Genomic DNA, 288,358 nt, shown 5'->3' with positions numbered 1-288,358 from the left:
AAATGTTCTTAAAAGAGTGAACAAACACAAGAATGATCTGAAGACAAACTAAGTATCAGAAGTCTCCAACCAAATGGACCAATGTCAGCCCAGTTCTCTGCTTACAAAGGCAAGCAAGTTTCAACAAAGAAGAAAAGACGACTTGCAGAAAGATAAAGGCTTCACTTTCTTAATATAACATCAAAAGGCCAGGGGTGGTGGCATCTGTCTTTCATCCCAGTACGTGGAAGACAAAGGCGGGCAGACCTCTAAGTTTGAGGCTAGCCTGATCTATTAGTAAGTTCCAGCCTAGTAATGGCAACTGAACTAAAGAAGTTTGCCTCCCAAAACTATCTAAACAGATCCACTTCCCCCATATCTTAATAACTTTTCTCTTCCACTACCTCTGCTGGGTGGTGGGCAAGAGGGTTAAAGTGGGTTTAAAGTGGGTTTTTAAATATTTATTCTTAAAGAGGGTGATGGGGACCATGAGAGGAGTTGGAGGGGTGAAGGATAGAAGTTATGTAAACACAGTACTCATGTGAAATCCCCAAAATAAAAAAAAAAGAAATAATTAAACGGACAATAATGTCAAGAATTTTCATAGCGTTCCACTTGGTTATAAGTGACCTTGAATGCAGGCAACCTGGGAAGACACTGTGTTCACACCAACCTTATAAATGCCAGAATAAAGCAGAAGTCACTGCAGCAGTGGTGAAACATATCAATGTAGCTAATTTTCACAAAGGCCTTTTCACTGGGCCCTGTTACCCCATGATTTCAAAGTTCTCAGCATTCACACACCTAAAACCACGGTGTTATTATACAGTATGAGTTCCCCAGAGGAAGGAGACACTCGAAAAGTACTTTCGCACCCCCTAATTAGAAGCATAGTATTTTGAAATACTATGTAGATACAGGTGGAATAATTCAGTAATAATGGTAATGAATTTCCCCAGGCATTCTAGAAAGAAGTCCATACATTGATAAGAAGGAAATTGTATAGCATGGTTGTGTACACCTATCCTACAGGCTACTGGGAGGCTGAACTAAAGGATCAACTTGAGCTCTTGAGTTCAGGATCAACTTGGACAACATACTGAGGCTATGTCAAGAAAATAAATAAATATATATAATAAGTATATTCATTATATATTATATAATATTTCTATTTTGATATTTAATAAATAATATAAAATATTTCTACTGTACATTAAAATATAATATCTATATATCTATAGATATGAGAGGAAAAGTTGTTTGTTTGGCTTTTGGTTTTTGGTTTTTGGTTTTGTTTTTTTTTTTTAAGACAGGATTTCTCTGTGTAGCCCTGGCTGTCCTGGAACTCACTTTGTAGACCAGGCTGGCCTCGAACTCAGAAATCCACCTGCCTCTGCCTCCCAGAGAGGAAAAGTTGTCAGCACATTTTCTTTAAGACATCAAGAAATCCAACAACAAAGTCTGATCATGAGTTTTGTATAGTTGAAGCTCACACTAGCCATGCTGCTAACAAATAGAGAGTAAGCAACACTGAAGGAACGAGGAGCGCTCCAAGAGTGAGCCTCTTACCTAGCGTATGTTCCCAACACAGCAAACCTTGATTGCTCTTCTTGGGATCTGTAGTAGAAAATATTAAAAATCCCGGCACGAGGCTTCTTCCCCACCTTAGACCATTTATGTCCCCGCATGATAGACACACCCAACCTTTGTATTTACAACATGCCTTATGCAGCACAATAGCTGGGCAGCTGCCTACCTCTGTGCGGTTAGAATCTACTTAACAATAACCCCAAGTTATCACTTACTATTTACTGGGTTCCATCTGGGCTGCTCTTAACTCTGGTTGGGCAGTCTTCTGGGCCATATTCTCTTGGCTCTTAGCCCATGGTGTCTCTCCTGCTCATTCTTCTACTCCAAAGCAGCTCTCCCTTCTCCCTCCCCATGGTCCTCTCTAAGCTTGTGCAACCTCAACCCCACCTATGTCTCTTCTGCCTAACTCTTGGCTTTCGGCATCTTCATTTACCAATTAACAATTAACTGGGGGCAGAGTTACTCAGCTCACGTGCAGACTCACCTCTGGGGCACCAATCTTAGGGCGTCCCAAATTAGTATTAGAATACAAGCAACACTATGCTAACCCACTACAGGGATCCTTGCAAAGCCTGGCCATGACAGATAGATAATAAAGGGTGTTGTGTTGAATAGACAAATCTTTATTCTGTAAATAGTGCTCAAGGAATGCTTCACTGGAAGTTATTTTCCCCTTCAAAATTCCATTGCTTTATATCAACCTTGTTTGTCAGAATTCCAAACCTACTGATGAATAAGTATTAATATACTGTACTTGCAGTTAACCCAGGTAAGATAGGATATGCCATTATTTCCAATTAATAATGAAGACCTGGAGGTTCAGAGAGGTAAATTATCTTCCTCAGCAGAACATAGTCTATGGGGAAATTAGGATTTGAATTCATAAATTTTAGATTCTTTTTGGCCCTTTCTTTATACTGTGCTGATCTCACTAATGATAATGGGGGAGAGGGGTGTCCTAGAGGGACAGCTCAACAGTAGAGAGCATGGGCTTGCTCTTCCAGAGGATCCATGTTCAGTTCCCAGCACCCACAAGACAGCTCAGAGTCGTCTGTCATTCTAGTATCAAGAGATTCAATGCCCTCTCCCAGCCTCCATGGGCAGCAGGCACACATGCCATGCATGGGCATACTTGCAGGAAAATCCCCATACGCATAAAATATAGATAATGGGGAAACTTTGAAGATTTGTAAAGGTTTTTTTAAGCAAGCTAAAAGTAGGTGTACAGTATTTTTAAATGCACTGAAATTAAGACCATAACTCAGATAACTCGGCTCGTTCTTTGAGGTGAATTAGTAGTTTCTAGGCTTCTTGCTGGTGTTATGCCCATCGTGTGTTCTCTTCACAAACAGTAGCAATTCCTGGTCTCTACACCTAATGGGAAAAGCTAGATAGAGCTGGCAGGTCTCTGCCTGAGGACAACTTCCAACATGTCAAGTGATTTATTTTTAATTCAACTTCTGCATAGCATTCTTAGTGTGAAAATAAATTTCTACATCTTACACACTGCCACTTTATCTAATAATACTGGAATTGAGCTCAGCCACAAAATTCCAGCTGTCATGAGCAGCTCATGTTTGCTACTCATAAATAACATCTCATCTGGAAAAGAGCTGCGCTCAGATTGACAAAGCAGCTTCTGTGGTTTTCATGGGCGGCAAGAATTTGCAAAATGATCCTAGTATCAAATCCTGACAGTCCTCTCATCAAGCTGTTGGTCCTTTTTTTTTTTTAAACAATAATCCATCTGCATCACTTTGCTGCCTTGTGGACTGCCTAGGAGCCTCACTCAGAGCCTGTGATTTTTCTTTTTCTTTCTTTCTTTCTTTCTTTATTTATTTATTTATTTATTTTCTTTCATACAAACCCAGAATGTCAGAAATACTGGATGTTGACAACCATGTTGTCATAGAAAGCCCAGTCTCTGATGGACAAGTTTATATAAGAGCCCCTTTACAAGCCTATCATGGCTGCTTGTCTCACATCTTAAGCTTACTCTGGTTAGAAGACTCCAATAGAAACAGTGGTAGAGAGACTTAAGTTTTTACGAGGAGGGAACAGTTCTCCTGTCCCTTAAAGGGAAACACATGAAGAACTGCATTGTTATTTCTGGAGACCTGACATTGACTTCTACACATAAAGACTCTAAATCACTAGGACACATGGGGTCCCTCATTGTATTCCATGACATAGTTCCCATAACTTGGCAAAGTACATACATTCAAGAATGTGCTACTGGTTTGAAAAATCCTCCCAGGGGAAGACAATTTATATTGCTAACACTCCTTAAAATAGTTTGAAACTATACTGGCGTAATCTTACCGAATTACAGAGGATGCCGAAGGGTTTTGAAATACACGAGACTTTAGCCGTTTGTTCAACCTCTTTGGGGAGAGAGGATGACATTTTATATGTTTATATGCCTTTATATTTTTATTTTATTATTTTTGTATTTGCTTTTCTTCATGGATAATTTTAAACACATTCAATGATGAAGAAGCGAGCACAGCAACCCTCTGTGTGAGCACCAGTCACACCAACTGAACTATCAATCTTTCAAATTCCCTTATTTTCCATAAGGAATTCACAATCCAGAAGAGTAACCTAGCCATGATTAGTTAGGTTATTTTCTGGCTGATTCATGACTCTGCACCCGCACATTTATTCTTAACTGCCCACTTCTCTCAAATGGTGCTTTCTCTTTTCTGCTCTGTCTTATAGTGTTCAGAAACTTTATTCAATCTGTCACTACTGAACAATCTCATCATCTAAAGAGCTATTATGAATGAATGATGCAAAAGACTGGACACATCTTGAGCAGGACTGGAAAATGTTCTGCCAAGAAAAATCATTCCAAACACTTCTCCATACCCAGCCACAGAAAGCAGCTCTCCAGACCTGTAGAAGGCTCTTAGCTGTCTTCTAAAGATGTGTAACACGGACCAAAATGTATGTTTTGGTTGTGTTTGGATCTTTATTTTGTTTTCAAAAGGAGAACAGGGTGTACAAAAATAAATCAAGGTAGTTTTATATAAGTAATGATTTAGGGTTTGGGTTTGGTTGGTTGGTTTTGTTTTTTTTTTCCATTTTTGTTGTGCAACCCCTTTTCTACACCAAACCATCAAACTTTACAATGCTTGTTTCTTCAGCCAGCAGTCAGAAGCTACTCACAGGCACCCCTCTGTAAAGCTGAAATCCTTTTGTTTTGTTCCAAACTGTACTTTTGTTCCATTCTTAGTTTCAACCTATATCTTACAATCTGTACACTGTGTGGTGGTGGCAGTTTTACCACTTTGATATCTTTATTGGTTAAGGTACTAACTTCTAGAAGCTTCCTTCCTGCTGGCTAGTTTTCATAAGGCCAGAAGTTGCTTTGCAGAAAGCCAGAGGGAAAGGTTAACAGTATATTATAATTATATTATATTATATGATATTTCTTTCTCAGCTTTAGACTTTTCAAGTTATAGTACCAAATTGCCAGACAAGATGAGCCGACTGGTGTAATAGTGGTATGACTGTTACTGGGGTGACCAGCTGATTTCTGATTGGGTCGGAGTGAGGACTTCTCTACAGGAGGGAGCTCATACTCAGAACTGGGGACCTGGTCAAAGTCCCGTGGCTAAGGAGGCACTAGACACCAATGGAAACATGCTACTTTTGTTTTGCTAAATGGAGATGTTGTCAAATAACCTCTCAACATTTATGTCCATAGACTAGTTCTGCCCTCAACCTCGATCAATGAAACTTCTCATAGTAGTAAATGGAAATAAACGAAGAGACTCATGACTTGTCAAAATTGTGAGAACAGATAACTGTTGAGTTTTCATCCTTAAATGGCACATGTATATTACCCACTCCAGCGCTCACAGAATATTTCAGAAAAGGGTGTATGAAGAATTTAAAAGCCACACTAAGAAGAAAGCTGTAAAACACTGTGCTGTGCACAGGACAAGGCTGTGGTGCTCACCAACTCACATCAGGTGTGGTTACCTATGTAAGGTTTGCATAAGACTGAGCTCACAAACTTGCATACATAGAGAAGGGACTCACAGGGTCCAGTCTTCCCTGTGGGTTATTGGCAGTCTCAGCCTGCTGAGGAAATGAGGTCCTTGTCCTCAGTGATGTCATCATTGGCGACTTACTCATGTTCCAGTGGTCCACACCCATGCCCGTCCAGGCAGCACCAGCTAAACACAGTGGGTCACCAATCAGAAACAAAACAAAAAGACATGGAGATGGCATAGACACTGGAGGAAGGAGAGGAGCTGGTGGAGGGAAGAGAGGACAAGAGATGATGGACTGTGTGTACCCTGAATATATTATATACATACATGAAAATAGAAGAATTAAGGAAGTAAAATAGTTACATAGCGTGTTTTTATCTTTAAAACATGAGTAGGTATCTTTTCCTGACCTTCTGTGCCTGACTCATTCATTCACTTGACACTTGTTTGGACCCCAAACCCTTATAGAGAGGGACTTAGGAATACATTATACACAGTCCAGGCTGCAGACAGGCTAGTGAGTGGCAGTGCCAAGTTTATAAGCTGTGAAGTCATTATTCCCTCCCAGGGAAACTTGGCTGCCATTGCTGTTTAATGATGTGTTTACACTTAGGCTAACCAAGAGCTTGCCTGCCCATAAAAAAGAAGGGAACTGTCATTCTTGTCCCATTTTATAATTGCTGCACATAATTAAGATACTGACACTTCCTATATTCAATGATAAACAAGCAACAGCCTTTAAAATGGATGTCAGGATTAATAGAAATTGCTCTTATCATTCACCAAGGAATTAAAATTAATAGTTTTGTTCCTCTTAAATGTACACAATAGTATGTTACTATGCTTTAAGGTCATATATACCATCCAGGGTGATGCCAAACTATCCCCCCACTTTTAACCATTAAGACACATGAACTTAATTCACTTTTAGTCCTCTCTTATCCCTTCTTTGACATCTATTATTAAAGATAGCATTAGTCAAGGAAGAAATCGAAAACGTCCAAAAAAAAAAAAACTATACTAATCTATTATGGTTTGGGGACTGGAGGCATGTGTGTGCACGCTTGTGTGCTCTGGGGGCATGTGTGTGCATCCCTGTGTGCTCTGGGGACATGTGTGTGCATCCTTGTGTGCTCTGGAAGCATGTGTGTGCATGCTTGTGTGTTCTAGTACACACATGTATGTTTCGCATTGATTTTTCTCTTTCTAGTCTCTCAAACTCTCAACCGATACCCCCACCGCCACATTAAAATCATAAGTTGTCGACTGGCAAGTTCTCAATTAGAAGCAAAGTCTTTTGTCAAAGAACAGAGTGGGATAAATAATTCAGAATAAAACTAAAGGAAACAAACTGGTTTTTCTTTTAGTAACAATATGCTAACCAGCTAGCTAACAGGGCTAGAACATAAACAGTTCATTAGTTTTAAATAAATAAAACCTGATTTCCTTTGAAACTAAACCAGTAGCCCATCATTCAGCTCTGACCTCACTTACAAATGTTTCCATCTAGCATCCAAATGCCAAGAAAATAAACTGGGGCAGGAGGCATGGCTCTGGTGTCTACAGTGCCTGCTGCTCGTCCAGCAGATCTTGAAAGAGTGCAGTTCTTAGAACCCAGGCCTTATACCTCACAACCTTCTGTAGCACCAGATCCAGGGATCTGATGCCCCCATCTGGGCTGCCACAGAAGTGTGTGTGTGTGTGTGTGTGTGTGTGTGTGTGTGTGTGTATGTGTGTGTGTGTACAGAGTCATAGATGCATACACACAGAAGAGTGTGTGTGTGTGTGTATGTGTGTATATGTACACAGAGTCATAGACACATACACAAATAAAAAATTGAAGCCATAAATCTTTTTAAAAGAAAATGAAATTAAAATCAAGAAGGGCCCATGAAAAAGGATAAAAGCTCTTCTAAGACGAGACATACAATTCTTTCTCCCATAAATTGATTCCTGATCTGGGCCTGCATTTCTTGCTAAAGATTCTTTTATGCTCTTTTAGTGGCTGTAATTTAAGTTATTTATTTTCCTCTTCACTTAGCTCTGTCTACTTGCCTTCAAATTTTGTCAGCCTTCATCTTATTCCCTAAATGCACTCCTGTCTCTAAAACCTTACACGTCCACATCTTCAGCTCACCATGCCAGAACCATGACAAAGTGAACGAGACTCCTTCGTTTCACTCTTTACCTGTTCCAATACTGTGTGCCACCATACCTGTAAGGAGAAATAGACAGAGAACGCTTCTCCTTAACTATCAGAGGAATCTGAAAGTGCTGTCTTATGAATGTGGAGGGGAGAGAATTTGGAGGTGATGAGGGAGCCCATGGGAGGAGGGGAAAGGAGAGAGGAAAGGAGGTTATCACAGCGAAGTACATGATATGCATCTGAGAATATTCTGTGATGATCTCCTATGCTAATACATTTCTTGAGATAGGGTCTCTCTATGTATCCCTGGCTGACCTTGAACTCACTATGTACACCAGGCTGGCTGGCCTCAAACTCATAGAGATCTGCTTCCTGGTGCCGAGATTAAAGGCCTGTGCCACCATTCCAGGCATGTATGCTAATCTCAAACTTAAATAAGAACTACAATGCTCTATTGCTCCTCTCTGACAGCTATATCTGCTTCTCTGCTACTAAACTTTCCCTTCCACCACTTTCCACCCTGTGAAGTGAACACTTAGTTGCCACAAACAACCCCTCCCCTCTAACTTACCTATAATGCCCACTGTAGTGGCTATTCCTGGTTGTCAACTTGACAATATTTGGAATGAACTACAATCCGGAATTGGAAGGCTCACCAGTGACCCTTATCTGGAGGCTTGGAGATCCTTATCTGGATCTTGGTTTGAAGATCTTGAGCCATAGTGGCTATGGATTCCAGAAGATTGAATCTCCGAGTTAAGGAACACACCTTTAATCTGGGCTATGCCTTTCATCTGGGATTAAAGGTGTGGTGGAACACACCTTTAATCTGGGCTACACCTTTTGCTGGAGACAATATAAGGACATTGGAAGAAGGGAGTCTAGCTCTTGCTCTTGCTCCTTCGCCTGCTTGCCGTGTGAGACTGAGTAACTGCTAGATCCTTGGATTTCCATTCACAGCTGCGACTGAACAATTGTAAGGAATTGGGCTGCCGACTGTAAGTTATCAATAAATTCCTTTACTAACTAGAGACTATCCGTAAGTTCTGTGACTCTAGAGAACCCTGACTAATACAGAAGTTGGTACCAGGAGTGGTTCTAGAGTAACAGAAGTACAAGGATGAATCTTTTAAAATTCTGGAATTGGCTTGTTGATCCACCAGCACTTTCAACTATTGAAAACTCTCCAGATTCTCTCCCTCCTGGGAGCTCAGAGAATTTTGAAGACCCATGGTTGAAACTATATTCCGAACTTAAAGAAGCTAATGCCCTTGATTTTCTTAATGAATTAGGTGATTCAGTGCACAAAGCTTTCTACAAGATGGGGAAAAAATCGAAAAATGATTTTACTGGCTGGCTGCTCTTAGTATCTGTGGAAAAAATGATGAATGAAAGGAAGGAGTTGTGTGATAAAATCGAAAGGCTCCAGACACAAGTAAACGATCTAAAAGTTGCTAAGTGTGTCCTTGAGGAGAATCTTCTCTCTTGTAGCAATAGAGCTCAAGTTGCAGAAAATCAAACAGAAACTCTCATTGTAAGGTTGGCTGAACTACAGAGAAAATTCAAGTCTCAGCCTCAGAGTGTGTCGACAGTTAAAGTAAGGGCTCTAATTGGCAAAGAATGGGATCCTACAACATGGGACGGGGATGTGTGGGAAGACCATGTTGAAGCTGAGAATTTTGAATCCTCAGATTCTCAAGGGTTTGCCCCACCTGAGGAAGTAGTACCCTCAGCCCCACCTCTTGAAATAATGCCTTCCCCACATGAGGAAATTAATTTTGCAGAGTCTGCTCACGGCCCACCAATAGTTTCTTCTAGACCTGTAACCAGACTCAAAGCAAAACAGGCTCCTAGAGGGGAGGTAGAAAGTATAGTCCATGAGGAAATTCGCTACACTACTAAGGAGCTTAATGAGTTTGCTAATTCATTCAAGCAGAAACCTGGTGAATATGTGTGGGAATGGATTTTAAGGGTGTGGGATAAGGGTGGAAGGAACATAAAACTAGAGCAGGCTGAGTTTATTGACATGGGTCCTCTGAGTAGAGATTCTAGGTTTAATACGGAAGCTCGCATAGTTAAAAAAGGTGTCAAAAGTTTGTTTGAATGGTTGGCTGAGGTGTTTATCAAAAGATGGCCTACTGGAAATGACTTGGAGATGCCTGATATTCCGTGGCTTAGTGTTGATGAAGGGATTTTAAGACTTAGGGAAATTGCAATGCTAGAGTGGATATATTGTGTAAAGCATAATTGTCCACAATGGGAAGGTCCAGAAGATATGCCTTTCACCAGCTCTATAAGACGCAAATTGGTGAGAGGGGCACCAGCACATTTGAAGGGTTTTGTTCTTTCCCTTTTCCTTGTGCCAGATCTTAGCATTGGAGATGCTTCTGCTCAATTAGATGAATTAAATTCACTGGGTTTAGTTGGATCCCGAGGTAACAAGGGCCAGGTGGCAGCATTGAATCGCCGGAGACAAGGTGATCCTAGTTATTATAATGGACAGCATAGACAAAAGAATGTTTATAATAACATACCCAGTAATGGTCAGCACAGGAGAGGTGAAATTTATAATGGCATGACTCGCTTGGACCTTTGGTACTGGCTAATCAATCATGGTGTTTCCAGGAATGAAATACATAGGAAGCCTACTGCATATTTGTTTGATCTGTATAAGCAGAAAAATTCTCAAACAAATGAAAGAAAGGCTACATTAGATCGTGGTAAACAGCAATCTCGGCCAGTGAATCAATTTCCAGACTTGAGACAGTTTGCAGATCCGGAACCCCTTGAATGAAGGGGTGGCCAGGTTCCTCTGAGGAAGGATCTTGATAAGACACTCAAAGGTTTTGCTGTTACCCTTTCTCCAGTTCTTCCCCAGAGGGACCTACGGCCTTTTACAAGGGTAACTGTACACTGGGGAAAAGGAAATAATCAGACTTTTCGGGGTCTGCTGGATACTGGTTCTGAGTTGACACTGATCCCAGGGGATCCCAAGAAACATTGTGGCCCTCCAGTTAAAGTAGGGGCTTATGGAGGGCAGGTGATTAATGGAGTTTTGACTGATGTCCGACTCACAGTAGGTCCAGTAGGTCCCCGGACACATCCTGTGGTGATTTCCCCAGTTCCAGAATGTATAATTGGGATAGATATACTCAGAAATTGGCAGAATTCTCATATTGGTTCCCTGAACTGTAGAGTGAGGGCTATTATGGTTGGAAAGGCCAAATGGAAGCCTTTAGAGTTGCCTCTGCCAAAGAAAATAGTGAATCAAAAACAGTATCGTATTCCTGGAGGAATTGCAGAAATTACTGCCACTATCAAGGACTTGAAAGATGCAGGGGTGGTGGTTCCCACCACATCTCCATTTAACTCTCCTATCTGGCCAGTGCAGAAAACAGATGGATCATGGAGAATGACAGTTGATTACCGAAAACTAAATCAGGTAGTAACTCCAATTGCAGCTGCTGTACCAGATGTAGTTTCCTTACTTGAGCAAATTAACACATCTCCTGGCACCTGGTATGCGGCTATTGATCTGGCAAATGCCTTCTTCTCAGTACCTGTCCATAAGGACCACCAGAAGCAATTTGCTTTCAGTTGGCAAGGCCAACAGTATACCTTCACAGTTTTGCCTCAAGGATATATTAACTCTCCTGCCCTGTGTCATAATTTAGTTAGAAGGGATCTTGATCGTTTGGATCTTCCACAAAATATCACATTGGTGCACTATATTGATGACATTATGCTGATTGGACCAAGTGAGCAGGAAGTAGCAACCACTTTGGACTCATTGGTAACACATATGCGTATCAGAGGATGGGAAATAAATCCAACCAAAATTCAAGGACCATCTACCTCAGTGAAATTCTTAGGAGTCCAGTGGTGTGGGGCATGCAGAGATATTCCTTCTAAGGTGAAAGATAAGTTATTGCACCTGGCCCCTCCTACAACCAAGAAAGAAGCACAACGTTTAGTGGGTCTATTTGGATTCTGGAGACAACACATCCCTCACTTGGGTGTGTTACTTAGGCCTATTTACCAAGTGACTCGGAAAGCTGCTAGCTTTGTGTGGGGCCTGGAACAGGAGAAGGCCCTTCAACAGGTCCAGGCTGCTGTGCAGGCTGCTCTACCACTTGGACCATATGACCCAGCAGATCCGATGGTACTTGAGGTGTCTGTGGCTGATAGAGATGCTGTTTGGAGCCTCTGGCAGGCCCCTGTAGGTGAATCACAGAAAAGGCCTTTGGGATTTTGGAGCAAAGCTCTACCATCATCTGCAGACAACTATTCTCCCTTTGAAAAACAGCTCTTGGCCTGCTATTGGGCCTTAGTGGAAACTGAACGTCTGACAATAGGACACCAAGTCACTATGCGACCTGAACTACCCATCATGAGCTGGGTACTATCAGACCCTGCAAGTCATAAAGTGGGACGTGCACAGCAGCAGTCTATTATCAAATGGAAGTGGTATATACGTGATCGGGCCAGAGCAGGTCCTGAAGGCACAAGCAAGTTACATGAAGAAGTTGCTCAAATGCCTATGGTTTCTACTCCTGTTACAATGCCATCTGCTGCCAAGCATGCACCTATAGCCTCATGGGGTGTTCCCTATGATCAACTGACCGAAGAGGAGAAGACTAGAGCCTGGTTTACTGATGGCTCTGCACGTTATGCAGGCACCACCCAGAAGTGGACAGCTGCAGCATTACAACCCCTTTCTGGGACAACCTTGAAAGACACAGGTGAAGGGAAATCTTCACAGTGGGCAGAACTTCGGGCAGTACACATGGTATTACAGTTTGTTTGCAAGAAGAAATGGCCAGATGTACGATTATACACTGACTCATGGGCTGTAGCCAATGGATTGGCTGGATGGTCAGGGACTTGGAAAGATCACAATTGGAAAATTGGTGAGAAAGACATCTGGGGAAGAAGTATGTGGATAGATCTCTCCAAATGGGCAAAGGATGTGAAGATATTTGTGTCCCATGTAAATGCTCACCAAAAGGTGACTTCAGCTGAGGAGGAGTTCAATAATCAAGTGGATAAGATGACCCGTTCTGTGGACAATCAGCCTCTCTCCCCAGCCATCCCTGTCATTGCTCAATGGGCACATGAACAAAGTGGCCATGGTGGTCGAGATGGAGGTTATGCTTGGGCTCAGCAACGTGGGCTTCCACTCACCAAGGCTGACCTGGCTACAGCTGCTGCTGATTGCCAGATCTGCCAACAGCAGAAAACAACACTGAGCCCCAGATATGGCACCATTCCTCGAGGTGACCAGCCAGCAACCTGGTGGCAGGTTGACTACATTGGACCACTTCCTTCGTGGAAAGGACAGCGTTTTGTTCTTACTGGAGTAGATACTTATTCTGGTTATGGATTTGCCTTTCCTGCACGTAATGCCTCTGCTAAAACCACCATTCACGGACTGACAGAATGCCTCATCTATCGTCATGGTATTCCACACAGTATTGCTTCTGACCAAGGAACTCATTTCACAGCCAGAGAAGTACGACAGTGGGCTCACGATCATGGAATTCACTGGTCTTACCACATTCCCCATCATCCTGAAGCAGCTGGGCTGATAGAAAGATGGAATGGCCTTTTGAAGACGCAGTTACAGCGCCAATTAGGTGGTAACAGCTTGGAAGGCTGGGGCAGAGTTCTTCAGAAGGCAGTATATGCTTTGAATCAGCGCTCGATATATGGTACAGTTTCACCCATAGCCAGGATTCATGGGTCCAGGAATCAAGGGGTGGAAAACGGAATAGTTCCACTTACTATCACTCCTAGTGACCCTCTAGGAAAATTTTTGCTTCCTGTCCCCATAACTCTAGGTTCTGCTGGCTTAGAAGTTTTGGCTCCAGAGAGGGGAGTGCTCCTACCAGGAGCTACAACAAACATTTCATTGAACTGGAAGCTCAGACTTCCCCCTGGTCATTTTGGGCTTCTAATGCCCTTAAACCAACAGGCTAAAAAAGGAATAACAGTGTTAGGAGGGGTGATAGATCCAGATTACCATGGGGAAATTGGATTACCTCTTCACAATGGTGGTAAGCAAGATTATGTCTGGAGTGCAGGAGATCCCTTAGGGCGTCTCTTAGTACTACCATGTCCTGTGATTAAAGTCAATGGGAAACTACAACAGCCTAATCCAAGCAGGATGACAAAGGACGCAGACCCATCAGGAATGAAGGTATGGGTCAATCCTCCAGGAAAAGAGCCAAGACCTGCTGAGGTGCTGGCTGAAGGTGAAGGAAATACAGAATGGGTAGTAGAGGAAGGTAGTTATAAATACCAATTAAGGCCACGTAACCAGTTGCAGAAACGAGGATTATAAAGTAATATGAATGCCCATTGTAAATTTACTAATGCGTTTGCGATTGTACGAGGGATAGTTATATCATGTTAGGCGTATTTACAACCTTGTTATTGTTTCATGTGAACATGAGATATTATTTGTGTCAAGTTGACAAGGGGTGGATTGTAGTGGCTATTCCTGGTTGTCAACTTGACAATATTTGGAATGAACTACAATCCGGAATTGGAAGGCTCACCAGTGACCCTTATCTGGAGGCTTGGAGATCCTTATCTGGATCTTGGTTTGAAGATCTTGAGCCATAGTGGCTATGGATTCCAGAAGATTGAATCTCCGAGTTAAGGAACACACCTTTAATCTGGGCTATGCCTTTCATCTGGGATTAAAGGTGTGGTGGAACACACCTTTAATCTGGGCTACACCTTTTGCTGGAGACAATATAAGGACATTGGAAGAAGGGAGTCTAGCTCTTGCTCTTGCTCCTTCGCCTGCTTGCCGTGTGAGACTGAGTAACTGCTAGATCCTTGGATTTCCATTCACAGCTGCGACTGAACAATTGTAAGGAATTGGGCTGCCGACTGTAAGTTATCAATAAATTCCTTTACTAACTAGAGACTATCCGTAAGTTCTGTGACTCTAGAGAACCCTGACTAATACACCCACTAAAGCTAAGTTTAGGCCGGTGTGTAGAACTAGCTCTTTCATTCAATCTGTTGACTCCCCTGTACATGGGAAGTAGTCTATTCCCCTGTTTACTTCTTAATTTTATCCTTGGAATCACTTCACACAATGGACCCACTAATCCCAACTAGATTATATACCCCTATTTTATTGAATTTTTTTAATGCTTGTGCATGAACATAAAATAGAGAAGGCGCGTGCATGCTGCTGCAACACAGGGTGGGCAGAGAACTTTGTGAAGTTGGTTCTCTCTTACACCCCTATGTAGGTCCCAGAGATCAACCTAGGTTACAAGGCTTGCACAACAAGCACTTTGCCCCAGAGCCATCAAACTGTAAACTGTAAGCCCTTAAAGAGCAAGAATTGTGTTCCCTGAGCCACCAACCAGGCAGCATACAGTAGCTGGTATGAGACCCCTGACACATAGACAGTAGAGGACTGCCTGGCCTGGCCTCAGTGAGAGAAACCCTCAAGAGACTTGAAGCCCCAGGAAGTGGGGAGGTCTGGTGGGGTGGAGGGGTGGGAGGGGTGGAAGGGTGGGAAGGTAGAGACATCCTCTTGGAGACAGGAAGGAGGAATGGGATGAGGAACTATTGGAGGGCGGACCAGGAGGGGAATAATGACTGGACTGTAAAAAAAAAAAAAAAAAGATTAAAGATAATTTAAACCAATAACAATAATAGTGTTCCATCCATCTTTGGCTTTTCAAACAAGGTGCTGAATTGGAAAGAGATTCTTTATAAACAACTGCATTTAAAATTATTTTCTCAGAGCAATGATTTGGAAGGAAGTTCTACAGGAACCCAGATGTGAGATACGATCTCCTCAATGGCAGAGGCCTGGGCTGCCCTTCTGTACAAATACATCTATATATTAGGTCGATTTTTCCTTTTCTATAGTATTTAAGATTGTCTTTCAATGGAAGCTTAATTCAAGTTTTAAACGGGGTTTCTGGGTTTTACAATATCCCTATACACTGAAACAAAACCCAAAACCTTAAATAAAAACTAAGACCATTTTAAAATAATTGAACTAATATTCATTTTGAAATAACATTATACACAAGTAAAGAATGAATAAACGTTATAGAACTCATTTGTTGTAACTTTCCTTTGATTTTAAAATAATAAATTAAAGAAGGCTTAAGACCTCTCAAGCCACTGCCAAGAGCCTCGCCGTGCCAGGCCAGCCAGAGGTACCGCCTGCTTGACGCCTTTGCCATGAATCTGAGAGTTGCTTTGCTGACATGAGCAGATTGGCCAGATGGAAAGAACAGTTTGGGGTGATATCCAAAAGTGAGGCAAGGAAAAAACCTAACTACAATAAACCTATTTACAAAACTTTCCTAAGGAAACATTCAGAAGGATTGTGGCATTTCCAACAATATTCACTGACAAATAACAATTGGAAATAATATAATTCATAATAAGGAAATGACAAATATTACCTTTAGTACATCTCACCCATAACTATCAAAAAACTATGCCACCAAAATCAGACCTGTCACCTTGACCCTTAAATGAACTAGGTAACATCAAGTCTGATTTTCACATACCACCAGCTAATTCAAATGCTTTACAACACTTCAAAAGCCCAAGAAAATATGTTCATCATCAGTATTTGGTCAGCTTTCTACCTTGCTCTATATGGTGGAATGTTTTGAAAAATTACATACCAAATAAATATGAAAATGTTCCTTTGTTAATATTAAGATAATATATTCTAATTTCTTAAAGTATCTATGTGCCTTTTAGTTTTTGTTGTGAACCATATTCACATCTCTTTGACATACATTTCACCTGTGACTAGCTAATCTGGTGAAGGAAAACTTAAATCTCTCCAGTTGATGACCACGCCTCTAACTCTTGGTTCTTCGCAACAGAAAGCACACATAATACTAAGGGTAACTCTTTGTGGAAAGATTAAATAGTGGCCAGACATTTTTGCAGAATTTTTATATTCTTTATTTTGCTCTCTTTTGTGCTTCTGGGAATCTAACTTAGGATTGTGTACATGTCAGACAAATGCTCTACCACTGGACTACATCCCCAGCTCCCGACCAGATGGTTGTAAAGTAAATGTTCACCATAGACTGTCTCGTCTCCTCTGTTTTGATCAAAGCCAATTAATTGATTCCAGTCTTTTTTTTTTCTGCATCATTCCAGAACTCTTTGAAGAAAAGATTTCTGGAAAAACATGCTCTAAGCATTAAAGAGATGACCCATTAGATAAACCTGAGATAATCGAGTCATTTTTAAATGAATCAAGCTTACTCATACATATTTTCATGTTTCAATTAGCCAAATAATAAAAATTATTCTATGTTTTTAAAGACTAGACTAAATAATTGTGAGGGGAAATCCCTATGTCTGTTCAAAAAGAAAATACAGAATTAAGTCAGATATGGTGGCAAACACATTTATTCCCATCACTGGAAGGCAGAGACAGATGCAGAGAGTTTAAGGCCAGCCTGGTCTACATAGCGAGCTTTATAACAGCCAGGACTACATAATAGAGAAAGCCTGTCTTAAAACCACCAAGAAGACAACAAACAAAACCCCAAACTATATTGTGGGACAATTACCTACTGACATATTTTTCAATAAGTTCAAAATCGCATACAAGTACCAGATCAAAACCAGATAAAATGGCAAAATCCTTGGGTGAAAAGGAACTTCTTTAAGGATGTGAGAGTAATTACAAGAGTCATTCTTAACCAACTGACTCCTTCAGTCCATCATAACAAGATCATGCAGCTCCTGAACTAGAAAGGAAGACAGGAGGTTATTTACGCTTGGGTTTCTACCCCATTCACATCTCAGCAAACACCTAGTCCAGCTTGTGCTCCAGCCCACCCTGTGCTGTACCTCTATGTGCAGGCCCAGACATGAACTACATTTGTACCCTTTTTTTTGGTTATTACTAAATTGGAATCAAAGTCTTTCCAACCAAAAGTTAGCATTGAACATTCAAAGGACTGACTTACAAACTTCTCTATGAACTCAAATCAACAGAATTTGGGCAACAGCAAAAAGATAGAACTAAATGTACACTCACCAGAGACAGGATAAACTCTCCTATCAGGCACGTTGCCGATTAAATCCACACACCCAAGTCTCACCTCAAAAACGCAAACAACATGAAAAGCCAAGATAATCTGTCTCCCCCAAAGACCTCTAGTTCTATAGAAATATTCTCTGGCAAGAATTTCAGGATGTGGAATTTAAAAAAACATTATATAATCAAAGAATCCAAGAAGTTTCGGTAGAATATGAATAAACACATGAATAATCTTGAGGACAGTAATAAATTCCATATTGAAGTTTAAAGGCACAAATAGCTGAATGAAATCATGGAGACAATGCAAGATTTGGAAAGTGAAACAATGGAAAAAGTATTGCAAGCAAAGTGGACAAGGGAACAAATGATGTCACTGTCCTAAAATATGACAAAATAGAGTTCAAACCAAAATTAACTAGAGGAGACAAAGGAAGGACCTTTCATTCTGACCAAGGAAACATTTGAGCAAAAACACATTAGAATCATAAACATATACTCAAAAGACTCTAGAGCAGTCAATTTCACAAAAGGCATACTTTTGGATTTTAAACCACAGATTAACTTCAATCACTAAGACTAGGGAAAAAGTACCCCACTTTCTCAAATTTGATGGTTTGTCTGAACAAAAAATTTGAGAAGCACAAATATTAAATGATATCGCATATCAAATGGACATAACAGGTATGTATAGACTATTAAACACCAAAGCAAATACATTCTCAGCAACCCAAGAAGGTTTTTCTAAAATAGACCACATATTGAGACATAAAACAAACCTCAACAAATATGTAAATACTAAAATAACTCCATGTGTCTTATCAATAGGAAACCTGTCAGGAGCCATCTAGAATAGGTCAGGGCTAGCAGATGGCCTTCCTGGAGGTGGTCCATCATTTTTGAATGTTCTATGATGTGTGAGCTCTATGAGGCAAAGCGCCAAGGGGAGTTCATCTCAGGATTGCTTCTTGCAGTTGATAGGCCTTTTCTGTCATTATTAAGTTAATACATAAGCCCCAGGCATTAGCCCACTCTATTGATCAAATTTCCTACAGAAAAACATAAAGATGAACTTTCATGAATTAAAGCTGTTTAGGTGAATTGATGATTCCATACAATTCCTGATTTGATTCAAATAATTTTAGGAAGAAAGTTTCAAAAGATGGTTTTAGTTGTTTTGCTAAGGAGATTAATAAAGTCAGAATCAATAATAGAATGTGCCCACTGCTCACAATAGTAAGTAAAGGCTACATAGTAAATATAGAGAGCTTTCATAATTACATTAAAAAAAGATACAGGCTTGGGACAAATCTATGTTCAAGAAAAAGCATTCAGGCCCAAGGATGAAGCTACAGGTATGCACTGTGATAAAACAGGGCCATGAGACCCTGTTGCTTTGAACTTATGAGTATACAGAACAAAACACTGCTTTGAACTTGTTATTGATAGCCTTCTATCACTCCACTTTTATGCAACATTTTATCTATAAGGTAATTCATTCTTACATAAAGAACTTTTTGTATTGAAAATATAAAGAGATGAAAGCAATAACGAAAGACAGTACCGCCATTTTCTGTTTCACCTGCTGTGTATGTGTCTGTGTGAGTGGCATCTTTCCTTTCCTTTTTCTCTCTTGCTCAGAGAGTTAATGAGATCACTGACCAGTGAGGAACTTCTGTCTGCCTGGTCAGAAAAAGCAGCACTAGCAATAAATCCTCTACTGAATTCCCCATGGCTATACAGCCTACGTTAATTGCCAGTGAATCATATAGGAAGTTTATAAAGTAAATAATAGTTAAGTTTTCCAGTGCTTAATGAAACACAGAACAGTTACAGAACTAAAAGGCCAGAGATCATCAGTATTCTGACATGTGTCCATTGCTGTGCTCCACTTCAACCCTTTCCAGACTGGCACAAAACCATGAACATTAAAGAAACATGGACATTAATGATGAGCAGTTCAAAGAATCAATTTTAAAAATCCTGGAAACAGGGGGAGTGGTTGGGTAGGGGATTGGGGGGGTGGGTATGGGGGACTTTTGGAATAGCATTGGAAATGTAAATGAGGAAAATACCTAATTAATAAAAGAGAGGAAAAAAAATCCTGGAAACAAATGAAAATTAAAACAGAACCTGCTTTAAAAACACACACACTGAAATACATCAAAAGTAGTCCTAAGAGGGATATTTATAGCTCTAAATGCCTAAACTTTAAAAAAAAAAATCAGAATGAACGCAAATAAACAACTTAATCATGCACCTTAAAATTAAAAAAAAAAAAAAAAAAAAAAAAAAAAAAGAACAAAGGGGGATGGAGGGGGAGTCTGAAAGTCAGGGAAGTAAGGTGAGATAATTCTAAAGAGCTTTTCCTATGGCATTTTTTAAGGCAAATTATTTTAGAATATTACTTTAAAATTATATGTTCCAGTTATAGCACATGGGCACCAATGCTCCTCCTAGGAGCCATAGACTATCCAACAAAACCCTAGTGGCAGGCAACAGACAACTCCTTTTGTATTGTTGGTCAAGAAGGTCCAAATTGGCCCAAAACATATAGGGTAGTGCCGTTGTCCTTGGGTACCTCCCAGAACTTGAAGGCAAGACTCTATTCCCTACATGTGGCACAATACTTGGATGAGTCAAGCTGGCATTAATCTAGAGGCATCATCCCTGAGGACTAACTCTTATAAAAAAAAAAAAAGAAAAAGAAAAAAGTGCTATAGAATTTGGCAAGGAAGATAAACTCCTAACCGTCCTATCTACTGAGCAACAACGACCACTAGAGTTTCAAGACACGACACTGGTACTTAGATCTTGGGGTAACCAAGAGCTGTTTAATTGGACTTAAGTGCTCAGAGCCTGCCCCGAACACCAGTTCTCTCTGGAAGGCAGCCAGTTGGGTGGAGTGTTAGGGGACAGGGACAGGCTTGGTTTTATGAGGGTAAAGGTTGTTTTGTTTACCTGTCTTGACTTAAATTATTAGCTGCAAGCCTCAGGGAATTAACTCTCAATTGTTAAACAGGAGGGAGAACAGTAAGTAAAGAGATTCTTTGATCACCCCCCCACACACACACACACACACACACACCTGCCTCACATTGAGAAGAAACTCTAATCATTATTGCTAAGAGAAGGAAAAGGAGGAACTTTCTGTTGATATTTTAAAAAACCTGACTCTGTTTTCACTGCTCTCAGTACTTACACTTTTCTCAGGATATATGATCACATGCTATTCCAAGCATCTTTTTTCAAAAGTTCACAACAAGCTCAACATAAATTCAAATCATAAATTGACTAAGTAGTAACAACCAAGATGTTTACATGTGTTTCCATTAAGACTAGTTATCTAACTGAACATTTATTACGTGCCCCTAGCTCCATGGATTCATTAAAAGCATAAAACAATAACTCTTGGGTCTAAGTTAATATGGTATGTCAAGAGGCAAATCATTTGCCTAGTGTCTCATTTGTATTGAAGTTTTGTATAGATAAAACCAGTTAAATTTTATCTTCTGTCCTTGTACCTATAATACACTGTTCACTCCCAGTTTGTGGCCTTTAGTTATCAGATAATGGCTGTACAGCCTAGAGGAATGTTTTCCTTAATCATAATGCCTGCTTTCTCTTATTCCAGTTTTTCTTATAGAGGGTTTCAAAATCACTTGTTTAAGTTTAGGAATTGTATAAGTTTAGGAATTCTATAGAATCACTATTAGAGATAAAGAAATCACCTGTATGTCTACATAGCATTGCTACAAAAGAGTACATGTGTGTTGACCTGAAGAAAATCTTCTCAATAATGCCCAGGGATGATAATTATTATTATTATTATCATTATTATTATTATTAATTTAATGACAGGCATATCATCTGCAAAAATCAATCCAGAAATGAAGTCTCTCAGACCTTGCCTCCCAGAGCTCATCCATCCCAGTCCAGGCAAAAATGGTGGACCACCTTAGGAAAGTCATCTACTAGCCTTAGCCTTTTCTAGATGGCTCCTGGCACTTACGACTGATGCGATAAGAAAGAACTCATATCTGATACTGTAAACCATGGCTGGAGAAATCCTAGGCCCTAAGTCAGAATCTACTACTTCCATTTTGCTGCATAAATACAGTTTCCAGCTGTATTCTAAATAGTTGTTCTTATACCCGTAGATAAACACAGCTCCCACTCCTCATCAAAGAACTCCTTTTTTTCCCAGCAGACAGAGGCTATTACAGAGGTCTACAACTGGTCAAAATGCAGAGAATAAAAATACTGTGTCGGGTGGTCAGCCCTGGCTGGACATCTACAGCAGAACCTCTACACCTAAGATTCATGAAACTTCTCAGAAGATAGGGCAGAAAAACTGTAAGAGCCAAGGCAACAGGATGACTGCTGCAAGACAGTGTCTTCTAGGCTTGATGGAATACTGTGACATGAGCTCTGACAGCAAGGTTACCTAACAAGGCCATACCATTCTCCAGGCCAACACAGATTAGGAAAATTTCAAAAGGATCCACTCCAAAATAAATAGCTACAGTTAATCAATAACTTCTGAGGGAAAGAGAATCCATAATTTCAAGAGATACATCCCCTCTTATGTTCCTTAACCCTAAGTGATCAACACTAAACATGTGTGCACTTGGGTAACACTAATTGGACTCAATAGTGTCTGTGTGTGTGTGTGTGTGTGTGTGTGTGTGTGTGTGTGTGTGTGTGTGTGTGTGTGTGTGTTGTGTGTATGAGAGAGAGAATAATTATAGAAAAGGTCATGATTTGAGAAGGGAGGAACATTAGAGGGGTAGGAGGGGAGGGAATATAAATGATAAAATATAGTATACATGAGTACATGAAATTCTCAAAAAGTTAAAAAATAATTAAACTTTCCAATTCAAATCTCACAACATGGCAATACAGCTGGCTTCCCTGATGACTATTTTTAGGTACGATTTAACCCTCTGTTTTAAATCAGGCAGTATCAGGGGTGTCATAATCAAAGATAATTAGATGGAAGCAGTAAAGCAACCGAGTTTCAAGCCAACATCCTACTTCTCTCTGCAGGTGGATAATGAGGCACAGGTGAGACATCGCACACCGAGTCATTGTCAGGTCCTGACGTAAGTATATCCATGAAGAACGTGTTGTTCAACATATCACAGTCCAGGAAATGATTAAGCGCAAACAGTCACCATGGCTCCTGCCTGGACACTGAGAAAATACTGGCAAAGCTACTGTTGACTGATGCCATAATCTGTGAATATTATTATCAGGCTCTCACTCCCTTTTATAAAAGCCGAGAGATTTGAGCAATCTGAAGAGAGAGTGTAGTGCCCTGCCCTCTCCAGCCCGGCTTAACACGCTGAGAACAATAACCTGGGTTTATATAACTGTTCAAATGATCAACTTGATCTTGATCAAAGACTGTCTTCAAAATCAAATCATGCTTCAGTCTGCTCATTAATGGGAAGTCCATTTAAGCTTACAGCGTTGCTACTCCAAGTTAAATTCTGACTTTGAGATGTCACTGGCAGGATGTAAAAATGAGAAGAGTGAAGCAATGGAAAATTCTCCCCTGGATCATGTTGTTGAGCAGGAGGAATTTGCAACCTGCAACACATGTTTTGGAGCCTTTGCGGGAGGGTGGAGGGGAAGGTCATTCCACTGCTCTGTCATGAAGACTGTTTCACAAGGAAACAGATTTCTCTAGAAGCACATTATCTTAACCTTTACACTTGTAAAAGGCATCAGTAATCTGACCCAGCTGTGAACCCCACAAGTTACAATGTCAACCTGCCAGGTAGGATGTACCCATAACCAATTGCTCCCTGATTGAGCACAAGGCCCACTCTACAGGAGGGTACTTTAAATTTGATCAAAAACACATGGCTGGGGAAGCCATAGGCTCGGGGGAGGAGGGGGTCAGATTTATTACTGTTGTTTTTCTAAATTGTTATAGCATGGAACTATCTCCTAAATATCTATTTGTAACCATTGACAAATGCTACTCTTACCATTAATCAGAGAAGCCATTCTGCGCAGTGAATGGCTATCAGTAGACTCTAGAAGAGGAGGAGGTAGTTTTCAGTTACATGCCCTCTGATAGGTCCACAGCTTCTGATGGATAATTTTAAACCTCTTGGCACACATGGAGCCCTGGTTAAGCTCCATATTACAAGATAAAACATATGAGGATGAAAGAAGAATTTGTAGGGAGACAGGAGATAATGCTGAGGTGAAGGTAATCAAAATGATCTATGTACATGCATGGTCAGTGAACAAATTTAATTAATAAAGTAATGAAAAATATGAAAGTTATACCTTTGATAAAAGAAAAAGAGTAAGGCAGGCTGAGCAATTGAATCAACTGTCACTAAAACCCTGTATTTTCAAATATTTCTAACTTAGCTTTTCTTTAGGCTGTGAAAAAATCCATTCTGTATGTTTGTACCTTTCAGAAAAGAACCATCTATACTCTTAGCCACTCATTATAGAAAACAGTGAACATTTGTTTCATCAACCAAGGCCTGCTACTTACACAGCAGGAGGTTCATCTGTCTTAGTTAGGGTTACTGTTGCTGAGATTGAAACACCATGGCTAAAGCAACATGTGAGGGAAAGGGTTTGTTTGACTTACACTTCCAGTCTCTCACTGAAGAAAGTCAGGACAGGAACTCACACAGGGCAGGAACCTGTAGGCAGGAGCTGATGCAACGACCATGGAGGAGTGCTGCTTACAAGCCATCCCATCTGCCTTCTTATAGAACCCAGGACCAAAACAACCCTGAGATTCCACCTCACACCAGTCAGAATGGCTAAGATCAAAAATTCAGGTGACAGCAGATGCTGGCGAGGATGTGGAGAAAGAGGAACACTCCTCCATTGTTGGTGGGATTGCAAGCTTGTACAACCACTCTGGAAATCAGTCTGGCGGTTCCTTAGAAAAGTGGACATAGTACTACCGGAGTATCCAGCAATACCTCTCCTGGGCATATATCCAGAAGATGTCTCAAATGGTAAGAAAGACACATGCTCCACTATGTTCATAGCAGCCTTATTTATAATAGCCAAAAGCTGGAAAGAACCCAGATGCCCCTCAACAGAGGAATGGATACAGAAAATGTGGTACATTTACACAATGGAGTACTACTCAGCTATTAAAAAGAATGAATTTATGAAATTCCTAGCCAAATGGATGGACCTGGAGGGCATCATCCTGAGTGAGGGCATCATCACAAAGGAACTCACACAATATGTACTCACTGATAAGTGGATATTAGCCCAAAACTTAGGATACCCAAGATATAAGATACAATTTGCTAAACGCATGAAACTCAAGAAGAATGAAGACCAAAGTGTGGACACTGTGCCCCTTCTTAGAATTGGGAACAAAACACCCATGGAAGGAATTACAGAGACAAAGTTTGGAGCTGTGATGAAAGGATGGACCATCTAGAGACTGTCATATCCAGGGATCCACCCCATAATCAGCTTCCAAACGCTGACACCATTGCATACACTAGCAAGATTTTGCTGAAAGGACCCAGATATAGCTGTCTCATGTGAGACTATGCCGGAGCCTAGCAAACACAGAAGTGGATGCTCACAGTCAGCTATTGGATGGATCACAGGGCTCCCAATGGGGGAGCTAGAGAAAGTACCCAAGGAGCTAAAGGGATCTGTAACCCTATAGGTGGAACAACATTATGAACTAACCAGTACCCTGGAGCTCTGGACTCTAGCTGCATATGTATCAAAAGATGGCCTAGTCAGCCATCACTGGAAAGAGAGGCCCATTGGACACACAAACTTTATATGCCCCAATACAGGGGAACGCCAGGGCCAAAAAAATGGGAATGGGTGGGTAGGGAAGTGGGGGAGGGGAGGGTATGGGGGACTTTTGGGATAGCATTGGAAATGTAATTGAGGAAAATACATAGTAAAAAAATATCAAAAAAAAAAAAAAAAAAAAAGAACCCAGGACCACCATCCCAGGAATGGCACCACCCACAATGGGCTGGTTCCTCCCACATCAATCACTAAGTAATAAGATGCCCTACAGGCCAGCTGGATCTTATGGAGAAATTTTCCCAATTGAGGCTCCCTCCTCTCTGATGACTCTAGCTTGTGTCACACTGACACAAAACTATCAAGAAAAATCTTTGTTGAGTTTTCCAAGCATCTAACACTGGGCAAAGCCAACACTTGTTTTCTAGGAACTCAGAATAAAACAGATGTTTCCAAATACATTTGTGGTATCAGGAGCAGTGAGTCCTGGGAGAACCCAGCATGAAGGGTTCTCTCATTAGAGTCTTCCCCTTGATATACCAGGATGTATCTGCACACCTTAAATTAGAGAACTAAGTTTCTCCTCATGGAAACCTATGGACCCAAACCAGCCACTGGTATGTGCAGAACAATAAACCCTAGGTCATATTTTCACCTATGTCCTTTCAGTGGTGCCTGTATTTTATTCTCCAAAACACAACATAGACATTAACAAAAAAAAATATATATATAGTCACATTTTATAAAAACATTTCAAAGATAAAACAAATGCCTTCTATATGCATCATAATTACAATCACCACCTGCCCCAGAAGCATCCAAATTTTTTCCCGTCCTGTCAAAAACATATTTTCAGGATCTTAGCCCTACTGCCTGCATAGCCAGCTCTCCGTCCCTATTTCATTCTTCAGTCTACGGTGAAGAAACCCTGGAGCTTACTTCATCTGGGCGTTGTGGTCCAGGGCACTCTGTTAGATCTTCCTAAAATACTATGTTACGACAGCAAATTGTTTAATAAAACAAAATCTTAGATCTTAAAACCTTTTTAAATCTCTGCAAATATTTTCTTAAAGGTGTTTTATAAACTAGATCATTTAACAATGATCTAGTTTATAAAACCCATCTCACTAGCGAGTTCCTTGAATACAAACTAGGTATTTGCTTGCTAGTCATAAAATGGTTATCTACATACAACAAACAGACTATCTCAAGATCATTGAAGTGATGATTATTGTAGGCTAGTTCTTTATGGAGTGCTCTCAAGTCTTCAAAAATAAATAGTAAAACATAACCCCAATATCAAAGTATTCTGGTTAGTGGGAAGCCAGTGGTGAAAGTTAAAAAGTCACAAACTACTCTTAGTGAGTATTAAAACATAAAGTATATACTAGCGCAGAAAGGTTGAAGAAGAATTTGGGGGCTTGTTGGTGCCTCACTGAAAGGTTCATGTGCTAAAATTACATGTTCTTCCCTAGATCTGCCAGGATGAAATACCATATTAACCAGGAACTACTCTTTCAGAATAATAAAAACTTTCCCAGAAGCCCACATGCAATTTTGTGTTACTTGTAAAAGATTGATTCCTTAACATCTGTTTTTTGTTTTTTGTTTTTTACAATAATGTGGATTCACTCATTCTAATAAGAAGGAGTTAGACATTGTTGGGAAAATCTCTTGTGTAGTGTATACATGCAACACCTGTTAATTAAAGCTGATTGGCCTGCAGCTGAGCCAGGAAATCAAAGTAGGAACATCCGACAGGGAGAAAAGATTTGGTATAGAGGGAGGCACAGGGAGGATTAGGAGTCCACAAACAAGAAAGAGGACATGCATGAAACCCAAGCAGAGGTAACCAGTCACATGGCAGAACTTAGATCAGAATAAGTGGAATATTAATTGATGAGATGGTTGGGGAACATCCAAAGCTTATGGTCAAGGTATTTGTAATATGTAATTTGAGTCTCAAGGTTGTTATTCAGGGAGCCTGGGACCAGATTGAAAAACTTGGATCTTACAGGACATGGTATATGACGCGTGAGGTTTAGTGACAAGATAAGTTCAATATTATTCAATAGGCCCAGTCCATTGAGGACTAGCATATAGGATATGACTGCATCAAGCCCAGAAAGCAGGCCAGCTTGGTAAGGTCTAAGCTAAGAGTATGGGCTTTTCCAGGCCTTAGTCAGGGTTTCAGGTCAGGCTATTACTCACTATTTCTCCTAAAACTGGGTCACAACTTAATCAATCAACAGATGTTGATTGGGCCTATTTCTCTCATCTTGTGTTTTGTTCAACATGGTTCTTTTAACTGTAATCACAATCACCTTCCTTCCCTTTTTCTAGCATTTATTTAAAATATTCTCATGTCCTCAGACCAGCAAGGCACTATGATGCAAAGACAAAGGAGGAAAAGCCTGCTCACTGAGGCTACTGAATGCCAACACATAGCACACTGTTTTAACTGTTGATTTCCCCCTGCCTCTCCCATGTGGCCATATTCGCATCTCCTGTTCTCTTTAAACAGGTCACCAACTGCTCCTCTCCTTGAAAGACTGGCATCTAGCCAGCCCACCTAATCTCTCCTTAGCCACTCACCACTCTTCATTCTGTTGATGTGTTAAGGATAGGAGGGCAAACTGAAAGTGTTTAATAAAACTCAACAGAAGTCAAATCACCACCCATCTCAGTGTCATTAACTATCAACACAACTCAGACAGCAACTGGGCTCCATCTTCACCCATGTCTGATTCTCCTAAATCCTCACTCCACTAAGATCAAAGAATCATTTTCATCTCCACACAACGTTCACACACAGGTATCTTTGAATGGTGCTTGTGATTCAACTGTTGCTAAGAGATGGGATTGTTTTTCTAACTGACAAGCAAAAGGCAAGTTCTTGAAAGACATGTTTATTACTAATGGATACATCACAGTATGCATGTGAATCGAAGGATCCTTATACATACATAAAGACTTAAATTTGTATTTCTAATCAACTAATATTATGACTAGAAATGTTCAAGAGAGTAGTATAGTAAATTGACTTTGTTTGACCCCACATTGGATAAACTGCCATAAATTAAATAAAAAAGAATAGCATGCCATTAACCATACTCCATATTAAGTATATATTAGGATATATACATTACTGCTTAGGAATCATCAAGTAGTCCAGACATATATTTATACATGTAGTCTCTTTTTTTTTACATGTAGTCTCTTATACCATGATTTTTCCCCCAATTAAGCCCTTAATTAATTAAATACAAGAGAAAAAATCAGGATTACTAATCATTTGGCCTGAGCTGTAATAGTAACTATGTAGTTGAGAGACGTGTTTTAGTCAGTGGCTTAGTATCCAGTGGGGAGTGGCTTCACTTGTCTCTTGTTGACTTATTAGAACAGTCTACACATTACAAAATGCATGAATCAAAGAAATTTCCAGGTAATTTTTTTTTTACATCACCAACTATGTTATAATATCCTCCCATCTCCCCACCTCTGGGCAGGGTACTTTGCGTACACAATGCTCTCAGTTTAAGGACTGTAACCTTTACATCATTTTTCTTCATTGATCACACACTAGGGAATAGAATGATCGAGAATCCTGATTCACTGCAGCTGGGTTACTAATGAAGGCTGGCCCCACCTATCTTTACTTGGAATCATTGGAAACATTTGAGAGGGTGGGGGGAAACTGACCCACATTTTTCTTGGCTAAAACTTCCCAATTTAATAAATGTAAGTTAGTCTCCTAAATCACTGTTTTCTTCTAAGTAAGTTGTCTATTCTTCCAACTCCAGTTTTTGCTGACCTCATAACTATGAAACTTACAGTCCCTGATTTAAGAAAAATAAATGAACCAGGTATTTTATCCTGCTGCCATTTTATACTTGGTCTGAAATAACTAATGAACTTCAAGAGATTTGTTGCAAACATGAAGGTGTCCTCAGAAATAGCTTGAATTAACAATCATCTAGTGCCTATGTATCTTTAAACTATTCATCATGATTAATTCGCCTTTACAGCCTATCACCCAAATTATCCATTCAAAATAACCATAGGTAAAAAGAGAAAAACTTCCATTTTTAACTTCTATTTATAAAGTATAGATTCACAATTTTAAAAATGTCCTGTTATGGTAGGTGGGATTTCACCTAGACAACAAGCTTTAGACAAAGAAGCAACAAATGATATCACTGACATTATGTGAGGTAGGTATGTGCTGTTTTCAAAATTCCTACACCAGGAACTACAGTAGGTCCTAGAATTGTCCACTACACTGTCCTACCTCAGAAGCAGTCAGGGAACATATCTAAGTAATAACTTTGCCTGTCAGCCCATCTAAAAACCAGAGGGTCTGTCCTGGTATTTACCTAACACTCAGACCCTTACAGCCCCATAATTACTTTTGCATAAGAAAAATAGAAACCATGAAAACTTCACGCATGGGTACTATTCCTGAAAGCTTAAAGAATAGGGTATTATAATCATTTGCTTTCTCTGTTATCACTAAGCAAAAGCACCTTTGAGAAGGTATGGTGGTGTAAATATGTTTGGCCCAGGGAGTGGCACTATTTGAAAGTATGGCCTTGTTGGAGTAGGTGTGGCCTTGTTAGAGTAGGTGTGTCACTGTGGGCATGTGTTTTAAGACCCTCATCCTAGCTGCCTGAAAGCTAGTCTGCTCCTGGCTTCCTTTAGATGAAGATGAAGAACTCTCAGCTCCTCCAGTGCCTTGACTGCCTGGATGCTGCCATGCTTCCAGCTTTGATGATAATGGACTGAACCTCAATCTACAAGCCAGCCTCGATTAAATGTTGTCCTTAAAAGAGTTGCCTTGGTCACAACAATGGAAACCCTAACTAGGACAGAAAGAAAGAGTTTATTTGGCTTATAGGTTATAGTCTACCATAGAGAGAAGCCAAGACAGGAGTTTGAAGAAGAAACCACAAAGGAAAGTGCTTATTGGCTGGCTTCTTGTAGCTGGCTTTACCTTTCTTTTGCAACTTAACTCCCCAAACCCCTGCCTAAGGATAGTACCACCCATAGTGAGCTGGGCCTTTCTACATCAATTAATAATCAAGAAAAAGGCCCACTGGTATGTCCACAAGCCAAGCTGATGAAAATAATTCCTCAATTTGCTTCCTCTTAAGGGTGCCTAATTGAGGACCAAACTGTGGCAAATATTGACATAACTAATTTAAGAGCATTGTAGTCTTGATCTATGGGCTCAAGAAGCTCAAGAACAGATAGAAGCAAGCATCAAACATAAACAAAATATACTGCACCTAAAGATTGCCTGACTCAGCAATCTGTTCCAAAAGCCTAATTTTTATTTAGATGAGTGTTTGAGTTTAAACTATATTAAAATTACTTCAAAGCTTCCTCTATCTCATTCGACTTTAACAAGTATGTCACAAAACAGTCGCATTCTAAGCTTTACTCATTAGTCTCACTTTATGTTCTTACTAGAAAGCCTGGGCCATAGTTCTTAGAGATGCTCTCAAAAAGTCAGAGTCAGAGGCACTGCAGCCCCAACTCCAAGGTCTGGCTTTAAGCTTTTGGTTTGGTTCTGTTTTATTTGTTTGCTTTTAGAATATGTTACAAAATCAGAGTTCACACCACTTTAATTTTCTTTTGACACATCTCTTAATGTAGAAATAAAATACATCACTTATTTTTTTTTTGCTCCATTCCAAAAAATTAAGCTGCAGTGTTGGAATGAGAAGTGCGTCCCATGTTTCCTTATTTATTCTTCAATACAAACTCTTCTTCTGGATTAGTTAAACAGCAGAGAGAACAAGCCTTCTCCATCTCCTCCAAGCTTCTGATTGGTGTCAAGAATCAGGCATTTAAGTTAAAGCTCCTCCCTACCATGAGAAAATAAAGGGCAATTAGCTGGGAAAGCAATGATGTAGTCAAATACATTTGTAGCATAGTGCATAACCAAGCTGCATGCCAAAGTCACCCACATGTAAGTTTTCTTTAGTTTTCTTTACAGATTCTTTATACTCTTTTAAAATTTTTTAATCCCCTACAAATGCCACATGTTTTTACTGAATCCTAAATTAAACCCATTAACATATTGTGGAGCTTTTTAGTAGCTAGAAACTCCTAAGTGGAGACTGCAACCCCTGTTTTGATCATGTGCCTGAATGTTTTCAAGGCTGCCTGCTCCCAGTGACCTACACTGAGTTTCCTTTTTTTTAATCTTTAACAATTTCATTCACTGTGTAATGTGTTTTAATCATTCTCTCTCTCTCTCTCTCTCTCTCTCTCTCTCTCTCTCTCTCTCACACACACACACACACACACACACACACACCCCTCTTATCCCCTTCTACCCCCACCAAACCCCTTCTTCACAGCAGCCCCAAAACCCAGCATCTTCATGCTTTTTTCTGTTTCTGTACCACTGAGCTGAGCTACAGTTGCCTGTAAGAGCGTGAGTGGAAGGTTCTTTACTGGAATATGAGCAGTGATTAGATCACTGAAGTGAATGTCACTCTCCATGGCAACCCTTAACTGCCCATAATCCCTCAGAGGCAGGTGGGACCTCGTGAGACCTTCCTCCTGTGTGGAGCCTCCCTCTGAAGACTGTAGGGTCTGGATCCATTGGCCTTTGTTTCAGCAAATATTCATAGTTAAATCTTTGTTTCAGAGAAGTTTTTTTTTTTTCAAAATATACTTGAATGCTATGCAGTCCATCAGAGTCAGTGGAAGCGTGCAGTCATAAACCTTGATTAGAATGACTTCTTTCTTGCCTTATCTTGATCCAAATCTGAAACATTTTCTTTCCTTATTTATGTTCTTGATAGGATCACATTATGTAGCCCAGGCTGGCCTCAAACAGCTTGTGTCAGCCTTCCAAGTCCTGGCACTACAGGCATGTATTTTCACAGCTTGATCCAATACAATTTTAATCCAGGAAACACACTCAGGCCAATATTTCTGAAGGACTTACAAAGGATCTTGGGAAATAATGCAACATTCATATTCTTTCTATTGGCTACTACTCTTAACAGATCAATGAGCCTTGTTTTGGCTGGAGCTGCAGAGATGAGTGGATGTCCTGATTTAAAAGACAACTACTGGTGTGACATCATTCAACAAGGTTGTCAGCACCTTTTCAGAGAGAGTTTTAGAAGCACTGCTACCATGAAAATGAAATTTAAAAATCATCTTACTCAATCTCTTTGGTGGCAATTTTTTTCTATCAGAGAGAAGCTTTGAGTGTAGGAGTTGTGTATCGAGTTCTGCTCAAGTCCTTGGTTGTTATCTTGACCCTAATTTTTTACAAGGATATATGAATTCCTCTGGCTTCGAACCCACCCATGAGGATCAAGAATGACCAAATACTAATATCAAATTGCAGTGTCTTATCGAGCCATTTGAAGACATTAGTGGAATAATCTCTGGACAAGCATAAACTCTGAAGAATGTAATTAAGGTTAGTCATTCACAAGACCCCTGACACTGGGCAGTCGTCACTTGCTTATGCTGGCAGCATTACCTTTAAGGCAGGCAACAGAAGCTCAGCACTGGGGGCTGTTACAATACTTACATTTGATGCTCTCTCACAAAAGCTGCAAACTCAGGATCATTAGCATAGAGTTCCAAAATCCTCATTCTCTCTTGAATTTCCTTAAATGAAGAAGAAAAAGAGGAGATGTGTTGCCCTAGAAAAACCTCAGCAACCTTTTAAAGTGAATGTAATTATTATAAAGAGTTGTGAGCCTACAAGCTACCCAAGAAAAAGCTGTAAGAAAGAAACCACCCTTTAGCAAAACAGAAGGCTCTACATATACTGTTCTAGGTACCACATATATATTCTAGATACCGTACTGGCGTACTGGTAAGGTAGTTCAGTAGTAGGGCACTTAGCATGCACAAAGCCTTGGGTTCAAGTCATAGCACCACCAAAAAGAAAAGAGACTATTTTTGCATATTTACTATGTAAACTGTTCTAACTCTAACATATATGTTCCTAAGGAAAAAATAAAGAATAACAGAGAATTTTCTAATTGTGGAAAAAGAAGCCCCTGTGTAGGGATTAAGGATTGGCTTGAAGCTCAAATTTTAATGCCCCCTGCACATTCTGTAAGATATCACCAGATAATAATTAATCTAAATATTTTCCATCATCTCTCTAGAAACTCCTTCATATGCACACATACATGTTTACATGGATGAGCAATGCAGCAATGACAATGGACGTCTCCTACCTCTTTGGAAAGGTCGCTACTTTCATACATCTGTCTGATTTCTTCTCTGCTCAGACCACCAATCACCTCTTCACTAGCAGAGCTATAGAAGGGATGTTGGCTATAGGATTTCTCATACAGTTCACATCCAGCCAAGTGGCTCTCATATGCAGGGTTATACTTCATAGCATTCTCAACAGATGACAGACTGTCAGGGTGCCTGCTGGAGCTGCAAAAAAAAAAATGCATAATTGATTAAGGCTCTCCTCTGGATGCTCAAATATGTGAAAGGGTATTTTTCTGGGACAGAGTTTCTGTTGGGGAAAAAGAAGTAGACACCAATGTGGGAACAGGGGAACTATGAGAAATGTCTAGATTAGTCTCAGGTGTCATCACTGCCCCCTGCTTCATTCATCATAGTTCCCCAGCACCTCACAATCAATAAATGCTGGTTAGGAATTATGTCTGTCAGTGGGTAGTATTTAAAACAAAAACAAAAACAAAACCACAGCTCCATCATTTCCAGAGCAACACCTATGAAATAATCATGCATAACTACATAGAAAATGTGAAAGAAATTCACATACTAGAGCATACATAAGCCCTGGGCCTCAACTGAATTGAACTCAAGTCCATTATCTGAACAGTGATTTTATGCCATGACTTCTCTTAATGCTGATGATACAAAGAATTTGTTGGCCTCTGCCCTAGATAAGATTACATACAGTCTATTGAAAACTCAGTTGGTGCAGATCTTAAGGATAGTAGAAATGTGTCTTGATGCTCTCAGAAAGACCCCATAAGGGATGTCTCCTAAGCCAAGTCAGAAGTGGGAGAGATTCTAACACTGTGCCAAGATAAATCACATAGACCTCCTTGACCCAGATCATGTTTAGTTCCTGATTACAAAGAGACCCACCATCCCCTACAAATGGACATTCGTCACTCCCACTCTATGATAATCACTAAATTTTCAAGGCTCCCTGCCCCTGCCAAACCTAGTTCAATATTCATCCAAGCTTCTCAGCATCTCATTTGTAGACTACTTAGATTCCTTCAAATGTAGCATCAGTCTGAAGATGCTTTCATTCAACTCCATAACTCTTGGCTTTCACCCAGCTCTTTGCCCAGTATTTGGCTTACAGTAAGTCATGAGTAAACAGGCATTCAGTTCCATTAGGAAGCTCTTCCTTACCTGGTGGGCCTCTGCCTTTCTCTCCTGACATTCTGAGCTTGAAGCATCTTCACAAGGAAGAAGACGACAGCAGAAGCAACAAGGAGAAAGCTAACCACAGAGGCTATAGTGATGCCTATGACAAAGGGCTCAGACACAAACTCCTCACAGTGTTGGCCTCGATACCACCAGTTTGAACCAACCCGGCATCTGTAAAAATAGGCATCACATTGCTCAAAATAGTAATAAGCGGAATCTTCAGTGAAATGGGAAAGGTAGATATATAAATTGAGGTCGTGTAAATCTTCATTAAGGTCTTGAAGGGAGTACTAGGGCTGTAGCCCATTAGTGGTGTGCTTGCCTAGTACACATAAAACCCTAGGTTCCATTCCCAGCATAACAGGAAAAGGAAAAAATGCTTTGACATACAAGTTAAATGAGCATATAACAAAAGCCTGTGCCCAGCACCCAACGTTAACCAGTAGATCTTGAATGACTGTTGTTAAAAGACTGGTTAAAGTGTTAAAGGCTTTAAAAAGTATTATATTCAGCCTTTTCATCGATAGGTAACAAAAATGCATGCCCAGGAAGGAAAGCGACTCTCACCCAGTCAGTTACTAACAGCTTCAAGAATGCAGCTTTTGACACCTTGCATGTCATTTCACAACCCTACAGAGATCCTCCAAGTTCTGAGGCCACAGATTTATACAATAAAAAGTCTTCAGTCACCAGAATAGTGAGCAAACCACTGCTTTGCAAAATAATGTTAATTTCCCTGGACATCAAGAAACTGTAATTGCCATTAGTATTCTAGTTAAACCTTTGTATATTAAATATATTTTATTTATATGTATATAAATATTTATATATTAAAGTTTTATTACATAAAAGCAGTTGGACCACCTCCTGCTAGTTTCTGTTTGGGGAATCGATGGCAATGCTTACATTCACATATGAATGTCTTATTTACATTCCTCCTGCTTATTCCCAGCATTCCCTCCTCTTTCCATCATGTATTCATGCTTATGTAACTAAAGGTCATTATGTTTGAGGGGTGTTTTGTTTGTTTTTGTTCTTTTGAGGGCAGTGGTGAGAAAAGGGTGGTGGTCAGTCTAACTGGTTCTGTGCATCTGCAGTTACTGCAATGGATCTTACAACTATAGCTTAGACTTAGAGGAACATCTATTTGCCATCACTTAGAAAAACGTCATATTTCTGTCACTTTCGTTTTGAATACTTACTCAATATGATACAAGAAACACAGAGTCATTACGAGTAAAGTCCAGGGACTAGAAAGATGGCTTTTGAACAGATGATAACTCTTGGTGCTCTTATGGAAAACCAGGATTTGGGTCCTAGAACACACATGACAACCATCTGTAACTCCAGTCCCAGGGAATCTAACACCTTCTGACTTCTGTGGGCACCAGGCACATACAAGATGTATATAGTTAAATGTGGGCAAACATTCAAACACATAAAATAAATCTTAAAAGAATAAAATCTGCCAGGCAGTAGTGGCCCACACCTTTAATCCTAGCACTTGAGAAGCAGAGACAGAGGCAGGTGGCTCTTGGTAAGTGTGAGGACAGCCTGGTCTACAGAGCAAGTTCCAGGATAGACAGATATCCAAGACTACAGAAACCCTGTCTCAAAAATGAGAGAGAGAGAGAGAGAGAGAGAGAGAGAGAGACAGAGACAGAGACAGAGACAGAGACAGAGACAGAGAGAATAAGAAGAGTACAGCCCCCTTTCTTTGAACTTTTACATGTGAAGTGCTGATCTTACATATAAATCTTATGTGATGGCGATGATCTCACCACCACTGGAGACAACACACAGAGATCTCCAGCTAATCTAAGTGTTCTCAGTAGGACACATTCATAGCTTCCTAACAGCATAAAATAGCCCTAATGATTATGTGATTCCAGCCTATCAAATGACCCAGTCTTCTCATGAGAATTAGACAGCATCCATCTAATTGCTGCTGTAACATGCGAAACATTATTGTGATTGCCTTACAATTATGCTGTCAACCCATTTTCCTCAGACAAAGTATATATAACCTTCAATGTCAAAATCTCTAGCTGTAACATACCTACAAATGGCTCCATGCCCAGGCATAATGTCACACTTTCCATCGTTCAAGCAGAAGTCAGGCTGTAGATCACAGAGACTTTGACAAGGCAGTTCATCCACACTCAGGTACCCAGGGTAGCATTTGCACTTTGCTTCTCCACTCCATGGATTTACCAAACACTCAGAAAATTCATTACAGGCCTGAAACTTGCAAGGGTTGGCCTCATCACCTAAAGCATCAAACAAACCAGAGAATGATTCAAAGAACGTCAAAGCACAGGAACTGAGATACACGGAGAAAGCTCTCCCTCAAAGCACCATGGGAAAATCCCCATCCTGAATCATAAAGATGCACCGAGACCTGACTAGCACCACCAAAAGTTTTGACTCCTCATAAATTAGTCTGTTTGTGTCAGATTTCTCTAAAACCTGGAGCCAAATTATAAAAGGTTATGGCCTGGGCAAGCCTATACATGTAGAAACCTTAAAGTCATTATCAGGTAACCAGAGATCCAAATTCCACAAAATTTTTAAGAGTTCTTTACTTCTACCAAGCCATTCAGCTAGAGGCTACCTCTACTCTACATACAATACTGTGTTACTGTCCCATGCTATTAACATGGGATGAGAGCCTGGGGGGGGGGGATGGTGATATCCTCATGGCTGGGGGTATCCCAGAGGATCCTTGATTTGTGTTAACTACTGATAGAAAACCATCCATGTGCTTTCTCAGGCCATTCTGGACAATACTCTGTCTTCAGTAACTTACTGCTTCACTGGTAGGAGAAGAGAAAAAGACAAAAGTAATAACAAGTAGGACAATAGCTGATCAAAAGTGATGTGAGCTATTAACTATGGTTGGGTCTACCACAATCCCAACGTGTGTTCTTCCACGGTGAATAGCCGTGGGTGGACAGCAAAATTGGAAAATGGTAGCAGGGATGTTGAAAATAGAGCTTAATGGTTGGGAATAATCACAGGTGTCTAGATGAGAAAGTATGAAGCTTAGCTAGAGAGGATCAAAAATTAGCAGTCTCTTCATTTCCGGAGAAACTGTCTTTTAAATCAGTAAATGATTTTCATTGTTCTGGAGCTTAAAGATGATATACACAAGACCACGCTCTTGGGGTTCAAGGGACCTGGATCTCTCTCAGCCATATCTGGGGAGTGACAGAACATACTAAGTTAAATTGGGTCCTCTCAATATTTAAACCCACTCTGAGCCTCAAAGTGTGACCTTTTATGGAAATAGAGACTTTTCAGAGTTGATCATGTCAAAAAGAAATCATAACTGGGTTGGGCTGGGCCATTCATGACTGCTACCTTTCTTAGAGGAGGGAGGGCTAGACTCGAAGGCACAGTCAGGGAAGAACGCCACGTTTAGTCAGAGGCAAATGCTGAACTAACAAGCCAAGGGATGCAGGAGATTTTCAGCAAATATAAAAAAATATGAAAAAGTAAGAAAGCATTTTTCCTGAAGCTTTCAAAGGAAGCAAGCACCCACCAATGAGGGCAAGATTCTTGGAAACATTGAAGGGGAATAAAGTCGGGTAAAATACAAGCTGTGCTTACCATAGCCAATGTTGACATAAAGCAACAGTAATAATTTAAAATTAAACTTTGTGCCTACTCTATGGGAGTGTGGTATTTTCAAACCAGTTAGAGAATAAAAGAACGACACAAGTATGACCATAGACATTCTACCTGATTCCTACTCAAAGCCACCAGACCCTAGTATATGGAAGGGAAAAGATAATATAAAATGCCAGGCCCCTGCCATATTCTCCCCCATCAAGTTCTTCCAAACAAAGTCAGTGGTTCCTTTTGTACATGTACTATATTTCCAAATACCTTCTCGGGTACTTTGAGCACCGTACTAAGGTCTGACTAAGTGCTTACTACAACAGACATACTCTCAGTTCTTATGGAAAGTGCAACTTTCATAAACGGTTACTAAATACTGCTCACACAATGTAACAACACAAGATAAACTCTACAGGGGAAATAAACATAATGTTAGAGAAAAACAAACAGGACAGGTCCAGCGTACAGTATAAGGATTGCTAAAAGCAACATCTGCACCCAAGGCCTAAACTAAATGGTAAGGGGAAAGATTTTGTCAAAGAGGGTAGAAATTCCCAAAGGTTTTAAGGCCACAGAAAGATTTGGGTGTCTGAGGAACTAAAACACACAATTTGACTGGAATATGGTGAGCCAAAAGGTTAGCTTCACTGGGTAATATTGGGAAAGAAGTTGGGGTTCGGGCCTTGTAACTACTGAACCAGCCACCATTGATATACAGACAGCAGCCAGGTAAAATCATTTAAAAACTGATTTACAAAGAGTGATAGGGCTGCTGTCTGGAGAACAGGCAGGTGGAAGTGCCAGAGCAGTAGGAAAAGCAATCCATATGAGACATGATGTTCATTTGTATACACCAGTAACCACGGCAATAGAGATAAGAGCCTAAGATTGGGATAGTTTAGAATTCAGTATTAATATAAGTTTGGTGACTAGTTGAAAGTTAGGGTGATGGAAACTATGGAATTAAGAGTGACTTTCCAGTTTCTCTAGGTGTTGGTCCTAAGCAGCTGGAGAGATAAATAGTCCATTGTTTGAGAAGGAGAAGCACAGGTTAAATAGAGAGAGAAGATGCACAAAAGAAGAGTTCACTCTTAAATATGTTCAATGCAATACACACGGAATACATCAAATTCAGTCAAGCAGGGATTGTCAGGCAATTAAATAATACATCTGGTACTTAAAAGGAAGCTTCCTCAGTGTAGAAAAATACTGAAAGTGAAACATGCCCTCATGGTATGACGCTCGGGTCTGTAATCCCAGCTACTTCAAAAGATGAGACAGGGGATTGAAACTTAAGACCTGCTTGTACTGCAGACAGAGTTCAAAGACAGCCTGGACAATTTCAGTGGTCCTGTCTCAACAGTAAAACTGTTGGCTAAGGATGTAGCTCAGTGTTGGTTTGTCTGGCACGTGGAAGGCCCCACGTTCACCAACCAGTAGCACACAGCAGAATGCAGAGTGATCTTTTCATAAAACTTAAAGGGAATCAATTTAGGAATGTAAGTGGTTGTGTGTGTGTGTGTGTGTGTGTGTGTGTGTGTGTGTGTGTGTGTGTGTGTTTGTGTGTGTAAAATCTATTGAAAGAAGAAAGAACAATAAACCAAGTGCAGGTCCCATGGATAAGTGACAGAGCAGGAAAGAATGTGTTCAAAGGGAATGGAGGGTGAAGAACAATGGTACCACTGTCTACTCGACCTTTTGAAATGTCCCTGAAATGTTGTTTGCTAATTTTCAAGGTGTGGGACTTTGTATGACACAATACTTTTTCTTCATACAAGTGTCTGATTTACTTTGACTCGAGGAAAAAGAAAACACACAGAGTACTACCTAGATTCTATGAAAAAGCCCTCAGTGGCATGCACTCTCCTTACCTGATTCCACGTCCAGGGAGTACTTATCGATATCCAAGTTCATGGTTTGGTAGGCAGTGGTACAAAAGTCTTCCAGAATCCTATACATGGCCTTGTTGACATTAGGAGGGGCAGACTCGGCGAACCTCACTCGGCTGTTCACCACAATGCTGCCGTTTCTGAAACTCAGGATTTCTAGGTTCTGGAACCCTGACAGATTTGACTGGAGATAGGGAACCAGCTGCAAGTGACAGAATGGTCACATTTACTGCCAAGGCTTACCATTTTGTTGAATACATCCCAGAAAGACAATCAAACATACAAAGGGAAACAAAAAGATGCTCATGGGAGTTTTTCCTTTTCAGCATGTATTCAGCAAAATGCAAAACCTTCTGTCCCTGAAGGACAACAGGTAAAAGAAATAAAGTATCAAATTGTTTTCATATGCATAACTAGATTTAACGCTGATATTGTTATATACATACATATCATGGATGGCTCTTCCCCCATAATATACATATATACAGATAAGACATAAAATTTGGGAAGATGGAATGGACTATTGGATGGGTGATGATAAACAGGGGCTTGGATGTGGTGCTTAGTGGAGCAAAGGACAATGGTATGTATGTATACAGTGCCATAATGAGAACCTTCATTTCACATACTGACTAGAAAATAAATGGTTTAATTGCATAAATTAAGAATATTAGGAGATTTTCATAGCGATATTTAGAAACCTTATGGAACTCATAAAGCCTTTTGGATGCTTAGAGCTTATTTATTCAGTTTCACTGATGGGCTCCCACAAAAGATGGGACACACAATGAATTTCAGGTTTCCTTTCAGACCTAATTTCACTCTCAGAATTCCTGGCATACAATCTTCAGCATCTAACCTGTCACATCACCCTGACGTCATGTTTCTGTCTCCAATTCTGGCATTCACCTGTCTTACTCTTCTCCTATCACCCCACAGTCATGATGCTACCTAGGGATGACAGGAAATTTGTGCCCATGGAAAACCCCTTCTCAGGGCTCAGACATGGTGTGCTGAGGGTGGGAGGGAGTTATATATAGTCACTAATGTTCACATTTGTCATTCTGTGCTTACCAGTTCTAAGAATCTTTGTTCCAGGGCTTTATATTCCAAAGAGTTTTTGTTAAACAAGTCTTCTGAAAACAACATGTTTGTCACGCGGAGGCTGAAGAAAACCACCAATGCTCCTGCAGTCTGGGTGTGACTCAAGACACCTCCTTTTGTGGGCAGAGCCACAATAGGCATCTCTGTGTAGTGAACACTGGTAGACATTTCCACATAGCTGTCAGCCTTGCCATGTTGTTCTTCAGTTAGCTCGGACTGATAATAATCTGTGCCTACCTGATCTAGTTCTAATGAAATATCCTGGACCGCCATTATTACTTCCTCCTCTAGCTGGGTGGAGTGGGTGGTTGAAGGCAATTCAGTGGACTGTGTCATGGAAGCTTTCAACCAGAGTCTGTCAGTGCTCTCTGGTGTACTTGCCAATGTGTCTCTGGACAATTTCCCTAAGGAAGAAGTTCTTGTCCAAACTGTATCTGATTCTGGCAACATGGTCCACACAGGCTGCATATCTGGCCTTGACACTGGAACCTCACTGTCAAGTTCTTTGTGACTGGATGATTCTGTATGTACCATATCTTCCTTGAGTACCTCATCTGTTTTCTTAGTGGAAGCAGGGATTGCTATAGTTACCGGTAAGAAGGGTGGTTTGGTAAGTGAGTAAGAATCAATGTCTGGTACATCTGAAGTGTGTTTTGAAAAGATTGGAGATGTAGGTGGAGTTGCGGACTCTACAAAGATGGGTATAGTAGATCTAACATGGGATTCTTCCTCTATAAAATGTATGGGCCTATCTCCATATCTATGTTCTGATGATTCAATAATTTGTTCTGTGGAATCTACTCTGCCATCTATATGTAATTTTTCTCTACCCTCAGTTGGTAATAGTGCATCCTGTTCTTCAGACCATGACTTTGACAGTGGTTTAGTGGTCTTCTCTAATGAAGTCTCACTCCATGGCCAATCAATCACATCTACATCTTTCCCAGACCCAGAACCCAAGCCACTTTCAAAAATGAAGTCTTTTTCCACAGAGGTGTCTGGAAACCATGGGATCACTTCCAACTGGTCTGAGATGTTGGAAGCCAAGGACTCCAAGCCAGAAGGTGTCCCTATGTCTTTAGTAAGGTCTTCTATAGCAGAAGAGGTCAGATGTGGTGTGGACAAGAGAGCCGTGTCAGAGTCTTCCATAGGTGGTACTGTTTCTTTTGGCACAGGTTGAATTAATGGGCTTGAAGGCAATCCATCAATAGAAGTATCTTCTAATTCTTCAGTGCTGGCTAACCCTAAAATAACAGTTCCCCATTAGTTAATCTACAAATGAAAACCTAGCTCTCCAGTAAAACTAGCTATCTATTTTCTCCAGTTACCAGGAACAATGGCTGACCTTAACATCTATACTACAGAAAAATATGATTAGAAATTCATTGTATGGAATAAGCATTATTGAATATAATCCCCATCTCTGAGATGAAGTCTTGATGATTGAAATAATCCTCAAGCATTTGACTTTTTTTTTTTCAATGAAAATGAAGAATCAGTCATATTAAAAAACACAGATTGAACTAGAAGACTAGAAATTTAGGGAGTTTTTTTCTGGAAATTGTATTTCTCCCTCTTCTATGGTTATTGTCTATCATCCTTCAGATTTCCTCCATGTTCAAAATTCTAGACCCACTATTTTTATCTTTATTCACCTTCTCTTTCACACATACAGTTCATCCCACAACATAATTCTCAACCTTCCTAATACTGCAACCCGTTAAGACATTTCCCCATGTTGTGGCAACTCCCAACAATAAAATTATTTTCATGGCTACTTCATAACTGTAATTTTATTACTGTTATGAATCATAATGTAAATGGCTGTGTTTTCCAGTGGTTTTAGGTGACCCCTGTAAAAGGGTTGTTCAACCCCTAAAGGGATTATACCCCACAAGTTGGGAACCACTGACCTAGAGGATTAACTATTTCATTTCCATCACTCTCTGTGGTTTTCCTAGCTCCTATTCTCCTCATCTCTCTGTGGTTTTCCTAGCTCCTATTCTCCTCTTCTCAATATTACTAGAGGCTAAATCCTCAGAGTTGCCTCATAATTAATCTTAAGATTTATCGAAATAATCTTCTTTGATACAGTTCATGACATTAAACCAGGCAAAGTATTTTGTTAGTAGTGGTCACAGTAATTTTATATTCTTCAATATGATCTTCAAAATATCTTTTAATTGATTTCCACTTCACTTCCCCAAGTCCATTTGTTAAGATACAATGATTTTTATTTTCCATTCTGACTGATTAAATGTGTTTTTCTTCTCAAACTCAGGTTTTCCGAGCCATTTTCTCCCTAGTGAGTGCTATCATGTTTTCCTCTTCACTATAATCTCTTCAAAGTCCCTGTCCCCTGATTCAGTAAAGGATTATGAAGAGTGATTAAAGTTTCTCACCATCTTCTAATATGAACGATCCAGAAGTCCTTCCCTCAGGAGCCACAGGCAGGTCAGGCTGAAGCACTGCTGGGGTAACAGAATGAAGAGTCAAGCTGCTACCCCCTAAAATCTCTGGGAGAGAACTGAGGACCACCTTCGTGGGAGAAGCTAACTTGGAGGTAGACACTACGTCACGCAAAGCACTTTGTGACTGGAGTTCCCTGCCAGTGGCTGAGGGAGAACTGGAGCTGAAACCAAATGGTGAAATGGTGGTGGTGGTGGTGGTGGTGGTATCTGCTGAGAGCCATTCAGCTTGAAGGGTATTATCCTGGGGAGGGAGAGAAAGGCTAAATCATATCATAGAGAAAAGAGAGACAGAAATGGGTGCTCAATGCCCCAGTGTAGGGGGAGGGCAGGGCAGGGCAGGAGGATCAGAGTAGGTGGGTGGGGCAGCACCCTCATAGAGGCGGGGGGGGGGGGGGGAGGGGATAGGGCATTTCTGAAGGGGAGACCTGGAAAGGGGATAACATTTGAAATGTAAATAAAGAAAGTATTCGATCAAAAATTTTGTAATAAATAAATAAAGAAATAATGAAATGTCATATTGGATGGGAAAAACACAAGTTCTCTTGAAGCAAGAGTTCTGGAATCAGACCCCACTTCAGCTAGTTACTAGTCTGAAAATCGACTGAAAACCTGTGTGGTCACTCAAAGTTCACCTGTTAAAAGGGTGGGTGAAATATCATATTTAGAAGACACTAAACAAAGTGAATCCGTGAGACCGAATACTTATTCTTTGGCTTTGGATGTTTTGTTTTCTTCTATCATTTTAGTTTAAATGACTTTAAGTACACAGAAGTTATCTATACGTGCAACTTTCTGACAAAGACCTAAACACACTACACATAGTAGGAAGGGATAATTAACAGTTTTATCCATCGTTTCAAAAGATTTTTAATTAGGGGCCTTTAATATCATATCACAATTTTGTGTGGTTGTCTCAAATAAGAAGCCACACCCATGAAATTGTTACATGCCTCAAAGTACACTTTTCTCTTTCTCCCAACTTTGTATTAATATAGTGATAATCTTACTTCAACAGTAGGTTTCAGAAATAGAAAACATACAGAAACACAACACTTGGACATTCTATTGTTAAATCTTATTTTAAGAAATACTATGTAAAGAAAATTAAACAATGATTAAAGCATCCAATTTTAAACCTCAGAAGACTGTAGAGAATCATGTAATCCAATCACGACATGCATATTACAGGTACAGAAAAGATATCCATAAAAGCAAAACAGCCACAACAACAACCACGCCAGGGCTCTGGTTTTCTCGATACTGTTGTCCTCCCCTAGAGCTGAGATGGGTGGTTTCCCTATTTCTGTATCAATACCTGTTTCTAGTAACAAATTCATGTCATAAATTCTTTTTAATTTGATGTTTAATGGTATATTGGCCAATTTCACCAGTGCTAATTTCCATGTGAAGAACTCTACCTTAGTTTTTGAGACAGGGTTTCTTATTGAACCGATTGGCTAGACTAGCTCATCAGCAAACTCTGGGGCCCCTGTTGCACCCCTGTTCCAGCACTAGGATCATGGGTGAGCACTGCCACAATCTACTTTTTTATGTGGATGCCAAGAATATGGACAGAGTTCTTCAAGTTTGAGTTGCAGGCACTTTATGGACTGGCCTTTATGGTCATCTCCAGACCTTTACACTGTGCCTTTAAAATGCCATCACAAATACCTAGAGTTAGGAAAGCCCCCAGGATGGTTGAATAAGGAGAAGCAGAGCTGAGGATAACCTTGCCTTTCTATACCTCTATACTATGGATGGACTTCCAGGAGAGGAAGTATTGTGATGGGACAAGATAGGGCAGGGTTTCCTCCATCTTGTATTTCAGGACCATTTCCAAGTTTAACTAGAATCTGATCTCCTTGAGGGAGAATCTTATGGAAAACTACCCAACTATATTTTAAGAATCAAAGGTCAGGATGTATCCTAGTCTTTGTTAAAACTGTTTGTTTGTGTAGAACTTCTTCCAGTTAACCGGTCATCTTAACTGCCTGTTTGTGCAGAACTACCACCCTCCTCCCAGCTGGCTAACCTTAGCTTCTGTTAAAACTGCTTGCTTCCAACTGTTTACTCTGTGAAGCCCTCAGCAGTTGCCAAACAGGATGCCGGGATAGGGTCTCTGCCTTTAAAATCACCATGTCCTGGACTGTTCTGGACACTCAGGGCCACACCTGGGTCCCTGAACACTTGGGTGCGGTCCCAGCTGGCGGAAATAAAGACTTAATTGGCTATACAGTGTCTGAGTGGTCATCTCTGGTGAGCTCCCCGTAACACTGTGTCATCTTATTTGTTTAGAAATCTGTCTACTACCAGACTGGAAACGTCTCATAGAAAGGACCACACCTAATTCATTTTCGTTTCCCTGGTACTTGGCACATGACAAGCACAAAATAAATGTATTTCAATGGAGAGGTAAGCAAATTCATTAATGTACCATCTACCCCAAACCATCCTTTCTCTAAAACGGCTCTCAGTGAAAAGGTCATTTCCTATGATTCCACATCTCAAAGCTAGGGTGCTCAGTAAAACAGATGGCTATATAGATCAGGGGTCAAATAAGTCTGCTTTCTAAATTTCCATTGTTGTCCTGAAAATGTAGACAGCCTGAGCAAGTTGTATCTGTGCATTTAGATGTGTGTGTGTGTGTGTGTGTGTGTGTGTGTGTGTGCATGCGGGTAGCAATAATTAAAGAAAAAGATAAATTGCAAAGAGACTAAGACTATTACATGGGAGAGTTTTGAGGGGAGGCAGGAAAGAGGGAAGTTATATAATATTAATCTCAAAAAATAATTTTAAAACATTTCCCATTGCAATACTGATGCTAAGAAACAAGTATTTCAAACAGTTGGTATGACACACAAAAAAAGGACATTTTAAGAAAGCAAGAATGTGATCTGTGGATGCTGGTTAGGAAGAGAGTCCCCTCCTATGTCCCTGTGTCCAGGAGATCACTGAGCTATCTGAACATAAGGGGTCCTATGTTGGCATTGGGGATACCATCCTTGCCGCCTCAACCGCACTTGAGGAAGTGTTTTCTTCTCTCCTCGATATCTCCCTATAAGTAAGATACAGAGGGGAAAGAGGACAGTAAGAGCAAAAGGGAGAAAAGGGAGTTTATGTGCAAATGGAAATGCTTCACTCCAATTTGAAAGGAGAGCTGTGAGCAGGTAAGATGCCTCTTTAAGCAAAGATGCTCGCCAGTGACCTGAGCTCAATGGCCCTAAACCCACAAGAAAAGTAGAAGGAGAGAGCCATCTTCCCACCGTTGTCGTCTGACTGCCACACCTGTGTCACGATGTGTGCCCACTTGTGTGCATCCCCCACTTACATTATAGATACACGCACATACAATAACAATAAACAGTGAAATTTACTTAAGGGGGGTCTAATTTTAGAGTTCCTCTTGTTTTTCAGCTAGTCAATTTCTTTACTCTTTTCCCCCCTCCATACCCTATTATACTGCCATATCTCAACTTCCTTTAATATCTATAATCCTTGACATAAAATTTCTACTCTGAACTTAGGAACATCAATGTGTAGTCTTTCTACCAAAAAAAAAAAAATTTTTTTAATGGTTTCTAGGAAACTTAAAAAATAACTCAGTGGGTACTCACAGCTTCCATTAGCCCCAAACATGTATGCGCAACAAACAACTCTTCCCCAACACATGGAGCTTGGCAATGCAGACTTTATTTAACCACTGTGGAAGGGTTAAGTTTTCTGAGCCAATGCTTGGTCCCCTTGAGCTTACCACTGTGAGCAGTGATCCAGAGGACATGCAAATGGATGCTTGAAATGGGAGTAGCTTGGAAGACTTATAATACCAAAGTAAGCAGGAGGGATTGCAAAGGAGAGAGCTCTCAGGGCTGGGACTGGGATAAGGCACCACGGCTTACCAAAATAGAGGATGTTGTCACCTGAAGACTTGAACTTTGGGTGTTCCAAACTATGTCTTCTGTTTGGGGGAGCAAAACTCCTCTCACTGAGAAAAGACAATGTGTAAACAATGAATTCTGAGGCACTGCTGTATTTGTGATCCACACACTTGGCAGCACTTGTACACACACTCAACTGCAGGAAGAGACTGTTCCAAAGGTGTTACGGCAAATTAACATGGCCAAAGTAAACTGCTGTGCTCACAAAACTCAGTCCTTCCAACCCTGAGCCATAGCCTGATTGAATTAGTGTACAAACAAATTGCAAACCAAACTTAGAAATCTGTACCACAGGACAGACTGTCGGCCAATCAAAAAGCTGAACTTCCATGAGACCATGTTCAAATAAGGGAATGGTTCCCAATCTTCCTAATGCTGTGACCCTTTAATGTGGTTTCTCATGTTCTAGTGACACACACACCCCCAACACCACTATAAAATTTTTTGTTGCTACTTCCTAACTATAATTTGTTGCTGTCATGAATTGTAATATAAATATCTGCATTATTTGACCATCTTAGGTGACCCCTGTGAAGGGGTATTCGACCACCAGAGGGGTCACAGCCTACCAGTTGAGAACCACTGAAGTAAGGCAAAAGCTAGATTTTAAATAACCATGCTCCCTCTGTACTTTGCTCCTGTTTCTTTTTTGTTACTTCCAGTTTTCTATCCACACACATTATCTAGCCATACAGCAATTCTGGAGTATTGCAGAACACGTCTTGGGTCTCAGGACTGCATAACTCACAAATCATTCTTAGATCAATTACAGTGTGACATTTAACTTATCCTAACCTCTTCCTCTAAAAATTAATCACTAAGGCCAGCAAGATGGCTTAGTGGGAAAGCAAGACAACCTGAGTTCAACCTCCAGGTTCCAAATGGTACAAGGAATGAATAGACTCCCACAGATTGTCCTCTGACCTCCACACATACACTGTAGACTGAACATGCCCAAAGAGAGAAAAAAAGAGGAGAGGAGGGTGAGGGAGACAAGGGGGAGGAAGGAGAGAGGAAGAGAAAGAGAGGAAGGAAAGGACACAGAGAGAGAGGGAAAGAAAGAGGGGGAGGGAAAGGAGGAGAGGGGCGAGAGAGAGAGAGAGAGAGAGAGAGAGAGAGACATATTTTTCCACTTTAGCAACTGGTATCTTTCCTATTTTCTCCCTTCAGTAAAGTACATTGTGATGGATGTTTTCAAGGTTAAAGGATCCATAAAGTGAAGACATCATGGCAAAGCAAACAGAAACTGAGCAATGACAACAAATATGTTAGAACTTATTAGAAACTAGGCAATGACAACAAATAAGTTAGTTGTCTCTGATGAATTAAGATGATACAGTCGCTTGCCCATAAGCAAGCTTTGTCCTGGGATGACTGAGCGGAAGACCATTCTATCCTCCAAACCCACAGGGTCCCTCTCTCCTTTATGATCGTGATGACCCCTAATGGGATGTCCATAGCCATCACACCCAGCTCTCTCAGCCCACTTCCATTCGTTCTCCTCCTCTGTTCCAGCTCCTCAGTTCTTCTGCTGACTCATAAGCCTTAACCAAGTGGCCTTTTTCAACAGCTCACACTACAGTACCACAGCCTGTTGTAATTCACGTTTTCAAGCTCTCCTTTCCTTTATATCACACTTGGTTCCCATCCCTTTAAACTATTTCTAACTGCCGATCTGTTCTCCACTTTGCCCTGCTCTGTGACCTTCTATGGAGAATACTGCAAGAAGCCCATGACTAATCTATCCCAAATGAGTATAGGGCGGAAGCTCCATTTATCAGGATGGGTCCTGTCTTGTGCATCTTCACCACACTCTATTGAAAAAGGAAAAAAAAACATCACGAGTGATTTTTTTAACTCACCATTGATGAGCTGGAGAGACTTGGGATCTGGATTCAAAGAGGAATTTCCCATCAAAAAGTTCTGGTGCAGCGTCTCAGCGATATAATCTCTGAAGTTACTAATTGTATAGACAGCAGTGGGTTTATCATCCATCTCTACAAGGCCATGGTTTTCTACCTTGTTGGAGTGAAGGCTTATGAGGTCCCAGGTGGTATTGCTGATGGCTTCGCCATTGAAGGTAACTGCATAGTGAACATCTATCCCACTACAGGAACAGGAGGATAAATTAAGTTCCACTAAGAAAGCACAGAGAACTAGGAGTGGGTGGGTGGGGGAGTGGGTGGGAGACTTTTGGGATAGCATTGGATGAAATAAATACCCAAATAAATAAATAAATAAATAAATAAAAAGAAAGCACAGAGAAAGGCACTTTGGGTATATAAAGAACATTAGGCCAAGAGGGGGAGCATGTTAATAAAGCATGGATCCCATCAACATTCTCTGCAGACTCTGAGGAGCCCCTGACACTTCTTCCCCCTCACCAGAGTGGAAGGTTGTAGCTTTAATAGGACAAGAATTCTAAGGAAGCCAGAGTCAACCCTGCCATATTATCAGAAAGTTCTCTGTGTCCCACATTATCAACGGCTTCCTCTCTTTCAAAGCCAACTCCTTTCTTTTCACTAATTCCTGTCTTCCTTCTTTCCCTGTGTGAATAAATGTTCTTGGGGCAAACACATAAGTAGAGAGGCTGGTAGGCTAATTAGAACTTTAATAACATGGAGAGACTTGAATTGTACAAGTCCAGAGCCAAATTAATAGCATTTACTGCCCACCTTTGTGTGTGACCTGACACCTCTGTTACTATTAGATAAGTCCTTTGGAATGTACAAACAGACCCCTTAGTGCCTACCAACCCCAAAGCTAAGATTTCTCCCACTTTATCATACCCCACCTACTGATATTTCCACCACTGTATTTAATATATATGGTGATTTATGGCTTTCTTTGTTCTGATAATATGAAATTTTCATGAAACTACTGTCGTTGGAACATGGAATTTGCTGTAACCCAGATCTATGTTCCCAGGCCAGGGTCACTTATATTTGGCCTTAAAATGAGCTATTTCTTATCCTCTTTGAAAGATATTTCTTGCATCAAGACCTGTTACAATCTATACTTCCTGTTTAAAAAAGATATGCTAGTTCACTGAGATAGCTTAGATAATGAAGAAGCTTGCCGCAAAGCCTTAGGACCCGAGTGTAATTTCTGGACCCATGTAATGTGAAGGAAAGCACCAACTCCCACAAGTTGACTCTAACCTCTATATACATTCTATGCTATACACACATACACACATACATATCCATAACACACACATACACACCTTCTAACTCCTCCCCAAAGAACACAACATTTTTCTCATATCTCCTTATTATTGCTATCAAAAAAGTAATGTAATAAGCCAGAGCTACTTGTTGAGGAAGAAAATTTTTCAAACTTCAGGCAAGAAGTTAAATGTAGAAATAAAGCAACATATTTTTCTAATACAGAGAGATATGTATGTAGATGGATGGATGGATGGATGGATGGATGGATGGATGGATGGATGGATGGATAAATGAATGGATGGATAGATAGATAGATAGATAGATAGATAGATAGATAGATAGATAGATAGATAGATAGATAGATAGATAGATAAGCACTCTAGAATATGTTCTAAAATGACAGCTATGTGAATGTTCCAGGGGACCTACTTCTGAGTGACAACCCAGAGAATTTACAAGTCAGTAAATTTTAGGGCAAAACCTTAAAGGATGTTATCACATGATTTTTCTTTTGACCTGCTTACAACACTCTTATTTATTCAATGTATGTAACTTAAAAATCTTTATGGGCATTTTTTTTTGTTCTTTTGCTCTATTTTTTCTTCTAACTTTTTTTTCTGATTTCCTCATTAATAAACTAAGTGAAATAATAGTACATGCTAAAAGATAACTATCTACAAAGCTAGCTTTTTTTCCCCCACTATCCCTTCATACAAGCAAATGAAGAAAAGGTTTGATGGAATTGAGGAGGAAGAACAAATCAGCAACTGGTGGTGTGTTGTTTGCCATTTTCTTGGCCATTTGAAGAAATAATATGAGAAGATAAAGTTGAGAAACAGCTGGCAATGTGTCTTCTGGTCACTCCCTCACCCAGGCGTCTCTGACAACTGAACACAACAGTTTGTAAGTGTTCTCAATACTCTAGGCACCCACTGTGCCTTCATCTCACTTGGCCTTCACAATAAGCTTAGGAAAAGGTTTATCATCTTCAGAATATTGCTAAGGAAACAATATTAGGGTTTTTAAAAAGTTAAAGGGCTTCTTAAAATGTCACAACGAAGATGTGCTGGAGCTGCCCTCTCACCTCAGCACCGCATTGTGAACTGCTCAGCCTGCTCAAACTGTTACTGGGCTGTGTCATTTCGGGGGCATCTCTGTGCCAGTCACCATGCTGGCCTCCAGCCTGACTCTTCAAACAGCCTTCACATCTGGTATACAGGGGAAAAGAACTACCTTCCAAAAGCACACCACTTAAGCCAGATGGAGAATGGAAGACATCTATTTCAGACAATTCTGTGGCAGTGAACGACTCCCAACTCAAACCATAAAAACAGGCAGCGTCTTCCCATGAAGTTCCTTAAATATTCATGTGTATCTATGTAGATATGTATATGAGCATTCACATATGTGTGTGAGAATACACATACATGATGGAGTGTGTGCTTATGCAATCACAGTTGTCATCTCCTTGTAAAAGGATTTTGTTATTGTAACTGTCCTCTCTTAAGTGTCTACAATATCCAGCTTGGCACCTCATACTGAGACTTATCCAGTGTCTATTATATGAGCAGAAATGTAAATAGACAACAGGTTTGTCTTTATTTGACTCCAGAATAAGCTCTCTCATCCTTCTGGAGATGAGAGCTGTACTTTTGCATTAGCTTTGCTCTCTGGGGCTTCTTTGAAGGTATCCCCATACACTAAAGGCAAGTATCACAGACTACCCTGGTTTCATGATCATGGCCATCCAGATCACCCAACCTCCTCTGAGGCCAAGCATGCAAAAGAAACTTTTGATTATAACTCCTCACAGAGTTTCCTACGGGAAAAGAAAACTTGAGCCAGCCAACAGGAAGGCCACATTCTTGGTAGGTGCGGTTTCCATGTTAAAAAGATCAATCTGAAATTATCCTCTTTTGTGGTTTAAGAAGGGGAGAGTGGCCTTAAAAACTCCTTCCTTCCCATAAGTGCTGGCAAGTTGGCTAGTTTGGACCTGTCCTGATCAGCACAGTGCAGATGACACTCTATCTGTATGGAATGCCTGCAAGCAAGCAGACCTCTCCAGCCTTCCTTCCCCCATGACCATAGGTAAGCTCTAATTGATAACCTTGAGGAAAAGAAATCCTGGATTATTTCATTACTGTTTTCCTCACAGATCTGATAAACTGCCGCTCTAAGGGTGATTTAGAGCTCTTAAAAAATGATTAATAGATATTCCTGCAAGCAGACCTGCAGCCACACTCCAATTTAAAAAGATATCAAGGTAGAAGGGGAGAAAGGGGACTAGTGGGAATAAGGGGGGGTGGGGGGAATAAGGGCGTAAATACAATTGAAAGCCATTACGACATGTGTAAATCCTTCAAGCAACTGAAGCCTTTTAAGTTTTTACACTAAAATGTTCATCTGTGAATAGGTGTTCATCTTTCTTTTTAAGGAAAGAATTAGTGATGATCCCAAGGCATAAAACAGGAAGAGGGATGACTTCTGGTCAGAACTTAGCACATCACATGCCCCACTGCCGCTTGGGAAGCTCTGGTTGAGCAGAGCACAGGCACCACGTACTCTGCATGCTCACTTAATGACATGCCTATTTGCCCTAATCCACACATCCCGGCACACTCATGAACACACGTGCACACATCTTCTTCACCTACCTATTTCTTTTTGGCTTCAGCTTACTGCCCCCCTTCTCAGGGAGACTCTTTCTCACTGACAGCATGGACCATGCTCTATCTCCCTGGCCATCTGGACAGACACATTATTCCAAACGTGGGAATAATACATTCCAAGCATCCAGAACAATGCCTACCTCACAGTACCTCAATAAACACTTTGGAAAGAAATGATAAAGTGATTAATAATATAAACAGATATATTAGTGTCACTAATATAAACAGATAAGACATTTGGAATTCTTGCCATTTAGATGGCATTTCGTCTCTTAATCTGAAGTATTTTCTGACCCTAAATATAAAAGGAACAACTTTTCCCCTGCAGAGCATGTCTGTTTTCACCGTACATTTGTATCTTAGTACTCATTTAAGACAGTTTTCAGGCCATCCACTACTTGATAAAGATGCCATGCCTTCTACAAGCCTGGTGAACCACATCTGCATATCCAAAAAGGTGGGCTCCTTCTCACAGTATTTGTATAACCTATTAAACTTTCCTGTCGTGTTAGCATGAGTCTAAGGGAGGCGACAATGGTCACAATGAAAGAGAATGGGAAAAAGGAAGAAGAAAAGAAGCAGGGGAGAAATCAGTCTGGCGGTTCCTCAGAAAACTGGATATAGTACTACCGGAGGATCCAGCAATACCTCTCCTGGGCATATATCCAGAAGATGCCCCAACTGGTAAGAAGGACACATGCTCCACTATGTTCATAGCAGCCTTATTTATAATAGCCAGAAGCTGGAAGGAACCCAGATGCCCCTCAACAGAGGAATGGATACAGAAAATGTGGTACATCTACACAATGGAGTACTACTCAGCTATTAAAAAGAATGAATTTATGAAATTCCTAGCCAAATGGATGGACCTGGAGGGCATCATCCTGAGTGAGGTAACACATTCACAAAGGAACTCACACAATATGTACTCACTGATAAGTGGATATTAGCCCAAAACCTAAGATACCCAAGATATAAGATACAATTTCCTAAACACATGAAACTCAAGAAAAATGAAGACTGAAGTGTGAACACTATGCCCCTCCTTAGAAGTGGGAACAAAACACCCTTGGAAGGAGTTACAGAGACAAAGTTTGGAGCTGAGATAAAAGGATGGACCATGTAGACACTAGCATATCCGGGGATCCATCCCATAATCAGCTTCCAAATGCTGACACCATTGCATACACTAGCAAGATTATGCTGAAAGGACCATGATATAGCTGTCTCTTGTCAGAGTATGCCTGGGCCTAGCAAACATAGAAGTGGATGCTCACAGTCGGCTATTGGATGGATCACATGGCCCCCAATGAAGGAGCTAGAGAAAGTACCAAAGAAGCTAAAGGGATCTGCAACCCTATAGGTGGAACAACATTATGAACTAACCAGTACCCCGGAGCTCTTGACTCTAGCTGCATATGCATCAAAAGATGGCCTAGTCGGCCATCACTGGAAAGAGAGGCCCATTGGACACGCAAACTTTATATGCCCCAGTACAGGGGAACGCCAGGGCCATAAAAGGGGAGTGGGTGGGTAGGGGAGAGGGGGTGGGTGGCTATGGGGGACTTTTGGTATAGCATTGCAAATGTAAATGAGCGAAATACCTAATAAAAAATGAAAAAAAAAAAAAGAAGCAGGGGAGAGAGAAGAAGAGGAGGCAGCTATGCCAAACAGAACTGTAATGGCTGCCTCATTGGATGAAAACTTGGGCAAGGACAGTCAAGCATTTACTGGAAGCCTAGCATGTGCTTGCATGGCTTTTAAATGTTGAGGAGAAAAGATCATGAGAAATGTTCCTGGATGAGAAATTTATGCAAATCAGGAAGTCTGTGTTCGATTACCAACCTTGTCCTTTGCTGACAAAATATCATTTTGCCTCCCAGCATTTGCCTTGGTCATCTAAAGATACCATGTTTACCATAACATACATCTCTAGTAAGGATAAATTCATTAAGAAAGATAAAATGATTCTGAAAGATGCTGTAATTTATTAACATATTTTTGTCTTGAAACAAGAACTCAAGGAAATAGTTGTAATACCAAGAAACCGTGCATTCTTAAAGCCAAGAGCTTCACTGTGACCCAGGAAAGCTGCATTCTGGCAAGCAATGAAACACAGAGACTGCTCAGCATGGGGGATAATTTTTTTTAAAAATTCAAGAGGCCAAGAAAGTCCATGAAGGGGTAGACAGACATTTTTGATTGAAGAAAGCTGTGCTGGCCCAAGGAAAGTGAGTCAACCAAGGCCGCAGCAGTGCGTTTCAGTCTGAATCACCCAGGAGACCATCAGTTAGGGATCAGTCATATGGACAAGAAGTTCAACCTTTCTTCTTCACCCTGGCTGCCCCAATTGGCGAGTTGGATGTGTGTATTTTTAAAATGGAGAGTAGTGGTACTCCACATCATCACGCAAGCTAAGTAAGAGTATTTCAGAGGGCTAGAGAAATAGCTCAGGGTTAACTGTTCTGCCAGAGATCCTGAGTTCAATTCCCAGCAGCCACATGATGGCTCACAACCATCTGTAGTGGGATCTGATGTCCTCTTCTTGTGTGTCTGAAGACAGCTATAGGTTCTTGTATACACAAAATAAATACATCTTTATTAAAAAAAAAGTATTTCTCCAGTGTTGTTTCTTCTGGGGAGCTAACATTAAGACATGGGTAGGTTAGACTGATATTTTATCCGTTCTTTTCAAATTGATTCTACTAAGTTTGCATAATAAGTAGGAATTGCACACGTTAAAAAGCAAGTCAAAAATTTCACATGTATCTAAATGCTGATGGCAAAGGAGGACAGAGTATGTATTCTTTATTTCTGTTCCATAGTCGTTCATGCATAACGTGGTATATCAGTGTATCAAATTTACAAATATATTCAATCAATTAATTGATACTACCTGATAACACTGAAAAATTTTGGAAACTGTGCCTAAGCTTGCATTTTATCAAAAAATAATGACTTTATATTTAATTGTTTTCTGTGTTTTTGTATGTGTTAGCAGAACTGTTAGATCTCAGTAAATGGCTACCATCCTTTCAGTACTAGGGGTAGTCTCAAGAGAAGAAGAAGAAGAAGAAGAAGAAGAAGAAGAAGAAGAAGAAGAAGAAGAAGAAGAAGAAGAAGAAGAAGAAGAAGAAGAAGAAGAAGAAGAAGAAGAAGAAGAAAAGGAGGAGGAGGAGGAGGAGGAGGGAGGGGAGGAGGAAGAGGAGAGGAGAGGAGAGGAGAGGAGAGAAGAGAGGACTTCCACCCTATGCATTTCTAAAAGACAAAACCCAGAACTTAGTCATTTTTCTATGCGTGGAGTCTGCCCAGTAACAACGCATTTCACAAATACTTGTCAAAATAATGTGAAGAAGATCAGAAAGTCCTTTTCAAGCCAAGATATTCTTGTCATCCTTAGGTGTTTATTGGGTATTGGTTCCAGTGACCTCCCTCATCTCATGTGTGTCAAATTCCATGGTGTCCAAGCTCCTTGTTTACAGTGGAATAGCCACTACACACATCCTCCAACTTACTTTAAATCAGTAGATCTCAACCTTCCTAATGCTGCAACCCTTTAGTATAGTTCCTCATGTTGTGATTACCCACACACACCTTAAAATAATTTTATTGCTACTGTAATTTTGCTAGTTATGAATCATCATGTAAATATATGATATGTAGGATATCTGATAAGTGACACCCCAAAGGGGTCACATACCATAGATTGAGAATCACTGCTTTAAATCATCTATAGAATGCTACTCAATCTAATTACTGTATATAAATACTTTTTATTATCTGAAGCATAATGGTTATCAAAAAAGCCTATATATATATTCAGTATAGATAAAAAGGTCTTTATCATCTTTGTTTTTGTTTTGTTTTGTTTTATAATGTTTTCATTATCAGTTGGCTAAATCCGAAAATACAGAAATCAAAGATGCCAAGATGACTGTACAATGAGGAAATGATAATGTAATCTCTAAACACTTCTACAGTCAGCCTATGAATTTGCTTCATAGACTCCATTTGTGTCTACCAGGCTTCTAAGAGAGGCAAATTATAAGTAAATTATGAATCCATAGAGAAAACCAACCCCTTTCATAAAAGGGGTATTGGTTGTGTCTTTACAGTGTGCTTCCTAAAAGTTCAAGAACAGTTAAGTTTTACAAATGAACTGCATTAACTCTCAGTGCTATCACCTTCATTAAGTGCACCTTAAAGTGCATCTAATTTTATTATTTAATGGCACAGGGGACTTGAAAGTATGTTTGCTAATGGGCTTTACTCCTACTTTAACTCATTGTTTAAATTACCAGTCAGCTAGGAGAGAACTTCAGCCTAATGTCTATGGAATTCCTATTTCAGTGTTCATAAAATGGTTTTTGTCTTGGCAAGTTTGTGTATTTTGTTTGTCTGAACAGAGAAATTCACTCTGAGACCTAGGCTGGCTTTGAACTTGCAATCGTACTACTACCTTGGCCTCACAAGGACTCAGGCTACAGGTATGTACCAGCACACCCAGTGAATAAATAAAGCTTCACTGGAGAGCTATGCTCTCTAGTGTACAGTGCATCACCTGTGTCTACTCTCGCCCAGTAGCATTGAGAAGTTACAATAGGGAAGCTATGGTCTTCAAAAGCTACAACTTCTGTCATGGCATTTTGTATGATACAGGGAGAGACTGGAGAACTGAGCCTGTACCCTAACACTAGATGCTGACAATGGACAACATAGAAAGTAGCACAAGGGACTTTACCTGTCATTTTCCTCCGGGGCCCTGAAAAATAACAAAAATATCAATTAGAGCTCAATTGCCTTTCTAATTGTCACATAATTCATCACTGTGCAGATTTCATCACCGTTCAAGTCACACGGCTCAAAATGCCTTCTCAAGTGAAATACACCAAATTAGGTCTACTGTGTTAGAAGTCAAAAGAAAGAGAGAGAGAGAGAGAGAGAGAGAGAGAGAGAGAGAAGAAGGAAGGAAGGAAGGAAGGAAGGAAGGAAGGAAGGAAGGAAGGAAGGAAGGAAGGAAGGAAGGAAGATAGGAAGAGAGAGAGATGAAAGGGAAGGGAAGGGAAGGGAAGGGAAGGGAAGGGAAGGGAAGGGAAGGGAAGGGAAGGGAAGGGAAGGGAGGGAGAGGGGGAGGAAGGGAGGGAGGGAGGTAAAAGAAAGAAAGAGAGAGAAAAGAAAGTGAATTTGAGTCCAGGCTGTAGTTCCAGGACAGGCAGACCTACATAGAAAGACCCTGTCTAGAAATTTTTTAAAAATTTAAAAAGATTTAAAAAGTAATGAAGGTTAAAAAAAAAAGGAAGCCATTTAAAGGCAATGATTTTTAGACTTGTTTCAATTACCCTAAAAGTACTTCACAAATATGTAATTTATCTCTTTGTTAAATAACCACTTTGGTAGATCATTAGAAGACTTTGGTTGTTGGCATTAAAATTAGAAAATTGGACATAGTACTACCAGAGGATCCAGCAATACCTCTTCTGGGCATATATCCAGAAGATGTCCCAACCAGTATGAAGGACACATGCTCCACTATGTTCATAGCAGCCTTATTTATAATAGCCAGAAGCTGGAAAGAACCCAGATGCCCCTCAACAGAGGAATGGATACAGAAAATGTGGTACATTTACACAATGGAGTACTACTCAGCTATTAAAAAGAATGAATTCATGAAATTCCTAGGCAAATGGATGGACCTGGAGGGCATCGTCCTGAGCGAGGTAACCCAATCACACAATATGTACTCACTGATAAGTGGATACTAGCCCAAAACTTAGTATACCCAAGATATAAGATACAATTTGCCAAATGCATGAAACTCTAGAAGAATGAAGACCAAAGTGTGGACACTGTGCCCCTTCTTAGAATTGGGAACAAAACACCCATGGAAGGAGTTACAGAGACAAAGTTTGGAGCTGCGACAAAAGGATGGACCATCTAGAGACTGCCTTATCTAGGGATCCACCCCATAATCAGCTTCCAAACGCTGACACCACTGTATACACTAGCAAGATTTTGCTGAAAGGACCCAGATATAGCTGTCTCTTGTGAGACTAGGCAGGGGCCTAGCAAACACATAAGTGGATGCTCACAGCTATTGGATGGAGCACAGGGCCCCCAATGGAGGAGCTAGAGAAAGTATCCAAGGAGCTAAAGAGATCTGCAACCCTGTAGGTGCAACAACATTATGAACTAACCAGTACCCAGGAGCTCTTGACTCTAGGTACGTATGTATCAAAAGATGGCCTAGTCGGCCATCACTGGAAAGAGAGGCCCATCGGACACACAAACTTTATATGCCCCAGTACAGGGGAACGCCAGGGCCAAAAAAAATGAGAATGGGTGGGTAGGGAAGTGGGGGGGGGAGGGTATGGGGGACTTTTGGGATAGCATTGGAAATGTCATTGAGGAAAATAAGTAATAAATAAAAAATAAAAATAAAAAAAAATTTAAAAAAAGAAATGTCAGGCTGGAGAGATGGCTCAGTAGTTAAGAGCCAGAGGACCTGAGGTCAGGTCTTAACACCCATATCAGGCAGCTCATAACCTAGTTTCTAAGGAGCCAATGTCTCTGGCTTCTACAGGTATTAGTTAATTCATGTGTTCATAGCCAAATGCAGCTGCACATGTATATATGAATAAAAATAAATCTTTGAGAAAAGTACACAACACCAATATTTTTCAAAAAATGTCCTTTGGGCAATGCAATGTAGAATCGAAGAAAAACAGACATATAGATCTGTTTCAGAACTTAATTTTTAAAATAGAAAGATTAATCCTATAGTTCCTTACGGAGTAAAAGACAAATGAAAAATGAACTTTTTTTTCTAGAATAACAAACAAAATAGAACAATAATCTTGAAACATTAAAGGAAGTTATTTTCCAAGCATAACCCCACTCCTAATCAAACTATTATTGACCTGGGACTGACCTAAGGAGACAGTTTTCAAGCACACACACAAATGTCAAGGAATTCTCTCCCACATTGTGCTGTGCTCCACAAAACTAAAGAAGCCAATGAAGAAAAGAGCTCACCTACACAGGTTGGCTAGAGGCCCCTCACATATACATCACAGAGGATTGCCTTGTCTGGCCTCAGTGGGAGAGGATGTGCCTAATCCTATAGAGACTTGATGCCCCAGTGAGGTGGAATGCCGGGGGGGGGGGGGGGGGGGGGGGGGGTGCTCTCAGAAGTGAAGGGAAGGGGAGATGAGGGGGAGAACTATGAATGGGGACAGGAGGGAGGGCAACATTTGGAATGCAAATAAATAAAATAATTAATAAAAAATAAATTAGAGCTTACGTCAGCCAAGAGAGAGCGCAACAGTGTCTCAGAGATTGTCTCATGAGTCCCACGAATAAGGGCAAGTTGATTGTTTGACAAACTGGTCTCTCAAGAGAAGCAACTCAAAGAAAGCAGAAACCTAACTGGCTGTCATCAAAGTCCCATGTTCAGAGAACCATTCAAGGGCTGGAGTTCCTTTTGTCTTAGTCACTCATCCAGATTATTGTATTTCCCTGTGTGTTCCAAGCCCAAGGACATATCTGCAGTCTAGCTTGTGGAAAATGGCCTGCAGGAATTCAGAGAAAACAAGAGAGTACTGCCTCTACTCTTTCACCCTCAGTGGATAAGCCGCTAAGAAGAGAGGTGATGAAGCCGTCTCCAGCTACACAATCGTGGGACTAACATGAATCATCTTACTGCAAAGGCGGACCCTGCAATACCACGTCTGTGTAGAGAGCAGTCAGTTCAGATTGAACTGTTTTGAAAACTTGTGAATGAGAACATGTCAGTTCGTACATCCAAGAGCGTTCTTCCTTCAGAAGGATCCATAGGCATAGTGGAAATCAACAGAAATACATTTTCAGTGGCATCCACTATGAGTTTACATGATGCTGAATGAAACAATATAAAATGTGTACCTCACATAAATAGATATGACAGCCTGAGTAGTTCTCCCTCAAGCAACATCCTGGCAGGAGCCGTGACTTTCATGAGCTCAATTCAAAAAAAAAAAAAAAAAAACCTATGTGTATATTCCCAAACAGGAGAATTGTTACTCTATAAAAAACATTAGTGTTGGGCTGGAGAGATTAAGAGCACTGACTGCTCTTCCAGAGATCTTGAGTTCAATTCCCAGCAACCACATGGTGGCTCACAACCATCTGTAATGGGATCCGATGCCCTCTTCTATTGTGTCTGTAAACATCTAAAGTGTAATATATATATATATATATATATACATATATATATATATATATATTCACATGTTAGTGTTTTCATAGACTATCTTTGTAAAAATATGGTGCTACATGCACTCCAGTAGTGACTCACGTGACAGGCCTAGAAACCTGGACACAGTCCCGAGGCTAAAAGTTCATGGAAACTTAGTCTCCTGGAACCTTGGCATTCCCATATCCAATAATTTACCATGGTCTAGGAAAAAGGAGGGTTGTGGCTTAAGGAGGAACTATAGTAGTGCATTATTCATGAAAAGGTCTGCTAGAGCAGAACCCCCTGGTGCAAGCTTTCACAAGGCTCAAAAGAATAGCATTGTGACTAGGTTGCGAAATCCTCTCCTAGCCCCTGTCATTAGCTGACTCTAGGCAGGGCTGCTTTTATCTTAACTGTAAACATTGCCTGGTTCCTGCCAGTCCTTTCAAGGCATTCCTCTGTTTTGTGTCACATAACTTCAATGTACCTTGCCTGCTGTGGCACCCTACTTCTTTGTTTTCTTCTATATTATAAATATCTGATGCTAACTTTGACAAAATTACATTCAGACACACACTCTCTGTGTGTCCATGTCTGTTTGTCATCCGAGCCAACTCCTTGCTCGCCTGTAACCCGAACCCTGAGTTTTCCTGCGGATTGAGGACCCGACTGAGGTCCATCTGCAGCATATGAGAGGCTGCTAACAGGTTGCTTATCAAAAGGAGAAGTGGTTCTGTTTTTCCTATCCACCACTCTGTTTTCCTTTTGATCTGTATATGGTATGTATTTAATTCCATTCATGGAAATAATAAAATTCATTCCTAATTTTAAAAAAGTAAGTACATACAAATCCTGCCAGCAATTCTAATTCTAGCAATGTATTATACAGATTTACCACAGTGATTTTTTTTTTTTTTGGTTAAAAAAAAGGAAAAAACAACCCAAATATTTAATTGTAAGAGAATGATGAGATTAACCACGAACATATACACCATATATTCCTCCTCAAAGAACAATATACAAAGGAAGCCAAGTGAGGTGGGAGGGAAGGGGGAGATCTGGGAGGAGTTGGGGGGGGGGGCAAATATGCTCAAAATGCCTGAAATTCTCAAAGGATAACAATCATAATACATGTATAAAAATGGACGAAAACCAAAAATTCTGATTAGCAATATGTCTAAGTGATTAACTGCAATCTTTGGCTCTTAGCCTTGCAGCTTGGTTTCAAAAGAAAATTAAAATATTTTTCGAGGAAGAAAAAAAAAAAGAAAAGAAGTCCAAATGGCATGACATTAAAATTAAATGGCTTAAATGTGGAAAAAGAAAAGAGAGTAAAAAGGGGGTGGGGTCTGGGGAAGTGGGTGGGGTCTGGAGAAGTGGGTGGGGTCTGAGGAAGGGGGTGGGGTCTGGGGAAGTGGCTCATTGGTTAAGAGCACTGGATGCTTTTCCAGAGTACCCAGGTTCAATTCTCAGCACCCACATGGCAGCTCTCAACTGTCTTTAACCCCAGTTCCAGGGGATCCCACACCCTCACTTAGGCATGCATGCAGGTCAAACACCAATGACCATGTAATAAAAAAGTAAATATTAAAAAGAAAGCCAAAAAAAGATGACTTTCAACTATGTAATGTATAATAATGTAATTGTAATGACTTATAATTACAAGTATTAGGCAGTCAGTAAGGGTCATACCAGCTAGCCTACAGGACATGGCACAGCTTCCGATGTTTGCTTACTTAACAGGAATCAAACAGAACTTCTTAGTCTAGAGACGTTCTCAGCAGTTAGGAGCACTAGCTGCTTTTCCAGAGGACGCTGATTGGATGTCCAGCACCCACATCTTGGCTTATAACTGCCTGTAACTCTAGTCCCCAGAGATCTGACATCCTCTTTTAGTGTCTAGGGGGACTGCACACATGTAGTGCACAGACACATAGGTAAAACATCCATATTCACAAAATAATAAATTTTTTGTTAAAAATAGTTCTCCTACTCCTGAAACTGTGCTAAGTATTTCACGAACTTAATTCACTTACTCCTCACTAGATTCATTAAGGACTGCCAATATCCACACTGCATGTAAAGAGACTACGGAAGAAAGACACTATTGATTTACCCAAAGTACCAAGAAAGCATTTTTAATAAAGCAGGACTCACAGGTAAATTCATTCTATACAGAGCAAAAGTTGAGATCGAGTAATACACTAAGAACCATACAATCCAAGGTGCACAGGCTGTATTCCAAGCCAGACAAGCTGGACAAGATGGATCAACAGCCATGTTGTGTCACATGCTACCAAATGAGTGAGATCTTCAAAGGCCCTCCTTCTGGTAATCATGAAGAAACATTATGTGAACATGGTCGCGGGTCAACTAGAAGGGCTGTTGTGGCATGAGGTCAGGTAGATAGTTACCCTCTCTGCCCTAAGTAGCTGTGTGCCCTCGGGTCAATAATTTCTATTTTCTCTGCCACATGAACACACACATACACACAGTGAAACACATCTATATACATATATATGTATGTATATATATATATATATATATATATATATATATATATATATATACATACTCATGTGCAAACACATACACACACATGCATACACACACATATACACAGTCACACACACACATATGCATACTCACAAACATTCGAACACACACATGCTCACACACATTCATACACATGCATCACACATGTACACACACGAGTGAGCACACACACACACACAGAAGCACACTACAAGTGCTACATAGACACTCGCTGTTATTGTTGCCACTGTGTGTCCTGCTGAGAATGTTCAGGCCAGCCCCAACCCACCTCCTTATATCCAACAACTGGGCAAGGGCTATGGCCAGTTCCCTTGGTGGGAGACTCATGCAAGGAGCTTAAGAACGAGCACTAAGATACAAACTATTTTGTTTCAAAACCTCTCTTCCACCCTCAGGTGAGAACTGCTTGTCCACAGTAGGCAAGTTCAATCCTTCAAACCTGTTCCTTCCTCTGGAAAGGGAGGGCTGGAAGTGTCTGCTCTGAGGATTGACAGTCACCTCACTACAACCTTGAGAAGCGCCAGAAAAGGCCTGAAGTCATTTTTAGTCTGGCTCCAACCAGGGTCCAGAGGCAAAGGAGAGCTCTGTAACTTGTAACACAAAGCCTCGATTCTTACTGTGGTCTACCCTACAGGCCAAGCTACAACTCCATGATACATCGCTTTGCTCTCATTAGCTCAGTTGCATCTGTATCAGGCTAGTGTTGGGATACTAATTTACCACAAGGAACGCTATTATAGCACTCCAATCACATGCTGCTAGAATACGAGATGGACACCAGGCTTTTCCATTCAAAGAGCAGCACTGTGCACATGCATTTTCAGAGCGTATCTCTTTACCTGAATTCCAGAACACGGATGCCCTTGTAGCCAGGTAACCCTGTGAATGCTTTTTCAACCTGTTAAGAAAACGAAAATAAAGATGGCAACTATGTAGAATATGCAAATATATATTTCAGATGCTTTACAGAGCAGAATAAAAAACAGACTCTTATCTTAAAATTATCAGAGCTAAAGATATCTTACAATTATCAGAGCTTGTACACATAGATTAAAAAGTGACCATGATTACAATCGTGATAGAAAATAGTGTCTGCCACAAGACTGTCATAATTGCTTTGCCATTTTGTCTTTTATGATTTTAATGTGCTTTAATTTTATTTTTTAATTTATGAAAAGCATACTTTAATACACTCTAATAGTACTTGTATAACAGCATTTTTAAATGTCCCTGTCCCAGTTGGGAAGCTGGGTTCAGCTAGCACCCTGGCAGAGTTGAGTGTCTGTTTTCTGTAAGTGTGAACATGTCTGAGAGTGTCTGCTTCCTGTCTCCACATCACAAGAGAACTAGGAACACATTCAGCATTCAAAAAAAAAAAAAAAAAGTCTACAAGGCCCAAAATTAAGAAGCAGTGGCCAGATAACTCCATTGGTTAAAATATCAATTTATAAGCGTCACATCTATGAAAGCTGGGTTTAATACCAAGCCTTTAAAAAGCCACCACATCTTTCCATCAGAGCTCAGTGACTAGAGAGAGAGACAGAATGCCAGACTGGGAATCTAAAAATAATCTAATTATATTAAAATATGTGTTTAAACAAAAGTTAATATTTAATCCATAATAATCCCAAGGGTGGCTTACCAGGTGGATGAGTTTGGGGCTGACACAAGAACATAGAAATATTAGGGGCCATAGAGACTTCTCCTTTAACTGCATTTCACAAAATCAGGGGAGTAGTGCTTTTTAAAATCTTGGTTCACTGCAGATCTTCTTAGTTCAAAAACAAAGAATTCAAGGGGCTATTAAAACGGCTCAGTCAATAATGCCCCTACCATGCAAGCATGAGTGCCTGAGTTTGAGTCCCAACACCCACATGGAAAAGCCTGGAATTCCAGGGCCGGGAAGGGAGAGACAGGAGGATCTCTGAGGCTTGCTGGCCATCCTAAATGGGCAAGCTCCTGGTTCAAAAATACATCCTGTCTCAAAAATTAGGAAGCTTCTAACCAATTCCTCATAATGTCAGGGAGTACAATTTTTAAAATCTTGGTTCACAGAAGGTCCTGTTTAAAGAATTCAAGAACAGCTGGCTCAGAAGCTTCTCAAAAGTCAGTTATCTAACACTGCCATCCATATTCTGCCCATTGAGCTACATTATCCTTTCCTGTTACTCCTGTCCCATGATACATTTGAAACTGAGACACTCATTATAGTCTCTGAAGGAGCCTCTGTAAGGGACAAAGGAAGGACCACTTTGAAAGGCAAGTGGATAGACGAGACAGAGATGGCTCACTGGGTAAAATGTTTGTTATGCAAGTGTGACGACCTGGATTCTGATGCCCAGAAACTGACATAAAGCCAGATGCCCTAAAGAGCATCTGTAATCCCAGTGGTCCGGGTAGGAGGCCAAGGCAGGAGAATGCCTGGGAGCCAGCAGGTCAGACAGCCTGAGACACACATCAGCAAACAACAGAAACTCTGTCTCAACCAAGGTATAAAGCAAGAACCAAAATGGAAGTTGTCCTCTGACCTCCACATCCAGGTTGAATCACACATATACACCACATACACAGAGAAAGAGAGAGAGAGAGACCTGATTTTTTTCATTCTGCTCATTTAGAGGCTGAAATAACCATGAACAGGTTCCTGCCTCCGAAGCCCCACCTAAAAGGTAAAGATACTAAAAGGTAAAGATACGTATCTGCATCCCCACACGCAAACAGTTGACCTCAGCCTGTAGAAGCACAGTAGAGTAGCTGCCTTTCCTATACTGTGCCTGCCTTCCTCAGATCCCCCCACATTTATACTATCTTGAGCCCTTTCTGTCAAACTCGATATGGCCTCAGGTTTGCCATGCTCTCTCTAGTAACCTCATAAAAAAATTATGGTAGAAAATATCATGAGTGGGGTAACCCAGAAGGACATGCATGGTTTGTACTCACTGTGGATATAAGCCGCAATAAAGTACAGGAGAACCATGCTACAATCCACAGACCCAAAGAAGCCAAGTAACAAGGAAGGTCCAAAGGAGGCTGGTTAAATCTTTCTCAGAAGGGGAAATAAAATAGATTTCAAGGTGGATGGAAGGAGGGAACTGGGTAGTAGAGGGAATGAGGAGAGGGGATTGGATATAGGGAGAACAGAGGAGAGAACAGCAGTCAGCAGGGGCTAGGGGCATCTCTAGGACGCTCCAGAAACCTAAGATGGGGAGGGGCAGGGTGCTAAGTGGGGATATGGATCCTGAAGTGGCCACTGCCTGAAGTCAGCCAGGACTCCCAGTGGAAGGATAAGGACAGCAACCACCCACAAAACCTTTGAGCTAAAATGTGCCCTGCCTACAAGATGTGCAAGGACAAACACAGAGCAGAGATGAAGGAAATGGCCAACTAATAACTGCCCCAAATTGAGACCCATCCCATGGGCAAGAACCAATCCCTGATGCTATTAATGATACTGTTATGGTTACAGACAGGAGTCTCGCATAACTGTCCTCTGAGAGGCTCCACCTAGCAGCCAATGTAAACAGATGCAGAGACCCACAGCCAAACATAAGATGGAGCTCGGGGAGTCTGGTGGAAAAGTTGGAGAAACATTGAGGAACCCAAAGAGAAGAGGGACTCCACAGGAAGACCAACAGAATCAATGAAACTGGACCCTTGGGGGCTCTCGGAGACTGAACAAAAGAGTGAGCACAAACTGGCCCTGGGCCCCCTGCACGTATGTAGCAGATGTACAACTTGGTCTTCATACGGGTCCCCCAACAACTGGAGCAGATGGGAGTGCTGTGCCTGAACTTGTTGCCTGCCTGTGGATTCCCGTCCCCTAACTGCTCAACCTTATCTGGCCTCAGTGAGAGAAGTGCAGTGACTGATGGGTTCCTCCTTCTCAGAGAAGAAGGGGAGGAGGGAATGGGGGAGGAGCTGCAAGAGGGAGAAACTAGGACCAGAGTAGGGCTGATATTGGGATGTAAAATGAATAAATAAATTAATAATAAATAATAATTTTAAAAGAGTTACGGTGTCTGAACCTCCTCTCGTTCAAGCAGGCTCACTTCCCTGATTCCCAGTATTATTTAGGAGGTAACACAAGGGAGCAACCTCTGTACCTATGCCATTGAAGGAGAGCATTGAAAGGGCCGGTGTTGTCTGCAGAAGGTAGAATGGCAATTTCCTTCAGGACATTCTGAACACACACACACAAGCACATACACACAAGCACATGTTCCTGCCTGCACGCACACACACACACACACACACACACACACACATACACACACACAGGGGGAAGGGGAGAGAGGGAGGGGAAAGAGAGGGGGAAGAGGGGAGCCTTCCACGTAAAGAAATAGTTATTAGGTCACATGTCACTCTGGGTCAGAAGGTGATGATGGTACAGGCAATAGCCAGGAAAGGAGAAAGGGTGACTCATAGTTGCCCCGACCATTCCTCACCCTCAGATCACCTCTTGGTGGCCACGGATCACTGACGGGACCCCTTTCAGAGTATTTATCAGATTTCCTCTAAATCTCCAGTCACTCCTGCAGCTGTTTACTGAAATGATGAAGCTTATTAAAAGTTCCTTAATCCAGTCAGGAAAGCCAGACGGCCAATTCAAGACAGTCTCTGATGCCAGGTGGCCACCGGCCTGGCTGACATTTCTTCCACATACCACACAGCCCTGCAACTTGGCCGCACAGTTAGGAAAACGAATTGTCTGGCCTACACTGCCCCCATGTCTGATGGTCGTGATGATGCTATTTGGCTGACAGACGCATATTTTTCGTTTCCCATCTGGACACAATGACGGGGAAGGAAATTAAGCCAAGGTAATGGAATTAACAAACTTGGTCAAGGAGAAGTCAATCAAGTAGGGATTGAAAAGAAATTAAACAGGAAGAAACGGTGTGCCCAGTTACCACGTACAAGAGCTGATGGCACTCAGCACCATACTACAGAAGAACAAAGGCTCACAAGAAGGGAACCAGGTCTGGATGATGTATAGTGGAAGAATTCAGCAGCAAACTCGATCCAGAATACTTACGGATTTTTAAAGATTTGTTTGTTTGTTTGTTTGTTTGTTTGTTTAATGTATCTAAGTACACTATGGCTGTCTTCAGACACCAGAAGAGAGCATCAGATCCCATTACAGGTGGTTGTGAGCCACCATGTGGTTGCTGGGAATTGAACTCAGGACCTCTGGAAGAGCAGTCAGTGTTCTTAACCACTGAGCCATCTCTCCATCCCCTAGGGGAAAAAAACTCTTTTTAAAAAACCTCTCACCAGAGGACAGAGACAAAGGGGATTCATTTCCACATTCCTCTAGTGTTTCTTAACTTTGCATACGCATTACCTGTGAGTGACCTACTTAAAAGTGTCCAAACTAAGAAAATAAAGCTGAGCCAGGAGGCAGTGGCGCTCGCCTTTAATCTCAGCAGTCAGGAGACAGAGGCAGGCAGATCTCTGCATTCAAAGCCAGCCTCTGTCGCGGAATTTTCCCCTAAGGAGGGGAGACCACGTTGTTGTCGGCTTTAGCGTGGTTTGTTTTTTAAATAATTACATCCTATAAGCCTCTTCTACGGTGAGTTCTAGGATAGGCCAGGGCTACACTGAAAAACTTTGCCTCAAAAAAAAAAAAAAAAGGCAGTCTATAGCTGTTCAGAGACATTTATTAGTTCTAACATCGTCAAGCTGAAATTAAGCATAGAATTCACTATTTTTTGACTGTGGTGAGTTGCAAAGAACATTTATTTGTTAATGGGTAGAAAAATTTTGTTTCTAAAAGAGAGTTTGTGTCTCTGAACTTTTCACAAAATTTTCGGATGAAATAAATGGTTAAGCTTCAACCGTAGGAAGCTGGTAAGTAGACGGGCCGCTTGAATCCTTAACTTACCCATAACCACTGTTGTTGTTATGAGAGAGTTAGTGCCCCAAAACAACCATATCATCCAATCAACTGAACCACTCACGGGTGATTTTGGTTTCCTATAATGCACATGTCAGAAAGAAATTAAAGCTCCGTCTAAAAGCTTTAAAAATAGTAATAATAAACCACGCACCTCTGAAATAAACTCTTCCACGAGGAGCCGGTAGAGGGCGCTGGAGGGATCCCGCAGTTCTTCACTGTATCGCTTCCCCAGAAGTTGGATGCTGAATTCCGCAATCTGTTCAGCAGCTGGTTGTGTGGGCTCCTCTGTCACATTCTCAATTTCATTGCTGATCTGAATTGAGAAAGAATAATAAATACCAGTATTTATTCGTTCAGTCAATAAATATTTACTGACTCCCCTCAGAGTTTCACATCTAAGGATGACTTTTTATGTGGTATTCAATTATACAATAAACTGAATGACCTTATTCCTTCAGTGCACATTGACAAGGAAGAGCAAAAACCTTTGCTAGAAAACTGTCAAGGTGAGAAAAAAAGAGTTGAATATTCTATAATCAAAACATGGCTTAGAGAGATGGTTCTCAAACATTTTGGTCCAAGAATCCCTTTAGACTCTTGAAAATAATTCAGCAACTCAAAAAAGTGTTTTCAAAGTATACTACAACTATAAACATTTACCAACAAAATTTTCAAATGATTAATTTGAAAAACATATACTAATCCATTTAAAAATAACAGAGTAGTGTGGTGTAGTGATGTATGCCTTTAGTTCCAGCACTAAAAGGCAGAGGTAAGCAGATCTCTGTGAGATCGAGGACAGCCTGTATGGTAATTTAAATGAAAATGACCCCCCCCCCCCCAAATAGGCTCATAGGGTATGACCTTGGAGTAGATATAGCCTTGTTAGGGGAAGTGTGTCACTGAGGGTGGACTTTCAGATTTCAGAAGCCCGAGCCAGGCCCTGTCTGTGTCTGTGTCTGTGTCTGTGTCTGTGTCTGTGTCTGTGTCTGTGTCTGTGTCTGTGTGTGTCTGTGTCTGTGTCTGTGTCTGTGTCTGTGTCTGTCTGTGTCTGTGTCTGTGTCTGTGTGTCTGTGTCGTCTGTGTCTGTGTCTGTGTGTGTCTGTGTCTGTGTCTGTGTCTGTGTCTGTGTGTGTCTGTGTCTGTGTCTGTGTCTGTGTGTGTCTGTGTCTGTGTCTGTGTCTGTGTCTGTGTCTGTCTGTCTCTCTCTCTCTCTCTCTCCCTCTCTCCTACTTGTGGATCCATATACAGAACTCTTAGCCACCTTTCCAGCACCATGTCTGCCTGCATGCCATCATGTTTCACTCCATGATGATAACGGACTAGACCTCTGAACTTTAAAGACAGCCCCAATTAAATTGTTTCTTTTATAAAAGTTGTCATGGTCATGATGTCTATTCACAGCCAATGAAAGCCTAACTGAACCTGGTCTACATAGTGAGCTTCAAGCGAGCCAAAGCTACATGGTGATACCCTGTCTCAAAAATAAAAAGAAAATATAACGGACTAAGCGCATTTTACATAAAAGTCAACAACAGATGCTGTGAAGCTAAAATAGTGTGAAGAGTGATGTTGTTTATATTTTTACAAATTCTTGAACAGACTGTCTGGCTTCATACAAGACGGATGAATTATGTTTATTTCTGTATTCAGTTTATCACAATATGTTATTTTAATGGACACAACATGAAAAAAATCTGCCCACACAAATACATACTCAGGAAGAAGGAATAAAGAGATAATCCTTTCTGATAACTTGGACTATTCTGTAATGACCAGCTACACCAGCTTTAACAGTGCCATTCCTTAAACAGTAGCTGTCATTGGTCAAAACCACAACAAATTTTTTTTGTTGTTGTACCCTGTAACATTAAAACCTAAGTCTAGGCTGCAGAGCACTTGACTAGTATGTTCAAGGCCCTGCATTCAATCCCAGAAGCTACACACACACACACAAATACACACACTCCACACATACACTCACACCACACACACACACACACACACACACACACACACACACACACACACAGCTGGAGTCGTTGGAGAATAACCAAGAGTTCAAGAGTTCAGCCTGAGCTACATAGTGAATTCCAAGACTGTATGATCTATAGAGTGAAAGCCCAAGATGCTGTCTAAAAAGATTTAAAACGAAAAAAATATATTCCAGGTCTTCCAGTGGCCAAATCTGACATAACTTGGACAACAAAATTAATATTAGGTTATAATCCAAATAACAAAATGTCCATAAATCCACTCATATGAATAAAAGACTGAATAAATAAGAGTGTAATAATAGTTTCTTTCAGAAGTTCACTTAGTAAATCTAGAAGGAGAGAAGGAATTCTACCATTACTGCTAGAACACTACAGCTGTGCATCACATGTAAATGAGCACACGAGCCAAGTGCCTCCACTGTACACATAGAAACATGGGAAGGAGGCATGAACAACCTGAAGGTGCTGAGAGGGCCAACAGCAGAATTGAGAATAGAACATGGGTACCTTTTCTTCTCTTAGTATCAGCTTGTGGCTCAGACAACAGAAACCTACAAAGCTTCAGAACAGGAAATAACCCTGAAGACCACCCCTCCCTGTCCCTTCCGGTGCTAAAATTGTCTCCAATATCCCTGGCAGAAGGCTGCCCACCTCAAATGAAAGAGCTGTCATAAGACACAGACATGCTCTTCAGCGCAGGCCCCTATGCTTCCAAAACGCCGTCACAGTTGGGAAAGTCATATCATAAAACCCAAACTGCCCCAGCCATGTGCTCTGGCTCACAAGTGTGACTTTTCACAGGTGCCAGGAAGCTACCAGGTTCCCTCTGACCTTTCGCTGGCTCCTCTCCTCCTGACACTTACAATGATCTAAATTTTTATCTTAGAGCATGGTCCCCATACATGAGTTCTAATTAAGATATGATAGGACCATCCCCTACTTAAAGTAGATTCTACATTTTTATTATTGCAATCTTATATTAAATCATCATTTATTAAATTGGGTATTTTCCAGTAAGAGCATTACGCTGATTGGTAATGATAATACTTCTACCAACAAAAACATGTTAGTTACATGGGATTTTATGCAAGACTGTCTTTTTGTTTATTATACTTCATCTTGGGGCTGGAGAGATGGATCAGCAATTAAGAGCATTTCTCTTGCAGAGACTGGTTCCCAGCACCCATGGTGAACAGTTTACAACCATTTCTAAGTCCACTCCCAGTGACCCGATGCCTTGTCTGGCTCCACAGGCACCTTCACATTCATGAACATAAAACACACACATATAAATACACATGCACACATTACCATTCTTATTAAGTGACTGGGAAGGGAGGGAGAAAAAATGGAATTCTGCCCCCTGATTTCATATTAGTCATTGCCAAGGGCCAGCCTCAGCTTGGAGAGGGGTTTTGAGAGAAGGGGTGTTTGAGAATGGCAAAACAAATGACTCGAAGCCAAATTGTGGGTCCAAGCTGATGGCTTATGTTCGGCTCAAGACAGTTTCCAGATTGTACTCTCTCTGTCTCTCTCTGTCTCTGTCTCTGTCTCTGTCTCTGTCTCTGTCTCTGTGCGTGTGTGTGTGTGTGTGTGTGTGTGTGTGTGTGTGTGTGTGTATGTGTGTTGTGCTCCAGATAGCTTTCTTTTGCTATTCTAAAAACTCTCTTGATAGCTCAACTCTTGCAGATCAAAGCCCAGTCTTTTATTTCCATATCAATTCAGGCATTGCCCAGGTTTCCTTTTGATTATCCTATGAATCAGAATCCCATTACCCCAGCAGCTTGATTCTTAGAAAGAGACAGCTAGCACAAACACAGACAATAAGACAGCTGGGTGGGACCCAGGACCCCACCCTGAAATTACCATCCCTACCATACCTGGGCCTAGACATATACTCTCTGACCTTGAACTCAGGAATCTTTCTGCCTTTGTAAGCATAAGCAAACAAACAAACAAAAATTAGCTAGGTGGGATCTTGCCCTGCAATCACCACTCCCTAAATCTCTTTATTTCCTTCCCTAGTATCTGTCAGGCTGGCTTATAGTGCAGCTCCTCTGTCCTTTAGATCTTTGAAGCTCTATACAATTCATATTGCATCCTTATATTTTGTAAAGTTGAGAAATTATATATTTTTGAACTCATGCTTTCAGCACTCTTTCCTACAGCCTTAGAACTGTCCTAAAGACCACAGTGTTCTACCATTTTGCTGAGACATTAGACACACCCTCGCCTCCCAGACTCCTACTGATCATCATGGGGCCATTAACCTTGGCAGAGAGGATATTCCTCAAAAGTTATACACACACACACACACACACACACACACACACACACACACCCTTTATGCCCATCGCAGTCATCGACACTCCTGGAGGCCCAAGTTATAATGTCCACACTAACAAACAAGAATGCAAAGGGACCAAACCTCACCTTTTAAAGAATGTCTTCATAGTTCACTTCTTAATAAATAAATTATGATTCAATGCATCCTTAATTATTTTAAGTTCAGAACTTAGAAAAAAGTTGTGTGCATATGTGTATGCATATGTGTGTGCAGAGTGCTTGTGTGTATGTGTGCTTGTATGTGTGCTTGTATGTGTGGGGTTCATTTGTGTACGTATACAGGTTTCTAAGTACATGTGTAGGGAGACCAGAGATTGAAGGTGGGTGTGCCTTTCTCAACTGCTTTCCACCTTTCTTACTGAAGCAGGTTTTTTGACTAAAACCACAAAGAAGGCCAGGCAGGCATAGCAGCCTGCATTTATTACCCCCATAGAAAGCCAGGCAGGCACAGCAGCCTCCATGTATCACCATCACAGAAAAACAGGCAGCTAGGCAGCCTAGCTGTATCTCACAGCCCACCTGGCTCCTAAGCGCAAGCTACTCTAGCTCATCAGCTTGTGCTTAGGAGCCAGGTGGGTCATAGTGAGAGACCAAACCAACTCCATCTTAGAAAGCCTGACCTAAGGTTAACCAACAAGCCTGCACCTAGCACCAGTATCCAGGTCACTCCCTAACCAACACCAATTGGGAGGAAAGCAGAGATTACAGTTGTACCTAAAGAAATTGACTTACAGAAGTTTATGGTTTGGCTCCCAGCACCAGCCAATCATTTTAAAGGACAACAAATTCCATAATAGCCCCTCCCCATCAGATGTGTGCCTAGCTAGGAAATACGCCTGCTGCATCAGTGATAATGGTGTGATCCGGGCTTGAGCTTGAGCAAAGACCCTAGTGTGATTGCATGGGAATTAGTTCCTTGGTGGTCTTTTGGGGTTCTCAAAACAGGCACAACAATAGAGACAGGCTTGCAAAGATTAGAGTGAGTGATTCATGTGGTCTGCCTTGCTTATCTGGCTATGTGGGTCCTGTGATTTGAACCCCATTTCTTGCTTCTGTAGCTCTAGTGTTCCCTTCACTGTCCCACTTCCCAGCCCATAATTTAACATCACATTTCAGGAAATGCTTCCATCTGCCTGGGCAAAGTACAAGTCTGTACTTCCCTGGAGATTTTTTGTAGTGGAGCCTCATCTGTAGAATCTACGTCATTTAGATGATACGTTCCTGTTAATAACTGTGTGCTTAAACGGTATGATGGCTTTTTAAATTTTAAACTGCACAGAATCCATTTCCTTTCTCTCTAAAGAAGTCAAGGCCCAATGTACTATGGGCTAGAAGGTCACAAATTTATCAGCATGAGAATTTTCTAGAAATCCTCTACCAAAAAATTGACCAATATGACAGACCCACTTAGCTCTTCCAAAGGATATCAGATTTCTGAAGGCACTGGATTTAGAATTCATAGTCTTTTCAGAGCAGTGTGCCGCGTGAAGTCCCGTGCAGTCTAGAAATGGGATGTCTAACTCCCATGCTCCATGTTAGGAAGCGAGAGAACAGGACTTAACTTACACTCTCCTGCGGTGACGCTGCGCTGCTCTCCGAAGCCAACCCTGGATAGGAAGCACTGGAGACAGCACCTAAGCAGGATACAAAACGCATGTGACATTAGTCCTTGAGTAAGTCAGAATTCATTTCAGGATCTAAATAAAGACTTACTTCAAAAGCCATCCTTACAAGTCCTTTGCGTTTTTTTTATTTTGAATGCTTTTTTTAGTTATAAACTCCAGAGACATTTGTAGAGGCTTTCTAGAGTCTCAATAACTGAACAAGCTACTTTTGTTGTTGTTGTTTGTTTTTTGTTTTTGTTTTTGTTTTTTGTTTTTTGGTTTTTTTTTTGTTTTTTGTTTTTTTTTTTTTGGAGTGTGCCTGGCTCTAATGTAGATGCTAGGATACAAAAAGGAAGTTTATATTCCTAGGGAGATATCAAATAAAGTGAACAGACACAGAAGTGCATAACTATACTAGACCTGGCCATTATTTAACAATCATTGAAATGAGTCCACTCCATGCTTTTCTATTTTGTATATGCTCAAAATTTCTAACATAAAGAAGTTTAGACTTTTTATTAAATATATTAAGGACTTGGGTGTAACCCTTGGTAGAGAACATCCCTAAGCATAAAAGATGCTTTTGGGTTCAATCTTTAGCAGAAGGAAAGAAGAGAGAAACGGAAAAAGATAGGGATAAGAGAAGAGACAGGAAGATGATGAGATTGACTAATTTACATGAAATACAGAACTTGGGGCTGTAGAAATGGAACAATAGTTAGAATACTTCCTGCTCTTCCAGAGGAGCATAGTTAGGTTCCTCGCACCCATGCCAGACAGCCTATAACTCCTACTCCAGGGGACCTGACACTGTCTTTGGTGTGATGCCCTCTTCTGGCCTCCCCAAGCACACACATACACATGGCATATAGACATGCACACATGCACACACACACACAGAGAGAGAGAGAGAGAGAGAGAGAGAGAGAGAGAGAGAGACACACAGAGAGAGAGAGAGAGAGAGAGAGAGAGGCAATATATTAAATTTTTAAAAATTAAAATCTTTTAAACTTAAAACCAATACGGAGCTCAGAGGAACACTTTCTCCACCCCATGACATGTCAGAGAATCCTTATCCTGGGAAAGCCCAGCTTGCAAGCAACAAAGTGACAAGCCAAAGGTTCTACCTCAGCTTAAGTGTCTGTCTTAAAGTAATTCATTTTGTCACACTTAGGTTTTAAGCTGTGTTCTTAATTTTAAAGTACTCACAACACAATATCATAAACAAGTAAAAAAATAATTGTTCTGTTTCTTAAACAATATATAAATAGAAAAAATGATATTTTAAAAATATGAGCTGAAAATTTATACTTGCTTGGAAATCTTCAGTGACTAAGGAAAAAAAAGTGGATAAAGAAAAAAAGCTTACCTGTCAGTGTTGAGGTCTCACCAATAGGAACTGGAAAGGACAACTCAGGCCTAGGAGCGGGAAAAACAAAAAATGCAGCTATTAAAAAATCCAGGGGACCGGAGAGATGGCTCAGTGGTTAAAAGCACAGACCACTCTTCCAGAGGTCCTGAGTTCAAGTCCCACCAACCACATGGCGGCTCACAGCCAACTGTAATGGGATCTGATGCCCTCTTCTGGTGTGTCAGAAAACAGCGACAGTGTATTCACATACCATAAAATAAATAAAATCTTTTTTAAAAATCCAGAAACCTGGGCAAATTAAGTATTATAAACTTTAGAACCTAGCTTCCCAAAGGAACTCCTTGGACCACCAAATAAAGGTTTCCAGGCCAAAAATGCCAAGTCATAAAGTCAAAAAACTTATAACTTCATAATTTACTTATTTTGTATTTATTGATGGCTCATCGACATATCCACCCTATATGAAGAATCTTCCTACTTATGGCTCATTGGCTCATTGCCCATTTTTGTCTCCAGTTCAAATCATTATGTGAAACGACTTTATCTGCCTACTTTACCTCTGTCACCCCCTTAGTCCTCTAGAAAGCATTGTCAATACAGAAGCATTGAACAGTTCAAAAATATTTAAATTTATTTAAATTAAACAGCTGGGGATTCATTTTCTTATTCACAGCAGCCGTATTCCAGGTATTCTGTGCGCACATATGGCTAATGGCCATCTCAAGCTGGACAAGACAATTAAGAGCGTTTGTAACCTCACAGAAGGGTCTATTTGTCCATCAACAGAATCACATTAAGAGTCTAACCTCCAGGCTGAGCACACAGTTCATTAGAACAGCATGTACCCAGTGTGTGTACAGGCCCAGGCCTTGATACTAATTTCTACAACTAGAGGGAAAGATAATAATCATGAACTCCATGAGATTAAGGATTTTCTTGACATATCCCTCACTATCTCCAATGTCTAAGAACTTTAAAAAGACATTTGGGGTGTAATTCAATTGGCAGAGTCCTTGCCTAGCATGTATGGAGCCCTGAGCTCAGTGTCCAGCATGACATAAACTAGCTATCGCGGTTCCTGTCTACAATCACAGCACTCAACGTAAGACTTAAAGGAATGTTAGGATTTACAATGATAAGTGAGACATTTGTGATTGAAACTATTCTAGAAGGGGAAACAGAGGCATGTTCTCTACACACCCACGGCCCACCTGGTGGATAACTGTGAGTTCGAGGCCAGCCTGGTCTACAGAGTGAGTTCCAGGACAGCCAAAGCTACACAGAAAAAAAACTTGTCTCAAAAAAACAATAAATAAATAAATAAACAAACAATGTGCTACTTGAAAATTAAATATAAAAGGACTAAAGAGATGGTTCAGTGGTTAAGAACTGGCTGCTCTTCCAAGGTCCTGAGTTCAATTCCTGGCACCCACATGACAGCTCATAACTGTCTATAACTGCAGTCCCTGGGACCCAATCACCTCTTCTGATATGCAGATACACATACAGACCTATATCATATACATAAATAAATCTTTTTAGAAATTTAAATTGAGAGAGAGAGAGAGAATTTGCGCAATTAAATGAAGAAGCGAAGCTGAGGCTGAGTGTGATGGTTTGTATATCCTTGGACCAGGGAGTGGCACCATCTGGAGGTGTGGCCTTGTTGGAATAGGTGTGACCTGGTTGGAATGGGTGTGTCACTGTGGGTGTGGGTATAAGATCCTCAGCCTAGTTGCCTGGAAGTCAGTCTTCCACTAGCAGCCTTTGGATGAAGACATAGAACTCTCAGCTCTACCTGCGCCATGCCTGGATACTGCCATGCTCCCACCTTGATGATAATGGACTGAACCTCTGAATCTGTAAGGCAGCCCCAATTAAATGTTGTTTTGTTAAGACTTGCCTTGGTCATGGTGTCTGTTCACAGCAGTAGAACCCTAACTGAGACACTGAGTAAGGCACTCTGGGCCCAGCACACTGTGGGTGGATGTGGAGGAGATAGTTTCCCCAGCTCTCTCATTAGGACCAAAGTTTCACAAACAGAGAACATTGCTAAGGAGTTACTCAATAGAAAGACTGTAAGGTAAAAACATATATTGTGATACAGTGTGTTATCAGAAGGATGGGAGGAGAGAGAAGATGTACTATTCTTGTTTTAAGACCATAATCATAAAGTCAAGAAAGTAATCCAAACAGCCAGCTACTCAAATCTGTGTCCGTGGCATCATGAGACATATGATGACCAAACCCATGGAGTTCCACTGTCTTTTTATCCACTCACACACTATTCAAAAGTTCCTGTGTGTACACTCCAACTACATCTTCACTTTGTCATGGAAGGTGGATGTCTGGATACTGGCTTGCTTAGTTAATTTTTGAATCTACTTGTGATATCTTATGTAACCCACTAGATCCTATGTAGAATACCCTACTGATATTCTGAGGATGGATAAAATTCAAACTCTAGTCACTATTCCTCATGCAATCTGCTTTATGTCACTACTGATTAGAAGCCAGAAACCATCCTGTGCCTAATGGGTGGCCAAGAGGCATACTGACAGTTAGCTACTCTTGTTTTAGGAGCATAATCATAAAGTTTAAAAAAAGGAATCCAAACAATGACCCCCTCATTTAACAAACTGACTCCCCTCTAAGAGAAAGCTTCTCAGTTTGTCATTAGCCTTTAACCTCAGTAACAGTAGAGCGTTCTCAATAAGGCAGACATCCTTTGAATTATTCAAGAGAGGAGCGAGCGAGACAGTCTCCTGGTAAGGTCAGACAGTGACTAAGCACAGTGGCCCCGGTGGTTCTGGGGACAGAGATGGCCTCAAGGGAACTGGCATTTTGAACTTACCCACAGGACTGATCCTTGCAGGAGCTGAAAGGAAATAGAAAAGGGATACCAGGGTAAGTGCTGGAAGTCTGCATGGCATGTCTAATGCTGCTATATTGAATTTGGAGGAAAGACATACCTGCTCTCAGCTTCCCTTGTGTAAGCCAGTTTCTAGAGAGAGCAAAGACATGATACCTGAGTTAATAACAGTGATCACACAGTGAATACACTTACTACACAGGGGTCACTGATGCCCTAACATGATAGGAACTATGCCACTCTTCTCTAAGGATGAGCAATTAATGAAAGCAATAGTAGCAATGCCAAGTTTGTTCTACAACTGTTCAAGCACAGAAGTATCCTGTGTCTGCTTATGTGCCCTGATGTTGCTATGTGCTCTTATTTCAAATAACAAAGAGATACACAAACACTAAGGTCGACTCAGAAGGTCTTGTTTCAAGTCCCCATTTCTCTTCCCTAGTTATAAGCACAAAGTCTACATTCTTTCTGGTGCCAGGGATCAGTTTTCTCATCTGCTGAGTGGAAAGAAAATTATCTAAATCACTCTGCGATATCATTAATTTATTGTTAAATAATTTGCTACTCTTGTAATTCTACTGTCTCTCCCAAAATAATCTGACACCTTAATACTTTCTGTTACCAATGCAAAGCTGGTGAATGTTTCTATAATTAAACACAGTCCACCCTCCTTCAATTCATACCAAAATATTGAACAATTGACATTTCCCATAAGCAGTTTAAAATTCAAAAGTGAGTTCACCCTACTCTCCCCTCCACAAAAGTGCCACCACGTCTCCTCTCTCTCTCTCTCTCTCACTCTTGTTCTCACCCTCACAATAAATAAATAATAAGTGTGAAATTTTAAGCCAGCTCCTTTGTCTTATCCCCTTATAACACTGAAACACTTCCCGTCATCCACAGAGCCAAATCCAAGCTTCTTTAACACTTTCCTCTTCTTCTGTCCCTCTAGGACACTGGCTCAAACCATTCTCCCCAAACACAGCTCATGTCGCTCCCTCCATCAGACTGTGTACCCTCTCCTTCTCACCCAAATCACATTTCGCACTTCAGACTCAAGCCAGACAACGCACCACTGGTTTAGTTATAAATGAGCACTAAAGCTTACTTCCTAGACCTTCAAGTTGAAACTAAAGTCCCACTTGTAAGAAACGTATTAAATGTAACATCACAAGACTATTAATAACTCCCGCATATATGCTTTTCTTTCATAGTTGATCCAATATTCTGAACACAACTTGAAATACACAATGCTGATATAAATGTGTATATGTGATTCTTTTCTTCATTGAAATTTTTAAAATCAATGGATATGGAAATGGACTGGAAATGGAAGCCCCAAACACAGGAGGAAAACATGCTTCCAGAGTTTTGTTTTTGCAGGGTTGCTGATCAAACAGAGGGCCTTGAACGTGCTACTAAGCTCTGTATTGCTGAGCAATATCTGTAGCCAAAAATAAATTTTGGAAAAATAGAACTGGTTATGGAATTTTTTAAGATCCACCACAATTGATTTTAGAATAAGCAATTTTTTTTTCTTGGATTTTGGAGACAGGGTTTCTCTGTATAGCCCTGGCTGTCCTGGAACTCACTCTGTAGACCAGGCTGGCCTCGAACTCAGAAATCCGCCTGCCTCTGCCTCCCGAGTGCTGGAATTAAAGGCGTGTGCCACCACTGCCCAGCAGGATAAGCAATTTATTGTCTTTATTTTCAAAATAGAGAACGCCTTGTAAGGTTGCTATTTATTAGATACAAGATATGGTGAGCATGGATTATATAGTGCTTATTATCGTAGTTGCTAAAATGGAGCAGGGAAACGTGTGACAGAGAAAGGCTGAAGCAGTGTCTTGACTCGAGCTCAAGTGACTTCAACTGTGACATCCCATGGTAATGACGCAAGTTCATGTTAAACACATAGGAAGTCAGTGAAGGCTGATCCTGGCTGTCATCTCGGCTATGTCCGGAGTTAACTAAAACCAAAGCAGCCGGGCACACCTGCCTGTGGCTTTTCTTGATTAGAAAACTTCAGGTGGGAAGATCAACCTTAAATCCAGATCATTTGAGGTCAGAAAATCCACTCGAAATCTAGGCCACGCCCACTGGTTGCAGCCCACATAAAAGGACACGGAAGAAAGAAGCTCCTGTCTTTGCTTGTTTGCCCTCACTCTTGCTGGCAAATGCATCTATCTTGCTGCTGAAGCCTTTTTTTTTCACTGCATTTAGAAACCACTTCTCTGGGATTCCAACACAGAGATGAGCTGAGACATCCAGCTTCGTGCACTGAACAACGATGACATTCTTAGGCTTTCTGATGAGAGACAACCACTGTGGGACTAGCCAGGCCACAGTCTCTAAGCCACTCTGATAAATCCTCTTTTAATATGGTCCATTCTAGCAGTTCTGTTCCTCTAGAGAACCCTGGCTAATACAGAACTCAGATTTAAAAGGCCACATACAGTGGTATGCATCTCTAACCCCCACACTCCTACGGCAGGATGGGAGGAGACAGAAACAGGAGAATCATCCAGAAGTTCGCACGTTTTTTGCAAAAGCAAAAATTAAAAGAGACTTGCCTCAAAAACAGGTGAAAGGAGAAAACTGACTCCCAAGAAGTTGTACTCTGCCAACCACATGTATGCTGTGGCACACATGTGCACACACACACACACACAAACAGATAAATAAAAACAGATCTTTAATTAAAAACACATTTACACTTCACCAAATGTGCTATATGGACTATATCCTCAACCTTCATTAGAATGTCTGAGATCCATTCTGAAATGAATTTATGAATGAATTTGGCAAGAATATTCAACTCACACAGAATCCTTGTCTTTACATTTCTGCATGTACATCACCATGTATAAACAGGGCTGACACTGTTTTGGATTAGCGGTGTTCATTATCAAAGGCCAGAGCTAGGGATAGAAAACTAAGCTATTCCCCAGGGCAGCCCACTCAGATCCTAACCTTCGCCTCCTTTAGCCGTGCACAATCACACCTACTTCAAGGCTCCCTGTAACACTTACCTTCATGATTAGGTTTCTATGTTCCACAGACTGACTAAAATGGGCGCCCATTTCAAATACACTTGTGACTCCATCCTCACATAAATTCATCCAGTGACGATATTCATCACGCCCAGGAAGTCGATCCCAAAACGTCCTGAAGGCTTCCCAGATGGCTTCCTGGCACACTGGCAAGTAAAGAGAGGTGTTTAGGCAACGAGAAGATGCTCTTTACCTACCGTGTTCCCATGGTGATCATGGGGCAACTCACTCCCACTCTCCTGAGACACTTTGATCACACTATCCTTTCTGCAGGGTCATGAGAATGATAGTCAGCTAGAAAACTCCCTGTTCAAACTTTTCCATTCCGAAAAGGACATTGCACTCTCCAACGCTTCTTTTATACAGGGGATAACTCACCTCTTAATGATTTCTTTCCCTGCTGACTTAAAAAAAAAAATGGGTTCTTACCTCATGCAAATGTAACTTCCATTGAGTATATTGTGTTGGTCTGCTTTTAACAGGCACTGTCATTTTAGGTTTCTTTGATGTTTTTTACTTAAGTTATAACTTTGATGTTTTTTACTTAAGTTATGGCTAAGATCAAAAATTCAGGTGACAGCAGATGCTGGCGTGGATGTGGAGAAAGAGGAACACTCCTCCATTGTTGGTGGGATTGCAGGCTTGTACAACCACTATGGAAATCAGTCTGGCGGTTCCTCAGAAAATTGGACATAGTACTACCGGAGGATCCAGCAATACCTCTCCTGGGCATATATCCAGAAGATGCCCCAACTGGTAAGAAGGACACATGCTCCACTATGTTCATAGCAGCCTTATTTATAATAGCCAGAAGCTGGAAAAAACCCAGATGCCCCTCAACAGAGGAATGGATACAGAAAATGTGGTACATCTACACAATGGAGTACTACTCAGCTATTAAAAAGAATGAATTTATGAAATTCCTAGCCAAATGGATGGACCTGGAGGGCATCATCCTGAGTGAGGTAACACATTCACAAAGGAACTCACACAATATGTACTCACTGATAAGTGGATATTAGCCCCAAACCTAGGATACCCAAGATATAAGATACAATTTGCTAAACACATGAAACTCAAGAAGAATGAAGACTGAAGTGTGGACACTATGCCCCTCCTTAGAATTGGGAACAAAACACCCATGGAAGGAGTTACAAAGACAAAGTTTGGAGCTGAGATGAAAGGATGGACCATGTAGAGACTGCCATATCCAGGGACCCACCCCATAATCAGCATCCAAACGCTGACACCATTGCATATACTAGCAAGATTTTATCAAAAGGACCCAGATGTAGCTGTCTCTTGTGAGACTATGCCGGGGCCTAGCAAACACAGAAGTGGATGCTCACAGTCAGCTAATGGATGGATCACAGGACTCCCAATGGAGGAGCTAGAGAAAGTACCCAAGGAGCTAAAGGGATCTGCAACCCTATAGGAGGAACAACAATATGAACTAACCAGTACCCCGGAGCTCTTGACTCTAGCTGCATATGTATCAAAAGATGGCCTAGTCGGCCATCACTGGAAAGAGAGGCCCATTGGACACGCAAACTTTATATGCCCCCGTACAGGGGAACGCCAGGGCCAAAAAGGGGGAGCGGGTGGGTAGGGGAGTGGGGTTCGGTGGGTATGGGGGACTTTTGGTATAGCATTGGAAATGTAAATGAGCTAAATACCTAATAAAAAAATGGAAAAAAAGTTTCTTTGATGTTTTTTACTTAAGTTATAACTTCAAAAGAACTTTTCAGCTTTTCAAAAGATAATGACACTTTTGGACCCAGTAGTGAAATAATTCCTAATGACTTATGACTCAATGCTATACGTATAGTTAGGCCCTCATCAGAGGACCTGCTGCCGATTCTCCTCCTCCTCCTCCTCCTCCTCCTCCTCCTCTTCCTTCTCCCCCTCATCCTCCTCCTCTTCTTCCTCCTCTCCCTCCTCCTCCTCTTCTTCTTCCTCCTTCTCCTTCTTCTTACAATAGATAGTAATTAATACAGAGACCCACAACTGGTCAACATGCAGAGAATAAGGGACATCAGAACACTCAACTCTAAATGCAATGTCTACATCACATTCCTCCTCTCAAGGCATTAAGGATCTGTGCAGACGAGGGGATAGAAAGAACCTAAGAGCCAGGAGAGGTGGATGACTTCACGGAAACTGTTTTCCAGACACAACAGAACAGATGAGCATGTGAAAAGACAGACTGTAACAGCATGCATAAGACCTGCACAAGCTGGAGCCAGACAAAACCCCAGCATTGGGTGGGGGGGTGGGGGCACAAACCCTCACATCTAGCTGCAGAGTCATTGGCAGCTATGAGAGAGGGGCTGCTGTGAGAGGGGACTCGGTTTTCTTCAATAGAGTGACATCTGGTATCTCGACCACATTCCAGAACAGACCTCACGCCCAGGTGTAGTGAGATTTTTTATTTATTTATTTATTTATTTATTTATTATCATTAAGACAGAGAGAATTTGAATTTGGTACATAGGAAAAAGGGAGAGGATCTGGGAATAGTTGATGAGGAATAATAATGTGCTCAAAGTATATTTAATGAAACTTTCAAAGAACAAATAAAAGCTTTTTTTAAAAAAAAGATTAAAAAAGAGCCAGGCAGCGCTGGCTCAGGCTGGTGGATCTCTGAGTTTGCAGTCAGCCTGCTCTACAGAGTTTCAAGATGGCCACAGAAACCCTGTCCCTACAAAAAGAAAAAAGAAAAAAAGAAAAGAGAAAAAAAGAAAGAAAGAAAGAAAGAAAGAAAGAAAGAAAGAAAGAAAGAAAGAAAGAAAGAAAGAAAGAAAGAAAGAAAGAGAGAGAATGACATTTTAAAAGAGCCTAGAGTGAAATGCAGGAATGCAAAGGAATGGGATCTACTCTTGGGCAAACTTATCAGACATTGAATTTAAAAAGGAGCATTTGGAACCCCTCAAGGCTTCTAAGTTGAGGGCACTTCGTAAACCAGGGAGAGTTTGGTTGTCGCTCTCCATCAACTACAGCTTATGCCTGAAACAGGAGATAATGTCATTCATTTTTAAAATGAAACAAAAATTTTTAAAAATTTTTAAAAAGAAAAAGAAAACAAATTCCGTCCAGTCGTGCTTCATGGCATCTACACAAACAAAGCAAACAATTATGATTACATAAGAACTTGCACAAAAGTGTTTGAAGTGGTTTACACTTGCCAAAGCCTGGAGGTATTAAAGATGACCATCAATAAATTAACTCTGGTAAATCTGGGAAATAAACTCTGGTAAATCCACACATTGGGATATCATTCAATTATTATCTCAAAATGAGCTTTCAAAGCATTAAAATTGTGTATTTCTAATAAAGTTTACAATCTAAAATCTTTAAACCAGTACCACATGATACAATGGGAGCAATATATATCAAATTACTTTGTTGAATAAAAAGGTGTTTATTTTATATTGTAAAAATAGCATTCTTAAAGCTTATTGTAAATGTAAAATTCAAGAAATTCTCATATAAATAGAGAATACTTGGAATTCACTTAAACTGAAATAAGAAATGAAAAATACTTTCTACAACAACAACAACAACAAAAACAAAAAACAAAAAAACTGTGTACTTCTAACTTATAAGCCTATTGCCAAATCACCCAAACCAATCTGTATGATTCTGATACAAATCTGGAAAAGAGAAAGTATGGGGGCTCCAAAGTGATGACCTCCAAAGGGTTTTGGGAAGGAGGGGGATAAATAGGTTGTTCTGAATGATGCTATAGTCATTGGTAAATGTCAGAATACATTCACCAAAGCACAATGCACAATGAATACATAGGGAACTCCAATGCAAACCATGAGCTTGTTAATTATACACCAATGTAGGTGTATCAATTGTAGCCAATGCGCTGTGTTACTATGACGTTAACGCTAGGGAGTTTAAGGAGCTTGGTGCTAACCTCATGAACATCCTGCTTAGCTTTTCTCTGAACCTAAAACTGCTCTAAAAATAAATTCTACTGATTTTAGAAACACATTTAAATCTATACATAAAAAATATATTCTGTAAGCTGGAGACAGCTCCACAGTTAAGAGCACTCAGTGAACTTGCAGAGAAATGTAGTTAAGTTCCCAGCACCCACATGGTGCCCACAGTTCCAGGGGACTCAATGACTTCTTCTGCTCTCCAGGGGTAGTAGGCACACGAGGTCTTTGTGCATAGAGGCATAACAACACTAATACATAGAGAATTAAAAGAAATAAACCTTTTCTTAAACGATCACTTGCTACTCTTGCAGAAGATCTGAATAGTATTCCCAGAACCCACATCTGGTAGCTCACAACTACCTGAAACTCCAGCTCTATAGGATCAAACACCCTCTTCTGGCCACTGCATGGACCCACACCCATGACACACACACACAAACATATACATTTTTAAAACTTTTAATGATATTTGTAAGACTTTGCTGTGTGAAAATAAAAATTAATCAAACGTATCTGCCAACCATCACAAGAAAGGTTGCTAAGCATGATCTTTCTGTTGCTTTTGCACCACTGGGAGCCCAGTGCCCTTAAGGGAGGAAAGATCGACACAGGGTCATGATTCCAGAGAGTTTCATCACATCAGGGATGGAAGCATGGCGGTATGAACATAGTCTTATGCTCAATGCCTGACAATCCAAGTACTCACTGTCATAAAATGAAGGGGGGGGGGGGGATGGTCATACACTTAAGTCAAAGGGAGTTCTGTTCCTATCAGCTAATATCTTATGTCTATCTAAATCTATTTAATCTATTTAAATCAATACCCAGAATTTTGTGTCTAGTATCAGAAACCATAAAACTACTCAAATCCACTCTCAATTCAAACGGGCTGAAGCCACTTTAAAGACAACTGTTTACAACCTCTAGGAACAGTCCTGGAACCACACAACAAATGAAGACACATTCGCTTCAGAAAATCCAATGAAAGTTTATGAGAAAATCGAGTCAGCTGCTGTGGACAACAACAACAACAACAACAACAACAAGGAGACAGCATCCTTCAGCAGAGCTTCTTTCATCCACAGGCTAGAGCTGTGTACAAAAGTCCTATAAAAGCCAGTTTAAGACAGTCTGAACTGATAAGCAATTACAATTAGGCTTCCGAATACAAGACACATATATGAAATCAGTTGTATGTCTGTCTCTGTATTGAACATAGAATACGTAATAACAATAAAAAAAAAGAACAACTAAAACTACACATAAAACAATCCCATTCACCAAAAAAACCAAAAGTATAAAAAAGTCAAATAAGGAGGAATAAATACAAGTGTCCTAGCATGGTCTCTATTGCTGTTGTAAACACCATGACCAGAAGCAACTTGGGGACAAGAGGGATTATTTGGCTTGCTGTCCCTACCACAACTCACCTCGAGGGAAGTCAGGGCAGGAACACAGGCAGGAACCATGGAAGAATGAGTCTGTCTGGCTTGTTTGCTTTCATGATTTAGCTTGTGTTCTTACACAACCCATAACCACCTGCCTAGGGGTGACTCTACCCACAGAGGCCTGGCCCTTCCTCTTGATTAATCAATCATTAATCAAGAAAACATGTCACAGGCCAATTAAATGGAGGCGATTCCTCAACTGAGGTCCTTTCTTCTCAAATGACTCTAGTTTGGGCACAGTCGATAAAAATTAACCAGAGCAGGAAGTATACATGGTTTTCTTTGAAAACCAAAACAAACAAATTGAACAACATTTGTAAACAAAAATAGAACAACTTCCGATTTGTGGATTGGAATATTTAACACTGTTAAGACAATGTCTCCAAACTGACTGCATATTTAGTATAATCCTAACAAAATAATTATTTATATCTTTATATTAACAAGCTGATTGTAAATTTCATTTTTATTATGAGGAACTTAGGATTGCCAAAACACTGTATACTAAGAAAAAAACCTCGAGGACTCAGGTTTCTCCATTTCACATGAAAATTGTATCATTATCTGAGTTTATTACAAAGGATATGTACAAGATCTATACACTAAACAAAATATTAGCAATATGCTTCTCTTATCCAGTCAACAATGCTGTCATATTCTTAGGATTGTCAACAGCCCTACAAGTCTTAGTGTTTACTAAGACCCTTAAAGATACTGTTTTTACTAAAATCAATCCCATTTCAATGATAATAAAATGGAAGTTTGCTGTGCTTAATGGGTTATGTCAGTAATCTAAGCACCTGGGATAGGAACGCAGGATTGTCACAAGTTCAAGGCCATCCTTAGGTACAGGGTGATTTCAGGTCAGCCTGCGATTAAAAAGATATCTTTTTAAAAATAAAATAGCATAATTTTCTGGGGGCTGGAGAAATGGGTCAGTGATTAAGAGTATTTACTGGACAAAGACCCAGTTTTAGTTTTTAGCACTTATACAGTGGCTCGCAACTATTTGCAATTCCAGTGCCAGGGTTCTGATGTCTTCCTTTGACCTCCATAGACGTTAGTCACACGTATGGTATATATAATTGCATGGAAGCAAAACACTCAAACCCTTTGTGTGTGAGTGTGTTTGTGTGTGTGTGTGTCCGCACAAAAAAAGGTCTGAATAACTTTCCTGGAGACATGGATGCAGCAACTGTACAGATCAAATATTATATGGGTCCTACTGACACTAAAAAAATAATCATCTGTTATTTAACTGAAGTTCAAGTTTTAACTGGCTACCCTACATTTTTACTTACTAACTCTAACAGCCGTATTTATTACTCGTGACAGAGTTCTAGATGGCCTCATCCTATCCCACATTCCTCCTGAACATGAGCTGTAAACAGATAGAACTACACTCAGCTTTTGAGTTTCCATACCCTCTGGGATCACCGGAAAATGTCACCTTGTTTTTCACACTAGGCAGGGATGGCTTGTCTGCGTACTTCCTACATATGTATCTCTCCACTTAGAACCACTTTCACTGTATCCCGGTGGTTCTGGAAAGTTGTGCTTCGTTTCGTTTCGTTTCGTTTCGTTTCCTGTACAGAGATTTCCTTGCCTCTGCTTCCCAACTGCTGGGATTAAAGGCGTGCACTACTGAGCCTCGATGAGTTATTTCATCTCTTTTTTTAATGTTTTTGTATATTTGAGCTCTTCATCCTTTGTTATATATGTAACTAGCAAAGATTTTCTCCCATTCTGAAGAGTCTTTACTTGATTAAAATTTTCCTTGGCATTCTGTAGTCTCTGTTTATTCTCTGTTTCTTGTCAGTTGTGGGTCTCTCTGTGTTAATAAAATAAATACGTGTAAATAGAAGCTTTCCAGATGGAGGGTGGGAGATGCACTAATCTATGAATATAGAGATAAGTCATCAGGAGTTGGTTTAACACTATGCCTACTGACTAGCGTATCAGTAGTAGGTTCTCCCTGGGGGCTTATGACCTGTCTGGTCATAGGTTCTTGGCTTGATGATGTGCCAGATATGGGTTTCATCTTGTGCAGCAGGATTTAAATTTCTTTAGAAAGTAGGTTGGTTATTCTCATGACATTCATGCCACTATTGAGCCAGTAGCCATGTATTGACAGGCCGATATTTGTAGTTTTTAGCATTCACAGCTATGTAAGATTTATCAAAACTGGCCAGTGACCACTACCAAGGAATTAAAGTCAAATTACAGATTCAGTGGAACCAGAGGACTCCAGGTGATGCTGGTCCAAAGTGCCTGCACTAGCATTCTATGCAGCTGTTATTCCACATGGCTCAAAGTTCAAAGCAGGAACAGAGAAACAGTGAAAACATACAGACTGGTTCTCATCACTGTCGCCAGATGTGCTCAGACACAGAAGGTATCATGTCTGAATAGGGCATGTTTGCATGATGTCCCTGAACATGCTAAACTGCATTGATGAGGAGGGGACAGGAAACCTCTTGCCTGTGCCTCTTCCTTGGACAAGCAGAGGCTTTCCTCCAAGGGTGTTAAACAAAGAAAGTTCTCTGGGTACAGAGTTCACACAACAGGGTAGTGTAGGAAAGCCTGTCATACGGAGGCTGCTAAGAATGAAGATTCCTATTTATTTCTTCTGATAGTGCACATAGCACCATCCAGCACTGTGAAATCTGGCCAGTAAGGGATGAAGCTTCCAGGTCAGTAACAGGTATTACCATCAAGTACTAGAGAGTAACCGAGAGCTACAGCAATGCCTATAATGATTGCTTAGTTTGAAGGAAATGTGGGTATTGTATTCCCCCAAAGGCTTAGGGATTGTTATAGAAGAGAGGACAGAAAGCCAGAGGTGATAAAATGACAACAAGGAGACTATCTTTTAGGTACAGCAGGGAATCTGCATGTACAAACTCACAGTGGTTATAGCAACACGCATAAAACCTGTGCAGGCCCAAGCAGGATCAAATCCCATTGTGCACACAACCCCACCCCTTTTAGGCACAGCAGGGAATCTACACATACACACTCACAGTGGTTATAACAACACACATAAAACTTGTGCAGGTCCAAACCAGATCAAATCCTAGCATGGATGTTTGTGCATCTCATGTGTGCCTGGTGCTCATGGAGACCAGAAAAGGGGATCTCCTGGGAATGGAGTTACAGATGGTTGTGAGCCACTACGTGAGTGCTAGAAATCAAAACCCGGTCCTTTGGAAAAGCAGTCTGTGCTCTTAACCACAAAGCCATTTTGCTCAACCTTTCCCCAATTTTCAAAAGCATATCAATTGAAGTATTATTTCCTACCAGGGTCATAATAACAACCATATTATAATGAGTGTGTTAACCATTTACTTTTCTGAGGTTTCCGCTCCTGCTAATTTTTTTAATTATTTTTTATTTTTTGAAATTACATTATAACTACATCATTTTCCCCTTCTTCCCTTTCCTCCCTCCAAACCCTAGTGCCTACCCTTCCTTGCTCTTCCTTGCCCTTCCTTGCCCTTCCTTGCTCTTCCTTGCCCTTCCTTGCCCTTCCTTGCCCTTCCTTGCCCTTCCTTGCCCTTCCTTGCCCTTCCTTGCCCTTCCTTGCCCTTCCTTGCCCTTCCTTGCCCTTCCTTGCCCTTCCTTGCCCTTCCTTGCCCTTCCTTGCCCTTCCTTGCCCTTCCTTGCCCTTCCTTGCCCTTCCTTGCCCTTCCTTGCCCTTCCTTGCCCTTCCTTGCCCTTCCTTGCCCTTCCTTGCCCTTCCTTGCCCTTCCTTGCCCTTCCTTGCCCTTCCTTGCCCTTCCTTGCCCTTCCTTGCCCTTCCTTGCCCTTCCTTGCCCTTCCTTGCCCTTCCTTGCCCTTCCTTGCCCTTCCTTGCCCTTCCTTGCTCTTCCTTGCTCTTCCTTGCTCTCTTTCAAGACCACAGCCTCTTTTTTCATTTTACACACACACATATACTCATATATATGTGTATATATATGTGTGTGTATATATTACCAAATACATAAGTACAGTCTGTTTAGCATGTACACCATTACTTGTATCCATATTTTACAGCTCCTTTTCAATAACCCACTCCCAGCACCTGTCATTCTTTAATTATATCAAAAATGTTTCCTCTTCCTTTTCTTGGCTTCTTTTTGAGCAGTATCTCTCGAATTTATAAAGAAAAAGAGCACAAAGCAACTCAAAGTAGAAGCAGATTCCTTAATGGTTGGCCCTTTCCTCTTCCCTGTGGAGTGGACCATGGAGGCAGCCGGACATCCTGAGCCAGTTAAAGTTAAAATCCAAGCATTGTAAATCATCTTGTTAGATTGCCCACTATCACTGTCCATCACCAGTCTTTCATGTCCTCAGTCACTTTGCAATTTCACTTGCAACCTAAAGTCCTACGCACCAATTCTAGATCTGTGGTTTCCCTCTTCTAAAAGTAAAAGAAGAAGCTATTCCTGTGCACCGTCTGATAAAATACAATCCTGGCTGTCACATCCGTAAGAAAACTACTAATACACTCTGCCATGTTAGAGAAAGATAGAACATTATATATATGAAGTGTGTTTGTTACCTGACAGTAAGTCCTTATTTTAAAAACTTTAGTGTAGAAGACAATAGAAAAGAACAGAACAATCAGATAATGATGGAGCAGCGGGGGGGGGGGGGGGGGGGGTGAGGCAGCAATACAACCAAGTGCCAGGGAAAATAGTAAGTGCTCAATGAGCCTCTGTTGACCAAATGGAAGGCTGTGTAATAGGACCACCCTGATCAGTTCATCACCAGTCTCCACACTAAGCTTACTTGACATCATACGCATATCACGGCACTTTTCATTGGCTGTTGAACATACAAAAGGGCCAAATGTGAAAAACCTACAAATGTCCAATAAAATGTATATATAATGTTCAATTAAGCAATGTAAGAGACATAGTGTATAGTTACGTAGCAGAAGACATGAACCCAAGGATAAAATTGCTTAATCGAAAACAAGACAAAAGCCACGTGAGGTCACTGAGAGAAAGCATTAAAAACTGTGTGCCCTAATCAGACAACCATTGGCATGAATCTATGGTGTCCAAAGTACACAATAAAGAAAGTCGTTATGTTTTCATCTGTAAAATAAGGAGGAAAGCACATAAGTCTATTTGTAAATATGTGTTGTGTGAATAGGTAAGCAATTTACTAAGAACTTCAAGTCTCTGAAGAAAGAAATTAAAGAAGATCTCAGAAGATGGAAAGATCTCCCATGCTCATGGATTGGCAGGATCAACATTGTACAAATGGCTATCTTGCCAAAAGCAATCTACAGATTCAATGCAATCCCCATCAAAATTCCAACTCAATTCTTCAACGAATTAGAAAGAGCAATATGCAAATTCATCTGGAATAACAAAAAACCTAGGATAGCAAAAACTCTTCTCAAGGATAAAAGAACCTCTGGTGGAATCACCATGCCTGACCTAAAGCTTTACTACAGAGCAATTGTGATAAAAACTGCATGGTGCTGGTATAGTGACAGACAAGTAGACCAATGGAATAGAATTGAAGACCCAGAAATGAATCCACACACCTATGGTCATTTGATCTGCGACAAGGGAGCTAAAACCATCCAGTGGAAAAAAGACAGCATTTTCAACAAATGGTGCTGGCACAACTGTTGGTTATCATGTAGAAGAATGCGAATTGATCCATTCCTATCTCCTTATACTAAGGTCAAATCTAAGTGGATCAAGGAACTCCACATAAAACCAGAGACATTGAAACTTATAGAGGAGAAAGTGGGGAAAAGCCTCAAAGATATGGGCACAGGGGAAAAATTCCTGAATAGAACAGCAATGGCTTGTGCTGTAAGATCGAGAATTGACAAATGGGACCTCATGAAACTGCAAAGCTTCTGCAAGGCAAAAGACACCGTCAATAAGACAAAAAGGCCACCAACAGATTGGGAAAGGATCTTTACCTATCCTAAATCAGATAGGGGACTAATATCCAATATATATAAAGAACTCAAGAAGGTGGACTCCAGAAAATCAAATAACCCCATTTAAAAATGGGGCTCAGAGCTAAACAAAGAATTCTCACCTGAGGAATACCTAATGGCTGAGAAGCACCTGAAAAAATGCTCAGCATCCTTAATCATCAGAGAAATGCAAATCAAAACAACCCTGAGATTCCATCTCACACCAGTCAGAATGGCTAAGATCAAAAATTCAGGTGACAGCAGATGCTGGCAAGGATGTGAAGAAAGAGGAACACTCTTCCATTGTTGGTGGGATTGCAAGCTTGTACAACCACTCTGGAAATCAGTCTGGCGGTTCCTCCGAAAATTGGACATAGTACTACCAGAGGATCCCGCAATACCTCTCCTGGGCATATATCCAGAAGATGTTCTAACCGGTAAGAAGGACACATGCTCCACTATGTTCATAGCAGCCTAATTTATAATAGACAGAAGCTGGAAAGAACCCAGATGCCCCTCAACAGAGGAATGGATATAAAAAAATGTGGTACATTTACACAATGGAGTACTACTCAGCTATTAAAAAGAATGAATTTATGAGGGGCTGGTGAGATGGCTCAGTGGGTAAGAGCACCCGACTGCTCTTCCGAAGGTCCAGAGTTCAAATCCCAGCAACCACATGGTGGCTCACAACCATCCGTAAGGAGATCTGACTCCCTCTTCTGGTGTGTCTGAAGACAGCTACAGTGTACTTACATATAATAATAAATAAATCTTTAAAAAAAAAAAGAATGAATTTATGAAATTCCTAGGCAAATGTCTGGACCTGGAGGGCATCATCCTGAGTGATGTAACACAATCACAAAAGAACTCAAATGATATGTACTCACTGATAAGTGCATATTAGCCCAGAAACTTAGTATAACCTGAGATATAAGAGACAATTTGTAAAATGCATGAGACTGAAGAAGAACGAAGACCAAAGTGTGGACACTTTGCCCCTTCTTAGAATTAAAAACAATCACCCATGGAAGGAGTTACAGAGACAAAGTTTGGAGCTGAGACAAAAGGATGGACCATCTAGAGACTGCCATATCCAGGGATCCATCCCATAATTAGCCTCCAAACGATGACACCATTGCATACACCAGCAAGCCTTTGTTGCAAGGACAGTGATATTGCTGTCTCTTGTGAGACTAGGCCGGGGCCTAGCAAACACAGAAGTGGATGCTCACAGTCAACTATTGGATGGATCTCAGGGCCCTCAATGGAGCAGCTAGAGAAAGTATCCAAGGAGCTAAAGAGATCTGCAACTCTGTAGGTGAAACAACATTATGAACTAACCAGTACCCCGGAGCTCTTGACTCTAGCTGCATATGTATCAAAAGATGGCCTAGTAGGCCATCACTGGAAAGAGGGGCCCATTGGACAGGCAAACTTTATGTGCCCCAGTACAGGGGAATGCCAGGGCCAAAAAGTGGGAATGGGTGGGTAGGGGAGTGGGGGGGGAGGGTATTGGGGTACTTTTGGGATAGCATTGGAAATGTAACTGAGGAAAATACATAATAAAAAAAAAAAGTAAAAATTATACTTGAATATATCCAGTCACAAAATAGTGGTTTCAAGTACTTCAAAAAAAAATCAAAATATTTTCTCTTACAATAATGTATACTTTTATCTTAATTTATATTAATATGACGAAGCCCCTTTCTCACTTTTATTTGGTTCATTTCGATCTAAAGCGTCACATCTTTAATATAAAAGTGCACACAAATGTGATGGGTTGAATACCATAATGCCTGCTTACCTCGGGCTTTAAAATACTTCACATGGTTTGCCACAGCCTCTGCAACGGTTTCACTGGAGCAAATTTTTACTCCATTTGGGAACAGAATAGATCGCCGCCTTCTAAGCAGCCACCTCCTCCCAGTCTCCGTGGCATCCAAAAGCTGCCTCTTCCTGGTAGGCAGGGAAAGGTCTGTTGACTTCTCAGGTGAGAGGACAGAGACGGCATGCATGGGTTCTTGTCTCTCTTCTGCAGAAAAGATGCTCTGTTAGTACAGAAAACAGACTGGGAGCATAGCCAGGCCTTCCAGGGAGGTGGAGACACCATACAAGTGACAGCAAAAAGAGAAAAGCTCTTGTTGGCACCACACTGAAAATGTAAAGACAAGGCTTAAAACTCATGTGTGCGTGCATATCAAAGGACGAAGTATTCCAGCTTTTCCCCATTTGGCTAGTAATCCTTTAATTCAAGATTGCTTTTAAAATCAAACAGATGCCAAATTTCAACACAAGGATGTAAGGTTTGAACCAGAAATTATGAGCAAGGAAGGGAAACCTAAATCATGGGAGATATTCTAAGGCTGCTCAATAAAGCAATTGTGAAGATTAATAGCCATATAGTATATACGTATATAGTATATAACAGCAACCACATCAAAGGTGGCTATTTTAATCTATACTAAACGTCCCTGCAAATCTGAGAACAAAGATCAGTTTTCAATTACCTGAGGCTGATACAAGGTTTCCTCCTGTCAGGAAAAGTATCAAAATGCCCAGAGACATCCTCCCCACAGGGAGAAACATAATCATCTGGGCCAAAACCAAAGAAAACAGATGACAAAATCCTCAAGGGAGCATTCGGAGTTCTAAAATGCTCCCTAACAAACTTTTCCCAAAAAAAGTCCCTGCAGATAAAAGTTTATGCCTGGGAGTGGGAAGCCACTCTAAAACCATTGTCAGTTAGCGTAAATAAAATGTCATCCTTTCCGAGAAGCTCTGGTTTCTTTTCTGACTTAATAGGGACACTATGGAAGCAGGGAGGTAAGCTAATTAGGACAGATGGGCAGAGAGAATTCTATTCTAATCTAGCTAGCTAAGCGCCTTACTAACCGTCGCCTCTCTTTAACCAGCAGTTTATTTACAAGCAGTGTGCCTCACATGTGGTTTTCCTCCAGATGTTCTGACTCAGTGGGTCAAATGTGGTAGATTTACATGTCCTCTGTGTTCTCCTAGGACTAAGAGGCAGAGCCTAAAGTGCCCGGTTCCCTGGGTAGAAGAAAATCCTTCCTTTTTAACTACTCACTCTTCATCCTGTGCGCAGTGAAGGAATAATAAAGCAAGCATGGTGGCACTATTGTGAGAATTTACAACAGATCAACTCATTTCATCCACACCGCATGGCTTAAAACAGTACCTGACCAATATTAAGCGCATAATAGAAATCACATTTGTCAAGTTTTCTTTTTTTTTTTTTTTCCATTTTTTATTAGGTATTTCGCTCATTTACATTTCCAATGCTATACCAAAAGTCCCCCATAGCCACCCACCCCCTCTCCCCTACCCACCCACTCCCCTTTTATGGCCCTGGCGTTCCCCTGTACTGGGGCATATAAAGTTTGCGTGTCCAATGGGCCTCTCTTTCGAGTGATGGCCGACTAGGCCATCTTTTGATGCATATGCAGCTAGAGTCAAGAGCTCCGGGGTACTGGTTAGTTCATAATGTTGTTCCACCTATAGGGTTGCAGATCCCTTTAGCTTCTTTGGTACTTTCTCTAGCTCCTTCATTGGGGGCCATGTGATCCATCCAATAGCCGACTGTGAGCATCCACTTCTATGTTTGCTAGGCCCAGGCATACTCTGACAAGAGACAGCTATATCAGGGTCCTTTCAGCATAATCTTGCTAGTGTATGCAATGGTGTCAGCATTTGGAAGCTGATTATGGGATGGATCCCCGGATATGCTAGTGTCTACATGGTCCATCCTTTTATCTCAGCTCCAAACTTTGTCTCTGTAACTCCTTCCAAGGGTGTTTTGTTCCCACTTCTAAGGAGGGGCATAGTGTTCACACTTCAGTCTTCATTTTTCTTGAGTTTCATGTGTTTAGGAAATTGTATCTTATATCTTGGGTATCTTAGGTTTTGGGCTAATATCCACTTATCAGTGAGTACATATTGTGTGAGTTCCTTTGTGAATGTGTTACCTCACTCAGGATGATGCCCTCCAGGTCCATCCATTTGGCTAGGAATTTCATAAATTCATTCTTTTTAATAGCTGAGTAGTACTCCATTGTGTAGATGTACCACATTTTCTGTATCCATTCCTCTGTTGAGGGGCATCTGGGTTCCTTCCAGCTTCTGGCTATTATAAATAAGGCTGCTATGAACATAGTGGAGCATGTGTCCTTCTTACCAGTTGGGGCATCTTCTGGATATATACCCAGGAGAGGTATTGCTGGATCCTCCGGTAGTACTATATCCAGTTTTCTGAGGAACCGCCAGACTGATTTCCATAGTGGTTGTACAAGCCTGCAATCCCACCAACAATGGAGGAGTGTTCCTCTTTCTCCACATCCACGCCAGCATCTGCTGTCACCTGAATTTTTGATCTTAGCCATTCTGACTGGTGTGAGGTGGAATCTCAGGGTTGTTTTGATTTGCATTTCCCTGATGATTAAGGATGTTGAGCATTTTTTCAGGTGCTTCTCTGCCATTCGGTATTCCTCAGGTGAGAATTCTTTGTTCAGTTCTGAGCCCCTTGTCAAGTTTTCTATATAATTTGGAGATCATAACATCTGAGATGGGAGTGATACGTAGAAGCAGTATGGAAAAGTCACTCAAAATAGCCAAGAGTAAATATCTACCAAGAAACATTCTGAGGGCTGTTTCAGTGGGGCTCTGTGAACAGCAGAATAGTGTCTAACATCATGGTGCCCTGGATTGAAGTCAAGTCCTTTACAGCTGACTCCTGCTGACTGAACAGTTCTTCTCAGTGACCTTGCTCTGAACCCATCCTGCCCTAAAGTATTAGCAGCATATTCTTGGGATAAAATGGTGCAGTATAGCCCAGAATGGCATTCACAGGATATTTGTCTATTTGAACGAGAGGAACTCTTTATCTAAAAGTGGCATCCTACACCAAATGCGATCAGATAAAATTCTAGATCCGTAAAGGTTTTTATCCACCTAACCAAGTAGAAAGCAACAAAATTAGCCCCAAAAAAGAAAAACAACAACAGCAACAACACCCAGTGCAAACTAGAAAATACTATCAAGTAATTTATAATTTTGCTCTATATATTATGGTGAATTTTTTTAATTTCTTAAGAGCTACAGCACATATTCCTTAGAATTCTTAACCAATTTTGTTATTGTCAATGTTTTTTATGGTGTGGGAAGAGCTTATCAGTTACATCTATGACAGCTGCACATAAACATTTGCAGCCCTTCTAAAAGCTATGTGTGCATAGTAGTATCTTTAAAATATTCGTAACATGATAAGAAACTTGAAAACTTTATCATGAGTAAGAGTGGAGAAAATGAAAAAAAGTTAGCCTTATATACTTGTTGACGAATGCAAACACAGAGAATGTTTAATTAACGAACTCTGGTGGAAACTATTCTTTTTATTGGCCTACAGCACAGAATGAAAAGCTTCTGAGAATCAAGGCAGTCTGGAAACATTGCTGTACAGTCAGACGCCAAGAAAACCTTTTTTTTTTTTTATATGTAAGTACATTGTAGCTGTCTTCCGACACTCCAGAAGAGAGAGTCAGATCTCATTACAGGTGGTTGTGAGCCACCATGTGGTTGCTGGGATTTGAACTCCGGACCTTCGGAAGGGACCTTCGGAAGAGCAGTCGGGTGCTCTTACCCACTGAGCCATCTCACCAGCCCCGAAAACCTTTTTAAATGCAAATATTTCCTGTATTTTATGGCCTTGGAGCCCACAGATCAAAGCATGTGTATATGAAGTTAAAAAAAATGTTAAACTTTTATACAAATTTCTATGAAGGAACAGAAGAATGAATTATTCTGTATCATTATTCTTTAAACAAAGGGCATTTTAGAAAAAACGAACAGCAATGTACAGTGTTATCTGGAAATGAATATTCACCAAAATACTATCATGAATGTGGAAGAGCCCCTGAGATCACACCTTTGGTGAAAGAGGGTTCGCAGTTGAGGCTGCTGGGGGAGAGTCTTCTCCTTCGGGGATATGCCCCAATGGATGGCCCCCACATCGGTGCTCATATGGGCAGCACTAGTTATACTAGGAACTCATTAATAAACAACAACATAAAAAGAGGACACAAAGATGGCTGACAGGGGGCTCAGAGGAACCCGTCCAGAGCCCTCAGGACACAGGAACAGAGGGGCAGCCTGGAACAGAAGCCTTCCGGTTTCCGTCTGCTCCTGGAGCAGATCTTCTGCAACAGGGCTCCATACCCAAATAGCGGCAGAAGAGAGTGAGCCTCCCAAGAGTGCAGACAGGCCTGTTAGTACAGGTGGCATTACCACTGCTTCTCAGAGGAACCTGCCCAGAACCCTCAGGACACAGGAACAGAGAAGCTGCCTAGGACAGGAGTCTTCTGGTTTCTCTGCGCCCAGAGCTGATCCTGTACCACAGAGCTACATACACAAATACTGCCAGGAGACAGCTGGTCTCCCAGGAGTGCCTACACATCTGTGAGCACAGGTAATACCAACACTTTTCTTCAAATTCCTGGCCCAAGAGGGACCCTCCCAGAGCAGTCAGAACACAGGAACCAAGGATCAGCTGGGGACGTGATCCTTCTGGTCTCTGCACCCGAGAGCTGACCCTGTACCACAGCTCTCCATACCTAAATAGCTGGGGGGGGGGGGGGGAGAACTGGTTTCCCAGAAGTACTGACACACAGTCTTGCAAGACTGACAAGCCACAGTGAGAGACAGCAAGACCAGCTAAACCAGATGGCAAAAGGCAAGCACAAGAATATAAGCAACAGAAACCAAGGCTACTTGTCATCATCAGAACCCAGTTCTCCCAGCACAGTGAGTCCTGGTTACCACAAAACACCAGAAAAGCAAGACTCTGATTCAAAATCACATCTCATGATGATGATAGAGGACTTTAAGAAGGATATAAATAACTCCGTTAAAGAAATACAAGAGAACACAGGTAAACAGGTAGAAGACCTTAAAGACAAAACACAAAAATCACTTAAAGAATTATAGGAAAACACAACCAAATGGTGAAGAAACTGAACAAAACCATCCAGGATCTAAAAATGGAAATAGAAACAATAAAGAAATCAAAAAGGGAGACAACTCAGGAGTCATAGATGCAAGCATCACCAACAGAATACAAGAGATAGACAAGAGAATCTCAGATGCAGAAGATACCATAGAAAACATTGACACATCAATCAAAGAAAATGCAAAATGCAAAAAGATCCTAACCCAAAACATCCAGGAAACCTAGTACACTGAGAAGACCAAACCTAAGAATAATAGATATAGAAGAGAGTCAAAATTCCCAACTTAAAGGGCTAGTAAATATCTTTAACAAAATTATAGAAGAAAACGTCCCTAACCTAAAGAAATAGATGCCCATGAACATACAAGAAGCCTATAGAACTCCAAATAGATGGGACCAGAAAAGAAATCCCTCCCATCACATAATAATCAAAACATCAAATGCACTAAACAAAGAAAGAATATTAAAAGCCGTAAGGGAAAAAGGTCAAGTAACATGTAAAGGCAGACTTATCAGATTTACACCACACTTCTCACCAGAGACTATGACAGCTAGAAAATCCTGGGCAGATGTCATACAGACCCTAAGAGAACATAAATGCCAGCCCAGACTGCTATACCCAGCAAAATTCTCAATTACCTTAAATGGAGGAACCAAGATATTCCATGACAAAACCAAATTTACACAATGTCTTTCCACAAATCCAGCCCTACAGAGAATGATAGATGGAAAATGCCAACACAGGAGGGAAACTACACCCTAGAAAAAGCAAGAAAGTAATCTTTCAACAAACCCAAAAGAAGATAACCACACAAACATAAATATTGCATCAAAAATAACAGGAAGCAACAATCACTATTCCTTAATATCTCTTAACATCAATGGACTCAATTCCCCAATAAAAGGATATAGGCTAAGAGACTGGCTATGTGAACAGGACCCAGCACTTCGCTGCATACAGGAAATGCACCTCGGTGTCAAAAACAAACACGACCTCAGAATAAAGGGCTGGAAAATAATTTTCCAAGCAAATGGTCCCTAGAAACAAGATGGAGTAGCCATTCTAATATCAGATAAAAATCAACTTTCAACCAAAAGTCATCAAAAAAGGTAAGGAGGGACACTTCATACTCAACAAGGAAAAATCTACCAAGAAGAACTCTCAATTCTGAATATCTAGGTTCCAAATGCAAGGGTACCCACATTCATAAAAGAAATGTTACTAAAGCTCAAAGCACACATTGTACCTCACACAATAATTGTAGGGGACTTCAACACCCCACTCTCATCAATGGACAGATCAGGGAAACACAACTCAACAGAGACACAGTGAAACTAACAGAAGTTACAGACCAAATGGATTTAACAGATATCTATAGAACACTTATCCTAAATCAAAAGAATATACCTTCTTCTCAGAACATCATGGTACCTTCTCCAAAGTTGACCACATAATTGGTCACAAAAAAGACTTCAACAGATATAAGAAGATTGAAATAATCCCATGCCTCCTATCAGATCACTACAGATTAAAGCTGGTCTTCAATAGCAACAAAAACAACAGAAAGCCCTCATATACATGGAAGCTGAACAATGCTCTACTCAATGATAACTTGGTCAAGGAAGAAATAAATAAAGAAATTAAAGACTTTTTAGAATTTAATGAAAATGAGGGTACAACATACCCAAACTTATGGGACACAATGAAAGCGGTACTAAGAGGAAAATCAGTTCTGAGTGCCTCCAAAAAGAAACTGGAAAGAGCATACACTAGCAGTTTAATAGCACACCTGAAAGCTCTAGAACAAAAAGAAGGAAATACACCCAAGAGTAGACAGCAGGAAATAATCAAACTCTGGGCAACCAAGTAGAAACAAAAAGAACTATACAAAGAATCAACAAAACCAGGAGCTGGTTATTTGAAAAAATCAACAAGATAGATAAACCCTTAGCCAGACTAACCAGAGGGCACAGAGACAATATGCAAATTAACAAAATCAGAAATGAAAAGGGAGATATAAAAACAGAAACTGAGGAAATTAAAAAAAAAATCAGATCCTACTACAAAAGCCTATAATCAACAAAATTGGAAAATCTAAATGAAATGGACAAATTTCTGGACAGATACCAGGTACCAAAACTAAATCAGGATCAGATAAAACATCCAAACAGTCCTATAACCCCTAAAGAAATAGAAATAGTAGTTAAAAACCTCCCAACCAAAAAAAGCCCAGGGCCAGATGATTTTAGTGCAAAATTATATCAGACCTTCAAAGAAGACCTAATACCAATACCTCTCAAATTATTCCACAAATTAGAAACAGAAGGAATACCACCTAATTCAGTCTATGAAACCACAGTTACTCTGATAACTAAACCACACAAAGACTTGACAAAGAAAGAGAACTTTGGGACAATTTCACGTATGAATATCAATGCAAAAATACTCAATAAACTCTCACAAACTGAAACCAAGAACACATCAAAACCATCATTCACCATGATCGAGTAGGCTTCATCCCAGGAACACGGGGATGGTTTAATATATGAAAATTCATCAACCTAATATACTATATAAACAAACTCAAGGGAAAAAGTCACATGATTGTCTCATTAGATGCTGAAAAAGACTTCAACAAAATACAACACCCTTTCATGTTAAAAGTCTTGGAGAGATCAGGAATTCATGGCCCATACCTAATACATACACAATAAAAGCAATACACAGCATACCAACATCCAACATCAAATTAAATGGAGAGGAATTAGAAGGAATGTCATGAAAATCAGGGACAAGACAAGGCTGCCCACACTCTCACTATCTAGTCAATATAGTACTTGAAGTACTAGCTAGAACAATTAGACAACAAAAGGTGATCAAGGGGATACAAATTGGAAAGGAAGAAGTCAAAGTACCACTATTTGCAGATGATATGATAGTATACATAAGTGATGCCCAAAATTCCACCAGAGAACTTCTACAGCTAATAAACAACTTCAGCAAAGTGGCAGGATATAAAATTAACTCAAACAAATCAACAGCCTTTCTTTATACCTTAAATGAGTAAACCAGCTGAGAAAGACAGGGCAAGAACCCTCTTTACAACAGCCACAAATAATATAAAATATCTTGGTGTAACTCTAACCAAGCAAGTGAAAGATCTGTATGATACGACCTTCAAATACCTGAAAAAAGAAATTAAAGAAGACGTCAGAAGATGGAAAGATCTCCCATGCTTATAGATTGGTAGGATTAACATATGGCCATCTTATCAAAAGCAATCTACAGATTTAATGTGCCGCAGACCCTCTGGGTCCCTATGTCTGTGTGGAACGGGTCTCTAGTCGCAGGTGGGCAAAGCTTTGGATGAGATGACAGACAGATGCACACAGGAGAGGTTGTGTAGAATCTGAATGTGTTTGTCAGGTCAAGCATCAAGCTTTTTATGGTACAGAGAATACAAGGGGTTGGAAGTCACATCAGGCAAGGTACACAGAAGTTACCAGGTACAAAACAAAGGAATGACTTCAACAGGAATTACAGGAACCAGGTAAATGTTAACAATAAAGATAAAGCAGTCCTGCCTAGGATCAGCTTAATGACAGGCAAGATTTTCACACTTTAGTGTTAACTTATCTGGAGAATCTCCATTTGTCAGGAGAGTATACCAACTTGCTTTTGGTATGCAATGTAGCCTGTACTAAAGATTTCTATCTCAGTGAGATTCCCTGGATCTTTCTGCAGACCAGTTGAGCCACTGGCTCCGTCTATTTTAATGCTTAATTAGTTACTTAATAGGTTAACTTTCTTGCTGCCTTCTCACAGGATTCTAAGCTTGGAGGCTTCTGGGATCTTGGAACACTGGGGAAACTGACTATAACAGAATTAATCTTAAGAGGCATTTATAATAAAATATTAAAAGAGAGCTCGTAGATTCATGCACCAGACTAACTCGGGAATAGAGTATGAGAATGAGAACACCAAAACTTCAGGAGGAGAGCTTCCTTGAAACTCTTTGCCTCGTGAGTGGCTTTTAGGCTTCACAGCCTGTCAAGCTGACTGGACCAGAGTGCCATGGCATTAATGAAATCCCCAAAGTCCAACACAATTCTTCACAGACATGGAAAGAGCAATTCTCAACTTTATATGGGAAAGCAAAAAGCCCAGGATAGTCAAAACAATTCTCAACAATAAAAGATCTTCTGGGGGAATCACCATCCCTGACCTCAAGCTGTACTACAAAGCAATAGTGATAAAGTCAGCATGGTATTGGTACAGAAACGGACAGGTATATCAATGAAATAGAATTGAAGACCCACACACATATGGACATTTGATCTTTGACAAAGAAGCCAAAAACATACTGTGGAAAAAAGAAAGCATCTTCAATAAATGGTGATGGCCTAATTGGCTGTATGTAGGAAAATGAAAGTAAATCCATATTTGTCATCTTGCACAAAGCTCAAGTGCAAAAGGATCAAGGACTTCAATGTGAAATCAGATACACTGAATCTAATAGAAGAGAAAGTAGGAAAGAGCCTCGAACTCATTGGCACAGCGAGGGATTTCCTGAATAGAACAGCAATGGTCCAGCCTCTAAGATCAACAATTGATAAATGGGACCTCATGAAACTGAAAAGCTTCTGTAAAGCAAAAGATACTGTCATTAGGACAAATAGGCAACCTACAGATTGGGAAAAAATCTTTACTAACCCTACATCCAATAAAGGGCTAATATCCAAAATACATAAAGAACTCAGGAAGTTAAACTCCAAAACACCAAGTAATCCAATTTTAAAATGGGGTACAGCACTAAACAGAAGAAGCTCAAATGGCTAAGAAGCACTTAAAGAATTGTTCAAAGTCCTTAGTTGTCAAAGAAATGCAAATCAAAATGACCCTGAGATTCCACCTTACACCAATCATAATGGGTAAGATCAAAAACTCAAGTGACAGATGCCGGTGAGGATGTGGAGAAAGAGGAACATTCCTCCATTGCTAGTGGGATTGCAAACTAGTGCAACTTACTCTGTAAATCAATCTGGCAGTTACTCAGAAAACTGGAAATAGTTCTTCCTGAAGACCCAGCTATACCACTCTTGGGCATATACCCAAAAGATGCCCTACCATGCCACAGGGGCACGTGTTCTGCTATGTTCATAGCAGCCTTATTTGTTATAGCCAGAAGCTGGAAAGAACCCAGATATCCCACAACAGAAGAATGAATACAGAAAATGTGATCCAATTACACAATGGAATACTATTCAGCTATTAAAAAACAACTTCATGAATTTTGCAGGCAAATGGATGGAACTAGAAAATACCATCCTGAGTGAGCTTACCCAGACCCAAAAGAACATGCATTGTGTGTACTCACTGAAAAGTGGGTATTATCCAAAAATTACAGAATACCTAGGATATAGCCCACAGACTATAAGAAATGTAACAAACAGAAAGGCCCAAGTGAAGATCACACTTAAAAGGGGGAAGAAAATGATCATGGGAGGCAGAGGGAAAAGGGACCTGGGTGGAGGAGGGAAGGAAGAGGGGAAAGAAGAACAGGATCAGGTATGGGGGGTGGGGGCAGGAGAGAAGCCCAGGCCAGGAGAATGAGTGGAAACATGAAACCTGGGGGCTGGAGGAACCCTCCAGAAAGTACCAGAGACCTGGGAAGTGGGGGACTCTCAGGAATCAATGGGGGTGACCTTAGCCAAAATGCCCATCAACTGGGAGAGGGAATTCAAGGAGTCCACCACCAGCAGATAGACAGAGCCTCAAGTGGAGGGACAGAGTTACTAACCCAAAGTCAAAATTCCTGAACCAGAATTGTTCCTGTCTAAAAGAACTGCAGGGACAAAAATGAAGAAGAGACTGAAGGAAAGAAAGGCAGTCCAAGAACCAGCCTAACTTTGGATCCATTTTATGGGAGGGACACCAAAACCTGACATTACTACGGGTGTGCTTACAGACAGGAGCCTGGCATGGCTCTCCTCTGAGTAGCCCTACCAGCAACTGACTGAGATAGACACAGATACCTATACCCAACCATTGGCTGAAGCCAGGGACCCCTATGGCTGAATTAGGGGAAGGATTGAAGAAGCTGAAGGGGAGGGCAACCCCAAGGAAGACCAGCAGTCTCAACTAACCCAGATCCCAGAGCCTGAGCTATCAACCAGGCAATATAGAAGAGCTGGACCGAGGCCCCATATACAGCAGAGGACTGTGGGAGAAGATGTGCTTAATCCTCAAGAGATCTGAGGTTCCAGGGAAGAGGGAGGCCTGGGGGGGGAGGTGGCAGGGAGGAGCATCTTCTTGGAGGCAAGGGGGAGAAGGAATGGGATGAGGAACGAACGGGGGACTGGGAAGGGGGAGCAATGGCTAAAATAAATCAATAAAAATTTGAAAGAAATATTCTACAAATATGTCAGCTTCCCTACAGTGACAGATTATAGAAGTGACATTCAAGAAAATGAAAAAAAGGGAGATGCAACACAAAAGTAAAAAAAAAAAAAAAAAAAAAAAAAAAACCTACTATATTGTAATCACAAAATACTATATGAAAAAGTTCGTTAAACATTTTTCAAGTACACGAACCCGCAAATATACCAATAACCCTCCCAATCTACATCCTTTCTCTATGAATTTGCCTAAATGGCCATTTCCTACAAATGGAATTATATATTAGGTGACCTTGTGTGTCTGGTTTCTTTTCCTTAGCATATATTTTCATGGTTTTTCTTTCTTTTTTTTTGAATTTGAAATTTCTTTATATTTTTATTAGGTATTTTCCTCATTTACATTTCCAATGCTATCCCAAAAGTCCCCCATACCCTCCCCCCATGGTTTTTCATATTATACTGTGTATAGCTTCATCTCTTTCTAGCTAGATAAATGGGCACTGCTTTTGCAAGTCACAAATTTATCTGTCCATCCATGGATGTATATTTGATCCCACTTTCTACCTGTTACAAAATACACTGTTCGAAACACTTGCATGCAGTGTATGAATTTCCAACTTTACAAAATTCTGTGTTTGGAATGTGCAATTTATTGCACGTTGATTGTGTCTCAACAAGCTTCAAAAACTGATCTACATTGTGAGAAGTGTTACACATTATTTATAACAGTCTCTTAATCACTCACTAAAATCTAGTGTTATAAAAGCGGAACATTTTAACTGAAATGATATCAAGAATAATAGAAATCCTAAGAATGAAACAACGAAGAGATCATACTCAGAATCCATACTATGTAGGGAATAGACACAAATCCAAAGTATTTGTTGAAGATATCAATCATCTTGCAGAAACTGGGCTTCTATCCTTGCCAGCATCACAGTCTTTGTTTGGAACAAGAAGCAAATATGTTGGTTCCTTGTCATCAATGTTTATACCTGACGAGGAGCCATTGTGTTCAACTGTGCTTGACATTACACAGAAGGGGCAGGGAAACCAAGAAACAGACCCAGTGACAACCACCACTGAAGCTGTTCTGATTCTCAGCTACAAAAGGTATTTGAGGTTTGATTTTGTATATCTTCGTCAATATCTTTTCTTTTGTACATTCACATTACAAGTATTCATAAATAAAAGTAAAACCATCCCCAAAAAGTCATTAAGTTCAGAAATTAATGTAAAATATTTTAACAACAAAAAGATAAGAAAAACAAGGATTCATTCACTGTGAAATTAATTATAAAAATAAGAAATACATAGGTTCCTATATATGCTTGTACTATGTGGCTTTTTTTCTTCTTTTTATCTTAGTCAATTGAAAATTTACAATGCACAAAATAAAAATTCATGTATAATTATGTAAAATTTCACTTGCCAGTTAAGATATAATTACAAAATACTTTATATTTTATTTTTAAAAAGAGAGCAGAATAAAAGTGTTAGTGATTCTGTACAGCTAAGAAGGAAGGAGAACGCAAGGATGAGGGCAAACAGGCTGGAACAAGATAGGATGGCTCTATGACAAGTTGAGACATTTCATTTCATTTTTAAAGAAGTTTAAAACTTTTATAGGCACTACCTGACTAAAAAACTCTTTAAAGCAAAATAACAACAACAAAAATTTGCTTTTTAAAATTGGGTCTTCTGGGGCTAGAGAGATGGCTCAGAGATTAAGAACACTGGCTGTTCTTCCGGAGGTCCTGAGTTCATTTCTCAGCAACCACATGGTGGCTCACACCCATCTGTAACGGAATCTGACGCCCTCTTCTGGTGTGTCTGAAGACAGCTACAGTGTACTCACATACATAAAATAAGTAAGTAATTTTTTTTTTTTAAATTGTGTCTTCTCTACAAATAATCTCTGGCCACTAGCAAGCTTTTCACTGTCTGTTGTTTTTCACTATCCTGTTTTAACAAGCCTGGACCCTTTAGGCTGAGCTTAAAGAAACACTTCCAGAGAAACTCTGCAGTTGTGTACAGTACCACCACCAGGGAAGTGGGACCAGGCTGTAATAATAAGCTAAACAGGAGGTCCATGCTCCAGTGAATGCCCTCTCTCCACCCCTGCATCCATATTTACATGGGAAGCACTAATTAGATCATGGGTGAAGTGGAAACTTCTCATTTCTCTGGAAAGTCAGTTATGTCAAATTATGGTTGGCTGGGGCACACAAGTGGAAGGATGTTTTGCTAAAGCAGACACTTGAAAGAATGTTTTCCTGAAGCAGACACAGGTAAAAGGATGTTTTGCTATAGCAACCACATGAAAAGATGATGTTCAGGAGGAATATAAATGACCTCATAGACAATGGGAGCTCAAGCATTAGTCTGCTTTGCTCTTCCTTGCTATTCTTTGCTACAACAGCCATGTATTGGTTCACCTTGCACTGCATTGCTGAGCTCCGCTTGTGGTGACTCCATAGAGAGAACTTCTCCACCAAAGAACTTCTCAGGAGGTTACTGCGGATTCTTGCCACTTCCAAGGCCTCGGGCCAGTTGGCAAGCTTTGCAGTTTCTTCTGGATTGACCTGCTCTTGCTGGTTTGTGTGTGGTGTCTGCCGAGAGGACTGGACTGCAACTGCTGATTTGTATTTGGTGTTTGCTACCGGACAGAACTGCTGATATCCTGACAACAAAAATTGAATTTGCTCCCAAAGAACTATTTCTAAACAGGTCTACTTAATAAATACAAGTATTATAAAAAGTAATTATTTGCAAGTTGGGTGGTGGTGGTGGTACACATAATTCTAGTATTTGGAAGGCAAAGGCAGGCTGATCTCTGTGAGTTTGAGGCCAGTCTAGTCTACAGATTGAGTTTTGGGACAGTCAAGGCTACACAGAGAAACCCTGTCTCAGGGGTAGAATTTGCTTTCAAAAAAGAAAAAACTTAATTTTTTTGTGTGCCTAGCAAAATGCTGTCACTGGGATAAAATCAGTAAGCAGTTTTCTTCCATAGTTTCTGCTTCAAGCTCCTACCCTGACCCCCTTCCATGAAGGATTGTGGCCTGGACCGATAAGATGAAATAACCTCTTTCATCCAAACTGGTTTGGTCATAATGTTTATCGCAGCAGCAGAAAGCAGACCAGGACTCTGTGCCTACACAGCAAATGCTCTTTTGATGACCATGGAGTTCGTTTTCTTGTGTTGTACTGCGAGCTAAGAGAAGACTGGAGACGGGTATCACTTCCATGAAGCACCTGGAAGCACGAGAGCTTTATGTTTTGGACCTTAGAGTATTTTGCAAATCCATGAGTATATTTTGGGGAAGGGCCTGAATGATGATATTCACTTATGTTTCCCATATACAGTTCATACATAGTCTGAGGTAATTTACATAATACTTTCAGTGTTTTGACTGTCAGTCATCACGTGAGGTCAGGTATGGAATTTTCTACCTGTGGTAAAATGCTGGTGCTCAGAACATTTCATACTTAGCAGCGTTTTGGATTATGGATTTGGAGAACTCTTGTCTTATCTAGTTAAGCTGCTCAACTTGAAGTAACAATATTTCCCTTTTAACGAAAAGATAAGCAAATTAACTGCATATGTGTTAAAATGTGAAGAAAAATGAATTTGAACAACCAATTACGTGGTATATGTAAGACACAATTAAAAATACATTGCTAGCAGTCCTTCATATTTAAGAAAAAAATTACAATTTAATGAATTGAAAACATGTTTAATACAAAATGTTGATATCCTCAAATCATTTCTACATGAATTTAGGAAAACAAATTTTAAACAGTCTCCAAAACATGATGAATGATCATGGTATCTTTGAAAAACACACAAACAAAACAGTTCAGAAATTACAAGATGTCTCACATACCTGCTTTGCAAAATTAGATATACAACACAATTAACAGCCACTTTAAAAAAATTCTCCCCAACACACATAAATTGGGAATGAATTATGCAATTAATAACAATTTTCATGTGAGATCTCCAAAAGCCACGTACCTCAAACAACGCAGAGAGTCAAGATCTGCAGAAGCCGAGGACGCGGAGGCTGACTGACAACCAAGTCACTTGACTGGAAATGAAACTTTCAGACTTCTTGGTTTTATCTTAAATTACATTTGCTTCAAGTGCTTTACATACAGTTATAACTGTAAATCCAAGAGATGATTAAAATAATATTCTAAAACCCATTATTTGAGAAAACAGTATGATTATGTCTCCTTCAGAACATTTCTAAGAGCATAAGGCTCTAAACTGTTTGTTAGGTGACGCTATCATCGACACACAAGTTCAGTACAATTGTTACCTGAACATTTAATCAAATGTTAAGTGCTGAGTATGTGAGATCCACAGAGGATCATATAGCTTTAAAAACAATAACTTAAAAATATAAAAGCAATGAAAAATCTGGCTTTGCACATGAGCAGTGGGTAAACCAAACGATAAAAATCACATATTTGGTTCTAAATAATAAATACAAGTTTAAAGGTATTCTTTGCTAAAATGATGAGGGTATCAATTTTACCTTTTATAGAAACTGTATACACACATTTTGGGGTAACGTAGGAATGAATATTTATATAGCTATGCATCAAATAAACAAAGCTTAGCTACACAGTATTTTAAAACTTATTTGGTATTAAAATTTGTTTCACATTTTATATGAACAGATGAGCTCATTTCTCAGATCCCTATATATATGACATTGAAACAAGTGGAGAAGGAAATTAGAGCAAAGTAGTTGCATTTAGTAATGGAGAATAAGCTGCACTTTGAAAGGGTAATTTTTTAATATTTCTTTTTTTTTTCCCACACTATACAGAAGAGATGCCGTGAATGGCATTTTCTGAAGCCTTGATACTAAGTTATTTTTAAAAAAAAATACACAGTATTCATACTGCATGCTTGAGCTGCAAAGATTAGAATTACAATATGATGTGACTTGTCAACACACCTGACAAGCCCTGGGCTGGCACCAGGGAGGGCCGACCTCCCATCAACACCCAGTCATGTGGAAGTACAGATCACATAGGCTTATTATTTAGGAAAACATTCCCACATTACATATGCTATTGCATAATCCAAGCATATTTAGTCATAAAAATATCATATTTTTGAGATTTTAATTTCTATCTTATAAGTACTTTGTTCATCACCTTCGGCTGGGAGAGCCCAAGGACTCAAACAAGATCGCATGTACATTTCAACAATCTGTGATGTACTGGGAGTTGCTTTCTTCTTTGTAAGCTGACACAGATGCTGGTAAGCGGCTTTCTAGGAAACTTAGGGAGCGGGTGCGTGTGTGCACAGATTAACTAGCAGCTGCCGCCCTTCTGTTGCTGTAAGTGAAGTTTCAAAATGAGCTCTCGAATATCTTCCCGTTTGGTCTTTATTACATGGCGAGGAAACCATTTCTCCAAGTGAATTGGAAGTTCAAAGTTAACAATGGGATCCTAGTAAGAGATAAGGAAAGAATGCAATCAATGTGACATCATGATTGCAAATTTTTAAAATATCCCTTTTATAGGAAACAACAAAAATGCTATCTTTCAAAAAGTAACAGTTTACTGCATACCACAGCAAACCACACCCCGCCACTCACCCCAAGAACACAGTAAGCCTTCAGTTTCGACTAGGTGGCCATGGCTGCCATCTATTTTAGAACAATTTCATTCGATTGCTAACTTTCAAACATTAAAATTAAATAGTCTACTTTGTTACAATGCATGTTTGAGTGATGGTAATTGGTAAAAAATGATTCAGAAAAACCCAGAATTCAGACTAGGTGGAACACATGTTACTATTGCTACACTGTTATGGAGAAAGGCCGGGTAATAAAGAATTCCAGAGTTGGAAGCATGAAAAGTCCCACTAAAGGCTGTCCTTTAGGGGAGAACACAGCTTCCAGAACAACTACGTTTCCATAAGGTTAATTTAGTGGCAAAGTTGAGCTACAACTACAATGTCATTTCTCCTGTTTAACTTGTGTTTAACTGCTCTGGTTGCCATAGAAGGCTACCTTAGACTGTGCTGTGTAAAAGGCTAGCACAATGCCTTGCATCTCAAAGCAGGATAGAAGAACAAACGGGCTGCCGTGGAACATCAGGGTGGACTTACTGACTGACGGTGACCCTAGGGGCCAGTGCCTGAGTGATGGACTGATATTTTTGTTAGAATTTGTATTGCTTTCATTATGGAAATCCAGTAGTTCTTCAAGCCTATAGTGCACAAATGTACAAGATACGGGTTTAGAACTTTTAGCCACCTTCTCCTAGGAATTTTATATTGTGATCCTGTACTTAAAATGTATTCTATTGACTGAGACGACCTTAAATGGAATTAAATAACAAAGTCAGAATATGTCACTAACAAGGCCCACTGCATACTATAAACTTCAAATCAAAATCAACTAGAAAACAATACTAGAGGGTCAAAACTGTCACAATTAATGAAGTTCCAGTGTGGAAGAAAAAGGAGTCTAAGCACAATGTAACAATTACACGATGGTTTCTCTAACCATCTTTTACTATGCAGTGTCATCCCACACCCACACCATTACCCCAACATTAAAAGTCCCAAGTGCAGACAAGAATTCTGTAAATAGACTTCTGGTCAAAGGCCTGTCTTCATAAGAGACGGTGCTAGTGACAGCACTAAGCCTTGGCTCCCTGCCATTTAAAGATCTGTCTTTAATGTTGCTACACGCCAATACAGTGTCTATGGATTAGAAAATAACGGCCATGCTTCTAGTTGTGCTTCTAGTTGTGTTTCCTCAGCTATGGTGCTCTGAGAGACTTAAGTAAATGGGTCTTTTGCATAAGGAATTTTTTTTCTTTTTGTATTTTATCTGCACCACTTCACTAAGCCTCTAGGACTCCAATTATGTAAAAATGAGACCTTAGTCCTATCAAACTTGTTGCTACTATTTCCTTCAAATTATTTAATTCTATATTCTGCTGTATGTAATATGCTACCAGGTGTGTCTAACCTGCAGCCCTGAGGCCACATGAATCCCAGGATACCTATGAATATGACTGTATCTATGTCAAATGGCTGGACATCCCCACAATCCACCTAGTGATGGTTTTATCCTTTTGAGTGAGAGCTTTTCTATGTTTTCTCATCATCTTGCTTCAGCTGCCTAATCACACAGGCATACATGCATGCATTACTACATTAAAAACTCCAAGTAAGTTCTTCATAGATTGTGTATGTTTTCACCTTTAAAATGTTCCTTTGATATCTTCTGTATTTCATGTCTTCACCCATTTTGTTCATCTATGGCTTTCTTGGATTTAACAGAATAATCAAATCATTTTAACCTTTCCAGATTCCCCTATCTAGGTCACTGTGGTCTCCATGTCTTCTCTCCATCTCGCCATGTCCGTGCCTACTTACATTTCCCTGCCTGTCTGTCTGGCAGAGATCTGCAACTGCACATCAGTAACTGTGAATGAAAACTCTGTGTCAGCACACACCTGGAAAAAGCTCTCCACATACTGCAACAAATAGACTCCACAGTCACTGCTGTTATCCTGCTTAGGGACTTTGGGGCACAGGTCGACCATATTGGTTTTACTGAATTCACGGTGCGTTTTTCGTTTCACCTCCCACTCTACCTCCAAATACCTGAAATAATCAATGAGGAAAATGGCTTGAGCAGAAACCTTCATCAGTCAGCAACACTTTCTACAAAGGAAGAAAAATCTCCTTTACAGTATCTACTGCTTTAAATTCAATTTCCAAAGACAGATTTTTCACAATACAACCATAATTTATGAGCCTTCATAAATGCCACTGTGAAGAAAGTGATTTTCAAATAAAAGGTAGAGTTCTCAACAACATCATGTTCACAGTTCAGGAAACAACGTTATTTATATTATGAAGTAAGCCAACACATGGCTTTTAATTTTAATTGTGTTTCTTTCTAGCACGGATATTAAATTACAGAATTCTTCTCTAGTGCCAAACTGGTAAAGCACTTTCTAGCAAAGGTTCTGGCTGTGATTCCTCACGACCTAGATTAGACCCCCAGAACCCACATAGTGGAAAGAGACAACCAACTGTCACAAGTTGTCATCTAACCTCCACACCTAGGTCCAGACCCAAACATCTCTCTCTCTCTCCTCTCTCCTCTCTCTCTCTCTCTCTCTCTCTCTCACACACACACACACACACACACACACACACACACACACACACTAATAGAAATTTACAAGTTTCTACTTTCTTTTCAGGTTTTATTTTGGATACTCACCAATATCTGCAATACTGTTGTATAAAATTATGGTTTTATTCAATTATAAATACAAATTTTGAATTTACCTTTGACAAATCTAAATCCTTCACTATTAACACATAATAAAGGATGTTGTTAGCAATCAGATATCCAGGTTCATGTTATATGTTAAAAATATAATTATTATGCTAGGTAGTGATGGCATACACCTTTAATCCTAATACTCAGGAGGCAGAAACAAGCAGATCTCTGACCTCAAGGCTAGCCTGTTCTACAGAGAAAGTTCCAGGACAGTCTGGACAGGCTACAAAGAAAAACCCTGTCTTGAAAAATGATATGCATATGTAAAAAGGAGATTGACAGTATCATGAGTATACATATATATGTAACCAGAATCTATTATAGTCCAATGCCCTTCAAGGCTGACCTTGAATTCATAGTCCTGTCAGGCTGCAACACTGCCTCTGAGTGTTGGACTGTAGGACAATTTTGCTACCCACCCCCCATCTGCAGGACTTATTAATACTGAAGGTATTTAGTTTTGAGTAATACAGAAGGTAGTTTCAAAAATGCTGAGGTTTTACATAACAGACTGAATGTAAAAGGTGTCATTACTTACTCTCGTAAGTTCTGAACTGTGTTTTGTATAGAAGCAGCTTTCAGGGAGTCTAGTATGAGAATACATGGCCTTTAAAACACAAAGGAAGAAATCAAGATATAGAGATTCATAAAGACGAATACCAAAGTACAAACAAACAAAGAAAACATCCAGGACTGGTGAGATAGTTTAACAGGTAATTGCCTCTAAGTCTCATGGCCTGACTTCAATATTGGGTAGAAGGAAAGAACCGATTCCCAAAAGCTGTCCTAAAACCTTCATATATGTGGATGTGCCATGGAATCTGAAACCCCTCAACAAACACACATTTCTTAAAATGGATGGATGGATGGATGGATGGATGGATGGACGGACGGACGGACAGACAGACAGATAGAAAGACAGATATTGTAGCTTTGGTTCAGAGCACTTGTCCTTGCAGAAGATATGGGCTTGGTACCCAGTATCCACACTGTAGCTCACAATTATCTGTAATTCCAGTTCCAAGGGATCCAAAACCCTCTTCTGACCTCTGCAGTGATGCCTAGCACACATATGGTACTCATATGCACATGTAGGCAAAACACTCATACACACAAAATAAATCTTTAAAACTATATAATTTTCAAAGTTTGTATTATCATTGGAATATGTACTTACCGCTTACACATTTTCTTTGGTACTGACATATTCACCTCGGTACTCTGAAATAACATGAATTTTGTCTTACAATTTAAGCTAGTTTAAATACATTGATAGCCACTCATTCTTTAAAGTGTTTCGAATACTGAAATTAACTTTACAAATCAGAATTCTTTCCTCCACATTTCACTTCAAAACAAAGCAAGTTCACTCCACTTCCCAAAGCTCACTGCTGGAACACTTTCTTCCTGACCCTGGGCATGCTCCAACCTGGCCTAAGCAAGAATATAACATTTTCTTTTTATTTATTATTGTAAAGACAAATAAGATAACTTGTCTTACACACATTCTGTTACTTAGCTGTCTTAGTTAGGGTTTCCATTGCTGTGAAGAGATACCTGACCAAGGCAACTCTTATAAAGGACAACATTTAATTAGGGCTGGCTTACAGGTTCAGAGGTTCAGTCCATTATCATCAAGACAGGAAGCATGGCAGTGTGCATGCAAGCATGGCACTGGAGAAAGCTGAGAGTTCTACACCTTGTCCACAGACAGACAGAAAAAGACTGGCTTCCAGGAAGCTAGGAGAAAGGTTTCTCAAATCCCACCCCCACAGTGACACACTTCTTTCAACAAGGCCACACCTACTTCAACAAGGCCACACCTCCTAATAGTGCCACTACCTGAGCCAAGCATATTCAAACTACCACATTCCACTCCCTGGCCCCCATAGGCTAGTTCAAACACATGGTATCGAACACATGAGTCTTTTGGGGGGGCCATACTTAGCCATAGCATAATGCAAAATACATTTTGTCCATCTTCAAAAGTCCCATAGTCTGTAACAGTCTCTACAATGTTAGAAGTCCAAAGTTCAAAGTCTCTTCTGAGATTCATCTATAAACGGTAAGCTATTAAGAAATCAAAATCAAAAAGCAGATCACATACCTCCAACATCGTACAGAATATACATAACCATTCCAAAATGTCATGGTAAGGAAATATTGGACCAAAGCAAGCCAGCTGGGCATACTCCAAACTCAGCATCTCCATGTCTAATTTCAAAGCACTCTTCAGATCTCCAACTCCTTTATCTTTGTTGACTGAAACAAGCTTCCTTCTCTTGGGCTGGTTCTACTCCTCGTTAGCAGATTTCCTTGGCAGGTATCCCACAGCTCTGACATCTCTAACTTCTTGGGGTATCCAACGTTACTTCAATTTCATAGCTTCTTGTTCCAATGTCTGGGATCCACACATGAACTTCTGGGCTTCTCAAAAGGGCTTGGGTCTTTCCTCCAGCTCTGCCCTCTGTAGCACTATAGGCGCTGGTTGACTCCATAGCTGCTGCTGCTCTTAGTGATGATCCCATGATACTGGCACCTCCAATGCATTGGGGTCTTCCATTGCAACTAGACTTCACCAATAGCCTCTTATAGGCTCTCTTCACAGTGTCAAGCCTCAACTTCATGACCCCTTCAGTCCTGGGCCTTCAACTGCAACTGAGGCTGCACCTTCACCAATGGCCTTCCATGACCTCTCACAGTACCAACCTCAGCAACTCTCCATGACTCCTTCATGATGTCAAAACCAGTACCACCTGGGTGACTCCTACACATTAACAAGTCCAGTGCAGCATGAAGTACCACCTTGGCTACCTCTATCTAGAACATAGGTTCTTTGTTCTCTCAGAAAAATACTTACCAGAAGACTTTGCCTCAGTAGTGCTGATCTCTTCTTAACCACCACAAATTTCGTAGCTCGAGCTAACCAGAATCAATTGTCCCAGTAGTCTCCTCTCCTCTTGACTCAAAAGCCAGAGCTATATGGCCAAAGCTGCTAAGTTCTGCTGCTTGCTGGGGCTGGAACACGGCCCCCTTGTTCTATTACATTATTACCAGCTTTCTGTTTTCCAATTCCATCACTGTGTAAGCTTGGCTGTCCTAAAACTTGCTCTGTAGATTGACCATGAACTCAGAGATCTGCATGCTTCTGTCTCCTGAGTTCTGGGATTGAAGGTGTGAACTACCACACCTGGACCTAAGCCTTTCTCTATTTTGAACTTGCTCTGTCCCAGACTGGCCTTGAACTCAAATATCTGTTTGTCTCCTGAGATTAAAGGTATGTGCCACCATGTTGAGCCTAAGCTTTTTATGGCCACTATTCCTCAATATCTAGATCAAAAGCCAGTGTCTTCCAACCTCAAGATCTGAATCACACTTGTGCTCTCCATTTCTGGATTGTAGTTCATTTCAGATTAAAAGTCCAAATAAAAACAATAATCAAGTCCCTTGTTCAACTGCAAAAGCATAAGCTTAGCTGGGTGGGGTCTTGTTCACTCCATATTCCATTTAATATCCTTGAGCACAGGATTTACCTTCATTCCACTTCCTGGTGCTCCTTTCCTCTTTCATCCATACATTTTATATTTTTTTCTTTCTATGCTTGCTACTTTTCATTAAAATGCTCTTCATAAGAGTGAACTTTAATAACCACACAATAGAAATTATACCAGGCTCTTTTGAGACTTCCTTTGTCAAAGCAATTAATCTTGATCTCTTCATCTTTTAGTCCCAGGCAGACTCTTTGGACAATGGCAAAAAGCAGCCACATTCTTTACCAAAATACTACAAGAAGAGTCTCTAGGCCACATATTAAAATTCTTCTCCTCTGAAACATCCAGAGCCAGGACCCTACAGTTCAAATCACCCACAGCACTAATGTCTTCCATACTCCTTCTAGGATATCCCATTAAGTCCCAATTAAAACATTCCATTGCTTTCTAAATCCAAAGTCCTCAAATCCACATTCCTCCAAACAAAAACATGGTCAGGCCTATCATAGCAATACCCAAGTCCTTGGTACGAACTTCTGTCTTAAGGTTTCCATTGCTGTGAAGAGACACCATGACCAAGGCAATTCTTAAAAGGGACAATGTTTAACTGGGGCTAGCTTACAGGTTCAGAGGTTCTGTTCATTATCATCACGGTGGGAAGCATGGCAGTGTGCATGCAAGCCTGGTGCCAGAGAAAGAGCTGAGAGATCTGCATCTTGTTCCAAAGGCAGACAGAAAAAAGACTGCTTTCCAGGCAGGTTGGAAGAAGCTCTCTCAAATACCAGCTCCCACAGTGACACACTTCCTCCAAGAAGGCCACACCTCCTAACAGTGCCACTCCCTGGGCCAAGCATATTCAAACCACCACATCAACTAAGGCTGTACAGTCATATTTCTTCCCTTCGGAGCACACACACACAAAGAGTTTTAATTTGCCTTTGATCTAAACCAAAGGCTGAGAAGGAATCAGGGTATATTTATCTATGATAAGAGTAAACATATTAGCAATTGTGGGCTTCGCTGACAATGATTTTGCTTATAAGTTCCTGAATGATCATCTTAGTGCCTTTATTTTTCTAAAGGAAAAAATGAATTTCCAAGGGAGGAAGTAAACACAAACTACTAAAGAACTTCATTTTCTTTCCCAAAAATTGTAGAGATAATCAAAAAAGGACCACAATTTAATTATGAGCCACTAATAATCATTTCAATACAGTTAGGTAGGACCCCATTTTATAATGAGCTTTTAATGTTTATAAGTGTTTTCCTTTCTTCACATCTGGGTAGAACATACTTACTTGGGAATCCTCTGCACTCGTGGACACAGTTGAAGTGGTATGTGGATCATTATCTAGTAATAAATAAGTCACTATGAGTCTTTATTCTGTGTTAACACAGATAATATAGATAATCTAAACTTTAAGATGCAGTCAAAGTACTAATTAAAGAAACACTATTTTTTTATAGTCAGTATTATGGGAAAACTTAGTCAAGTGAATAAAACTGGTAAGAGCAGGTTGTTATCACACAATACAGAAACCTCAGAGCGAAAACCTGAAATACAAAATGGCTGGGTCCATTTCCTCTGAAAAGACTACTTCAAATACAGCCCACTAATAACACTGTGTGCTGTGATGTGGAGGGTCATTGACTAGTCATGTTATTCTACCTTTCAAAACTCAAAAGGACAAGAAAAGATGGAAAATAAACAGGTGTCAGGTGCCCCACAGTGTATCTCCTTCCCCTCTACAGGTTATGGATAATATTAGTAAAAACAAAACAAAACAAAAAAAAACTGCTACCAATTTTGCTTGTTATTTAGGTTACAGCTACAAAACAACACCTGATTCTTAAAAATTTTTTTTCAAAGAAATTAGGCTCATTCACTTATTTAAAATTAGATGTCACAAGAAAATTATAGAAGAAATATGGGTGTCTATGCTGACTCTGAATTATTAGTACATGAGAAATATAATAAACGAGTGATTTAAGCTATGTCTCAAGAGTCATTCCGTGAATTCAGAGTCACGTTAGAAAGCTATTTTCTTAAAATGCTGTAATAGAACTTAGCATCAACACTATGATTTTAGAGTTACATTATGTATAATCCTGGATATTCTAAATATTTCAAACATTTTTACTCTTCTAATATGTTTAATAATAAATGGGTAGACTGTTAGCTTCATATTGTTTCACTTAATCTGCTTATTACCAGGATTATTATTTAAAATGGTGCATTAACACTGAATGCCACCTGTCATTTTGTGGTCATGCTGAGACTGCTGACCCTGGAACTGTTGGGACACAGTTTGTGGACAATCTTCATACACAGCCTCTTCTAGCCATGGGAAACAAATGACTGCAAGATACCAGTGAGACCTGTTGAAAAGAACTGTAATCTTAATAACATGCCAATCAGAACAACGTAGAAGAATCTTCTAGAACTACATCTGTGACAGAAGATATGATAACCTTTTTACTTATTGTGAAAACATCTACTACAGTAACTCATATAAGATCCACATGAACAGCCACAATTACCAAGGCCGTAAATAAAACTTCAAACTTTATCTACCTTCATATATTCAGTATTTTCTTTTCAAAATCTCTTTTAGTAAAAAAGACCCATAACATCACTTATTGCATTAGAATTTAATTCTAATACAATTAACTCAATTGCCTTAGTTATTATAACATTTGAGACATTTGTTATTTTTTTCTACTAAAAACTTAAGTGACTTCTGCATTGTGTAGCCTTTTTATTGATTATACCTCAAATAACTTTTCTTAACCCTTAACTGGCTTTCAAATACTCAAAAATACTTACGATTCATTAACAGGTACAAAGATGTAGTCTTTATTAAAAATGTTTATATGACGAGTCCATGTTCTCACTCTTCGGTGTCTCCTCTGAGCCACTCTAAGAAAATGAAAGACATAGATTTAATTTTTAAATTGTAATTTAAGCCATAGAACTGAAAGGTAAAAGTTTTTTATTTAAGTTATGCAATTAAAAGCTACCTTTTACACTTTAAATGCTAGGTTTATTAAGCCACCATCTTAAAATACGTACTTTATCATATCAGAACTATATTTCATTGTTCTTATGTCTATTCCCATAAACAGTAATGGAGGAAACAGAGTAGAGGCAGTACACTGCGGCAGGCTTTGTAGACTCCGAAGTGTGCTCAGCAGTGAGCACAAACACCTTCAAACCTAACTCTGTCTGCTTTGCTCCACTTAGAGATAACGCAGAGGATCACCAGACCTTTACAAAAGTATCCAGCTGCTCTGCGGTACATGTTAAAGTCTAGTGGAGGAGGTGAAATGAGGGTTCTGTCTTTAATTTTAAACATAAGCTTCATCTATCTCCCTTCAATCACACATAAGGAAAGGACAGGACAAAGTTAAGAGCACGGCTGAGCCTCATCCACTCTCTTCCAGTTCTTCCGCGGGTTTCTTATTACTTCCCTGAGAACAAGTAACAAAAAGGACCTAGAGAAGCACCTGAAAAAATGTTCAACATCCTTAATCATCAGGGAAATGCAAATCAAAACAACCCTGAGATTCCACCTCACACCAGTCAGAATGGCTAAGATCAAAAATTCAGGTGACAGCAGATGCTGGCGTGGATGTGGAGAAAGAGGAACACTCCTCCATTGTTGGTGGGAGTGCAGGCTTGTACAACCACTCTGGAAATCAGTCTGGCGGTTCCTCAGAAAATTGGACATAGTACTACCGGAGGATCCAGCGATACCTCTCCTGGGCATATATCCAGAAGATGCCCCAACTGGTAAGAAGGACACATGCTCCACTATGTTCATAGCAGCCTTATTTATAATAGCCAGAAGCTGGAAAGAACCTAGATGCCCCTCAACAGAGGAATGGATACAGAAAATGTGGTACATCTACACAATGGAGTACTACTCAGCTATTAAAAAGAATGAATTTATGAAATTCCTAGCCAAATGGATGGACCTGGAGGGCATCATCCTGAGTGAGGTAACACATTCACAAAGAAACTCACACAATATGTACTCACTGATAAGTGGATATTAGCCCCAAACCTAGGATACCCAAGATATAAGATATAATTTGCTAAACACATGAAACTCAAGAAGAATGAAGACTGAAGTGTGGGCACTATGCCCCTCCTTAGATTTGGGAACAAAACACCCATGGAAGGAGTTACAGAGACAAAGTTTGGAGCTGAGATGAAAGGATGGACCATGTAGAGACTGCCATATCCAGGGATCCACCCCATAATCAGCATCCAAACGCTGACACCATTGCATACACTAGCAAGATTTTATTGAAAGGACCCAGATGTAGCTGTCTCTTGTGAGACTATGCTGGGGCCTAGCAAACACAGAAGTGGATGCTCACAGTCAGCTAATGGATGGATCATAGGGCTCCCAATGGAGGAGCTAGAGAAAGTAGCCAAGGAGCTAAAGGGATCTGCAACCCTATAGGTGGAACAACATTATGAACTAACCAGTACCCCGGAGCTCTTGACTCTAGCTGCATATGTATCAAAAGATGGCCTAGTCGGCCATCACTGGAAAGAGAGGCCCATTGGACTTGCAAATTTTATATGCCCCAGTACAGGGGAACACCAGGGCCAAAAAGGGGGAGTGGGTGGGCAGGGGAGTGGGGGTGGGTGGATATGGGGGACTTTTGGTATAGCATTGGAAATGTAAATGAGCTAAATACCTAATAAAAAATGGAAAAAAAAAAAAGGACCTGAACTGTCCAAAATGAATTTAAGGAAGGTGAAAGAAAGCACACAAGAAATGATTAAAGGTGTGCGCCACCACTGCCCAGTTTTTTACTCAGTTCCTAATTGTAAAATATCCCTAATTAAATATCTAACAGTTCTCCCTATTTAGTAAGAGGCATTATTATTATCTTCTGTTTTTACTTCCTATTATTTTCAGTTACTGAGCAAGGCACTGGATAGAGTGTGGAAACTAGAAAGACTCTGACCTCACAGAAAGCTAGGATTACCAACAAATAGGAAACAACACGATTACAGATCTCTCACTGTGAAATACAAGTGCTAAAAAAGATTTCAACAGCCCGCAAGATCTAGTCATTGAGTTAATACTAATTGCTGTACATGGAGCAAGGGTCCGTAAAGAAGTCTATGCTATCATACCTACCTGAGTTCCTATTATCTAATAAATAATAACTATTTCTTCATTTTTTTCTAGTCCTATCTACTGCTCAAGTGTTAATAATTTTAAAAACTAAATAGAGAAATTTAGCAAAATTATGCAAATAAGAATGGTATTTCAATAGTTATCATAACTTAATGTAATAGCATGTCAGCAAGACATATTAATCAGAGGGAAAAAACAGCTCTACACTTTTATAACAGGAAGTACGCGTTTTAAAAGGCCAGTGAGGTACTGAAGAAGAGCCTAGTGGGAACTGCTCTAGCCCTGGGGAGCAGAGAAAGGAGAGCAGCAGCGCCTCCAAGTGGAAGGTAAAGGTCTGGTAGCCACGTCCAGCTCCACAGGGGAAACACAACCTCTGATAAAATCACAGTCCAAAGCAAGAAGGGTAGGGGAGACAGTCTGACTTTTCACTCCTTGTGGCCTATGAAAACCAACCTCCCTCTTACACAGTGAACAGCAAAAGGTAAGAAATGGTTCTCAAAGCAGAGGAACCTGTGACCTGCAGAATGCTTCCTCTTGGTAGTATTACAACGATGCTACTTCACCAGGAGCATGAATAGTCTTCTTTATTTAGTTAGAGTTAGAGAGCTGGCTCAGCTGGTTAGGCCAGCTGCTGTCAGTCTGGTGAGTTGGCTCAGTCTCCAGGACCCACATGGTAGGAGAGTGGACTCCCTCAGCTACACCCTGGCCTTCACATGCATGCTGTGCCCCCCCGCCCCCCCCCCCCACACACACACACGGTCCTCTTACAACCTCAGTTACATTACACTGACTTACGATAGATCTGGATTATCTTCTGTTAAATTATTTTCCTTTCTTGTCAAGCATTTATAGAAAAAGCTACTAAAAATGTGACTTCGTTCAACAAGTTCATCTGATGCCTTCTCCAATAGAAGATACCTGTAAAATAGCAAACCCACAAAGAAAACTGTGTTTAGAATTTATATGGTTTTCTTCAATTACCTTTTATTAACTGGGAATTACTCTTACATCCAGTTAAATTCAAAGACATTTAGCATTTTTTCTACGATTTGGGCTTTCACCTTCTTCTTTAGTTATCATTTGCCTTTCAAAATAATCACTTAAAGTAGAAATTGCCCACTTATTTAATAAATATTTATCAAATTGCTAACATGTTATTAAGCACCACATTTACACTGAAGTCAAAAAAAATATGGGCTAGGATGGCAGTAAAAGAAACATAAATCACAATCTAAACAAGTGAAATTTCAAGAGAATGTAGACCAAGTATCACATGATAAATATAAGACTGCGGCGAGTATAATCTAGAAAACACACATACTAAGTGGGTATTTCCAGCTTAAATTGTTAATCTACTTCCATATTAAAGTACTTCTTCCATGTCACTTTATTACCTGCTTAGTGATTATAGCCTTCATAATCAAAAAGCTGCTGTTGCTGATAGCCTACTCTGCTTTAATAGTTTAATAACTTTAGATAGCTAAGTAGCTGAAGTATACAGATCAGAGTGCTGAAAAGGAAAGCGTACAGAGACAGAGAACTCAGGACAGCTTGCAGCTCCTCACATCTTCCATATTACTCTGATCTGTGTGTCTGCGTGTGTGGGAGGATGAGGGAAGTATCACGTTAGAGAAAAATCACCCATTATGATAACAGGGAATGGCAGACAGAATTCACCCAGACCAATAGAACAGTATCTATTCCTACCAGTGAAACTGGGCAACCTTGTAATTCATGAGACAGCAGAGACAGTACCTGATAGAGTCCTTCCTTGGTAATAGCAATCAGTTTGTTACTCTCACTTTAACAAACAATAAACATACCCATATCTTTAAAAACAAAACTCTTGAAACTACCACACAACTTTCAGATAATGTAATCATGTCTCAGAAAGCTGAAACGCTTCAAGAAACTAAACAATATTCAATCTTCCTTAAAAAATGTCAAACATGCAAAGCTACAAAGCATGATTCATAAAAAAGAAAAAAACAGCACCTAATGCCAATCCATAATTTACACAGGCAGATAGATAGATAGATAGATAGATAGACAGACAGACAAATAGATGTCATTAGAATTGTATTCCCATGTGAAAGATAAAATAAACTAAACTGAATTTCTAGAGACTTTAAGGTGTATGTCTATAAATTTGTGATAATGTGAGATCCTGAGCCTTTGGGACTAGAATAAAATAAAATTATGAATAAAAATGGCAATCTAAATGATAGTAATTTTATTTGAGAAGGCGCTCTTAAGGTCTAAACCACCAACCAAGGAGTACACATGGAGGGACCCATGACTCCAGCCGCATATGTAGCAGAAGATAGCTTTGTTGGGTATCAATGGGAGGAGAAACTCTTGGTCCCATGAAGGCTCAATGAATGCCCCAGTGAAGGGGGGAATTCAAGGGCGGGAAGGCAAGAGTGGATGGGTAGGCGTACAACCTCATAGAAGCAAGAGGAGGGAGAGTGGGATAGAGGGTTTCTGGGGAAGGGGGATCTGGAAAGGGGATAACATTTGAAATGTAAATAAATAAAATGTCCAATAAAAAAAAGAAAAAAAATTAGATCTTTCAATCAGGAGTTAGAATTTTTTAGTCTAGAGATATAGTATAAAGTAAAAAATAAAAACAAATTTTCTTTGCATGAAAAGCTGGTTGGTTGGCTGGTTGGTTGGTTGGCTGGCTGGTTGGTTGGTTGGTTGTTTGGTTGGCTGGTTGTTTGGTTGGCTGGTTGGCTGGTTGTTTGGCTGGCTGGTTGGTTGGTTGGTTGGTTGGTTGGTTGGTTGGTTGGTTAGCTGGTTGGCTGGTTGGTTGGCTGGTTGGTTGGTTGATTTTTGTATAAGCTGAAACCCATGAGAGCTCCTTTACTCTTGCCCTGTCTTACCCCTCAGAGTATATAAACTGCCTTTCAGTCTGAATAAAGCTGGTCATTGCAGGAGACTGTGGTCTGCCTCTTCTATCAGCTCCTCTGTCTCAGGTCCCCAGGCTCTTGAGCACTGACAACAGTTACTAAATGGTTGTTTCTTTTCCATTCCCAAAGTGTACTGAATTTTGTAAATATGTCCTTCACCATGATACACAATATTCAAGAAGTACATCAAAAATCCAACACATAACTAAGTGAGAACAGCAGTGCTAACTCCCCACCATGTGTAGTGCCTGTAGCTGGTGAGTCCATACAACTGAACTGTCAGCTTCGGCAGGATTCCGGCAGGCAAACACTGTCTGAATCTGAAATTTTGCCAGCTTACTTCTGACTAAAATTGAAAATAATTCAGATAAAGACACTTATTTTCAAGAGGAGATGCAGCTAAAAGGCTGAGTGCTTTCCTAGTATGCACAAAGCCCTAGGTTCAATCCCAAGCACAACTGAAAAAAAAACTTAATCAGTTTCACAATGAAGCTTATAAACAAATGAGAGAGATCATTAGTATACTTACTTAAGGTAAAAGTCAATGATTACATCGTTAAGAAATTCTCCTTCTTCTAAACACTCTAGATCTTCATTAGTTACTCCCAAGCCTCCCTTAGTAGGTGGTGGAGGATAAACAATCAACCTTTAAAAAATAAAAATAAAGTTAAAATATAAATTATTACATTATATATAAACATTTATTTATATGGAATATGCAAAGTTTTATATAAGTTATATTAATATATTATTAATTAGATTTCTCATATAAAATAGCTAGTAGGTGGTAATATTCTATAGCTAAACTCTATACAGTAAAGTATCTGCTAAGACATAACAGATTATACTTTCCTATGTTTTAATAAATCTCTACAATTCAAAATTTCCTACATTATACAAATCTTTTGTGTAATTTTTAACTTTCAGTAAGTGCTATCATAAAGCAAAGATTTCCTGATGCTCCAATTTACACTTCTAAATTTGAATCTCAAATGAATTCTTTAGCATTCAGAAAGGCCAGCACTCAAGTCTTTCTGGAGGCCAGGAGCTGGACAATAAACAAGTAACAAGGCAGCTTTCCCCTAAATACATGCTTTCAGTGTATGTGACAGAACATACGTGACAGAAAACCATCAGATCCACAACCAAAGAGTGGTGGTGACAAATGACAGCTCATAAGCACTTTCCTGGCACATCCTCTTAGAGGTTAGAGACACAACCATGAGTGGACTACAGGCTACAATCTCACAATCAGCAGGGCATCGTTTGAGGGGCAAGTGCAGTAATTTAATAAAGCTATAACTGTACCAGAAAAATGTCACAAAGCCCAGTGTCATCCACAATTGATGTCATCTCGGCACCAAAGCACTTAGACAAGAAAACTGAACCTTTAAATGTAATTTGACAGTTTCTATGTAACTAGTTATTGCTTTTTCCTGGGCTTTCCACTGCTTAAAAAGGGAGAAAAAAATTACTCAAAGCAATAAAAGTAATCTCCAATATTCTGCCTTACCAACCGAAAACATATGAAAGATGATCTACCAAGAAGCACCTTTAAAAAGAGAACTTAAACACCGAAGTACCTAAACTGAAAAATACTTTAATAAGCAAATTTATTTCCTTATTATATTTTCACACATAAGATGTACAATTTCTAAAAACATACATTGCTACTCCAGGATTTTCAATAAGCTCTTGAATGTTTCCAAATTGTGGTGAGTCATTTTTTTTCATGCAGACACAAAATTAAATGAAATGACACCTATTATTTTCATGATAATTTGCATGTCACTCATCGACAATACTACTTCCACTACTCGCCAGGAACATAATAGTAAAACTCAAAACTTCCCACCAGGGAAGCTACTTGAAAGCAGCAGCAGCACTAGTAAAGCTACTAATATGGACACAGCTCATACTTCTGAACGGGTCCCGTGTTCCTGACTTCCTGCCATTCCTCCTCTGGACTTGAAGTAATAGAGAGCGAGTAGCAACCACTACTTTGTTTATGTAGGAAGGTGTAAGTAGGCTTGATGGTGTCTGAATTTGAGGGCTGGGGAAAAAAAAGACTCTTGTAAGTACATGAAAACAAATATCAATTTTGAAAAACACATGAGGTAAAATCTACATTTGTAACTGAAAAACTGCAACTAAAATAAATGTATATCAAAAAGTAACAACTACACTTTTAAATTTCCTATGCATATATAATCAAACAAAAATACTTTTGATCAAAAGATTTCACATATGATATAATGGCTAAAGTTTAACCTATAGTCCTACTTCCAGACATGAGTTCCAAAATTAAAGAAATCAACTTTGTGTCTCAAAATAATTAAAACAGGTAATAATAATCCTATGACAAACTAAATTTTATGTTAAAAGAGACTGAGTTCATATCATAAATTGGCATCCCATTATGAAATGGTGATATATGAAGTTGTATGCATATAGTAATATCTTCTGATTCATCTAACACTATGTATAGGCCTTACTGTCACAGAGCCTCAGAGTATATGTCTGTACATATGTACTACATGTGTACCACAGCCACTCAGGAAGAAACACTTTTCCTTCTAGACATGAATGACAACTATAGAAGCTATAGGTATATTATCAATCTACAAATAGGCAAAATTTATTTTATTTGATCTACCATTAACATTGTACATATATAGGCATTTATGATGCGTATGTATGGGCATGCATGTGCCACACATGTGCATGGATGTTGATTCTCTCCTTCCAGCTTTCTGTGGGTTCCAGAAACTTGCACAACAAGCATGTTACCCAGTAAGCCCTCTAAAAGTCTCCTAGATATAACACTTTTTTTTTTTTTTTGGTTTTTTTCGAGACAGGGTTTCTCTGTATAGCCCTGGCTGTCCTGGAACTCACTCTGTAGACCAGGCTGGCCTCGAACTCAGAAATCCACCTGCCTCTACCTCCCAAGTGCTAGGATTAAAGGCGTGCACCACCACACCTGGCTAGATATAACACTTCTAATTACTATTCCTTGACATAATGTTAGACTTACAGAATGTTGAAAAAAGAAAATCCTGTCTATATTCTCTTAATCTTCATAGCAGAAATCAGTAAAATCTGACTATTAGCATATTAGCTGAGGACTTCAGTCTGCTCTCACTACCTTTCCCACCAAAACCCTTTGCTAGCCTTGTCTTGTCCTTCAGAACCTTAGTAGTAAGATAATAATGGCCACTTCTTTTAGCTATTAGTCCCCAGTGGGTCTGCCTCCTCCTTCTCTTGACATAAGAGCTGGATTACACATTATTGAGAAGATTACAGCATGTTTGCCCTGCTCAGTGTGAAGGGGTGTGCCTTACTGCAGATGGTGCTAACAGCTATGCTCACTTGTTTATGGTGCCATCTGCCAGGACTCTTCACTACAGAGTACTACTGTCATTTTCTAATTTAATGAATGTTTGGGGTAGGGGACTTGAGGTTATACACATATGGTAGCTCTCCAGAGTTTTCAACCATTAAATTCAGAATGCATTCAAGACTTTGGCCAGCAACAATCTTAAGTACAGTATTTCAGTTGTAACTTTGTATTTTATTTCTTTTTTACAGTTACTGAATTCTACTCTAAGAACTGTCCCCCACTTATTACTTCATTCAAGTTGTCACCCCCATCTGCATCAGTACAGACCCAAGACGTTTATGATGTCCTTTGGTTACAATTTCATCCCACCACTATTGATTTTGTTGAGGAAACTTTCCAGCTGCTTTATGTTGGTTCTTGTATGCGTTTAACCAACAGCAGTTTAAACAGCAAAGCAGCTTTTACCTCTCTACCATTATGCTAATTATGTTAATAATATACTAACCTGAGACACTGACTTCTTCTTCATGTCTGCCCCAGCAGCAGTGGGGAGAGCAGAAGCTGAAGCATAGTAATAGTGAAGAAAAGAGATTTCTTGTGGAGAGAGATCCTGAAACAAAGGAAGTGCCTGGACCCAGGGCAATGGACAAGACAGGTGTAAATTTCCATTTTTTGTACTGATTTCCATCATAATATCTTTCAATTTCAATTCTTCTCTTTGTGAAATGGAACTGTTTAACTCAAGGAAAATAAATTCATTGGCTTTTGCTATAAAAGAAAAAAGAAACCAATTTTTATTTTAAAGGCAATTATAATTAATCTAACAGTGAATAACAGTAAGAGTTTTATGTAAAACCCAACCAAGTATTTTGTATGTTAGGTAATAACAGACAAGTTTAAATTCCAAAATTTAACAACTAGTAATCAAAAACCCAAAATCACAATTTTTAGGCTCCTATTCTACCTCACTGGAATGAAATTTTCAAACAGTACCTACGTCTATCTGCTGTACCTAGCAGCTAAAAAGTGCTAGTATTTGCTAATGAATGTATAAACGAATGAATGATACTTATGTCATTATCTATGCTACTCTAGCCTCCATGATGGATCCACCTACAAATTTAAAAAGCACTCTGATTAAACATCCCTTTCCTTTTTTAACCAATAATAGTCACAAGAACAAACAAACAAAAAAAAATCAACCTATCCATGTGATTATGAATGGCTCTTTATAATTTTATAATTTCTTGTTATCTAATTATGAATTTCCCTATTGTATATAATTAGTACAGAAAATAGTTAATTTAGGGGTATAACTCACTACAACATGTAGCATACATTTAAAAAGTAGAGGATAGGAAGAGATCAAAAACGTTAGAACAAATATTACTAATTGTATTTACCTAATCCTAAACCAGATGCCAGTGGGAGATGAAAAATAAACAAAGTTGGATTTTTCAAGATACATATATGTAGCCATTTGTGTGTTATCAGACCTCACAGAAAAGCACTGAACTCAAGTCTTAGAAGTCTGATTTGTACATAAGCTAAATTTATTTATCAGAAACTAAGAAAACATAGAATATAAAGATATCTATATTTTACTTAACCTGACTATTGTGTCACAGTTTATAATGAAATAACGAGCAGGAAAAAAATCTTTAAAAAAGTAACCCAGGATAATATAACTTTCTCTAAAGTCACACATTAGCCTATGAAGTAAGATGTAACAAATACAAAAGAAACAAAACAATTTTTGCATCAATTCAGATCATAAGATGAATATAATCAAGAGCAAGAAAGAAACTAAAATACTTGAAGACTAAACACTCTTGAGAGACCAACCACTGGGTCATTGAAGAAATCAGGCAGGAATGAAAATCTAAAATTCCTAGAATCAAATGAAATGAAAACACAACTCATCAGAATCACTGGGATAGAGCAAAGGCTGTTCAAGGGAAGAGTTTATAGCAAATGAGTTCTTACATCAAATTAAAAAATCAGAGGCCGGGCGTGGTGGCTCACGCCTTTAATCCCAGCACTCGGGAGGCAGAGGCAGGCGGATTTCTGAGTTCGAGGCCAGCCTGGTCTACAAAGTGAGCTCCAGGACAGCCAGGGCTATACAGAGAAGCCCTGTCTCGGAAAAAAAAAAAAAAAAATCAAAGAACTCTCCAGTAAGTCAATGGTGCACTTCAAAGTCTTGGGAAACAAGAACAAGCCAAACCAAAACTCAGTAGAAAAAAAGAAAGAAGATCAGGACAACCTTGATTAAATATACAGTAAATGTACAATACAAAGAATCAAGGAAGACTTGGTGCTTAGACAGAGTAAAGACTAATACTAGTGGGATGCTACCATGGGTCAAAAAAGAAGGCAGCCACCAAAACTGGGGACCTAAGTTTTATATCCCAGGACCCACAGGGTAGAAGAGAACTGACTCTCATAAAATGTCCTGTACCTCTACACTGGGGTGTGTGTGTGTGTGTGTGTGTGTGTGTGTGTGTGTGTAATTCAAGAAGATATAATATATATAATATTATATATGTAATGTATACATATATAGATCTAACACAAGCAACAAGGTTGAAGAAATATCCCAACAAAGAAAAGCCCAGGGCCATCAGATTCACTGTTCTAGTCTTCTAGACCATTAAAAAATAATTAACAGAGCTAGAGACATAGCTCATCAGTTAACACTTTCTGTCCAGTAGCTCACAACCGCCTGACACACCCTGCTGGCTTCCATGGACACCTGCACAAACAGGCATATAGACACACAGGTGAAGGCACACGTGCATGCACACACGGCACTCTCATCAAATGAGCAGCATAAAGACTCCAACATATGAAAATCAGTAACTTTCCTACATCAATTATGTGCTTGCCATGTAGACATGACATGAAAGCAGAACTGGACAATCTGAAGGGGTGGGGCCCAGAGGAGAGGAAAGGAAAAATGGGAAATGAAGTACAAGTGCAAACAGTATATTAAAAATGAAAATGTTGTTCCACCTATAGGTGGAACAACATTATGAACTAACTAGTTCCCCGGAGCTCTTGACTCTAGCTGCATATGTATCAAAAGATATCAAAAAAAAAAGATATCAAAAGATGGCCTAGTCAGCCATCACTGGAAAGAGAAGCCCATTGGACACGCAAACTGTATATGCCCCAGTACAGGGGAACGCCAGGGCCAAAAAAAATGGGAATGAGTGGGTAGGGAAGTGGGGGGGAAGGTATTGGGGACTTTTGGGATAGCATTGGAAATGTAATTGAGGAAAATATGTAAAAAAAAAAAAAAAGAAAAGAAAGAAAAAGAGAATCAATTCCAAACCAAAAAAAAAAAAATGAAAATGTCATAACAAAACAATTGTTTCACATATTTGTTACAGGATATTTGAACCTGTTTCTAGTTACCATGTCAGCCCTTAGCACACACCTTTAATCCCAAAGAATGAATGTAAAGTTAGTTTGTAGAAGGAAGCACCCATATTTGAAAGGGATGTCTAATTGAGTGGCACAATAAGCTATGTATCAGAGAAAGACGTGACAGAATGGGATATGCCCAACTCTCAGAAAAAGAGGAGGAGAGGGAAGCTACTTAAGGGAGAGACATACAGTACAGGAGGAAGAGAGTTCAGTGCAGGATATAGGAGATTTCGTGGAGAGCAGCAGTGCAAGAGAGTTGAGAGGGAGAGTAGAGCAGCATGGAGAGGGAGGAGGAGGCAGCTTTGCTGGGAGAGTTTTATAGAGACATATTGAAGAGAACAAGCTAGACACAAGTAAAGACTGAACAAAGCAGAGAATGAAAAGGAGTCACATTAGAAAAGATTGCGGAGTTAGTTTGAGGCCAAGCAGAGCAACTCAGAGGCTGAGAGAAAAAGCCAGATTGAATAGATCAGCCGGGAGACGAGTTTGAGCCAGAACAGCTGAGTTGAACCAGAGTTCAGATAGAACTAGAAAGGGTGAGCTTATCCAGTAGAAAGCCTCCCAGGCTGGAACATTCTAGGCCTGCATTAGATTGTATGCAGACTGGGAGCTTCCAGGACTAGGCCTAGGTTAGCTGACAGAGATAGTAAGTCCTGGAGATGACAATTAACTCAGGACAATAAAAAATACTTTCCACATTAAAAAAAAAAATCAAAAAAAGGAATATTACCAGACATAACTGACTAAAATATAGTTTTTAAGTGTACATAAATATTTAAGACTTTTAGGGTATCTTTTCATTTTAGGTGATAATTTTCCATAACTGGATAAAATTACCAGGCAAAATCACATGAATATTTAAAATGATTTACCTAATGTTACTGGAAAACATTATTTTAATGCAATACAATTAATTTCAATCCAATGAAATAAAGATAGCCTATTAAACTATTTTATAAAAATTACTTCACATCTAACTTTGGGGATTCTCCTGAAATTTCGGAATGATCTTTATACTCACATTGCTGGCTTAGCATGGGGTTTTCTAGCTGGGTCTGAATGTCTTGAAGGTAGTCTGAGGAAAGCCAGAGGAAAAGGATAGCGTGGCTCCTCTTGCTGTGGTCCTCATCCTTGCTTTCCCATAACCCGAACCTCTTTAAACGTGCGGTGTCCACTGTCAGGGAAATCTCATTTGTGGACACTGAAATAAATAAAGCAAACAATGTAATCTGTTTAGGAATACACCATCTCTGATACCTTCTTGATACACTGTATGTCTTAGTAAGGAAACACCATGCCCAAAGCAGTGTGGGGAAGAAGATGTGTGAAGCTGTCAAAGAGCAAACCTAATTAAACTGTCACCTAAGGAATGATGAGAGTGGGAGCAATAGTCTTCCCCGGGGAAGAACACACCGACTGGACATTCAATACCAAATGGCCAGCCCTGAAGACACACAAACACAAGTAACATTACAGGGACCGTTTAGTTGTATTGATATATATAAAGGAAAAGGCCATGTTAAAAAACAGGCAAGCGGAGCCGGGAGGTGGTGGCGCACGCCTTTAATCCCAGCACTCGGGAGGCAGATATCTTAGTTTAAGGCCAGCCTGGTCTACAGAGTGAGTTCCAGGACAGTCCGGGCTACACAGAAAAACCCTGTTTCAAAAAACCAAAAAAAAAAAAAAAAAAGGCAAGCAGGGTCATGTAAGGAAGGGAAGGGAAGGGAAAGGGGAAGGGGAAGAAGGGGAAAGGGAAGAAGGGGAAGGGAAAGAAGGGGAAGAAGGGGAAGGGGAAGGAGGGGAAGAAGAAGGAGGGGAAGGGGAAGGAGGGGAAGGGGAAGGAGGGGAAGGGGAAGGGGAAGGAAGGGAAGGGGAAGGAGGGGAAGAAGGGGAAGAAGGGGAAGAAGGGGAAGAAGGGGAAGATGGGGAAGAAGGGGAAGAAGGGGAAGGAGGAGAAGGAGAAGGAGGGGAAGGAGGGGAAGGAGGAGAAGAAGGGGAAGGAGGAGAAGGAGGGGAAGGAGGGGAAGGAGAGGAAGGAGGGGAAGGAGGAGAAGGGGAAGGAGGGGAAGAAGGGGAAGAAGGGGAAGGAGGGGAAGGGGAAGGGGAAGGAGGGGAAGAAGGAGGGGAGGGGAAGGAGGGGAAGAAGGGGAAGGAGGGGAAGGGGAAGGAGGGGAAGGAGGGGAAGGAGGAGAAGAAGGGGAAGGAGGGGAAGGAGGGGAAGGAGGGGAAGGAGAGGAAGGAGGGGAAGGAGGGGAAGGGGAAGGAGGGGAAGAAGGGGAAGAAGGGGAAGGAGGGGAAGGGGAAGGGGAAGGAGGGGAAGAAGGGGAAGGAGGGGAAAAAGGGGAAGGGAAGGAAAGGGAAATGTTCACATGGTCAAAGGACTTGACATCCTCCACAGACACTTGCCCAGTCATGTTCTCTGCTGCTCTGTTCAGAACTGCTAGGGAATAAAAACAGCATAAACGTCCTACAGCCAACAAATGAATAATGAAAGTGTGGTACATATACTCTACAGAATATAGTAGAGTATCACTATATTCTGAATAGTATCTAGCTGTTAAAAATAAATAAAAGTATAAGCTTTGCAGGTAAATGGATGGAGTTAGGAAAGATCGCTATTGAGTGAGGTAACCCAGACTCAAACTTTGTCAGAAAGATAAAGGCTATACATTGTCTCTCACTGGCTGCTCCAAGCCTCAAATCTTTTGATGTGAGTAGATTAGCCTTGAGTGACTGTAGAAGCAGGAAAGTAAAAAAGGGACCACTGTAGAGGGACCCAGGGAGGAGTATGAGTAAAAGGGAAAATGGGGGAGGGTTTCTAGTGAGGGAGGAGAGGGAGATAAACATGGGAGGGAAAGGATAAAGTAAGAGGACAGCTGAAAAAGTCATATTATTAACCACCAACCTAAACTATCTATAATACACAGTAAGTCTATGTATAATTATACATATAGAGTTTAAGGAAATTTTCCCATCTGAGCTGACAATACTCCTCAAAGAACCAAAGACCATCTAGCAAAAACTCCAATGGCAGAGATGAGAAACATTCTTTAGAGCTCTTGATCAGGGTCATCCAAAGGGCTCCTTAAACATTACAGGCTAGTGCCCTTGGCTGCCCCTGAGAGGTGGAAGGTTAAGTCTATACTGCTGAAGACACCATACACTTCAGACACAGCACCCAAATGCCCCAGACCTGAACTGACCCGAAGGCCTCTACCCTGAGCCTTAGCTTTCATGGTACCAAAAAAGCACTGTGCCGGCTTCCAAAGGAGGGAAGCAACCGACAGTCCAACCCACAATACCCGCAGCATGACACAATGATCCAAAGGGTGAAGGAATGGTGTTTTCCTTGGCAGTAACGAACAGCTCTCATGGGACTTAAGACCCGCCCACCACCAAGCGGGAAATCATGCTTAGCTCTAGAAACCTAGCCAACTACCCAGAGCCAGGGAAGTCATGGGTCTTGGAGGAGAACCTATAACCACCACATTACTAAACCAGCATAATCCCCAACTACATTTGAAATATTTGCCTTTATACTCACAGATAAGTATATTTCCTACCCTCACCAAGGAAACTCCTCTTTGCAACAGACAAAAGCCATTACAGAAAACCCACAATTGATCAAAACACAGACATGTGGATCCCAGTCCCAACAGATAACATCTACAACACAAAACCTGACGTAAGGCTCAGGGACCATTGTGGAAGAGGGAACAGAAAAATTGAAAGAGCCAGAGGTCAGGGAGTTTGCTGTGACACTGTGTCTCCTAAGGACATCAGAAACTACACTTGTGAAGTCTCACCAATATGACTACCTAAACATGAGCTGAACAAGGACAGCACTACATTAATGATAAGGTCATAAACATATGAGTGTTCTCTAGCAAGGACTATTAAATTGTTGTATTCTCAATACTTAAATGGTGATCCAGCTGTTACACTTGCTACCACATCAGGGTTATCAATTCTGCACGTGCAGTAGCTAAGGAACTGAAGCTGCTTCAATTACACATGTCATTGCTGTAACGATGCTTCCTTTACCCGAGTTCATATCTGATGTTATGCGCCCACATATTTCTTCCTTGTTCTTCTTATAATTCACTCTCTAAAGAGATTATTCTCTGCCATTTATTTTCCATCACTAATTATTCTGAAATTTTTTGTTTGGAAAGAACGAGAAACAGTCTGCGTCTCTTTAAGCTGAGGATAGATTTCCATTCTACTATACAGTAGAGGATAAAAACTCTGTCTTTGTAGATATATACTACATGTTTTTGTACTGTTCTCTTTAGTTCTTACCCTAATCATATTCATGTGTAACAAAATATTTGTCTGTCGAGCTTTGATTTTTGTTAATTCTAAGAGTCATTAAGAGTACTTTATACTTGGTTTATAGTCATTAAAGCAATAATATATTCTTTCGGTACTATAAAACATTTTGAGGTTTTTTTTGGAACTGCTAAAATTGTTAACATGAAACGTTATTAAATGGTCTACACTTTACTTATTTTCTATAGTAAAAATGGATGGAAAATTTGTGACATAATTTCAGAACTTTTCTAATCCATTACTTTATCCTCAAAGTTACAGTGAAGAAAGATTATTAGTAGAAGGTAGCTTACCTTGAAACGGGATTTTAATATACTTCTTTGTGAACTAAAGAAAAATATGAAACAAAATATGAGTTACTATTCCAAATGCATTTCTATATTTCTATTCAGTTTTCTTAGTATTCAAGTATTTAGTATTGATCAATTTTTTTGTTTTGTTTTGTTGTTTTGTTTTGTTTTTCGAGACAGGGTTTCTCTGTATAGCCCTGGCTGTCCTGGAACTCACTCTGTAGACCAGGCTGGCCTCGAACTCAGAAATCCACCTGCCTCTGCCTCCCAAGTGCTGGGATTAAAGGTGTATGCCACCACCACCGGGCTAGTATTACTCAATTTTTAGTACTTAGTAAAAATACTAAAAAGAAAAAAGCAAAGAACTATCTCAATGTAAAGACTTCGTCTTACGGTTGTTTACGAGTCCTTAACAGTACAAGTAACTATCAAAATACTCATTTATAAAAATTATTAAAACCGCTGGGGAGTGGTGGCACACCTCTTTAATCCCAGCACTCGGGGGAAGAGGGGGCAGAGGCAGGCAGATCTCTATGAGTTTGAGGCCAGCCTGGTCTACATATTTGAGTTCCAGGACAGCCAAAACTACAGAGAAACCCTATCTTGAAAAGCAAAACAACAACAACAAAAGGGTAAAACCTTACTTCTCAAAAGTGTGTTCTGAATTTTTAAGGAAAAAGACAATGTCCAAAAGAAATGCCAGGAGACCGCCCAAGGCAACTGTCTCCAAAAAAAAAAAAAAAAAAAGGTGATTATTCTCTTATGGATTACCCAAACTCACAAGTGACTACTGATCAAAGCAAAGCACTAATGTACTAGTTCTTTGTAATAAAACATTGAAATTGTCATCACCCACTGTGAACCTTCAGCCTTTGGAGACTAGCCAGAACTGCGCTCAGAGGATTGTCTTTTCTACGGAGTAACAACAACAAAACTCAGCTGCTTAATCAAGGATGGCTACAAAGGTCTCATAAACCAGTCCTTTGCACCTGCCAAAGGACCCAAGCAGAAGCCCAGCCTCTTTTATCTTGACCAGTCACTTCTCAGAACTCTCTTGTGACTGAGATCCTTGCTCTTTCTGATCCCTCTACATTGTTAAACTACTTCCTCTGCCTGTCTTCTGTGTGTCTATCCAGCCTAAGTGTCACACTTATAACTCTGAAGACAAAAACCGCACATGTTTTTTGACAACTGCTTTTCCTTTACTATGGAACAAAGCTGCCTACAGTTGATTGGGTAAGTTTCTCTGTGATCAGGACATTCATGAAGCTGTTGACTACATCAGAGATAGAACTTGCAAACACAAGATAAAATTGAAATAGACAGCAAATGAGTTCTGGGCAAGTCACAGTATCCAATGTCAACACAGGTGTAATTGTAAGTCAATGATTTTCTTAATTTAAAAATGACTTCATATTATAATTTTGAAAATACAAAACTCATGTTCCGCAGGGTAAGTTGGCCAGTGAAGCCTAATGTGAGGCAATGGGGTAAATTAACCAGGAGCTGAATTTACAGTTCAAATGCTGCTTGTGCTGTCTGTACTACTGCAGTGATGGAGGTGACTGTCAGTCACTGCCCTGTCACAGAAGCACTGAATAACCCCACTCAAAGGGCTCTTGTCACAAAAGTCCGTATCTAATTAAGACAATCTAATTTAATGTAGTCAAATATACATTGTTTGTTTTATATAACTATTTTACATATATACATACTATGGTATGCATCTTCCCTTCCTAAATTCTGACATGTTTTACTGAGTACTTAATATCTCAGAAAATAATCTCAGAAATATAAAGTACTACCTCTAGAAAATGAATATAAAGTTAGTTTCTTTTCCAGAACTTATACAGACATTACTTCAAAATTCCTGAGAACTACTGTGCAGTGATGTCTCTAGTGCTTACACTTACACTTGCTTACACTTGCTTACACTTGCACTCTCTCTTCCTTTCCACACCATCACGTATTCTTGGTCTACTACGCCTTCTACTGCACAAGAATCTGAATTTTTACTATAACAGCGTGTGTAGGGTCTACTCCCAGCTATGTCGGGATAAGAACGTGATACTGAAGCAAAGCCTGTCCTGGAAACTTTCCATCTCTTTGCAGAAGACTAGCGCTGGCTACAGTGCTGATACCGAATATCCTTCAGCAGCCAGAGCAGTTCTCTGAACAACGCATGTGCCTAGAAGTCTTTTCTTACTACCACAAGTGTTAATCTGAATTTTAAAAGAAAGTGTATGTACTGCTACACTCAATAACAAAACAACTCAAGAAAGCTGCTCTAATTTACATAACTTTCCATTAGTTTCCTAATCCAGCTAAACTGTAACTATCAATCATAATAGTGAAAATTTTACCTTAATCACAATAATGTCTAATATAGTAGGAACTCTGATGTTTGAAGGACTAAATTTAATTATCTAATATATTTACCCACCAAAAAAAAAAAACTAAGCTCTTTTATTTCTGTTACAAAGAATCATGAACTCTGTCTGAAAAAGAGTACATATAAAACATCTTTGGAAGACCCAGAAATTTTTAAGACTTTTACCCTTTTTATATGATTATAATTTTCAGAACTCCCTACGTGCCCTTCCATCATAATTCTAAATATTATAGAATTTCTCTCAGCCTTTCTTCAAGTACATAAATTTACTTTGATTTATTAAACTGCTTTCCTGAAATCAGGGATAAATTCGTCTGGTTTGAGGCAGGGTTTCAAGCTCCCGAGCTCCGGGATCCTCTGTCCTCAGCTCGCAAGTGAGACCACAAAAGGACACTACTGCAGGCAACTTAAGTATCATTTATTGAAGCATCATTTGTTGAAATGATGAAACTGTATACTGAAGTGATATTTACAGCAAAACACTAGGACAACTGAAATGAAGGACACTTGGAAACCGTAAAAGATACCCACCTCGAAATGGAAAGAGAAGTGAATTAACATAGCTGTAGTAAGTTGCAAAACAATGCATAATACTGTTTTAGGTACCTCTGTACCCTCTCTCTGTGTGTGTGTGTGTGTGTGTGTGTGTGTGTGTGTGTGTGTGTGTGCGTGCGTGTGTGTGTGTGTGTGTGTGTGTGTGTGTGTGTGTGTGTGTGTGTGTATGTACGCATGAGGTATATAAAATTATATATATTCCAAATTAGCAGCAGCTGTCTTGGCATGAAAAATTGTTATTTTTACATTCTTCCTTTAACTTGTTTGTAGATCTTTTGGGGAGGGGTGTGTGTGTGTGTGTGTGTGTGTGTGTGTGTGTGTGTGTTGGTTGGTTCTAGTTTTTAACTAAAACAAACTTTACACTGTTCTTAAAGTGAAAAAAATGGTAACTAATATTTTTTAAAGTTTTTCTTTTATATTGAGAGCAGACTATAATTACATCATTCCCTCCTTCCTTTCCTCCCTCCAAGGCCTCCCACCTACCCTTCCCTGTTCTCTTTCAAATCCATAGCCTCTCTGTTCACTGCTCTCTACATGCGTTATCTGTATACATAGATACACATATGCTTCTAAATATAACCTGCTCAGTCTGTGCAAGGTTACATGTATGTACACTTTCTGGGCTGACCACTTGGTATTAGATAACTAAATGGTGGGCTCTTCCTGAGAAGACTCCATCTCCTGCTTGCAGCATTTCAAGCTGTCTGTAGCTCTCTGTGTACTGCTGAGGCCTTGTGGGCCTGCCTTGTCCACTTGGCATGTCTATGTTATCCCTTTCAGCTCATCTCTGGCAATCATGTGGTGAAATATTACGGAGATTTTTACATAAAATGTTATAGGATTTACTTACCGTGACACAACCTTTTGGAGTTCCTTTTATTTTACCAATATACACACATGTAAATATGAAATCCAATTTCAGATCCATTTCACTATTAGATTTAATACAGGAAATGTTTTCTACATCAGGATTGTATGGAAATAATTCAGATGTTACCTAAAAAGTATAAATTATAAGTGCAACATTTTAAAGAATTATAGAAAAGCTGAAAATTAGGTTCAAAGATAAAATTCTTCTTTAAATGACTAAAGAATTTTATACTCTTCTTAATAAGAAGAAAAACAGTCAATAAGATTTTTTTAATAAAATGTAGATTTTACATTTATTGTTCAACTATGAATCTTGGACATTTTTAGGTTTTTTTCTTTGTGCATATGTACAAATGAAACCAACATTGAGATTAATTTTTATGGGCTATTTTATATGTGTTTACAGACATGATACCTATTTTGAACTGTATCCTTAATTTCCTACTTTAAGGCCACTCTCTCACCTTACTATTACCCAAACAAGTTTGTTTACTTACCATTTGGGGTTTAGGGAATGGGGAAGAGAAGAGCCAGTGACTAGGGTAAAGAAAAACACAAAGAGGACTGCTGCCAGATTTATTCTGTTTTACATTTATTTATATTCTTGAATAAACTCCCTAATTAACCTTTGAGTTTGTTAGGATGAAGAGTTATGCTTTCTTTCTCTCTCTCTTTTAAACCTGTAAACAGTGGAAATTCAAGTGGACACATAGGTATTTGTTGAATTAAATTGACTATGTTAGATTTAATTCAAGTAAAATATCTTTCTAAAATTTTTATTAATTTTCACTGTATCAGAAATATCACAGAGAATAAAAATGTTGGAATATGTTTTCATTTTCAAGGATTTGTAAGTCTCATGGAAGAAAGAGATAAATGTGTAAGTAATTATTTATATTATGGTAAACTGCATACTGAAAATTTTCACCAGATAGCTTTGTAATAGAAACCTAGAATCGCCTGGAGAAATCAGCGAGGCTTCCCACAGAAGACAGCACATGATTTACAACATGAAGTGATGCTTGCTAGGGCCATGGAAGAGCTGACCCTACTACAGTAAGCACTATGTTCAAGTCTGAAAATTCTAGAAACTACAAGGTATAGTAACGTGTGGTACAATCAACTTGTTTAGATTGAAAGCTACTTAGTAGACTACAGAGACGGGGCAGCACGTAAGATTCAGGCTTCTTTTCCAGAAGATCAAGGTTTGATTCCCATAGCCCACAATCACCTGCAGCTCTGAGTTCCAGAAATCAGGCACCCTATTCTGTTGGCCACAGGCACTAGACACACATGGGGTGCTAGGAGATACAGGCAGGTAAAATACTCATATACATAAAATAAAAATAGGATTATTAGGCTTAAAACTATTCTTTGGCCACAGATTTTGAGTACCTACTAATATTTTGAATATTTATTAATGGCTGGCATGAAGTGCTTTGATTTTCTAGATCAAAATTTAGGTTTAATCAGTCATTTCTATGGAATTCTTTTTAACAGCCAAAAAAAAAAGATAACCAAAATAACTGATTAGTCAGGGAGAAAAGCCAACAGAAATGTTGATACTGAGTTTGGATTTACTATAATAAAATAAAAAACAAAAAAAAAAATACCAAGACTAATCTCATAATTATATTCTTTTCTGCCACTGTTTTCAATTCACTATTCCCTAGCTGGCTCTATTTGGCTTTTAAATCAATAGAAACAACTTTAGATTTAGTGCTTTAGTTTACAATAAGTTTTTAAATATTTCAGATCTTTTCATCTCTGTGACTACTGACCAAATAGGCTGTCCTGCCCCTTTCATAAATAAAGTTAACAGAAGTTTGGAGTGGTTAGGTTAACTTGCTTGTGGTCCTGTACTCAGCAAGATGCAAAACTAAGACCCAAACTCAGGTCTATCTATTTAGATCAAATATTTACAAAACAAAATTGCTTCTATTAACCAAGATAATAATCTTACTACTGTGTTTTAATATACTTTTCAATGGCAAAAAAAAAAAAAAGAAAGAGACTTTAATCAGCTTTAAATTAAAGGGTTGTTAGCAAAGAGCAACAGATGACATCTGGCTGGCATGAGCCACTTTCTTGGATGAGTATTTGTTGTGCATCCGCAGGACACTGCATTTATACAGAGAGCCACTGATGTACGTACGACAAGAGCACCTGTCTGTTTTCAGTGCTTGTTCTATATAAAGCCAGATTAAACTTTTGACCTAGAAGATTATACCTCTGCAAAAGCTACAGTAAAAGCCCTCAGTTTAGTCACCAGTTCCAACCCTTCCATCTGCATATATGACACAGTAACAGTCCTCATACAGAATTATAATACTATATATTGTTTGACAATTTCATAAACATACACAATGTATTTCGGTCATAATCACCCACAACTCCTCCCCCTAACTCCTCTCGGATCTAACTCTGCTCTCCTTGCTACTGCGTTTTTAATTAGCAATTAAGAGCTATACATGGATGGCCAGACAAGATAACTCAGCAAATGACTCAGCCTTCAAACTTGATAACCTAAGTTATACTTGGTCCCTGGAATCTACACTGTGAAAAGAAAGAACAATTCCCAGAAGTTTCAGGTCTCCACATACGTGCCATTCACACACAAAATAAACAGTTTTTAAAGAGAGAGCTAAGTGCTTAAGAACCCTCTGTTACATCAGGTCTATATACTTTATTATAAATTCTATATTTGAAGATAGGTCATTATGTGAGGACAAGACATAATCTAAAGTAGACATGTTACTCCAAGAATAGACAAATAGCAAAGTTATAGTTCAATGAGAACCATGGAAAAGAAAATATTCACTAAAAAAAAAAAAAAAAAAAAGATGTCACTAAAATGAATAGGAAAGTTGTTATAAAGCCCATACTCAGGGACTGCAGAATTTTTATCATCATATTCTGCTTACTAAAGCAACAGCTATTAGCCAATAAGACTATTCTCCCGGGGGCTGGAATCCTGGCTCAGCAGGTAAGGGTGCCCTCCACTGAGACCAAGCACATGAGCTCAATCCCTGGAACCTACATAATGGAGACACGAAACTAGGGCACAACTGTGCCATGGCTTTCACATCCCAACGCAGTACACACAGATAAGCAAATACATGTAATAATAGTTGTTTTACCCTTTGATAATGAGACAAAACAAACGCTTTTAGACTATTTCCCTGCTACCCTATGAAGAGGCAGAGATAAATTACCCACCTGTACAGATTCACATGCACCGAGTGTCAGCTCTGACAACTGTGGGTCAGAAGTGCCCTGATTTTCACTCATAATCTCATGAGGAGGCTGTAATTTTAGAATTACTGAATTCTTATGTTCAACCGGTCCTTCTTCATCACTGGAAACTACAACTAAAAAGGAAAACGTATTTTAAATGTGTCACAATAATGACTTAAAAAGAAAAGAACTTTCTAACTAATTATCTTTAATAATCACATTAAATTTATATATATACATTTATATCAACTTAAGTCTAGCCTATTTTTCATGATGTTTAGTAGCAGTTACATACAAATTCCATATGAGCATTATTATACAGCAGCTTCCTATGGTCTTACATTCTAAAGAATAAAGGTATGTAAAGACGACTAAAGCTGTATGTAAGCAGTACACTCTGGGTATTGAGTGTCCTCAGAGATGTGCTTGGTCCTGTAGGTGTTACTGCTGAAAGGAAGTGGAGCTTTCGGGGTGGGGCCTAGCAGTGGACAATCCTCAGGTCACTAAACATCCTTCAGTCACCGAGGCTTTCAGAAAGGGACATGGAGTTGTCTGCCCAGCCCATTCCCTCTGCTCCCTGAGAATGAAATGCATGGTTTCACTCTAGTGTGTGCTTCCTGACATTGCCTGCTATCCAGAGCATCCAATAGAGGCCCAAAGCACGGGGTCCACCCGATCCTGGACTGAAGCCTACATAACTTTAAGCCAAAATTAATCTTTTCCTCACCTCTCTCTTTCAACTATGAACCAAAATCAACATTTTATATGTTCTCTCCTTTTCCTTTCTCTTTCTTTTGTGCAGAAGATTGAATTGGGAGTCATATAAATGCTAACCAAGCACTCTGCCACTGAGCTATATTCCCAGCCCAGGCAGTTTTTAAGTAATTATAGCAGGTTTTTTGTTTCAGTGTTAGAATTAACAGATGAATTTAGAAATTCTAGTTCTAACTAAGTATTTCGAGATCACTCTGAATTGTGCCCTAAGTCACATTTGTTCCTTGAAGAAGGGGGAATAAATGGCTAGAAGATAAAGATACAATCATTGTGTTCCCTGTAGATTTCTGGGTTTTTGCAGCAAATGACTATGATTAGAATTAAGTACATCAAAATTAATGACAATAACCAAACTGCATTAAAACTCCACTTCAACGACATCACAATAATAACTGTCTTCCGAGAAGCATTTTTGTAATTACTGGGTTACTCCATTGTAAACACTTTTCTTACTCTTTTCTTTTACTCTGAGGACTGGAGAGATAGTGCACTGATTACGGCCACTTGCTATTCTTGCAAAGGCCCTGAGTTCTGTTCCCAGCAACAACATGGTGGCTCAGAACCATCTGGAACTCCAGTTCCAGGGAATCTGATGCCTTCATTTGGTGTCTAAGGTCATACATGTGGAAAACATACATGCATGCAAGCAAAACACTCATACACTTAAAATAAGAGGACTTCCTGTTTCCAGACTCTATCTACCTATCCAAATCAGTATTATGAGGTTTATAAGGGAACCACTGAGGATGTTTGTCCTAAGTTAATACTACATTTCCCAGAGGTCCAAGCATCCTACTGCCTGAGCAAAATCCGAGAGAAACCAAGCTTTGAGTACAGCTTTGAGAAGAAGAGTCTTTACAGTTTCTTTTACTTACTTGGCTCAGCTGAGATCAACAACTGGCTCTCTTCACTGCTTCCACCCGGAGGGGATGCTTCTTTTAGAGTCAACGCCTCACCCTTCACAGCCACGGAAGAATTCTCCGACACTTCACTAGAAGCAGAGCTCTCCAAGCTTTTGTTGGGTGAAGAGGCCCTTCCAGAGGCAGCGCTAGCATCTGGCTCCTGACCAGCAGCGAATGAGCGCAGGTTAGTGGCCTCGCTCTCTAAAGATTCTGGCGCGAGTCCTTCGGGTGGTGCTGGGTCCTGGTGAGAGTCTTCACCGGACTCTTCAAGCTTACGGGAGACTGAAGAGTCATTTTCTTCTTCTTTCTGAACGATGTTTTAAAAGTAAAGAAATTACATTTTTTCCATTTGGTTTTCCTATGGCTTAGACTCAAAAGGAATAACACAAAAATGTATTGTTTTTATAAGTATATAGACAGATAGCTACAAGCTATACTAAATGTGCTTGGCAGTGCACCCAAGTATGATGATACCGAACTTGATCTATTCAATATGGTGCCTAAATAATTGTTAAAGAGCCAAGAAAGAAAATTTCCATAGAGAATGGTGGTACACAACACACAGGAGGCAGAGACAAAAGTAGCTCTTGAGTTCAAGGCCAGCTAGGACTACAAGAAAGAAAGAAAGAAAGAAAGAAAGAAAGAAAGAAGGGAGGGAGGGAGGGAGGGAGGGAGGGAGGGACCCTCATATATCACAGCTAAGTAAATTTAGAATGAGAAGGGGTTTTTAAATATTTTTATTTCCAAAAGTAGTAACAAAACATTGCTTTTAGAAAAAAAAAAAAAAAAAAAAACCTAAGAATTAACATAAAAAATTATGAAAAGCATTGCTTTCAACATCATTATTACTTCCTTATAACTCTAAATAACCCAGAGACACTATAGGATCCTGAATGACTTATGATTCAATGGAATCAGAAAGCTGCCTCTTCTCTTTCCTAAAAGAATGTAACACATTTTTCTTGCAAGCATCTACTCTGAATAAGCCTCAATTTTCTTCATTTGACAAAAAACCTCATGATCTAGAATCTAATTACTAGACTGTAGGAAAAAAAAATCTGAAGTGGTGACTGTATGAGTTCAGAAAACACAGCTACAAGTATGTGACAGGTCAGGGAGAGTCACTGGGTCCTTCCACCAGAAGAGGATGCATATAAGACAGCCATACACAGAAAATAAAAATAAACAAATCACTTATAATTTTTCTTTTATAATCTTTTATAATTATAGGTATAATAATATTCTACAAGTAGATCTTTAGAAATAGGTGGTGTGTAGCCTTTAACTTTAACTTATGCCTTTAATTCTAGCACTTGGGAGGCAGAGGCAGACTGAGCTCTGTGAATTTGAGATCAGGGTAGTCTATAGAACAAGTTCCAGGACAGCCAGGGCTACACAGAGAAACCCTATCTCAAATAACCAAAATCAAAGAAGAAAAACGGGAATGAAGGGAGGAAAGAAGGAAGGACGGAAGGAAATGAGGGAGAGAGAAGGAGGGAGAAAGGAAGGAAGAGAGAGAAGTATCATACCAAAAATTATTACTTTTAATAAGTTCTCTTTAAACATGTCAAAAATGGTAAATATGTGCTAATGATAAAAAGTCTGAAAGTAATTTCACAGAGCAAGTGAATTTGGTTCAGCTAAAATGGGGAAAAACAGTATTTGATAAAAGCAGCTGCGCTTTTTAAATAATATACAATATTTTGGATTTGCTCCAATAATTATGCATTCTGAAAATAGGTTTTAGTATTTTTTAATAAAATGTGATAGGCTGACAAGATAGCTAAGCAGGTATAGGTGAATGCCACCAAGCTTGACAACCTGATCTGGTACACACAGAGTAAAAGGAAGAAACCAAGTCCCAAAGACAGTGAGCACACACACACACACACACACACACACACACACACACACACACACACACAGAAAGAGAGAGAGAAAAGAAAGAGACAGAAACACTCACTGTGCTGGAGCCCACATGTACAGAGAAAGACAAAGACACATATGAGAGAGAGAGAGAGACAGAGAGAGACAGAGACAGAGAGAGACAGAAAGAAGACAGAGACAGAATAAAATAAATGTAATACAATTTAAAATGTTAAAAATAAAGTCTGCACAGAACTAGAAAAAAATGAAAGAAATCCAGTAAATCAGAGACACAGTTAACTCATTTTTATCACAACACAAGATCATTTCCTACGACATTTAAATGCGTCTACTTACTGTATGTTCTGTTGGCTTATCCAAAGAAGTCTTAGAATTATGAGAATCATGAAAATTACTTCTACCCCTTTTCTTTCTCTTCCTGGAAACTGGAGTATGGTCCATTTCCGAATAAGAATATGAAGTATTCTTGTTGCTGGTCCCCTCTTCAAGATAATCACAACCTTTATTTCCAGTATTAAAGTCTTTAAAAAAAAAAACATAAAAAGCACAGTTATACCCAAAAAGCACACAACATCCCCTCTTACATGAGTCTCCAGTAGCACCGAAGTTACTGACTATACTGCTCATTAACCAAAGCTCTATAGTGACACTGAGTGAAAATAGAAAAGGTACATCGCTATAAACTGGCTCTGTTCTTTAGACAAGAGATGTGAAAGACATGTTACAAATTTGATGGGAAGAAAATATCCTTTCATTGAGTAATGAAAATAAAACAACTAACCATGTTTTTTGTTTTCTTTTGTCTTGTTTTTTTCTATTTGGTACAGATACATTTTTGTTGTTTTTTGAGACAGGGTTTTTCTATGTAGGCCAGGTTATTCTGAAACTCTCTCTGTAGTCCAGGCTGGCCTCAAACAGATCTACCTGCCTCCTGAGTGCTGGGATTAAAGAGTCTTACTAAAATATGGAAAATCTGTCTTATGCCTGTCTCCTGAGAGGCTCTGCCAGAGCCTGACAAATACAGAGGTGGGTGCTCGCAGCCAACCATTGGACTGACCACAGAGTCTCCAATGGAGGAGTTAGAGAAAGGACTGAAGGAGCTGAAGGGGTTTGCAACTCCATAGATCGAACAATATCAACCAACCAGGCCCCTGAGGGCTCCCAAGGACTAAACCACCAATCAAGTAGTACACTTGGAGGGACCCATGGCTCCAGCCATATTTGTAGCAAAGGATGGCCTTGTCGGGCATTAATGGGAGGAGAGCCTCTTGGTCCCTTGAGGAAAGTGAGGACAGGGAGGCAGGAATGGGGGCATACCCTCATAGAAGCAGGAGGAGGGGAGATGGGAAAGGGGGTTTCGTGGGGGGGGGGGGGGATCAGGAAAGGGGATAATACTTGAAATGTAAATAAATAAAATTTATTTTGTGGTCTATAATGTGGTCTATTTCAGAGATATTCCAGGGGCTGAATAAAATAAAAAATAAAAAATAAAATGTCTGTGTAGGGTATTTACAGCCTTCACCACGCTGCTGCCATTCCCTCAGCGCCTGCCTCTCGATCGCAGAGCTCCAGCAGGAGGAGAAGGGGGATTAAGGAAGGAGATGCCCACGTGGATACTTCATTCCTCCCTAGAATAGGGAATAAAATATCCATGGAAGGAGTTGCAGAGACAAAGTTTGGAGCTAAGATGAAAGGATAGACCATCCAGAGACTGCCCTACCCAGGGGTCCATCCCATAATCAGCCACCAAACGCAGACACTATTGCATACGCCAGCAAGATTTTGCTGAAGGGAACCTGATAAGCTGTCTCCTGTGAGGCTATGCCAGTGCCTGGCAAATACTGAAGTGGATGCTCACAGTCATCTATAGGATGGAACACAGGGCCCCCAATGGAGGAGCTAGAGAAAGTACCCAAGAGCTGAAGGGGTCTGCAACCCTAGAGGTGAAACAACAATATGAATTAACCAGTACCCCCAGAGCTCGTGTCTCTAGCTGCATATGTAGCAGAAGATGGCCTATCGGCCATCACTGGGAAGAGAGGATCCTTGGTCTAGCAAATTTTATATGCCCCAGTACAGGGGAACGCCAGGGCCAATAAGTGGGAGTGGGTGGGTAGGGGAGCAGGGCGGGGGGAGGGTATACGGGACTTTTGGGATAGAATTTGAAATGTAAATGAAGAAAATATCTAATAAAAATTAAAAAAAAAAAAGGAAAGAGATGCCCAGACCACGGCTCATACAAAGCACACTGCCCGCAAATCCACGGTAAAGCACCCAGAAAACAACTAGGTACAAAAGCCACTTGCAAGAGTGCATCCTCTAGTGGATGGGTGAAGAAACCTCATTGCTACAGGCCTTGTACTGTGGCACTCCGTGAAATTAGACGCTATCATCCACTGAACTTCTGATTCGGGAGGTCCCCTTTCAGTGTGTGGTGCGAGAAATTGCTCAAGACTTCAAAACAGATCTGCGTTTCCAGAGTGCAGCTACTGGTGTTTTGCAGGAGGCAAGTGAGGCCTATCTGGTTGGCCTTTTTGAAGATATCAACCTGTGTGCTATCCATGCCAAACGTGTAACCATTATGCCAAAAGATATCCAGCTAGCACGCCGCGTATGAGGAGAACGTGCTTAAGAGCCCACTGAGGGGAAACATTTCATTCTCAAAAGAATTTTTCTTCCGGTTATCAGTTCTGAATGTTAGAAATTTTTCCATGGGGGTCAAAGGTACCTACATATATGATTGCGAGTGGAAACATAGGGGGCAGAATCAGGTATTGGCAGTTTCTCCACGTACATTTGTGTGTGAATTTTTAATATAAATGCAAGATGTAAAGCATTAATGCAAGCAAAATGTTTCCGTGAACATATTTCACAGTTCAACTTTATAACAATTATAAATAAACCTGTTAGAATTTCCTGGACAATGCCAGCATTTGAATTCTTTTTTAAATAAGTAAATCTCTTATTGACGGCAACTAAATGGTCTGTATCATTTTTATCATCCAATACTTTCCATCCTCTCACCATACTTTTCTAACTGAGTTGTCCTGCATGCAAGTATGTGCTTTTAATGTTGTCTGTCTTCTGTGCTGTTCCTGTAAGTTTGCTATTAAAATACATTAAACTAAAAAACAAAAGTCTGTGTGATTCACCACTATTTTTAAAACTGGTCACAATATTTTTAACTTAAAAGTAAAGGCATTAAAATTAAGAGTAAAATTATGATTGCTGTTCTTTGAAAAGAAGCCAAACTGTCTTTCCTCAACAACTCTCTCTGGAATGTGGTCATTTACAAGAATATAAATATGCTTGATGGTTTGTTTCTTCTTTTAATCAAAACTCTCCCAATCTAAGCACCCAGTAAACCCACCATTCTGCAGTGAAGAACTTCCTTTTTAAGTAAAAAGCATCATTTTGGAAGCCTATGCCAATCACCACTAAAATGTTTTGAATTTCAGTTTAACAATATACGCTGCACAAAAATATCTTCCAATATGTTTTAATGAAGGGTTTAAATTATTTTATTTTCTAAATCATCATCATGAGAACCAACTCTAATTTTACATAACCAAATCACAAAGCAAGCAACATTTAGTCACAACTTATATTCATTAAAAAATTACTGGCTTCAACTTTCCAATTTAAAAGAATAAAAAAATGAAAACTATTCTATTCCTCCTCCCAAGAAAATCAGCCAATTATCAACACAATACATTTTAAAACATAAAGAATGTTAATTATTACAAATCATTAAGAAGTCAGGTATATGAGTTTGTGGGCAGTAAAACTTGAAGTCAGTGCACAGTTTTTAAAATGAAACATGAGGGTTGAAGAAATAGCTCAGAGGTAAAGCAGTATGTTCAGTTCCTGAGTTCAATTCCCAGCAACCACCCAGTGCCTCATGACCAAATGAGATCTGACGCCCTCTTCTGGCCTGCAAGCATATATGCAGGCAGAACACTGTATACATAGAAAGTAAATTAATCTATTTTAAATGAGGCATGGAGAACAGGGACATTCAGAAGAGGTAGATCTAGGAGAGGAGGAGGAATGGGATTGCACGTTCAAAATACATTGTATGACATTCTAAAAGATTGATTATATTAAAAGATCAACAACCTCTTAGCGTAAATGCTATATCGAATTATTAATTTCTAAACAAAAGTTTTATAGTAAAAGACTTAGAAGAGCCAGGTGTAAGTGGGCACAGCTGTAATCTTAGCACTCAGGAGGCAGGGGCAGACTGACTGCTGTGAGCTCGAGGCCAGCCTGGTCAACACTGTGAGACCCTGTCTCAAAAACAAACAAATAAAAAGGACTAATGAAGGAAAGGAAAAGCTAAAAACTGTATTTTATAGACTCCTACATTCAAATAATTTACTACTTATACAGGAGTCAAGCCAAAACAGGAATAAACTTTTTATATAGAGCTGGGCACTATAAAACCTAGGTTCTACTAATATATTATACACAATTTAAAGTGGAAAATATTTCTAGCAAATGAAATTCAAAAAGTGACAAAACTCCTGAGGATAAAAGATATTAAGCATTTCCAATATATTCTTACAGTAAAAGAGAAAACCCACAAGGCAGACATTTCTCTACAAAAGGAATACTATACTTGTAGTCTACTTTAAAATGGCTTTGTGGAAAAGCTTTAAAAACTGGTATCAGAAAAAATATATCTATTTCTTTAACTATCTTTTTATTATTATTTTGTATTTGTTTTATTTAGGATATATAGTAATGTATTTTATAATGAAAGTTTTAATCACAATTAGAACCCAAGAGACTTTTATACCTCATTTAAAATAATATCCATAGCCAACCATTTTCTGGAAAATTTTATGATTTTTCTTTACAGCTACATGGGTTTATTTCTGGGTCTTTGATTATGTTTCATTGGTCTACGCATCTGTTTTGTGGGAGCATCATGTTGCACCACAGTGTTTATCATATGACTGTTGTATAATCTGAAGTCAGAAATTATGATACCTCCTGGCAGTGTTCTGCCTACTGAGATTGGTTTAGCCATCTTTTGTGTTTCCATATTAACACTTTCGAGTTACTTTCTGATACTGTGAAGGTTACTGAATTTCAGTGGTGATTATACTGAATCTGTGTACTGCTTCTGGCAATTTGGTCATCTTATAGTATGGTGTTAATTGCACTGATCCAGAATCTGGTGGTTCCAGCGCGTATGACTCCATAGACTCATCTGTTTGAATGCTTGGTCCGTAGGGAATGGCACTATTTGGAGGTGTGGTCTTATTGGAGGAGGTGTGGCCTTGTTAGAGTAAGTTTGTCACTTTGGAAACAGGGCACTGAAGTCTTAAATACCCAGTGTGAAATCAAATCCGGTTTCCTCCTGGCTTCCTGAGGATCAAGATGCAGAACTCCTTTAGCACCATGCCTGCCTGGGCACTGCCATGTTTCCCACCATGATGATACTGGATGAACCTCTGAAACAATAACCCAGCCCTAATTAAATGCCCTTTATAAGAGTTGCCTTGGTCATGGAGTCTCCTTAGAGCAATGAAATACTAAAACACAAAAGAAAATTTAAAGAATCCTAAAATAAAGTTAAAAAATGGTAGAAACTCTAGCCTACTAGAGTTTCTAAGATAGAGTGGACGAAGTTGAAACAAAATATAAACAAGAGAAAGAGCTCCAGAAAACAGAAATATCTGGAACTAGAGAGAATCCCATACCACACCAAATTACTCACAAAATCTTAAATATGTAAAATGATACTCAGCCAGTTTCAAATATTTTTGACTAAAGTCAATACATTTTATTCAGTCTTCAAGCCTCAACAATCAACTTTAAAGCTGAGCATGTAAATAATACTATACTGGCTTTTGGAGGGGGACAGAGAGAAGACAAAACGCAGCCACTAGTGTCTCCCAGTTTAGATGGCCAGGATTCACCACCAGACGATTTAGATTTGATCTGGTTTATAAGATTAGGATTCTAGCTGTAGCGCCCAGCGACTGAGTCGCCCTTGTTTCTGAACTAAGTTTGTGTGGTGTTTTCCTTCATGCGGCTGCTCGCCTGGGTTCTAGAGAGAAAGGTATGGCCGCAAAGCATGGATTTGCCTGATGTGCACCCCAAAAGAATGTACGAGTTCTGAAGCATCGGGATGGCATGGTAATGACCCGCCAGTGGGTACTTAGAGAACTGGGTGGAGAGATTTCAGAGCTCTGAGGCAGAGTCTCCATTGCCCATCGGTGCCTTACCGGCAATAGTATGGATTCGTTTTTTTATTATTTCGCGCACGAGGTGGCGAACCAACATGTTGGGCAAGAATCCACTAGAAATGTAAGATTATTAGCCTGAGAGTTAGAGTTTTATTTTCTAAGTGAGAGCAAGGTAGTGCTGGGATGAGTCACATGGACTCAAGCGCGGGAACCTTGAAACAAAGAAAAAGGGCTCTGAGGTCCCCAGCTGCGGGAAGGGGCAAGATGGCGGCTCTGAGTCGGCGAGCCAGAGAATGGAAACGCCTATATCTTGGGGCAGATATTGATTTAACTGTGAATTTATAATATTGGTATTATTGGCTTTTAGGATAGATTTATATACAGATTTTGTCCAAATCATGTGGGGAATTTCACCCGCGGTTTGGAACTAGGACAGGGCAAATTAGTCACTGACTCCAAGTAGCGAGCACAGTGTTAATTACATGCGCTCTCTACTAAATGTCTTTGGCTCCAGACAGAGAGCTCAACAGATGGATTGGTATAACAGGATGACTGCTCTAGGCAGGCAGCTTAAAAACTATCTGCTTCCTAAAGGCAGATATTAGTAAAAGTTTGAATTAATTGCTTTAAAGATGGTATAAAGATATATTGCTCTAATAAGTCTTACTGGACATTCAAATCCTGTCTAATGTGGGCTCCAAGGGAATTTTGGGTTTAAATCCTGGTTTGACAAGCTACCTAGCCGGGTGTGGTGGCGCACGCCTTTAATCCCAGCACTCGGGAGGCAGAGGCAGGCGGATTTCTGAGTTTGAGGCCAGCATGGTCTACAAAGTGAGCTCCAGGACAGTCAGGGCTATACAGAGAAACCCTGTCTCGAAAAATCAAAACAAAAACAAAAAACAACAACAACAACAAAAAGACAAGCTACCTGCTTATAAGCAGGTATAGATAGAACTGTGAATAAATTGTTTTAAAGATGGTATAACAGATTTGCAAGATAACTCATATTCTCTGATATGGGCTCCATGGGAATTTTGGGTTATTATCCTGCACAGCAAAATAGAAAAAGCTTAAGAATAGGCACATACAGTATTTTAGTTTACTTCATTTGTTTTGGATTGTTTTAATTTTCAAAATGAGTATGATTTTGAGTTTTGTGCTTATAGTACTTCTCTGGGAGAGAGAGCAAAATAAAGGTTTTTCTTGTTACTGGCTCAAGGATATACTGATTTGGGAAAAAGATTTTGTCTTTATGTTTTTAGAAAAGGCAATTAGTGTCTATACAAATTCCAGAGTTATATGGATCAGATATGATAAAGGGAGACTCCCTGAAGAACTAGTTTCCAGAGAACCAAACAAAAAAAGTTACCTTGATGGTACTAAAATTTTGTTCTGAGATTTGTGTATTACAGAATCTCCAACCTTGGTGAGTCTCATCGTCAGATGTGCTGAACTGACCTGCTTGACCTCCTGATCTCTTGGGCTTCCAGCCAGATCCAGTCAGGACACAGACAGACATCAGAGACTAACACAATCGTTGGTGTGGCCTTCTTAAGGCCAACCAACTCCCCTATTTTCCCTACTCTTCCACCCCATTTCAAGATATCTCAACGCTCATGTTCAGCTTAAAGAAGTTACAAAGACTCACTGTCCCAGTTCCCTGGGCTTTGGGGCTGGAGGTGGTTACTCTAAGGTTGCCTTTCTAGGGAATTTAGAAATGGACATAATTGGAACAGGGAGGAATTTGCTAGAATTATGTAGCCATAACCTCATATGGTAGAAATCCTTATAATTGTTACTAAGTTAAAGTCGTAATTTCTTATTTTGGTATAGAATGTATTTTGATGCAGAATCAAGGTTTTCATTGATAAATTTCTTCTATTGATTCAATAATTTTTAAAAGTACGAGGCTTAGACCCAGTCATTCTTTAACTGTTATTATAAACTGATCTGAGATGTTTAAGCCTATGAGTTAAGGACCAGATAGAAAATTCATGGCTCTGATTTTATTGATAGGGTGTTTTCAGATATTTTATTTATAAATAGCTGAGGGTAGTTAACAGACAAAAGTCCAGATTACTTTACATAAATAGTTGGTTTTCAAAAACATCAGGAATCCACAGATGTGACATTTAATGTTATTTATTCACTTGTTGTTGAGATTTATCTGCTTCTAACAGCTTCCCATTCATGGAATCAAAGAAGCAGCTGAGCATCTCTACCTCCAGGTGAGGTAGTACTTTGTGGCTAGGTGGCCACTGGGCAGAAATTGCCTATCTCTCCTGCAGACCTGTACCATCCTTGAAAGGACACAAGTTACAGGTTAGGACAGCTTAGTTCTGCTGAGATAGAATAAGCTAGTCCTTAGTAATTCCTGTTTTTCAAGGTCTGTCAGAATATCCTGGGCCAGAAGGCTGAAGACTGATGCTCCAGCTTCCTGACTTACTTTGGGGAGGCAGCTGTCTCTGAAATTTGTCTCAGTTCTGGAAGCTGTGTTAGGCTTCCTATATTTCTAGATAGCATTGGTCACTCTTGGATTTCTGACAGGGTTGAAAGACTACTTACAGTTTCATAGCCAAACCAGGCTATTTAACATTGAGAGAACATATTTGAGAAGATAGTTTTCAGATAGTATATAAGTTAAACCAGGACATACATCAGGTGTAGAATTGTAAGTCTTTTAAGTTAGGATAGATGACAGAGTGTTCTATTTAAATGACAAAAATGATGGACTGGTTGTTAGGTCTATCTTGTACTTTATAAATTACAAAATGGTAGTAATTATTTATATCTGAAATAAAAGAGTGGACCGAATGGGGGAAGTGCTGTGGATGGCCCTGGTGCTGTTTGTATTTTGATGTTAATTCTGATTTCTTGGGAAGGGCTCTCTGGACTCAGGAATGAGTCGTGTACTCAGGTGACTTCTTGTGAACCTTCCCCTAAGGAATAAAGAGACCAATCACTGGGCATTTGGGGGGTGGGGGGGACTGCCAGGTTGGAGAGAGGAAGAGAGTAGGCAGGAGAGAGATAGGGGCTTTTAGCAGGGACAGAAAGAGAACAAGATATAGCCACTAGTGTCTCCCAGTTTAGATGGCGAATCTGCCAGGATTCAGTAGCAGAGGATTTAGAGTTAATATGGCTTACAAGATTATGATTCTAGTTGTTGCACCCAGCAGTTGAGTTACCATTGTTTCTGAAATTAAATAAATAAATAAATAAATAACTATGCCAACAAGTTCCATATAGTTCATAAGAAATAAATGATTCCATTATATATTAACATTCTCAGTGGTTGTGTGGAAGCATGCCTCTATAAAACAGAAGACCTTCTCTAGTAAGTGTCCTCAGCTGGCTTCTAGTACACACACAAGTTAAGTCTAGTTTCCTTTGTTTCTATGAGGTCTACTAAGAAAGCATTCTATGGGTTGGAGAGAAAGCTAACTGGCCATGACGACTTGTTGCCCAACTATGAGGACACGAGTTCAATCCCAGAACCCATTTGAAGGTTAGCAATGGTCTTGCATGCTTCCTCAGCTCAAGGCGGGTAGGGGAAGGAGGCTCGCTCAGGCTTACTGACTGCCAGTCCAGGCAAAATATGCCAGCTCTGGGTTTACAGAAAAAAGCCTGTCCCAAAGGAATAAGACAGAAAATAATAAGTGAGATCAGCAAACACACAGAGAGAGATCAGAGACAGATGGACAGACAATCTTTTAATAGTTATATTTGAAATGAAATACATTTTCATGAAGTATGAATAAAGAACAGTTTTCTTGTGGATAGTCTAAAAATTACTTAGAAAACAAAATACTTCAACCTGCTTTAAGCTATCCACAATCCAAGAGACCTCAAAGGTGTTAATTTCACAAGTTAAGATAGTAAACTAGATCATTCCAGTTACCATCTGCACATGGAGCTGACCCTGTACCACAGCTCTCCATACAGAAATTCCGCCTGGAGAGAGCTGGTCTCCCAGGAGTGCTGACACACAGGCTTACAGAAGGAACAAGCCACAGTCAGAGACATTAAGACCAGCTAACACCACAGATAACCAGATGGCAACAGGCAAGTGTAAGAACATAAGCAACAGAAACCAAGGCTACTTGGGCATCATCAGAACCCAGTTCTCCCACCACAGCAAACCCTGGACACCCCATCACACACATGCTCCACTATGTTCATAGCAGCCATGTTTATAATAGCCAGAAGCTAGAAACAACCCAGATGTCCCTCAACAGAGGAATGGATTCAGAAAATGTAGTATATTTATACAATGGAGTACTACTCAGCTATTAAAAACAATGACTTCACAAAATTCACAGGCAAATGGAGGGATCTAGAAAATATCATCCTGAGAGAGGTAACTCTCAAAGAACACACATGGTATGTACTCACTGATAAATGGATATTAGGCAAAGAGTGTGGAATACCCATGATACAACTCATGGACCACATGAAGCTCAGTAGGAAGGAAAACCAAAGTAGTAGATATTTCAGTCCTATTTAGAAGGGGAAACAAAATAATCCACAGAAGTAGAGGGTGGGAGGGACTTGAGAGAAAGAGAAGCGTTTGAGGAGAAAAAGAGGGACAGAATCAGGTATGGAAGGAGATGGAGGAGATGTACAGAGGGTTAAGAAATTGAACAGAGGTGTATAGCAATGGGGAATGGGGAACTGAGGGTAGCAACTAGAAAGTCCCAGTGCCATGAAAGCAAGAGCCTCCTAGGACCTCATGGGAAGGACATTAGCTGAAATAACCCACAAAGGGGAGGGAGAACCTGTGGAGACCATATCCAGAGGTTGGGCATGGTCCCCCAGTTGAAGTATGGGCCACCCACCCATCTCCAAAATTTTAACCCAGAATTGCTCCTGTCTAAAGGAAATACAGGGACAAAGAGCAGAACAGAGACTGAAGGAAAGGCCATCCAGAGACTGCCCCACCTGGGGATCCATCCCACATGCAGTTACTATTGTAGATGTCAAGAAGTGCTTGCTGACAGGAGCCTGATACAGCTGTCTCCTGAGAGTCTCTACCAGAGCCTGACAAATACAGATGCAGAGGCTCACAGCCAACCATCGGACTGAGCACAGGGACCCCAATGGAGGAGTTAGGGGAAGGACTGAAGGAGCTGAAGAGGCTTTATCTGGCATCAATGTGAGGGGAGGCCCTTGGTCCTGTGAAGGGGAATGGTAGGGCAATGAGGCAGGATTGGGGGGGGGGAGCACCCTCATAGAAGCAGTGTAAGGGGCGATGGGAGGGGGGGTTGCAAAGGGGAAACTGGAAAAGGGAATAACATTTGAAATGTAAACAAATATAATATCCAATTAAAAAAAAAAGAAAAGAAAAGAGGCAAGTACAAAAACCAAAAAGATAGTAAACTAGTTTTTTTTTTTTCTTGAGTAGCTGGAATTTATTTATTTTTATTATCTTTCATCTTTTTTTACAGTTGCTGTTTTCCCCCCTCCCATTCTGCCCTCAGACAGTTCCTCATTCCATTCCTCCTCCCCGGTCCCCACCCCACCCCAACAACCCACACACATCCAGCCAGGCCTCCCCACTCCCTGTGGCCTCAAGTCTCTTGAGAGTTAGGTGTATCTTCTCTCTCTGTGGCCAGACCTGGCCGTCCTCTGCTGTATACGTGTTAGGGGCCTCAGACCAGCTAGTATATGCTGCCTGGTTGGTGGCTCAGTACCAGAGAAATCTCAGGGACCAGGTTTAGTAAACTAGTTTTTTTATAAATTTTGTTTAAAAACTTGTAGTTATATTTTAAAAATTAAAGGGAAGGAGTCATAACATCATTAATTATGTACATTAAGAGATCTACAAAGAAATTTTACAAGTCTGAGATGTATTGACTTTCATATGTTCTAAAATTGGCTTAGGTAAGAATCTTTTGAAAGTTACAATAAGTTCTAACCAATAAGGAATGCAATTTATAGTACAAAAATAAGCAATGGGGTTGGGCAGTGGTGGTGCACGCCTTTAATCCCAGCACTTGGGAGGCAGAGGCAGGGGGATTTCTGAATTCGAGGCCAGCCTGGTCTTCAGAGTGAGTTCCAGGACAGCCAGGGCTTCACAGAGAAACCCTGCCTCAAAAAACCAAAAAATAAATAAATAAATAAATAAATAAATAAGCAAGCAAGCAAGCAAGCAAGCAAGCAGTGGGAAGGGTGTACTAAAATTCCAGGTAACAGTGATATTGCTATCTATGAAAACAACAATTTGAGCAGCCAAACCAACTTAACTTCACAGACTCTTTCACTCTATACACACACAGACACACACACACAAAACACTGTTCAAACTTAACTTTTGGGATCCACAAATAAAGAAAGAAATACATACTTAGGTATCTAAATAGATATTTATGCAATTTTATTTGTATCCAATAACTCCCATTTACTTTTATATATCCTTTCAATGTTAATATGAAACATTCATAATAAAAATCATTGTAAATACAATAAGTCTGACTTCGTCTCTAGCAGTCACGAACCTTTAGGATGAGGAGCAGCCATCTCAGGAGTGACTCCTCCATCATCACCCTGCTTCTGTCCCCCACATGCAGCCTCCTTTGCAGGAACGTCACCTGTCCTACTTGGTTTGGGACCACTGCAAAACAGAAATGCCATTATATTCATTTCTCTTTTTAAAAAAAGATTTATTATTTATTTTATGTGTATGAGTATACTGTAGCTTTCTTCAGACACGCCAGAAGAGGGCATCAGATCCCATTACAGATGGTTGTGGTTGCTGGGAATTGAGCTCAGGACCTCTGGAAGAGCAGTCAGTCTTGTTAACTACTAAGCCATCTCTCCAGCCCTTATATTCATTTCTAATAAGACTCAAATGAACTTAGAGAACACATGGCACACATTAAATTAAAATCTAATAGGCTAAAAATATATTCTTATATGTAATCTTGTATGATATAGGCACTTTAAAAAAAGACTGAACTTAAATTTGAAAATAAGTTTCCCTCTCCAAAGGACTTTGGAAGAAAAAGGAAATTTCAACACTATATGTGCAATATGAGAAAAGAATAATCTTGCATAAATTAAGTAAGTCAATGTATAAAAGGTAAAATGATAATGAACCAATGTGTAATAAAGCAAACATAACCCAAAGCTACTTGTTAATGTATTTCAAAAATGGTTCAAGCCAGGCGGTGGTGGCACACGCCTTTAATCCCAGCACTTGGGAGGCAGAGGCAGGTGGATTTCTGAGTCTGAGGCCAGCCTGGTCTACAAAGTGAGTTCCAGGACAGCCAGGGCTACACAGAGAAACCCTGTCTCGAAAAACCAAAAAAAAAAAAAAAAATAAGGTTCAAAACCAAGAAAAATAAAGATTAGGACAGATTAACAAATTTTATCTATATAAAATAATTTAAAATGTAAGATGCTGGCAAAATAATTAAAATGTTGAGGTAAAAACAAATTTTAGTTTCAGAGTGGAGGTGCACTCCTTTGTGACTTCACAGCCAGCCTGGTCTACACAGTGGGCTCCAGGACAGAGAAGGCTGCACTGAAAGACCTTATCTCAGAAAAAGAACAAAAGAAGAAAAACAAATTTTTCTATGATAAGAATAAATCTTCTTTATTGGATATTTTATTTACATTTCAAATGTTATCCACTTTCCACGTCTCCCCTCCGGAAACCCATTAGGCCATCCCCCCTTCCCTGCCTCTATGAGGGTGCTCCCACACCACCTACCCACCCACTCCCACCTTCTTGCCCTGGCATTCCCCTACACTGGGGCATTGAACCCCCTCAGGCTTAAGGGCGGCTCTTCCCACTGATGTCCAACAAGGCCATCCTCTGCCACATACATGGCCAGAGCCATGGGTCCCTCCATGTGTACTCTTTGGTTGGTAGTCCAGTCCCCGAGAACTCCGGGGGGGGGGGTGGAGGGGGGTGCTTGGTTGATACTGTTGCTCCCCCCATGGGGCTGCAAACCCCCTCAGCTCCTTCAGTCCCTTCTCCAACTCCTCCATCAAGGACCTCACGTTCAGTCCAATGATTGGCTGCAAGCATCTGCCTCTGTATTTGTCAGGTTCTGGCAGAGCCTCTCAGGAGACAACCATAACAGGCTCCAGTAAGCAAGCACTTCCCAGCATCCACAATACCTTCCAGGTTTGGTGCCTGTATATAGGATGGATTCCCAGGTGGGGCAGTCTCTGGATGGCCTTTCCTTCAGTTTCAGCTCCACACTTTGTCTCCATATTTACTCCTCTATTTTGTTCCCTCTTCTAAGAAGTACTGAAACATCCACTTTGGTCTTCCTCCTTCTTGAGCTTCATATGGTCTATGAATTGTATCTTGGGTCTTCTGAGTTTTGGCGCTAAAATCCACATATCAATGAGTGCATACCATGTGTGTTCTTTTATGACTGGGTTACCTCACTCAGGATGATATCTTCAAGTTCGATCCATTTGTCTAATAATTTCATGAAGTCATTGTTTTTAATAGCTGAGTAGTACTCCATTGTGTAAATGTACCACATTTTCTGAATCCATTCCTCTGTTGAGGGACATCTGGGTTGTTTCCAGCTTCTGGCTATTATAAATAAGGCTGCTATGAGCATAGTGGAGCATGTGTCCTTATTACATGTTGGAGCATCTTCTGGGTACATGCCCAGGAGTAGTATAGCTAGGTCCTTGGGTAGTACTATGTCCAATTTTCTGAGGAACCGCCAGACTGATTTCCAGAGTGGTTGTACCAGCTTGCAATTCCACCAGCAATGGAGTAGTGTTCCTCTTTCTCCACATCCTAGCCAGCATCTGCTGTCACCTGAGTTCTTGATCTTAGCCATTCTGACTGGTGTGAGGTAGAATCTCAGGGTCATTTTGATTTGCATTTCCCTGATGACTAAGGATGTTGAACACTTCTTTAGGTGCTTCTCGGCCATTCGAGTTTCCTCAGTTGAGAATTTTCTGTTTAGCTCTGTTCCCCATTTTTTGATAGGGTTATTTGATTCTCTGAAGTCTAATTTCTTGAGTTCTTTGTATATATTGGATATTAGCCCTCTATTGGATATAGGATTGGTAAAGATCTTTTCCCAATCTGTTGGTTGCTGTTTTGCCCTTTGCCTTACAGAACCTTAAGAATAAAACTTTTAACATTTTTTTAAATACAAAAGAAAATACATATGAAAGAGAATATAAAAACTTTAGCCTGGAAGAGTTCAAACCTATGTGAACAATAGATTACTTAAAAGACAGGGTAAAAAATACCATCTTGACTTTCTGCAATACTTCCTTTTAAAACATGAGCAAATTTGATACACCTGCACACACAACACACACACACACACACACACACGGAATATATTAGTTAAATCTCAGAAAGTGTAATATAATACTATTCTCTATTCCTGAAGGCATATCTTGAGCAGTTTCAAAGTTAAAATGCAAGGGATTCACAACTGAGGTAACTCAGATAAGTGACAGTGACACCAAAAATGAGTAAGAATAACCTAGGACAAGTGATCAGAATATAAGGAATGAATTGTAAACTTAAAAGCTAGAGTAACCAAATATTACCAATGTAGTGTCGCAGAAAAAGGATCAGTCACTGCTATGATTACACTACTGAGCCCATTAAATTTACGTTAATTAAGTGTTTTACTTATAAATTAGAAACTAAAATCTCAAATACTTAAAATAAGACAATTTGACTTACAAAAAGCTTTTGACTAAGTCAGTTCATTCTCAAGCGATTTCAAGACCTTTAAGACTAAAACCATATAAGTAACACTATATGGTGTTTTGTTGGATTTTTTTTATTAAGTTCTCAGCAAAATACTACTAGACACTATAAACAAAACTTTAAAATTTGAAATGAAGTAAAAAAGTAATGAAACAGAAAAAAAAACTATTGCAGCAGAAATTTAAAACATGAACTTGAGTTTTGAATGCAAATATTCCCTGCCTGAAGCTAGCATAGTCCTATAGGTGGTAGACCTGAAAGAGAGGCTGGAGGCGTGGTTATGTGGTTAGGAACACACCTGAAACACCAGTGGTAGAATAATGCATGAAGAGAATGTTATAAATAAACACAATAGAATTTCAGTCAGCTGTGAGAAATAATAAAAATTCTAACATTGCAGGAAAGTGTTAAGTGATATAAGCCAGACACAGAGAGATGAAGAGTGTATGCTTTCTCTCAGATGAAGAATCTGGACTTAAATTCAGATATAGACAGTGGGTCTGGACTTAAATTCAAATATAGACAGTGGGTCCAGTATAGAGGCGAGGGGTACTGCAGGAACAAAAGTGTAAAAAATACATGTGACATGAAAGCAGTAGAGCTATCTGAAAGAAGCAGCAGACCGGCAAAAGAGAAGAGACCAGGGTAGGCAGGAGCAAAACTGATCAAAGTATAATGATATGCATGTATAAAACATCCCAGTAAAAGCTGGAGAAGTGCCTCAGTGGTTAAAGGGGACAAGCTTGCTCTTGCAGAGGATCAGAGTTCAATTCCTCCAGAGCACCAGAGTTAATTAGAGTTGGGCAGCTCACAACCACCTGTAACTCCAGCACACCACCTCTGGCCTCCAAGGGCACCAGCACTCCCTTTATACACATGTATGTGCACACAGGCGCGCGCGCGCGCGCACACACACACACAATTTAAATTAATCTTTAAAAACATGTCAAAAGAAAGGTTATTTTATATGCTAGTAGTTAACAATTATTAAAAATCACTAAGTAAATGATTTAATGTTAGCAAAAAAGGAGAGTAATAACAGAAGAAAAAACAGTAAAGATTTCAACAGAAACACAATCGAGGAAAACAGTTCAAAAGATGAACAAAACTAAAAGTTGGTTATTTGAAAAGGTAGTAGACAATTTTAAGACCCTTAGAAAAACTAAAACAGTTGAAAATTAGAAAAATGAAGATATTACAACAGAGAAGTCTAAAATGAAAAGTATCATGAGAATATTATAATTTATATGCCCCAAACCAGAAAACTCTGGGGAAAAAAATTATAAATTCCTAAACATATACCAACTCGCAAAACTGACTCATGGAGAATTAAACCTGTTTAGACCAATAATTAGCAATGAACTCTGGTTATAAAATACCTTTTCTATCAAAGAAATGCCATCACCTATCAAAGAAAAGGTGATGGCATCACTACAAAATTCCATCCCCAAAAACATAAGCAATACAAAGTCAGCTGTGCCAGAACCAAGAGACTCCCAAAACAATACAGACTATTGTCAACTGCCCTTGGCTGCCTTCCAGAAGTTGAAGGGAAGATCCTGTTGCTAAAGACACAGCACACTTGAGACACACGACTGGAGAAATCCAGCTGGATAGGACCTGGAAGCCTCCTCCTTGAAAACCACTTCTCACAGTATCAGAAGGTGCTGCAAACTGCCAAAGGAGAAAAGCAGTCGTCCTACCCAGATGTAAGACCTGCGAACCACAATGACCACGTGGCATGATTTCCCCGAAGGTGCAATAGTGGCACTCATATCTTGAGAGTAAACAACAGCCACTTCACTAGGCTTAAGATTCACTCAATAGGAGGAAATTCACACCCACTACTATAAACCTAAAAAATGGCCTGGGACTGCTGAGGTGATGGACCCTGGAGGAGAATCTGCTCTTACCACTTTCCTAAACCAGAATAAATTCTAACTGCATTCTAAGAATTTATCCTAATACCCACACATAAATGTAAATCTTTTTGCAGCAGGTAAGAGTCCATTACAGAAAGGCAAAACTGTTGGAAATAACAGAGAACAAAGCAAGGAGTGATGAATCTACATCACAACCTACACCTAAGGCTCAAGGAACATCACACAAGAGGGCAAAGAAAGGCTGTGTAAGGGGCACCTGTGAAATCTCAGCAATATGGCTGCCCAATGCTAAGGTGGATAGGGAAAATCTCACACAGTCCTTTCCTAGCCAAGCTACAAGAAATGGCTGCTGAGAGAAAGGTTTAGCATTTTCCAGGGATGAGCTCCAGCCAGTTACGCAATCCCATATCACCAGCCCTAAACATATAACATAAAAGAAACGCTAATGGACTCAGCAAGTTGCTTTTATATATACATGTCTGTATATACATGTATATAAATGAAACAATAATTAAAGAGGAAGAGGTCATGAATATGAGAGGAAATGGGGAAAAAGAGATGGGGATGGGCACAGAATTGTTGTAAATACAGTACTCACATATGAAATTATCAAAAAAAATTAAAACAATTAAAAGGAAAGAACAATGAGTATCTAAAATAGGCCTTAGTTTAAAATTATTTCATGATTAAAGTATAATAATTAAGGTTTATATGTTAAGATAATGAAAATTGCCATGTTGAATAAGCAAATATTCTACCTGAAGTAAGTAATTTAAATTTTCTATTCAACACTGGTATTTTCTATCAACTCTTGATTTCTGATGTAAATTAAAACTTTCCTTCCCAAATAATTCTATTCTGATTATCTGTAACAGGGAGTAGTAACATCTCTTGGTAGAATAAGGCTAACACAGAGATTTTTATTCTTCACATAATATTTGCTCGTATTAAGTGCATAAGTGTAAAGTTTTTCAGAGGAAACAAGTTTCTATGGTTACAAGCCGCATTGATCTACTGTCAGAGTTTGTACTTGGTGTTATGTATAATAAGGATTGGCATGTTACCACATTCTTTGAAATAACAGAATAATAATAATAGCAATAATTAACAGACAGTCTGTCTCTGAGAAGCTCTAAATAATTTCTATATATCCATTCTGCTTTTGAAGTGGGTAAGGATGGTTACAACAGATGTCAAATCTATTCTGTGTTCATCTTATATTTCAGTTATATTGTGATGTATCTACTAAAGTGATGGTAGAGTTATGAGTCTACATATTTCCACTAACTATTCTGAATTCTCCTTTCAAAATGACCCATTTTAAGAAAAGAGAGAACTACTGTTTCCTCGGAGGAGCTCTGAACTCCTTAAACTAACGGTGAGGCTGACCAAACTCTGACAAACGCTTTGCCACAGTGCTGTTGGCAACAGTGGTCTCAGGTCATTCTCGTATTCCAGGACAGACACCTTCAGAAGCATCAACTACAGCAATAATATTTAACAGAATTTGTTTTATTACCAGCAATAAGAAAAAAATGTTACTATTTATTATCAAGCACTGGATTATGGTTTTTACTTAAATCTACACATCAATCCAAAGAGACATATATTCTTATCCCTGTTTAAAAGATACAACGAACTTGCCAGGGTAACTCAGTGTGTCAGCAATACGGATGAAAGCTGAATTCAGATCTAGCTACATTTATGTTTATTCCAAATATAAGAACTAAAGACATTTGACAACAGAAGAACTGATTTTCAGAGAACACATCAAAGCTACCCAGAAACTTCACAACAAATTTTAAGGAACTTGAAGAGAGAGTTTTCACTGAAGAGATCCTGGAAAGAAGCAAAAATGTCATACTTACACTTATTATTCCTCTTTGGAGTAAAGCCTGAAAAGCGCAGATTACAACAGATAGCTTCCTACACCTCTCACAAGAACTATTTCCTTAATTACATGAATCTAGCCCACTGTAATTTATATCCTATAGGAAAACATCATCATAAATTTCAACAAAACATGCTTACATTAGAACACTTGTTTATTTCACATATTTTTTAATTTATATATTTATTTAAATGTAGGAGTGCTCTGTCTGCATGTACACCTACATGCCAGAAGGGGGCAACAGATCCCTTTATAAATGGTGAGGCATCATGTGGTTGCTGGAAATTGAACTTCGGAAATCTAGAAGAACAGCCAGTGTTATTAACCGCCATCTCACCAGCCCTATATGATTTTTATATGCAGAAAAATTTTCACGTGATATTTAAAAGACAATTCAATGAGGCTGGGAGATGTTCTTCCAGAAGAACAGGGTTTGATTCCTAGTATCCACATAGCAGCTCACAACCAACTGTAATTCCTGTTCCAGGGAATCCAACACTCTCTTCTCAGCTGCAAGGACACCGCACATGGAGTACAGACATATATATATACAGGCAAAAGTTCCATGTGTATAAAGATAGGATGGAAATTTTTCAATGACAATGTAAACATTTTTGTAAAGTAGTATTTCCAAAATTAATTGACTTTTTACAGTTCAGAAAAATTAAGCTCAAGGTTCAATGTCATAGACATTAACCTAGTTGTATAAAATTCAAATGCATTAAGTTAAGAGTGAATATAAAGATAAATATGGCACAAAACCTTTCCTTAAGCAAGATGCTTTCACTCTACTAGAGTAGGGGAAAAAACACATAAAATAATATAATAAATGCATTTCTTAAATCTCTAATTATATATTCAATCTACTGTCTGAATAATACTGAAAATCTTTTAGATTATTTTTTAGCTATTTTTTTTAATTTTATGCGTCTGAACGTTCTGCCTGCATGTATGTATGTGTGCCAGTTGAGTGCCCAGTGTTCACAAAGGTCAGGAGAGGGCATCTGACCCCTAGAAACTGGAGTTACAGATGGCTGTGAGCCATCATGTGGGTGCTAGGAACAGAACCCAGGCGCTCTACAAGAGAAGCTGCTGTCTAAACACTGAACCTCCTCTCAAGCCCACCATTGACATTTTTTTTTTAAAGAAGGGAATTTTTTTTAAAGACTGTGCTAGCTAGCTTTAACTATGAACCTGACATAAGCTAGAATCCCGTGGGAACAGTGTCTCAGTGGAGAACAGTCTACTCTGGGTTAGCCTGGAAGCATGTCTGTGGCGGATGGTCTTAACTCCATTCACTGCTTTAGGCACTGACACACGGGCAGGAAATCCTGAGCTATGCATGAACATGCTTCTGTTTCTGAACACAAGCAAGCACGCATGAACATACACGTATGAACATACACGCATGAACATACACATATGAACATACATGCATTTACTTCTCTCTGGTCTTGGCTGTGGATACAGTGTAATAAGCTGCTTCAAGCTCCTGTCATTGTGACTTACCCACAGTGACAGATTATAACCTGGAATTATGAGCTAAAGTAAAACATTTTCCTATAAGTAGCTTTTTGCCAAAATATTGTCACAAAAACAGAAAGGAGTAGAACAGAAACCTAATACATAAATTATCTTTGATGCATCATAAATTAGATATGAAGATTTCAGAAGCTTGTAAGAAATAAAAAAAAATTTTAAAGATAACACTTGTTAAAAATGTTAAGAAATTTGTTATACACCTTTAAAAGGGTAACTTTAAGTATAATATTTACAGTGAAAAATATAAGCTTGAAGAAGACAGTTGGGGAGCTGGGGACATGAAGACCAGAACAAATTGTCACTGAAATGAAAGCTCTAAATTCTACAGACTTAAAGATGAAAATACATTTGACTAGTATTTAGCAGATGAATGTTTAAAAATCTAGAAGTCACAATTCACAGACCACAGAAGCTCTAGAAGAAGGAGGACCAAAGTATGGATGCTTTGATCCTTCTTAGAAGAGGGAACAAAAATACCCATGGGAGGAGATACAGAGACAAAGTATGGAGCAGAGACTGAAGGAAAGGCCATCCAGAGACTGCCCCACCTGGGGAGCCATCCCATATACAACCACCAAACCCAGACACTATTGTGGATGCCAACAAGTGCTTGCTGACAGGAGCCTGATATAGCTGTCTCCTGAGAGGCTCTACCAGTACCTGACAAATCCAGAGGCAGATGCTCTCAGCCAACCACTGGACTGAGCACAGGGTCCCCATTGGTCCTCCAGAAAGGACCCAAGGAACTGAAGAGGTTTGCAGCCCCATAGGAGGAATAACAATATGAACCACCCAGTACCCCTAGAGCTCTCAGGGACCACCACTACAAAAAAATAAATAAACAAATAAATAAATAAATCTAGAAGTCAGCCCATTTGATTCCCACTGGCCTGGGGTAGCCCAAAGAAAGATGCCCACCCTGGTCCCTATGGCCTGAGGAGGGTGGAAGAAATTCACCCAAATGCCCACTCAAGCCAGGCCATCCTGGAACAGCCAGAAGAAAAACACCCAAGTGGCCACCCCAGCCAGAAGAAAGACATGCAAGAGCTTGCTCCAAGTGCCACATTATTATGGGCAAATATGTGATGGAAAAATTGGGAAAGCTGGTGTACACAGTGGGAAGATGGGAGAGAATGAAGCAGAGAGGTTCATATACTATAGATAAAGATGAAACTGGGGACTTGATGGTGGTAAGGAACAGGCGGATATGAGGAGGCCATGGAGAGGTTCTAGGAAAGGACCGTGTCTGGGTCTGCTGCATGAGAGGTCTGTGTTGAAACCTGTGCCTGGCGTTACCACCAAAAGCCAAGCACATGTCTGTGGTCTGTGCTGAGTGGCCTGCACTGCCACCTAAGGCCACTGGGACATCTGGGCCCATGCTGTTGCCATGGCTGGGTCCATGGTCCTATCACAGCCAGGGTCTGTGTCGATGTCCCCTGCCCCTGTTACCACCAGAGGCCATGCAGAAGAGAGCCACCTCCCAGCAGCTTGCTGAAGAGAGTCTTCTGGCTGCTTTCAGACCAAGATGTAGAACCCTCAGCTCCTTCTCCAGCACCATGTCTGCCTGCAGGCTGCCATACTTTCTGCCATGATGATAATGGACTTTATCTCTGAAACCGTAAGCCAGCCAAAATTAAATGTTTGCCTTTATAAGGGTTGTCCTGTAATTCCAGCATTTGGGAGGCAGAGGTAGGCGAATTTCTGAATTCAAGGCCAGCCTGGTCTACAAAGTGAGTTCCAGGACAGCCAGGGCTACACAGAGAAACCCTGTCGCAGAAAACCAAGAAGAAGAAAAAAGAAAATGGAAAAAAAAAAAAAAAGAGTTGTCCTGGTCATGGTGTCTCTTCACAGCAATTAAACCCTAAGACATCAGACCTGAGGGTATAAGAGGAGAGCTGACCCTGCCCCTTGCTAGCTGCAGCACTGGATGAGCTACCTGGAGCAGTGCTGGAGAGCTTACCCTGGTGGTGCTGTGCAGGAGAGCTGGCAGGCTAACCAACTCAACTCCTCCTAGGCCCAGATCCAGAGCTATGAGTTGGCCCACCCAACATCTACCCCATCCAAGAACTACTGGGTGCATGAAAAGGCCTAGTCCTACATATCTGAAACTGCAGGATCTCCAGGACACAGGGCAACAACAGGATATCCAAGAAGAGTCCTGGTGAGGATCCAGTATTGATAGTGTAGCAGAAGCCAGAGGTCTCAAACCAGACCAATGACCATTGCAATGAACATTTGCAAGGAAAAATGTGTGGTCAAGTGTGTACTGTGACACAATACAACTTCCATGATGATATTTTTTATGTTTTGGGGGGAGTTGTTGATTGTTGTTGTTTTCTTCTTTTCTTTTTTCTTTTCTTTTTGGGGGAGGTTGCAAGGGCAGAGGGTGGATACATAGGAACAGGGTTAAAGATAAGTAGGATTGGGGATCCTGATGTGGAATTCACAAAGAATCAACAAAAAGTTTTTAACCGTCTGGCAGTCAGGCTTAGTGGTACCCACACAAAGGAAGCATCGCACTTGCAAGAAGGCAAAGGATCACAAGTCTAAGACTGCATAGCTGGGCTGCAGAGCGAAAAGTCTCTCAACCACACTCGCTAACTTTTATTAACTGAGCACCTTCTAGTTTTTTTCACAAATTATTTCTTAATTCTAGACCCCCACTTAGCGCCTGAAGCCGAGTAAATTAATATCTATTTTTAAGTACTACAGTAAGTTGCATTGGTTTACAAACCATTCTTGTCAGCAGTATATCTAGCCATTTATTCAATAAATATTTACTAAAGCACTAAATGCCAGTTTCAGTTTTCCTAGTATAAACACAGTGGGTAAAAATGGGTGGGTGGATGGATGGTGGGTGGGTGGATGGATTGATTATGGATGGATGGTTGGTGGGTAGATGATGGGTGGATGGTGGGTAGATAGATGGATTATGGATGGATGGTGAGTGGATGGTAGGTGGGTCGATGGATGGATGGTGGGTGGGTAGATGATAGATGGATGGATGATGGATGGATGCTGGGTAGGTGGATGGATGGATTCACAAAGAAATGAACAGACAGATGAGTGGAAGAATAGGCAGGAAGAGAAAAGAAGGGAGGAATAGAATTATTTCAATTATACCAGATAAATAGGTATGAATACTAAACAGACAACAAAAGTCTCATTCATTGTTTGTGTGGTCCTCACACAACCCCATTGCTGGGGTGTGGGAACACCGCTTGGGCAGGCAAAAATGCAGAGACGGTAGACTGCATTTATCCTATGCATGCATTGGGTGATGGGCTTGAGGGAACTACCCATACACCACTGAGGGAGTGGGGAAATGGAGCCTAAGATGTGGGAGGCCAAAGCTGGGGTTCCCTGACTCCTGAGCATCCAGCCACCACTGGAATTCATGCAGAGGAGTTGGGAACAGAGGGTTGGGGTCCATGACCTACAATGAGGAGCCCAGGGCTAGGGGATCCTAAACTTCTGGATATCCAGATGCCACTGGGTTAGGGAATGAGGAACTTCAGCTTAGCTAATTAGCAATTGTCCTTAGCTCAGCGGTGATTGTCTAAGTGAGGACGGACTTTCTGCAGAAGAATAGACGGTGCAGCTCTGTAGACGAAGGCTTCCTCCATGCTCCTCCATGAGGTTCTTGATGAAAGAGACAGTCCTTGGTTCCAAACTGTTTGTTTGTTCATCAGGGAAAATAGGTGCATACCACCTCCTCAGGGTAGACCAGAGATTAAATACCTTTTGCAGGAAGAAATGAATGTCCAGGAAGGGAGGCTTATTGGCTAAGCCCTCGGGGCCTCTAGGTACCGCACCAGCATGGAGAACTCTAATCTATGTGACCACAGGTCATGTCCTTATGTGCAGAGTGTGGTCACGTGACAGGGGACAGGTCAGGAGCAGGTGAAGCTCTTACCACCCTCTCAGAGGTTCCAGGGCTTCCCAACTGTGCAACCTTACCAAGTTTCCTAGCACAGTCCACTGCCCCACAACTCCTCCTTTTCCTTTTATAAAGAAGAAATGTCATTAGAGTGACTGTTTCGAATGTTATTTGTAGTGAAAATTCCGGGTAGGTGGGTATAAGCGTCAAGCATCAAACACAACACAAGCCAGAGAAGTAACAAGGGATGGGGGCTAGCAAGGCAAGGAGTTACTGAACCAACTAATGTTTAGTGGATTGAAATCGAGTTTGTACAGAGTCTGTAAGGATATTAACATCGGTTTAAAAAAAAAAACAGTTATCTATTTGATTTAGCAAGAGAGTTTATCTGTCACTGGAAGGTCCCAAGGCTGTCAGCATCTGCTTGTCTCAGAACTGTTTAGTCAGATGACAAAGGCAGCTTTATTGGTGCAGGCAGGTCCAGGAGATGGCTGGTCAGTCTCCGTCTGGCCTGTGGCAGTAGTGCTCTTTTTCCCTTTTTTAGAGGTAAGCCTGTAGAAAAATCACAACCAAGAAGCAAAACCCCAGCAGGGGATGTCTGCACAGGGTGGGGAATGTGTATGTACAGTTTTCTTACGAGCACATCCTGCTCTGCTGTGATGGTCCTAGAAAAAGGGCAAGGGTGTTTGAGGAATTCAGTCCTAGAAGCCATCCTTCAAGTGGGGAGTCACCTGTGTTGTATTAAGGAAACCAGAGGGAAGAATTGAAAATTCATTTGATTTAGATGGCTGAGGAAGAAAATGTCCTGCTAATTATGTATCTGGGATAGGCAGTAACAACTTGTCTGTAAAAGGAAATTAGTTGTTAATTAAGGATTAAATAATGGTTATTAATGTAGTTGGTTTGACCTATGGGAGTATATTAAATATTATTTTTAAAGTTTAAAAGAAATTTTAGGACAATCTTAGTTTAGAAGACACAAACATTATTTCAGGTGTTCCTATTACAGAAAAAAAATAAACATTTAAATAAAGAAGCATGAAATTTTTGGGTATTTTGTTTTAGGTGCTCCTACTAGGCAAAGAACAAGCATTTAAACAAAGCAGCATGAAAATTTTGATTCTCAGCAGCAAGATCTTAGCTACTGTCCTTGCTTGGTAGGCTCTGTTTGCCTAGGTGGAGGGGTACAGGCCTGCTCTGCCATGCCTCAGCTGTGGCTGTCTGCTCCAGCAGGCAGGTCCCTTTTTCTCCCCAGGTGTTTGCCTTGGCTGGTATTGCTAGAAGGCAGGTGAAGGAGGGGTGTTTTATGTACACCCTAAAAGTAGAACGGAAAGAAAAGGAGCATAGAAACTTTCTGGCACCTTATCAGCAGGGTCGGAGGGCGTGGGGGCGGGGGTAGCAATTGCAGTTTTTGTTAATGGCCCATTGGACTATCTGGATTTAGATGGAGGTCAGTGGAGTATCTACACCCGAAAACAAAAGTGGGAAGACGTCAGAGTGTCTGTCTTTAGAGTGGGAAAGTCTGGGTTTTGGAACTAGCGCCAGAGGTTGCTCATAGTCTGGAGTTCCTATGTGGGCCTGCGTGGGTCCAGCTGGGATTTGCATCAGCTGGGTATGTCCCTCCCACATTGTAGGTGCCAGATGTGGCTCCGCCCTTCACCGCTAGGGTGTGAGGACACCACTGGACAGACAAAACGCAGTGATGCTATATTGCACTTATCCTATGCCCACTGTTGGCTGATGGCCTTGAAGAAAGCACCAATACAACGCACAGGGGGTGGGAAAATGCAGTCTAATATGTGGGAGGCCAAAGATGGGGTTCCTTGACTCCCAGGCATCCAGTCACAACTGGAAACCTCGCAGAGTTGGAACAGACTGGTCAGGGGTCCATGGGCCTGCAAAGAGACACCTAGGGCCGGGGGCCTCCCAAACTCCTGGACATCCAGATACCACTGGGTTTTGAGGAGTTGGAAGGGAAGGGGCCCTCAGGCTGAGGACAAGCCCCGGGGCTGGGGGCGGGCTGCTGGGAAATGGAGAACTCCGGCTTAGCTGAGCAGTGGCAAGTCTGGGAGTTTGGACCTTTGGGCCTTCTGCAGAAGACTTATATGGTGTAGCTCTGTAGACAAAGGCTCCTCCATGCGGTTCTTGATGAAAGAGACAGTCATTGGTGCCAAACTGTTTATTGATTGTTCATTGTGGAAAATGAGTGCATACCACCTGCTCAGGGTAGACCAGAGATTAAATACCTTTTGCAGGAAGAAATGAATGTCCAGGAAGGGAGGCTTATTGGCTAAACCCTCAGGGCCTCTAAATACTTCACTAGCATGGAGAACTCTGTTCTGATCTATATGACCACAGGTCATGTTCCTATTTAGGGAGTATGGTCACGTGACAGGGGACAGGTCAGGAGCAGGTGAAGCTCCTGCCACCCTCTCAGAGGTTCCCTCTCAGAGTTCCGGGGCTTCTAAACTGTGCAACCTTACCAAGTTTCCTGGCACAGTCCACTGACCCATATCGATTTTTCCAAAACAAAATAGACTTTTGATTCTGATCAATAGCCATAAACTGCTGCTTCCAAAAGACATCCTATGGGCAAAAGTCACACTAGCCATTAAAGCACATTTGTTTTATATTTATAATAACACAATAATATATCTGAAGGAAAGATCAGGCACATGAAAATAAATATATATATTTTTAGTAAAGTTATCACTAGACATACCTTTCAGATAAAAAGCTCTTGTGATGATTTACACTCTGACAAGACTCTAAGCTGCCATCAGATGATGAAGAAAGTTGCTCTGATTTCAGGTTGGCTGTATCACTCAAACTGGCCTCAGTTACAGGTGGGATCTTTAAATATTTTCTTCCTAATTCTGTTTGCCGGATATCCGTCAGTATAACTCTGGGTGTCCTGCCACATAAAATAACAAACACTGTACTGTACTAGAGTTTTCATGCAGGGGAGGAGAAAAAGAAGAGGGAAAAAATGTACCCAATAAAGTTGAATTTTCAAATATTGTTACTTCAGTGCAAGTAAGCTTTATTAGGATCGTAGCATTCAGGGAATCAACGTATGAATACTCAAAACTTTGGGTAGATACAATCTTGTTTCTAAAAGTACTTCTTTCTTACAAAGCCCAGGACAGGTTATTAGTATGAGACTATAATGTCTTTAACTTTACTAACAGATGCTATAGCAACAATTAAAGTTTAACTAATTTTTCTCCAAAAAAAATGCCTTTTTCTTTTCCAGCATTTATTAAAAATACGTATCACCTCAAACCAATCCATGAAAACTGTATTTTTATTTAGAGAAAGATCCCTGATAAGTAATTAAACACTCATCAAATGACAAATGCTTCATCCAACAAGGAAGACAACATTCAGATTATATCCATGATAATTCCAGATCCCACAAATGGAACAGCACACATGCTTATGGTCATTCCTATGTTCACATAATAATAGCATTGGGTAAGTGGGCCAATAGGCTAAAGGTTTAGAAATTTATAGTGTATTTTTAAATATTTAAACTTTCTAAACTGGGGGAATTTCTATCAGATATACTATTATATGTCATGCATCTTTACAACCAAAAACGGTAGCAAAATCTGCTAGGTCACTCATCTTCTATTCTGAATAAATGATGCTCCTTTAACACCCTCCGCTTACGCCTCATTGATCTTTTTAAAAACAACAACAAAAAAAAAACTTTTTTTTCAATTTTTTATTAGATATTTTCCTCATTTACATTTCAAATGCTATCCCCTATACCCTCCCCCTGCCCTGCTCCCCTACCTACCTACTCCCACTTCTTGGCCCTGGCATTCCCCTGTACTGGGCATATAAAGTGCCCCCAGAGCTCGTGTCTCTAGCTGCATATGTAGCAGAAGACAGCCTAGTCGGCCATCATTGCGAAGAGAGACTCATTGATCTTTTAAACAGCAGTTCCCGATTGGCTGGCATTGTCTGTGTTAGCAATCCTTGGTATCTCCAGCAGTCTTCAATTAGGTCCTCCTGAAGGAGATGACTTTGCAGCTATGCAGCCCCTGGTGTTTATGCAGAGGTTTATGCACATCATTCCTCCTACACCCCACATCCCCTTATCTACTACAAATATGTAGCTAACACACTCCACTGATATTTTGTGGAAACCAAGGACGTTTTTAGAAAAGCCTTACGTACTTCTGCTTAAATAAAATGTCAACATCACTAAATATTATTAAATATGCGGAAGTACTCTTTATTTTCATTATGTAAAGACACTGTGTTACTTTCACTATATTCCAGACCACATAAAATGTTGGGCTTTAAAAGAGCTTTAGGACTAATGCAATGGCCTGACAACCTGAGGTCAATGCTTAGATCTCACATGAAGGTGGAAGGAGAGGATCAGCTCCCAAAAGTCCCCCTGTGACCCCCACAGGTATGCTATATCGTGTGCACATTCTCACATACCACACATGCATACCCACTGATAACAGCAAATAGAATTAGCTACAGATAGTAACTTTAAATTAGTTCTCTATTTTCAACAAAGAGTATCATTCCAAAGTCTTGAGTGATATGGCCGAGTCTTCCAAGTAGCTCTTCCCTGAGGGCCTGTCTTCGGACATTCTGCTTCTTTCATTCTAAGAACGCGATATGAGTAACTAAGCATTTCTACAGGTAGGTACTTCAGGAAATCCTTGAATATCCATTTCTATTATAACCATCATTAAAAAGTTCTACAATGATTAAATAGCATCTGAGATCTAAAGCCAGAGCTGATGGTAAGTACAGTTCCCTTAAATTAAGGCTGAGAAAGAGTGGAAGACTACCACCTAGTACACTGCAATTTGGAGAAGGCAAAGCAGAAATATTTTTCATTAATGTTGCATCACTTATAATTACAAGCATCCTACTTAATACTGCTTTAAACACTTAATGCCTGAATTATGCTTTGAAGTACTAGATTGAAAAAAAATGCTAGATTTGAAGTGGTGTGGGTAATGAAGAATCAAAAATGAGACTCAAGGTTTCTTTTGTCTAATCTCAGACCATGTACTGCTCTAAAATAAAATTCAACTAAGGCTCTAACACGTCAAGAAAAATATTGATCTGGGTGTGGTGGCACATGCCTGTAATTCCAACACTTGGGAAGCAAGTGAGATATCTGGGAGTTCTAGAGTATACAGTCTACACAGTGAGATTTGTCTAAGGGAAAAAAAATAAAACAGAAAAAGAAAAGGTTGGGAATAAGACAGAAACATATTTAAGTTATCACCAGATTTTTCCAAGGAAATATGTTAGTGCACATAGAATTTTACTTACTTAAAAAAAAAGATCCTGATATACTAAACTGATAACTCAATTTGAGAATCAATAAAGTATTGCTCATTATACAAAAAGTGAATCCAAAAGTTTTAGGATATAGAAAGAAGTTTGGGGGCACATAGAAAATAGATCAAAGAAAAAAATGCCAACTGTTAGTTTAAATACCTGACAATGGCATAATTTACAGGTGGCTTCAAGTGTTCAGTTCCTAAAATAAACACTGTTTCTGAAATAAAGGGGTTGTGTACAAAATATTTTAGTCCTAAATGATTCTGGAAAAGATAAACTGACCCAAAAAATCGGCAAGAAGAGGGTGCATTGCTCAGAATTTTCTTTGGATAATAAATGACTGCCCAATTGTCTTGAGCTGTCCTGGAGGCCCCAGCATGGAGCAGAGCTACCCACACCACCCTGGGCTGCTCCTGCCACTTCAGCAGGTCACGTCTACTGAGGGAGAGCAAGCTGGACGCTTCAGGATGGACGCACGCATGGAGGGTGAAGAAGGAAGAGGGCAGCTCCGAAGACAGCCAGGTCCATCAATCAACTCTGGGACTGATGGGATGACCAAGGTTGTAGACAGATGGCCCTCACATTCCATCCTCATGTTATCATTTACATCGGTAGAGTTTGAAGAAAGAAAAATATTAAAAAGGAGAACTGAACACTTGAAAAGATAAATAAATGTAAGCTGAATACGAAATGTAAGTCAGACAAACTCAAACTTCTTTCCTAGAACAGAAAAAACAAAATTCAAACAAAAATTATTTTTGAAAGATTAGACACCAAACTATAGTAGAAGCTGCATTTCTTAAGATGCCACAGACCTTAAAGCTCTCCAACACTGTGTTCAAGGCGTATACCAACATGTCCCTAATACTTCACTTTTCAACTAGAAAACATTCTTGACTATGTGGAAGATTACACAGAACAAAATAAAAAATAGTTTAATGAACTAATTAATGGATAAAATAACATAGTAAAGTCCAATTTCTATTTTACTGCAGGAGAAAAAACAAACCACTAGGGTTCAGGAGGATGAAAAGGTAAAGAGAGGCACATGGCAAACGAATTAGGCTCCCAGGCTGTGGCCACTCACCACCAGAAGAATCTGACTCCACCGCCAAATAACAGCTGTTTTGGGAGAGTTACTTACCATAACTTCTGTTTCTGAGCACTGAGCACCTTAGAGCTACTATCAGAAGAGTACCTACCTTCCACAATGAGAATTAAACAACAACAGACAAACAAACAAACATTTAAAGCAATAAGCACAATTGCTAGCATGTACTATAGCCAAAGTAAATGCAAGCTTGATTGAATTTTCGTATTACTGGAGTCTTACTCAATGCTAATTTGGGTACCTATCAGACTCTGCAATCTTGTTGAAAATCCGATCTTTTGAAAAGTAAGTGTAACTTCACACCTAGCAATGACTATGGTCTTATACTCAGTGCTTCAGAATTCACAGCCATTGTCTAATGCCTTCTTATCATGTACAGATAAAATCCACTTTGGATACCTTAAGAGTAAAGCTTTGTGTGATGTCCTTACAGAATACAGATCTATAAAGTAAACTAAATCCCTAGTGGCTAGATTGTCTTTGGAACTACAAGTTTGTACTTACAGCATCAGTAGTATCAGTACTGTGCTGTTACCCAGAGCTACCTTGTATTTCAGGAAGTTCTCAAGTTTTACAATCTATCTCAATCCACAATCCAGAAATGGAAGTTAACATGTCATATATTATATCCAATTTGTTTTCCTAAATATGTAAATGTTATTGGTAAATTATATGAAATAACTATAAAATTACATTTCAGAATATAAAAATAACTATACCAAACTAAAGCAGAAATGAACCCTGAAAAACAAGACAGCAAAAGTGTGTTGGAAAAGCTGTGCCTTTTCTGATGACTCCATTGTAGGCTTTATCCTCTCAGAATGTCTATTACAATTTGGCTTATGTATGGCAAGGTAGGAGGTGGAGAGATGGTTTAGCAGTTAAGAGCACTGACTGCTCTTCCAGATGTCCTGAGTTCAATTCCCAGCCACTGCATGGTGGCTCACAACCATCTGTAATGGGATCTGATGCCCTCTTCTGGAGTGTCTGAAGACAGCTACAGTGTACTCATATACATTAAATAAATAAATAAAATTTAGGAAAAAAGTACAGCAAGGTAGGAATAAGGTACAAATATGGGGAGACATTGGAAAACCAATGACATATTAATATATAAGTCATCTCAAGAGCCATTTCTAATAAAGTACACTGAAAACTTGTAATTATACCTCTTAATATAGCTGCAATATAGGAAGTTGCAATACTAATCCACTTTCATTTTTGTGAAATTCACATTAATATCATCCTAAAATATACTGTGTTGCATTTTAACAAGGATATTATAAATCCACTCATTTCTCAGACGACATAATTCAAACTATAAAAGAACTGTTAGTTTTTCCTTTTTTATTCTCTTCTTTTAAAACATTTGTTTATTATTATATACATGTATAGGGTAGAAGACAACCTTCAGAAGTTAGTTCCAGTCTTCCATGGTGAATTTCAGGGATTAAACTCAGGTCAAGCTTGAACACAAAGTGTTCTTACCCCTCGGCCATCTCACTGGCCCATAACTTTAAGAGATCCACAGATTTCCTTTTTGCTCTTTGTGTGTGTGTAGGTATACAGATATGTATGTGTGGGGGCAGGAATATGTATGTGTTTGTGTGTAGATGGATGCATGTTGGGGGAGAATATGTACACACATGTGTATATGTGTGCATGTAGAAGACAAGAGGACAACTGTAGGTTTTGTTCCTTGGGAGCTGCACACATTATTTTTTTAACAAAGACCCCCACTTGGGGCCTAGGGCTTGCCAATTAAGCTAGGCTGGGCAGTCAGTGAGCCCCAGTGTCCCTCCTACTTGTCCTCCCCAGCACTGTGACTGCAAACCCACCCCACTACATCCTGCTTTTAATATGGGTGAGGGATCCCAGTACATGAGATCAACATCAAGCTCTCATGTCTCTTTCTCAGCACTTTACTCACAAAGCCACGTCCCTAGCCCTAAACTTCACAGGTTTCTTTTTCCGTTTATAAAATTGAAATGAACACATTATCACTCAACTAGAATAATACTGGCCTAAAGAAATCATAAAATAAGAACAGTATTTGGAATTCACTGAGTTTTTTTGTTGTTGTTGTTTCAAATGTATAATTTAAGAAAAATAATAAATACACCATTTAGACAAATTCCGAGTATAAATTCATTGGAAAAATATGAGTGTATTGTATTCTGTACTTCACTAATCACTGCCACTGCCAATAAATGAAAGCAAGAGTAAGTTTACCCTCTGTGTATGTCCAACTCAGCTCCTGCTGACCAAAGCTTATAAATGTCTAGAAATTTTCAACCAGGAAAATAAATGTGAACCACATGTGGAAATAAGCTCGCCTATAAAGAGACGTGTACTGGCATGTCCTTTAGAAAGAATCAAACATGCTGGGGCGGTGCTGGTGCATGTCTATATTCCCAGCACTCGAGAGGCAGAGGTAGGGGGATCTCTGTGACCTTTAGGCCAGCCTGGTCAACACAGTGAGTTTCAGGATAGGCAACATTACAGAGAAACTCTGTCTCATAAAAATATAAATAAATAAATAAATAAATAAATAAATAAATAAATAAAAAAAAAAGAGAGGATGTAGGGACCGGAGAGAATCAAACAATTAAGGAATCAAATTTAAAACAAGCGCCACGTTTCGTTTTTTAAATACCTGCTAGCCTGGTATTTCTATAACTCCCGACTCTTTATTCTTATTACATTATATAGTTGATTTGACCCATGTGTTTTCTATTTGTCCTGTTAGTCTGATCCAGGAATGAATGGGATAAACTGTCCTTACAGAAAAAAGCAAGGAGGTTAGTTCATTGCTCTTACATACCAGAATGAAAAGTAAAATTTCTAATAAAAAGTCATTTCAGTACTCAATTAAGTAATTTTGTTTACTTAAAAGTTAAACTTTAGGATGAAATTTAGAGGCAGAGGTAAATTTTCATCTGCTGGGTAAAAATGAAACTAAGGCAAAAGGCCTCCTGTCAAACATCAGAAGACTGAAGCGACACAAAGCTCCTGGTGAAAACAGCAAGTCTCAGAACACACTCATCCAAAGCCATACCCAAGAGGTCTCCAGGTCCTTATTCAAGGCTTGGAATCTCTTTTCTAGGTTGTCATCAAAATTACAGAGCCGAAAATTCATTCTAATAGAAGAGGATATGTATCAATAAAAGTCTGAATATGGTCCTCCGGTAGGAACTGTTTCTTCCATTCAGCAAATACTTACCATTTAATATATGCCTAATACTGTACTAGGAAAAAGGAATAAAGTGTAATACAGGCCCTGTTCTCCTAAAGTTTCCTGTCAAGGATACATACAAAGAAGCTACAAATCACAGTATGTGTGCTATGATGAACAGGCTGTTGAAGAGGACAGAGGGAGGTTTCAAGTGCAGCCGCGTGTGAGAAGGAGACAAAGATGAATGAGATCAGGATTTAGAACCAGCAGAAATCAGTAAAAGGGGAAGAGGAGATTGTTTACAAGATAAAAGAATGAAGAAAATGAAACAGCACATGGCTTTCAGTGAGATATAAACAGTTTCCCAAGAATAATATAAATATGGAGAGCAAACAGACACGGACCAAACAGTCAGTGGGTCAGTCATTTGGCATTTGTGTGCCAAACTTGAAGGTTACAAGGATCCAGACAGATATAAACTCGTGAGTAACAAGTTTCATGTGACTTTCAAATGTAAGGAATGGCTTGATAAGAAAAGTTCATACTCAGGAAGCCCGAACAAGTGGCTATCATAATAATAAAGACACTAAGTTATTGGGGCTTAGATGCTGTGGATGGGTCTGGTGCTGTTTGTATTTTGATGCTAATTCTACTCTCCTGGGCGGGGCTCTAAGGACAGGGAGTGAGTCATATACTCAGGTGACTTCTTGTGAACCAATCCCCTAATGAATAAAGAAGCCAATCACTGGGTGAGTAGGAGGGACTTCCGGTTTGGAGAGTGGACGAGAAGAGGAGTGGAGGAGAGGAAGCAAGAGGGCTCTTTTTGGACTGAGATACCGTGAGGACAAGAGGTAATTACCAGTGTCTCCTAGTTTCAATGGTGGATCCATCAGGATTTGCCAGCAGAGGATTTAGATTTAATAGGGTTTACAAGTTAGTATTTTAATTGTTGCGCCCAGAGATTGAGTTACCATTATTTCTGAACTAAGTTTGTGTTGTGTTTTCCTTCACATGGAAGCTTGTCTGGGTTCAAGAGAGAAAGGTACTGCTGGCAAAATGTGGGTTTGCCTGAGGGGCACCACAAAGGTCATGAGGGTTGTGAAGCATGGGGCTGGTGTGGTAGCTACCCGCCAGTGGGAATTTAGCAAGCTGAGTGGAGAGATTTTGGAGCTCTGAGTCAGAGTCTCCATGAGATTAAAAAAAAACAGGTTGGCCATTGTCCACCAGTGCATGGCTGGCCAGGCTGCTGGGGCACGGGAACTTGTCATTCTTTTTAATATTTCCCACAACACTTAGACTGGAGCGCTGGCAATAAAGATGAAACACTATTTCTGTATAGATTTACATCACAATGATGAGATGTAAGGAATGAAAATAAAAGGGAGTTACAGCCATTCCCAAGTTCTAATTTACAGAGCTTAGTATATGGGTGAGCCAGTCACTCAGACAGCAAAGGGCAACAAACATAAGGGTGAGTTGAAAGTAAAGACTGTTTATACTTTGAAACAAGTCTGAGCTTAGTAAACCTAGACCTCAGCTGAATGCCAGGAACTAGGGAAGGGGGAGAACTAGGGACTATTTTTTTTTTAAGATTTATTTATGTAATGTATGCATGTGAGTGCTGCATTGGCATGTGTGCTTGCATGGCAAAAGAGGACATTAGATCCTGTTACAGATGGTTGTGAACCGCCCTGTGGTGCTGGGAGGTGGCAGGCAGATCTTTGTGAGTTCAAGGTCAGTCTGGTATCTATGGAGAGTTCCAGGCCAAGGGTTACAAAGAGTAAATAGTAAGGACCTGTCTCAGAAAGCCAGAAAAAAAGGAAGGGAGGGGGAATTCCTAATTATAGGCTGTAAAATCAAAGCACTACCATAGTAAGGGGAAAGTTATTCTGATTCTAAACAATTTACCAACCCTAAAAGAATTTTTTGAGAGCTGAAACTAAATGAAATATATACAAGTATTACATTATTATATCATAGATTACAAATTCCAAAAACTAATTCCTTCTTTTTACCACCAAACCTCACATTCAGTTTTTAAATCTAGGAAGCTGGAGATACAGCTCGGTGGTTAAGAGCCTTGCTGCTCTTGTAGATGACTAGAGTCTTGTTCCCAGCACCCACATGGTGGATCACATTATCTGCAACTCCAGTTCTAGGAGAGCCAACACTTTCTCCTGGTGTCTGTGGGCAAGCGCACATAAATGTAAAGAAAAAGAAATAATTTTTTTTTCAAAAAACACAGAATTTTGTCTAATTATTTTTTAAAAATAAACTGAATATTTGTTATTTAAAATGTGAAAGCAATATTTTAATAATATTAAAATCAATGTCTATATTGAATCAATATGTAAAAATTATGAGAACATTCACAAAGCCAAAAGTAGTGAGAATCCAGATTAAGTTCAGTTTAAAATCTATGCTAAGATCTAAAAAAAAGGAGCCATAGTGGTGGAGGAGCTCTAGAGAGAGGAGTGATAGAATATGGGTGCTATGAAAGGGGAAATGAGGAAATTTGAGGACCTTTCTCTGGTGGAGGGGGACAGCAATACAGAAGAAAAGGCAGGACAGATAAATGGCACTATGAATATTTTTAAAAGTCATAGGGAATCACATTGTTTTATGTTTACTCAAAAGTACATATATATATAAGAGTACATATATAATTACATATGTATGTGTATATATGCCATATATAGTGCATTAATATATAATTACTATATGAAGTGAGAACTTAAGGGTTCTTTGGAAAGTCGATTGGATGGTGTTTTGCTGGGGCAAACACGTGAAGAAATGTTTTGTTAAAGTAGACACATGTGTGAAAGACTAAGACATTTTGTTGAAGCAGACCCAGGAGAGAAGATGCTCTACTAAAGCAAGCAGGTGAAAGGACTTGTGATGAAAGATTCTTTGCTAATGACATGCATGTATTGCTCCACCCTACATTGCAGAGTTAAGCTGCATTTGTCGGGACTCCATAGAGAAAAACACCAAAACTCCTGGTAGTGTGCTGCAGTTTCTTGCCGCTTCCAAGGCTCATTGGATGCATGTGCTGAGGCAAGGCACGTGGACACGTGATGTTTGGAGGGTATAAATAGGACTCCACTGAGTGATGGAGGCAGAGCTTGGCTTGCTGGTACAGCTAGCTGTGCAATGCTTGTGGGTCTCCTGTCTTCACAGATCTTCACTTCCCTGAGAGGCACAGCTGAGAACTTCTGGTGTTCCCGTTGGACCCTCCTGCTGACTCAAGCAGAGGATAAGGCTCGGCTGTCTTTGCTAGGTTGTGTCACCACTGTTGCTAACCAGACTCTACTGAACTGCTGGTGTATCAATGAGGTGTTTGTGAGTGGATCAAGCTGCTGCTACCTGCTAACCTGTGAAGTGAACTGCCGATATCTAAACAACACAGCAGGAGTTGCTTCACAGAATCCTTCTAAATAGGTCCATTTCCCCCATCTCGTTCCTGTTCCACTACCTCTGGTGGGTGGTGAGTTACAATAAAGGTTAAAGCATTTAAGAACCATCATTAGAGCTGGGAGGTGGTGGCACATGCATTTAATCCCAGCACTTGGGAGACAGAGGCAGTCGGATTTCTGAGTTCTAGGCTAGCCTGGTCTACAAAGTGAGTTCCAGGACAGCGAGGGCTACACAGAGAAACCTTGTCTCGAAAAACCGAAAAAAGAAAAGAAAAAAGAACAATCATTAAAAATAAGATTTGAAAAAATTAAAGTTACAACTATATAATTAGTAATTAAAATTAAACTACTTGGGGGCTTAGGGGGTGGGTGATAATGTTCCCCCAAGAGCTATAGAATATCTAATAAAACCTCCAGTACCAGGTATGGGAAACTGCCTTCAAGCTGTTGGTCAGGAGAGTCCAAGAGACTCCCAAAACAATACAGACTATTGTCAACTGCCCTTGGCTGCCTTCCAGAAGATGAAGGGAAGATCCTGTTGCTGAAGACACCGTACACTTGAGACACACGACTGGAGAAATCCAGCTGGATAGGACCTGGAAACCTCCTCCCTGAAAACCACTTCTCACAGTATCAGAAGGTGTTGCAAACTGCCAAAGGAGAAAAGCAGTCATCCTACCCAGATGTAAGACCTTCGAACCACAATGACCACATGGCATGATTTCCCCGAGGGTGCAATAGTGGCACTCATATCTTGAGAGTAAACAACAGCCACTTCACTGGGCTTAAAATTTTTCAACAAGAAGGAATTCATGCCTGAAACTATAAACCTAAGCACCCACCTATAGCTGGCTAAGTCATGAAACTTACTACTGCCACTTCCCCAAAGGACTATAATCTCTAACTGCATCCTTAATACGTATCTTTATGCCCTTACGGGTGAGTGTGATTCTCATTGCTCATCAAAGAAGCTTCTTTTTACAGCAGATAGAGGCCAATATAGAAAGCCAGAAATCAGGGTTAAAAATGCAGAGAGCAACTGACCATCAAGTACTCAGCCCCAGCTGATACATCACAACACAATCCCTACACCTAAGGCTCAAAGAACATCACAGAAGAGGAAGCTGAAATGCTCTAAGAGCCAGAGAATCATAACTTCTGCTACAAGACAGCACCTCCTATATATGGCATGGAAGCGTCAGTAATACAATCTCAACAACAAAGGTTCCTAACCCTGAATAATCTGAACAATGACACTCATAGGTGATATGCCAACATGGAAGAGATCTCACCCCTAGGTAATGAACGACTGCTGATAGAGGGAGAGAGAAATTCAGTCTTCCTCAGGACTCTAATTGGTGGTCAGCCCTAAAAACATATCCATGCAAGCACACTAAAAGGATTCAGCATGTGGTATTTGTATATGTATCCATAAATAAATATATGTATGTATATATATGTATATTTGCAGAAATAATGATTAAAGAAAAGCCATGAGAACATGAGGGTGTTTGGAGGGAGGAAAAGGAATGGGGGAAATGATGTAAGAGGTAAAAAATAAACATTAACATGGACATATATTCAAATATGCATATAATGTTTATAGCATAAATTTCTAAAATATATACATTGATCAATCATAAAGTAAATTAAATGGAATAAAGAGCATTTTAATCCCTTGTCAGAAGCATCATCTAACTGAAAGCCAGATGGAAGCCTCTAAGGCTTGTGCTAGAGTGGAACACACTTGTATGCACTCATCTTTACTATCATCTCCAGCAATCTTTTAAGAATATTGGAATTATTTCATATGTAGGAAAGTCAAAAGTATGGAACAAAATCAACACTATGTAACGTACCTTTCGGATAAATTAAGGCTTTGGTGAAGAGGATCTAATCTTTGACATGTCTCTATGCTGTCAACAGATGTCGAAGGCAATGAGTCTGATTGCACCTTGCTGGGAGCACATAAATTAGCATCCTTTCTAGGCAGGGTCTTTCTGAATTCTCGTCCTAAGTCCGTCCATAGAACATTCGTCAACATAACTCTGAGATGCCTGTTACATACACAGATAATTAATACATGTGGTTCTAAATGTTATACAATACATGCATTTATTACAAACCTTAACAAGTGAGTATCTCCTCAAAGTAGGAATTTCACTTTCAGAAAATAATTGTAAACAGTATAAATAAAAAACAAATGTCTAGTCATTCTCAATGACACATTAAAAAGTAAAGCCTACTTCACTTACATTGGGATTTCTTCAAAATTATATCAGACAAACTATAACCATCCTCAGAAGTATGTAGTTGTCTGATTCCTAGCAACTCCCACTTTCCCACGGTTAGTGGGAAGTGCAGATGCATCTGCAGCTCTCACCACAGAAGCAACCGCTTTCTGTGTTACAAGTGTGCTTTTGCTTTAGCATACAGGAATTTAGAAAATACATTAAAACTAAGAGAAAACGACACTCTTATTTTACCTTTTTTCTAACGTGGATAAATAAACATTGTCTTTTGTGGTAACAACTGTGGGGGATTCTGCAAATACAAGGGCTGGCAGAGGAAGATATTAATGAAGCAAGAGGAAATCTGGTTCAATACAACTTAATCAGTGTTAGTTCATACTCCTAGACTCTGGCTCCAAGTAGTTTATTTCCGCCATATTTAAGCATAGCACAAGCTTGGAAAAAGTATCCTGATGATAATTAATCCAATCCAATGTATACAACAAAGCTTAAGACATGCTTACAGTGAAACTCTTTACAAAGTACATATGGCCTCTTCCAGAAAGCTGGGTTTTGTTCATTCAGGAACAATGCTCAAGATAAGGTTCTATGGAGAGTAACTAACAAATGTAAGTCTGGAGGATTCAGGTCTGGATTCAGATGAAGCCTGGCCCCCACCGACAGCAAAAGACCACCATCATAAACTACCATTCTTAGTTTTCTGGGTGGGAAAAGATAAACATCTCCTTCCTCTGAGAGACAAGCCTGTGTATTTATCTCTAGTGCCTACTGTGAGTACAAGGACCGCATGCCCTCAGCAAACATCAACATAAGCCTGAGAAACACAGTTTTGCTTCATCATATCTGTGCATTTATTCACTCAATATATTTTTCTTTGCTGACATTATCTAAAAACTATTGTCAGTCCTCAAGCCATTGAATACAGTTTTCGCAGGGGTGTAATTGGGCTACCACACAGACTTTAAACAAAGTCAAATAAGGAATGGCTAAAATGTTAATCACAAGTGTTTAATCAGAAGAGTCTGTTTTATGACATAGGAAGCACTTTTAGACATCTTTTCATTATTAAACAAATACAACAATATTAAGAAACAGAAAACAAAATGTTCATGTATTTTCAAAATAAAGCAGGAAATTTCCCAATGAAATTTTTTTTTAAAAATCTCTTTGTAGCAGCTCCTTGATGACAGTACAATAGACGATCTAAAGGAAAGATGGTGCAATTCCTAGGAAAACTTCTATGGAAACATGTTAAATTGATAAAATGAAAAATTAAGGTATAAAGAATACAGAAATGAGTTTAAATCTCTTTAAGTCAGTAATAGTATATTCAACAAATATTTACTGAAAATCTTCTAACAAAACAACTATACTAGGAGGATCTACAGGAAGGCATATCAGTAAATAGTAAATGATTCTTGTCTTAGAGGAACTTATATTCCAGAATATAATTCAAACCATCATTTAAGCTACTGTGATGAGAGATTGTCATTTCCTCTGAAACAAGCAGGGTTTTACTATGACACAAAGCTCTCAGCTACTTTTCCAGCAACAGAACACTAAGATACCTTTCCTAGATCATCAGCCAAGATAAACCCTTCCTTCCTCAAGTTGCTTCTTATCAGGTAATTGGTTATATCAAAAGAATAGTAACAAATATAATCTTAAAATTCACATGGAAGGAAAAAAACTGAATAGGCAAAAAAAATCTTGAGTAAAAACAAAACTTAAGCTATCACAATGGCTGATTTCAAGATATACAAGATGTACAAAGTCACAGTAACCAAAATTACACAGGTGTTATCATAAAACATAGATCAATGGAACAGAATACAGTCTGTAACTAAACACGTCCATTTACAGGAAACTGATTTTCAAGAAAGGCACTAAAAGCTAAAGAGAAAGGACATTGTCTTCAATAAATTGTCCTGAGAAAACTGAATATATAAATGTTGAAATTTTCAAGTTGACTCCAATTTCCCAGGTGAATTCAATCTTACTTCCTAATATTAATTACTAATTAGTCCTTAATTAGTACTAATTAGTAACCAATGCTAGTAATTCCCACTTAATTATTCTCATACGACACATCACACGGTACACTATAGATAGATATGTCTATATAGACATGTACATATGTGGTTTACACAATGAATAAAAAAGAGGCTGCAGCAGAGTTCAACGGCTTGAGAAATGAACTGAGAGAAGAGACTATAGTAATAGAGTAAGGAACCAAGACCAGCACCAAGAAGGGGTTGTTGCTGGAGAGCAAAGTAATAGAGTCCAGCTATGACATCAAAGGCCAACCAGGAGTCCAAATGCAAGAAACTGAGGATTCGGACCAGGCAAAAAAGTGGGCAGGTGGGCAGGTAAATAAAGTCAACAGCAGACAACGGTGAGCAGAAACCTCAGGAATAGATCAGAGTTCTCTCCTTGTTAGTCTTTGATGTACATCAAGACACATCAGTTATCACATTACAGGTTGATATAGGACCATACCACCCCAGGGTTAGGTATCCACATGTCTTAGTTAGGATTTCATTGCATTATTTCTTCAGATGAGAAGATGATATGACAGCCATTCTCGAGCATTTTAGTTCTTTCTGAACTCTGGCTGTCTCAACTCTGCTGCTCTGTCCTAAACTCCTTTCCAAGCTGACTGATTCAAACTCACTTCTCTTGGCTTCTGACTGAATTGCTCTGCCTGGCCTCATACTAATTCTGGCAATATGTTTTAATCCTTTGGCTCCTTCTCATTTTCCGGTTGTTTTGTCTTCACTTGCAGGTTCTCTCTGCCACCTGTCTCTATAAAACTGGTCTAATAAGAAACTCTTAGTTAAAAACAAAACAAACTTTCTGTTCTCATAAGAGTTGGTCATGTCCTGTCTCTGAGTCATTCTGTCAAATCTTTCTCTGATTCATCACTTGGTCTGCCACTCAATTAGATGTCACTTTCAAACATGCCTGTTTCCTTCTATAAACTAACCTACCTTCACTGTTTGGGATTTAAGGTGTGTACTAAAAGCATGTCTGTATTCCAACCACATCATACTATAATCCAAAGTATGTCTTCACTCCAGCTGGATCACAGAGACCTAGAAAGCCTTTGTCAGAGGAACCATGTTGCTGAATTAAAATCCCCCTACACTACAAAGAGACCCATGACCATGGCAATTCTTATAATAGAAAACATTTAATTGGGGCTAACTTACAGCTCCATTATCATCATGGCAAGAAGCATAGCAGCATGCTAGCAGACATAGTGCTCCCTAGGGAAGCCAAGAATTTACATCTTGATCCTCAGGCACCAGAAAGAGACTATGTTCAACACTGGACAGAGCTTGAGTCTATATGACCTCAAAGCCCTGACTCCACAGTGCCATGCTTGCTCTAAACAGACCACACCTCCTCCAATAAGGCCATGCATCCTAATAGTGCCATTCCCTCTGGCCAAGCATTCAAACATTTGGTCTATAGGGGCCAGGAATATTACACACAGAAAACCTATCTAGAAAAACAAAAACAAAACCTTTCATATTATGTGTTGTCTGGTAAATATTTCCAGAGTTTGGGCTTATCATCCCCTCCACAACTGGAGACAACAGCCAAAGACATCAAGAAACATTTAATTTTTTGAGAGTTTCATGTGTGTCTTGATCATAAGCTTCCCTACCCAACCAACTTTATGTCTCTCTCTTTTAAACCATTAATACCAGTTTGTGCTGCCCAAATACTCTTGAATGTGTGGTCTTCCAGTGGAGTGTGGTCTACTTCCTAAGAGCTACATTCTTAGAGAAACTCACTCTCCCTCTTCCAGGAACTAACAATTGCCAATAAAACGACTGAATAAAGAAAAATATATGAGCAATTACAAAACGAGTCCTGCTGTAACAGTTGTGCTTTCTTTCATACATGCTTTAAGAAACAACCATATTTCGTACTTTCTCCTACTTCCCTCCATCCTCTGTCTCTCTCTGTCTCTTTCTCTTTCTTCTTTCTTTTCTTTTTTGTTTTTTGAGTTAGTGTCTCACTCTGTAGCACTGGCTGTCCTGGAACTCACTAGGTAGACCAGGCTAGCCTTGACCTGATAGAGATCTGCCTGCCTCTGCCTCCTGAGTACTGAGATTAAAGGCATTTACCAGTATACCCAGAAATATAGAAACAAGTATATTTCTTTCAAAAAATTATGCTTTGTCAAAAAATAAAGGTGAGTATGTATGTGTGTGTGTTTCTTTTGTGTGTGTGTGTGTTTCTTAAAGCATGTATGAAAGAAGCACAACTGTTATAGCAGGACTAGTTTTATAATTGCTCATATATTTTTTCTTTATTCAATTTTTGTTTCTTGATGTCTTTGGCTAAAATAGAATACTCAGGGCTTCTAGGAGAGATGGTGGTCTAGAAGCTACCTTCAATTTAGTCAGTAAAGGAGAAAGTAAGAAATAAAACAACAGACTCTTTTGCCTTGCAGAAGCTTTGCAATTTTATTAGGTCCCATTTGTAGATTCTCGATCTTACAGCACAAGCCATTGCTGTTCTATTCAGGAATTTTTCCCCTGTACCCATATCTTCGAGGGTTTTCCCTACTTTCTCCTCAGTAAGTTTCAGTGTCTCTGGTTTTATGTGGAGTTCCTTAATCCACTTAGATTTGACCTTAGTACAAGGAGATAGGAATGGATCAATTCGCATTCTTCTACACGATAACAACCAGTTGTGCCAGCACCATTTGTTGAAAATGCTGTCTTTTTTCCACTGGATGGTTTTAGCTCCCTTGTCGAAGATCAAGTGACCATAGGTGTGTGGGTTCATTTCTGGGTCTTCAATTCTATTCCATTGGTCTACTTGTCTGTCACTATACCAGTACCATGCAGTTTTTATCACAATTGCTCTGTAGTACAGCTTTAGGTCAGGCATGGTGATTCCACCAGAGGTTCTTTTATCCTTGAGAAGAGGTTTTGCTATCCTAGGTTTTTGTTATTCCAGATGAATATGCCGATTGCCCTTTCTAATTCGTTGAAGAATTGAATTGGAATTTTGATGGGGATTGCATTGAATCTGTAGATTGCTTTTGGCAAGATAGCCATTTTTACTATATTGATCCTGCCAGTCCATGAGCATGGGAGATCTTTCCATCTTCTGAGATCTTCTAAAATTTCTTTCTTCAGGGACTTGAAGTTCTTATCATACAGATCTTCCACTTCCTTAGTTAGACTCACGCCAAGGTATTTTATATTATTTGTGACTATTGAGAAGGGTGTTGTTTCCCTAATTTCTTTCTCAGCCTGTTTATTCTTTGTGTAGAGAAAGGCCATTGACTTGTTTGAGTTAATTTTATATCCAGCTACTTCACCGAAGCTGTTTATCAGGTTTAGGAGTTCTCTGGTAGAATTTTTAGGGTCACTTATATATACTAACATTATCATCTGCAAAAAGTGATATTTTGACTTCATCTTTTCCAATTTGTATCCCCTTGATCTCCTTTTGTTGTTAAATTGCTCTGGCTAGGACTTCAAGTACTATGTTGAATAGGTAGGGAGAAAGTGGGCAGCCTTGTCTAGTCCCTGATTTTAGTGGGATTGCTTCCAGCTTCTTACCATTTACTTTGATGTTGGCTACTGGTTTGCTGTAGATTGCTTTTATCATGTTTAGGTATGGGCCTTGAATTCCTGATCTTTCCAAGACTTTTATCATGAATGGGTGTTGGATTTTGTCAAATGCTTTTTCTGCATCTAACGAGATGATCATGTGGTTTTTGTCTTTGAGTTGGTTTATATACTGGATTACATTGATGGATTTTCGTATATTAAACCATCCCTGCATCCCTGGGATGAAACCTACTTGGTCAGGATGGATGACTGCTTTGATGTGTTCTTGGATTCGGTTAGCGAGAACTTTATTGAGGATTTTTGCATCGATATTCATAAGGGAAATTGGTCTGAAGTTCTCTATCTTTGTTGGGTCTTTTTGTGGTTTAGGTATCAGAGTAATTATGGCTTCATAGAATGAGTTGGGTAAAGTACCTTCTACTTCTATTTTGTGGAATAGTTTGTGCAGAACTGGGATTAGGTCTTCTTTGAAGGTCTGGTAGAACTCTGCACTAAACCCATCTGGTCCTGGGCTTTTTTTTGGTTGGGAGACTATTAATGACTGCTTCTATTTCTTTAGGGGATATAGGACTGTTTAGATCATTAAACTGATCTTGATTTAACTTTGGTACCTGGTATCTGTCTAGAAACTTGTCCATTAAATTGCTAAGCTTCTGCAAGGCAAAAGACACCGTCAATAAGACAAAAAGGGCACCAACAGATTGGGAGAGGATCTTTACCTATCCTAAATCAGATAGGGGACTAATATCCAATATATATAAAGAACTCAAGAAGGTGGACTCCAGAAAACCAAATAACCCCATTAAAAAATGGGGCTCAGAGCTAAACAAAGAATTCTCACCTGAGGAATACCGAATGGCTGAGAAGCACCTGAAAAAATGTTCAACATTCTTAATCATCAGGGAAATGCAAATCAAAACAACCCTGAGATTCCATTTCACACCAGTCAGAATGGCTAAGATGAAAAATTCAGGTGACAGCAGATGCTGGCGAGGATGTGGAGAAAGAGGAACACTCCTCCATTGTTGTTGAGATTGCAAGCTTGTACAACCACTCTGGAAAGCAGTCTGGCGGTTCCTCAGAAAACTGGATATAGTACTACCGGAGGATCCTGTAATACCTCTCCTGGGCATACCACTATGTTCATAGCAGCCTTATTTATAATAGCCAGAAGCTGGAAAGAACCCAGATGCCCCTCAACAGAGGAATGGATACAGAAAATGTGGTACATTTACACAATGGAGTACTACTCAGCTATTAAAAAGAATGAATTTATGAAATTCCTAGGCAAATGGATGGACCCAGAGGGTATCATCCTGAGTAAGGTAACCCAATCACAAAGGAGGAGCTAGAGAAAATACCCAAGGAGCTAAAGGGATCTGCAACCCTATAGGTGGAACAACATTATGAACTAACCAGTACCCCTGAGCTCTTGACTCTAGCTGCATATGCATCAAAAGATGGCCTAGTCGGCCATCACTGGAAAGAGAGGCCCATTGGACTTGCAAACTTTATATGCCCCAGTACAGGGGAACGCCACGGCCAAAAAGTGGGAGTGGGTGGGTAGGGGTGTGGGTGGGAGGGTATGGGGGACTTTTGGGATAGCATTGGAAATGTAAATGAGGAAAATACCTAATAAAAAGTATTTTTAAAAAAAACCAACAACAACAACAACAGACTCCAGCTGGTGAAATGGCTGTTCTTCCAGAGCTCCTGAGTTCAATTCCCAGCAACCACATAGTAGCTCACAACCATCTGTAATGGGATCCAATGCTGCCTTCTGGTGTGTCTGAAGACAGCAACGGTGTGCTCATATAAAATAAATAAATAAATCTTTTTCTAAAGGAAGATAGAAGGGAAGAAAAGAAGAAGAGAAGAGAGGAGGAAGGAAAGAAGTAACAGACTCTATTCCAAACACAGAAAGAGAAGAGCTTCAAAAATCCAGAAAACAAATGAAAGACTATCAGAAAGGTATGGAAAAAGGATGGACCACAAATGGACAAGAAGTAAGGTAAACAGGGCATCATCTGGGAAGCTCCCTAGCAGGAGAGCAGGGAAGCAGAAATCACTTCCAAAACGTAAGCTGTCTGAGACATAGACAATCCTACTCTAAAGCACACTAGTCCTTACAAGACTCAAACCCAATGACTAATTTTGGTTAAGACCAGGTAAATCCCATTTTTTCTACTATATGGCTTGATGACTGCTGCCAGAAGGCATCCTGGGAAAGAGACTAGTATTAAAAACTGTTCTATCATTGGACCTAACAAAGGTAACAATCACAAAGATGGCCCAGGGAAGCACCTGGCCAGGGTTATCTAATCAACTGGGATTAATCTTGGAACTTAATCGTCATGAGGCTGGGGCCAATAAAGTATTAAACCATAGAGCTAACTACTGTTCACTGCTATAGAGTCCAAGAACTCTGACTTACAGGGATGTACCTAATAGTCACATCTACAACACTTCAACTAGGAAAATAGGAGGCTTTCAAAGCACAGTTCTTTCTGGTTAATTTTAGGAAAACTTGACTCAAGCTAGAGTCCCTGGAAAAGTGGAAGACAATTGAGAAATGCCTCCATAAGACTGGACTATAGGCAATCTTGTGGGGCATTTTCTTAGTGACTGATATGGGAAGCCATAGCCCATTGTGGGTGGAGCTACCCCTGGGCAGGAGATCCTGAGTTCTATAAGAAAGCAGGCTGGGCAAGCCATGGAGAACAAACTATTAAGCAGCACTCCTCCATCAGCTCCTGCCTCCAGCTTCCTTCCCTGTTTGAGTTTCTATCCTGACTTTTGATGATGAACAACAATATGGAAGCATAAACCATAAATAAGCCCTTTCCTCCCCAAGCTGCTTTTGGTCATGGTGTTCTACCATAGCAACCTATAATGTAACTTAGTAACCCTAAAACGCAATAATTGGTTCTTTACCCATAATGAGCTCAATGCTGTGACTGCTTCCTATATTCTTGAAACACTAGGAAGACACACTCCAACTAAACATTAATCACCCTAGGGAATATGAGCTAGAGTAACCCTGGAGGGTGAAACACCTGCCTAGACCACAGATAGCAAAACATTAACAATTATGCACAACAGAGAACCCCGGTAATAAAAGAAGTGAAGATACTTTTGGAAGGCATCATATTCTTGTCCAAAACAGGTTCAGCAATAGCCTAATCTGCAGAAAGGATAAGAATCAGAGTCCATCTGACCCTATCTCCCCTCTCTGAAGTTTCTAGGACCTAAGAAGCAAGCACTCTAACATCTCACCATTTTCTTCCTTTTGACTTTGGGATTCCCCTTCTTTCTTCTTACTGTACTTTTCAGCAGTAGATTTACATTATTTTATATTTTCCAAAACTTTTTAGTTTTGCTATTCCCAGTTACACATACATCTAACTTAAGTTTTCACTACTGTGCAGTATTTTGTCTTTTCCTAATTTCCTTTCTTGTCCTCTGTCTCCTCCTCTCAATCCTCCATTCTTAGAACTATTTTGAATTTACTTTTTATATACTTTTCTGTTTTATCTTTTATTCCCCTTCTTACATTTATCTCACCATTTTAACTTTTTCCTCTTTTTTAAGATTTAATTATATATGTGAGTATACAATTGCTCTCTCCAAACACACAAGAAGAGGGCATCAGATCCCATTACAGATGGTTGTGAGCCACCATGTGGTTGTTGGGAATTGAACTCAGGACCACTAGAAGAATAGTCAGTCCTCTTAATTGCTGAATCACCTCTCCAGTCCCCAACTTTTTCCTTGTTAAGAAACCCTTGCATTTTTATTTTTGCTAATCTTGCTTTTTTCTTGCTCTCAAATGTCCTTCTCGACTTCTTGTTCCTTCCCTTCACCTTGTTCCCCTGTTTTTCCCTGTCTCTACCTCCTTTGATCTCACTCATGTATTTCCCTGCTTTAAGTAATTCTTAACTTCATAGTATATTCTGCTACAGCTCTTCCATTTTCAGTTTACAATCACTGATGATATGGCAGATGGCTTTCATGAATTTTGAGTACATTTTCTCTATCTTCTGTAAGGTTTAATGTTGTTGTTGTTGTTGCTGTTGTTGTTGGCGCAGTATGTTTTCTCTTCACAGTTGTATAGGGAATTGAGCCTTCGAAGGTAGACTGCTCAGTAAGATCCCCCAAATAAAATTGAAAGAGATACCCATTTAGAAACACAAGAAACAAGAAAAGCCAACTGACTCAAAAATGTCAACAGGCACTCTTTGCACATATGTTGGGGATCAGGTACACATGCACACCTGTTGTTCTCAGAACACCATCTACCTTTTTCTGAGACGAAGTCCCTCACTAGCCTAGAACTTGACAAAGTAAACTGGCTATCCAGTGAGCCCCAAAGATGGGTCTGTCTCTATTTGAACAGTGCTAGGATTACAAGTACAATATACTTTACCCATTTCTGGGTTCTGGGATTGATATCTGGTCCCCTTAAAAGTACTTTGCCAACTGAGTTAGTACTCCAGTCCCTAGTAACAGAAATTCTAAAGAGCTGAATAAAAGGCTATATCCAGGATGGCAGCAATGGATGCCATGAAAAATCTCTCTTCTTAGTACTTGGTACTCAGTGATCAGCACTCACCATCTGCAATAACTGCAATGACATGCCATTTCACAGAAGACTCATGCTTGAATGGTCTCAGTAGTCTAAGGCCATCCACAGTGCACTCTCAGGAAATACAGAACAAGTGTTGCTGGACAATAGGTAGAAACCTGCCCAGAGATTACTGCTAGACTGACGTGAACAAACCTTGAGTTACAACTGTAGTATTTCAAAAACCAAAAACCTGGTGGTAGTCAAATTCTGAAAGAGAAGTGCCACACCTACTCCAGTGAAGACTGTGTGGCAGGTCCAAACGCTTGGACGCAGTCCCAAGGCAAAAATGTTTCACGGAAACTTAGCCTCCTGGAACCTTGGCATTCCCATAGCATGAATGCTCCAAATTTGTCCCTGCAATAGTGTGGAGGGTCTTGCATGCTTTCCTGCAGTATTTTACAGGATAGGAGCTAGAAATCTCACGGCAAGCTTAGCAAAGTATACTTAGAATTCTCATTACAGACATGAATGGCAGCCTACATTACATAATAGTAGAAAGAAGGTGGGTTGTGAATTAAGGAGGAACTGGAGTATTGTATTATTCATGAAAGGGTTAATAGAACAGAACTCCCCTGATGCATGTTTTTCACTAGGCCCAGAGGAATAGCATAATTAGGTATTTAATAAGGGACCCCTGGTGGTGGGTTTAACAATAGACTAGCATTGCATCAGACCTTTCACCTGGCTCCTGTGAATAGCTGATTTTACATAGAGCTGTTACTATCTCAGTTGTAAACTCTGCCTGGCTCCTGCTAGCTTTTATGTATGCATTTTTCTTTGTTTTGGGTAAAGAACCATTAAGCATCTAAGTGTACCTTGGGTGATGTATCATCTAGCTTTCTTGGTTTTCTTCTGTTATTATAAGTCTGGTGCTCGCTTTGAGAAATTACATTCAGATCAACACTCCCATTGTGTTCACATCTGTTTGTCACTTTTTGTTGCCTCCCTGCCCACCTGTACAGGGACCCTGATTCTCCCGAGGGTTGAGGGGCCGACTGAGGCCAGTCCGCAGCAGAAAAGTTTCCCATGGGTTCTCAGCAGTGTTCTGGACAGTAAAAAGGTTCACACAGGAGCAGTGCCAGCATCTGCAACCACCCAGCAGTGTGAGCAGTATCTAAGTCCCCACTTGTGCAACACTGCCAATCCCTAATCTATCTCAAAGGAACACTTAAGAGGTGAGAACTGAAGGACTCCTTGGGGTGAGACAGGATCTGAGAGTCAGGCAAACAGCCAAGAAACTGCAGTTTGCGTCTAGCATGTAGTTTTCAGATCCTTTTTGTCCACCCACCTCTCTCCTCTCCACATTTCCCTACTGTTTAGATGACCAACTCAATTTAGTGGGCCAGGTTGGCCCTGCTCTGTTCTTATTCTACATCCCTGGTTTAACTTTTGTTTGTTTTTCCTGTTTATACTTTCTGTAGCATTTTCTTCTCCCAAAGAACATGGTCTGGCCTGGGTTTGAGGTCTCTGTCTCTCGGCCTCCTAAAGGTACTGTACAATATCTAACTGCACATGTTTTTACCTTTTTTATTCCAGTCTTCCCTTAGAAGACTGCTCCTGCATCTACCCTTCCCCATTTTGGGATCCTACTATTCCCTTCTATTTGTGATTTTTTTCCCTACACTTTTACCAACCCAAAACCCTGGTTTTGTTTTGTTTTGTTTTTTTCTTTCCTTTCTACTCATACAGTAACTAATACATTTGAAAACAAAAAAACTATCAGTGTCTCTGTACTTCCTAAGGCACTAAGAAGTGACTGTTTTTTACTTTACTATTACTGTATTCTCATAGTGGATCTATACCCTCCTGGGTGGTAACTACTTTTATAGACTATATTCAGTTCACTGGGGATTGAGCCTGGTGTTTTCAACAGCAGTCTCCAATTAAGAATAAGAATATTTACTCTGCCCTAATGTATCTTAGAAGTATGTAACTTGGTTTGATTTAACAGGAGTTTGTCTTGAGTCTCAGAAGAAACTTTGAATTCAGATTTCTGAACAATGCTGAAGCTTTTACTACTGTGGGAAGTCAAAGAGATGGACATGAGCCACTGGAGGCAGGGGTAGAATGTTATGATAAAAGACATGTTGTTAGGTATCAAATCAGCAAGGAATGGACTTGCAATGGTTAATTTCGAATGTCATGTGGATTAGATTGGAAGGGACCTAGGATAATTAGTAAGGCAAACTTGGGCATACCTAGGAGGGCTTTCCAGAGACAATCATGAGAACTCTAACCTAGTTAACTGTTTGTTCCACTGATGGATGTGAATTTTGAATAAACTATTCTGAGGTGGGAGAACTGTAGGGGGAAGGAGGCACTGAGTGTATGTACTTGGAGATGTCTCTTGGCTTTGCCTTCTTGCTGCTGTTCTTCTTTGCCACATACTCATAAACTATGATCATCTGTCTTACCACAAATGCAGAATCAAGGGACTGTCATAGTTAGGGGTTCCATTGCTGAGAAGAGACATCATGACCAAGGCAACTCTTATAAGGGACACTTAATTGGGGCTCTCAGGCCCTCATCTCCCACCACCCTCTGAATTGAGCACAGGGTCTCCCTCACACAGGTTAGGCTAGTGCTCTAACACTTGGTGATGTCACCAGTGCATTCTTACCTTTTTATTATAACACAGAGTCTATGTTGTCCATACTGGTCTTGAACTCATGCTCTAGTCCAGGCTGGCCCTAAGCTTGTATCCTTGTGCCTCAATTTATCTATACTATGAAAGACTATCAACAGGTTCATAAACTGCTATGATGACAACAATATATATTTTCTACAGTTTCCTTTATCAGTAGCTTACAAAAGTATTCTATCGGGAAATTTAATAAATCTTCTAAGTATGCATGATCTAATAATTATAAGTTTTACTTCATTGTTACTGTTCTTCATCTTGTTTAAAGAGGAAATACTAAACTCTTTATTAAAATAATAACTTTCTAACCACGGACTGATATCCAACCCTGGTGTGTCCTAAATTCCTTCTGAAAATAATTGTTTGAATCTCCAGATACTGAGTTTACTATATCCGTAATTTGTGGATACTATGACTGTATCAAGTAAGAGTTGCTGAATAATGTACCTTTTAAGACACTGATGACATCAGCCATCATTGGGAAGAGAGGCCCCTTGGTCTTGCAAACTTTATATACCCCAGTACAGGGGAACACTAGGGCCAAGAAGTGAGAGTGGGTGGGTAGGGAAGCAGGGCAGAGGGAGGGTATAGGCGACTTTTGGGATAGCATTTGAAATGTAAGTGAAGAAAATATCTAATAAAAAAAAATTGAAAAAGAAAAAAAGACACTGATGACAGCTGGGCAGTGGTGGCACATATGTTTAATCCCAGCACTTGGGAAGCAGAGGCAGGCGGATTTCTAAGTTCAAGGCCAGCCTGGTCTACAAAGTGATTTCCAGGACAGCCAGGGCTGTACAGAGAAACCCTGTCTCAAAAAAAAAAAAAAAAAAAAAAAACACCGATGACAAATATGAATCAAGAAGTATTATCAGTCTATAATTCTTACCCTGTCAGCCAAAGCTTATCAAGATGTACCAAATACATAAAAACAATTAGTAAAGAAAATTATAATCACAAAAAAAAAGCAATCTTAGAGGACACTGAGTTCAGACCCTTCTATTTTAAACATGTTAACTGAGAGCCAACAAGCATCAAATAATCACTCCTGGTCACGCTGTCTATGCACTGTATAAACCCATTCTATGTCACACATAAATACCTAGCTTACCTTTTTGGTAATCCCTTAGGAGGACACCCACGGGCAGCTTTTGGTTTTTTGTGGTCTAGACAGATGACTTTATTTCTTAGGCTTCTTGTCCACTAAGGAAAAAAAATTGATAATAAATATAATAATACGACTAAAGGCACTTGTATTTTTACTTATATATCCAAGACAATCAGTCAAATTCTCTTTTCTTTATTAACGTATATCTTATGTGTAGAGTGTTTGTCTATATATATGTCTGTGCATCACATAAGTGCCCAGCCACATGGGGGGAGGGCATGTTTTGAAACATTTCTTAAACAAGGAAAGAGATTCTGAAACATGCTACAACATGAACAAGTCTTGGCATTAATCTAAGTGAAATAAAGCAGCAATAAAAAGATAAACTGAACAGTTCCGTTTGAATCCTGGAGGAGGCAATCTTAGAGACAGTGGGTGAGGCTAGGGCAGGGAGACAACAGGGAAGTAGTATTACAATCTTTCACTTTTTAGGATGGGATGTCTTGATAGCTACATAACAACAAAAATGTATGAAATGTCACCAAACTCTTAGATTATTAAGGGGTCATGAAAAATGGTGGTCACTGTGACTTTGGGGTTGTCCTGCTCATCTAGGACTTTAAGATGGTAACCTCAGCAGCCAGTTCTGCTGACTCAGTCCACAGCTATGTTCCAACAGGAACCAGTTCTGCTGACTCAGTCCACAGCTATGTTCCAACAGGAACCAGTTCTGCTGACTCAGTCCACAGCTATGTTCCAACAGGAACCAGTTCTGCTGACTCAGTCCACAGCTATGTTCCAACAGGAACCAGTTCTGCTGACTCAGTCCACAGCTATGTTCCAACAGGAACCAGTTCTGCTGACTCAGTCCACAGCTATGTTCCAACAGGAACCAGTTCTGCTGACTCAGTCCACAGCTATGTTCCAACAGGAACCAGTTCTGCTGACTCAGTCCACAGCTATGTTCCAACAGGAACCAGAAAATGTTTTACAACTTCTACCCAAATACAAAACAGAGAAGCTATTTTTGGAATGACCCAGCAAAGCAGGATTGGTAATTCCTCAGGAACGACACTCCCTGTCCATCTGGCCTATCCAAGCTGGTATATTTGATTCCCATGCTCCCTCTAAAGGTAATGCTCAAATGTCATTTCTTTCAAAGAAAAGACTGACACACAGAGAACCAAACAAAGAATATGGCATCAAACTGCCAATGTGAAAAATAAAAGAATTTATGCTAATTTTAAAACAAAGGGTTTCTCTGAAGAGCCTAAGGATATCTTCACCAAAGCTTTCACCTTTGTCTCAATAATTTAGACAATGACCAGCTTCATACCTTGGTAATAGAACACTGTTTTCAGGGCATGGTCTTGGACTTGAAGCACATAATTCTCCACTAGAACTTTGTAGGATCTTTCAAGCCAGCCCAGGTGGTTCAGACTGATGCTCATGTCTGGTGAACCAAAGCAATGTACATGGCCAAATCACCACACAGCTGCACATGAGCAAACTCTGGCCATCTATGATCCATTGGCTGGCTGACATATGGATAAGAAGATGTATGTTGTGCTTGAATCTGATGAGCCATATGGGAGCTGGGGAATGCATGTCATGCCTGTGTCTCCATGGGCAACCCCCTCAGTACCCTATCCTCAAGACATTGTTGACTCCTGGTCCTCAGCTGAAACCATGGAGGATTATGAAGAAAGACAAGAAGAGGCTTCTGCTAGTTGATGCTAAAAATGACTCCTGAGGGGTAGCAGTCAGGTGATGTGGCCTCTAGAAGCTATAAAGCTACCCATACCCTGTAGCCCTCACTTCCTCTCCCTGCCCTACATGGATCTTTTCAATCAGGCCTACCGTCACAATCATGGCTGATGTCTAGGACCAAGTGGTGACTGGGATGGACCAGCCATGAGCCACTTTTAAAATCATCTGCTTAGCTTATGAGTCTAACTAAAAAGCAGTTATATATGAGAACAAACATTTGATTCCAGGGTCTTTCACTGTACAAACTGTGGGAGCAGACTGACAGCATTCATTTTTCTAATCATGGAGCGGGGAATAGAGTTTAAAATGAAACACTATCAAAGTATTAACCAAAAAACAAGGGACTAAGGGCTAGAGAGACAGGGCAGTGATTAAATGAATTTGCCAACAAGCCTTTAGACCTAAGTTCAATCTCCCAAATGGTAGGAGAGAACTGACTGCCACAAGTTTTCCTCTGATATTTCTACAAGCCTGCTGTAGCACATGCACCCACACATATACAAATACACAGAGTGCATGCAACCATACACACACAATATACAAAACATGTCTATTCAAGATCCATGAGACACTGAAAAGATAAAATCTACAAATAATTGGCATAGCAGAATTTCAAACTAATAGCATAGAAACATTTTTAAAATAAAATCATAGTAGAAATGAAGTTAGATATAGGGGGAAGTGGCTATGTAGGTAGAAACAGCATTACAACACAACACAGACAGGAACAGAGATATCAAAATTATAGTCACAATATTTCACATATAGAATAAAAAATATTGAAAACTGCAAGAGAAAAAAATACCAAGACACTCAGAAAATAATACCAACACCAACAAATGGGATATCATGAAATTAAAACACTTCTGTGAAGTCAAGGAATATTTTTTTTTTGGAGAGTTTCACATGTGACATGTGCTTCCCCACTAACTCAACCCGCGCTCTCTCTTTCTAAATCTTCAATACCAGCTTCTGCTGCCCAAGTATTCCTGAATGTGTGGTCTTCCAGTGAAGTGTGGTCCACTTCCTAAGAGATACACTCTTAGAGAAAACTCACTTCCCTTCTTCCAGCAACTAACAATTTCCAATAGCTCCACAGCCAGGGGTGGGGTTGTGTGCACAATGGGATTTGATCCTGCTTGGGCCTGCACAGGTTTTATGCGTGTTGCTATAACCACTGTGAGTTTGTACATGCAGATTCCCTGCTGTACCTAAAAGATAGTCTCCTTGTAGTCATTTTATCACCTCTGGCTTTCTGTCCTCTCTTCTATAACAATTCCTAAGCCTTGGGGCATTACAATACCCACATTTCCTTCAAACTAAGCAATCATTATAGGCATTGCTGTAGCTCTCGGTTACTCTCTAGTACTTGATGGTAATACCTGTTACTGACCTGGAAGCTTCATCCCTTACTGGCTAGATTTCACAGTGCTGGATGGTGCTATGTGCACTATCAGAAGGAATAAATAGGAATCTTCAATCTTAGCAGCCTCCGTATGACAGGCTTTCCTACACTACCCTGTTGTGTGAACTCTGTACCCAGAGAACTTTCTTTGTTTAAACCCCTTGGAGGAAAAAGCCTCTACCTGCCCAAGGAATGTCAAGGACAACATGTCTCCTGTCCCCTCCTCATCAATGCAGCTTAGCATGTTCAGGGACATCATGCAAACATGCCCTATTCAGACATGATACCTTCTGTATCTGAGCACACCTGGCGACAGTGATGAGACCCAGTCTGTATATTTTCAGTTTCTCTGTTCCTGCTTTGAACTTTAAGCCATCTGGAATAAAAGCTGCACAGAATGCTAGTACATTCTGGAGAAGCAGCATTTGGAATCTCTGGTTTTGCTAAATTGAGACAGGGTCTCACTGCGTAACAGCCCTGGCTGTACTGAAACTCATTTTTAAATCAGGCTGCCCTCAAACTCTGAGATCCGCTTGACTCCGCATCCTGGCTTCTGGGATTAAAGGTCCATGCCACCATATCCGGCCTCTGATGAATCTTGAATTGGATTTTAATTCCTTGGCAGTGGTCACTGGAGCGTAGCAATAAACCTTACATCGCTGTGAACTCTATAAGCTACAATGATTTGGCCTGTCAAGACATGACCCCCAGTGCAATAGTGGGGTGAACATTTTGGGAGCAACCAACCACTTTCTAATGGAATTTAAATCCCATTCCACAAGGTGAAATCCATACTTGGCACCATTATCAGGCCAAGAACTAGAGAGGTCATAGGTCCCCAGGGAGAACCTACTACCATTATGCTATTCAATGTGAATAGTATTAAACCAACTCCTAATGACTTATCATGACACCCAACTGACAAGCTTCTATTTACAGCACGTGGTGATTACACAGAGGTCCACAACTGACACGGGGCAGAGAATAAGAAGTTCAGAATGCCAAAGAGATTTTTATTCAAGTAAATACTGTCTAGAATAAGAGAAAATCTTTGCTAGCTGTATATGTAAAACAGGATCTAACTCTAAAATATACAAGGAACTGAAAACATTAAACAAGAAATCAAGTAACTCAGCTGGGCAGAATGGTACATGTCTTTAATCCCAGTAGTCAAGAGGCAGAGGCAGGGAGCTCTCTGTAATTTTGAGGTCAACTTGGTCCACATATCAAGTTCTAGACCAGCCCAGGCTACACAATGAGATCCTGTCTTTTAAAAAAAAAAAAAAAAAAGTCAGGCAGGTGAGATGAATCAGCTGTTAAGAGCACTGACTGCTGCTCTTCCAGAGGTTCTGAGTTCAATTCCCAGCAACCATATGGTGGCTCACAACCATAAGTAGTAGGATCTGATGTCCTCTTTTGATGTGTCTGAGGACAGTGACGGTGTACTCACCTAAAATAAATAAATGTTTTCTTTTAAAAAATCAAATAACTCCATCAATAAATGAGGTGAAGTTAAAAATTTCTCTAGAGATGAAATACAAATGGCCAACAGCCACATGAAAAAAATGTTCAAAGTCACTAGCTATCAATTCAAATCAAAACTCATTGAAATTTTAGCCTAATCAGAATGGCAGTAATTAGGCAAACAGAGAGCAACAACTGCAAGAAAAAAGATAGACATAGGAGAACCTCTGGTGGTAGGAAGACTTAGTCTAGTAGCAATGGAAATGAGCATAGAGCTACCATGTGACCCAGATATACCACACCTCGTTGGTATTTACCAAAGGACCCAAAGTCAACATATCACAGAAATATTTGCACATCAACATTTACTGCAGCACTATTCACAAGAGCTAAATTATAGAACCAATCTCAGTGGCCAAAAACAGAGAAATAGCTAAGGAAAATGTGTGTGTGTGTGTGTGTGTGTGTGTGTGTGTGTGTGTATGTATACATATATACATGTATATATACATATAAAACATTTTGTTTAGACATAGTCAGTGAAGTTATATAATTTGCAGCAAAATAGATACAACTAGAGATATTCATAAGAAAATTAAGTCAATCTTAGAAAAACAAAAATAGTTCATTTTTATCCGTATTATCTTTACTCCAAGATTTTTATATAGATACACAAAATCATGTATGTGAAAGCTTAACTGTATAGGGAAACAAAAAGAACTAAAGGAAGAGTGGAAGGGAGAAAGAAAAGTATGTGGGAAAATACACTCACCATACAATATATCCCTGAATTAAAGATGTCCTTATATAAAAGGCTAAATCAATCAAGGAGCTATATAAGCTTACATGGCAATTTCCTCCCTATACATTTTTTTAATTTTATTTTTAATTATGTGTCTCTGTGTCCTATACATTTTTTAAATTTTATTTTTAATTATGTGTCTCTGTGGGGCTACATTCATGTTAGTGCAGGTGCCCATGGAAGACAAAGGCATAAGATTCCCTGGAACTGCACTGATAGGGGGTTGTAATCCACCTGATGTTGGATGGTAGGAACTGAACTCAGGTGCTACAAGACCAGTAAACATTTTTAAGTGCTGAGCCATCCAGATCTTCCCTATGCCATTTTAATGGCAGAAATGAATCTTTATGTAGTTTTAATAAATGAGCTAAGTGGCTCACATGTATAATTTAGGTTATTATTCAGGAGTCTGAGGCAAGATGATTACTGTAAGTTCTAGGCCAGCCTGGGCTACATGGTGAGTTCTAAGCTACCCTGAGCTACAATGAGACCTTGTTTTGAAAAATAAAGAAAAATGACTGAACTGAGGGCAAAGCAGCCTGCTGTGATGGCTCTGTGAGTAACAGCACTTGCTACACTAGCCTGGCATCCTCAGGTCAATCCAGAACCCTCATTAAAGTGGACGAAAAGAGCAGACGCCCACAAAGTTGTCCTCTGACCTCCACATGCACACTAGGCACTTGCATGCTCCACCATAGAAGGACACACACATAGAGGAAAAAATATTTTTACTATTCAAAATAGGGTTGAGTGATAGCTCATCTTGGAAAAGCACACCCACAGTCCCTAGAGCTCTTTCTTTCTGAATTGAGCCAAACAAATGGCTCCCACAAAGGAATGGAATGAGAAGTGCTATCCTGCCATGAACAGAGGGTAAACAGAATGGCAAGGGGACTTGAGAGATAGCTCAGTAGGTAAAGAGCCTGCTTTGTAAACAATCCCAGAACCCAGGTTTTAAAGGAAGAGGGGTGGGGTACATATTTGCAATTCTGGTGCCAGAGATCCCTAGGGGTTCCTAAGCAGCCATCCTAACCTTCTTGGTGAGTTTCAGACCAGTGAATGATCCTGTCTTATAAAAGGAAAAAAGATATGCGGGGAGGAGGAAGAGTCTGAGATGGGTGGGTTGGGGAGCACCCTCTCAGAGGCAAAAGGGAGGGGAGATGGGGTGAAGAACTCTGGGAGGGGGCACCAGGAAGGGGGCAACATTTAGGATGTAAATAAATAAAACAATTAATTTTAAAACACACACACACAAAGAAAGAGCTAATGAAGCTGTCATCTGGCCACTGCACACATGTGTATCCATACCCATACACACATTAACACAGGGTACATATGCACACACCAAAAACAGAAAGTAAGATAGCAGTATTTGCAAAACAGGAAGCTTAAGAATTTAAAACCAGCCTGGGCTAGTTTGTGAGGCTGTCTCAAAACAGAAAGAAGTGCTGTGCCAGGTGCAGTAGTGCATGACGATAGTCCCAGATACTAAGGATGCTAAGAGAGGAGGATTCTCTTTAGCCCAAAACTTCAAAATCAGTCTATGCAACATAGCCAGACCCCTCTTAAACAGCAAAAATAACAAAATGATACTACTGGTAACTCTCGTTATCAGGGAGTTATCAGAACCCGACACTAATAACTAATTGTGATAATACTAAAGTCTAGATGCATAACCATAATCTTTTTAAAAAGCATTCTCTAAGTTTTATAATATATAAAAATATCCATGCATTATTTGTATGTGTATGATGTATATGTATATGTGTATGTGGGTTTTAGGTATCTGAATATATATATATATATATATATATATATATATACACACACACAGACACACATATATACATATACTTGTATATATAGGTATTTTGTGTATATGTGTGTGTGTGTGTAGATACATACACACTTATGTATATATGTGGGTATTTTGTTTCATGTATGTCTGTATACCATGTACATGCCTGATGCTTGCAGAGGTAAGAAGAGGGCATCGGATCCCCTGGAACTGGAGTGAGAAGCAGTTGTGAGCCATCATGTAGGTGCTGGGAACTAACCCCAAGCCCTCTAGAAGAATGACTAGTGCTTTCAGCCACCGAGCCATCTTTCCAGTCCCCACGGTACATTTTGAAATGTAGCTATAGTACCAATTAAGAGATAATGATTTTGTTAAAAAAAAAAAAAAAGAAGAAGAAGAAGAAGAAGAAGAAGAAGAAGAAGAAGAAGAAGAAGAAGAAGAAGAAGAGGAGGAGAACAAATAACTTTACTAAACCTAAAATTTTAGTTACCTTAAAATTATTTATTTTATAATGAGATTTAAATTTCATAAGTCAACCATGCATAAGCGATTTTAAACTGAAGACCCAAGATCCTAATCTCCAAGTTTTATTTTAACACATATTAGAAATAAGCTATTTTTAAATCTTTAATTACATAGAAAATTAAAAAGGACAGAGGAAAATAAAAATTTATATACTAAAATATTTTAAACAAATCAAATACAACAATATATTTTAAAAGTTAATTTACCCAGCATTCTGAGCCTCTGAGTTTGGACAATGGTGACTGAGCAAGAACATCCTCTGACTTTACAGTTAACAACTTTGTTATCTGAAACCAGGACAAGAAAATAATTAGTTTAACTGAAATATATATATATATATTTGAATCAACTAACAGAGGCATTGTCTATTACTCTACATAAATATTCTAATAGTTTTTAAAGATTTAAATTAAATGCTTAATTTACAAGAAATTAAATACAGTTGTAATATCTTCTGATGATCATAAAATAAGTAAACGAATCTCACTAGCTTCCAAAATACTATTCTCTAGTCTGATCTTTTCACCCTCTAATCTTTCTAATGCAAGCTAAATTATATAAAACACAAAGCTTTTCATAACTGTAATATACAAAATACAATAATGACACAAGGACGCTGTCACTTATAAGTAAAATGCCATACATTCAGGGCTGGCTCACATCACCCACAGATTAAAACTCTGCAACTCAACATTATGGAGTTGTTAAACTTTCTTCAGATGTGTTGCATTGTTTTATATAGATACTAAATATACTATATATAATCTAAATATGTTTACATTATATATATTATATATATGCTAGATATGTTTATACACTATTTTTTCAACCTAGATTGCTCTTCTCTGCATTTATTTTTATGAAATACTCCAAATGTGTCTGAATAATATCTGGCCTTATTTGAAGCCATTCCTTTCTTTGTGTCAGTGCCTAGTACATTTATTTTAAATTATTTATATTCCTCGGACCATATCCTAGTTATTTGTCTATACAACTGTCTTCTTCAAGCTGCATAATCCTAAACTGAGGGTCCCGGTCACTCATTTTCTTGCTTTTTTTGTCTTTTTTCCTTTAGAAAAGGCCCTTCTGTGTTGCCCAGCTATCCGAGAACTTACAAAGTTGACCAGGCTGGCCGCAAACTTGTGGCAATCCTCCTGTCTCTGCCTCCCATATGATGGGATTACAGGCTTCTGTCCACTACACCCACTTAATGACTTTTGTATCTCTGATATATATAACTCACAATAACCTAAATTTTAAAAATGAATGCATGAAATATAACAAGTTAGAAATCATTTGTTTAAAACTTAAATTATCCAAAACTTATATGTAACTAAGTATTAAATAGCATACACTAATCATTTAGAAGGGAGCCCCAGCTCAGTAGCAGAGCAGCTGCTTAGCATGGAGCATAGCCCCAGCCTCAATGACCAGCCAACTCCTCCTCAAAAGCACTAATATCAGCGATAAGCTTTAGTGCACACGTGTTTCTGTAAGCAAGCCTGAGTTGGGAGGACAGGATGAATTTGAAGGCAGCATACCTTGACTCACACATCACCAGCTTCTCTAAGGAACAGCTAATCTTCCTGAGCACCAGTAACTTCCTATTTATTGCTTTTCTGTATTAAAAGGGATTTCTTTTTTCCTCAAAGAGGTACTTATTTATTTTATGTATGTGAGTACATTGTAGCTGTACAGATGGTTGTGAGCCTTCATGTGGTTGTTGGGAATTGAATTTTTAGGACGTCTGCTCGCTCCTGTCGGCCCCACTCGCTCGGTCCCTGCTTGCTCCAAGCCAAAGATTTCTTTATTATTATACATAAGTACACTGTAGCTGACTCCAGACACACCAGAAGAGGGTGTCAGATCTCATTATGGATGGTTGTGAGTCACCATGTGGTTGCTGGGATTTGAACTCAGGACCTTCAGAAGAGCAGTCAGTGCTCTTACCCACTGAGCCATCTTGCCAGCCTTTAGAAGGTATTTCTTTGTAATTTTTCACTCGGAAAAAAAAAGTATCTTTAAATTACTTCAATTTTTGTATACTGTTGGGGACCAAACCCAGGGCCTCCTGCATGAGATGCAATTGCTCTACTACCAAGCCATTATCTCAACCCCTTTTGTTAATTTATTAATTTGAAGGTAGGTCTTACCAAGTTACTTAGGTAAAAACTGAACTCACTCTGTAGCACCGGCAGGGATTAAGTTCTCTGTTTCTGCCTCAGCTTCCTGAGGAGCTGGGATTGCAGGGAGGTTCCACCAGGCCTAGCACTTCATATTTCCAATTAGGAAATGAGAGAAATAAGACAAAGGTTTCAGGCTGTTCAAATCCATGGACCCTTTCGTACACAGGTTATACATATTGTATTTCTCAAGAATAGGCCTATTTTGGGCTGGAGAGATGGCTCGGCGGTTAAGAGCACTGACTGCTCTTCCAAAGGTCCTGAGTTCAAATCCCAGCAACCACATGGTGGCTTACAACCATCTGTAATGGGATCTGACACCCTCTTCTGGAGTGTCTGAAGACAGCTACAGTGTACTTACATATAATAATAAACAAAGTCTTAAAAAAAAAAAAAAAGAATAGGCCTATTTTGAACTCTGTATCTATACTGCCCACACCACATGGTTACCTTATAGTGTGATACCAACAGCCCTAAAACAGCAAAATCATATTCCTTCCCTTTAAATATGGGCAGGCCTATGATTTCATACAATTCTCAAAGATTTAATAAATATTTTAAAAAGAAAGTATAGCATTGCTAATAGACAAGAATATTAAAAAGGAGAAAAGAGAAAACTAGAATAAGAGTATCAGTATTGGACTGGAATCTGAATTCTCAATAGTGAACTTATATTTTAATATTTGTACAGACAGGGAGATGAGGGAGGAAGCTCAAGTGTGTATGTATTTTCTAGTTCTTCCTACTGAGAATGTCTAGAACCAATGTACCCACTCCAGTGCCAAAAGTGTACACTCCATCTAGATCTGGCTTCCTGAATGTAATTCTTCAATTTTTAAAAACAAATCCAAGTGTGATGGATGATAGTCTTGATGATCAACTGGACTAACAGACACCTGCACTGCACTGCACTGCACTGCACTGCACTGCACTGCACTGCGATCAGTAAAGCACACCTGAGTGTCTGTGAGGGTGTTTCCAGAGATCTAAACCATGAAAGCTGACTCAACCCATACCATAACTAAATGATGGGTAGAAAAATCTCAAGAGATGACTGGAAAACAGAGAAACTGTGGACAGTGAAGCCCAGTAAAGAAGTGGCTCACTGGGGCAAGCCTTTGAAGGACTCTCCTCTGGCCCTGGACCGCATCTCTTTCCTCTCGGCTTCCTGCTTACCAAGAAGTGAACAGCTTTGCTCTCCATGCCCTCCTCCATGTTTCTGCCTTGCCATGGCCTAAAGCCAGTCAGTGTTTAAAATCTCTGAAACCAGGAGGCAAAATAAAATTTTCTTTCTTTAAACTGTTCCTCTAATAAGTATGCACAGCAGCAGGCTAAGTAACAAAATTAACATCCTGAACTGCCGAAAACATATCTTATAATGCTAAAAAGAAAGCACTCAAGAAAAAAAAATAGCATGATATTAAAAGGCTACAGGAGGGCTAGGAAAATATACAACTCAGTACACTACTTCTGTTTTTAAAAGCACAGAAACCTGAATTCAATCCCAAGAATTCACATTAAACATATGTGTATGAATAAATATAAATATGTGTATTTGTGTGTGTGTGTGTGTGTGTGTGTGTGTGTGTGTGTGTGGTAGCTCACACTTAAAATCCTAGCACTGGAGAGGTGGAAATCCACAAATCTCTGGGGTTCACTGAGCAGTCAACCTTGCCTACTTCTCAAATTCCAAAACAGCAAGAGATCCTGTTGGGGGCGTCGAGAGTTGGGGAGCAGGAGGAGAAAGGACACTTGAGGCTGCCCTCCACATGCATGCCTGCACATGCCCTTGACACATGCACATACATGTTCTCCGCACATGCACTCACATACAAATGAATACACATACAAATGCATACACATATACACACAAGGGAACACAGGAGCCAATCTGAAAAATACCCTATTGCCAAAACTGCAAAACTTTGACCAACAAAATCATCAACAGTAGATTATAATAAACAGAATAAGTATCTGAGAAGAACTTGATATAAATAAATGGAAAAGGGACAGCTCTCTTTCACAGAAAAAATTCTCATTAACCAAACACACACACACACACACATCCTTTCAGGTTGAAGAATAGTCTATAAAGTATTATCTAGTTCTTTTCCAAAGTGTCATGGCTATAAAAGCAACAATACTAAAGAAATGTGATAATCAGACACAGAAATTAAAAAGGTATAACAAGTAAAGGAAATGAAGAATCTTGGAATGGATCTATAGGTTAAAGTATCAGATCAAGGCTAATTTCTTATTTTTTGACATTCATACTCTCATTATATAAGATATTAACATCAGAATAAACTGAACAAATAGTACACAGGAATTCTGTCCTATTTCTATAACTTTTCTGAGTCACAAGTTATTTGAAAATAAAAATGTCATCCTAAAGAGTATGGAAAGGGGGTGTGGCTTTGGTGGCAAAGTATATCCTCAGCATTTTCAAAGCCCTGGGTTCCATCCTCAACACTGTGAAAACCGAGAAAGGGTAAAGGAGGAACAGGCAGGGAACTCAGGGAAGAGAATCTGACAATGATGTATTAACTTAGTATTATGGATATATTTCCTAGGCTAGCCTCAAACTTCTGGACACAGGAAACCCTCCTCCATCAGGTGCGGTGTCAAATAAATTTAATCCTAGCATTTGGGAGGCAGAGGCTGTCTCTGTGAATTTGAGGCCAGCCTAATCTACATAGAGAATTCCACGCCAGACAGGATTACACAGTGAGACTCTTAATCAAAAAAATAAAATAATGGGGCTGGAGAGATGGCTCAGCTGTTAAGCGTACTGACTGCTCTTCCAGAGGTCCTGAGTTCAAATCCCAGCAACCACATGGTGGCTCACAACCATCTGTAATGGGATCTGATGCCCTTTTCTGGTGTGTCTGAAGACAGCGACAGTGTACTCACATACATGAAATAAATTTTTAAAATCTTTAAAAAATCGTATTAGTAACGATAATGAGGATGATGAAGGAAAAGAGAGAAAGCGATTATTACAAAGAACTACTGGAACTTATTCTCTCTCAGCTCATCTTCAGCCTGTTTGCTCTTCTATTTTCTTTTTTTTTTTTTTTTTTTTTGGTTTTTTGAGACAGGGTTTCTCTGTGTAACCCTGGCTGTCCTGGAACTCACTCTGTAGACCAGGCTGGCCTCGAACTCAGAAATTTGCCTGCCTCTGCCTCCCAAGTGCTGGGATTAAAGGCGTGTCTTTTTTTTTTTTTTTCTTTTGGTGCTCTTCTACTTTCTGTCAAAAGCTGAAGCTGAACAAGGCTCTCAAGAGAAAATGAACAAATGCCAATGGCTCTCCAATACCGTGAACAAAATACATTTATTTTCTTTTACTCACTGAGCTATCTCACTGGCTCAGCACTTCTTTTCTTTACAAATTACTAGGCTCGGGTATCCTGATATAGTAACAAAAAATGAACTGGTTATGACAGTTTCTGATCTAGCAATATTAAAATACACACACACACACACATACATACATACACACATATATGGATAGATAGACAGACAGACAGACAGTTAGATCGCTCACCCAACTTAATCTAAATCAAACACTTTAAATGGAGAAAGCACCCCCTGCAAATTTTAAGTCAACTAATGAAAACAAATACCTAAAATAACATTCTTTAGATGGTTCTCTAAAGCACTCCTGACTCCCTCCCATCACCCTCCTCTGCCAAATGCTACAACTGCCTAACACAAAGAATGTTCTAAATTAAGGCTAAACATGTAGCCAGAAATAGTACTGAGTGACTTAACTTCAGCACTCTGGAGGCAGCTGATCTCTGTGGGTTTGAGGCAACCTGGTCTACATAGTCAGTTCGAGAACAGCCAGAGCTACATTGTAAAACCCTGTCTCAAAATAAAAGGGTGCATGAAAGAAAAAATTTATCTAATAAATAATTAATATTTATTATGTAAATCAGGTTATTCCTACATTTAAATCACAAAATGCTAGGGGGTCACTTTTTTTAAAAGATGACTTTAAAAACGTGTTATATAAGTAGAAATTAGTAATTGCTCTTGCTAGCTTTGTCTTATACAGAATAAGTAAATAATTTTTTTAATTATACATCCTGATATAGGTGATCCTAGTACTTAGAAGGCAGAACAGAAGAATAATTTTCAGCTTTATAGTGTGTTCAAGGCTACCCTGTGCTACATGAAATGCTGTTTCAAGAAAATAAAACATAGGGCTGGAGAGATAGCCCAGTGGTCCAGAGCACTACCTGCTCATCCAGAGGACCTGGGTTCAATTCCCAGCACCCATATAGCAGCTCACACCTGTCTATAATTCCTATTCCTGAGGACCCACCCAACACCCTCACACAGACATACATGCAAACAAAATACCAATGCACAGGAAATACAAAGAAATTTAGAGAAAGAAAGAAAGAAAGAAAGAAAGAAAGAAAGAAAGAAAGAAAGAAAGAAAGAAAGAAAGAAAACAGACAGACAGACAGGCAAGGAAGTGCAGGGTCTGGAGAAGTGGCTCACAGGAGGCTAAGAGCACCAGCTGCCCTTCCAGAGGACTCAGGTTCAATTCCCAGCACCCACATGGTGGCTCAGTCACACCATCTCTAACTCTAGTCCCAAGAGATCCAACACCATCCTTTAGCCTCCGCAGGCACCAATCAAGTATGTGATGCACAGACATACATAGAAGCAAAGTACCCATACACATAAAAATTAATTAATTAATTGGTTAGTTAAAAAACCTAAACTAAACAAAAACAAGGTATCATTTTCAGTTATATCAGGAATATAACTCTTCTAAATCTAAATTATTAATAAATGAACATTAGACATGGCATTCATTCACCAAAGAAACACTGAACTATGCTTTATATAAAATCTAAAATGAGCACTGGAAGGTATACTGATTACCATGTAATAACTTAAGTCTCATAAAGTTCCGTGTTCCAACCTCAGTTAGTCAGAACACAGAATTTTACCTAAAACACTGACTAAAGTTTTACAGTATACTGTAATTACACTAAAATGAGACTAGCACAATGGTATTGGTATCAGTAACTTTGAAGACATGAACACATGAACACATACCTTCTGTAAATCAGCTGGTGATGACTTTTTCCGTTTTCCCTCTGTAACAATCTCTACAAAAATGAAAGACGTAATAAAAATCATTACTTAATATCTAAATGACAGAATTTAATGAACAGGATCCTTTTATATATACCACGTATTTAAAATTGTTTGTTATGCTTATAATACACTGATATGTTCTGTAGATCCTAAAGGGCTATGCCTAAAGACCAAAAAATCTGTCATGTGTCAGTGTAACAGACAGTCACAAAAGTCTCCAGCATGAGGATAATTTAGAAGAACTAAACAGAAATTTCCTCATACCCATGGTAGAATCAGATGATTGGGCAAATGCTCGTGATAGAGAGCAGAGGTGACATTATCTAGAAGTTGGCAGTATTCTACAAAAAGATTTCCTTTCTCTCTCTTACACACACACACACACACACACACACACACACACACACACACACAAAGCCACACAACGCTGCATAAATGGAAACACTTTAACTCTTTACTCATCAGTGTTTTCAGACTTCCTGTGGGTTTTACTTATATGAATTCTCTCAATCAGCAAATAATTTGCTTAATACTATCATGTGCCACTCATCTCGGGTATAATGAGCACGCCTTTAATCCTAGCACTCAGAAGGAAGAGCCATGTGGGTTTCTGTGATTTCAAGGCCAGCCTGGTGGTCTACATACCAAGTTCCCAGACAGCCAAAGCTAATGGTAAGATCCTATTCAATAAATAAATAAATAAATAAATAAATAAATAACTGTAACCTACCAAATTATATAGCAGACTTCATAATAAAAACTGCATACATATGCATATGTATATACATAACACCAAGACATCTACTTGTGGCATATTACTATAATTTGGCAAGAAAATTTTTGTCACAATAAATGATGGAGAAGCAATCTTTTGTTTGTATGTTTGAGTACATGTATGTAATGGACATGTAGGGTGCAATCAGGCAGGTACATATGCAAGCTGCACATCTCTGAGTATGTAGGGAAAACAGAAGACATCAGGTGTTCTGCGTATCAATCGCTGCCTTACTAGAAACAAGGTCTCCTTCACTGAACCTCCAGGTTCAGCCAGCAGCCAATGGGCCCACTACCCTTCAGTCTCTATCCACCACAAGCGCTAGGATTACAGAAGCCTACAGCTACACTAGTCTTCCGAAGGATGTTGTAGATTTGAACTTAAGAGATCCACCTGCCTCTGCCTCCCAGGTTCTGGGATTAAACGTGTGTGCCACCACACCCAGCTTTACCCAACTTCTGAAATAGAAACCTCTCATTCCACATGATGTCCTTGGCCCTGAACCCTTCCCTTGATTCCACCTCCTGTCACATCACTTTACCCTACGTTAAACTAAACTTATTCTTCTGCTTCCTCCTTCTGCTTAGTATCATTAGATTCATTATCAACTTTAGTATCCCCAACCCCCGAAAACTCACATTTCTTTTTCTTCTCAAGAAAGGGTTTCCCTATATAGCCCTGGCTGTCCTGAAATTCGCTCTGCAGACCAGGCTGGCCTCGAGCTCAGAACCTGCCTGCCTCTGCCTCCCCAGTGCTGGGATCAAAGTGTGCACCACCATGGCTGGCTGCAAACTCACATTTAAAACTCTGAAATTAGTTACGTCCTTTATTCAACCCAACATAACCTCCTATTCTTGAGCTCAGATTTCTAAAACTCCATTTTCATAATACCTCACCTATTTCACCACAAGCCATGACTGCAATAGTAACTTCTCAAACTGTATCTGGATTTGTCTTCCTCCCACTTTCCCCGTCATCAAATCTCCTCCATGCCCCTCTCCCAGCACCTCACCCTAACTACAGTTTGCCTGATACATCGTTAACCATCATCTTCTCCGCTGACCTTTCCTAGTCTTTTCTTTCTAGCCCTGACTCCCTACTCCAACTGTGTACTTCCCCTCCTCTCACTTTCTCAGCTTATTCCTGTGGCCTACCTCCTCCCATCCCTTAGCTCCTTCAGGCTCTTCAAATCTGCCTTCTCCTATTGCTGTTGGACCACATTCACCAGGAAAAGTAACCTCTATGGGCAAATCCCTTACATGACTTTCTCTGAAATGCTAACATTCCACTCTCCTCCTAACCCTACTCCTAGTTTACCTGCTTGCCAATGTCTATTTTCTCCATTTGCAAATTATCTGACCTTGTTTTGTTTTGGGGTTTTTTGTTGTTGTTGTTGTTTTGGGTTGTTTGCTTTTGCTTTTTTTTTTGGTTTGTATGTTTGTTTGTTTGTTTGTTTGGGTTTCTCTCTAATGTAGGCCTAGCTGGCCTAGAACTTGCTATATAGAACAGGCTGGCTTTGAAGTCACATGGTGCTGGAATTAAAGACGTGTGCCACCATGCCTAACTCTTTACACTTTCTCTGGACAATCCTACTTACTTCAACTGCCTTAGGTATCGTCTTGGAAAAGAATACAGATTCACCATAATTAGTTGCAGCTTTTTAATTTGAATTTAATTGTAGTCCATTACTTTTGAGGAAGAGGCCAGTGCAGGACTTTCCCTGAGGTCCTGATGCACAGAGAAGGAACTTAGTCCCTCATCTATAACAGGTACATGCTCTGCAAGGCCAGTAATGGCCAGGGCCTTGGAGGAGCTGCTGTTTTCCAGATCCTGAGAACCCAACTTTTCCCTTCCAAAGCCAGTGAGCACTTGGTCTGTGATGAACTTGAGATATCTTGTGTTCTCTTTGTGAAAAATTGCTTGATTAGTTTCTTGCAAACTGTCCCATTATGATAGTTTTCTGCTGACTCTGCCATTTTCCCCTACAAACTGTATGTAAGATGCTGTACTTCTTGATAAACTTGTTTGGCATTAAGAAATAGCTTGTGTAAGACCTGATCCCTGCTTCCCTATCTTATCTTCTCATCCCCTGGTTATCGCCCTTAGGATCCAGGCACTAAAGAACAACTTGCTGGTCCAGGTCACATTATACTTCTAATACTACAAACAGATATCACCTGGACCAACTGATGCATGTTAGGAAAATATATAATAGGACACTAAGCCCTCAAGAAGAAATCAGGATGCACTCAGCTACATTTCCATTTATTTATTGGGGGCTGGAGGATTCATACATATTGCAGGGCTCATGTGGAGGTCGGAAGACAATGCTCAGTTGTCTCTCTCTCACCACCAAGTGAATTCTTGTATCCGTTTCGTCAGGAAGCACCTTTACCCACCTACCATCTACCAGTCCTCACAGCCAATTTCTTTCTTTTTTATGTTTTTAATTTAAATGGAATTATATCCATTTCTCCCCTTCCTCTCCTCCTTTCAGCCCCTCTCCGCTACCCTCGCTTGAAAGCCACTTTCTTCATGAGCCACAATGCACAAGAGCACACAAAGAATTTAGAAACCCTGAAGGTAGTTTGGTTTTTGGTTTTAAACCCAAACTAGTTATTTTTTAGCCATGTAACTCTTTTTTTCCACAAAGTATGGAAAATTAACATAAAATGGCAGTAAAAGATATTAAAGATATAGATACTGTATTTAGGACCAGAATTTTAATCCTGGTCCTGTTTCTAACACTAGCTCTTACTACAGATGCTTATGACTCTTAAATCCTAGTTTCATCCATAAATCAAAAATAATAGGTCACTTGAAAGGGTTTTTGAAAGAATGAAAGTTTGTCAGGCCAAGAGTGCAGAAGGTGCAGTCCAGCAATGTCATCTTCAGACACTTGCAAACAAGATCTCAGAGCTGAGCTCGGTGAGTACGTGAAGAGGAAGACAGTGTTGGACCACTGGTTTTGATGAGTACATGAATCTCAGGTGATGAAGAAGAGATTTACTCTAAAACAAAGTCAAGAAAACAACGGGGCCGGACAGTGGTGGCGCACGCCCTTAATCCCAGGATTTGGGAGGCAGAGGCAGGAGGATTTCTGAGTCCAAAGCCAGCCTGGTCTACAGAGTGAGTTCCAGGACAGCCAGGGCTACACAGAGAAACCCCATCTCAAATACCAAAAAAAAAAAAAAGAAAAGAAAAAAAAGAAAACAACTGGGTCATGCTAAAAGGAGGTGATATTACTATGCTACAAACTGTTTCCAGGGACAGGAGCCATGGCTCAGCAGTTAAGTACACTAACTGCTCATGCACAGGGCATAGGTTTGATTGCCAGCACCAACATGGCGGCTCACAACTATAGTCCAGTTCCAAAGGCTCTGATGTCCTCTCCTGATCACCACAAGCACCAGGAGCATGCATGGTTCACATGTGTGCATGCAGGAAAAATACTCATAGACATAAAATCAAATATATAAATCAAAACTAAAATATTTGAAGATGGGGATGGTGGCGCACTCCTTTATTCTGAGTGTCCAGGAGGCAAAGGCGGGCAGATCTCTGAGCGTGAGACCATCCTGTTCTGCAGAACAAGTGCCAGGACAGCATACTTCTGTTAATATCTATGTGAAAAGTCAAATATACTATTAAGTAATTTCCTTAATGTTCATATTACACAACTAGAAGCATACTGGGGGGAGCTAGAAAACTAGATTTCTGAATGGTTCTGATAACACATCCTCTGCAGAAAGGCCATTTCCAAAGGAGAGTCATGAAAAAAAAAAAATTCTCTACACGAACACCAACAATTTTTATGAATCCGGGGTCTTAATCTCAAAATTCACCCAAAAAGATCTTTCCCAGCGATATAGTTAACATAAATAACTGTGTGTTTTCAGACCAACCACTTTTTAACTCTCAAAGTTCCTTTTTTGTTTGTTTTTTGTTTTTAAAGATTTCTTTATTTGTTATATGAAAGTACACTGTAGCTGTTTTCAGACACCCCAGAAGAGGGCATCAGATTCCATTACAGGTGGTCGTGAGCCACCATGTGGTTGCTGGGAATTGAACTCAGGACCTTCAGATGAGCAGTCAGTGCTCTTAACCACTGAGCCATCTCTCCAGCCCTTCAAAAAAGCATATTTCTAAAAAGCATATCCATCAAATAAACTATAATAAGTGAATATAACCGGGTGAGGGGCACAGATTCTGCCAACGGATAGAAAAGGCTAATATCTTAATATAACACACTAACACGTATAAATGCACCAAGCTGAGATGGAACGTATTTATTAAGAAGGAACTGTGCATCTTAAACTGAGATTATGATCACACCTGAAGTTCTCCATCCAAAAACTCCCAAATGATACTAGATACTGCATTTTTCTAGTATGTCAATTTTACTTGACCCCAGGGAGCAGGAATATTAAAACAAAAACTCATCAGTAGAGACATGCATATAAAAACACCTTTATGTCTTGCATAAATATGATTTCAAAGGCAAAGAACAGCTAGTATCTTTAAAATACGCAGTGGGAAAAGGCTAGGCGTGGTAGCAACACACCTAAAATCCTAGCACGGGAAAAGTCTGACGCAGGAGACCCCTGAGCTCCAAGGCTGCAAGAGGACGACCATTCCTCAAAAAAAAAAAAAAAAAGACAAAAATATTGATAAAATTGATTGCATATGAAGAGATCTTGGGAGTTCAACTCTGTCAAACCGAGTCCTCAGAGATCTGTGCTCATAGCCTTAAGAGCTTTAGACACATTGCCACCGGGCATACCTAAATAGATTTGGAACTGCTGAGTCTAACTCTACCAAAATAAACCGTATAATGAGAAAGTTTACAATGGGTTGAGCTCAGTTGGTAGTGGTGCAAGCCTTTAACACCCCAGGACATGGGAGGCAAAAGCAGGCATATCTCTGAGTTGGGAGGCCAGCCAGGTCTACAAATTGAGTTCCAGGATAGCCAGGAGTACACAGAGAAACTCTGTCTCAAAAAAACAGAAAGAGGAAAAAGTGGGGGGGGGTCGCCTGTAACCCCACCATTCAGAAGAGGTAATCAGGGGGAATAGGAATATGACCCCATCTTGAGTTACACAGGGAGACCTTTTCTCAAAAACAGAAAAAGAAAAGAAAACAAAAACAACTCAATGAATTCATCGACACTGTTTTATGTACTAGACAGTGCATTTCTATGCACACGGGAGCTGACTCCAGGAATTAAGAGGTGCACTTAACAGATGAGATGGATAACAATAACTTGTCGACGGGGCGGAGCTCTATCTCAATTTTATACAAAACTTAAAAGAGGTTCTTGAGTTTCAAGTCTTAAAACAATTCCAAAAAATGGGCTGAGATAAAAAAACAAAAACAAAAACACAACAACAACAAAAAACCCGGCTTCAAATCCTTTGACTTTCGAATCACTTTTGGAAGATGCTGGAGGCTGGAAAAGAAAAACGCTATTAAACGAGCCTGTCGGACGAGAGGGACAGCAGGAGTATTTTATTTACTCGAGGCGCTGCGGGGCGACCGACAAGCCCCGCCTTCCTCGCTTGCAGCTTCTCTGATCTGCCAAAGGAAGGAGGGAAGCCGGCCAGGCGAGGGGTCAAAGGATCAGAAAGGAGAGTGACATCTTGTGCGGGGAAGGTGGGAGCGAAAGTGAACGCGGGTGCAATTGCGAGGAAGGCGTGGCAGGACAGCGGCTATAGCCAGCAGAGAAGACCGCTGGACCGAAGACAATCAAGGAGCGTGTCCCGGGAGGAGGGAGCATACCAAAGGGGTGCAGAAGGGGCAGGCGGCCGAGGCTTTTCGACAGCTGCGGGCGCCCCCCCCCCCTCCAGCTCTCCATTATGCGCGCCCCCGCCGCTCCCTCCCTCCCTCCCTTCCTCTCTCCCTCCCTCTCTCCCTTCCTCTCTCCCTCCCTCTCTCCCTCCCCACCGCGCCGCGGAGCCGCCGCCAGCCGCGCAGGTACAATGGTCGGCTCGGCCCTCGCGCCGGCTCTCCTCACCTGATGAAGCTCGCCGACGCCCAGGCCTGGCCCTGTCCATCTTCTCCTCCGCCGGCTCCTCCAGTCCCACTTCCAGGCGCTGTCACCTCAGGACCCCTCGGGCTGGGGAAGGGAGGGGGAGGGGAAGAGAGAAAGCCAGAAGTGAGATTCGCGCTTGCGCACTAGTCGTCGCCTCCCCCCCCCCCGACCGGAAGTCCCTTGCCCCTCCCACCTCTGCCAGAGGTAGCGCTTCCTGGGCCTTGTTTAGCCTGCGAGCCTATCGTTCTGTCGTTGGTTAGGCGAAGGGGACTTACCCCACGAGGGTCCCTAAGGAAAAACTTGATTCACGATTTTTTAACCCGTTGACTTTAAAATAAAATTTGAGTTGACAAAAATTACAGATACCGAGTACCTCTGCTTTTATGCCTTTTGAACGAAATTACCCCCCAAAATATGAGAAGCTACTGTCTGTGGTATTTCTAGCTATTTGTCCTCAAGAAGGCTACTCAAACTTAGAAACAAGGACAGCAAAATGTAGTTGTTCCTGTTGTTTGATGTAAGAAATAAACAAATATGAGTCTTTTCTATCAAAAACTATAAAGCCTGTGTTTGGTACTGTTAGGCCTCAGGATCCAAAATAACAGTCGTGGCCCAGCACTTAGATCTCTGATAGATAAAGGCTAGCATTTGTTTCCCTTGCCTAGGAGATGGGGCAGATGGCTCCTCGTTGACATATACCTGTGGTTGCATATCAAAGCCCCAAAGTCCCCATCCACAAATACCCCTACCCCAGCCTCCTGGCCTCTCACCTTCCCTACTCCTGCAGATGCTAAGCACCAGGCTGTCCCAGAGCTCCACTCTCTGGGGCCAAGGATTCTTCCCCTGCACCTGCCATCTGTTACTGTCTCACCATCCCCACGCTTCTCTCTCTCTGCTCTTCCTGCGCCCCCTCCCACACAGGAGCAAGAAACTCACATCTTTTTTTCTCCCCCACCTTGTATGACATTTAGACACGTTGTAATCTTCCCACCCAGTTGGAGCCAGGAATGTTATGTATTCCCCTTCTCATTTCCTGTGTGCTAATTCTTTTCAAAATAGCCACTAGAATTAAGACTATAACATGCTTGACCCAGGGAATGACACTATTAGGAGGTGTGGCCTCTTGCAGTAGGTATGTCACTGTGGGTGTGGGCTTCAAGACCCTGGTCCTTGTTCTGTTAGTAAAAAGATAAGGGAGAGGAAGAGTATGTTTGGTGGCTGTGCAGTCAGGTGTGGGAGATGGGGTGCCTCCACCAGCCCATGCTGAGCCATCCCTTCCCCCATAGAGTTTATTGAGTAGACACCGGCCATGAGCACCATGAGGACATGGGGAGAGATGGGGGAGGGGAATGGGGAGACAGGCAGAAGGAGCAAGAGGACAGAGCAGGAGCAAGAAGGCAACAGAGCAGAAGAGAGAGGGAAGGTGGCCAACAGCCCCTTTTATAGTCAGTCGGGCACACCTAGTTGTTGCCAGGTAACTGTGGGGTACAGCCTAGACAAAATGCTAACAGTTCTAGCTGCCAATCTTCTGTTTGCCTTTGGAACAAGATGTAGAACTCTCAGCTCTTCCTATGCCATGCCTGCCTGGACACTGCCATGATCCCCCCCCCCCTTGATGATAATGGACTGAACCTCTGAACCTGTAAGCCAGCCCCAATTAAATGTTGTCCTTTATAAGAATTGTCTTGGCCAGGCAGTGGTGCTACATGTCTTTAATCCCAGCACTTGGGAGGCAGAGGCAGGTGGATTTCTGAGTTCGAGGCCAGCCTGGTCTACAGAGTGAGTTCCAGGACAGCCAGGGCTACACAGAGAAACCCTGTCTCGAAAAAAAAAAAAAAAAGAAGAAGAAGAAGAAGAAGAAGAAGAAGAGGAGGAGGAGGAGGAGGAGGAGGAGGAGGAGGAGCGGCCTTGGTCATGGTATCTATTCACAGCAGTAAAATCCTAAAATATTCTCAGAGCCCCCCACCCAGGAAAGACACAGGTCACCACCTGAATTACAATATAAATCAAATTCACTTCCTTTCTCAGTGTTTGCTCTTCTGAGCACATCCTCCTCATGAAGTCAAGTTTGCCTTGTTTAAACATTTCAATTGGAATGGTGGTCTCTTTTGTTACTATCTAGCCCATTTCTAACATTTGGCTCTATAGTGAGACACTGGATGCTAAATCCACTCCAGTAGTGACAAACACGACAGGCCCTGAAAACCTGGGCGCTGTCCCGAGGCGAAAAGTTCACAGAAACTTAGTCTCCTGGAATTAGGGCATCCTGTATAACGAATGCTCCCATGTCCTTGCTTTAGTTGGTAAGCGGATCTGTGTGCTTTCCCTTAATATTGAGGAACCAGAGTAGATACTTAGAACTATAGATAGCTGAGTTACACCCATATACAAGTATTTACAATGACCTAGGGAGAAGGTGGACTATACAATAGACTAGAATAGAAACTACGGCAAGGGCATGGAAGCCCTCGCCCCTGGCTTCTAAGTTTAAGCTGACTTTAGGTGGGGCTGCTGTTGATCCCAGTTGTTAACATTGAATTTTATCCCAGTTGGTTCCTGCCAGTCCTTCCATGTTTGCATTCCTCTGTTTTATGTAAGAATCCAGTAACCTCATTGTCACTTAACTTCCCTATTTTCTTCTGTATAAAAAGTTTGATGCTTGATTTGACAAATTACCTTCAGATCCACACCCCCTTGTGTCGTGTCTGTTGTCTTGTCTGTTTGTCACCCCAATTCCCGCCGACTCTATGCCCATCTGCTGGAACCCCTGATTCCCACTGAATCAGGAAGGTTTGAAATCAGGATTGAAGAGGACCCACTGGACCCACTCCGTGGCAACTGGAAAGCAAGAAGGTAGGAGGAGGAGGATAAAATAATACTGGAATGTTCCAAGCCAGAGGGTACAACAGAAATACTTGAGTCTTAATATCACGTTTCAAGCCAGGCATACTCAGACCAGCCAGGGCTGCACATTTCCCGGTCCTTCATCCTTTTGAAGTGTGCAATTCAATGACCTTTTTTCTTTCCTTACATCACACCAAACAGAGACATCACACCATTATATGGTAACTCCCTAAAACTCTTCCCTCCCTGACCTATAGCTGCAGTTAAAACAAAAAACAAAAAAAAAAAAAAAAAAAAAAAACAGGTTTCTGGAAGCCACAACAGACTAGGATTAGCTACACAGCTTAATTCACAATTAAAAAGATATAGGATGGTAAGTGAATGAGAAAGAGAAAAAGATAAAGAAAAACTAAAGGAAAGGATATGACTGCTCCTAGGGATGGTAGAGGAGAACGTTTATTATAGACAAAAGGGAGAGCATAGCCAGAGGCAGACACATCTGGGAGAGCCCAAAATGGTCTTTGAATGAAATGTAAAGTAGTGACCAGGAGAGGGGGTGCCTTTGGCAGGCCTGTGCCAAGGTGTACCCCTGAGAAATTACACCATGCAACAGATCTGCTGCAAAAGAGGTTTACTGGGGGAGGGGAGAGGAATTCGGACCTGGGGAAAGGGTAGAGGCAGAGAGAGAGAGAAAGAGAGAGAGAGAGAGAGAGAGAGAGAGAGAGAGGGAGGGAGGGAGGGAGGGAGAGGAGAGAGAGCTGTGGGTGGGCAGGCACAAGGTGGCTCACCCAGAGAACAGAGAGGGAATGCAGAGAGAGAGCTTTGGGGTGGCTGTTGGTGCTTTTATCTGCAGTGCACACCTGGCACACATGGCAATGGCAGTAGATGATAAGCAGCTGCTAGGTCTCTGGCCAGTGGAATTGCCTGCCACTAACAGTTATGACCCTGAGCAATGTGGGAAGAGGAGGAGAAGAGAGAGGGATGAGAGGGGAACCAGGTACAGCAGCCAGGTCAAAAGTACAAAAAGAGGAAGGTAATCAAAAAGTCTGGATTACGTGGGAAAGAGCCTCTGGGAAAAGCAGCCCAGTCCCCTGCTGTTCGGGGCAGGGGGTGGGGCTATACTGTGCATCAGCTAGGGGTTGAGGAATGCTGGAAGAACCTGGAGTCTTTGTGTTTGGGGATACTGATATGAACTTCACAGTGAAGGAGAGAAAGAACTGGGGCCGAAGTAAGAGTGTGCATAGAAAAGCCATCCTCCTGGCCAAGGTGTGGTCCTCCTGCCACCTTTCTCTGAGCTCAAAGTTAACAATAGCTTTACACTGTCTTTGCCTGGGAGGAGCAATCTGGTTCCTGCATGACAACCTGTTCCAGAATATGACCTCTGGCATAAATAACGGCTCTCAGTTTGTGGGTGATCTTTCTTGCCTATTGGACTTTCTGTTGTCAGAGTTTAAGGTGACTGCAGATTTAAGACAATTATTTGTTGTAACCTCCCCCCACAAGCCTGAAGCAGGCTGAGCCAGACCTTGACTTTGCTTACCACTAAGGAGATCACCTAGGGTGGAGCCTGACTCCCTGGATCACTCTACTATTCTGCCACTGCTGCTGCTCCTACCTGCTGGGAGTCAGCCTAGCTGTCTACATCTGATCCTACACATGGTCACCTCCAGTTTAGCAGGAATGGGCCTCCCCTCTCCTTTATAAAGCGTGTCCGCCATTAAAAATTTGAACCTTGAGCAGACTAGCTTGTCTTGGTTCCATTATTTCTCTACCTGCCTAGATTCCCTCTTCTCTTCCAGTTCCAAGATGCCTCCCAGGCTCGAACGGGACATGAGAGCCGCAGGCCGGCCCCAACAATTTGTCTTTGTGTCTTCAGCAGTAAAGGGAAACAATCTCTACATAGACAATTCTTGATTCATAAACATTTCTAGATTCAGGGATAATCAAGAGTCCCAAAGTAAAAGAGATAGATCCAGAGTAAAGACAGATGCCAGGCTTTGCTCCTGGTTTCAGTTACCCTACGGGCCCAGGTAAAGAGTTAATTCTTTCTTATATTTTTGGTTGTGAGCCTAGCCTTTAACGGCTGAGCCATCTCTTCAGCCCGAGTTAATTCTTTCTAGCAGCTTTGACAGGCCTGCCATAGTCCACGCCAACTTCTGTCTGCTTTCTATCTGTATAAATGTGTCAGTCTACTGCCAAGTCTTCTTTGACTGGTTTATATCATTTAACATAATGTTATCAAAGTCCATTCATGTCCTGGTATTTATTAGAAGATAGGTTGGTTTTATGAGTGGATGATACTAGAGCTCCAGCTTTGAACTCTTAACAGATTATTTGGGTCATGAGGACTCATTTCAGTACTATAGGAATTTGAAGTTGGGCTTTTTTTGTTGTTGTTGTTGTTGTTGTTGTTTTTGGTTTTTTTTTGTTTTTTTTTGTTTTTTTGTTTTTTTTTTTTTTGTTTTGTTTTGTTTTTTTTGAGACAGGGTTTCTCTGTATAGCCCTGGCTGTCCTGGAACTCACTTTGTAGACCAGGCTGGCCTCGAACTCAGAAATCCACCTGTCTCTGCCTCCTGAGTGCTGAGATTAAAGGCTGTGCCACCATGCCCAGCTGAAGTTTGGCTTTGAAAGACATTTGCAGGTTTGGAGGCCATTGCCGATGGATCCCTTCATCATAATCCTCTTTGGTCCCCACCTTCCATCTCTCTGGTAACAATGGAAGCCAATCATCACAATTGTTCCTCCTTGGGCTGGTGAGATGGCTCAGTGACTAAGAGCACTGACTGCTCTTCTGAAGGTCCAGAGTTCAAATCCCAGCAACCACATGGTGGCTCACAACCATCTGTAATGAGATCTGATGCCCTCTTCTGGAGTGTCTGAAGACTGCTACAATGTACTTACATATAATAAATTAATAAATAAATAAATAAATAAATAAATCTTTAAAATGAAAAAACAAAACAAAACAAAAAAATTGTTCCTCTTCAAGATTTTAATGTCATGTGAGAAGTAAAGACGGCTTTATTGAAGACTCCAACTTAAAAGAATGGATTTTGACTTTCACATCTGTAGCCCTGGGAAGATACATGAAATTCTGTAGTGGCTACTTCTGGTTGTCAAAATATTCATTTATTCATTCGAGGTGTTCATTGGAGTGATGGATGTAATGCCTTTGCGTCCTGGTCTTACTTGGACTCCATTTTCTGTCTACTCAGGCATGCTTCCAGCCTGAGTCCCCCAGGTCCCCATAACTGCATCCATGTTGGTAGCACATTGAAGGTTTCCATGACCCTGAAGGTAGGCTCAGATGTGTAACTAAGATAACTGCTGAATGTATAACCAAAACAACTGCTGTGCTCTGCCAAAATCATATTACAAGATTCCCCTGACCAGGAAGCCATTGTGGGGTTTGTCTTTATAAACATTATCCCTCTACAGCTTTGGTACCAAGAGTTCTTTGTGGCAACAGCCTGCTCTCAGTCAGTAGCTTAAATAATGGACTCTTATTTGGCTTATATGTGTGATGATCTGTAAGCTTCTCGAGTAAACTATTACAGAGAGTATTTATACGTGGGTATATAAGTTGTTCCAGAGTTATTTATTTTATTCTGATATGTGGGTACTGGGGTTTAAGCTGTGACACCAGGTTTGGTAATCAGTACCTTGACTCGCTGAGCCACCTAAGACACGACATGCTGCTCTGTCCTAAAGATTAAAACATCACTTACTATTGTTTCCTCTCTTAAGAGTTAGTCCACCTTCCACCTTAGACCATGGCCCCATTTATCCCTAACCTTGAAGAGAAGGCCCTGGTACCGGGGAATGGTGTTGTGATTCACTAGAAACCTCAGTTGGCTACATTTGGCATTGCGCTGAGGGTGAGCTGGTTGCCCCAACCTCTACTGAGCTCCTTGCAGCTATTTAGAGCATGAAAAAAAAAATTAAAACCCAAAGTGCTAAAACTGATAGCTTCATGCAGTTTACTGTTAAGGAAGCTGTGCTGAGTGGTACCCACTGAAGTGTGGATGTGGTTTTACAGCAGAACGATCATAGACAAATGTTACATCTCTGACTGTGATGTTTGAAGACCAATCTTTCACATCTGATTTTGACTTTTTATTTGAATGCTCTTGACAATTTGAATTGAGAGTCCTATCTGAATAAAATAAGAGCCATCGAATAAGAACAAGGTTAATACAGGAACTGGAGAGAGAGCTCAATGGTTAAAGGCATCCACTGCCCTGGAAGATCTCTCTTTGGTGCCCAACTCTCACATGACAGGTCATTACCATGTGTAACTCTATTGCCAGGAGAGCTGACCTAGTCTTCTGACCTCTTTGAGCTCCTGAATTCATGTGGTGGACATAAATTCACATAGGCTAACACACATACACATAAATAAGACAAATAAATCAATCTAAGTTGGAGCTAATACCACAGGATCTGTCAATCATCTAGGCAGGAGACAACCCCTCAGAAGAGCTGGCTCAACTGAAGACATGATAAGGATGTGGGAGGAGTAACTATTCCCTTAATGGGTCAATGTCCTTACACTAAAAGGGCCCCTCCTTTAATGAGGTTGTTTGCAGATCTTCAGAGCTACGTCTTCCCATTTTCCTGAGTTGTAATTCATAAGGCATATGTTTTCCTTTTCCTTCTATCTCTCTCATCAGACACTATCCAGAAGCCCAGGTGTGCTTTCCTCGGCATTCTGACTTCTTCAGTTTCTGTGAAGACTTCCCTGCTGCCCACCCCTTTCCTCCCTCGGATGCTATCCTCTATCCACGACTAGAAAACATGACTCTCTGTCTTCCTAACTCCGGGGAGATGCTAGGGTTCTCTGTTTACCTGCCCTGTTCTTTTTCTCTCAACCTCTAATAAAAAGGTTCTTAAACGTCTTTCTGGGATCCTTTTACCTTTTTTAAATGAATTTTATATTACATAGGGGATGGGGGATTTGCACAGGTACCACAGTCTCGATACAGATATTAGAGAACAACATGGGGAATCAGTACTCACCCTCCACCACCATGGGGTCCCAGAGATCAAACTCAGGTTGTCAAGAGTAGCAGCAGGTGCCTTGACTTCTGAGCCATTTTGATGGCCCCTTTCAAAAATTCTTTTATGGATGAGACCAAACTGAGAAAAGGAAACACCTATTCCTCTGAATAGAAGCATCCCCACTTCTATTTGAATGGGATCTTTCCTGACAGAAGACGTGGGTCATGGTGCTGCTGTTTCGGAATCACTAGCTGAAGCTCCTTGGTTTTTCTTCTCAGACTTAAAATTTGGTTTCTCTGTAGAATGGGACCATGCCTGGAATCCCAACACTCTGGGGTTGGTGATCTGATGGCCAGATGTTCAAGGTCATCTTCAACATTATCCAGAGAGCTAGGAACAAAGGGATAAGCTTTTCCTCCCAGTAGAGATCACCAAATTTTGGTAGCATCTATTCAAATGCAATCCCCAGCATGTAAATACTAGTGTAGGAGGAGCTATCTGGCCTGAAGTAGTTTTGGATGTATGCACAAGGCAAGCAGGGTCCTCAAAGTGAAGTCTTAAGGAGACTGCTCACCTCCTTTAGACAGGGCCTCACTGTGTAGCCTGAAACTCCTGGCTAGCCTGGAACACACATGTGGTAGAGTCAGACCTTGAATTCCCAAAGATCCACCTGTCTCTGCCTCCTGAGTGCTGTGATTTAAGGCATGCACCAGCATCACCAGCTTCATTGCTATCTTACACTGCACGGATAATTGGGTGTGCACGTGATTAAAATCAAATGCCTTATGAGAAATGTGCATCTGTGAAATAGTTACATAATCTTTCAGTCAAAATAGAGATGCGGGCCATCAAGATGGCTCTGTGGACAGGGAAATGGTGCTGTGGTAACATGCTCAAACTCATACACATACTATACACATGGACAAAATAAATAAAATGGAACAAAAAATAAAATATAGAATAACCCAAAGTATGCTCTAGTAACCAAACTCCATTTCTTAAATGTAGGGTTATATGGGTTCTGCATCCACTCTGCCACAAAGCATGGCCTCATGGGGAGACAGAAATCACTCGAGAGTTGACTGCTCTTACCCTACGCTGTCGCTGGGCCAGTGTTGGGCTGTAGGACACCTCTCTGCTTTGGGGTTGGGGAAGCACTGTCTGAGATGCAGGACCGCTGGAGCTGGCTTAGGGGTCCCCAGGCCTGCAAGGAGGTCGAGGCTATCTGGTTCTTAGGCTTTCAGACACTGAGATGCTGCCTCGGAAGAGCTGAGAATGGATTTGAGGCACGAGGGCTGGATCTAGCCTGGGGTCGGGGGTGGGGAGGTGTGGGGAGAGCTCCAGCTGGTCCCAGGGATAGTCTTTGGCTCTGTGGGTAGCAGCCTCGACTTTGGCTTGGCTAGGTGGTGACCATGGCTGGGAGCACAAAGAGGCCTTCTAAGGCGGCTCTATAGGCAAAAGCTTTCTCCATGGCTCCCCGTGGATCCCGATGAAAAGAGGCAGTTTTAAGGCTTGTGGTTAAGTGGATGAGTAAAACCATACTTCTCAGGGCAGGCCTGAGGTTAAATACCTTTTGCAGGGAGTAGTGTCTGGGAAGGAAAGCTTATTGACTAAGCCCACCAGGCCATTAAGTACCTCATTAAAACGGAGATCTGTCTTGAGCCTACATGACCACAGGTCACATCCTCTACATGGAGGATGCTTGGGGCCTTATGTGACTGATGGCCACAAATCTATGGGAGACTGCTCTAGTGACAGCGCTGGTGCCCAGGAACAGGTGAAGAGCCTACCGTCCCTTCAGGGTTTCTGGGGTTTCAAGCCTTAGCTCAAAAGGGACCAGGCTATCTTTCACGGTCCCACACTTAAACTGGATTAAAAGAAGTCACCAAGCCTGACAATTTGAGCTCCATCCCCCAGACCAAACAGTGCAAGAGAGAACTGATTTCTGAAAGCTTTTTTTCTGATTTTTTTCTTCTTTCTCTTTTCCTTTCTCTCTTTCTTTCTTTTTTTTTTAAGATTTATTTATTTATTATATGTAAGTACACTGTAGCTGTCTTCAGACACTCCAGAAGAGGGAGTCAGATCTTGTTACAGATGGTTGTGAGCCACCATGTGGTTGCTGGAATTTGAACTCTGGACCTTTGGAAGAGCAGTCGGGTGCTCTTACCCACTGAGCCATCTCACCAGCCCCCCCTTTCTCTCTTTCTTTCTTCCTTTCTTTCCTTCTTTCCTTCTTTCTTTCTTTCTCTCTCTCTCTCTCTCTCTCTCTCTCTCTCTCTCTCTCTCTCTCTCTCTCTCTCTCCCTTCCTTCCTTCCTTCCTTCCTTTCTTTCTTTCTTTCATGTATATGAATTCACTGTAGCTGTAGCTGTACAGATGGTTGTGAGCCATCATGTGGTTGCTGGGAATTGAACTCAGGACCTCTGCTCGCTCCGGCCCTGCTCACTCCAGCCCAAAGATTTATTTATTATATGTAAGTAGCTGCCTTCAGACACACCAGAAGAGGGCATCAGATCTCATTACAGATGGTTGTGAGCCACCATATAGCTGCTGGGATTTGAACTCAGGACCACTGAGCCATCTCTCCAGCCCTTTTCTCTGATTTTTACAGTGTGTGTATATGTCCTTAATGATTATATATGGTTGAAGATATGCATAACACACACACACACACACACATTAAACAATGTAAAAGATATATATTTAATCCAGATCCTTAAGTATCTTCCTTCATGTGGTCCACTACTCTCTGGCAACATATTCAGAACTGTTTTATACCTTTTAAGTATTCTTGCTATTTTGAAAACTGTCTAAGCCCTATTTCATCCTGTGGCTAAGGGGCCAGGAACCTAGAACCAGCAGGTCTGGACCCTGACTGATCATTGTGCACTTGTCTGTAAGTCCACCACTTGGAGAGTGGGGGTGGACAGTGAGAAGCACACGGCCATCCTCATCCACACAGCAAGCTTGAGGCTAGACCAAGTGCATGAGAACCCATGTCAAACAAGCAAACACCTCCCGAAGACTGCCTTAAGCCCACTCCCAAGCAGCTATTAAAGCTAGGCTCATAGAGGCTTTGGCGTATGTTACTTGTGCTTCCACTAGGTGGTGCAATTAGATATCTTTCAATATAGACTCCTAGTTGTAATCTGTCCTGGTTTTGGTTGGCTGATGTTTTGTTCTGTTTCGTTTTGTTTTAACCGCGCGCGCGCGTGCGTGCGTGCGTGCGTGCGTGCGTGCGTGTGTGCGTGTGTGTGTGTGTGTGCAAGAGAGAGACAATTCTTTGGCTGGTGAGACCAACGGAGCGCTCTGGAAAGGACATTCCAACCTATGAGCTACCTGAGCTGTGTAGTGAGCTCCAAGTTTTCAGTTTTCAAGAGCTGTCTTGGCTGGGTTGTGGAGATGCAGCTGTCTTTGAGTCATCTCTTCTCACCAATATTCCTTTTTTTTTTTTTTAAAGGATTTATTTATTATTATACATAAGTACACTGTAGCTGTCTTCAGATGTGCCAGAAGAGGGCATCAGGTCTCATTATGGGTGGTTGTGAGCCACCATGTGGTTGCTGGGATTTGAACTCAGGACCTTCAGAAGAGCAGTTAGGGCTCTTACCGGCTGAGCCATCTCGCCAGCCCTATCACCAGTATTCCTTTACGTAATACCAACAAAACTCATTGGTTCACCAAGTCGGACTTTGGTGATATCTGAATTTTCATCTGTTGTGTGTTCCCTATCTGGTGTGAAGGTATGTTTGTTCATATCTCTGCGGACACAGTGCCACATAACAGAGACAAGTGTCTGGACATGCCTTCAAGGAATTAGCTTGATTAGGTTAACTGATTAGGAAGAACCCATCCTTCACGTGTGTGGCATCATTCCCTGACCTTGGTCTGAATAAAAAGAAGGCTCAGGCCTATAAGATAGCTAATCAGGAAAGGGTACCTCTTGCCAAGACTGATGCCCTGAGTTCAATTCCTGAGACTCAGATGGTAAAAGCTGAGAAACAACTCCCACAGGTAGTAGTCGTTGACCTCCGCACTCAAACTGTGGCATGCATGCCCCCCCCCCAAATCAGCATACTAATATTAACAAAAAAATTACTGGGTCTACAGATATGGCCTAGCAGTTTAACACACACACACACAGAAAGAGGCATACACACATACACAAATGGACCTAAATGAAAACTGATTTTTGTTTTGTTTTGTTTTTTGGAGACAGGGTTTCTCTGTATAGCCCTGGCTGTCCTGGAACTCACTTTGTAGACCAGGCTGGCCTCGAACTCAGAAATCCACCTGCCTCTGCCTCCCAAGTGCTGGGATTAAAGGCGTGTGCCACCACTGCCTGGCTGAAAACCGATCTTTTAATTAAAAAAGGAGAAAACCAGCAGAGCCTTCCCATTCACCTCCCTCTGCCTCCTGACTGCTATACACAGTGATCAGCCAGCCTTCTGCTGCCGCAATCCTTCTCCGTGACAATGCACTGAGCCTCCCTGTAACTCTGAACCAGAATAAACCGCTCCTTCCCTTACATTGTTTCCGCCTGGGTATTTCATCACAGCAATGAGACGGGTAACAGCTAATGCTTAGGGTTTGACCAAAGTGATTCCACTTTGATTCTAACAGCTGTCACACGGTATTTAATATTTTCTAAGAAAAATGCAGGATCCGAGCAGGCGAGATGGCCCAGCTGGCAAAGGTCAATCCTGACGACCTGAGGTCAGTCCCAGGGAGCACGTGGTGAGGCAAGAGACACTTCCCAGAAGTTGCCTTCTGATCTCTCCAGTGTGCCCCATGGCATGAGTGCAGCCATGTGCACAAACATGCACACACTCACACACATAAGCAGAGAAATAGGTAAATGTAAAAAAATTGTTCATAAATCTTTGAGATGTAATAACTTTTGAATTATAAAAGAAGTCTCTTCTTTTTCAAAAGCTTTCTGTGCATCTTTCTCTCACACATATAAAGAACTTTAGAAGTATTCTACACTTTACTACACCTTTGCAAAAGATTATAAAATTCTAGTAATACTTGAGAACCTGTGATTCAGCCGCCACTATTTCAAGAAATAGAACATTGGTGAACGAAACAAAGTTCCTATCCCTGTTCCATTGGAAATTCTAATGGAAGAAAGTGTATGAAACATGTCTGTGTCTACTGATAATTAGTGCTAAAGCAAGAAAAAGGGCTGGAGAGGTGGCACATGCCTTTAATCCCAGCACTCGGGAGCAGAGGCAGGCAATCTCTGGGAGTTCAAGGCCAGCCTTGTCTATATAGTAAGCTCCAGGACTACTAGGGCTCTGTAGAGAGACCCTGTCTCAATCCACCCCCAAAAAATAAGGAAGGAAAGAAGAGAGACACAAAGGGCCGCCCGCTCCTGGAGAATGCTCAAAGAAAATCACTCTAATCTAATGACAGTAGTCAGAAAATAAGGAACTGAAACTCTGTGAATCTGAGGTAAGACTGATCTAGTCCTTGGGGGACAGTGAGGAGAGATTATCTGAATTCAGAGCCTGTACACAGGCTGACAGCAAAGAGGCCGGAAGTTGCTAGAGAGAGGCAAGCAGGTGATGGGCATGGCCCTGACAGAAAGCTTAGCACCAGATCGTGGGTGCAGGAGTTAATGAGAGAGACAGGAGAGTGGGCCAATGGGCCTGGTAGACTTGGATTAGGACTTAGTGCTTATGATAACGATGGATTCTGAGTGGAAATCGAGGCCATTGAGAACTTGAAGGAGCCTAGGCCTGGAGACTGTTAACCTTACGTGGGGCAGGAGAGCTTGAGGAGGCTGGAGCCGGGAGTTTGCTTTCTCCCATGCTGAGCTCTGATAAAACCCCAACAGGTCAGACTCAGACTAAATAGTTTCTTTTGAAGGCAGGTCTTGCTAGGAAGACCAAAATGTGGAAGGTTTACAATACTTCCTTCACTCCACACCCTGACAGAAACATTGAAAGTAAGGAGAAGCCAGTGCACTCCAGGTGAAGGTGACGGCTCTCTGGAGTCTCAGCACGCCTGCTTTGACCACCCAGGTGTTTGCCAATTGCTGTGCATGGTTTTTTATTTTTCCAACCTCTGGCCCCACTGTGGGTATCACTCCAAGTCCCTACTCCAGTATACTGTGCCTTTGTAAGGCAAGTCTTCTCTGTATGTAGCTTGGGGTATCCTGAAAGCTGGTTACCCCCTGCTTCAGTCTCCTGTGTGCTGGACTGCACTGTACCACCATGCCTGTATTTTTAAACTTTTTTTTTTCTAAATTAACCTCCTAGGCTAAGTTTTCAGTCTTAAACAATGATTGTCCCACTTCCAGTGTGTCTAAGAAGAAAGGATTTTCAGTTTGTTTGGTGAATTGCGTGGTTGGTTTGGGGAAAGTCTTACTGTGTGGCCCGCTACAGCCTGGAACTTGCTATGTAGACCAGGCTGGCCTCAAACTTGCAGTAATCCATTTGCTTCCGTCTCCTGAGTGCTGGGGTTACAGACATTCACCACTATGCTCAGGTGATTTTCAGTTTCTTCATCGTTTCTACTTATTAAATAAAACCAAATAACAATGGGCAACCATTTTTACATATCACACAAGAAACAGAAAACAAACAAACATTGGCATTGAGAATTCTAGTAGGGTTGTGATATAACAATTTAAAAATTCTGAGGAGATTTCTATGAAAATAACATGAAGAGAGGGGAGAGTGTGCTCTGAGACTGGTCGTGAGACCATTGTCTAGATGAAGATGAGAGTTGATGACCTCGGCCAAAGTGAAGGGGTATAGGCGTCTAGATTTGAGGTTTCAAATGATAGAACCTACAGGCTTATTGTTGATAGTGTCAAAAAAATAGACATTTATAGGGCAAACAAATGAGTGCAGTTGCCACTTGCTGTAGTAAGGGAAAGGCAGAGTAGATCAAAGAGATGTTCTGTATAAGTCTGAAATGAATGTTTTAAATAGAGTAGCCATTTCAAGTAAGCAGTTAGCCAATCTGTCAAGTAAACAGAATAAAGTTTACAAATTGGAGTATGCTACCTGTATTGGCTAGTTTTGTGTCAACTTGACACAGCTGGAGTTTTCACAGAGAAAGGAGCTTCAGTTGAGGAAATGCCTCCATGAGATCCAACTGTAAGGCATTTTCTCAATTAGTGATCAAGGGGGAAAGGCCCCTTGTGGGTGGGACCATCTCTGGGCTGGTAGTCTTGGGTTCTATAAGAGAGCAGACTGAGCAAGCCAGGGGAGGCAAGCCAGTAAAGAACATCCCTCCATGGCCTCTGCATCAGCTCCTGCTTCCTGACCTGCTTGAGTTCCAGTCCTGACTTCCTTCGGTGATGAACAGCAGTATGGAAGTGTAAGCCGAATAAACCCTTTCCTCCCCAACTGCTTCTTGGTCATGATGTTTGTGCAGGAATAGAAACCCTGACTAAGACAAATTGTTACCAGCAGAGTGGGGTATTCCTGTGACAACCTGACCATGTTTTGGGGAGGACTGTGGAAGGACTTTGGAACTTTGGGCTTGAAGATCCATCCGTTGTTAAGAGCTCTGTTGGATGTTGTGTAGGAGCTTGGAAGATAATGTTGAGAACACTGCAGAACATGGATGGAGGTCTGGTTTGTGAAATTTCAGAGGAAAAATTAAAGACTCTTTTCAGGGCCATTGCTGATTGTGAAGATTCTGTAGTTCTGGTTAGCTGGGGCTGAAGAATCAGCTGTGATTAACAAGATACCAGAAGCCGGGCGTGGTGGCGCACGCCTTTAATCCCAGAACTCGGGAGGCAGAGGCAGGCGGATTTCTGAGTTCGAGGCCAGCCTGGTCTACAAAGTGAGTTCCAGGACAGCCAGGGCTATACAGAGAAACCCTGTCTCGAAAAAAAAAAAAAAAAAAAAAAAAAGATACCAGAACTACCAAAGCAAAAACTTTGCATTACTGGGACTATTGATGCTGGTTAGCTGGAGCTAAGAAATTAGCGGTGATTAAGAAGAGACCACCACCATTGAGGTGACATCTTCTGGGAAGAAGTGTTTTCTGAAAGCACAAAGAGGCTGTGTTCCAGAGATGGCCAAGATTGTACTCCTGCTGCAGTGGGACTTGGTAATATGTAAGGGTCACCCAGGGGTACTGGTTTTGAAGGCATGAAGGGGTCACGCAAAGCAGCTGAGGCTCGGCACTGTGAGAGGCCATGGAAGGCTATTGGTGAAGGTGCAGCCTCAGTTGCAATTGAAGGCCCAGGACTAAAGGGGTCATGCAGTGTTTTGGAGATGCCAGTACCATGAGATGACCACCAAGAGCAGCAGCAGCAACATTGGAGTACAGGCATCTGGAGCCTAGAGGACGACGAGTGAGCTACAAAGGGCATGGCTGGAGGAGTGACCCAAGCCCTTGAAGGAACCCAGAAGATCGTGAGTTGGATCCCAGACATTGGATGGTTGAAGATTGACTTTTGCTTTTGATTGTGACTGTGCCCTGATATTTTCCCTCTTGAAGGAAGAAACTGTTTTAGTGGAGCCCACAGTTAAGAGACTTTTAATTGTAAAAAGACTTTGGATTTTAAAAGAGATGAATATTTTAAAGAGATTGAAAATTTAAGAATATGTAAAGACTGTGGGACTTTTAAAGTTATTTAGATCTTGGGGATGAATAAGATTGTAAGGGTTGAGGCTTACTAGTGATGTTTTTGTGTGTCAAGTTGACAAGGGGTCAATGTACCGGCTAGTTTTGTGTCAACTTGACACAGCTGAAGTTTTCACAGAGAAAGGAGCTTCAGTTGAGGAAATGCCTCCATGAGATCCAACTGTAAGGCATTTTCTCAATTATTGATCAAGGGGGAAAGGCCCCTTGTGGGTGGGATCATCTCTGGGCTGGTAGTCTTGGGTTCTATAAGAGAGCAGGCTGAGCAAACCAGGTGAGGCAAGCCATGGCCTCTGTGTCAACTCCTGCTTTCTGACCTGCTTGAGTTCCAGTCCTGACTTCCTTCGGTGATGAACAGCAGTGTGGAAGTGTAAGCTGAATAAACCCTTTCCTCCCCAACTGCTTCTTGGTCATGATGTTTGTGCAGGAATAGAAACCCTGACTAAGACACTACCCAAGTGAAATGTACTATACAAAGAATTCATGAAGGATTGTCAAGCACCTAGAGAGATGGCTCAGTGGTTAAGAGTTCTTGCTATATAACCAAAAAGACCTGAGTTCAGATCGCAGAACCCACATAGCAAGCTGGGAATGGTCTCACACACACCTGCAACCTTACCCCGTTGTGGAAAGGTACTCAGGAACAAGAGGCTCAAGGGAGGTTGCTTAATGCCAGCCTAGGTGAAAAATATGAGCTCCAAGTTTACCAACTCCAGGCTCAAGGACAGACAGGCCCCGCCTCAAAGAAATGGGTGGAAAGAATGATAAAGGGGAACACCCGGTGCTGTCTCCTACCCTCTGTGAGCATCAACACGGGCACCTACAATCCACACACACACATGCATACATCCCGTGAAGGTGAGCATCAATCTGTGGATCTCCCTGCTCCTGGCGGGGGTCGTCGGCCACAAGCCCATGAGGGCTGACGGAGCAGAAAGGTCAAGCAGTGTTCAGAAGGCCTCAGACAAAAGGACTTCTGGAGAGACAGCTCTACTTTATTGTTTCGAGGTCTGGGTGGAAAGAGCTGATTGGTCATAACACGACATAACCCAATACAGGCGAGAGGCTAGAGCTGAACTTGTGACTCAAGCACAGGATCATTCCTCAGGTAAGGTCCTGCATCTGTGCTCATTCTCCAAGTCAGGTCAGGCAGAGAAAGACAAGCTGGGCTCAGAAAGGGAGTCCTCCATTTTGGGCTGAGCTTGAAGAGCTGTCGGGACATGGTGGACTTCGACCACAATACCAGGGCTCTCCAACATAAACCAATACACATGCACACACACAAAGAATTGTCTAAACCAGTCCTGGTGCTGTGGGACTTATAATCTTTGCTACATGGAAAGGTCGAGGCAGGAGAATGGCAAGTTTTAGACCAGCCAGTTGAACTACATAGACACTGCCTTCTAAAAATTGTCTCCCTTTTTATTCTATAAGATAATGTCTACCTTGCTTCCCCCTACTCAGCCCACCTCCACTCACCTTTTATCTGTCTGTGCTGTTTTTGTTTTCCAGCCCACTGACGTTCATTCGTTCATAATTGTCTCTTCTTCAACTGGATACACACATACCAAAAAAAAATCTGCAAGAGAATAAAAGGACACTGTATAGTGTTCATTACCAGGAAATATTTTCTTTATGTGTTCAGTAGCTAAACAAAATAACCCACTAGTTAACAAGGTTCTTTGCTTTACATGTCCTGTATCCTTTTTATTTTTAGCACAGAAAGCTATGTTTTTACAGCATAGCACCTGAATAGACAAAAGAGTTTGAGACTTGAAAGAGCACTGCATTTTTGTGCAAACCAGCTGTGATGATTAATCTGTCAACCTGAATGGATTTAGAATCACCATGGAAACACACTTCTGAATGCATCTTTCTTTCTTTTTTTTTTTTTTTTTTTTTTTTTTTGGTTTTTTGAGACAGGGTTTCTCTGTATAGCCGTGCTAGGATTAAAGGCATGCGCCACCACGCCTGGCTTGAATGCATCTTTCAAAGTGCTTTCAGAAGGGCTTAGCTGAAGAGGGACAGCCTTACCCGAATGTGGGTAGGACATCTCTAGGCTGGGGCCCAACTGAATAGAAGGAGACAATGAACGGAGCAGTGGAATTCATCTCTTTGCTTTGTGACCAAGGCACTGTGACCAGCCAACTCATTCTTCTGTCACTTTGCCTTCTCCACTTTGATGGTCTATACCTGAGGTACCTAATCATGGATCAAAATATCACAAGTGTGGGCTAAAATAACCCTTTGATCACCTCATAGCAATTGTAATGTTTATATAGTAAAAGGTATCTGACACAATTTGTTTGCTCTGTTTTTGTTTTTGAAGCAATCCACTTAGATGCCCAAAGCCTCATCTTTCCCCCCTAATTTCTTCCCTCAAGAATTCAGTCTTGGTGCTGGAGAGATGACTCAGAGGTTAAGAGCACTGACTGTACTTCCAAAGGTCCTGAGTTCAAATCCCAGCAACCACATGGTGGCTCACAACCATCAGTAATGGGATCTGACGCCCTCTTCTGGTGTGTCTGAAGACAGCTACAGTGTACCCATATACATAAAATAAATAAATCTTTGTAAAAATTTAATCATGTAAAGTTTTCATTTAGACTCTTAGCCACTTCCAGTCCTGCTTGTGAGAGGTCACTATGGCCTGGCTCTATAGACTGCACATATTGGCAGGTTATTAACCACCTCCATTTCCACTCTTCTGCGTGGAAAAACAGGTTATACAACTCTCCCATTGAAGAGACAATTTTTTTGTTCAGTCCTGGTTTCCCTAGTGTTTATCTGTGAGGGTAAGGACCTTAGTGTTCACAACACATTCACACTATTGTAACCTGCCATTCAGTTAACAACAAAATGTACTATGCCGGCTAGTTTTATGTCACCTTGACGCAAGCAAGAGTCACTGGAAAGGGGGAATTTCAATTGACAAAATGCCTCCATATGATCTAGCTGTAGAGCATTTTCTTAATGATGCTGGGGGAGGGCCCAGCACATCGTGGGTGGGGTTATCCCTAGGCTGGTAGTCCTAGGTTCTATAAGAAAGTAAGCTGAACAAGCCACCAGGAGCAAGCAAGCAAGCAAGCAGCACCCTTGATCCATGTCCTCTGCATCAGCTCCTGCCCTCCAGCCCTGTCTTCCTGAGTTCCTGTCTTTTCTTCAGTGATAGACTACATGTGAAAGTGTAATCCAAATAAATCTTTTCCTCACCTGCTTGCTTTTTGTGCGTAGTGATTTTTTAAAAAATTATTTATTATTATACATAAGTACACTGCAGCTGACTTCAGATGCACCAGAAGAGTGTGTCAGAGCTCATTACGGGTGGTTGTGAGCCACCATGTGGTTGCTGGGATTTGAACTCAGGACCTTCGGAAGAGCAGTCAGTGCTCTTACCGACTGAGCCATCTAGCCAGGCCCGTGCATAGTGTTTAATTGCACAAAATTCTTTCAAGTTCACACTCCATTTTAGAGAACCTTATTTAAGTTCGAACTCAGGTAAACTAACAGGCTGGTACCTAGCATTAGCTTACAAGTTGCCCCCCAACAAAACCCGAGCCTAGCTCCAGTCTCTAGGCTAATCCCCAACAAGGTTGGGGTCTCCAGGTTACACCCTCAATAAGACCAGCATCTCCAGATTATTCCCCCAACAAACCTGCACCCCCAGGTTACAAGCCCACCCCCTGCTTAACAACCACTAATGCAGAGGGAAGAAGAAATTAAGTTTATGATATGACTCCCAGCACCAGGGTTCTAGGGGGCTTCATCTTTTCCCCCTAATTTCTTCCCTCAAGAATTCAGTCTTGGTGCTGGAGAGATGACTCAGAGGTTAAGAGCACTGACTGCTCTTCCAAAGGTCCTGAGTTCAAATCCCAGCAACCACATGGTGGCTCATAACCATCTGAAATGAGATCTGACGCCCTCTTCTGGTGTGTCTGAAGACAGCTACAGTGTATTTCCATATAATAAGTAAAATAAATATTAAAAAAAAAAAAAAAGAATTCAGCCTTAAGGGCTACATCACAATTATGTTAAAGGCTACAGTAGCTTTCCGATTAGATGCTTGCACACTTACCCCCTGCTTGCTGCTTACTATAAAGTCTTTCCCCAATAGATATCCAGGGCTCCCCGACACACTGAAACCACCCTGCGTGATGGTGGTGTGCTTGGGGCAGGGGTAAGCTAGCTTGAATTGAATAAAGACTCTGCTGTGAGTTACATCAGATTGGCTCTTGTCTGGGTTAAGTTGGGGGAGGGTGGGGATCACTAACACTTTCCTGGCACTACTACAGTAACAATAGTAACGCTAACTAAGAGATTATCTGCTGGGGAACAACAGCAACAAAAGGGAAAAAGAATACCCATTTATTCTGAGCATTCTATATCAAGGAGTAGGCCATCATCACTGTTTTGGAAGAAATCTTAAAGGCAGATCAGAAACACCTTACAGTGTGGATAGAGGTTTTTGGCATGTCTTTTGGGTGAACTTACTAAGGGATTGGGCAGGAGTGTATATTTGTCCTTTTCTGATTGATCTCAGATTATCGTCAGAGGAAAAAAAAGTAGCAAAGCTGGGCCTGTGAAATTGCTCAGTGACTAGGGCCCATTAGCGTGCACATCTACAATTGTGATGCTCCTACTGGTAAATGGATGGTAAAGACAAGTGAGTCTCCAGGGGCTCACAGGCCCTCTAACCCAGTATGTATAGCAGCAAGCAACAAAGAAACCCTGCCTCAGGGGCTGGTGAGATGGCTCAGTGGGTAAGAGCACCCGACTGCTCTTCCGAAGGTCCTGAGTTCAAGTCCCAGCAACCACATGGTGGCTCACAACCATCCTTAACGAGATCTGACTCCCTCTTCTGGAGTGTCTGAAGACAGCTACAGTGTACTTACATATAATAAATAAATAAACAAATCTTTAAAAAAAAAAAAAAAAACCCTGCCTCAGACAATGTGGACGATAAGGATAACACCTGAGGTTGCCCTCTGATTTCCACATGTGTGTGCCCATACTCACACTCACATACTTATACACATCACATATACACAGAGATGATTTTTTAAACAGTAAAGCCATCAGTTATTAATCTGTCCTGGCCATTTAGCACCAGTTATGACAGAAAGTATTAGATTGCAGCCTGGGCTGTCACAGGAGAAAGAAATATGGCTTCTTCATGTCTACCTCATGCTAGGATAATTTTCTGGATGTTTATTGTATATAAAAGTTGGTAACCTGGGCAGGTTGTAGAAGTCTTTCCTCCCTATTTGTATTCCTCCAACTCTCAAATGTTGGGATTATAGGCATGAGCCCTTGATTGTTGTCTTAGTCAGGTTTTCTATTCCTGCACAAACATCATGACCAAGAAGCAAGCTGGGGAGGAAAAGGTTTATTCGGCTTACACTTCCATACTGCTGTTCATCACCGAAGGAAGTCAGGACTGGAACTCAAGCAGGTCAGAAAGCAGGAGCTGATGCAGAGGCCATGGAGGGATGTTCTCTACTGGCTTGCTTCCCCTGGCTTGCTCAGCCTGCTCTCTTATAGAACCCAAGACTACCAGCCCAGAGATGGTCCCACGCACAAGGGGCCTTTCCCCCTTGATCACTAATTGAGAAAATGCCTTATAGTTGGAGCTCATGGAGGCATTTCCTCAACTGAAGCTCCTTTCTCTGTGAAAACTCCAGCTGTGTCAAGTTGACACAAAACTAGCCATTACAATTGTCCTGTCAAATATTTGGTTTGTCACTACTGTACATTATTCACAATTACAATGCCATTATGAAACCCTTAATTTAGCATGATGTACTGCAGAAAGAATTCAACAAGCTGAAAACAATGACTTTCCCCCAGCCCTAGAAAATTGATGTTTTACTTTCAATGGTTTCTGATACCTCAAATGTTACCGAACACTTTTTTTTTTTTTTTAAAGACAGGGTCTTACTATCAGATAGCCTTAGCTGACAACCTCATGAAAGACTCCGAGAGGAGCTCCTCACTCAGGCCTCAGGACAATAGCGGACACCCAAGAACTCACGACAGACCGAGCTTGTTGCAAACCACATGAGGCTTTATTTGGGGAAAGCCAGAGCTCTGGGGACGACTCATATCCCACGCAGGGGTAGAGGAGTCGTCCCCGAGGAAAAAGAGTTTCCAGTTTTTATAGGCCCTCGGGGGGAAAGGAGAAGGGGGAGATTAGGGGATTTCCAGATCTAAACAATATCTATTCTAAAATGATTGATTCCTCAAGAAATGGGTATGGGAGGGAAACAAGGAAAAAATCTAATGAAGGTACAGCAATGGGCACACACCTGGTCAGAACATTGGCAGGCACACAGGTTCGAGGAGTGGCCAAAGCATTGTGCACCTCTATTTTTCTAAATCAATGAAGCCAGTTCTACTAACAATAAAATCTATTTTACCAATTTCAGGGCTTCTATGACCTTTTACATTCTGCCAGAATCTTTCATTCCCCACTTCTTCTAGTTACTAGTTCTAATCTTAGAACTAGACTGCAACCTCTTCAAGGGTCTATGAAGACTGATATTGTTGTCTTAATACTAACAACTGAACAGCACTAATCCTCTCTCTAACAAAGGTCATTAGTTTATTAAGGATTAGTGGGCCACATGTCAGCAATAAAAGCAAAATTATTAGAGGGCCCATCAAGGTAGAAATGAGGGTGGTCAACCAAGGGGATTTATTAAAAAGTCCTTCAAACCATCCAGTCTGTGCTTCTCGGTCTCGTTTTCTCTTTTCTAGTCTGTCTCTTAACTTGCTCATGGAGTCTTCTATGACTCCAGAATGGTCTACATAAAAGCAACATTCTCCTTTTAAGGCAGCACACAACCCTCCTTCTTTAAGGAAAAGCAGGTCTAACCCCCTGCGATTCTGAAGAACTACCTCTGACAGGGATGTTAAAGATTCTTTTAACTTAGTAATAGACTGTTCTAGGGCCGCAATATCAGTGTCCATTGCTTGTCTTAACTGATTATAATAGCGGGGCACGCTGTCTAGGGCCACAGCTCCAGTTCCGATTCCTGCTGCTATTCCTCCTACCCCTAAAAGCACGGCCAAAGTCATAGTCACAGGCTCCCTGCGAAGGCGAGTCAGCCGTCTATCAAACTCATCAACAAAAGTTTCTGAGGGATGGTAGATGACTCTGGGCACTAACTGCACCAGGATGCAATAGTCTCTAATGTCATTAAACACTGACGTCGATATACAGGGGGTCAATCCAGTGCTGCAAGCCCACCACTTATTGGGACCAGGTGACAAATAATAAGTCAATTTGGTCCGGGGGCTCTCATAGGTAACATTACACAAGTGTCGATGACTCAGAGGCACTTTTCCTATGCATGTGCCTCTGCCAGATACTTCAGTGAGGGTGAGTGTGTGGCTACGTCCCCACCTGCAGTGATCATGACTGGTGGTATTATTATAAGTTCCTATTACTGCCATCCCCTCGTAATAGGGAGGTCCAGATGTTAGACACAGCCAGCAAGACTTGGTGGCATTGGGATTGGTACCATTTAACACAGAGAAAGCTCCTTGGAGGAGGCCTAGCAGCCTTTGTCGGGTGGGTGATAGTTCAACTTGCTCTGGGGCTATAGAGTACAGAACAGGACTCGAAACGTTTTTCTGTGGGGAAGACATTTGGTGAGTCTTTTGAGTGTGGGGTAAGGTCGGGGCTGGTCTTGGGAGAAAAGGTCGATTTGGCTCAGGGAGCACCTTATTAGGGCCTACTGGCAGGGCTGGAGGACTTTCAATGTTTAGACGGACATGGAGCAATGAACCAGGTCTACTACCATAATTGTAGAACACAACTCCCCAGGTCATGCCTCCAATCCACTGGGCAAGAGCATATTTCTTTCCCATGTTTGTGAACTGCAGTTTCACACGGTCTAAATCTGTAGGCTTACAGTCCTGATTTCTGTATAGCCTCATTACTGCACGCTTGCCTGGCCCCTTATTTTGAAAAGAAAATTCTAATCCATCCCCAGATGGCTCAACGGCCCATTTCCAATCTCCATCGTTTGAGGTAACACAACTCCATTCACTGCAAAAGTACCACCTAGGCCCCCCACACCAGGAGCTCTTAAGGTGCTCGGGGCAGCTATAGAACCCATAGCTTCGAACCACATTAGGAGGAATAATCCTGGCTGCAGGAATGATTTGGCGGAGGCAAAAATACAGGGTTGGCCACCATGCCCCCGGAGGCTCTAATTTTGAGGTGGCAAATAGTATTTCCCCTGATTGGGATAATACTTGCCAAGTGAGAGTCATAGGCTGGTGTGGGTTGTCATTCTTCTCTTTCAGGATGGCGCCGACGACATAGGCGTAACTTAAGAGGGTTATCAGTCCTTTCCAATTCCCATTCATCTTGAAGTTCTCCAGGAGCTCGCTTTACGTGAGAGGCGTGAATCCAAGCAGAGATGCCTTCTACTTTGACAGCAGTGGGGGTGGTCAGTAGCACGATGTAAGGGCCTTTCCAACGAGGTTCTAGATTGCCAGCTCGATGTCGTCTGACGAGAACTGTATCTCCCACCTGGAACTGGTGAGGTACCATCAAATCTCCTGGTTCGTAGGCCTCCTTGAGCTGCTCCCAGGCAGTGTTTCTGACCACTTCTAGGGCTTTCATGCGTGTAAACAATGAAGAACCAGGGTTAAATTCTAGAAAATCCATCACTCTCCCTACTTCAGTGAGCGGGGGAGGCCCCCCGTACAGAATTTCATATGGAGTAAGCTTAAATTTTCCTGGTGTGTTTCTAACACGGAACAAAGCAAAGGGAAGGAGGGCTGTCCAGTCATTCCCGCCGGTCTCTACTGTCAATTTAGTCAAGGTCTCTTTTAGAGTTCTATTCATCCTTTCTACCTGTCCTGAACTCTGGGGTCTATAAGCACAATGTAATTTCCAATCAATCCCCAGTTGGATGGCCAGTCCCTGACTTACCTGGGCAACAAAGGCGGGTCAATTGTCAGACCCTATTACCTTAGGTATTCCAAATCGTGGAAAAATTTCTTCTAGGATTTTCTTAACCACAACATTGGCTGTTTCCTTTTTTGTTGGGTAGGCCTCCACCCATCCTGAAAAAGTATCTATAAAAACTAAAAGATATTTATTACCATACTTAGCTGGCTTTACTTCAGTAAAATCTACTTCCCAATAAGCTCCAGGGCGATCACCTCGTAGTCTTCTCCCTGGGGGATATCTCGAATGTCCTGCATTTGTCATGGCACACGGTACACAGCTCTTAACTACTGCTTCTGCAACATCAGAGAGTCTTAAAACATAAAAAGCAGATGCTTTTACCAGTGTTTGCAGGTGTTTGACTCCCAGGTGGGACAGCCGATGTATATTTTCAATAAATCTCTTCCCTTCTTTTTGTGGTAATATTATTTTACCATTACTGGCTGCTCGTTGGCCATGTGAATTTTTTGCAGTAAACCCTAAATTGTCCATTAGTTTTATATCTTCAGGTGTATACTCAAAACTCTGGCTACACAGTTCCAGTTCTGGCAACTTTCTGGAGAGGTTCTATCTGTTGAGTCCTGAAGGGCAGAATCTTAGGGCCGAGTGCAGCCTGTTTAGCTTTAACATCAGCCATATTATTTCCCCTTGTCACAGCATCGTGTCCTTTTTGATGTCCAGGACAATGTATAATGGCCACTTTGGCAGGCAGATGAATAGCCTCAAGGAGGCTCAAAATCTCCTCTTTGTTTTTTATGTCCTTGCCTGCTGACGTCAGCAACCCTCTTTGTCTATAGATGGCACCGTGGACGTGGGCTGTAGCAAAAGCATACCTGCTATCGGTGTAAATGTTGATGGACTGCCCCTCAGCCATCCAAAGGGCCTGGATGAGGGCAATTAATTCAGCTTTTTGAGCTGACGTACCTTCTGGCAGGCTGCCAGCCCACATGACTCGCTTACCATCTACCACCGCTGCCCCTGCCATCCTCTTACCTTCTACTAGGAAACTGCTTCCATCTGTGTACCAGTTTGGAACACCTGGCCACGGCTGGTCACGTAGATCACTTCGGATCCCAGTTTCCTCCGCAAGGATGTCTGCACAGCAGTGAACGGGTGAGGAATCATCCGTTTCAGGGAGGAAGGTGGCAGGGTTGAGAATAGCGGGGGGAGCAAACACGACCCGTTCAGTCAGCAGCAGACTCTGATAGTGAGTCATCCGGGCATTTGTCATCCATCGGTCTGGGGGCTGACGGATAATGCTTTCAAGAGAGTGGGGGGCTACCACAGTTATTTGCTGTCCCAGAGTTAATTTGTCAGCATCCTTAACGAGTAGGGCTACTGCAGCAACGGCCTTTAAACACGTGGGCCATCCGCTGGCCACTGGGTCCAGCTTTTTAGACAAATATGCCACCGGCCTCTTCCACGGCCCTAGAGCCTGAGTAAGAACTCCTCTGGCCACCCCCGCCCTCTCATCAACATAGAGGATGAAGGGCTTGGTTAGATCTGGCAGTGCCAAAGCTGGCGCAGTCAGCAGGGCCTTCTTAATATTTTCAAAGGCTTTCTGATGTTCTGATGTCCATCTAAATTCTCCACTTTCCTTGGTGTATTAGTCAGGGTTCTCTAGAGTCACAGAACTTATGGATAGTCTCTAGATAATAAAGGAATTTATTGATGACTTACAGTCGGCAGCTCAATTCCCAACAATTGTTCAGTCACAGCTGTGAATGGAAGTCCAAGGATCTAGCAGTTACTCAGTCTCACGCAGCAAGCAGGCGAAGGAGCAGGAGCAAGAGCAAGAGCTAGACTCCCTTCTTCCAATGTCCTTATATTGTCTCCAGCAAAAGGTGTAGCCCAGATTAAAGGTGTGTTCCACCACACCTTTAATCCCAGATGAAAGGCATAGCCCAGATTAAAGGTGTGTTCCTTAACTCGGAGATTCAATCTTCTGGAATCCATAGCCACTATGGCTCAAGATCTTCAAACCAAGATCCAGATAAGGATCTCCAAGCCTCCAGATAAGGGTCACTGGTGAGCCTTCCAATTCCGGATTGTAGTTCATTCCAAATATTGTCAAGTTGACAACCAGGAATAGCCACTACAATCCACCCCTTGTCAACTTGACACAAATAATATCTCATGTTCACATGAAACAATAACAAGGTTGTAAATACGCCTAACATGATATAACTATCCCTCGTACAATCGCAAACGCATTAGTAAATTTACAATGGGCATTCATATTACTTTATAATCCTCGTTTCTGCAACTGGTTACGTGGCCTTAATTGGTATTTATAACTACCTTCCTCTACTACCCATTCTGTATTTCCTTCACCTTCAGCCAGCACCTCAGCAGGTCTTGGCTCTTTTCCTGGAGGATTGACCCATACCTTCATTCCTGATGGGTCTGCGTCCTTTGTCATCCTGCTTGGATTAGGCTGTTGTAGTTTCCCATTGACTTTAATCACAGGACATGGTAGTACTAAGAGACGCCCTAAGGGATCTCCTGCACTCCAGACATAATCTTGCTTACCACCATTGTGAAGAGGTAATCCAATTTCCCCATGGTAATCTGGATCTATCACCCCTCCTAACACTGTTATTCCTTTTTTAGCCTGTTGGTTTAAGGGCATTAGAAGCCCAAAATGACCAGGGGGAAGTCTGAGCTTCCAGTTCAATGAAATGTTTGTTGTAGCTCCTGGTAGGAGCACTCCCCTCTCTGGAGCCAAAACTTCTAAGCCAGCAGAACCTAGAGTTATGGGGACAGGAAGCAAAAATTTTCCTAGAGGGTCACTAGGAGTGATAGTAAGTGGAACTATTCCGTTTTCCACCCCTTGATTCCTGGACCCATGAATCCTGGCTATGGGTGAAACTGTACCATATATCGAGCGCTGATTCAAAGCATATACTGCCTTCTGAAGAACTCTGCCCCAACCTTCCAAGCTGTTACCACCTAATTGGCACTGTAACTGCGTCTTCAAAAGGCCATTCCATCTTTCTATCAGACCAGCTGCTTCAGGATGATGGGGAATGTGGTAAGACCAGTGAATTCCATGATCGTGAGCCCACTGTCGTACTTCTCTGGCTGTGAAATGAGTTCCTTGGTCAGAAGCAATACTGTGTGGAATACCATGACGATAGATGAGGCATTCTGTCAGTCCGTGAATGGTGGTTTTAGCAGAGGCATTACGTGCAGGAAAGGCAAATCCATAACCAGAATAAGTATCTACTCCAGTAAGAACAAAACGCTGTCCTTTCCACGAAGGAAGTGGTCCAATGTAGTCAACCTGCCACCAGGTTGCTGGCTGGTCACCTCGAGGAATGGTGCCATATCTGGGGCTCAGTGTTGGTTTCTGCTGTTGGCAGATCTGGCAATCAGCAGCAGCTGTAGCCAGGTCAGCCTTGGTGAGTGGAAGCCCATGTTGCTGAGCCCAAGCATAACCTCCATCTCGACCACCATGGCCACTTTGTTCATGTGCCCATTGAGCAATGACAGGGATGGCTGGGGAGAGAGGCTGATTGTCCACAGAACGGGTCATCTTATCCACTTGATTATTGAACTCCTCCTCAGCTGAAGTCACCTTTTGGTGAGCATTTACATGGGACACAAATATCTTCACATCCTTTGCCCATTTGGAGAGATCTATCCACATACTTCTTCCCCAGATGTCTTTCTCACCAATTTTCCAATTGTGATCTTTCCAAGTCCCTGACCATCCAGCCAATCCATTGGCTACAGCCCATGAGTCAGTGTATAATCGTACATCTGGCCATTTCTTCTTGCAAACAAACTGTAATACCATGTGTACTGCCCGAAGTTCTGCCCACTGTGAAGATTTCCCTTCACCTGTGTCTTTCAAGGTTGTCCCAGAAAGGGGTTGTAATGCTGCAGCTGTCCACTTCTGGGTGGTGCCTGCATAACGTGCAGAGCCATCAGTAAACCAGGCTCTAGTCTTCTCCTCTTCGGTCAGTTGATCATAGGGAACACCCCATGAGGCTATAGGTGCATGCTTGGCAGCAGATGGCATTGTAACAGGAGTAGAAACCATAGGCATTTGAGCAACTTCTTCATGTAACTTGCTTGTGCCTTCAGGACCTGCTCTGGCCCGATCACGTATATACCACTTCCATTTGATAATAGACTGCTGCTGTGCACGTCCCACTTTATGACTTGCAGGGTCTGATAGTACCCAGCTCATGATGGGTAGTTCAGGTCGCATAGTGACTTGGTGTCCTATTGTCAGACGTTCAGTTTCCACTAAGGCCCAATAGCAGGCCAAGAGCTGTTTTTCAAAGGGAGAATAGTTGTCTGCAGATGATGGTAGAGCTTTGCTCCAAAATCCCAAAGGTCTTTTCTGTGATTCACCTATAGGGGCCTGCCAGAGGCTCCAAACAGCATCTCTATCAGTCACAGACACCTCAAGTACCATCGGGTCTGCTGGGTCATATGGTCCAAGTGGTAGAGCAGCCTGCACAGCAGCCTGGACCTGTTGAAGGGCCTTCTCCTGTTCCAGGCCCCACACAAAGCTAGCAGCTTTCCGAGTCACTTGGTAAATAGGCCTAAGTAACACACCCAAGTGAGGGATGTGTTGTCTCCAGAATCCAAATAGGCCCACTAAACGTTGTGCTTCTTTCTTGGTTGTAGGAGGGGCCAGGTGCAATAACTTATCTTTCACCTTAGAAGGAATATCTCTGCATGCCCCACACCACTGGACTCCTAAGAATTTCACTGAGGTAGATGGTCCTTGAATTTTGGTTGGATTTATTTCCCATCCTCTGATACGCATATGTGTTACCAATGAGTCCAAAGTGGTTGCTACTTCCTGCTCACTTGGTCCAATCAGCATAATGTCATCAATATAGTGCACCAATGTGATATTTTGTGGAAGATCCAAACGATCAAGATCCCTTCTAACTAAATTATGACACAGGGCAGGAGAGTTAATATATCCTTGAGGCAAAACTGTGAAGGTATACTGTTGGCCTTGCCAACTGAAAGCAAATTGCTTCTGGTGGTCCTTATGGACAGGTACTGAGAAGAAGGCATTTGCCAGATCAATAGCCGCATACCAGGTGCCAGGAGATGTGTTAATTTGCTCAAGTAAGGAAACTACATCTGGTACAGCAGCTGCAATTGGAGTTACTACCTGATTTAGTTTTCGGTAATCAACTGTCATTCTCCATGATCCATCTGTTTTCTGCACTGGCCAGATAGGAGAGTTAAATGGAGATGTGGTGGGAACCACCACCCCTGCATCTTTCAAGTCCTTGATAGTGGCAGTAATTTCTGCAATTCCTCCAGGAATACGATACTGTTTTTGATTCACTATTTTCTTTGGCAGAGGCAACTCTAAAGGCTTCCATTTGGCCTTTCCAACCATAATAGCCCTCACTCTACAGTTCAGGGAACCAATATGAGAATTCTGCCAATTTCTGAGTATATCTATCCCAATTATACATTCTGGAACTGGGGAAATCACCACAGGATGTGTCCGGGGACCTACTGGACCTACTGTGAGTCGGACATCAGTCAAAACTCCATTAATCACCTGCCCTCCATAAGCCCCTACTTTAACTGGAGGGCCACAATGTTTCTTGGGATCCCCTGGGATCAGTGTCAACTCAGAACCAGTATCCAGCAGACCCCGAAAAGTCTGATTATTTCCTTTTCCCCAGTGTACAGTTACCCTTGTAAAAGGCCGTAGGTCCCTCTGGGGAAGAACTGGAGAAAGGGTAACAGCAAAACCTTTGAGTGTCTTATCAAGATCCTTCCTCAGAGGAACCTGGCCACCCCTTCATTCAAGGGGTTCTGGATCTGCAAACTGTCTCAAGTCTGGAAATTGACTCACTGGCCGAGATTGCTGTTTACCACGATCTAATGTAGCCTTTCTTTCATTTGGCTGTTTACCACGATCTAATGTAGCCTTTCTTTCATTTGTTTGAGAATTTTTCTGCTTATACAGATCAAACAAATATGCAGTAGGCTTCCTATGTATTTCATTCCTGGAAACACCATGATTGGTTAGCCAGTACCAAAGGTCCAACCGAGTCATGCCATTATAAATTTCACCTCTCCTGTGCTGACCATTACTGGGTATGTTATTATAAACATTCTTTTGTCTACGCTGTCCATTATAATAACTAGAATCACCTTGTCTCGGGCGATTCAATGCTGCCACCTGGCCCTTGTTACCTCGGAATCCAACTAAACCCAGTGAATTTAATTCATCTAATTGAGCAGAAGCATCTCCAATGCTAAGATCTGGCACAAGGAAAAGGGAAAGAACAAAACCCTTCAAATGTGCTGGTGCCCCTCTCACCAATTTGCGTCTTATAGAGCTGGTGAAAGGCATATCTTCTGGACCTTCCCATTGTGGACAATTATGCTTTACACAATATATCCACTCTAGCATTGCAATTTCCCTAAGTCTTAAAATCCCTTCATCAACACTAAGCCACGGAATATCAGGCATCTCCAAGTCATTTCCAGTAGGCCATCTTTTGATAAACACCTCAGCCAACCATTCAAACAAACTTTTGACACCTTTTTTAACTATGCGAGCTTCCGTATTAAACCTAGAATCTCTACTCAGAGGACCCATGTCAATAAACTCAGCCTGCTCTAGTTTTATGTTCCTTCCACCCTTATCCCACACCCTTAAAATCCATTCCCACACATATTCACCAGGTTTCTGCTTGAATGAATTAGCAAACTCATTAAGCTCCTTAGTAGTGTAGCGAATTTCCTCATGGACTACACTTTCTACCTCCCCTCTAGGAGCCTGTTTTGCTTTGAGTCTGGTTACAGGTCTAGAAGAAACTATTGGTGGGCCGTGAGCAGACTCTGCAAAATTAATTTCCTCATGTGGGGAAGGCATTATTTCAAGAGGTGGGGCTGAGGGTACTACTTCCTCAGGTGGGGCAAACCCTTGAGAATCTGAGGATTCAAAATTCTCAGCTTCAACATGGTCTTCCCACACATCCCCATCCCATGTTGTAGGATCCCATTCTTTGCCAATTAGAGCCCTTACTTTAACTGTCGACACACTCTGAGGCTGAGACTTGAATTTTCGCTGTAGTTCAGCCAACCTTACAATGAGAGTTTCTGTTTGATTTTCTGCAACTTGAGCTCTATTGCTACAAGAGAGAAGATTCTCCTCAAGGACACACTTAGCAACTTTTAGATCGTTTACTTGTGTCTGGAGCCTTTCGATTTTATCACACAACTCCTTCCTTTCATTCATCATTTTTTCCACAGATACTAAGAGCAGCCAGCCTGTAAAATCATTTTTCGATTTTTTCCCCATCTTGTAGAAAGCTTTGTGCACTGAATCACCTAATTCATTAAGAAAATCAAGGGCATTAGCTTCTTTAAGTTCGGAATATAGTTTCAACCATGGGTCTTCAAAATTCTCTGAGCTCCCAGGAGGGAGAGAATCTGGAGAGGTTTCAATAGTTGAAAGTGCTGGTGGATCAACAAGCCAATTCCAGAATTTTAAAAGATTCATCCTTGTACTTCTGTTACTCTAGAACCACTCCTGGTACCAACTTCTGTATTAGTCAGGGTTCTCTAGAGTCACAGAACTTATGGATAGTCTCTAGATAATAAAGGAATTTATTGATGACTTACAGTCGGCAGCTCAATTCCCAACAATTGTTCAGTCACAGCTGTGAATGGAAGTCCAAGGATCTAGCAGTTACTCAGTCTCACGCAGCAAGCAGGCGAAGGAGCAGGAGCAAGAGCAAGAGCTAGACTCCCTTCTTCCAATGTCCTTATATTGTCTCCAGCAAAAGGTGTAGCCCAGATTAAAGGTGTGTTCCACCACACCTTTAATCCCAGATGAAAGGCATAGCCCAGATTAAAGGTGTGTTCCTTAACTCGGAGATTCAATCTTCTGGAATCCATAGCCACTATGGCTCAAGATCTTCAAACCAAGATCCAGATAAGGATCTCCAAGCCTCCAGATAAGGGTCACTGGTGAGCCTTCCAATTCCGGATTGTAGTTCATTCCAAATATTGTCAAGTTGACAACCAGGAATAGCCACTACACTTGGTCAGGGGGTACAGGGGGGCAGCCAGTGTTGCAAACCCAGGTATCCAAAGTCTGCAGAACCCAGCGGTGCCCAAGAATTCTCTCACCTGTCTTGGAGTAGCCGGTGTTGGTATTTGAGTCACAGTCCTTTTTCTAGCTTCTGTCAGCCACCGTTTTCCATCCCGGAGGATATATCCCAAATAGACTACCTCCATCTGACATAGCTGGGCTTTTTTAGCAGAGGCCCGGTAACCCAACTCACCCAGTTCTACTAGCAATTTCTTGGTCCCCTGCCAACATTCTCTCTCCGTGGTTGCAGCAAGGAGCAAGTCATCAACATATTGGAGCAGGGTTACCTGGGAGTTTTCAGCTCGGAAGGAGGCTAAATCTCGATGTAGAGCCTCATCAAAAAGGGTGGGGGAGTTTTTGAACCCCTGGGGTAACCGTGTCCAGGTCAATTGTCCCGTTTGTCCAGTGTCAGGATCTCTCCACTCAAAGGCGAATATGGGCTGGCTGGAGGGATGTAACTTCAGGCAAAAGAAAGCATCTTTTAAATCAAGTACTGTGTACCATTTTCGCTCTGGAGGGAGTGAGCTGAGGAGGTTATGGGGATTAGGAACAGTTGGGTGAATATCTTGGACCCTCTTATTGACCTCTCTCAGGTCTTGGACTGGTCAGTAGTCACTCGTGCCAGGTTTCTTTACCGGCAGTAAAGGAGTATTCCAGGGTGACTGGCACGGTACCAAAATACCTAATTGTAATAGTCTCTGAATATGTGGCCTGATTCCATCTCTTGCTTCACGGCTCATTGGATATTGGCGCACTCCTATAGGGGTTGCATCTGTCTTCAGGCCCACAACCACAGGGGGAACTCTGACAGCCATTCCCATGCCTCCAGTCTCTGCCCATGCTCTAGGGAAAGCAGTCAACCAGTCTTTTAGGTCTGGCACCTCTGTTTGCTTTATGCCTTCATGCAATCGGTATTCTTCCTCAAGCTGCAGGGCTAAGACTACGGAGGTGGGAGATTCCCAAGTTACTCTCGGCCCCTCTTGGGTAAATCTGATCTGGGCCTTTAATTTAGTCAGAAGATCTCTTCCTAGAAGCAGTGTGGGACACTCAGGAATGACCAAGAAGGAATGATTCACTTGGCCTTTCCCCAGATCTACAGTGCGTGCAGTGGTCCAGGGGTATTGTTTCTGACCAGTGGCTCCAATCACTATGGTTCTTTTATTTTTTATTTTTCCCAGTGGATGTTTCAGCACAGAATGCTCTGCCCCTGTGTCAATTAAAAAGTCCGTGGGGGTCCCCTCCACCATCAGGGTTACCCTAGGCTCGGGGAGGGGGTCCGAGCCCCGTCTCCCCTATTCATCATCTTTCAGAGTCAGGGCCTTAGGGGCCCTTCCCTTCTTTGGGCATTCCTGTGCCCAATGTCCTCTTTCTTTGCAATAGGCACATTGGTCCTTCTCTAAAATCTTCTGGACAGATCTTTTTCCTCCAGATCTGGATTCCTTGTTGCCCAGGTACCCTATCTGTCTATTCTCTGGCCTATTCCTTCCTTCACGTTCCCCTACTACTGTGGCCAAAATCCTGCTTAGATTCCTCTCCTGTCTTCTTTCCCTCTGTTTCTCTCTCTCTTCTTCTTCTCGTTTTTCCCTCTCTCTCTTCTCTTCCTCTGTTTCTCTCTTATGATACACCTTCTCTGCCTCCTTAACTAAATCCTGTAAAGCCATGGCATGTAATCTTTAAAAGCCATAGCAACCGCGGCTTGTTAACCCTCAGAGGTCAGGTTAAAAGGAGTATAGTATCTATAAGCTTCTATCAATCTTTCTAGAAAAACAGATGGGGGCTCTGTAAGGCCCTGCATCACTTCTCTTACCTTAGCCAAATTGGTGGGGCGTCTCATCGCTCCCTTTAGACTAGAGCCCGGCCAGTAAACTGTCAACCTCTCCTTACCTTGTGCCGTGTTGTAGTTCTAATCTGGCCGGTCCAGAGGGAACCCAGCGTTCTAATTGTACAGATCAGCCGATGAGAAAGGTCAATATTGAAGGGTCTGCAGAGACTGCCTGTCTGTGGGCAGGTTACCCACAGCTCACAAAGGAAAAGGCAGAAGTGGTGTCAGGAGCTTCATTTGCTGGGGGACTCTGGGCTTGTCGGCTCCGGGTCCCAGCTGTAGTCCTCGGTCCTCAGACTGTGCCTTTAGCAATCTCAGAGCCGGGTGCAGGGACTCCTTCTTAGGGCAGAAAGCGAGGGCACTGTGCTGACCCACTCGAGTGCATGGGAGCAGCCAGGGGAGGGCTCTGAGAGGCATGGGGGAACCCATGGTTTGATTTATGGCGGTGAATTCTGAATGAGGTAAGGCTGTTGATCCAGGTGGGACCCAGGTCCACTCTGAAAAACAATGGCTTTAACTTCAAAGATAAGAGTAAACCAAAAGTCCCTTCTAGTGACCATTTTACATTAAAAGTCGGCTACTCGGAGGCGCAGAAAGTCTGCCAAGGTCCCTTCTTAATTTCTACTGAAAGATTATGGGCCCTTGATCTAACTTCAGTCCAGTGGTCTAAAGTCAAACTTAGGGGGGTCGTTACAGTCCATCCAGTACCATGGAAAACACAAAACAAACACAGAAAACACACATACACACACTGACAAATACCTGAAAACAGACACAAAAAACAAATACACACTGACAAATGCCTGAAAACAGACACAAAAAACAAATACACACTGACAAATACCTGAAAACAGACACAAAAAACAAATACACACTGACAGATGCCTGTCTTCCATCAAACTGACAAAACCAACTCAGAAATGCAGGCGGTCGAGGGAGTACACTCCCCGCCTCAGACGGACTCCTAGAGTCCTTCCCCTCGCTCAGGGCTTCAGAAATACAGATGGTCGAGGGAGTACACTCCCCACCTCAGACGGACTCCTAGAGTCCTTCCCCTCGCTCAGGGCGTCCCCCAGAGCGAGCAGCAGCCAGTGATTCCAGCACGTCTGCTGTTCACACTCAGTGCCTCATCCCGAGGCAAAGGTCTCTGTTTCTCACGAAACGTCGCGGCTGCAAATTTCAGCACAGAACCTAGCCGGCTTACAGAAATATTTTTGGACAAAAAAATCTCACCTCCAAGTGGGTCTTCGGAGACGTGGGTGGTCACGCCAAACCCGGACGAGCCCCCAAATGAAAAACTCCGAGAGGAGCTCCTCACTCAGGCCTCAGGACAATAGCGGACACCCAAGAACTCACGACAGACCGAGCTTGTTGCAAACCACATGAGGCTTTATTTGGGGAAAGCCAGAGCTCTGGGGACGACTCATATCCCACGCAGGGGTAGAGGAGTCGTCCCCGAGAGAAAAGAGTTTCCAGTTTTTATAGGCCCTCGGGGGGAAAGGAGAAGGGGGAGATTAGGGGATTTCCAGATCTAAACAATATCTATTCTAAAATGATTGATTCCTCAAGAAATGGGTATGGGAGGGAAACAAGGAAAAAATCTAATGAAGGTACAGCAATGGGCACACACCTGGTCAGAACATTGGCAGGCACACAGGTTCGAGGAGTGGCCAAAGCATTGTGCACCTCTATTTTTCTAAATCAATGAAGCCAGTTCTACTAACAATAAAATCTATTTTACCAATTTCAGGGCTTCTATGACCTTTTACATTCTGCCAGAATCTTTCACTCAAACTTAGTAGACTGTGCTAGCCTCAAACTCATAGAAATCCACTTGTCTCTGAGGACCAATACCCGGGGGTTGTCTCCTGTTCTCCACGTAAGTGACATGGTATGTACACACTGTAGTAGGTACTAGCAATAGTACTGATTTAGAATTAGATTTTATTTACTTTTACTTTCTTGGATTTTTCTAGACAGGGTTTCTCTGAGTAAGCCTTGGCTGTCCTTGAACTCGTTCTGTAGACCACGATGGCCTCGAACTTGCAGAGATCCGCCGCCTCAGCTTCCCAAACTCTGGGATTAAACACTGGCCATTAGCCCGCCTAGAATTAAATTCTAAAATAGAACGTGAAGACTTGAGTCTTATGGTTTTGTTATGACATGCGCGTAACGAGAGTGACCAAGTTGAGAGCCTGTAAGGATTCGAGTTCTAACCGCCAAGCAATAAATGATGTGGCAGGGCATCGGTGGCGAGCCCCCAAATCGACTCAAAACGTCATTTTCCGGGGGACTCAGGGGCAGTCGGCGAGGTCGCAGAGCGACTTTAGGCGCGGTGGGGGTGGGGAAACAAACTGCCTGCCGAGTTAAACGTCAGAGGCCGTGGCCGGAGGGGCGGGACATCCGGTGGTGCCGGACTTCCGGCGGCCGCGGCGGAAACCCTCGCGGTGCAGTGCAGGCCGCGGTGTGCACGCGGATCTGCTCCGGAGTCCTGCAGCCCAGCCGCCGGCCGCAGTCTGGGTACCTGCGGAGCTTCTCTCTGCCGGTGCTGGGGTGCTGGGTGGACCCGCTGGCTTTCCAGGATGCGGGGCGTGGAACGTGGCCTCTGAGAACCCCAGGCGAGAGGAAGCCGTGCTGTAGGAGTCGTTAGGCACGGCGCTACCTGAAGCGGAAGCCGCGTTCACCCAGATCGTCTCCTGTGTCGCGCTTTAAAGTGTAAGTCGTCGGGGTCTGTCTCTCTGCCTAGGTGCTCCCCATGCTTTCGATCTCTCCGGGCATCGCCATGCCCGCGCACATAATTACCCCCTTCGCAGACTCACACACAGAACTTTACTATAAAATATTTTTAAAATTTGGTTGTTATAGTGAGTGTGGTGGGGCAGGACTCGGGAGGCAGAGGCAGGAGAATTGTCTGGAAGGGAATTTGCCAGCCGGCGCTAAAGAGTGGAGAACCTATACTTTTGTTTTTGTTTTTAATTTCTATGGTGGTGTGAAATTTCTTTCTACTAGTTACAAAGGCAAAAATCAACTATATTGTTTTTATATTTTTTTTTTAAGTAGGGTCTCATGGGCTGGAAGGCCTACAATAAGCCTTACCCAGGATGATAACTTTGTCAAACTCAGGTCCTGAGGATTCTAAGTTAAATAATAATTCTCAAAGTCTGATATCAGTTTTTATTTTTTGGTTGTTTTTGAATGGTTTTGCTGTTTTGCTTTTTGATACCGGTCTTACAGTATTCCTGGCTGTCATGGAACTCAATATGTAGACTAAGCTGGCCACGTTTAACTGGATAGGCACAGCCCTTATCCTAATGGAATATAGTCTTTAGTTTCTGGTGGGGAAAACAAGTATTATCATAGGCACAGGGTGCTCTGAAAAACTAATAGGATTGTTTGCTCTAAAGTGGGAAAAGAAGATGTGCAGCTGAAAAGGCAGGCAAGCAAAGGGTGATACTGCAAAAACCCGCTTAAACCACATGAGTGAACTTGGATCTCAACGGAACACATAGTTAGGACTATACTGCTGTGGAATGGAGTGCATCCGGGCATTTGCATGGAGCAGAGGACACGCACGGGTATACAGAGTCAGACAAGAAGCTAAAGATGGGTGGGATTTTTCAAGAATTTTCCTTCTCCCTCACATTTTACATAAGTTCTCAAACAAAGTGTTTTCGCTGTTTTGTGGAACATCTAGTTCTTTGAGATAAAACTATAGAACCTTTTATATATTTGTCCTGGCTTTGTATATTTTATTTTATAACGTCTGCTATAAAGTCTGAGCTGAGACATTTACTGTCTGTTTTAGTCAGCTGCCTTGCATTTCTGTTGTGGAAGCGCAAAGGCATTTGTGGGCAGTGCTTTAGGGTTGTTTGTTTTTAAGTCAGGTTTCATCTTCCGTAACTTTCCTGCTTTTTGTCTCCATTGTTGATTTCATAAAGGATCTTGAGATTGGATGTGCATCTGAAGGAGATTATAGTGTCTTGTTCTCAGCCCTATAATTGCCATATAACTTTGCTGTGTTATTATATTGCTCATTTAGGCCCGTTCCATAACAAAGCTAAAAGAGGAATTTGAGTCAACCTTTTGTTTAAGAATATGTTGAAATTACTATATAAAATCACGTGGAGCAGGAAGTGGTGCTGCACAGCTATAGTGCCAGATCACTTAAATTGATGAGTTTGACACCAAGCATAACAAGACCCTTGTCTCACAAATTAAAAAAAAAAAAATTGACCAGTAAGTGATCGCAGCTTAGCAGTTGACTTGGTGGTGTGCAATGTCTAAGATTTTCAAAGGTTTCCCGCTGAACTTCAGAAATCAGTTGCCTTCTGCAGCCAATTAAGCCGACCAGGTTCCTTTCCTCATAGGAGTCTGGTGTGCAATGGTTGCAAACAGCATCCTCCTTGCTAGTGTATGCAGCCTGCTGAATGTGCAGGCTGCCCAAAGGGACCTTGGAGACAGTCTTCAGGTGCAGTCATGTGTCATTTCAATGCTATTTCAACCTAGGCTCTATACGAGTGTTTGGGGCCACGGTGACCAGTGGCACATTGATTGGTTAGTCTCTCCATACCAATCTGCAGAGTAAGGAGCGTGTGACTGTGACTAAGGCCAACTTCAGCTTTCCTGAGAGCCAGAAAATCTTCAGCCTAGAGAAATGGGGCTTCACCAAGTTTAGTGCAGATAAATTTAAAGCCATGGTAGCTGAGAAGTGGCCTGTCCCTGGTGAGTGTAGGATCAGAATATCCCCAATTATGGCAGACCCAGTTTTCATAAAGGCTTCTGCTCCTGCTGAGCTGAGGCCTATACCTCACCAATCATTCATTAGTAGCTCTCATATCCAGTCTGCCAGAGGGCAGGGCGGGGTGACCAGTTTCATAGTTAAAAAAATTTTAAATCTTCAACTTAATTTTTTCTTCTTTTACAGGGTTCCTCACATTTCTTCAAAATGAATGTGACTGTCCGTTTCTTAAGACCTTTTGCCAGATGTCTGGTGCCATATACCTTTCATAGGAAGAGAAGTCATTTATATTCAGGAGTTCTGCAGAGATACATGTCCTCCAAAGCACCTTCTTTGTCTTGTCATAATAAGGACAGTGCATCCCCTCCTGAGCAGCTAGAATTGGATGGGTGGAAAGCTACAATGAAGTCGAGCATTCAAGAAGATGGTGTTTCAGAGGTCTCAGACAAAGATGAAGATTCCCTCGCCTCAACCAGAGAACTAATTGAGATGTGGAGATTGCTTGGCAAAGAAGTACCAGAACATATTACTGAAGAAGATCTCAAAACCCTTATGGAATGTGCCTCTAAATCAGCCAAGAAGAAATACTTACGGTATCTGTATGGGAAGGAAAAGGCGAAAAAAGCTAAGCAGGTAAAGAAGGAGATGAAAGCGGAGGCCAGGGAAGAAGCAAAAAGGGCCAGGTTGCTAGAGACCACCGCAGAAGAACAACAGCAAGACTTCATGTTTCTTCGACTATGGGATCGACAGATCAACATTGCACTGGGTTGGAAGGGTGTCCAGGCTATGCAGTTTGGACAGCCTTTGGTTTTTGACATGGCCTATGATAATTACATGAAACCAAGTGAACTGCAGAATACTGTTTCTCAACTTTTAGAAAGTGAAGGATGGAACAGAAGAAATGTTGATCCTTTCCACATTTATTTCTGCAATCTTAAAATAGATAGTGCTTATCATAGAGAATTAGTTAAACGTTATAGAGAAAAATGGGACAAATTGCTCTTAACAGCAACAGAAAAGTCTCCTGTTGATTTATTTCCAAAGGACAGTATTATATATTTAACTGCAGATTCTCCCAATGTTATGACTACCTTCAAGCATGATAAAATTTATATAATTGGATCATTTGTTGATAAAAATACACAGACAGGAACATCCTTAGCCAAGGCCAAACGGTTAAACATAGCAACAGAGTGCCTTCCACTAGATAAATATTTACAATGGGAAATTGGTAACAAAAATCTCACCTTAGATCAGATGATCCGAATTTTGCTCTGCCTGAAAAACACTGGTAACTGGGAAGAGGCTCTCAAGTTTGTTCCCAGGAGAAAGCATACTGGTTATTTAGAGGTTTCTGAGCAATCTCAGGAACTTGTTAGGAAACTGAAGAAGACAAAGACTTTAAATTCATTTCGAAAAGGCTCCTTAAATGTGCGCACGTGGAAAAGGTGACCTAAGTGAGAAAGTATGGTGAAAGAAGAAAACAGGCTGAAAGTATGGTGACAAGAATGTAGTTATTCCTAAATGGAATTATCTCTTAAAGTCAGTCTCTCTAGACTAACAGTAGAGGTTTGCCTATTTTTTCTTCTTCTTTGCTTTTTTGCAACAGGATTTCCATGTAGCCTTGTCCTCCATCAAGGCCAGACTAGACGTATGTATCAGCAAAACTTTGAAAGTATGTTTTATTTGTTGTAAAAACAATCAAGTTTATAATTAATCTAGAATTGAACACAATAAAAGTTAATATTATTTATTTTTAATCGATTCTTTGAATATCAGACTTTATTGTCCATTTTGGTTTGAGGGTTGATTTGGGTTGTTTTGTGAGTTTTGTTTTGGGGGAGGGAAGGCACGTCTCCAGTAGCCTATGCCAGGTTCAACCCTAATTCTCCACTTCCACTTCCCAAATGATGGGAGTACAGGCCTGAATCACCATGACTGGCTCCATTATACATACTCTTTATTTATCCATGTTAGAAACTGTTCTTTCATGAGGAAATAGATTAAAGCTTTTAAAATTTGAAGCTCTAATTATGAAATTAAAGCCTGTATATAACATTGGTTGTGTTCCAGGCACTAAGTTAAGGTATATTGCATTACATAATCTTGATTGTCCAAAAACTGGTTTTCCCTAGCATGTTAGGGGAAATCCTAATACTATGAAAATTGAGTTTGGAGTAAATAAAAGCAATTTTTTAGGACAGAAAATGTGTCTGGACCAGAATGATGTCTCAGTGGACTCTTGTAGAGAACTTAAATTCAGTTCCCAGCACCACTTTGGGTGGCTTGCAACCCCTGTAACTCTAGTTCTGGTGGGTCTGACACACTCTGGACTCTAAGGGCACCTGTATGAAATGTGGTAAACACAGCTCATGCAGGCATATACACACATGAATACAAAAGCTGACATTAATACCTGGTTAATACATAGTACTTATTGTATGGATAGCATTTCTAGGAAATACTGTTTCTTCAGCCACATGGTTTTTAAATACGTCTTAGAAGTTATTGTTGTTTGAATAAAGTGATGCCCACAGATAGGTCCTTGGGGATTGGCACTGTTAGGTATGGCCTTGTTGGAATAGTTATGGCTTCCTTCCCTTAGAGGAAGTGCATCACTTCTAGGAGGTTGGCTTTGAAGTTTCAGATCTCAGGCCATGCAAATGCGGCAGGCAGTCAGTCTATTTGTGGATCCAGATGGAGAACTCTCAGCCCCTTCCCCAGCACTGTACCTGCCAACATCCTTCCTGCCATGACAGTAACAGGCTAACACTTTGGAACTGTCAGCCAGCCCTAATTAAATGTTGTCCTTTATAAGAGTTGCTGTGGTCATGGTGTCACCTCACAGTAATAAAAACCCTCCTAAGACAGCTATATTTTTACTATTTTTTACTTTCCTTTTAAAGATTTATTTATTTCATGTATGTGTGTATACTGACACTGTCTTCAGACACACCACAAGGCGGCATTGGATATCTATTACAGATGGTTGTGAGTCACCATATGGTTGCTGAGAATTGAACTCTGGAAGAGCGGTTAGTGTTCTTAACTGCTGAGCCATCTCTCCGGCCCTGTTTTTATTTACTTTAATGTGTACTTGCTTGTGTGAATGTATTGTGTATGTGAGTACCCATGAGACCAGAAGGAAACATCATATCCCTTGCTATAGTTACAAGTAAGTTGTAAGATGTCCAACATGGTTTATGGGAACTGAACCTGGTTTCTGATGGCCCAGCCATGTTTCTGTTCCCAGCCACATGGTTTGGGTTTTGGGGTCTTTGCTGGGAATCGAGGTCTCAGCTTAACAGCACATTGGAGGCCGCCAAGTTTACATGAGGAAACAGCAATCTAGAGTGATACATAATATCCCCTCCCCGAGAAAGGGTCTGTGGTATATCTTTGGCTTTGAGCTCACTGACACCCACATACCTCTGCCTCCCAAGTGCTGGTATTAATGGCACAAGAAATGTGAGAATCGTAAATACTATCCTCTAAAGCCATATAGGAGACATGGTGAACCAAGCAGGAGTTAAATACTACTATACGACAGTTTCCTGGTCACTTACATATAATTATGTGCTAAACAGTGAACTGAATGGGTAAGTGCTCCCCATCTCTACTTGAAGCCTGAGTTATTCATTCACAGATACCGAACAGCTTTCGTGTAGGTAACCACCAATACAAGGTGCTATGAAATGTGGCTGCTTTTTAGTTTTAATTTTTTGTGCCTATATGCTGATGTGTGTGTACATGTGGGTATGCACACATGTGTCGTTGGACTGTCTTAGTTATCTTGAGTTGTGTTTTCACTATGTAGACTAAGCTGCCTTTAAGATCCACCTGAGTGAGATTAAAGGCATGGCCACCATCCCTGGTGCCACTTTAACTTTTGATACAACCTGGAGGTGGCCGACTTGGCTGGACTGGCTGGCCAGCAAACCCCAGGGGACCTCCTGTCTCAGCCTCTCCCTCTCTGGCACTAGGATGACTGGCACCCCAGCTTTATGTGAATACTAGGGATCCAAACTCTGATCTTGAGATAACCGGATGATTCAGTATAGCCACTGTTACCAACATCCATGTTTCTCTGTTCTGTTGTTTTAGTTTGGGGGTAGGCCCTCATGGAGCTCAGGCAGGTACTGAAATGGCTGTGTAGCTAAGGATGATACCTTTATCCCATGATCACCTGTTGAAGGGGTACTAGCATTTATTTGGATACAGGGTCTCCCATACCCCAGGCTGATCCTATCTCCACTTCCCAAGTACTGGAATTAGACATATGTGCCACCACTTCATTATGCAGTGTTGGAGATGAAACCCACCATGGGTTTTGCACGTTAGGCAATCACTTGGCCAACTGAGGTACAACCAACAGTCCACTGATATTTTATGGAGAAGTAAAAGCAGGTCTGTGGACAGCAACACTCAATGTTGCTTGGAGGACAGAATGAACTATATTCTCTAATACTGGGTGTATATTACAGGCTAGGAATTGACCAAATTTGGGCAGAGGAATGAGTATAGAGAAAAAGAAGTAAGAAACAGATGAGGCTGTAGCATACTTGATGCATGGATTTCATTGACACTAAATGAATCTACTAAAGGTTTCTAGGAGAGGCAGGACTTAACAGGTGTTTCCAATCTGGAAGAGACGAGTCCTGTATTTTACTGTTGAGTATAAGACAAGTGCTGGTGCTAGCACAGAGGCAGGGAACGCTACAAGACAACTCTTGTGCTGTTCATTGTGTCCATGAAGGTTAAGAGACAAGACTGGCACTAGCTTTTATGATAAAACTCTGTCGGATACTTTTACCTTGAAAGAATAGGGCGATTTAACCAGCAGACAGTTTTACTCCAGACAGTTTTATAGGAGTAAAGAAAACTCCTTGAAAAACACCAAGAAGTGAATAACTTCTAATTCAAAGCAATTCCGAACGTTGAAGCTGGGCTGGGGCGTATTTTAAACGTTATTAGAGAAGGGATGAGTGGAATAGGGTAGATACAAAGCCGACATCTCCAAACTGCAGTAGAGCAAACTACCCTTCTCCGTAAGAAAGACAGCTCCTGCCCTTCGGAGTGTAGCCGGGGATTTTGTTTGTTTTTTATGTATTTTTTTTTAAACAGGTGTTTGAATATATGCAAGTGAGTGTGAACTCTTAGTAGTCGGATTTCTGGAACTGGAGTTATCAGTTAACTGTAGACCACCCAACTGGGAATTGAACTGTCCTCTGAAACAGCAGGAAGCGCCCTTGACCTCCACGTATACCTATTTCTGCTTTTAATGTTTGCTTGCTTGCTACAACTCTCACGCTGAATTTTTCACGAATGCAAAAGCCGCGGAAATTTCTTCCGCCCCAATTTCCGTAAGGCTCTACGACGTGATCTTCCATAAGTCTCTTTTCGGTGTCATTGCACAAATGGAAACGATAATTGCACACCGGACCGCACTGGACGGTGTCAACACTAAGACAGCGTCCGTTAACTGCTGACGTTTCTCTGTAAGAACACAGCCCTATCCCGTAAAATGAAGGACCAGCCGCGACCACCGCTGAGCGTGGAAGCACCTAGGATTGAACCCACCGTTCCACGATCGGTGAGTCCGTACTAACCCGGACGTGCCATCCCACCGCCCAGTCCTCCATAGCCGTCACCACACACCTCGTTCCAGCCAACGACGTCACATCCGTCCCCGTCTCGGGTTCCAGGTCCTCTCTAGGCTGCGGCCTCGCTGGCCCGCCCGAAGCTTTGTGGTTGCTGGGCGGGGCCGTGACGTTCTTGCCCGGGCTGCAGGGGGAGGCCGCGGCGAGGAAGATGGCGGACGGGAAGGCGGGAGAGGAGAAGCCAGAGAAGCCGCAGCGAGCCGGAGCCGCCGGAGGTGAACACAACCCCAGCGTCGCGGGCTACGGGGGCTACTCCGGCCTTTCTTTGGGGTTCCCAGGGCGGGTTGGGGGGCTTTCCGGCATCGCAGGAGCCGGCGGAGCTGGCGCTCGCCCGGCCAGGGGCTGGGCCCTGATGAGTGCCGGGCACGCCCGGTGTGGCCCGCGGGGGAGATCGAGGTCCGCGTCGCCTAATCAGAGAGGCCGCCGGTTACCACCGGGCGGTGCGAAGGGAGGTGGGAGCTTGGCCCGGGAGTCCGAACAGCAGAGAGCTCAGGGCCCGCTGCGCACTCAGGCCGCCGCACGAGCGCCGAGCCGCCGCGGGCACTGGCCGCATGCCGGCTTTCCGAGGTCGCCGGCCTCTCGGTTACACGTAACGAGGGTTGATGCTCTCTTTTTCGCTGCGGAGGTGGAAGACCCCAGCCCACTCTCTGCTGTATTTTCAGACATAACATTTATAAACCCTGCGATGGCATAAGTCGAGGCGATGCAGGGGAGAGGGGAATCTGGCTCAAGCAGCAAACGCTTGAAATTAGGGTTTGATTCGCTTTCTTTCCGGTATCTTTCTTAGGCTGCCAGCAGCGGAGTCTATGTCAGATATTTCGTTGGCGTGGTAGGAAGGTGTGATCTTCCTGTAATTTGTCGCGAAATTAAACTCAGATTATAGCTATCTTTTCGTTCCTCCTACCCCCGTAATTTTTGATGGTGTACATAAAGGAAAAGAAATGCGTAGTCTCTTTTCCCCTACGCCCTTTTGTCGGAAGGATAATTAGCACATGCTTAGAATGTTTTAGCCTTTCACTGTTCTGGCTTTCTTCGGGCTTATCCTTGAAATACTTAAATGTGAGAACATATAGGTTCAGTATCGCATAAAGGCCAAAAGTAGGGTCTACCAAGTTTGTTAATTGCCGAACACCCCCGCCCCCACCCCACCCCCGGTTTGAGCTAGGAGCTCATTTAGCTCTGGCTTCCTGAGTACTGGAATTACAAGCCACGGCCACTTTCTCAGGTCTCTTCCTCATTTTGTTTTTTTTTAAAAATAAACTAGTAAAATAGCTAATGATTTTAGTTCTTACTTTAGACCTTCTATATGTTAAAAGTAGTTTGAGGAAAAACTATAGCCTAAAGTATCTTGGGGTGGCCTTGAACTTAAGGTCCTTTTGCCTTGACTGAGAACATCGTTTTAAGGTACTGCTAAAATGTACCTTAAACGTCTAAAGAAATTCGTGTGTATGTATGCAGTGTACTTGCCACCCTTTCAGTTGAGGGACATTCTGTCCTGTGAATAATATTTCCATCTTAACAGTGTTGGGGTTACATTGATTATTTTATGTTGGTAACTTAAAATAGCAGCCCTTTTCTTCATAATTTGCCTGATTTCGTAAAGCTCACTTTAATATCAGACATACAGGGGTCATGCAGAGTTTCTTAACTGAAACATTTCGCCCATAGGTAGGATTGAATTGATAAGCTTCAGGCAAGTGTTCAGCTCTCTTGGAAAACTTTGTCTAGACTTGGCAACCTTTCTTCTGTGAGACAGCCCACGGTGTTGGAAATACGAGTAGTTTCCCTACTCATTCAACCTCGTTATTGATCCTGGAGGTTGAACCCAAGGCCCCATTTATGCTAGGGTTGGGCCTCACGACCGTGCTCTATTTTAGTAGGGAGACGATCCCCTGTGTAGCTCTTTAACTTAAGTAGAAACTTAGATTTAGAGACAAGCAACTTAATGTGTAATCACAGCCATTTCAAGCTATCAAGGGTTACGCCAAGAGCCACTTCAGTGATGTGTATATTTCCTGTGTCAGAACAGGACTCATGGACTACCTGTCCTGTCAGAGAGCTACTGCAGTCCTTGGTTTTGGGGGGTTTTTTGTTTTGGTTTTTTCTTTTCCCCCAGACAAGGTACCAGAATGCACATGACTCAGGAATGGTACCTTTGTGGAGTTGTCCCATCTCAGCTAGTCAGGGAAAGAGAATAATTGTAGTAGGTTTGGTTTAATTGATATTAACTTACACATAAACAGAAGGCTTTGCTAAAATATTTTTTTATCTAAAAGCTAACAATTTGTGTAATGATGACTTACAAATTGAAAGGGCAGAGGCTGGAGAGATGGCCCAGTGATTAAGAGCAGCAAATGCTCTTCCAGAGGACCTGGGTTCAAATCCCAGCACCTATATGGCATCTCACAGCTGTCTGGAATTTCAAGATCTGACATGTCCAAACAGACATACATTCAGGCAAACACCATTGTATAGAAAATAAAAATAAATTATTTTTTTAAAAAAACAAAGGATGTTCTTATTCACAAATGCTTGTTCATTTATTCATTATAATTCATACTACTAAAGATATTCACAGTATTAGTCAACAGTCATTCAACATTTTTTCGCCCACAGTTCTAAAATACAAAATGTCTTAGTAAGCATAGTGCTGAATTCCAGCAGTTGGGATGTGGAAGCAGGAGTATCCCTTGGGAGTTCCAGGTAGGGGTTTGAGGTCCTCCTGGGCTACCTTACATAGTGAAGTTCAGACTTCCCAGGATTCCATAGTGATACTCAGTCCACAAAACACAAACAAACAAAATGTCTCAATAAATCCAAAGTAGAGATCCTTGATTAAAAGTTCCAAATGCTCAATTAGTTTGAGTTTAAAGAACATTTGGTACTTATGAATTAAGTGTTAATATTCAGTGATAGGTCTTAACACTCAAATTTTCTTGAAAGAATTTTCTAGTGGCCCATATTTAGAATTACAAATAGTTTATTAACAATCAGTAATATATTTGTCTGCTGTTTTCCCATTTTAGTTCATTGCTTTATTTGCTTTTTTCTTAAAATGCTTTGTGTATTTTGCTACATAATTGCTAAGAGGGTTACATGAAGACAAAATGACTAGCCTGGGTGCCACCTTGAACCTGCTTATACTAAGAGATGAAGCCAGTACTGTGCCCCCCTTCTTCACTCCCTGCTCTCCGTATCTTGTGAACAGAAGATGCTATCTAAATACATTCGTGGAATTATTTTAAAGATTGCTTAAAATTATTTTTGTTGTTTTTAAGACAGGATCTCCCGGTCTAATTCTGGCTAACCTGGAACTCAGGGAAATCCTCCTGCCTCTGCCTCTCAAGTGCTGAGATTAAAGGCATGCACCACCACACCTGGTACACAAAATTATTTTTAATCACATGTCCGTGTGTGGGTGTGTACACATAAATACAGGTGCCCAGGAAGGCTGGAAGAGTTGGGTCCCCCAGAGCTGGAGTTCCAGGAATTGTGAGCTGCCTGGTGTTGTGGGTGCTGGGGCTCTAACTAGGGTCCTCTGGAAGATGGGTAAGCTCTCTTAACTGCTGAGCCATCTACTGATAACTGCTTTTATGTCTCCATGTAAGAGTACAGAATACAATGGTTGATGCCAGTTCCTGCTTAAATATGCTTGATTAAGATTGCAAGTAAAACGCACAGGCCAGTGTCCAAGCTGTCCAGAATGTCCTTTAGTCCGTGGTGTTCTCAGACAAGGCTCCTGATTTGATCACCTCAGTGCTGGGATTCCAAGTCTAGACCCACTGCCAGCTTAAGAAAATCTATTTTAAATCGGATTCTCAGTTACTGGAGCGTAGTCTTTCATTCTTTTAATTCAGATACTCTTACATATAAACAACTGAATGGCACCTCCGGAAACTATTCAGTGCTACCTTTGCCTTATGGAAATATCTGAACTAGAGCCCTAATCCAAAGAAAGTAGCTTATTTATGCAATCGGTTCCAAAGCAGATACTCAAGCCATGAACCTAGGTACCCTGGAGACGGAGCAGGATATGTGCAAGTTACAGGAATGCCTGGCTTTGGGCAATATAGCTAGACTTTGTCTGGAAATGAGAAAACTATTCAGGCATATAGGTCACTTATAGTACTTAAATACTTAGGTTACACAAGGCCCTGTGTTCAATCCTTGGTAGTGCCACAAAGGACTAATTGATCTAAAGGTGTGTTATTACCAAACTGCAAGGATCTAGATTTGTAGTCTTGAGCCTTTGGTTCCTTTACTTGTCAGCTACTGTCTTGGACACTCCCCCAACCTCCATTCTAGCTTTACCCCATTGTCTTAGTGAACTTGCTAAGGCAATCATGTTCTGTTTCTCTACAAGTAGGTTTGAGTTGTGGTCTCAGAATGTATCCTGTAGGGTAGAGCGGAAGAGAGAAAAAAAATGGGCCAGTCTTTTCAGACTCCAATATGTTCTTAAATAGTCTTATTTATTTATTACCAAGCCTAAGATACTCAAGACATGAAGTCATTATTGACTTAAACACATACAAGCAAAGTTGTTGAAGACATCTTGATTTCTACATTTGTATATATCTGTGCACTTTCTCGGCAGTTAAGATTAGATCTTCATTCATGAGAAATATGTATGTGAGAGTCTGACTTTGAATAGCTCTGACAAGCAGCTTAAAATAGGTGCTAGACCAGCTTTCAGAGTAGGGTTAACTCTCGAGGGATTACATTAAAGTTTTTCAACTCGAAGGGTTATGTAAGGTGTGTCTTGGGTACCATCACTTACGAACATCACTTAGCTGGGGAGTAGCCAGGGGTGTAGCTCAGTGTAGAACGCTTGTTCTGTATATGCAAAGCTCTGGGTCTTCAGTGTGGTGAAGAAGGGAAGAAAGGCTGTAGACTGGATTTGAAGTGTAGTTTAACTGGTCATGTTTATGACCAGATGTTTGTGTGATTAGGACTACATTACTGGGGATATTAAATTTATTAGCCAGATGTTTTGTATTGCAAATGCTTATGTACAAGTTAGTTTATATAAAATAATTTGTTGATCTCTATTTCTGAACATGAAATTTCACAAATGTAACCAAGATTAATGTACAATTAATAAGGTAATGTTTAGATGAGAGGTATTGACTCTTTGTGAACTCTGTGTTTATAATTTTAAATTGCTCTGTATTTTATGCTAGTTAATTCATGGGAGCCTCTTGTACTGCCACACAATCTCAGTTCCTGCTGTACACTCTAGCAAGCAGTGAAGAGACTGTTGGGTCAGTAGGTGACAGCTGCAGAGGTATCTTCTTGTAAAGATGCTTTTTGAGGTTGCTGCTCCCATCAATCTGCTCAGTAAAAATAGCTCATCTTGGTAAGTTGTTTCGACTTCACCAGGACCTGAAGAAGAAGCAGAAAAACCTGTGAAAACTAAGACTGTTTCTTCCAGTAATGGAGGGGAAAGTTCCAGTCGCAGCGCTGAAAAGCGATCAGCTGAAGACGAAGCTGCAGACCTCCCAACAAAGCCTACAAAGATGTCCAAGTTTGGATTTGCCATAGGTAGTCAGACGGCACGGAAAGCGTCCGCCATCTCCATTAGACTCGGAGCAAGTGTGAGTTGTTCTATGTGTGCTTCTGTCACGGTCCTTAACAAGAGTGTGTGTGTGTGTGTGTGTGTGTGTGTGTGTGTGTGTGTGTGTGTGTGTGTACTATAGGTAGAAGAGCGAATGTTAGAAGGGAAACTGTTGTAACTGGCTATGAACTTGTATGTAAGTCAAACAGTAATGAACACATTAGGAAAAGCCTATGCACTCTCTCAAAGCAGTTGAAGAGAAAGGCATATTGTAAAGAGCGCATGGCTTATAAAGTAATCACTTAGAGCTTTTCTTAGTTGAACAAAATCTTTGAAAGGTATTTTGGAATTTTAAAAACCATTTTACCACTAGTATATTAAAAGTAATAATTTGTATTGTGTTGTAGCTCTGCTGCACAGTATATGCTTAGCATTTGAGAGGCCTTGGAGAGACCTAGCATTATGTACCTCCAAATCATAGCAGTAACTATAAATCAGCTCTTTATAACTTAAAGGATTAATGTAGTGAGATAATCCTAGTAAGAATTTTCTGGTTATGTATGTTTTGTTTTTTGCTTTTTTTTAATTTGTAATGGTCAGATGCAAATGGTTTTATTTATGCTGTAGATGTTCATTGCAGATTTTTTTTAAATGAAAATTTTAAATTTTCAATCATTTTCTCACTAGAGTCTGTTTGAGCTTTCTTTCTAAATCATAAGAGCAGCCATTTTTCAGAACCCCCAAATCCCACCATTTTTTCCCCCTCTTTAAAAAGAATATCTGAGTCTTAAAAAGACTATGACATTTTTATTATTAACATTTTTCTCTATATCCTCTGGTTCTTGATGTGTAATGTTTAAAAATCACATAGACCTAACTACATAAATACATGATTTTTAAAAATAATATTTTTGTTTACTCTTCTAACAGTTTAAACATACATTGTATTTTTATACAGTATCTTGATCAAACCCTATTTAACTTTTAAAAATATGTGCTCATATAATTCTAATCTTCTTGAGCATGCTGAGTCCAGTTCCTTCTTTTTCTAAATAATTGATGGGATTTAATAATTATTAAGTGGTTGAGTTACGTTCAGAAAAGCCTATTCAGTAAAGTTTAAGTTCGGAAAACAAAAATCAAAGTGAACAAAGTGAGTTGCAGGACAGCCAGGGCTATACAGAGAGACCCTGTCTGCAGAGTTATCAGCTGGTAGATTGTACTTTATTTTATATATTCAATTACTTTCCTCTATAAAAAAAGGTTTAGGACCAAATCATAAAGGGCTCTATATCATAGTAAGGAGTCTCCAGACTAAAGGCCATTGGCATCTTAGGAACGACATTAGTTTGAAAAGGAATGCAAAGGGGTGTGAATGGGATGTGTCCTCTCTCCTCAGTGCTGGGAACTGAAGCCAAGGGTTCATTATCTATGCTGGTCTCTCTGTCTCTGAGTTCCATATCCCTAACCTTGGCATATGCTACTTCTAGTAGTTGTGCTATTGGGGGGTGCTTAGGGTCCGTGATTGGAAGGTAGCGGGTTAGTATCGTGGACACGGGGAGAAAATGGGAGTGTTCAGTAAGGATCGGAGCAAAAGAAGCTTGTAAGACAAAGGAAAGGTTTTCAAACGTGAGTGCTTAAAAACATTTTTCGCTGGTGACCCTGGGGCATGCTCCAGTGGGAGGGACAGTGAGGAGAAGGATGGAAAGGAATGTGACTGCAGGCAAGGTAGACAGGAACCGGTAGACGACAAAGTCAGTGGGGTGCTCCCTGCCTCCTAAAGGCACTGCAGTCCTTGCAGGATGCTGTGGGGCAGCAGCGTTTCTAGTCATCTCTCTCCTGTGTGCACCCCTTAGCTTAGCTGATAGTAAATTTCAGGTACTAATAAGAGGTTTTTTGTTTTTTTTAAATAGAGAAAAGTAATTGGATACAAAATAAAGTAAAATCTACCGGCTGATGACTCTTATTTTCAAAAATATAATGGATTTGCCCAAAATATCGAGTTCCTTACTGTGTAAGCTTATAAAAACATAAAAATGGATAAAATTGAACCTTGTAAAAGCAATTATGATTTTATTAAACAAGGCTATGTAAGTTTTATTTGTGATGATTGTGTTAAATGTTTCTTCTTCAGAAGCCTAAGGAAACAGTTCCAACTCTTGCTCCAAAAACTCTGTCGGTAGCAGCAGCTTTCAATGAAGATGAAGATGTAAGCGAATACCTACTTTATTTTACTTTATTTGTAAAGCGCGAGCATGCGTGTGTGCGTGAGAGAGAGAGAGAGAGGGAGAGAGAGAGAGAGAGAGAGAGAGAGAGAGAGAGAGAGAGAGAGAGAGAGAGAGAGAGAGAGGCATGTGTGCAATGGTATGCAGGTGGAAGTCGGGACAACTTTTGGGAGTCAATTCTTTTCTTTCTATCTGGGTCCAGGAAATGTCTCAGTTGTCAGACAGGTTTGCTTGGCAGCTGTTTTACATCTGAAGCCATCCAGCTGGCCCTGAGTTTTAAGTTAACTAGTCCTTTTAAGACGATACTAGCAGATGGAGACGGCTCAGTGGTTAAGAACATGCACTGTTCCAGAAGACCAGAGTTTGGTTCCTGATACCCTCATCAGGTGGCTCACAAATACCTCTAACTCCAACTGCAAGGGAGCCAAGTCCTTTGGCTTGCATAGGCTACACACGCATGCAAATACCCATATAATACTCATTGTACCCACATACATTAATTAAAAGTAATAAATTTTTTTAAAAGAGAAGATATTAAAAAAATTAGAGTTTGTACTAATGGTAGTTAAATTGATAATAGTAAAATAGTATTGGTGAAATTTCTTTGTAATGCCTAAGAAAATGGGATTTCTAATGTGTCTATTGATACAAATATATTTCTTTTTTTTTTAATTATGTAAGTATTTTATTTATCACCAAAGGAAAAAACAGCAGCAAATTCTGTGTTGGCTTCAATAAGACCAAATGGCTATTACTCTTTTTTTTTTTTTTTTTTAAACATAGCTACTACACTCCAAAGCTGGTCAACACAGTCATCACTACAAATTACTTGTTGAAATAACCTATCCTGAAGAAAGAAAATTAGGAAAAAGAATTTAAACAATTCCTCCAAACCACACATTTATAAATATTGTCATATTTAAAATGCTTGAAAGGCATGAATTAGTGGAAAAGCAGTTTTGGCAACAGAAGAAAGAAACCCACAACAGTTACAAATATATTTCTATAAAAATTGCTAATATTATAGAAAATTGCAAGAAAATTAAGAGTCGCCAGGCGTAGTGGCGCACACCTTTAATCCCAGCACTTGGGAGGCAGAGGTAGGCGTAATTCTGAGTTCGAGGCCAGCCTGGTCTACAAAGTGAGTTCCGGGACAGCCAGGGCTATACAGAGGAACCCTATCTCGAAAAACCAAAAAGAAAAAAAGAAAAAAAAAAAAAAGAAAGAAAGAAAATTAAGAGTCAGGTCAAATACTTATAATAATACATACTAGGAAGTCTATGAGTCAGTAGTGCATATGCCACCATGCCTGGCTCTACAAATTTTCTTTTTGATTTGTGTGTATGCACACATTTGTGTTACACATGTTCATTTAAATGTAGAGAGGTCAGAAAACAACTTGTGGAGTTAGTTGACTCTGTGGGTCCCTCAGATTGAATATAGGCTGCCTGGCATGGTGGCAATACCTTTACCCACTAAGCTATCTGCCGGCCCTCTTACACTTGACCTTCAGTATTGCTGCTTTCAGTAACTTTATAGTGGTCTTCAGTGCTGGCCACTGTGCTTGCTACAAAAAGCAGCTGTGAAGTGCTGCAGGGTGCATCTGTAGCAGGAGGAGCAGTGCGAGTGATTCTACCAGAGCTTCCTCTCATGAGAGTGCTCCAGAGTGAGCGCGAGGTGTCTCTGCTATGCTGTCTGTCCCAGGTCTCCCGTGCCCTTTACAGTGTTGGCATCCTACCATACTCAAGGGTGTTGTGTTGTTGTTTTTTCTTTGTGAAAGACATGGTTTCACATCTCAAACTGACTGGCATGGAGCTGGGTAGTTAAGGATGGCGTCCAGTGTCAGATCTTCTTGCCTCTGCCTCTCATGCATTGGGATCACAAATATCCAGTTTTGTTTCTTTTCTTGTTTTTTTGAGACAGGGTTTCTCTGTGTAGCCCTGGCTGTCCTTGGAACTCTCTCTGTAGACCAGGCTAGCTTCAAGCTCACATAGATCTCCTTCCTCTGCCTTCTAAATGTTGGGACTAAAGGTAGTATGCCACCTTGCCTGGCCATACCCAGTTTCTATGTGGTTTGGAGGATCAAACCTGACTAGAGCGTTGTGCGCGTTAGGCAAGCTGGGGTTCGAGGCGTGGGACACTGCATCTGACCATTTTGTTTTGTCTTGTCTTGTCTTTGAGGCAGGGATTCTAATAGCTGAGGCTTGCCCCTGAGCTCACATAGTCTTGAACTTCTAATATTCCTACCATTACACCATACCCAGCTGAGGAGACGTTTGGATGTACAAGTCCAGAAGAAAAAGATAACATAGAAGTTAGGGAAAGTGTGTAAGTGGGAACTGTTGTTACCTGCGTGTAGTAGTGCTTTATGTGGGATGTGTTGACATCGTGGCTATCTCCTCCTCTGTGTGCTCCTTTGCAGTATGTATTAATTCATCTTTGCAAATGGAGAATTATACATAAGTAAATACAACCTTAGGCTAGAGCTTTGCTGCTCAAAGTTACACGCCATGACTCACTGTCTTCCTTCATTTTCAAGAAATGTGGTTTGGTTTTGTTTTAAGACAGAGTCCACTCTGTATCTGTAGCTGGCCTGGAAATCACAAAACTCTGTCAGCTTCTGCCTTCACCTCCTGAGTACTAGCACCTGACCCTTCTAATTTTGTTTGTTTTTTGTTTTATTCTTTGTTACAGCTTTAAAATAGTGTAGTGAAAGAGGCTGGAGAGATGGCACAATGAATGAGAACACGGTTTCTTCTCTGAGGACCTTAGTGTTCTAGCACCCGTGTCTGGCAGCTGTGGCTACAGGGGACCTGTGGCTTCTGTCCGCTCAGGGCACCTATGCCTACCCCACCCCTGTTCCCCCACATACACAAAATAGAGTCAGTTTAAATTGTTCTGTTGTGAATATATATTTTGACATTTTTTTGAACCATTTACTCACAGACATGTAGGCAGATTCCATGTCTTGCCAGTGTGAAAAGTGCCAGTGAACTTCAGGTTTCTATTTCTCTTTGACATATTAGCATGTGAGAGTTACTTTTTTCTTTATCCTACCCAATTTAAGTGTGTGTACACATGTGCGTGTATGTGTGAAGGCCAGACAGAGCTCAGTGTCAGGTGTCTTTTCAGTTAGTCCACCTTTATTTTCTCTTCCTCCCTTCCTTTCTTCTTTTAAGACGGCCCTACTGTCTTGGAACTTGATTCAGACAGGCTGGCCAGCAAGGCCCTAGAATCCTTCTGTCTCCTCCTCCCAGGTGCCAAGAACTATAGGCAGCGCCACTGTACCTAGCTAGCATAGTTGGGAATTGCTCAAGTCCTCATGCTTATTGACTGAGCCATCACCTCACCCCAAGAGTAAAAAATAAAAAGATAATATAGTAATTATTAAAGTTCACTACCTTACTCCTTTTATGGCATTAAAAAATGTTGGATTAAAAAAATTATCATCCTTAGTAACCAAGCGAATTAATAATTTATATGTACTCATTTCCATTTCTTTGTTCTGCAGAGTGAGCCAGAAGAAATGCCTCCAGAAGCAAAGATGAGGATGAAGAACATTGGAAGGTGCCGTGCTTTCATAATTATCATAGAGCTGTAGGAGAAGCGAGGACAAGAATACAGTACACGTTACCACAAAGAATTAACATCTAAATCGATCTACAATCTCTAGGTCAATTAAATGCAGTCCCAGTGGCTCAGCCTGTCGTTACTAGAACTTGAATAAATGTCTGATACTATTGCCAGTTCAAATGAAGTACACACGTGCACATTTTTTTTTCATTTATTTTTGAGACAGAGTCTTACTAAGCAGCCCTGGCTGTCCTAGAGCTCGCTATATAGACTGGATCCACCTGCCTCTGCCTCCAGAGTACTGGGATTAAAACATCGACACTGCATGTTTCTCTTTTACATATGTTTGGATTTTTGTTTCATTTTTACAAATGCTGGTGGTAAGCCACCACATTAGTTTTTAACCTTATTTGTGGGTTTTAGGTCACTTCTTTTTGTAACAGATTTCTGTTTGCTGCGGTGCTGGGAACTGAACCCACAGACTATTCTGGAAAAGTTTTCCACAACTGAGTCCATTCCTCCAGCTCTCCGCAGTAGTGTTAGAGCCGTAACGGCGTCTGCTCCTACTGTGTGCTACCTCCCCTTATCTGTGTGTTGAGACCTGCACCCTGATGATGGGGTGTGGCTCAGTGCCGGAGCTCTTGGCTAGGCGCACTTGTCCCCAGGCTTTCCTCTGTCCTGCCAACTAGGCCACCATGGTGTGCCTGGAGGCGCATGCCTGTCGTCCTCACACTCAGAAGGCAAGAGGCAGGTGGAGCTCTGTAGTCCAAGCCAGCCTAGAAAAGTCAAGATAAATAATATACAACCCCAGGCTCTCTGCTCTTATCCTCACTGCATTCACACTGCATTCACACTGCATTCACACTGCATTCACACTGCATACACACTGCATACACACTGCATTCACACTGCATTCACACTGCATTCACACTGCATTCACACTGCATTCACACTGCATTCACACTGCATTCACACTGCATTCACACTGCATTCACACTGCATTGAGGTCTTAACCCTTTAGAGAAGACCTCTGCAGAGGCCTCTGCTATTCAGTCTGTATTTCTAATGAGCGCTAAGCAAATGTATATTAACATGTTTAAAATAGACCACAACAATAATTTGAATAAATTGAATTTCTTTTAACACAGGGACACACCAACATCAGCGGGACCAAACTCCTTTAATAAAGGGAAGCATGGCTTTTCCGATAACCAGAAGCTGTGGGAGCGAAATATAAAATCTCATCTTGGAAACGTCCACGACCAAGACAATTAAGTGAAGTGTCTGAGACTGGGGTGTGGGTGGGTGCAGTTAGAAGGAGCAGTCTCCTTTTTGTAAAGAATGGTGTAAGACTAGCTTTGGAGCCGTTTTTCTTTCTTCTTTTTTTCTTTTCCTTTTTTCTTTTTTTTTTTTTTTTTTTAAGATTGAGTGGTACACTAATAAATGAGAGTTTGCAATTAGAGGTAATTTATGTTTTATATACAGATTTCAAGACATTTGCTAATTTTGTAGTTTCACATGATTAGTTTCCAAGGGTTACAGATAATAAAGAAATCACAAGTGGTACCTTTCTAAGAATTGCATATTTTTTTAGACACAACTATTAGCACATTAAGAGGGAAGCCAAAAGTTATTGTCTGCTTCAAACTGGAAGCAGTTCCTCTCCTGACTTCTCCCTCGTTACCCGACTGTCCGGCTCCCTGCAGCAGCCTTACCGAGAGGGAGATTGGCTTGAGAAGCCAGTGTTACTGTTGTGACTGTTGGCTGAGAGGAAGTTTAGATGAGGTTCAAGTAAACCCTTTCCTGCGGGCATTTCGTTTTGTTTCGGGCCATTCTAGCTAGTACTGCTTCGCTCTCAGTGGGTACCGATGCTTGCTCTGTAAAAATAAATTTTTTTCGTTAAAAATTCTTATATGAAGAATTGAGTATTATGACTAGCCCACTCTAACGGAGTGTGTCTCCGTTGAGGACCTTCAGAGGACACTATTTGCTACCAAAGTGAACCAGTATTCTGAATGTGCTTCTCTTGGTTTCTGTTCTAGTTCCTAGAAGCATTTCCACCAGAACTTGAGGCAAAACATAAGGAAGCTGTTTCTTTTAAAGTACAAACACCACCAAAAATATCAGTGTACATAGTGCTTTATGTATTTGGCTGGCTTTTATTTTTTAAAAGGTTTAAATAACAAAAAAGGAAAAAAAGGTATAGCATTGTATGAAGGCAGATGAGGCGACACACCTGTGACATTTGAAGCATTTGTGTTACTAACTTACTAGATCCGGTTTGAATTGAATTCACAAGGTTTCTTACTTGTCCAACTCCAGGCTTATTTTACGTACATACAACCTGACCAGTGGTTTCAAAAGCACATTTAGTGACTGCAATAGGACAGAAATGCTTCTCTAGACACATCTTCATTGCGAGCGTCTCATCGCATATGCTCTTAGAGTTCTGAATGTAGGATGTTTGTTTTGTATTTTTGTATTGTATATGGGCTTTTTAAATGTGACAGTTAAATGCATCTTTAATAGTCACAGACAAAAGAGATGATAAAATGTCCTTTGAAAATGGCAATGTTGAGTTTGGAGGCAGCTTCGGGGAGTTTCCTGGGTGGCGATGATTCACTGGGCAGTTTTTAATGTAGTGACTTCAAGAAGCAGCCTGCGGATATTCCTAACACTTGGTTCACTACAGTTTAGTTTACTTCATAAGCCCCAAGTAAAACGATGGAAATGTACATAGCACTATTAGTTCATACATGATTTAAGTATATCAAGATACATAAATTTAACATTTATGTCTGCAAACTGTCCATTTGTCCATTTTACTGTTTGTTGAAATAACACCTCTCCTACATATTCTTTACTTGACTCGAATAACAAATTAACCTGACGTCAAGATGGAGAGAGACGACTGAGCTGAATGTCTTTACTAAAATTACAATAAATTTTGTCAAACTTGGTGGTGGTCTTATTTTCTTTCTTTTTTTTTTTTTACTGTGTCTTTGAAAATGTTTTTTAAAATAGTCTGTGTATATGGCATGCTGGTGAGTTCAAGGAGACACAAAACATTGTGAAAATATTGCCACTTAGAAGCATGCCCCCAGAACCTCTTACTGCTCATTAGACAGTCGTCAGAATAATGTGTTAGCATTATCTGTTACTCTACCTGACTCTGGTCGGCAGATTCTTGCATTCCATTTACAATGCTCTTATATACTCTGTCCGAGAGGAGCTACACTATCAGCTCCTGAGATCTCTAAAGACTTCCTTTTCCTGTGTGTTTATTGTGAGTGTCCATGCACATGTAGCACTGTACTCTAGTAGATCAGACAGAGCACACTCTGAGGGATTCTGTTCTTCTTTTTACTCTCTATGCACTGCATCTCAACTGTGCCCCCCTCCCCCCCCCCCAACACACACACAACACACACACTCCTCCTAGTTCGTCCCCCACCTCCCTTCTTCCTCACATCTATTCCTCCTGTTTCCCTACAAAAGAGGAGCAGACCTCCCAGGGATAAACTTTGAAAGTGGCCTAATGGTCAAAGGATTCTTTTTGTTATTTTTGACAAGGTTTCTCTGTGTAGCCCTGGCTGTCCTGGAACTCACTTTGTAGACCAGGCTGGCCTCACAGATCCACCTCTGCCGGGATTAAAGGTGTGCACTGCTACCAGCACCTGGATGAATGTCAAAGGCTTCTCAAGCAGTGATTTAATTAAAGGACTGAACCTAAGAGGTCTCAGATGTAGGAAGAGAATGCTATCTATCCTCGGGTTAGGGAAAGGACAACTGAATAAGAGAGTAAGAAAATGGATTGCTAGGGCAGAAGCTGGAGACAGCTCCGTTTTGAGGGTGCTTGCCTACTGTACAGAAGGCTTGGGTTTGATAGCCAGTCCAAAACCCAGACACTGCCGGTAATGCACATCTGGAATCCCAGAACTTGGCCGGTAGAGCAGGAATAATAAAAGATCTTGAGGCCTGCCTGGATCACAAGGACCCATCTTGGTCAGGAGGTGGTAATGCTATTATATTTTATGTCTTCCTGTTTAATCCTATTCTGTGTTATCTGGGTTGCTGGGAGAAATGAGAGTTGTCTCTAACGTGAGTAGCTCCAGCTGGGCTACAGTTCACTTGCAGAGATAGAAGAGCTTTGAGCAATGGCCTCGAAGCACATAGTGGCGAGCCACCTGATTACCGAACCGAACATAAACACAGGACTCTGAACATTAAATTTTTTAAACGACTCACGTCTTAAGTTGGTCTTCCAGCTAAATAGCTGACAGTGACCTTGAACTCAGCTTCATTCTCTCCCTGTTGGGATTGCACTGCATCCATACATAGTTTTATCAGATCCTACCTAGAGACTGCCCAGGATTTCAGACCTGGCAAGCACTCCGCCCGCTGTGCACATTTCGTGGCTTGGCTTAGTTTTTTTTGAGACAGTCTAATTAAGTCCCGGTAGCCCTGAACTTGCTGTGTAGACTAGACTGGTCTCCAGTTTACAGATCTTGCTTCTGCCTCCCAAGGACTAGGATCAAGTGTGCTGTGCCTGTGAATAATTGTTACACATTAATACTAATGTGCTATCATTCAAAATCTTGGTTTTCTGCTTTTCAGAGATA

General features: G+C 40.9%; 4 protein-coding genes, 1 long non-coding RNA gene, 1 other non-coding gene and 1 pseudogene across 26 annotated transcripts; 5 read left to right on the top strand and 2 right to left on the bottom strand.

Moving 5' to 3' along the window:
• Positions 1-28,448: 28,448 nt before the first annotated feature.
• On the bottom strand, positions 28,449-98,363 carry Impg2 (interphotoreceptor matrix proteoglycan 2). 3 transcript variants are annotated; one of them, NM_174876.3, is made up of 20 exons: positions 97,586-97,889; positions 96,883-97,110; positions 83,722-83,888; positions 80,790-80,821; positions 80,672-80,695; positions 77,815-77,864; positions 76,408-76,475; positions 70,650-70,811; positions 65,439-65,497; positions 58,573-58,593; positions 49,855-50,099; positions 47,954-48,039; positions 43,989-44,298; positions 41,557-42,830; positions 40,465-40,684; positions 37,029-37,239; positions 34,952-35,140; positions 33,778-33,985; positions 33,117-33,196; positions 28,449-31,422 (listed from the first exon to the last, which is right to left on the bottom strand). In NM_174876.3, exons 1-20 carry the CDS (start codon positions 97,668-97,670, stop codon positions 31,410-31,412), a joined length of 3,732 nt encoding a protein of 1,243 aa, NP_777365.2. In that variant the 5' UTR covers positions 97,671-97,889; the 3' UTR covers positions 28,449-31,409. The 3 variants fall into 3 exon arrangements, with proteins under 3 accessions (NP_777365.2, XP_017172459.1, XP_017172460.1); XM_017316970.2 differs by adding an exon at positions 36,172-36,285 and having other exon boundaries at positions 30,375-31,422; positions 96,883-98,362; XM_017316971.2 differs by lacking the exon at positions 58,573-58,593 and adding an exon at positions 36,172-36,285 and having other exon boundaries at positions 30,375-31,422; positions 96,883-98,363.
• A 13,807-nt stretch (positions 98,364-112,170) lies between these two features.
• Senp7 (SUMO1/sentrin specific peptidase 7) lies at positions 112,171-244,676 on the bottom strand. 14 transcript variants are annotated; one of them, XM_030249230.1, is made up of 26 exons: positions 244,578-244,664; positions 229,318-229,479; positions 226,624-226,725; positions 219,794-219,846; positions 212,738-212,818; positions 204,771-204,862; positions 190,399-190,596; positions 178,232-178,423; positions 163,102-163,217; positions 150,744-150,928; positions 148,494-148,827; positions 146,827-146,978; positions 143,588-143,734; positions 139,794-139,827; positions 136,190-136,369; positions 132,245-132,507; positions 130,319-130,452; positions 128,929-129,045; positions 126,283-126,405; positions 123,153-123,245; positions 122,580-122,704; positions 121,624-121,676; positions 118,012-118,055; positions 117,373-117,441; positions 115,993-116,143; positions 112,191-113,967 (listed from the first exon to the last, which is right to left on the bottom strand). In XM_030249230.1, exons 3-26 carry the CDS (start codon positions 226,661-226,663, stop codon positions 113,830-113,832), a joined length of 3,114 nt encoding a protein of 1,037 aa, XP_030105090.1. In that variant the 5' UTR covers positions 226,664-226,725; positions 229,318-229,479; positions 244,578-244,664; the 3' UTR covers positions 112,191-113,829. The 14 variants fall into 14 exon arrangements, 13 of the variants coding, with proteins under 13 accessions (NP_001347002.1, NP_079759.2, XP_030105090.1 ...); NM_001360073.1 differs by lacking the exon at positions 190,399-190,596 and having other exon boundaries at positions 112,171-113,967; positions 244,578-244,672; NM_025483.4 differs by lacking the exons at positions 229,318-229,479; positions 244,578-244,664 and having other exon boundaries at positions 112,171-113,967; positions 226,624-226,798.
• Gm18723 (predicted gene, 18723) lies at positions 205,647-206,489 on the top strand (annotated as a pseudogene).
• Positions 232,538-234,383, top strand: Gm41462. Its single transcript, XR_876115.1, has 2 exons — positions 232,538-232,782; positions 234,159-234,383. It is a non-coding gene; the product is annotated as a predicted gene, 41462 (long non-coding RNA).
• A 19,739-nt stretch (positions 244,677-264,415) lies between the features above and the next one.
• On the top strand, positions 264,416-268,482 carry Trmt10c (tRNA methyltransferase 10C, mitochondrial RNase P subunit). Its single transcript, NM_029092.4, has 2 exons — positions 264,416-264,701; positions 266,911-268,482. The coding sequence occupies exon 2, from the start codon at positions 266,932-266,934 to the stop codon at positions 268,174-268,176; it is 1,245 nt and encodes a 414-aa protein (NP_083368.1). The 5' UTR covers positions 264,416-264,701; positions 266,911-266,931; the 3' UTR covers positions 268,177-268,482.
• Positions 266,315-266,449, top strand: Gm22422. Its single transcript, XR_003951991.1, has one exon. It is a non-coding gene; the product is annotated as a small nucleolar RNA SNORA70 (small nucleolar RNA).
• A 3,992-nt stretch (positions 268,483-272,474) lies between the features above and the next one.
• On the top strand, positions 272,475-286,695 carry Pcnp (PEST proteolytic signal containing nuclear protein). Of its 6 annotated transcripts, none has more exons than NM_001356449.1 (6): positions 272,485-272,599; positions 277,565-277,668; positions 277,764-277,978; positions 280,073-280,147; positions 283,675-283,730; positions 284,885-286,694. In NM_001356449.1, the coding sequence occupies exons 2-6, from the start codon at positions 277,572-277,574 to the stop codon at positions 285,009-285,011; spliced, it is 570 nt and encodes a 189-aa protein (NP_001343378.1). In that variant the 5' UTR covers positions 272,485-272,599; positions 277,565-277,571; the 3' UTR covers positions 285,012-286,694. The 6 variants fall into 6 exon arrangements, with proteins under 6 accessions (XP_006522760.1, NP_001343378.1, NP_001343377.1 ...); NM_001356448.1 differs by having other exon boundaries at positions 277,565-277,740; positions 277,816-277,978; XM_030249326.1 differs by having other exon boundaries at positions 272,496-272,599; positions 277,565-277,740; positions 277,816-277,978; positions 280,076-280,147; positions 284,885-286,695.
• The last annotated feature ends 1,663 nt before the right edge of the window (positions 286,696-288,358 follow it).

The sequence above is a fragment of the Mus musculus genome, chromosome 16, assembly GCF_000001635.26.
Source record: "Mus musculus strain C57BL/6J chromosome 16, GRCm38.p6 C57BL/6J".
In the NCBI taxonomy this organism is placed as follows: Eukaryota; Metazoa; Chordata; class Mammalia; order Rodentia; family Muridae; genus Mus; species Mus musculus.
Note: the sequence above shows the minus strand (reverse complement) of the source record. Positions and strands in the feature narration are given on the sequence as shown.

Coding starts and splice junctions, on each gene's coding strand:
- Trmt10c (NM_029092.4), top strand. CDS start 266,932: ATGAATGTGACTGTCCGTTTCTTAAGACCTTTTGCCAGATGTCTGGTG.
- Impg2 (XM_017316970.2), bottom strand. CDS start 97,093: ATGCATGCCGTCTCTGTCCTCTCACCTGAGAAGTCAACAGACCTTTCC. Junction 83,889..96,882: donor GAAGTATTTTAAAGCCCGAG/GTAAGCAGGCAT, acceptor TTTACTTGCCAG/TGTGCCAGGAAGCCATCTGG. Junction 44,299..47,953: donor TGACAACATCCTCTATTTTG/GTAAGCCGTGGT, acceptor CTCCCTCCCCAG/GATAATACCCTTCAAGCTGA.
- Pcnp (NM_001356449.1), top strand. CDS start 277,572: ATGGGAGCCTCTTGTACTGCCACACAATCTCAGTTCCTGCTGTACACT. Junction 277,669..277,763: donor AGTAGGTGACAGCTGCAGAG/GTATCTTCTTGT, acceptor CGACTTCACCAG/GACCTGAAGAAGAAGCAGAA. Junction 280,148..283,674: donor CTTTCAATGAAGATGAAGAT/GTAAGCGAATAC, acceptor TTTGTTCTGCAG/AGTGAGCCAGAAGAAATGCC.
- Senp7 (XM_030249230.1), bottom strand. CDS start 226,663: ATGGACAGGGCCAGGCCTGGGCGTCGGCGAGCTTCATCAG. Junction 146,979..148,493: donor GTTGATCTCAGCTGAGCCAA/GTAAGTAAAAGA, acceptor TTTCCTTTTTAG/TTGTAGTTTCCAGTGATGAA. Junction 122,705..123,152: donor TTTGTACCTGTTAATGAATC/GTAAGTATTTTT, acceptor TCTTTTCAACAG/GTCTCACTGGTATCTTGCAG.